General features: G+C 38.6%; 2 protein-coding genes and 2 pseudogenes across 6 annotated transcripts; 2 read left to right on the forward strand and 2 right to left on the reverse strand.

Moving 5' to 3' along the window:
- Positions 1 to 699: 699 nt before the first annotated feature.
- Sidt1 (SID1 transmembrane family member 1) lies at positions 700 to 110,108 on the forward strand. 4 transcript variants are annotated; one of them, XM_087215687.1, is made up of 27 exons: positions 701 to 1,082; positions 1,210 to 1,724; positions 37,486 to 37,607; positions 38,721 to 38,891; positions 47,944 to 47,989; positions 50,277 to 50,378; positions 51,116 to 51,199; positions 52,737 to 52,824; positions 65,575 to 65,646; positions 66,052 to 66,145; positions 74,756 to 74,799; positions 85,255 to 85,326; positions 86,625 to 86,770; positions 87,501 to 87,574; positions 88,489 to 88,555; positions 89,930 to 90,003; positions 90,998 to 91,121; positions 91,330 to 91,447; positions 93,362 to 93,498; positions 94,507 to 94,615; positions 97,720 to 97,734; positions 98,695 to 98,771; positions 101,272 to 101,318; positions 105,123 to 105,228; positions 105,316 to 105,426; positions 106,598 to 106,711; positions 108,062 to 110,108. In XM_087215687.1, the coding sequence occupies exons 2-27, from the start codon at positions 1,503 to 1,505 to the stop codon at positions 108,122 to 108,124; spliced, it is 2,499 nt and encodes an 832-aa protein (XP_087071813.1). In that variant the 5' UTR covers positions 701 to 1,082; positions 1,210 to 1,502; the 3' UTR covers positions 108,125 to 110,108. The 4 variants fall into 4 exon arrangements, with proteins under 4 accessions (XP_087071826.1, XP_087071813.1, XP_021119287.2 ...); XM_087215700.1 differs by lacking the exon at positions 105,316 to 105,426 and having other exon boundaries at positions 700 to 1,724; XM_021263628.2 differs by lacking the exon at positions 97,720 to 97,734 and having other exon boundaries at positions 701 to 1,724; positions 98,692 to 98,771.
- LOC101718829 (splicing factor 45 pseudogene) lies at positions 55,389 to 56,708 on the reverse strand (annotated as a pseudogene).
- Positions 110,109 to 121,172: 11,064 nt separating the features above from the next.
- LOC101697526 (actin-related protein 3 pseudogene) lies at positions 121,173 to 122,253 on the forward strand (annotated as a pseudogene).
- Positions 122,254 to 137,203: 14,950 nt separating this feature from the next.
- Usf3 (upstream transcription factor family member 3) lies at positions 137,204 to 209,900 on the reverse strand. 2 transcript variants are annotated; one of them, XM_004835704.3, is made up of 7 exons: positions 209,623 to 209,900; positions 179,661 to 179,785; positions 177,867 to 177,931; positions 176,445 to 176,473; positions 162,367 to 162,449; positions 152,149 to 152,245; positions 137,204 to 149,450 (listed from the first exon to the last, which is right to left on the reverse strand). In XM_004835704.3, exons 3-7 carry the CDS (start codon positions 177,911 to 177,913, stop codon positions 143,014 to 143,016), a joined length of 6,693 nt encoding a protein of 2,230 aa, XP_004835761.2. In that variant the 5' UTR covers positions 177,914 to 177,931; positions 179,661 to 179,785; positions 209,623 to 209,900; the 3' UTR covers positions 137,204 to 143,013. The 2 variants fall into 2 exon arrangements, with proteins under 2 accessions (XP_004835761.2, XP_004835762.2); XM_004835705.3 differs by lacking the exon at positions 179,661 to 179,785.
- Positions 209,901 to 218,216: the final 8,316 nt, after the last annotated feature.

Genomic DNA, 218,216 nt, shown 5'->3' on the forward strand with positions numbered 1-218,216 from the left:
CGGCCGAACCACTGAGCTAAATCCCCGGCCAAGTTTCTCATTCTTTAGAGACCTAGACATTTTAAATACAGCATTTCAATTGAGCAGTTTAAAGTCATTAAAATTCTAGCTGAAATTGTTATGTTTTTCAAAACCATGAGCTCTATTCTAAATTTTCACCCCAGGCTCTTGTTTGAATTAGGGTTTTTCTTTTACACTCATATATTATCGCAACCATTTTTAAAAAGTGAAAACTGCCCTAAAATGTAGTCTAAGGCAATCCTTGAAGAGCACTATTTTCATTGCACAGTTATAAAACTTTATACTAAAGGTATTGCATTTAGTTTTGATGTTTAAATAAATTATAGGAATTCGTTGAAGTAAACGAACATCCTCCTTCCTTTAAATGACAAGTGCTAAGATTTTAATCTATGATCTTAAAATCTTTGAACAAGTTTTTTTTTCTTTGTGACAATTATTTTCTTCTCTAGTTTATGAATAACTTAATGATGAAATAAAATTACGAGTCCTCTCCCTCACCTAAATTGTAACTGTTCCGCAAAGATCCTCTTAAACTTTACTGTCTTTAGTAACCCTTTAAATATGATCCCCTTGTTTTTACCAGAAGGGCGCCTCCTTTTTCCAGGGGATGGGTGGGTGGTGGTGATGGTTTCTGCCTCTTGAAAAACAACTTAGAATCTGAAAAAGGTCGCTGCAGAGGCACAGCAGGCGAGAGTCTAGGACGGGAAGAAATGCATTCTGCATAAATCTAGTTACTCCGAGTCCTCTTTGGACAACTTCCGGGATCACACTTCAGGCAGAGCCTGAAATTATCCTCTTTCCCGTATCTATTTTTTTTATGACTGTACATATTTACATACATTACACATATGGCCAGGGCAAGAGAAAGATGACGTGAGGCTCTAGCTGGAGAATGGGAGGTAGTAAGGAAAGGAAACAGGTGTCAGGAAGGAGCGGTGTCGAGGAGCAGGGCGGTGCGGGCTAAGCCGTGCGCATCGCACTGGTCCTCTGCAGGTGAAGCGGCTCGGGCCCCTCTGGGGGGACGGACCCTTTTGCTTTCTATTTGCTCGCCTGAAGCCCAGGTACACGTTTATTTGAAACGGTCCGTATTTCCCACTCGATAGCTGGTCGGGTTGATTTTTCTAGACCAGTGGATATTTCTTTTTTAATGTTTCCTATTTCTTTTTTGTTGCTGTCTTTTTTGTTGAGGTTGAGGGAAAAGAGACCAGTCGAAATTCAGTCTGGGTGCGTGGGGGATTCTCGGCAATGAGAAAGAGAAGACTTGGAAGCCAGAGGGCAAAGCAGCCTTCCGTCTCCCCTACTCTCCCCCTGTGAGCGCTCGTGGAGACCCCACTGCAGTATCTGATCGGCTCTTCGCCAGCGCGCTACCCGCACTCTCCGCCGCGGAAGTCGGCGCCCAGGCGCACGCGGCTCGGAAGCTCCGCAGCAGGCGCGCCCCCTCCCCGGGGCGGCTTTGCTCCCGGCGGGGCGCAGCGCCCACCATGCCTGGCTGCGGGCGGCTCGCGCTGCTCTGGGCGCTGGCCTGGCTTCTGCGGGGAGCTGCGCCCAGGCGCCCCGCGGAGCCCCCCACGCAGCCCCCGGCCCCGGGCCGCTACCCCCGCGACCCCGCCAGGGGCGCCGATTTCGATCGCGTGTACAGCGGGGTGGTGAGCCTCAGCACCGAGAGCATCTACTCCTTCAACTACACCAGCCAACCCGGCCAGGTAAGACCCGCTCCCTCCCCGCCCTCGACTCCTGCAACTTGCCAGAGCCCCGGGCGCAGCTTTGGGTCCCCCTGAGAATTGACCTCTGGAGACTGCAGGGACTGGGAGATCCTTGTTCTTTTTTGTCCTGCGAAGCAATCACTGCCCTGCCCACGACCCTGCCACCAGCCTCGAGGACAGCTCAGCTTCACCTCTCTCCTACCCCAGCCTGGTCGTTGGCATTTCTGGGCTTTCCAGAGGCAGAGATCCCAGCTCCTTCCACAGGTCCCGGCTCTCCGCTGGGCCTTTCTCTAGGAAAGTCAAGATTTCTAGGTTTGCCAGAGGGTGGGCTGGGCCCGAATCTCTGTTCCTTAATACCCTGAGGGAAAGGGATCCCATTACATTCAGACAGTGTGAGACCCATCTATTTCATAGCGCACTGAGAAGGAAAGCTACTCAGAATCTAAAATGGAAATCAATCCTTTGAGAATGGATGGAAGCTGCAGAACCTGTATGCATTCAATAGTCACTTCCTGCCTTTCTGTACCATTGTCACATGTATGTGCATCAGAGAAGCTGGAAGACCCAGTCAGACACCGAATCTGCAGCCCTCTGCTAAGGTGTCCAGGTTTTGATGTTAAATAGGGGTGAATAATTGTGTGAAACTTCTAGACCTATTTCTGACAAGAGCTAATGCTGAAAAAAGGATTGGTCCAGTAACTGTGACTTTGACATATATACTCTGATTATATAACATAGCGAAATGCATATGGTTCTCTTTTTTCCCTTCCACTACATTACCCTGGGGAGAGGGGTTCTCCAGTGTACTGACCAACCTCTGGATCCTCTAAATGCGCCAATTCCCTACTCTCTTGGGAAATTCCTGAAACAGATGTTTGGGAAACCATTTTATGCTTTGCTCTTGAATTCTCAAAAACCTTGCTTCAAATCTAGAAAGGGCTTACATTGGCCCAGAGGGCCCAGTGTGGCTGTCAGTCCTCCCAGACTTCTTCCAACTGTGTGTCCTGAATTACCCATCCCCAGCCAGGCACCAAGTCCTTTGATGCTGTCACCATGGTAGCACAGCCGTCATCCTTCCCTGTCCTTCTGTACCCTTTAGGCTGTGTGTCCTCTAGTGAACAGGTTGGCTGTGTACAGATCCACTCCACTGTAGACGGTGGGAAGGGGTGTTTTTAATATCCCAAACTCCACATAGCTGACTTCTTCCTATCCAGTGTAGGGTTCCCACAGACTGGGCACATGAGATGTGCTCCTAGCCCTGATTCCCTGGAAAGGGATACATGCCTGCAAACATCATGATCTCTGGGCTGTGGTTTCAGCTTCACCCTAAATTGTTGACAAGGAAACTCAGATTACATATGCAAAGTAAATCCTGGCATTAGGCTTTGATATTTCTTGCAGTTCTACTTAGGGATAGACTGGCTGCTTTTTAAATGATGCTTTTTGCCTTTTCTTCCTTAGTATTCTGTGAGTTGCTGACTGTAGCACAAATGTCTATTGACAATTGAGGCCACCTGTTTGACTTTCCTAGTAAACCTTAACTAATGGGGGGCAAATCATGCTCACCTCTGTACCCTGGGACCTAGTGCTATGCGTGGCACAGAAGAGGTTTATAAATGTTTTATGCAAAAATAAATAGATAAGTGAATAAGGGGTTAAACAATTTTTAAACTAGAGTTAAATAAAATTAAATGTATATTGTGTTAAATTTAATAGGTTGGAAGGTGTGAAGTTCGTCACTTCAAATAAAAACAAGACTGAATTTTGGTTTTCATAAAACAAATTTTTAAAATTATTATTATACCCTTTCTATTTTACCTCCCTCTGTGCTAAATGGCTTTATTTTGCGAAATAATGATGAGTAGTTTTCAAAATACCTCTGCACAACAAAAAGTTGTCCTTAGATTTTTCACTAAAATGTTACCAAGAAAACCTAATGAGAAATGCAAAGTTGAAAGCCTTAGGACCAGTATAACAAGTACTTCAATAATTTTAACATCAGTATGCACTAAGAAAAACCTTACAACTTCCTGAGACAGACTTAAATTCAAATAAGAGAGTGAAACCTTCAACCCAGGCTACTCTCTTCTCTCCAGCCCTATTTCTGTTGATTTCTCAAGAGAGGACATTTTCCTGATCTGTCTGTCCAAACCCTTACTGTTAGTTACTCTTAGTTACTTAACTAATGGCCTCCTCTCCTCTTGCTCTATTTTGTCCCATGTTAGGTATCAGCTGCCCTTCTTTTCATTGCATGAATATATGGGATGTAGCAGAATTTTACTGAAGGTTTGAATAACACAAGAGAATTAAAGTACAGCACAGGATAAGTAATACATTAAATGAGAAATCTAGCCAACACTGTCCTCACAATTTAGCTATGATCCTCTATTGGGGGCATTTCAAGGTAGTAACCTTTCTCTCTGGCTCTTTTCATCTTTTTGGCCATCCCTGCACTCTCTGACCTCCACCCTCTAAATTTTGGTTACTCTCTTTTGTTGAACAATTTTTGCCTCCATTGCCAACTCCAGACTCATGAAGGTGCTCTACTAAATAAAGATCTATGGTCTCCAGAGCAGAAGCTCAGATACGACTGCTTTGCCTGTAACCTTTCAGCAGGCAAAGCTCCCTCCATGGGAGGTCAGTGCTCACCACCGTCTTCAGTCAACAAAGATTTTGGTTTTAAAAAAATCTTTTTTTTAGCTTTAATTTTTTTCTCCTTTCTCTTCAATCTGCTGTTGTCTGCCATTATTTTTCCTTTGCCTTGAAGAGCAGTCTATTCTAAGTATAGGCTTTGCTGAAGAGAAGAAGGAGTTATGGAAGCCCTTGTTCCTAATCTTTCCCATCAACTACTGCATCTCCTATAACAAATGCTATCACAGAAAATGATTTCACCAAGCATCTATCATACTAAGTTAGATTAATTCAGCACCAAGAAAAGTCTCATGTGCCTTGCAGGCATAGAGAAATGTAAATATGAAGTTGTCATTTAAAAAATGGAATGACTAGTTGAAAAAAGAATAAAAATAATAATTAAAGGTGCAGGTTAGGCAAGATCAGGTTCATTTTCTTTCTCTGGAGAGGAAGTTTCTAGAAACTCTTTTTAAGAGGAATAGGGTTACACTGCAAACAGGATGTTCTATAACCACAAGGCTCAGCCAAATTAGAAGGAAATCTCCTGGTTAGGAAAGTCACCAGGAATGTTTGACTCAACAAGGGAACACAGATAGATTATTGGGAAATGAAAATGTCCTTGCAGAGAGAGACAGAGACAACAATCAGATGTTTCTGCCTGAGCCAGAAGGTGTTGAGAACCCCTTAAATAAAGATCTAGCTACTCTGCAACAGGCTGTCTTCTCTGAGGCTTTCAGTAACAGCATTCAATGTTTGTAATAGAATTTGAAACATTTCCCTGGAAATATCTTTTACTTTCTTAAACTGAGGCATTTATCTTTCAATGACATATATTATACTTGTTTATACCCAAGGAAGATTCAATGGGTATATTAATATCAACCAGTAGTTATATATCTACAGTGAGTTATACTAGTCTCTTAAATCCAGACTTGAAAAGCCTTCCCAGCCCCCATGAATGATGAAATACATATGGGGACACTCTTGTGGTAACTTCTAGCTATACACAGACAGCTCTCCGTGTCTGTTAGTCCCATATCCATGGATTCAACCAATTTAAAATTGAAGACATTCAAGGAAAAAAATCTGTGTCTGTAATAAACATGTACAGACTTTTCCTTGACATTGTTCCCTAAACAATACAGTATGGTAACTATTTAAATGACATTTTATGGCATTCGGTATTATGCATAATCTAGAAATGATTTTGGTAATATAAGGAGGATCTGCATAGATTATAGGCAAATACTATGCCATTTTATAAGGGACTTCAGTGTTCACAGAATCTGAGTAAGGGTTCTAAAGCAAATCACTCACAGGCTGTGAGGAACAACTGTACTGTACATTACACGGAAGAGTTAAAGACTTGGATGTGTTAGTCTCAATTCTTCTACCTGGTGCAGGGAAATCTTGCTCTTCATGTGCTGTATCCAAGAAGCCACCTTTGATGTCATTCCACATCCTCTTACTGAAAAGGACTACTTACTGCTCCTTGGAGAAAAGAGTCACCTCATTAGCACATTGTCTGGATGATTGGTCCTGCAATAAGCAAATACCATTGTCAGATCCAGTGTCTAGGGAGGGCCTGCTTCCTAACTTAAAACAGTCATTTTCCTGCTGTGCCCACAAAGGACAAAGAGTGTAAAGAGAAACAAGATCTCCCAGGTCTCCTCTTATAAGAGCTTTTGACCAGCTTCTGTTCCTTTAGAGGAGCTCCAGTCTTCACCTTCACCTTGGGTGTCATCTCCTGGCTTCTGGTGCACACTCTTCAGCCTCTAGCACATTTCAGATAGAATATGGGACTTCTGGGAAGATAGTGGAGGGGTGAACAGCAGAGGAACAGCCTCTCCAAGATTTGCTATCAAGACACTCGAATATAGCAACATGAGGAAGAGAAGAAGGAGGGAAGTGAGTCCCCATGATCCAGCAAGGATCTGAAGTGAGAAAGCAGTTTACAAGCATCAATTTACAAGCATCAACCCAGGAATTAAACTAAAAAAAGAGAGAGAAGACACAGAAGCAAGTTGAAACCTCAGACTTCCAGCTCGCCAAAGGCAAACTCAGGGGACACTGAGATGGAACAGCTGGAAAGCTGAACTCTGTGAAGTAGTAACAGCAGAAGTAACAAAGCAGATGAATGAGGCTGTAGAAAAAATTAAATCAGAAATCGTTTCTCAGATAACTACAGAGATGATGATCATAATGAAAGACATGCTTAGAGAATCTAGAGCAAATACAGATTTAAAAAAAAAATAGAGGAGCCTAGGAAAATGATGGAAACCATGTATGTTCAATATAGGAAAGAAATGGAATCCATGAAACAGATTCAAACAGATATCCAGAGATTAAAAATTCCATTGAAAGTATATGAAGCAGAATTAGCCAATGTGAGGACAGAATATCAGATATAGAAGACAGAATTCTGCTTAGCAATCAAGAAAACAAATATTTCTTAAAAATAGTAAGGGACCACGAAAAAATCAATCCAACAGCTGCTAGATGATGCAAAGAGTAATAAGATAAGATTGATTGGAGTTGATGAAAAAGCAGGAGATAGCTCAAATGACATAAAAAAGCTGTTCACAGAATGGCAGAAAACTTCCCAAACAGGGAAAAAGAATTTGATAGACAGATTAGTGAGGCATATAGAACTCCAGTTAGTCATTATAAGACCTAAAAGAAAACAACCTCCAGCCCAGATTGATGTACGCCACAAAACTATCTTTCAAAATTGATGGAGATATAAGATACTTCCATGACAAAGAACATTTGACAAAATTCATAACCACAAAACCAGGACTCCAAAACGTTCTGAAGGACATTCTAGAAAAAGATAATGAGGACTACAACTCATAAGTCCCAACAGAATGAATCCTCTGGGCAAGGCAAGTAATTAAACAGAGGGAGGAAAAAAAAGGGAACAAATTAGGAAAATAATATGACAAGGATAAGTCAGTACGTATCAGTTATAACTGTCAATGTAAATGGTCTCAATTCACCAATCAAAAGAAACAGACTGGTAGAATGGATCAAGAGACAAGATCCAATAATATGCTGCATACAAGAAACACATTCAATTAATAAAGAAATTTATAGACTGAAGGTCAAAGGATTGAAACCAGTACTTCATACAAACCCGGAAAAAAGCAGGGGTTGCTGTTCTATTTGTAGACAAATTGGGTTTCAAGTCAAGAGTGTCCAGAAGAGACAAAGAAGGTCACTACATACTTGTTAAGGGAACAATCTAAGGCAAAGACATAATAATCATAAATATATATGCACCAAATACCGGTGCACAAACTATATAAAACAAATATTAATGGACATGAAAATCAAATAAGCACTAATACAATTGTAATGGAGAAGCTCAATATCCCACTGTCACAAATAGACAGATTAACTAGACAAAAAAATCAACAAGGAAATATCAGGACTGAATCAAACTTTTGAACAACTGGAATTAGTAGATGTTTACAGAGTGTTTAACCCAACAATGTCAGAATACACATTCTTCTCAGCTGCACCCAGGAAATTCTCCTAACTAGACCACATACTAGCTCATACAACATGCTTAAGTAAATGCAAAGGAATTGAAATTATCCCATGCATATTATCAGGCTACAGTGCAATGAAGTTAGAAATTAGTGGCAAAAGAAACCACAAAAACTTTACAAATAACCAATGAGTCACAGGTGAAATTAAATAAGAAATTAGACAGTTTCTACAATTAAATGATAATGCCAATACAATGTACTGGAACTTATGAAAGCAGTCTTGTGAGGGAAATATGTAGCAGTGAATTCACATATCAGAAAAACAAAGTAAGCTCAAATAAACAACCTAATGTTGAACCTCAACCTTCTAGGAAAAGAAGAGCAAGTCAAGCCCAAAGCTTGTAGGAGGGAGGAAATTATAAAGATTAGACAGAAATTAATGCAACTGAGACTAAGAAAACAATACAAAGAATCAATAAGTCAAAGCATTGGTTCTCTGAAGGTTAAATAAAATTGACAAATGCTTAGAGAACCTTATCAAAAAAGCAAAGACTCAAATCCATGCAATTAGTAATGAAAAGAATGAAATCACAACAAATTCTGCCAAAACAGAGGTACTTTGAGAACCTGTATTCTAATAAGATGGAAAACACAGAAGAAACGAACAGATTCCTGATTTATATGAAATACCAAAGCTGAATCAAAAAGATATAAGAATTCTAAATAAACCAATATCACTCAATGAAATTGAAAATGTAATTTAAAATCTACCAACAAAGAAAAGCCCAAGTCCTGATGGACTCACTACTGAATTCTACAAGAAATTTAGAAAAGACATAATGTTACTACTACTCAAACTCTTTGGTGAAATTTAAAGGGAAGCAATACTCCCAAAATCATTTCTGGAAGCAGGCATTAGCCTGTACCAAAACTGGAGAAGGATCCAACCAAAAGAGAGAACTACAGGCCAATCTCGCTAATGAACATAGACACAAAAATCCTCAATAAGATACTGGCAAACAGAATGCCACAAATCATAAAGAAGACTATATACGATGACCAAGTAGGATTCATCCTAGGGATGCAGGGATGGTTCAACATATGCAAATCAATAAATATAATACACCATATTAATGGAGTCTAGGACAAAAAACATATGATCATCTCAATAGATGCAGAAAAAGCGTTTGACAAAATCCAACACCCATTCATGATAATAACCCTAGAGAAAATTGGAATAAACGGTCTTTATCTCTGAAAAAAGCCATCTATGACAAACCAACAGCCAACATCATACTAAATGAACAAAAACTGAAAGCTTTCACTCTAAAATTAGAAACAAGAGAAGGATGTCAACTATCACCAGTCTTATTCAATGTAGTTCTGGAAACATTAGCCAGAGCAATTATCAAGGGAAAGAAATACAGATAGGAAAGGAAGAAGTTAAATTATCATTATTTGTGGATGACATGATACTCTACATAGAAGACCCCAAAAACTCCACCAAAAGACTTCTAGATTTAATAACCAAATTCAATAGCATAGCAGGATACAAAGTCAACACTCAAAAATCAACAGCATTCCTGTACACAAATAACAAACTCACTAGAGAGAATTGCATCCAATAGCATTAAGAATAGCATCCCAAAAATGAAATACCTAGGAATCAATCTAACAAATGAAGTAAAAGACCTTTACATTGAAAACTACAGTACTTTGAAAAAGAAGATCAAGGAATATATCAGAAAATGGAAAGATAGCCCTTGTTCTTGGGTAGAAAGAACCAAAATAGTGAAAATGGCCATACTTCCAAAATGATAATACAGTTTTAATGCAGTCCCAATCAAAATTCCAACAGTATATCTCACAGAATTAGTGAAAACAATCCTAAAATTCATTTGGAACCAGAAAAGACCTAGAATAGCAAAAGCAATCTGAGCAACAAAGGCAAGGCAGGGGGCATCACAACTGACTTCAAACTATACTACAAAGCTACTGTGATGAATATAGTGTGATACTGAAAAACAAACAAACAACCAGACCTGAGGATCAGTGAAACAGATGAGAAGATGCAGAAACAACAACTCCAAACACACTCAGCCACCTCATCTTTGACAAAGGAGCCAAACACCTTCACTGGAAGAAAGATAACCTCTTTAATAAGTGGTGCCAGAAAAACTGGCTTTCCACAAACTGAAGATTAAAACTAGACCCATGTCTTTCACCATGCACTAAACTAAAATCGAAATGGATCAGAGATCTAAATATTTTTTTAAAAAACACTAAATCTCATGGAAGATAGAATAGGTAGAACTCTCAAAGACATTGGTGTAGGTAAAGACTACACAGGATTGCACAGGAAATATCACAAAGAATCAACAACTGGGTTATAATCTTTTTAAAAAGCTTTTGTACAGCAAAAGAAACCACCAATAGTGAAGAGACAACCCACAGTGTGGGAAAAAATTTTTTCCAGCTGTTTCTCAGACAAAAGACTAATATCTAGAATATATAAATAATTAAAAAAAAATCAGACCCCCACCCTAAATTTAAAGACCCAGTCCAAAAATGGGCATCTGAGATGAACAGACACTTCTCAGATGAGGATATAGAAATAGTAAGTAAATATATGAAGAAAAAGTTCAACATCACTGGTCATTCGTGAGATGCAAATTAAAACAAGCTGAGATTCCATCTCACTCCAGAAGGAATGAATATTATCAAGAAATCAACCAATAAGAGATGCTGGCAGGGCTGTGGGGAAAATGGAACTTTTCTCCTCTATTGGTGGGAATGTAGACTGGTGCAATCACTGTGGAAATCAAAAAACTAAAACTAGAGGTTCCATTTGACTCAGGTATTCCCCTTCTTGGTATCCTCCCAAAAACATTAAAAGCATCATACTGCAGCAACATATGCATACTCATGTTTATAGCGGCATAGTTTATAATAGCTAAATCTTGGAACCAGCCCAAATGCCCATCAACGAACAAGTGAATAATGATGTGGTTTTTTTATACAGTGGTGTACTACTCTGCCATAAGAAGGATAAGCTTGAGACATTTCTAGGTAAATAGATGCACCTTGAGACCACGCTCTTAAGTGAAATAAATCAGACGCACATGTTTAAATATTGCATTGTTTTTCTGGTGTGAGAAACCAAAAGTGTAAATAAGGACTAAAATGTATAATAGATACTGGAAAACGGGAAGAAAATGTTCAAATGGGAAGGGGAACAAAGGAGGGGGGAGGGAGGAAAGAAGGAAGGGACAAGGAAAAAAGAATAGAAGCAGAAAAATGGAAACAAAGCTTTTGTAAATAAGGAGGGGAAGAGGGGTTGAAGGGAGGAGCGGAGAATGGGAAAAAAGAAGAAGCAAGATAAATCATATAGCGGTACAAATTCCCTATGATGAATGTTATCATTATGTATATCTAAAATGTACCAATATAAAAAGGACAGACTAAAAAAATTAAAAGCATGTGACCTAATTACCTCCCAAAGACCCCATTTCCCAATACCATCTTTAGGGATTAAGTTTCAACATGTCAATTGAGGGGAAAAGGGACTTTCAGTCCATAGCAATCACAGCCTACATTTTTCTCTATAGCTCTGAAAATAGCAGTGGTGTTTAGGGGCTAACACTACTCCAGTTTTACATCTGATATTATGGAAAACCTCTTTCTACCTATCCTGCCAAATAATTATGTACTAAGTTGTATATTGGATTCTGTAAATTGGTGCTGTGTAATATAGTAGCCACTGTCCACATGGAGCTATCAAGCACTTGAAGTGTAACTAGTTTGAATTGACATATACTGTTATATGTAGACTACACACCAGATTTTAAAGTCCATATAAAAAAATTAACAAAACGTGTCATTAATCGCAAGCACTCTGGGAGTCAGGATGACGAAAGTTCAAGCCCAGCCTGGGCAACTTAGCAACTTAGCAAGACCATGTCTCAAAAGAGAAAATGAAAAAGGGCTAGGATGTAGCTCAGTACGAAGGCCCTGGGTTCAATTTCTAATGCTATAAAAACTTTTTTCAAGGAGTGTCATGAATATTTTTATTGTGTGTTTAAATAATATTTACAGCTATACTAGATTAAATAAACTATTTTTATAAAATTAAGTTTACCTATTTATTTTTACTTTTTTAATGTAGCTTCCAAAAAATTTGAAACACATATATGGCTCACATTTTACTTTGTTCCATGTATTACAAGACTTTAGAGAAGCTGTATATCCTACAAATAGCTTTCGTGGAGGAAATAGGCCTTTAAAAGGTCATAAAAATTAAGCAGAAAGACAGGAGAAGCATATTTCAGACATAGAAAAATATATCTGGTTTCATTGGTAAGAATATGTCAGTATTATGAACTGGAAAACTTTTGTAATGCAAAACTTATCTTTGTCAGCTATTGGGTTGCCAAATCTGGAATAAATGTTTCATACTTTACCTTTATTTACCAAATCTCATTATAATAAATTGGTCTTCTAGCATCCTATAATAATGATCAATGAGATTTTATTCTGCTTAACTAGTAGCAATGGATTTAAACACATTTGATGTATTTCAACCCAGCATTGTTTTTAAACTGTATTTAATGTCAAATGGTTTATCTTTGGCCAGGGAAAACCAATTCAAGTTGTTCTTGAATTCTTTTCATAAAACCCAAGTGTCCTCTGACAGATTCCTCATCTTTTTGCTTGAAAGGTTATTTTTGTTCCCAACCTGCAATCAGCCATTTCTCTAGGAAGGTAAGGTTACTTAGAATGAGAAATAGTTTTTAAGAGACCACAGTTTGGAAAGTAGTGGCCTTTAGTTTTCAGTAGACAGAGCTAAGAAATATATTTTTAAAAATTAATTTCATTGGTACATTTTAGGTATACAATATAATGACATTCATCATTGGAAATTTGCACCTTTACATAATCCATCTTGGTTCTGATTTTTCCCCCTTCCCCAGCCCTCCCTTCAACCCCTCCACTCCTCCCTGTCTACAAGGACTTTGTTTCCATTTTTTCTTTTTCTCATATTAATTCCATTCCCTTCTTTCCTTTCCCCTACCCCTCCCACTTCCCTTTCCCCTTTGCCCCTTTTCTTCCCATTTCACATTATCTATTATACCTTTTAGTCCTTATTTACACTTTGTTTCTCACACTAGAGAAACTATTCGGTATTTACACGTGTGTCCTATCTATTGGTAATCATTTAAAAATTTATGGCTTGTAAAATGAAATGTTTCTCAAACACAGTTTATGTTTTTGTTCTGATGTTTTCCTTTTTACTAAAATATTTGAATAATACCTTTAGTCTTCCCTATTTTCATCAATTGTTTATTAGTTTTCAATGATGAGCAACATTGACACTATCTGATATCTTCATCTCCCTCTTTTTCTTCAACCTGAAAATCTAAATACCTAGATAATACCTTAAAAGTAAATGTATTTATTCTATATTCATACATTATCTTTATTCTCCATTCATTTTTAGTTGTATCAGCATTGTCAGAGCACATAGCCACTATAAGCTACATTGTCCTCTTGCAACCAATATTTTAATCCTAGTTCTGCAGGAGTTTTTCTAGGAAAGGAATTTTTATAGTTTTGAGAATTCATGTGACACACTCTGTTCCAGAATTTTCTATACTTCCTGAAAGACTCTCACATCCGCAAATTGTAGCCTATGAAATTCACTTTAGTTGGAGTTGCTGTTCTCAGATTGGTCCTCCAGACTTTTCAGTGAATGCTTTTTTAGAGAATTTTAGGGTTTTCTGCTTCTCAGAGCCATCAGAGTTTTATGTCTTTCCTCTGCTTCCACCTACACAGTTGTTAGTACTATAGAGGCCTTAGAGCTGTTGAGAATTTGTTCTCACTGCTCATGTTTTTGTGTTTGTGGAGATACCTTATTATTTAGGACTTTTTTTTTTGGTAAATGTTTTCCATGGAATTTGGGTTCTGCTGTCCCAGTTGCTCTGTTTTCACATGAGATAATCAGAGAGATTCATTATCTATACTGCTGTTGACACCATCTTCCCCAAATCTTCCACCATTGCTTTTTTTTTTTTCCTGTAACTTTGGATTTTGAAATAGCTTCAAACACACAGGAAAGTTAGAAAAATAGTATAAAGAATTCCAATGTGCTTTTCTTTCATTTTTCCCAAGTTTAACATTTTTCCAAATTTGCTTTATCATTCTCTCTCCCTATGAAATTGTTTTTTCCTGCAATGCTTGACAGTAAGTCATAGACAATTCTTTGTCCTTGAATGCCTCAAAGAATATTCCCCATCAAGAACATTTTCTTACAGTGACATTAAACAATTATCAGAATCAGAAAATGCTACTATTTAATCTATAGACCATATTCAAATTTCACCAAGTTCCTATAAATGTCTTTTTTTAAAAAGAGGGGTGTTTTCCCCTTCTGGTCCAGGATTCACTCCAAGAGTATATACTGCATTTGATTGTCATGACTTTTTGGTCTTCTTCATTTAGAACATTTCCTTGTGCTTTCTTTTTTTTTTTTTCTGGACTTCAACATGGTGTTTCTTCATAATTAGATTCAGGGCCGGGGATGTAGTTCAGTGGTGCCATGCCTGCCTCACAAGCACAAAGTCCTGAGTTCAATCCCTGGTACCAAAAATAAAGGCTTTTTATAATTAGATTCAGAGCATCCATTTTTCTCAGAAACACCACAGGATCAAGATCAGTGTTGTATCCTTAAGTCACCATATCAGAGTCAAATGATATATTTAATTTTCCTACTACCAGTGTGATTGAAGTAGTAGGGGTGGCTTTTCCCATGTTTCTCCACCATTAAATTACTATTTTCCTTTGATAAATAAAAACTAATGTGTGCATCCATTGATAATTCTTCCTTGAATCAGATTCTACTATAATGATTTCCTAGTAATGATTACCTAATACACTCTTCCTCCTATATTTCTCTTATCTACTGTAAGTTTTTTCTCATTTATTTATTTTAATTATGTCATAGATTCTTATTTGATCCAATTAGCCATTGTTTTATTCAAATTTTTAAAATCTTGCTATGAATAACTTAGTATTCTAAGTATGATAGGATTTTTCCTCTTAAAATCAGTCAAACTTCATGTATACAGTGGATATATTAAGAATCTCTTTCTCGCATCCTAACCCAGGAAGATTTCTTCTCTTCCCTTCCCATCACTAGCAAAATAGTATTTTAATGGCTGTTAAGCAGTCACACACAGCTATTGAAAATACAGTGTTATCAGTTATCATCCAAATCATCTTTGAGCCCCATCAACCAGACCATCTGTTAGGGCCCAAGTATATCTGCCCCTGGACCAAGTATAACAATCTTCAGTTTTGAATTTGCAATTAAAGGGACAAGCTCTTTTTTTTTCCCCATGCAAAACAAAAAGCCAGGAGGCCGGGGATTTAGCTCAGTGTTTCCACCACCTGCTCCGCAAGTGCAAGGACCTGAGTTCGATCCCCAGTACCCCCCCTCAAAAAAAGGAAAAGAAAAACTAAAAGCCAGAGTAGTGAAACAAATTGTATCAGTGATAGCTGAGGCAAAGATTTCTGAATGTCTGATTTTGGGTCCACAATTATATCCATTCAAAGCATGAACTATGGAATTCCCAGAATATTTTTTATAATATAGATTTTTGTCAGTGATTTCTAAAATATGATAAAATTTATATCTGGGTGGGAGATTTAACACTCTTTCGGTACTTTATACATATTTCACAATGAAGATATTTTACTTTTACCTAGGCAAGAGCAATAAATAACTGAGCAGCAGAGCAGTCCTGGGGAATAACATGGGGTAGATACTAGAAGATAGGAGTTTTTAATCCCTTTTACTACCTGTGGACCTTCAGCAAATCTTGTTCCCTGAGCTCCATTTTTCCCATTGATGAGAGGATTACATTTTTATCTTTATTCAAGCATTAAGATTCAGTCTTCTGATATTTTTCTACCATGTATCAGATTAAAATTTTTTCTTTACTATAGACAGGATGAACTTCTTGCCAAAAAGAACATTTCTAACTATTTCTTATAAAATCAAGCAGATGAAAACGTTATTGTTTTTCTGAAACTTTTTTATTTTCATTTGGAAAGCTTCCATAGGGTTCTTTGCTGCTTAGAAGTGGTGTGGGGTTCTTATATTTTGTTTTTCATTTCTCTTGGGTACATGTACACATGTGCTGAACTTGTATTCCAATTCTCCCTTTTTTCTGCTCTTATTCCTGCTGACTGCCATGTCAATAAGCTTGCTAACATGTTGGGTTTGCTTATTTGGTTGTTCTTTGTTTTATTTTTACTGCTGTAATGGTCCCTCTGGGAAGGTATTTTAAACATCTGATATAAAATGTGAAGGTTTTCAGCTTTTCATCTTTCCCAGTTTGGTATCAATTATTTACTTAAAATATCTTCAATGGACTTCCTATCCTCTGGACTTTAATCTAAAAGACCAAGATATTTGTAGTACCTTACCTCTTTGCTGTTGGAAGATGTCAGCATTTCTGTCTTCTTTTCAGACAAAAGTAACCACACAGAATTGATGTTATTGCATGTTGCCATGCAGCGCCTCCAAGTATGTTAGCCAGCTCTTCCTACATTGTTTAACATGAGCTCCCAAGAAGTTCCATGTCAACAAACCAAGATGGTGCATTCATGATTCAAAGGCACATCTCATGAGCTGTTTGGATTGGGGCCTCTCCATCCTTTCTGATTACTTACAATGGAAAATATTGAGTACAGTATGGAGCTGCCAGATGATATAATCATAGTCTTTTACTACGTGAGGGAGGGAGGAAGGGAGGAGGAATCATACACATTTGTAATCATGGCCTTTTCCTCTTTTCTCTTCTTCAATCTTTTGAAAACAGAAATTCTGAGGTTTTCTTTGTACTTTAATTGACTATAATGACTAAAAAAAGCACGAGGGCCCTATATTTTCCTTAAAATCCTAAGTCAACATTTAAGTTTCCTTAAAAACTTAAGAACAACATTGTATTCTATTAAGTCCTCAGTCTTTGGGTAACACATATAATAAGTTTCTAAGAATGTGTGCAAAAATAATTTATATGGGAGAAGCAGCTGATTAACACGTTAAAAGATAGCACAGGGTGGGGTAGCTCCATGGTTGAGCACTAGAATACTTGTCTAACATGGGTGAGACCCTAGATTTCATCCTCAGCACTGCAAAAAAAAGAAAGAAAAGAAAAAAGAAAAATTAGCATTCCATTCCTGGGGAGGGAGAAGCAAAACTATGTGTTATATAGCTAATGTAAATCATATATTACATGCTATTAGTAATAAAAACTGTTAAAATGTACTTGCCAAACTAATTTCTTATTTGATTTCTCATTCCTTTCCCTTACTTGGTTTATCTGAAATGACAATAATGTACAAAGAAATTGATTTTGCCATTGGAAAAAGAGATACTAATTTTGTGCAAGACTGAACACAGGATTTTTTTTGTTGCTGTTAAATTCTTTTATTGGTACATTGTAGGTATACAACACAATTACATTTCTCATTGGGAATTGTACCTGTACATAATGCATCTTGGTTCTTGTTTTTTTCCCCTTCCTAGCCCTCCCTTCACCCCCTCCACCCTTCCTTATTTACAAAGACTTTATTTCCATTTTTTCCATTTCTCATCATTTTTCCTTTCCCTTCTTTCCTTTCCCCTGCCCCTCCCACTACCCCTACCCTTTTGGACCTTTTCTTCCTATTTTACATTATCGATTATTCATTCTAATCATTGGTACATTTTAGGTATACAATATAATGACATTCATCATTGGAAATTTGCACCTTTACATAGTCTCTCTTGGTTCTTATTTTTCACCCTTGCCCAGCCCTCCCTTCAACCCCTCCATTCCTCCCTATTTACAAAGATTTTGTTCCTATTTTTCCATTTTCTCATATTAATTCCATTCCCTTGTTTGCTTTCCCCTAGCCCTCCCACTTCCTTCCCCTTTGCCCCTTTTTTTCCTATTTCACATTACCTATTATACATTTTAGTCCTTATTTACATTTTCAGTTTCTCACACCAGAGAAACTATTCGCTATTTATACATGTGTGCCCTATTTATTTCACTTAAGAGTATCACCTCAATGTGCATCCACTTAGCTATAAATGTCTCTAATTTCTCATTTTTTATGGCTGAGTAGCACTCCATTTTATTAAAAAACCACATTTTCTTTATCCAGTCTCCAGTTGATGGGAAATTGGGCTGCTTCCAAGTTTTAGCTATCACAAACTGCTGCTATGAACATGGGTGCACATATATCACTGTGGTATGATTCTTTTAATTCTTTGGGGAAGATCCCCAGCAGGGGAATAGTGGGGTCAAATGGGACTTCCAGTCCTAGTTCTTTGAGGTATCTCCATACTGATTTCCACAGTGCTTCCACCAGTCTATGAGGAAATCTTAGAAATGAGGAATCTTCTTTCTGTTTGGACAACAGAAAAGCTTTCAAAGAGTTACTTCTTGGACCATAATTTTAAAGTGCATTCTTTTAGGTAGAATATTCTATAGCTGTTCTCAAAGCTGGTCAGAGGTGTCAATATGTAATTATGAAGTTCACCTTTGCCTTAGGTAGATACTGAGTGTTTTAATAAAACACTTTATTTCTGAAAATGATAGCAAAATTAACGTTTATCTGGCATTATCAAGTAATGTGTTGTCTTAAGAAAAAGCATTCTCTGGCTATCAGGGTACATGCTTGAAACCATGGACCTTCAAGAGTACGGCAAAAAGTTTGCTCCTCCCTCCGCCTAACCCAACATGCCAACAAATTTTTTACTTTGTTTCTTCACTAACACTTTCTCCTCACCCACCCCAAACAGTGTCTTCCATTATCAACACCTTGCATTAATGTGGCACACTAATGATGAACCAATAGTGGCACCTTACAGTATTCATTATTAACTAAAGTCCACAGTTTATATTAGGGCTCATTCTTGGTGTTGTACAGTTCTGTGGATTTGGAGAAATGCATAATGCCATGCATCTTCCATTATGATATTATAAAGAATGGTTTCACACCTGAAAATCCCGTGTTCCACTAATTTATCCCTTCTTTTTTCACTCGAGCCCCTGGTAAACACCAATTTTATTTTTACCATCTCTATACTTTTTCCTTTGCCAGAATGTTATGTATTTGTGAAAGAGTTCATAACACATCACCTCAAAATATGTTATTGTTATATTAACTTTTGAAGTTAAATTAAAAGCACTTGAAAATAGCAGATGCAAGAAGATAACTCTGACCATTCTGTTTCTTTTTATTTTTTCTTTTTGAGACAGAGTCTTGCTATGTAGTTCAGGCTGGTCTGAAACTTACTATGTAGCCATGGCCAGCCTTGAACTCACGGCAATCCTCCTGCCTCAGTCTCCCAAGTGCTGGGATTACAGGCGTGCACCACCACGTCCAGCTACCATTTTGTTTCTTAAAAGCAGGAAATAAGAAACCATGTAAGAGGCACTCTGTATTCAAAGAAGATAGTAACCACTGTCTTATCCTCATAGATGGCAAGTTGAGACAGAAGAAAATCTTGTTGGACTAGCCCTCATCTTCTTAGCCACTTCCCCTCCCAGTCAACTACTCAAGTCCAAGACCCTTTAATTTGTCACATTTTAACTGTTTATCATTCTTTAGTATGTAAGTGCTCAGCTCTATGTCTTTGAGTCTTCATTTCTTCGTGAGGGCCTCCATCTCATGTTATATGAAATAACTTCATATGTTTTTCTCTTATGGGATTTATCTTATGTCAACTTAACTGTCTGGCCCAGCTGGGACTCTAAGTGGGCAGAGGTAAATTTTGGCTTACCTGCGGTTGAAATCATACATCATTTAGCCTTTTGAGACTTGCTTCAGTAACTTACCAAAATGCTTTTAAGGTTTCTCCATGGTGTTCATTTGTTTGTTTTTACCTTGATAGCTGATTTCTTTTTAATGCTAAATAATATTCCACTGTCTTGATATAACTCAATTTGTCTCTCCATTACCTTATTGAAGAATATATTTGTTGCTCCTAATTTTTGCCAGTTATAAAGCTGCTATAAATATTTGTGTACAGGTTAGTAATTAGAAATAAGTTTTCAACTCATTTTGGTAAGTAACTTCCTAGAAGTATGATTGCTAGATCATATAGTAATATTATGTTTAGTTTTGCAAGAACTTCACATTTTCTTCCAAAGTGACTATATCATTTTGCATTCCCACCGATTATTAGTAAGACCTCCTATCTCTTCACAGCCTCATTAGCATTTGATGTTTTCAGGGCTTTGAATTTTAGTTCTTCTATTAGGAGTATAGTAGTATCTTATTGCTGTGATTTGCAATTTGTTACTGTCATATACTATTGAGCATCTTCATATGCTTGTTTGTCTTCTCTGCCTATATATCTTCCTAGGTGGGGCTATCTGTTTAGATTTTTAGACTATTTTTAAATTTTTAGATTTCTTATTGATGAGCTTTAACAGTTTATTTTGTAGATTTTGGATATGAATAATTTATCAGATACATGCTTTATAAAATGTTTTCCCTCTTATGGCTTGTCTTTTCATCTTTTTAATGTCTTACACAGAGAAACTATTTTTAATTTTAATGAAGTACCAATTATCAATATTTTTCTCAAGAATCAATTTTTGGTGGTGTATCTAAAAAGTTATTGTCAAATCAGAAATTACTTGGATTTTCTCTTACGTGATCTGCCAGAAGTTTTATAACTTTGCATTTTACTCTTAGGTAGATAATCCATTTGAGGTTCACTTTTATGAAGGATATAAGGTCTCTAACTTACTATTATTATTTTGTTGTATTTGCTGTCCAGTTGTTCCAGCACCACTTGCTGAAAAGACCCCTCTCTTTAGTATTACAGTGTCTGATATATGTTTACATTCGTAGCTGACTTGAACCCAAGGCTCTGAGCAGCTCCATACTTGGTGCTCAAAGTTCTTACCACCATTTCCAACCTTTCGTCTGGTTCTAATCTCTGCTCTTCCCTTGTGAGTCCTTTTCCCTGTGTGTCTTGTGTCTTTTGGCACCTTTCATCCTGTTTAACTTTCAAATCTCTTATGAACATGGTAAGCCAATCAAGGGTCTCCCTCTTCTGTGATCCTGATCTCCTCTAGCTGTTTGCAGCATAACTAACTGCAAAGATATTGTTGTATTCATCCCAGGAGAGGAGTTTTGTTCTTTTCTTTCTAATTCAGCGCTATGATGAATAATCTGAATTAATAGGTTTTGCTATATAGTTTAATAGTACCAATAGAGGATGAAAAGCACACATTTGAGCAGTCAGCAAGTATGTGTGTTGATTTCTTGTGCCATATTTCCTTTACTAAAGTCAACATACTTGCCTTGGTCAAGTTTGCTTAGCTACAGAAATGTAATTGGGCTTGTGTTTGAGATTTTTTTCTGTTCTTTTTTTCACCATTGAAAGGGACCAATATAAAATGTCCTTTGAAACAATAAGAAAAGGGTAATTGTGTTTTAAACCTAAAAACTCAAAGTAACTTTTAAGACACCCAATGTCTTCTTACTTAAGGAGAGAAAAATGAAAACCAGCTAGATAAATTACTCATCCAAAACCACAAACTAGTTTGAAGTATAACCAAGAATGTAACTCAGGGTCCTAAGGGTGTTTTCTCAAGGTATTTCTGCTAAAATATTCTCTCTCCCACAAGAGCACATCTATTATCTTATCAGCAACAATAAAAATAACTTAAAAATGCCATAGCCATACTTTCTCAGTCATGTCTTTTTGTTTGTTGGTTTGGCTTTGGTTTTGGTTTTTTGAGATAGAGTTTCACTATATGGTCCAGACTGGCCTTGAACTTACTAATAGCCCAGGCTGGCCTGGATCTCACAGCAATCCTCCTGCCGCAGCCTCCTGAGTGCTAGAATCACAGGTGTGCACCACCAGGCCCACCTCAGTCATGTCTTTTGACCATGCAGTTTAAGACTCATGTCCTTCCCCTTACAGTTGCTGAAAGTAAAACAAGAGATTTGGGGTTATAGTTTTTCCCCAGTTGTCCAGGCATCCTTTGGACTATGTATCTCAGGGACTCAGGGTGGACACTGAGTCAAACTGTGAAGTTTACAGAGTTTCTTTAGTGTTTCAAAGAACCACAGCCACCACCAACCATGATCTTGTACTGACCCCTGGGGCTCCCCAAGGGCCAGTCTTCCTTTCTCCCTTCAGGGCTTTATTTTCATCAAGGCACAGGGTGACTTGGAGGCCCATGCAGGTAGCCTGTCTGTTACCTCAGAGAGGTATCATTCACGAGAACTGGTATTTCTGGATCTCTGCTAAGCACCCATGAAGATAAGCCATGACAAACAGGACTAACTGACTGTTTCTGTCCCTCAAGATTAACTGCCCTGTTGTGGACAAAATGAATCACAACTATTTGAATTAACTTCCTGACTGGGAGCATAAATTATAGGCCAAAAAGTTAGCATGGGAATGCCCATAATTTTATTTTGTTCTTTTCCCCTACCTGTTAAAAAAATCTCGTATTTGTCTTTCTTCTCTTTCCATACCCCCTAAACCCGGAAGAATTGTAGGCTTCTAAGGAGAGAAATAGTGTTCATCTGGGTAACAGAGGGATAACAAATTGGGAGATAGGAGGGAGAAGAATAGTGAAGTGTAAATGTGTAAAGAATTTGGGGAGATCTGTGCAAAGTGTGGTTCCAAAATGACTGTAGAGGATGAGGGAAATAGAGAAAGAATTGAGGGCATGAGGTCAGGCAAGGTTCTTGGCTACAAACAACCGAAATCAACTGGCTAACTAAGCAGAGAAAATAAATTTATTACAAGGATATTGAGTAAGTCATAGACTTGAGTTATCAGTCTCAAACATTTGAGGACCAAGGAGACTAGGCTGCAGGAAATTATAACAACATCCATGGAGCAGGAATGGTGTGGTCAGGATGTTCACCTTGGTACCATCACCTCTACTACAGTTAGAAATGATTGCTACCACATACCCCATTGGTGTCACCATCACCACTGAATTCTGAGCTCTCCCTTCACCTTCGTATGATTTATTCACAATTGAAAGTACCAAGAAGGAGCATCCAACTATCCAATAATCCAGGTAATGTAGACATCTGCCCCTGGGGGTCCACAGGCAGCCCTTGGCTTCCACAAAACTCACATGGGGCAGAGTGGAGGAGGTTTCTCAAAATATGCAACATTTAAAAACAGAAACAAAAACAAAAGCTAAACTTAAAAAAAATGGGCCGGGGATTTAGCTCAGTGGTTCTGGCACCTCGCAAGCACAAGGTCCCAAGTTCGATCCCCGGTACCAAAAAAACCAAACCCCCCCCAAAAAACAAAATATGCAACATTTTGAGGTGCTGTATGGCCCCCAAAACAACTTAGCAAAAGTTCTTGTGGGGTGTGCCCAAGTTAGGGCATTTATTCAAAAATAGCACTGTGAGGCCAGACATAAGTAGGAGTCAAGATGCGAGGAGGGAAGAAAGCTGGGGTGCCACAGCCTTCTATCTATAACATTTAAAGAGGAACATCTACTTTGAGTTTCAGAGGAGAATTCAAGGAGGGGATGGCACCTCTGCCATGAGTCATTCCACAGTGAAGTGGTTTGAGCACCTAAAATTGGCCTCCTTATGGCCCCTTTGGCTTGTCTTAAGAAATTGTCTTTGCAGACTTTGAAGAAGACATTTGCAAATGATCAGTTTTGTCTTATTTATAAGCAGTTTCCTTTAACTAATGCTACACTTTGACAGATCCTTATTCAAAGTTATAAATGACACCAGTCTGCCAATAAATTCTGTACAGAAATAAATAGCTGATGCACATCTAACTCTTACAATCATAACAGTAATTTTCTAGTGCTTTCCTTCTTCAGAGCATTAATTAAGTAGGCTTCAGAATAGTTTAGAAGGAACTTGCCTGCAGCGCAAACTGCATATTAAAAGTAAATCCTTGAGTTCAGCCTCAGCCATAAAGTAATCGTTCTTACCTGTTTAGTACTCTCCCAAGAGGACACTAAGCAAGAGATAGAAATAGAAAAGATAAAGAGAAAAGGAATCCTGCCCAGATGAGCAGTCAGCTATCCAAGAGGATAGTGAACCAGCACAAGCAGCTGACTGGCTTCTAGGATCCCAGCTTGGAAATGCCAAAGCCATAGGGAGGCTAGTGAGACAGAAAAACCAACGGAAAAAAATATGAAAACCATGACAAAATAGAAGATGGGGAGCTATTGGAGTGTGAGGTAAAGGCAGCCCACAATAAGCTAGAGTCTTCTGGACATACCTATTTTGACACCAACTCATGTGAAAATTATCTAGGGCAACATTTCCCAAGTTGTGCTATAAGAACAACTGTTTTATAGGATACTTTTGGTATTGTATGTAAAAAGGGTCTTGAGCATGGGGCGGCTTAGCCATGTCTTAACCACCGAACATCTGAACCCCATTCCTATGTGGAGGAATTCCCCATATCTGGAGGGGAAGCAGGAGGTAGAGCCCCTTCTGTGACTGAATCTGAACACCAGGTACTGTCTTTTTCATCCCTCAGCTCCCTTTCATACTCTGCTGAGCTCAGGCATGGACATGTGGCCAGTCAGATCTGCTCTCCCGAGACTGGCTTGGGAACCCACGATGCAAGGGAGCAGCTGTTCAGTAGCAACACTAGGTTTCCAGGGATGACTGTGGCAATAAAGTGGAATCGCTTAGAACCTCCAAAGGCTTTCTGTTACCTTTAGAATAAAGCCCCAACCTCTGACATGACTTGCAACATTGTTGAGGATCATAATGGCCCTTTATACATCTCATGCCTTGAGCAAACTGATTTTCTCTTAATTTTTCAAACATGCTTCAGTCTCTCTCTCTCTCTCCTCTCTCTCTCTCCCCCCCTCCTCCCCTTCCCTATGTTTATTACGCTATTCCCTTTATTTGGACATTTTTCTTGTCCACGCCCCATATTTTTTTTTAATTCTTATTGATCATTTATGAAAAAATTTCACCAAAAGGCTATGCTGTGTGCTCCAGCAGAAACTGAAATGCTAATGAAATAATTTGTTTAACAGGCATTTCACAGGAAACCTCTAATCTCAATGAAGAGAGTGACTATGTCTACACTGCTGACTGACGTGTCTCCTGTGTCCGGAACAATGCCTGGTACAAGATAGAGAGTCAAATATTTATTGAGTGAACAAAGTTCATCCTAAAGTAGTCAGAGTCTGGCTATGTATTGTTCTGTATCCCTGGCCTGCCAATGACTACACTATCTGTTCAGTGGTTGCCCATGTTTTTATTGGAATTGAAATTTTTAATATAAAATTTAGATTATAAACCAAAAGAAGAAAGCTTATATAAATGTATACCTGTCTTAATTATTATTAACATAATGAAATTGGTGAGATGAGGTCTATAAAACACTCTTCTTAGAGAAGGGCTCTGAATACAAAATGTTGACAATCTGAAAGTACAGGGAACAAGGAGTTCCCAAGGGTAAACTGCTCTTTTCAATGAGATGAATGAGCTGTGTCTAGAAGCTGAGCTGTGAAAGGAAATTAATATCCTATGTGAGATGGACTGTGTAACCTTCTCCTTTGCCAGGGGTGATTGGTCTTCAAGTGTCTCCACACAAGAGTAACAGATGGTCAATAACTGATTGACTGATGAATGGATGGGAGTGGGAAAGCACTGTCCTAACCCACAGCATGGCAGGACAACTCTGCCTGATAGTCTACAAGGCACAAAATACCATCCCACATCAGCTGTTATTTGACTGATGATGTTGCCCCAAGAGGTGAATAGTCGGTGTGTTGTCACATTTCCCACTCTGCAATTAAGGAAGCTGAGGCCCAGAGAATTTAAGTGATCTGTCCAAGGCCACCCAGCTAGTAGATATTACCACTAGAAATAAAACTCAGGTCTACAAATCCTTCATTATTGCAGCACAAATATACAGAATATATTTTTCCAAGGCTGAATCAGACTGAGGGAATTTTAAACAGTCACATCAATAATGACAGGAATTACTTTAATGCTCATGTTTATTTTATTTTATTTTTATTTTTTTGGTACCGGGGATCGAACTCGGGTCCTTGCGCTTGCGCAGCAGGCAGCAAAACCACTGAGCCAAGTCCCCAGCCCTAATGCTCATGTTTAAAAGGAAAAATGTATAACCTGTGATTGAAGCAGCTCAGCTCCTTGCAGCAGTATGGAAAGCATGGGATGAAATACTTCGTTTATAAAATGTTCTGGCCACTAATGAGAAAGGGACCTGGGAATGTAGCTACTTTGTGTATGAAAACAGGAACAGCTGTTTTCATACACCAGTCACATCTGGATGGCCACAGCCATCCTGCCTTGCCTCAGGCCAGCTGTGACACACAGCCCCATGAAGGGTACCCTCATGAAGAGTATTGGCAGTATTAAAAGATAAACTGAGGCTCAATTTTAAAATTTTTAAGAAGTTCATTTGTGCAAATGGCAGTTCATCAATTGGGCAGCTCCAAACTAGAAGTGTGTCAGGGGCTCAGCCAAAGGAACACAAAGGGAAGTTTGATAGGGTAAACGTAGAAGTGAACCAAAGAAAATATTGCATTACTACCTGAGCTCCGCCTCCTGTTAGACCAGTGGCAGCATTAGATTCTTACAGTAGCATGAACCCTGCTGTGAACCGCACATATGAATGATCTAGGGTGCACATTCCTTCTGGGAATCTAATGCCTGATGATCTGAGATGGAGCTGGGGTGGTGATGCTAGTGCTGAGGAGTGGCTCCAATACAAATTAATGTTAGCAGTGAGGTTTGACTGCACAGAGACCATAATAAATCAATTGTTGAAGACTTGTACCAGAACCTTATCATTGAGTGACAAGAGATAAGCTGCCTCTGGTGCCAGGCTTTACAGTAGCAAGTGAGTTGATGTACTTCAATTTCACAATTGCCTCTTGTGGCAGGATCTAAGTTAGAACCTGACACTTATTTTAGTCTTCCTGTTGCCCACCCATTATTTTCTTTACCACTTCGATCTGCACCTCTGTCCCATATTGTGTACTTGTCTCAATCATGGCTTCGCTAAGCCCATAATCTAACCATAGCCGCAGTGGGTAAAAAACAAATGTCACCAGGTAGATTCTTTGAAAAGAGGGAAAGATCCAAAGATAAGATAGCAGAAAACTCTAAAATGGCCAACAAAAACAAAGTTGCCTCTAATAGACAATACCAAGACTCTCACTTAAATTACAGATTCATTGCAATAGGTGATTCACATTCTTCAAGCCCATTTGGTATAATATGTGGCCACCAGCTATCTAAGGAAGGCATGAAATCTTAAAAATGCTTTGCCACATGGAGACTAAGCACCTTGAATTAAAAGACCAGCCTTTGAAGTTTTTCAAAAGAAAAGAAACATGAACATGAAGATCAGAAACAATTATTGAAAGCTACCACTTCATCAAATGTGTCTACACTGAAAGCTTTATTCTTAGTCACTAGCCACATTGCTTAAACTAAGAAACCCTTTAGTGTTGGTGATCCTGCCTACTGCTTAGGACATTTGTCATGAACTTTTAGGAGAGGCTACACTTCAAAAGGTGGCACATTTTAGTGAGCACCGTAACTAGACAGATTGATGAAACAGTAGAGCATACTGAGGCACAGTTGTTATAAAGGATCAGTGAGTCACCACGGTATGTAATCCAGGTTGACAACTCTATTGATGTTGACAATAAGGCGACAATGCTTGTTTTCATGGACATATTTCTCAAGAGGTTGTGTATGAGGATATCTATATGTACTTTTATTGCCAGCCAACACCACAGCTGCAAAACTATTCAAGTCTTTGAATGATTCCATATTAGGAAAACTGAATTTGTCATTTTGTGTTGGTATATGTCCAGACGGATGGTTTTCTGGTTTCACTACTCAGGTCAAAGAGGTCACATCTGAATGTGAGTCTATGCACTGCATCATCCACAGAGAAATGTTGCTTAGCTAGAAAATGTCACCTGAACTTAACAATGTTTTGCAGAATGTGATTAAAATTATCAACCACATTAAAGTACATACCTTTTACTCATGTCTGTTTTCACAGCTCTGTGAGGACATGGATGGACACCATATGTGTCTTTTCTTATGCACAGAAGGGAGATGGCTTTCTAAAGGTAGATCACTGGAGAGAGTTTCCAAGTTACAAAAGCCACTCTATAGATTTCTTTTAGATAAACATTCACCATTGGCAGCACATTTCAGTGACACACAAAATGGATAGAAAACTGGTTTACTCATGTGACATATCCAGCTTGCTCAGGAAACTAAATATGTCACCTTAAGGGAGAACGACAACTGTGTTCAGGTTGACAGATAAAGTGATTACATTCACGGCCAAACTGGAATTAGGGAGTGATAAGTGAACGTTAAGATTTTTAACATATTTCAAATATTAGCAGAGATTTTGAAAGAGACTGAACCAGGGCCTTCTTTCTCTCAGCTGATGCATGATCACCTATCTTAGCTTTCAGAAGTTCAGGGCTCACATAGATCTTACATTGTGGCAAATTGTATAATTATTTCAATATATATTACAGTTTCATAACAGCAGAAATAAAGTGCAGAATAAACATAATGCACTTGAACCATCCCACCCACTCCTATCCCTGGTCTGTGGAAAAATTGTCTTCCACAAAACCAGTTCCTGGTGCCAAAAAAGGTTAGGGACCACTGCCCTAAATAACTATTTTGAGGAGGAAATCCTTCATAGGTCTCTTGATATCTGCACATCTCACAGGAAAGTGTTTTTTTCTATACTACTCTTGTTTCAAGGATATTTGCATGGAAAACAGCCTCAGAAAATGGACAGTTCCTCCATATCAAGCAAAGAGAGATTAGGTTTACCACCTGTTGTAAAAGATTTGAGTTCCCTGATCTCAGGTTTTCTCTCCTGCAGTGTAAGCTGCCACAAGTATGGAGGACTCTATCTGGGCCGATTCACCTCCCCTTCAGTGTGCTTGGCAGGCAAAAGTAATGCTAATGCTACTTGTCATGATCAAATTCTGTTTTCAACCCAGGAGACTTTTGTTTCCTCCCAGTATTAATAAAAATGTGGCAAGCAGAGCAAAGGCTCTGTGACCATTAACTGTGATATATCAGCTTGACCAGAGTGAGAAACACCTAGCAGATTAGCAAAGCACAATTCTGTGTGTCTCTATGAATGCCTGACATTCAGACCAGCAGGTTGAGAGGGAAGGCCCACCCTAGTTATGCATGACACTAACCAATAGGCTTGTAGCCTAAATGGAATAAAAAAGAGAAAGAAGAAGTATGCCCATTTTGAAAAGCTCCAGTCTTCTAAAGTGGGTGCAGCCTTTGCTGCCATTACCTTTGGACAGTAGTCTCCAGGTTTCCAGTTTCTTCAGTCTTCCAATGCGGACACACCAGCAACTCTCCAGTGAGCTTCCACACCTTTGACTGGGGCTGTATCCTTGATTCCTCTTATTTTTTGGCTACCATCTCCTTGGGCTGAGCAGCTACTGAATCCTCTAGCTCTCCAGCACCTATAATCCCTCAGACAGCCATTGTGAACTCTCCTGCCTCTGATCATGTGAGCCTACCTAATAACTCCCTTTGCATACGTACACATATATTTTCTATTGATTCTGTTCCCCCAGAGAACCCTAACTAATACAGATTTGGGCACATACCTATTTCTGTTTTAGTCAGTTTTTCCATTGCTGACACACAATACCTGACACCTATGACTTAAAGGAGGCGAGATTTAATTTGCTCTCAGTAATGTTTGTGATCAGCTCAAAGGCATAAGCATCATGGCAGAAGGACACGGAGGAACAAAGCTACTGAGCATGGTGTCTGAGAAGCAGATCAGCAGAACAACGCCAGAGAAGAAGGTCAAGGCTCAAGACATAGACCACCCCCACCAGGCCATGCCTCCCTGAACCCATGGACACACCTACTAGTGTTCTTCATCAATGCCCTGGGCAATCACAAAGCCAACCAAGTTGCATTCCACTCTAACCACCACAGTTTCAGCTCCTTCTTTTTAGTTCTGTTCAGTCAAATCTTCTTTCAGTTCTTAAAATCTACTGTCTTATAGTTAGTGCTTATTATTTCCATGAAAATATATTTTACTAGAGATAGAACTATAAATATACAGTTTTGTTTGCTCTCAAAGTTTACATAAATGGAATCATGCAGTATGTATCCTTCAATCACCTGCTCTTTCTGTCAATGTACCTTAAGATTTATCCACACTAAAAAAAAAAAAAAGATTTATCCACACTGATCCATATTCCATTTCATCTACTTTTAACCACTGTGTAACATTTTGTTGCACAAATAAAATTTATTCATTCACACTTTTGTTAGATTTTTTGCCATTTAAGTTGTTTCAAGTTTTATTATTACAACCGATATTGCCTGAACATTTTTTTCTTGATTTCTTGTGCATATGTAAGAGTTCTTGTATATAAACTTGGGAATGGAAATGCTGAAATGTATTGTGAACTTATCTTCAACTTTAGCAGATGTTGCCAACTTGCTCTCTGATGTGGTTGTACCAAATAACATTTTGGTTAGCAAGATGCCAGAGTTCCTGTTTCTTTATATCCCTGCAAATGCTGTAATGTCACACTTTGAGGCCTTGCCTTTCTGATGACCGTAAAAGGCTGAATATCTTTTTACATGTTTTTTGACCATTTTTCCTCTATTTGGCTGCTGTTTATATCCTTAACTCATTTTTACATTGATTGACTGTTTTTTTATAAGTTTTAAGAATTTTTTACACATTTAAGATGCTGGTATTTTATCTACTATAATTATACAAATAAAAATACAATGTCCTAGTCTGTGGCTTGTCTCTCTCTTCATTCATTGTGTTTATGTAGGGTCTTGATTTTCTATTAGTACGTTTTCAAGGTATATAATGATAACATTCATCATAGAGAATCTGTACCTGTACATGATATATCTTGCTTCTTCTTTTTTTCCCATTCCCCTCCCCTCCCTTTCACCCCTCTTCCCCTCCTTATTTACAAAAGCTTTGTTTGCATTTTTTCCTTCTGTTCTCTTTTTTCTTGTCCCTTCTTTCATTTTCCCCTACCCCCTCACATGTTCCCCTTCTCATTTGAATATTTTCTTCCCATTTCCAATTTCTATTATACATTTTGGTCCTTATTTTGTAGTGTCCCGATTTCCTAATGGCATAATAAGAGAAGTCCACAGTGGTGTCAGTAGAGCCAAGGTTTGAAAATACTGATGACAGCATATTGTGACCAAGCATTAGGTGGAGGCTGGGGCAAAGGAAGCTCGACTTCTAGTCATGCTTCTGTACCTGAGTACCTCTGGAGAAGGTGCATCATCTGTAACTTGGGCTCCTGATGCATACTGGGGAGAGTTGAACAGATAATCTCCTTGAGCACCTTTCCAGATATTTTCTACTACTATGAGTAAAGGTCTTATATACTAAGCAGGTAATGGCAAGGCCTGTGCTAAAGAGCCCAACTTCGTTAACTTAGTAAGTAACTGACCAACCTCTGTACTGCTTCACCTGAGTCCTCCACAGGCTGCTCACTAAATCTTTTTTGTGCCCAGGCACCTGCTCATATGGCTGCTGTAATACTCATCACATTGTACTGTTACTGGTAGGTTTTCCATCTGTCTCTCTGACTAGATTACAAGCCTTCTCTAGGGAAGGTTGCCCTTAGCATTCCCCTGCACCTCTCATAACACCTGAGTCAAAATTAACCCTCAGTGAATGTCTGATAAGTGAGGGTGGGAACATGGGAGGAAAGAGAAAAGGCGGGGAGAGGAAAACCAAAGACCTAAACATCCACAGATAAATTCCCAGGGCGTACAACAGAGTTATACTAAATCCATTACACATTGGCCAAAAGGACCATCAGTAAGTACTTTTGTAGCTGTTTTACAAATAGAGTTGTTTTTCAAGATCAGACAGGAAAATACTGGCGTGTTTAATAATGAAACCAATAATCTCTGAGTCTTAATCTGATGTTCCACATTGTTCCATATTATTCCACTGAGGCCACAGTCTCAATATTTTAGCAAAAATAAAATTGAGTTTGAATTAAACCCATTTTCATCCTTTTTCTGCAACGAGACTTTTTACTTACAGTTTTTAACTTTCCCCTATGACATGTTCCAAAAGATTTAAAAGGGAGTCTCTAAGCCTAAGGTCTTTCATAATCATAATCTGTATAATAACAAAGATGGAAATACTTAAATAATTCTCTCTTAGCTGTAATGCAATTCCCTGCTTGTAGCAAACATAGGAAGTAACAAGATCTATGTAATGAAATTACTCTTGTTGTCATGACAACAGGAAGAAGCAACAGGAAGAAAAATCGTAGCTGTTAAAAATGGTCTGTTACAAAGTGTGAGTCCACTTGGTCAATACGCTAGCCTTCATTTATTTTCTCCTTTACACAGCTTACTTCACTGCTGTAAATGTAATCCAATTTTCTCAGCTGCACATTACCTTCTAGAAAGGCAAAACAAATTTTGAAGCAGGCTCTTTATTGTTTCCTGGGGGTAATACATTATCTGTTCATCTCAAAAATCTGCCCAGTGTCTTCTTTCTCCTACTCTAATATATATATATTTGCAATTTATTATGCCAGTGTCTCTGAGTTTGTTTTTATTATGACTAGTAAGATTATTGTTATGTGATAAAAAAGTAAGTGGATTACAAAAGCCAGACCAGAAATAAGATTAGGGTGTGGAAATGAGCAGTGGAGTGGGGATAAACACAGCAATGAAGCATCTGTTCTGCCAGCTCGGTCTCAGCCCCAAGAAACACCAACTTCCAGATGTGCTAACATTGGTGATCTCATGGATATGCATCTGATGCTAACTGGCAGTCCGCAAGTAGGATAGGATTTATATTAAGTTCTATTCCTGATTTGCTGCATCAAAAAGCCTGGAAGTTCAGTTGAGGGATCTGAATTACTAACGTGAATCATTGCTTTAGATCAAAGAGTGAAAAAGAAGAAATTGAGGACAATTCCCTCTGATACTTAGTAACAAGCAGGGCCGAGGAGGTTGCATCAGTGAATGAAAGGGAAACAGATGAGCTACAGATGAAACTTGCCTATTTCACAGTTTTCTTTAGGTTTACCTTGGTTTTGATTGCTTTAGATTTAAGGCAGACTAAAGTGTGCTCTAAAAACACATGTTATATAATGCCAGTGTTTTTATTACAACCTCAAATGTGAGCCTTCCTCGAAGGTTCTAGGGTGCAGTCAGAAAAATCCAGAATGTGAGGATTTCAGACTTGTACTGTTGTTTTATGAGCTTATTTCTTTAACAACTGCCCCTCAAAGGAGGGACCTTTTAACCTTGCAGATTAAAAGAGCTTCAAAAGACCTATGAACCAAATGCAATGTGTGGCTCTCATTTGTACCCAACTTTTTGTTTTGTTTAGTCTTTTGGGGGGTTTTGTGGGGGGGTACCAGGGATTGAACTCAGGACCTTGGGCTTGTGAGGCAGGTGCCAGAACCACTGAGCTAAATCCCCGGGCCTCTACCCAACTTTTAAAAAGAAACTAGAGAAAAAGCAACTTCTGAAATAATTAATAAAATTCAAATGCTGAAAGTATATTAGGATAATTTTAAAGTTGAATTTTATTAAATAAGATAATAATGTGTTTATGTTAAAAAGCAGATGACTGATCTCTTAGAGATCTAGATTGAATTATACAGATTAAATGACATGATATTCAGTATGTACTTATAACAATCCAGTGAGGGAGTTTTCAGCAGAGCAGTGACAGATGGAGGAGGTCTCTGAGAAGGTATAACTCAGAGGATAGGAAGGCTGAATAGGGGCTGTCACGAGGGTCACAGGGATGAAGGACTGAGCTATGAGAATGCCTTTGGGGTGGAAGAAGGGCCTGGATACAAGCTATGTGAAGGCATTAGAAGCAGCAGAACTATTGATTGAGTCAAAGAAGTAGAAATCAAGGATCACACTCAGGTTTCAGGTTTAGATGAATGACTACATGGTGAGACTATTCGTCAAGCAAGGAATTGCGGAGAGATTAAAGCTAAGTGTGCAGGCAGTGATAGATTCCATCTCAGACATGTTGAGTTCAAAGTCCCTGTGGAACATCCAGAGCTTAGGAAAAAGCTCTGCACTAGAGGTATGGTTTTGGCAATTCTAGGCTGCAGCACAATTTCCATGAAAATGTGTAGAGTGTAGGCTCCCTCCATGAGCACACTTCTGATCAAATTAATAAATTTCTCTTGCACTATGTTAGCATTAGAAAAAGCAGTAGCTTGATCAGGGATAATAATGTAAGATAAGTAAGTGGCCATATATGATGCCCATTCTGTTCTGTGCTCCCTCAGTCTCCATTTTGAATGTGTGATAGATCTTCAGGGCTTAGTTGCAAGATTTTCTTGTTTCACTTTCTTTTTCTTAATATAGGGACTTTCAAGAGGGAATAAATGAAAATTGCATGTGGGAGATCAAATTTTACTTTTTTATTTTACCTTGCCTTTTTTCTCTCTCCCATGTTGCATGATACTGTAAAAATTGAAAGAAAACATCAAAACCATCTAGCTCTAGGGCCATAGTTCAACCACCTACCTTTGAAACAGCATGATAGGGGTAAACATTGGGTTGACATGTGTATTCCAAAGGAGCCTCTGTGCTGCAAATTGGTTTATACCTTGGAGCAAGGCAGAGAAGAGCCGTCAGCCCCTGCAGTAGCTGTTTCTGGGAGGCATCATGATTTGGTGGTGGTAGGAACATGAGACCATCTGTTGGGCTTTAATAAAATGTGGCTAAAAAATTGTGGTTTTAAACACAGAACAATTTACCAAACCAAAGTTAAAGTTCGCCCTCAATTAAAGGTCTTGTAGAGTATTGGTGGGAAGATTGGTATTTTAAAAATATATATATTTTTAAATAACTTTATTATCAAACACACATGCAGAAATTAAAACCATTCAAACAAGAACAATGCAAGGGAAAAAATACTACAATAATATTCAAATACAGTAGAACTCAACCAAAACGAAACTGAAAAGCACTTAAAAATTTTTCCATATACCTTAAAAAAACACCTCAAGCACCAATGAGACGCTAGAGGATGTGATTTGTTTCAGAAAGATCCCCAAAACCAACACTGAACAAATAGTGGTCTGGAAAAAAAAAAAAAACTCCAGTTAGCTAGCAGACTCCACATAAGCCAAGCTTCTCCCTAATTTAAATTTCAATACAGTCATATGACACACAATGGAAACACAATCTGAGAAATATGTTATTAGGCCATTTCATCTGTGTGTATCCTTAATTACACTTTCAGTTTCTCACACTGGAGAAACTGTTTGGTATTTACACGTGTGTGTTCTATTTATTTCACTTAAGAGTATCACCTCAATATGCATCCATTTAGTTATAAATGTCTCTAGCTTCTCATTCTTCATGGCTGAGTAGTACTCCATTTTATTAAAAAACCACATCTTCTTTATCCAGTTTCCAACTGATGGGCACTTGGGCTGTTTCCAAGCTTTAGCTATTACAAGCTGTGCCGCTATAAACATGGGTGCACATATATCACTGTGGTATGATTCTTTTAATTCTTTTGTGAAGATACCCAGCAGGGGGATAGCTGGGTCGAATGGGACCTCTAAGCCTAGTTCTTTGAGGTAGCTCCATACTGATTTCCACAGTGGTTGCACCAGTCTGCATACCCACCAACAATGTAGAAGGGTTCCTTTCTCCCCACACCCCCTCCAGCATTTGTTAGTGGATGATTTCTTGATAACAGCCATTCTTTCTGGGGTGAGATGGAATCTCACTCTTGTTTTCATTTGCATCTCTCGAATAACCAATGATGTTGATCATTTTTTCATATATTTATTTGCTGCTTTTACTTCTTTGTCTGAGAAATGTCTGTTCATTTCAGATGCCCATTTTTGAATTGGGTCTTTGAATTGGGGGGGTCTGATTTTTTTCAGTTCTTTATATATTCTAGATAGTAGTCCTTTGTCTAAGGTACAGTTGCTGAAAATTTTTTCCCACATTGTAGGTTGTCTCTTAGCTCTATTGTGGTTTCTCTTGCAGTGCAGAAGCTTTTTAATAAGATGAGATCCCAGTTGTTGATTCCCTGTGCAAGCTCCTGTGTCACTGAGGTTTTGTTCATAAAGTCTTTTGCTATACCAATGTCTTCAAGAGTTCTACCTAACTTCCAGCAAATTTAGTGTTTCTGTCTTGATACTTAAATCTTTAATCCTCTTTGATCTTAGTTTAGTGCATGGTGATAGATATGGGTCTAGTTTTAATCTTTGGCAGGTTGAAATCCAGTTTTTCCAACACCATTTATTAAATAGGCTATGGTTGGCACCTTTGTCAAAGATGAGGTGGCTGAGTATGTTTGGAGTTGTTTCTGCATCTTCTAATCTATCCCACTGATCCTCGGGTCTGTTTCTTTGCCAGTACCATGCTGTTTTTATCACAGTAGCTTTGTAGTATATTTTCAAGTTGGAGATTGTAATACCCCCAGCCATATCTTTGTTGCCTAAAATTTCTTTTGCTATCCTAGGTCTCTTCTTGTTCCAAATGAAATTTTGGATTGTTTTCTCTAGTTCTGTGAAATATATTGTTGGAATTTCAATTGGCATTGCATTAAACCTATATAATAGTTTTGGAAGTATGGCCATTTTCACTATATTGGTTCTTCCTATCCAGGAACAAGGGATGTCTTTCCATTTTCTTATATCCTGCTCAATCTCCTTTTTCAGAGTGCTATGGTTTTCAGTGTATAGGTCTTTTGCTTCCTTTGTTAGACTGACTCCTAGATATTTCATTTTTTTGGATGCTATTGTAAAAGGAATTGTTTCCATAATTTCTCGCTCAGTGAGTCTATTATTTGTATACAAAAAGGCTATTGGTTTTTGAGTGTTGACCTTGTATCCAGCTACTCTACTGAATCTGTCAATTAAGTCTAGAAGTCTTTTAGCAGAGTATTTTGGGTCTTCTATGTAAAGTATCATAGCATCAGCAAATAATGACAATTTAACTTTTTCCTTTCCTATTTTGATTCCTTAAAAATATATTTGTGGGCCAGGGATTTAGCTCAGTGCTTCTACTGCCTGCCTCGCAAGAGCAAGGTCCCAGGTTCAATCCCCAGTACAAAAACAAACAATCAAAAATAAATAAATATATGTATATTTATATCTTTTATACTTATATTCAAACAAGAAAAGACCATCAATATCTTTTTTTTCTATTTTCACAAAACCTTGTGTTGCCTGCTATTCAATTCAGCCTGCTCTTAGAAGGCTCCTTACCCAAGACCAACTGCATCAGAATTTTAAACTTTTAAAATTCTGTTTCAGGTTTTTAAATTTTTCTTGGTGATTTCAATGTACAATCAAGGCTGAAAGCCACTTTGGTTACAATACAAATGGGGAAATACAACTAGGGCATTTGGATTATTTATCGTGAAAAGCAAATGTCAGAAATCAAAGTTTTCATGAGCCTCAGATGGCAGCTATATGTGTGTGTATGTTTGTGTCTGTGTGTGTCTGTGAACATGTGTACATGTGTGATTGTGTGTATGTGTGGTTTGCTTTACTTCTTTCTGCTCTGACATGCAGGTGACCGCAGTGAGGGTGCATGTGAACAGTTCATCTGAGAACCTTGACTACCCAGTCCTCGTTGTGGTTCGTCAACAGAAAGAGGTGCTGTCTTGGCAGGTTCCTCTGCTCTTCCAAGGGCTGTAAGTGACATCTTCCCAAATAGCTTTACTACATCTGGATTTCTGAAGTATCCTAGACCGGCCAGGCATGGTAATGATTACCCGTGTTGCTAGCACTCTGGGAGGCTGATATGGGAGGATTACGAGTCCAAGCCCAGCCTAGGCCATTTAACAATTTAGTGAGATGCCGCAGATTAAAAAGTAAAAAAGGACTGTGGATATAGCTCAGTGCACAGCCTTAGGTTCAATCCCTGTTACTGGAAAAAAAAATTCCTAAACTGTAATTCCGTAATTGGTCTTTTTCCCTAGTGAAAGGAAAAATCAGACATGGGAATGTTCAGATGTGCACGTTAAGTGCAAAGAGTTGTCATGGTGCATTTCCTGACCTATTAACTTCTGCTCAATTTCCATCCTCTTTGAATTTCAGAACGCTTACCATTTTAAAATCTACCATAATGTTCAGTAGCTCATGGTTAGATAATGGATTATCCAACTGCCACTCAAAGGGGTGGGTCCAGCCATCAACCTAAGTGAGCAACACTTCCCCCATGCAAATCTCCACCATATGTGCATCTTAATTCAACAATATTTACAGAGCATTAGTAAGGGATAGGTGTTAAGGATACGGCAGTATAAAAAAAAGTCCCCACCCTGGTAAAGTTTATATTTTCTCAGGAGAAAACTATATAAGACACCATTACACTGATAAGAAAAGACCCAGAAGGCATATAGAAATGGGCACCTAGTATGCTATTACATCATTTTTAAAGGTTTGAAATTTTTAGGATTGAAATAGCTTTGCCTTGGATCCCAGAATTTCTTTACACTCTATTTTAGCAAAAATTTGAAGGGCAGAACAATTGAATTCCTTAGTTGTTTTATGAAGATATAGTGGAATGTAGACACTGCTTGATCAGCACAGAACACTCCTCCTGTCACTATCATTGTATCACACACCCCGATGCCAACAATACTCGTTCTAAAATTACTATTGGTAGGTCCAGTCTGAAATTGAAAACATAAAGACTTGAAAGCAAACTTGGAGAAAAGCAAAATGAGGTAGGCTTCTTCTCCTGCTTGTTCACAGAGTCTCTTTGTTGTTCTTGCCAATCTTACCCTCTCTGGCTGCCACAGATACCAAAGGAGTTACAGCTACCAGGAAGTCAGCCGCACTTTATGTCCTTCAAAAGCAACCAATGAAACAGGACCTTTGAAGCAACTGATATTTGTAGACGTGGCATCCATGGCACCACTTGGTGCCCACTACAAACTACTGGTGACCAAGATCAAGCACTTCCAGCTCTGGTAAGCAGGACTTTCTCTGTTTGCTTGTCAGCTCTTCCTGTTTGTGGATGCGGCAGTCAGCTTCTGTCCCTACACATTAGCACTCTGCACGGGCATTGCCCATTTAGCATAATACTTCAGCACCTTCTAAACCTTACTGCCCAACAAGGTCTTACTCTATGCAAGAGGGAGGCAGCATAGAGGGAAAGAGCAGTGGACTTCTGTACCAGCCTATTTGAAGGAGTCTGCATGAGGGCCTGGTCCTGTCTGCAATCCAGATAAGAATCGTCACTGCCACACTCCTAAAGAAAAGTTTTGTGTTCATTTTAAGGAAAACTTTAAACTATTTTTCATATCCTTATGGTTTTCTTCTTCCTTCCAGTTTAGGAATGTGGGTAAAAATGTGTCTTTGTCCTTCTCTGGAGTGACCAGGATTATTTTTGTTCTTGTTTTTTAAACATAAGGCAGCCCCACTGAAAAAAATGAGTGTAAATCTTGGACATTCACCAAAGAAACTCCCTAAATGGAAAATAAACACAGCTTATTAGCTATAAAAAATTAAATTAAAATCAAAATAAAATTCCATTTCAACTACTAAAGTTTAGGAAAGGAGGTAGAACAGAAGAAATAAAGATAGGTAAGAAGAAGACAAGGAAAATCATAATCTAAAAATTATTTTTTTAAGAAGCCTGAGCCGGGGATTTGGCTCAGTGATTTCGCCGCCGGCTCCGCAAGCGCAAGGACTGGAGTTTGATGCCCGATACCAAAAAAAAAAAGGAAGCCTGCAATTTCAGGACGCAAAGTTACACAAGTTTCTCCACAAAGTTACACAAGTTTCTCCGTATCTATACTCCTTAGGCCAGTCGTTGCAAACCACGCATGTTATTTGTTTTTCTTTTAAGACAAAATATGTTAATGTAGGAGTTTTTTCCTAAACTAAAACCTCAGTATTCAGGTTTCACTGCAGTGTTGACACCTTGCAAAGAATAAGTGTATTTTGGGTTGCAGTTTGGTCACTTGTCTCTGCAAATGCCCTCACTGCTTAGGCTTTTTTTGGGGGGGGGGGGGGGGTACCGGAGATCGAACTCGGGAGCTTGCACTTGCAAGGCAGGCGCTGGAACCACTGAGCTAAATCCCCGGCCCTGCTTAGGCTTATTTATGCTTCTTCCAGGCCAATGATATACAAAAAATCCTTAAAGATACTACAAGTCCATAAATTAGCCTAGTTGATAAGGTAAAGGGCAGAAACCTTAAGATAAACAGATTCAAAGGTTCAAAGAATGTTTTTTGGGAAAACAAAGCACCCATCTTAAAAAAAAATACAGTAGATTCAACCCATGCTTTTCTCCTGTAAAATGAGCCATTATCTTTCCACTTGTGGGTGGGTCATTGCTTTTCTCCCATAAACCAAGCACAAACTTTATATAGATTCACAAATTTTACAGATTTCCATTGCCAAAAACACATAAATATTCCCAGCTCCAGACTATAACCTCCTCTCTCCCTTTTGAGGGCCCACAGTCTATTTTTTGAGTGTGTACTTTTAACATTCTGCTTAATAAATCCTCTTAAACACACACACATGCATACACACACATACACACACACACACACACACACACACACGCACACAAAGTGCTATACATACATGGAAAGGCTTCACGATGCAGTGCCAGTCCCAACACTACTGTGATATTCATTCAGTGGGATTCTATACAACAATAAAAATGAACACACTATTGCTATACATGGATAAATCTCACAGTGTTGAGCAAAAGTAGCCATGCAAAAGCAATATGTGCTATTTAGTTTCATTTATATAATGTTTATTAAAAGGCAAAGCTATTCCATAATATTAAGAGACTAAACAGTGATATCTGTGAGCAGGAAATAAGAAGTACATTATTCTGTTTAACCTCATGAATGCTCACTCAGATAAATGTTTATAACTTGTGTGCTTTTCTATGTTTGTTATATTTAAATAAGACATTAATTGAGAAAATCAGAATATTTAAAATAGTATGTGGTATCTTTTCAGCTTATTTTTCTGATTAGTATGTGCTATTCTGTTATAAAGCCCTCTTTAAATTTCCTAAGGCAGTTTATAAAAACATCTGTAGCCAGCAGAGTTGCTAAAAGGAATCAAATATTTATCTTAGTCTACTCTACACCCTTTAACATGACAGACATCCATAGATATGGATGGGTAAATGGCTGCATGAATGCTCAGAAAGATGGAGAAGCAGTCACAGCAATTAGTTCCAAATTCCACCATTTAATTCTGTCACTGAAAAGGGTGATGTGATAATTTTAAAAGTCATGAACAACTCCTTCCCCCTCTCCCTCCAAAAAACAATCAAAAACATATTCTCTGGTGGATAAGATCCACCCAGATCAATTAAATCAGGGTCTCCAGAGCAGAGATTTGAGTACTGGTATATTTTTTAATTCCCCGAGTGATTCTAATATTTAGCCAGAGTTGAATATTATCATTATAAAGCAATCTGTAAATATGATGCTTCAATTTAATTTATTATTTTTAAATGCATTTATTGTATTAAACCTTATGAGAATCAATGATTATACATTTGATGGGGGTGGTAGCATATTATTAGAACAGAGTTCAGTTTGAACTTCAGTGAAACATTGCCTTTACTAATTGGTCTCCATGTCTTTAATCACTGTCATCTGGTGCCAGTGAACTTGAATTATAGGGCTGGTTTTTTAGGAGATAATTAGACCCTTTGGAGAACAGAATTCCGTGAAACTGGAGTCATAAGCTTACAACTCTGTGCAAGTGTTAATGAATGATCTCCATCCATGCTGGTGAAACTGCAAATCTATTCTGTCACATTGTTTTCTGTTTCCACCTCTTTTCATATGACTTAGCTTCAGCAAACAGACACTGAAAGCATTTCAAAATACACATCATGACTAGGGCTTTTAGGAACCAAGCTAAGCCTCAGAAACAGCAGTAGCTAAAATACATACATCTCTTCCTCCTTGCTTTGCTGCTCCTTGATTTCCACCAACTGTACTGATGACCCACAAGTCCAGAGGATAATGATCACAGAGCAGAACTGAGGACTGTAAGAAGAAGGCTCCAGGTATTAAGAGAAATACTGAAGAATTGACTCAAAATCCCTAACATTGCAATTCCTGTCAGTATTTTCAAATGGCAAACTAGAATGTATATGGAACACATTCTGGAATTCTTTTCTTTTTTCTAAAACCAAACATTTTAAGAATTGAAGGACTTTATGGAATCTAATCCACCTACCTCATTTTTACAGATGACCCATCTGATGCCCAGAAATGTTAAGCAACTTGTCCCATCTGTTACAGCTAGGAAAGGGTAAAGTCAAGATAAACTCACTCTCAATTCCAAGCTCTTTTCACCATAATGTTCTATTTCTACTTTCTGTTTAAAACTGTCCACACTATTTTTACACTCCCCTAAATATGTTTCTCAATCCCTCAGAGAATTTATTTATTTAAATCCAGCTTTAAAATAAAACAGCTCTGCCTTAAAGTTGTACTCCTTGCCATCTACCTACCCACCCTTCCACACACATGTACAGCTCTGCCACTACTCATTTCCAGGAACTCTGTTCGGTGTGCAAGAATGTGTAGTTGCAGGCAGGCAACAGCAGGGGCTGCCAGAGCAGGCACATCTGATCACCAGGCGGGGAAGCATAGAAGGGGTGTTCTGAAATTTACAGTTGCCTACATTGTGATAGAGAATGGATTTGAAGGGGACAAGCCTGGATGCACAAAAGTTAGAAGGCTAATGCAGTGGTCAAAATAAATAAAGTGAGAAAATGACTTGAAGAATTTAGAAGGTGAAATTGACAACTTGAGCAGATGTGAAAGGAGGGAAAATAGGAGAACCAAGAATGGTGCTGTAGCACATAGATGGTGGTGTCACTAAGAGAAAGTGAGAATATTGAGGAGGGGAGGAAGAAGTGATAATATCACTTTTGGACATGTTGAGGTTGGAGTACAGAAGTCTGGCAAAGTGCCAGTGAGATGGCACTACTGAGTACATAGCAACACTGCAAGAAGGCTGCTTCACTGGTACCTGGGTACAGTTACAGGAGACAGGGCTGGAGAAGCAGGCTGTACCCAACCTTGATCTGTATGAACCAGGAGATGGGACTCTACCTTCCAGGTTATGGGAGCCACTAAAGGATTTTATACATCAGAATAAAAAGAATAGATCAGATTTTTAAAGATGACTTTAGTGAGTGTGGAAGATGCTTTGGGATAGAGGAAAGAGCAGAGGCATTTGGGCAAATAAAATTATTTGAATGGAGAAATAATTTTAAATGATTAGAGCCATTATGAAAGCAACAAAGTTGTAAGGAAGTCAATATACATGAGAATAATTCACAAATTCAACAAATAAGGTGGCAGAATAAGAATGATAGTCCTGTGTTAATATTTGCAGGTTTTGATCCTCTTCCAGCCTTGTAAGTAGTGATATTGAGACTTTTTATTTTTAATTGTTTTAGTAGAGAAAATATGCAATGAGATAGCTTAGCTACCATGCTATGAAAAGTAGATTTTTTTTAAGAAATGGATTGGATGAGGTATTTAAATCATTTTGCTCTTCATCTTATTATGTAATTATCCCTTGGTATTTTGGGAAAGATTACAGTAAAGATCTATATTACTTTTTTTTTCTTATTGATGCTATCTTAGGTAAATATGGTGCTTTGGGTGGGAGCAGAACCATCCAGGTTCCTTTTTTACTGATAGAATGAGAAGGATATGGAAATCAATCATATGTGGAAAGTGGTTGAAAGGGAGGAGTCTGAATGACTCCTGCAATGATGCTGGAAGTCTGGTGAGGATTACTGTGAAGAAAGACATAATAGGTCAGGATCAGGAAGTGGCAATACATTCCATTGTGGGCATTGTAGAGTTTGAGGGGTTTGAGGGACAATCAAGTGCAGAAGCCCAGTGGAGGGTCTCTCTTCTGTCACTGGAGCCCAAGAGATGGCCTTGAGCTGGATCTAAAGACTTAAGAGTCATCTACATTTTTGTAGTATTTATGGCAAATGAATTTATATGCATTCATGCACATATGTGGCTAAAGAAAATGAGATCGAGACTAGTGTTGTGAGTAACATTCTCATCTAAGGGATGGTTTGTGAAACAAAAGCTGTCAGAAGAAGCTGAGTAGAACAGCTAGATGTATTGGAGAAAACTAAGAAAAAACAAATGTACAGCAAGAGAAGAAAGTGTTTCAAAAAGAAGTGATTGCCAAATGTCAGATGCCACAGATAGGTAAAGATAATTGTGGATTAAGTCACTGAATTTAGCAATTAGAAGATGCTGTCATCTGAATGTTTGTAAACCCCAAATTGATATGTTCAAATCCTAAAACCCAAGGCAATGATATTAGGATATAAGGCTTTTGGGAGGTGAAGAGGTCATGACGGTAGAGCCCTCACAAATGCCATGAATATCCTTTTCAAAGAGACCCTTCACACTTTTCACTACAAAAAGACAGAGCAAGAAGCCACCAGCCATATGGATGAAGGCCCTCAGCTGACACTAATCTGTGAGCACCTTGGTCTTGGATTTCCCATTCCCCAGAGCTGTGAAAAGTAAATTTCTGTCACTTAAAAGCATCCAGCAGGCTAGATGTGTGTCTCAGTGGTAGAGCACTTGCCTAGTATGTGCAAGGCCCTTATGCAATTTCCAGCACTGCAAAAGCAAACAGAAATATAAGCAGCAGCTGATGGTATTTTGTTATAGCTGCTCAAATGGACTAAGAGAATGGGTGGCTCCTATCCTCAGCAAAGGCAATTTCAAGGGGCTAAAGGAGAAAGAACCCTGACGTCAGTGGGCATAGGAAAGAATGAATGACAGGTGAGGGCAGAATACTCTTTTAAGAAGCTGATTAGTGAAGGAAAGGATGTCGGATGACATTTGAGAAGGCAGAAACAGAGATAAGGGTGGAATTTTGTTGAAATGGTTATTTTGAAAATGGTTGAGATTAGCATATATTTATAAATGACAGAGTACAAAGGCAGATTAAATTCGTAAGAGAGCTGGATATTTGTAGAAGCAAAGTCCCAGAGAAGGGTAGAAATGATAGAATTTAGCACATTAGTACAGAGTTCATACTTAGGGTAGGGGGATGAAGGGCACAGGATTAGAGGATTAGAGATTAGGGTTAGATTAGAGATTAGGGTTAGAGGGCTGTGGGAAGGGTTAGGATGGTGAAGGGAGCCCTTGGCAGATGGCAGTCAGGAGGTAAGAGGGAATGCTGTTCTGAAGTTCACAGTCCAAGGGAATAATAGGGCATCATTTCCTTCAACAAACGAAGTGGGGTTTGGAGCAACCACTGTGCTCTCTGCCCAGAGCTTGTTGGTAAAAGGTGAGTAGGATGTGTGACTGTCACAGCCCTCCTGGAGACACACCTCAACCCTGCTGCACTTTCATCTCTGCCTCTCCTTCCCCTCATCTTTTCTTCCCATCTATCTTTCCTTCTCTTATAAATGTTTCTTCTCTTTCTAGAGCCTCGCTGCCTCTCGTTCTTCTCATCTCCCTTATCTCTCCCTGTCTTGACTCCATCTGTTTCTCTTTCCTTCCCCCTCTTTTATAAATTGTCAAAACAAGGAAACAAAATTGGACTTTAGTCTCTTATGTTTACTGAACACATATTTGTTTCCTGTATTTAATTTTTAAAACAAATAAATAAAAAATGCGATGCTTCTTTCTCTGAAACGAAAGATACCTGTAAGTTTCAGTTACTTTGTTCTGTCGGTAATAACCCTTGATAAAATAAACAACCCCTGCCTCTGTTAGGGACTGTGCGAGAAGTAGCAGATGGCTTCAAAGATCCCCAACAGGCACAATGCTTATTTTCCACATGTTGTTGACTCCATGAGAAAGAGAAGACTTAAATGTTTTAGCCCTAAAGTCAAAAATACACACCCAGAGTTTGTATGCAAATAAAATATAATGAACAAGAAAAACCCAGAAAGTGTATATTGATATCCATAAATTCAGTATTACAGTTGAAATTCAAATGATGGGGGTGGGGATAAAAAAAAAATCAAGTCTATGGCCAAAATACACAAGCTGCTTCAGGAAATCTCATACTGTCAGCTGCTAGCCAAGAAAATCGTGTCCTCTTTGTTCCACTGACCTGGCAGCAGGAACATAGCCCTCGTAGCAGCAGGTGACACACTATTCCCCTGAGTGCTGAAAGAGCACTACTAGGCTACACACAGCATGGTGGGCTCTGACTCTGGAACACACAACTGGGGTTGGCATTGACTTTGGATTCTTTAGGCAACCTAAAGCCAGAAGTTCTCACTCGTGCATTAGCCTAACAAATCCTCCACATGGATGATGATTTCTATTGAAAGTAGATGTATAAAAATGGGATCCATTGCTGGGAACTAAATTCTGAGACCAGTTCAATGACAGCCTAAATTGTGACCATTACCTTTGTAAACAGTGCTCACATTGTATGACTTCTAAGTAACATCTCTAATTAAATATGTCTTGCTTACATGTCTTAATATATCCTTTTTAAAGGTATCTTTAATTTTTAAGCTAATTATTTATTATAAAAGAAACCGTGAGTATAAAGAAAGTCTTCAGAGAGCACCAGAGGAAGAAGATGGATAGGGATCTCAGAAGTTCAGGTTCAGACTCCCCAAAATGCTGTCAGGGTTGCACATTGGAGGGAGGGATGCCGCTCTTGAGGGGTGGTGCTTCAGCAGCCTGGGGAATTGCCAGACAGCAGCCCTGTGCAAGTGATCGTCTATAAGGCTAATGGTGTGCCAAGAGCCAGAAAGAGCAAAACCCTAAGGGCAGCCCTTACAAAGCTACAGAGAAGAAGTTTGTCCTTGTGTTTTTCAGTATCTTGGACTGTTTCATTGATGTTCATTCCAGACAGCACTCTGTGTTCCAAGTTCCTGCTTTGTACCTGTTGTGGAGGAGCAAGTTTGAACAATAGAGATGCACCACACTCTGTGCCAAATTCGAGCCCATTTATTATAGCCAACAGCCAAGGGGGGCTTGCACCCAGAAAGTTTCCTTGGCAATGGGAAGCAGTTTGATTCCTCCTTCTAAATCATGCTTTCAGTTGGGGAGGTCTCAGGGGAGAGCAAGCAGAATCTTACAGGAGCAGAACCATGCCAGATTAGTCGGGGGTACAAGGAAGTTTCACACACTAGGTGAGCTACAAAACATCCTGAAACTGCAGCAAGTTTACTGCCAAGCAGGATGTGGGGGTTTTGGGTGCTTTGTTCATGTGCAAGCACTTTGTTCAAGCACAGGTACAAAATGGCGTTGAGGCACAAGATGGAGTCGGGTTGGCTATCACAGTACCCACTTCTCACCCTCTTCTTCTTCATGCCTGGATCTTTGCTGTCTTAAATATCTAATACAGTTACTCACAGTAAATTATGACTTGGAGAGCAGATAACTTCATTATATTTTCTGGTGGTGTTTATATTTTTTAAATGAGCCTTATAAGGCAATGCACTAGAGGGAAAAACCTTGGAGATGAATTGTAGTGGGTGTGGCAGGCAATTGGCTAAATGCTTACAGGCAGGAAGAGCCTTTTTCTATCCCTAGGGATTATCTATAGACTGGTTTTTAAAATGATCTTTTGCCAGTATCCATCAAAAATATTTAGAAGTGACACCTACATTATCCAAAACGACCCTCAAGCTTGCGTTTTCTCTTTTTTCTTTCATTTCTGATACCTAAACCCCTTGTGCTTGACTGTGAAATCTTAAGAGAATTCAAAGGCAAAGTGTCCATAACTGAAAATGAACTGCTCATGTAGGAAGGACTTCATGAATATTTAAAGGTATAAAAACAATCTCTTTTCCCAAAGTGATCATTGTAGGGAGTTGACACTACCAAGTCCTCATGGAGCTTTATCAATTTGATAAGATCAAACTCCCTTCACAAAGGGTAAATCTCTCCACCTTGCATCTAGTTTAAGATGGCTTTCTTGTAAATAAATTTTGGCTTGCTAACTTACGCTTTTATAATCGTTTTTTCCCCTTTCCCTTCTCCTGTTTACATTTCTCAGGACAAATGTTGCCTTTCACTTTACTGCCAGCCCCTCTCAGCCTCAGGTAAGTGAAGAGTTTCAAGAGTTATCAAGAGCCCCTCTATTGATGTTACCCACAGAAGCCATGGAATCAAAGAGAGTCAGCATGTGGTGTTGTCCTTGACCTTTTGCAATTTTAGATGTATTTATACTCTGGATTGTTACTTGTGCCACTGGGATTTTGAACACAACATTTAATCTTATTGCTTTAATTGGCATGAAATGGAAGACATGATATCTGCTTTCTGGTGTTCTTTGGTTCAACCTTCGTTAAGCAAATCATGGCTTACTATGTCCAAGTACAGTGTTGGACTGTTTTAGGTGCTAGGGACACGGGATGAAGAAGAGAGACATTAACTTCTGTCATTACAGACCTGATAGGATGGAGTGGGGGACAGGGAGTGGAATGCGGATGCCAAACAGATATACAAATAATTGACTTAAAAATACAATAAAAATAAGATAGATTTTAATTCCTACAATGTTACTGATGGGTTAAATTAGTTTCTCCTGTTTTAAAGAAAGAGCAGGAATGCTGACAAGCATTAGGATAATTAGCTATTTTTGATGTGCTCTTCATTAAACCATATTCATAAACAGAATAAATAATAATAAATGTTGATTACTTCAGGCTGTTTCTCTGTTGACATTCTAGTTACTTTTATTTTTTCTTTCATAGCTTCTGAAAGAGAAAGGTCTATACAATAGCAAGTTTAAAACGGGTTTTTTTGGTTTTCTGTTTTTAATTCATTAAGTTTATTGGTACATTTTAGGTATACAATATGATGACAGTCATCATTGGAAATTTGCACCTTTACATAATCTCTCTTGGTTCTTATTTTTTCCCCATTCCCTTGTCCTCCCTGTTTACAAAGATTTTGTTTCTGTTTTTTCCTTTTCTCATATTTATACCTTTCCCTTCTTTCCTTTTCCCTACCCTTCCCCCTTCCCTTTCCCCTTTGGACCTTTTCTTCCTATTTCACATTATCTATTATACATTTTGATCCTTAGTTGCACTTTCAGTTTCTCACATCAGAGAAACTATTCAGTTTAATATTTAGATCTTTGATCCATTTCGATTTTAACTTAGTGCATGGTGAGAGATATAGGTCTAGTTTTAATCTTTGGCAAGTTGAAATCATTTTTGCAGCACCATTTATTAAAGAGGCTAGCTTTCCTCCAGTGAGGGTGTTTGGTTCCTTTGTCAAAGAGGAGGTGGCTGAGCAGTTTCTGTATCTTCTAATTTGTTCCACTGATCCTTAGGTCTGTTTCTTTGCCAGTATCATGCTGTTTTTATCACAGTAGCTTTGTAGTATAGTTTCAAGTTTGGGATTGTGATACCCCCTGCCATGTCTCTGTTATTAGAATCCTACTAGGATATGAGACTTGTTTTGGTTGGTTTTATCAAAATATTAATGATAAGTTTGACATCACATCTTGACCAGTTATCATTACTGACCATTAATTTCCCTTTCTTCATCATTAGTACCATGTTCAAAACTTAAGAGTCAGTACATTTTGTTTGTTTGTTTGTTTTTTGGTTCCGGGGATCAAACTCAGAACCTTGCACTTGCAAGGCAGGCGGTGGAACCACTGAGCTAAATCCCCAGCCTAAGAGTCGGTACATTTTGCCAATGGATTAATAATCTAGCTAGGTAAATAGTATAATAATCTCTTTCTATAAGAAATTTCCTAATTCTGGTGATATTTCAAAAGTACCTTTAAAGATTTTTCAACCTGCCCAAAACTGTAAACATATTTCATGAGCTGGATGTAATCTAAATATCTTCTTAATATATTCCAACCAGGAAATAGTTTCTCTAGCAAAAGTTCTAGGGGAAGGACTGGTCTAGTCCTAATTATTGTCTGTGGGAAGGTGGTTAAAATTCTTGAAGAACAGGAAAGGTAGAGCTTCAAATTTCACGACTACACAGAAATAATCTGGTCTCATTTTACATTCCATGTGTCCCTAATTCAAAGGTGGGGAGGAAGACTTCTTTAGTAAGAAATGGAACGAAATATTGTAGTTTCCCTAAAAAAGATATGGTCATACCATAAAGTGAAATGGCTGCTTTGTCTTACTCACTGTCTTCCTAATGTCTGGCACAGACTCCTAAGGCAGAGCAGTTAGTTGCTCAATATGTATGAGATGAATGACTGGCTGAAATAACCAAGATTCATTGAGATTTGTATCTGAATATCATGCCTAATAGTAGAGAAAGCAATCCTATTTATGTGAAAATGGTTTGAGTTCATAATGTTAAACATTTCTTATAATTAAAAAATTATGTCTTTCTTTTTCTTATTTTCAGTTTTTTCTATACAAATTTCCCAAAGATGTAGACTCAGTTATCATTAAAGTGGTGTCTGAAATGGCTTATCCATGCTCCGTGGTCTCAGTCCAGAACATCATGGTGAGTACTGATACTTGTCAACCTTCTAACAGGGAGTAGTATATTATCCTGGAGTAAATGATAGGGAGGAATGTCATCCTTTTTACCATGTGTCTCCCACCAGACTGCTAAATAACAACAGTATCTTGTGCACCTGAGTGGGTAATTCATGTTTGAGGAATGATTTAGAGAAATAAGAAGAGTTGAGCTCTTACCAAAATAAAGGAAAGAAGGAAGAAAGCAAGGGAAGAAGGGAATGAGAGAGAATGTATCATGATAACGAAAACCAAGTTAGGGCTGGGGATTTAGCTCAGTGGTTTTGCCACCTGCTCCGTAAGCGCAAGGACCAGAGTTCGATCCCCAGTACTGAAAAAAAAAAAAAAAAAAGAAAGAAAATCAAGTTAAGCATTCCACAAGAAAAATAGAAACCTACTGTTTGTTCTGTTTTAAATCTTCTATTGTTAACACCTGTCTTGCCGGGTGTTAACAATAAATGGGAAAGATGTTATACACTTAAAGGCCATTTTTTCTTAGTTCTCTTCAATATGGAGTGGCTTTGACTTTAGAGGACAAGCCACCAAGTTCTAGGAAGACTATTTCATGAATGTTCTGGGTAGAGGAGACTTTCCATGGTTTCTGGTTTAGTAAGGACTCGCTAGCTCTGTGATCCACAGATCTAGGTGGACAGGCCCAGACAGAGCCTGCATGTGATGTGACATTAATAATGCTTTCCTTTTTCTCCCTCATGCATGTTGCAGTGCCCAGTGTATGATCTTGACCACAATGTGGAATTTAATGGTGTCTATCAGTCCATGACCAAGAAAGCTGCCATCACACTGCAGGTGAGACATTGATTCTGTGGTCACTATTGTCAGTGACAATGCCAGTGGATAGTCAGTTTACCTACTGGACCAGCATCCAAAAGAGATGGCCATCTACTATGTACCTTGGTTCTTTTTCCATTATGATGGTTAAAATTAAGATCTCTAGGCCTAAAATCAAAGCGTGGGTGATGAACAACAGTGCTGTTCTGCCAAGTACTCTTTTCCCCACGGAGAGTCTTGGAAACACACGATACAGCGGGACATCTATTTGACAGTTTCCTTAGAGATATATGAGCAGAAAATTCCAGTCTACTCAGTGAAGGGTGCCAGTTTAGGGTGAAATTTATGAGATCTACTTAAAACAGTTAAAGGCATTCTAATAAATTTTACCACTCACAGTCACCAAAAGATGGCTTCAACTCTGCACAGATTGACAGGTTCAAAGGGATATGGGTCATGTTTTTATTTGTAACTAGATTATTATTATTTTAATGGTAATTAAATAGCAAAAATGTACTTACACCATCTCAGCATATTTTCAGAAACTCTATTCTTTGGGGTGGTACTTAAGGAACATGTGACTTTATCTGTTCTCTATGGTAAGCTGATGTTACCCATTAAATAACAAGCAAAAAATGAAGAGAAATTAATTACAATTTCAACCTAATTGAGACCTAAAAACTTCTATCAGTCAAACCAATTTTAAGGATCTCAGAATTGATGTCCCAAATATCTGCTCTTGTTTTTAGTATTTATTTCTTCCTTAACATCTCAGTATTATGAGGTCCCAAATAAAAAAGGATAGAGAAATAACTGTAATAGGGAACTTTAGATTTTACATCACCCGGGACATTATATTAATGAAGGGCAAAGCATATCAGTGCAGTTCTACTTTGGGTGTATTTGGCAATAAATTGTTACTCCTCTTTGGGTGCTTGTTTCAGTCATGGGCCATTTTCTCAGTAGGCTAAACATACCAGAAATTTGTAGACAATTTTTTTAAAAGTCAGGATTGTAGAACTATAATGGTCCTTAGTGGCTATCTTGTCAACCATGCTTCATTCATGGACAAAGAAACTGGGATACAGATAAATATATTTACAGAAAATCAAAGCCAGGTACATAATTCAGGTCCTTGGCCTCCCTAACTGCATTATTTATACAACTGCTGACTTCATTACTTTCAGGAAAGTTATTTATAATTTTATTTTAAAATAAAAACAAAACAATACATAAGTATAATTATTAAATATAGGCTGTTGACATTATTGTTTATATGACAGCTGTTACAGTTCTAAGCACTCATGTGAGGACAAAATAGATTGAAATCACAACAGTGTATTTGTTTATTTTAATTTCTTGGATTTAACAATTATTGTGGACAAGCTGGAATAGATCGTGAGTATGTGAAGGTCTTTCCTAAGGTGTTAGAAGGCCAGGGTAAGCTCTACTTTTCTTCTTTTTCCTTTCTTTTTATCCTTGACCCTTTGGACTTTGTTTCTTCTTCTGCCATCTTTTTTACCTGCATATCACAAGGTTGTTATGTCTCACACAGAAGAAGAATTTTCCCGGAGAGCAGTTCTTCGTGGTGTTTGTGATAAAACCCGAAGATTATGCCTGTGGAGGATCATTTTTCATCCAGGGTAAGAGACAAGGAAGGATACATGGAAGGGAAGCCAAATGCTCATCTCTAGTTCTGAGTAAGGGTTCATCAGCAGGGATATGGCAAGGCCGTCTGAAAGACACTTTAAAAAATGAAAAGTAGAAAATAATAGATCTAAAGGTATTATTCATACTACAAAATGATAGTACAGTTCAACTTTTTAAAAGTCTTATACTCCCTCTTACCACATAAAGTAAATTCACACAATTTGCCCTTCACTCAACAAATCCTTGCTCCTGAGAAGTAAATATCTCTCTCACACAGTGGGTTAAGGTACATTTACTTTTTTTTAACTTAAGAAATAGTTTTAATATGAAACAATCATTTAAGTCACATACATCATGATAAGAAACAAGACTTTCTTTTATAAAAGATGACATCTTAACAAGCAACATCATCTACACATCTACAGAACAAGAAAAGTACAGGTATCCCAAGTAAGTTTTACTGTAATTCCAAGTAATGTAGTGTTGATAAAATACAACAAAGATGAACCTCCAGAATGCCTCCAAATCCCCCATCATTGTACCACCAGAAGTCGGAAGATGTGGAGGTGACTTTTATAGTGCTACAAGATAAGTAGAAGAGAAAAGGAAAGTTACTAAAATTTGGAAACAGAAAGGAAACCTCTGAGTACAGAACTAGAAGACAGTGGGCTATTTAAAAAAAATAGTCAAAACAATCTAAAGGAATTGAAGTACAAGACAGTACCAGCTAATTTGCTAACAATATTGCTTCCCATGGTGCATGAGTTGTGTTCATACTGTCTAAAATGGCATATGTTAAAGATTCATTCTAAAGATTTTTTTAAAATTAATTTTATTGGTAAATTTTAGGTATACAGTATAATGACATTCATCAATGGAAATTTGCATGTTTAAATACTCTCTCTTGTTTCTTTTTTCCCCCCATTCTCCTGTCCTCCCTGCAACCTCTCCATCCCTCCCTATTTACTTTATTTCCATTTTTTCATTTTCTCATATTAAGTCCATTCCCTTCTTTCCTTTCCCCTACCTCTCTCACTTCCCCTTCCCCTTTGCCCCTTTTCTTCCTATTTCACATTATCTATTATACCTTTTAGTCCCTGTTTACACTTTCAGTTTCTCACACTAGAGAAACTATTGGTATTTACACATGTGTGTCTATTTATTTCACTTAAGAGTATTGCCTCAATATGCATCCATTTAGCTAGAAATGTCTCTAATTTCTCATTTTGTATGGCTGAGTAGTACTCCATTTTATTTTTTAAAAAGCACATTTCCTTTATCCAGTCTCCAGTTGATGGGCAAATGGACTGTTTTCAAGTTTTAGCTATTACAAACTGTGCTGCTATGAACATGGGTGCACATATATCACTGTAGTATGATACTTTTAATTCTTTGGGGAATATGCCCAGCAGGGGAATAGCTGGGTCAAATGGGACTTCCAGTTCTAGTTCTTTGAGGTATCTCCATACTGATTTCCACAGTGCTTGCACCAGTCTACACTCCCACCAGCAGTGGAGCAGGGTTCCTCTTGCCCCACAGCCCCACCAGCATTTGTTATTGGTTGATTTCATGATAGCAGCCATTTTTTCTGAAGTGAGGTGGAATCTCAGTGTTGTTTTCATTTGCATCTCTCGAATGACCAGTGATGTTGAACATTTTTTCATATGTTTATTTGATATTTCTCTTTTTTGTCTGAGAAATGTCTGTTCATTTCAGATGCCCATTTTCGGATTGGGTCTTTAAATTTGGGAGGTCTGATTTTTTTAAGTTCTTCATAGATTCGAGATAGTAGACCTTTGAGCAGCAGCAGGTGAAAACTTTTTCCCCCATTGTGGGTTTTCTCTTAGCTCTGTTGGTGGTTTCTCTTGCTGTACAGAAGCTTTTTAATAAGGAGATATCCCACTTGTTGATTATTGCACGGGCAACTGAGGTTTTGTTCATAAAATCTTTTCCTACGCCAATGTCTTCAAGAGTTCTACTTAACCTCTGTTCCAGCTGGTTCAGCGTTTCTATTTTAATATTTAGATCTTTAATCCATATTAATTTTAGTTTAGTACATAGTGAGAGATATAGGTCTAGTTTTGATCTTTGGCAAGTTGCAACCCAATTTTTCCAGCACCATGTAATAAAGAGGCTATCTTTCCTCTAGTGAGAGTGTTTGGCTGCTTTGTCGAAGATGAGATGGCTGAGCGTGTCTGGCGTTGTTTCTGCATCTTCTAATCTGTTCCACTGGTCCTCAGGTCTGTTTCTTTGCCAGTACCATGCTGTTTTTATCACAGTAGCTTTGTAGTAGAGTTTAAAGTTGGGAGTTGTGATACCCCCTGCCATGTCTCTGTTGCCCAGAATTGCTTTTTTTTTTTAAAGGATTTTTATACTATATTTAAAAATCATAAAATAAAAAAGGGATCAATCAACATATATAGCAGAAGTCCCTCCAGCAGTCCCAGTATTCACCACCTTTGTCCATCTCTGCTCAGAACACAGATCCTTTTTTTTTTCTTGGTACCAGGAATTGAACTCAGGACCTTGCACTTGCGAAGCAGGTGCCAGAACCACTGAGCTAAATCCCTGGCCCAGAACACAGAAGTTTTAAGGATCATTGTCTTTGCTCAGTCTGCAGCTCATTTAAAGATCTCTGAGATGACTCTAGTTCTTAAAATCAAACTTGTTCGGCCAAATCCAAAACCCTGAATTTATCCAAATTGTAGAAACATGCTTTTACCACCCGTCCACCAAAATACCTCCCATTCAGATCAACAACAGCTTTAATAGCTGATTCAACTCTCTCAAATTCTAAAAATATTCATACTGCTTCATCATCAGGGGCACCAGGAATTTCAAATATCACACATTTGCCAATTTTGCCATATTTTTCACATTCTTCCTTGGTTTCAGTTTCCAAGTCTTCATCGACTTTTCCTGCACCAACCATGTTCCTCAGTAGGACCACTTTAGTAGGACATTTAAGTATTTCAGTTAATGGATTTGAATCTGACTTCTTTGTTGCATCTTGAAATTCACCCTTCTCAGCGGCATCACCTACAATGGTCTTGCTGCCTTGTTTGCTGGTCTTCTCCACTGGCAACGCAGTGCTCAGTCCCTGCTCATGCTTCCCCAGACCCTGGCCTTCCCGGAAGCCATACTTCTGCATGATCTTATGTGCTACTGTACCACCCATGTTAGCAAGGAAGGAGTTGCAGGGCCCAGTTGGAGATCTTGGCCTATCCTGTTCCTCATATACTGGAGGAGGAATACCAGCTTTGGAAGACTGTGATCAAGGTCTCGAGTCCTCTTCGTAAGGAAAATCTCAGAGTAACTCTTTGTCTTTTTCTACAAGAGAAGTAGGTGGTGTAATAGCAGGTCCTCCCATTCTTCTTTGCTCATAATCTTCATCTTCATCAGAATCTGGATCTGGTCACCTTGAAAACCCACTAGCTTCATGTCTTTCTTTATGTCCCTCTTCCCTTTCTTTTATTTCCTTCTTTCTTTCCAGCTCCCGCTGTCTCTGTCATTCCTCTCTTTGGCGTTTCACTTTCTCATAGTCATTAGGAAACATAGGATCATATTTGTCAGCTAAAGGAATCAAAACTTCTCCTGTAGAAAACCCACTGGGAACAGGGTCCTTCAGGCCTGCTGCAACATGTGGTGGTGTAACCACAATCTGCCGGTCATCTGCAGAGCCACCTCGCTTTAAGTCAATAACTGGTGCAAGGACAGTACTTTGTTTTGTCCTTTGGTTCTTTGCCTGAGTGAGAGCTGCCTTCTTCACCTGAAGGTGAGACTGCAGATACTTAAAGTTTTGGCATCAGCCTTCTGTTTTTGAGTCACTGATGTCCACTCCCAGGTCATCATATAGGGACATCTTTTTGGTTTAACGCTGGACCGAAGGCATACGACTTACCCAGCCCACAAGGCCGACTCTGCCCATGAGCCACAGTGGTGGAAGCGCTGAGCCTGGCCTCACTCTGCTGAAAGCCCCAAACCACCGGAGTCAGCAGTGTCGCCCATGGTCCTCCGAGTCCTCAGGGTGCTCCATGGTGCAGGGTGCGGGAGCGCCTAGGATTGCTTTTGCTATTCTAGGTCTCTTCTTGTTCCAAATGAATTTTTGGATTGTTTTCTCAAGGTCTGTGAAGTATGCTGCTGGGATTTAAATTGTGACTGCATTGAATCTATATAGCCATTTTAGAAGTATGGCCATTTTCACTATGTTGATTCTTCCTATCCAGAGGCAAGGGATGTCTTTCCATTTTCTGATATTGTCTTCAATCTCTTTTCAGAGTGCTATAGTTTTCAGAGAAGAAGTCTTTGATTTCTTTTGTTAGATTGATTCCTAGGTATTTCAGTTTTTTGGATGCTATTGTGAAAGGAATTGTTTGCCCTATTTCTCTCTCAGTGAGTCTGTCGTTTGTGTAGAGGAAAGCTATTGATTTTTGTGTGTTGAGCTTGTATCCAGCTACTTGATTGAATTTGGTTATTAAGTCCAGAAGACTTTTGGTGGAGTTCTTGGGGTCTTCTATATAGAGTATCACGTCATCTGCAAATAATGACAATTTGACTTCTTCATTTCCTATCTTTATTCCTTTTATTTCTTTCTCTTGTCTAATTGCTGTGGTTAATGTTTCCAAGACTATGTTGGACAGGAGTGGTGATAGTGGACATCCTTGTCTTGTTCCTGATTTTAGTGTGAAGGATTTCAGTTTTTGACCATTTAGTATGATATTGGCTGTTGGTTTTTCATAGATGGTTTTTCCCATACTGAGGTAGAGACTGTCTATTCCAATTTTCTATAGGGTTTTTATCATAGATGTGGGCTGCATTTTGTTGAATGCTTTTTCTGCATCTATTGAGATGATCATATGGTTTTTGTCTTGGCTCTATTGATATAGTGTATTACATTTATTGATTTGCGTAGGTTGAACCATCCCTGCATCCCTGGGATGAATCCCATTTGGTCAGGGTGTATGATCTTCTTGATGATCTTCTGCATTCTATTTGCCAGTATCTTATTAAGGATTTTTGCATCTATGATCATTAGTGAGATTGGCCTATAGTTCTTCTTTTCAGTTGGGTCTCTCTCTGCTTTGGGGATCAAGGTGATGCTTGCTTCCAGGAATGAATTTGGAAGTATTGTTTCCCTTTCAATTTCACTGAAGAGTTTAAATAGTAGTGACAGTAGCTCCTCTCTAAATGTCTTGTAGAATTCAGCAGTGAAGCCATGAGGACCTGAGCTTTTCTTAGTTGATAAGTTTTTAATTACATTTTCAATTTCATTGATTGATATTGGGTTGTTTAGAATTTTTAAGTCTTCTTTGTTCAACTTTGGTAATTCATATGTCTAGGAATCTGTCCATTTCTTCTGTGTTTTCCATCTTATTGGCATATAGGTTCTCGAAGTAGGTATTGATGATCCTCTGGATTTCTGCTGGGTCCTTTGTAATTTCACCCTTTTCATTCCTAATTGCATGGATTTGGGCCTTTTCTTTCCCTTTTCTGATAAGGTTGGCTAAGGGTTTGTCAATTTTGTTTATTCTTTTTTTTTTTGGTACCGAGATTTGAACTCAGGTCCTTGCACTTGCAAGGCAGGCTGTGGAACCACTGAGCTAAATCCCCAGCCCAATTTTGTTTATTCTTTTGAAGAACCAACTCTTGGCTTCATTGATTTTTTTGTATCATTATCTTAGTCTCCATTGCATTGATTTCTGCTCTGATCTTTATAATTTCCTCCCTTGTATGAGCTTTGGGGTTGTCCTGCTCTTCTTTTTCTAGAAGCTTGAGGTTCAGCATCAGGTTGTTTAATTGGGCTCGCTCTGTTTTACTAATATGTATATTCACTGCTCTGAATTTCCCTCATAAGACTGCTTTCATTGTGTCCCATAGATTCCAATGTGTTGTACTGGCATTGTGATTTAATCATGGGAACTGACTGACTTCTTTAATTTCCTCTGTGACCCGTTGGTTATTCAGAAGTGTGTTGTTCAATTTCCATGTGTTTATGAAATTCTTGTGGTTTCTTTTGCTATTGATCTCCAATTTCATCACACTATGGTCTGATAATATACGGGGGATAACTTCAATTCCTTTGCGCTTACTTAAACATGTTCTACGAGCAAATATGTGGTCTATTTTGGAGAACGCCTCGTGGGCAGCTGAAAAGAATGTGTATTCTGATTTTGTGGGGTGGAATACTCTTTAAACATCTGATAAGTTAATTTGTTCAAGAGTTTGATTGAGTTCTAGTATTTCATTGCTTATTTTTTGTCTAGTTGATCTATCTATTTGTGACAGTGGGGTGTTGAGGTCCCCCACTACTGTTGTATTAGTGCTTATTTGATTTTTCATGTCCATTAGTATTTGTTTTATATAGGTGGGTGCACTAGTGTTTGGTGCATAGATATTTATGATTGTCATCTCTTCCTCTTGGATTCTTCCCTTTACAAGGATGTAGTGTCCTTCTTTGTCTCTTAATCAGTGTTGGTTTGAAATCCACTTGATCTGCAAAGAGCACAGCTAGTCCTGCTTTTTTTTCGGGTTCCTGTTGCATGGAGTATTGTTTTCCACCCTTTAAGTTTCAGTGTATGAGTTTCTTTTTGAATTAAGTGTGTTTCTTGTATGCAACATATTGTTGGATGTTGCTTCTTGACCCATTCTGCCAGTCTATATCTTTTGACTGGTGAATTGAGACCATTAACATTGATGGTTATAACTGATACATATTGACTTGTCATTTTTATGACTTTTTCTTTTTGTTGGATTCTCCCTCTTTGCATTTAATTTCTTGTTGCTCCTGATGGATTCATTCTACTGGTCTTCCTGGGGTTGTTATCCTCATTGTCTTTTCCTAGGATATTTTCTAAAATTTTTTGGAGCACTGGTTTGGTATTCATGAAGTTCTTCAGGTGCTCTTTGTCATGAAAGTATCTTATTTCTCCATTCATTTTGAAAGATAGTTTTGCAGGGTATATCAATCTGGGTTGGAGGCTGTTTTCCTTTAGGGCTTGAAATATATCACTGCAAGCTCTTCTTGCCTTGATGGTTTGTGTTGAGAAGTCTGCTGTGATTCTGATGGGGTTTCCTTTGTATGTGATTTATTTCTTTTCTCTAACTGCTTGTAGAATTTTGTTCTTCTGTTGGGTTTCTGGAATCTTAACTATTATATGCCTGTGTAGATTTTTTTTTTGATCAAGGCTAGTTGGAGTCCTATATGCCTCACTTATCTGTATGTCAAGTTCTTTTCCCCTCCTTGGGAAGTTTTCTGCCATCACTTCTGTGAACAGTTTTTTTATGTCACCTGCACTCTCTCCTGTTTCTTCACTGACTCTGATCAGTCTTATGTTATTCTTCTTTGCATCGTCTAGCAGCTGCTGGATTGATTTCTCATGGTCCCTTACTATTTTAAAGCAATTTTTCTTTTCCTGGCCACTAATTCCAATCTTATCTTATATATCTGAAATTCTGTCCTCACATTGAGTCATTCTGCTGTGTAACCTTTCAATGGAGTTTTTAATCTCCTGGAAATCTGTTTGCATCTGTTTTATGGATTGCATTTGTTTCCTATGTTGAGATTCTATCATGTTCCTCAGCTCCTCTATTTTTTATCTGTGTCCTCTCTAGATTTATTAATCATGTCTTGCACTATGGGCATAATTTCTGCTTTTATCTGAGAAATTATTTCTGATTTCATTTTTTCCAGATCCTCTTTTGTTGCCAGTTTAGGGAGTCCAGGTGATTGTGTATCAGATTGTTCCACCTTGTTTCCCTTTGAGGTTGCTTTAGGTGATCTGGAAGTCTGTTTTTGAGACTTGCTTATGTGTCATCTCATTTCAGTGGGGAGGAGTGGTGTGTGTGCTGCCGATGCCCTTGCAGCTCACCTCCTCGGTGCTGGGGGCAGTGGAACAGCAGCCCAGAAGGCTCCTCCTCAGTGCTGTGGATGGCTCTGAAGATCTTTTTTAAAAAAAGAAAATTTAATGTTATTTTCTCTACTACCTTCATTCATATTTTAGCAGAAAAAAATCCTTTTCTCTTAAAATCTAGCCAACTGATATCACAAAAGACTCAGAATTTCTGATCAAAGGAAAGATAGGAAATTTTGAAGCACAGATCTACTTGAAGAGGAAAAGCCAAGCCTGTGTGTACAGCATTTCACCAGAAAGTTTAGATGGTAATAGAGTAACTGGGAAATAATCCACATTAAGAACTTAACCTTCCTAATCACTCCAGGAAAAAGGAAAGATTTCTGCTTCTTTCTCGTACATTGATTGGTTCACTAAAGAAAACTAAGAACTTAGTATAACAACAGTTAACTACACTATGGTTTAAATAAGCCTTTATGAGCTTCCCTAAGAATCTAATCATTTTATATTGAGTTCCAAGCCACTATATACAAATGAACTTTGGGATCCTGGATGCTTTTCAACTTTTTAAATTAAAACATCTAAAACAACACAAATGTTCATGCATATGAAAAACGTTAGAACGTCCTTTTAAAAAATCATTGCATTGTTTATATTTTTATATTTTTTACTATTAAATACAGTGAGTATATTGAATAGTAAGTACTAGCACTTTCATTTGTTCAAGACACATAAGTTAAATGAAAACTCTTGCTGTTTATTTTACGTGGATGATTAAAGCCACCAGCAGATTTCCTGGTGACCCATTCTATTTTTTTCCTACCAGTAGACTCAGTTGGGAGTTTTATTTTTATTTTTATTTTGGGGGGTGGGTACCAGGGATTGAACTCAGGACCTTGTGCTTATGAGACAGGTGCAGTGCCACTGAGCTAAATCCCCAGCACTTCAATTGGGAGTTTTAGAAAAAGTCCAACAGGGATTTCTCTTATATTGTGCTTATTTGTGAAGCCTAAGCTTAAGTACAACCATAAGTACAAGAAAATCTTCAGTTTCATTTGTATAACCTCCTAATTTGTATGACAAGAATCATACTAGAAGTAGTCTAAAATATTTCACTCAAAAGTAAAACACTGGTCACAAATCTAAGTACTCTATCTGAAGAACAATTTCCTTTATAAGCTAAGCTCTATCAATATTAGCACATTCAATAACATCTAGAAGCATGTGGACCAGGAATCCTTCAGTGAATAAGCAAATCCATGAGTAACCTGGCTTTGGTAAGTGAACCTAAATGCTAATAGGTTGAACTTCAGCAAAACTTGACAGTGTGGGAGAAACTCAGATTTCAATTGTGCGTGTTTCTTTGCTAACTGTGTGAGATGAGGCCTTTCTGAGTGAAGGAAAATGATTGTAGCCCAAAAAGGTATAATTCTACATGTATTTCTTTCCATTACTGCATATTAATTATTAAAGTTGAGGGCAGCTCTTTGCTTTTCCTAAGAATGCCCTATCAGTTTGCATTAATAGTCTTCTTTGGGTGAAATAGTACAAATTTCTGGCCATTCTCATCGTTCACCACTTTTCCTACCCAAAAGTATCTAACTTTGGGCAGGTGTTTGGTAGAGACAAATGTGGAAGTAGTAAGAAAATTAATTAAAACACATGAAAAACTTAGGTAGGTGTGATGACAGTTTGGCTGTGACTCATGTCAGAATCAACCATAGTTTTTCTTTAGAGTATTCAGAGTCTTATTTAAGTAAGGTGATTTAAAAACCAAAACACTCAAATAAATATTCGTTGGTCTGTGTTTTTTTAAAAGATAATTGCTTGAAAATAGAAAATGAAAGAATCACTTTATAAATCAAATGTCTTTAGACTACCTTGGAAGAGACCATTTCATTTTATACAAAAACAGCTAACTACTGAAACTATAAGCAATAAAAGGGTTTAATAAACTGCAAAATCAATTTTAGCAATGAGCATAACTCAGTACTACCATGTGAAGTGTGGACTCCTGAGAGCATTGGAAGGTTCTACTCGAAACACCTATTTCTGCGTGCTGGGAATATAGCTCAGTGGTAGAGGGCTTGCCTAGAACTCACGAGGCCAGGGGCTCAATCCACTGCACCACACAAAACAAAACCTAGTTCTATGCAGAGTCTTAAAAAGTCATGATCTGATGCTAGTAGGGTTATAGCATGCAATGCATCAGTACTCAACAAGATTTCAAAAAAAAAACTAGGTCCTTACACATTTATAAAATTATTATCTCTAACAAAAATTATAATGTAAGCACAATAGGATCTTCAAGTATGTGCTGAAGACCATCAGTGCCAGAGTCAGTCCAAAATACTATCATAATCTGCTTCTACTGGTAACATTTTCACACAAAGGAATAACTAGTGTTGGAGTTTATATCATTTCATCTTCTAAAATCATGACAGTATACATATACAACTACTGAAAATATCTTTATGCTCACCTCTGACTAGTCAAGTGTAAATAGAGAAAGCATTGTATTTCCTTGTACCCCATGAAATTGCCATTTCGTAAATAAAAATTTAAATGTTGTACTTAAAAAATAAGTTTTATTCAATTAAAATATACATCAACATTTTTCTAAGATATTAAATATTTAATTTTCATAAAATTATTTTGTTAGACTGTATAAATTATTCAAATCCTCCAGTTACTGCTTCTCATTTGGGAAATGTGTTCTTTCTTTCTTTCTTTCTTTCTTTCTTTCTTTCTTTCTTTCTTTTTTGTTTTTTTTTTTTGAGACAGTGTCTCTCTGTGTAGTTCAACCTGCTGGCCTTGAACTCAATATGTAGTCCCAGCCAGCCTCAAATTTGCAGCTATTCTCCTGCCTCAGCCTCCTGAGTGCTTGGACTACAGGCGTGCACCCCCCCCACCCCCCCACTATGTTGTTGCTTAGAAAAAGCTCCAAAGGATGAAAAAGATGGTAGTCCCTTAGCTAAAAGTCCAGTGGCTAGAAGGGATATGACAGAATTTCATGGTCCAGGCTTTGCTTGAGTGGCTTGGGACACATGAGGTGAAGTCCTGTCATGTTAAAGTATGGGTTCGCATTTGCTAACCAAAGGATGCTCATGAGTGAAAATGTACATATGCAGTTTAAATTTCTTAACAACATGCTGCTGCTGTCATTGCTTCCCCCAGGTTTGCACTGTAGTAATTATCTCCTTAACAGATCATCATAGCCTTCAGAACATTTGGTCACAGTGATTTCAGGAGTGCATTATTAGGGAGCTTCATCAACATCTAACCATTGTATGGCTTGCTGTGGACTGTCATACAGGATCTTTCTGTTTATTTGGCCCAGGTTATAATCTGCTCTAAAAATAAGGTTTTGCTGTTTTGAATCTTATTGAGCACACTTCTGTCAGTGCTCTCCAGTAGTGTACTCTCAGGTCCAGTTTCAAGCTTTCACCAGTAATAGGAGAAACTCCAAAGCCTGCAGTGAGGCCTTGAATCTTAGCTTTCACTTTGGCTATCAATTGGTCTTTGTTTAAAATGGGATTTTGATCTTCTCTGAAGTTTACTTTAGAAATTCAGATCCTCAGACCAAGATTTTTCACACTACTATTGAGTAGTTCTTTTGCTAGCAGAGCCCTCTAAGACTTTCCTCATTTGCAATATGTCTCAGTTATAAATCATATAAATGAAAGTGTTCACGATTCTTCTGAGGACACTATATTAGTTATTTCTCTGGAATTAGTAACAACTCAATAAAAAAATTAAGAGTATAATATTATAATTCTAAATAGTACAACTGGAAACATGCTTTATGTCAACTTTACTTATTGTAGTCAATTTTCAACTGATCTGATATTAGCAATTTCATGTTCACAAGTTAATAACATAGTATGTCCACAAGTTAATAATATAGTTAATCCACAAGTTAGTAACAATCCACAAGTTAATAAACAAGTACTTATTGAAAATCTACCATATGTTATGATCTGTCTCTGTCTCATATCTGCGTAGATATTCTAGAAAGACTAACTTGTAAGTATGAAAGTCCCTAATTTTAAAGACACTTTTAAAGGCAGTGGTTTGTAGGAAATAGTATTATAGTTGTCATCAAATGGAGTAGCAGGCACTAGATGGTCAGAGTTTGGATTTGGTGGTGGAGCATACTCAGACAACAGAAGAAAAGAAGGTCCTTGTGTATTTCCCTTTTGTTTTTTCTTATCAGGGCTTCCTAGTTGTACACCTTGTCCTAACCCATCCAGTCCACTATCACCACCTTGGGCTCTGTTTAGCTCCGTGGGCTCCTTCTCCTGTCCCATGGGCCGCACAACTCGGTCAGCTCCAGGCCGCCTAGGACTGGATGTGGCTTGGAGAGGGAGGCAGCCCAGGGTCCAGAGCCAGGACCAGGGTGGGAGGCGGGTGTGAGCACGGGGCCGGGCAGCCACCAAGGTCCATTTTCTAAGTTCAATTTCCTAAAATAAAGCCACTTATATTAATTAGGAGTCATCGTTTCCACAAATATGTACAAGGAAAATGTAAAGCTCACCATTCCAGTTGCCAAAATGGTACCTCACAAGACTGTAAGAAAGCCAAGTGTGGTGACTTATCCCAATGGTAAAGGATTATGTAAGTTCTCATAGATATGTATGACTATGGAGTACTACTTTGGGAGTAGAATGGACTGTCAGTTGAAACATAGACCCCTTGTTGAAGATGCATGTGAAGATGGAAGGCTTGGAAGGGGAGATTTTTTTTCCAGTTCTTGTTAAAATAAAATTCAGCAACCAGAATAATTCAGGACATTTTAAAACAGCTGTTATCAAGAGAGGACAAGAATAGAGTATCTGATCCAATGTGCCTCGCATCTTGATTTTTGTTGTTGTTTGTTTTGATTATTACCAGAAAATGAGAATCAGACCTGGAATCTACAGCGAGCAAAGAACCTTAAAGTAACCATCGTTTCTTCCATTAAAGGTCAGTGTTGCGTGTAGAGATTCCTATATCAGCAAAGATCTCATATAATGCAATACTAATGTCATCCTCCCAGAAAGAATCATTATAAGAAATTAAAATTTATTTACCTAAAAGACAAAAGAATCTGAGCATTTTGTTAAATACCTCCCACAAAAGAAGGGAAGTCAATTCGGGATTTGTATACAGTAGTCCCTTCCTACCTTCCACTGGGAAGCCATTGCTGTGAAGGGCAGCTGCTTATGGATTGTGTCTGGGTGACCTCCCACAGCTTTGCTGCTCTGAATGAAAATTTCTTGATACTTAAAAATGCGTATGATGGAGGTGGGCTGTTTCATCTGTTCTATCCCAAGCAAAGTCCTCTTTCTCCAGAGGACAGCCTGACCAAAATTGTTTCTCTCTTTTCAGGATCTGTTTATGTGAAATCCAGTCTTTTCAGTGTCTTCATCTTCTTGTCCTTCTACATGGGATGCCTGCTTGTTGTGTTTGTTCATTATGTGAGGTAAGTCAAAAGTCTCAAGAACTGTGAACCCCTTTTGCCTGTCTCTATAATGATAAAAGCATAGGTTTTAGAGCTATTTTGACTCTGCCTAAAGCTACCTCTGCCTCTAATTATGGGCAAACTGCTCAGCCTTCTGTGCTTCAGACTTCTCATCTGTAAAATGAGGTAATAATTTACTTCATAGAGTAATACAGCTTACAGTGTTTACGTAAATGTCATGCCTATAATAAGTGTTGATACGGTGTTTGTTATTTTCATAGCTAATGGAAACTCAACAAAAAGGCAGCTTGTATAATTTTCAGAGCAGCAAATACTCACTGTAAATCCTGTGGACTATAGGAAATGATCGGTTCTTCTACACATGGTGATTAAGAAACAGCTTTGAACATTCTGTCAAAAAAATAAATTTATTGCCAAAAATAAATCTTAAGGTACAATAAGTAGCAGAATAATGTGCTTTGATGCCACATTACCAGGTGCTTTTCTACTTTTGTAGCATCAGTTTTCCAGTAAAATGCCCCGTGGGGGAAAAATGGAGAAAATGATGCTATAATTTCATCAAGGAAATTTCCCTTCCCAAGAATTTGTAGTCCCTAATAAAACAACCAACCTCTCCCTCTCTTTCTGCAGGGCTGACCCTTGAGAATTCCATTCTTTGTTTTGTTCTCTGTGAGCTACAAAAGAATGGCAGGAGGTTTGCATTAAACAAATATTCTTTCTCCTCTTGAACATGTTAAGAAAACAAAGCCAGCATCTGTAGAAGGATCTCTCTACCACTTCAATGATACTGTAATCTCAGTGATACAGATATATCTCTGGCTCAAAAAAAAAGAAACTTCCTTCTGTGACCTATGTGAAGCTTTTGAAATGAGATAACTTCCTTCAAAATCCCACAGCTACTACTAGTCAAATCTGGGAGAATTTAGCACCAAAATCATTAGAAATAATAAACTATAAACCACTGGGAATAAAATAGAAATCCATGAGTTTGTATTAATAAAGAAAAGGAAGGACCTAACCACTCACATATCTACTAAATTCAACAAATTTACTAAAACCGGTGCCCATTATAGAAAGGTGCCACTAGCAAAGACTGACCATAAAAGGGACTTTTCCCAAAGCAGAGGACCCAGAGCTGACTGATAAACACATGGGAAGTCCTGAAGTTGGAAAATCATTTTGCAAATATCATAGCAAATACTAGATCAGGTTAAGAATCATCAGTGGATGCTAAATCTATGGGGGGGAATCAGATGACCATCAAATGTCTGTGTGGCCATAAAGTACATCCTCACAAGTTGCTTGGTAGTTGTGAGAGAAAAAAGATAATAATAACTGTATTAGTAAGCTCCTCCCACTGCTGAGTAGAAATACCTGATACCCACAGTTTAAAAAAGAAAAGGTTTTTTTGGCTCATGGTTTCAGAGGATTCAGTCCATGATTGGCTGGCTCCATGGCAGGAGCATCATGGTGGGGGTAGCAGAGGAAAACTGCTCTGTTCATGGCAGCCAGGAAGCAAAGCAGGGGAAGAGTACCAGAGAGGAAGGGATGAGGGACCAGTTATAGATACCAAGGTCACACCTCTAATGGCCCATTCAGACAAACCCATAAGTGTACTTTACTAATTGTTTGGGTGGCTCACAAGTCAATCAAGTTGGCAGTCCAGCTTAAGTATCACAGTACTTGTACAGTAAAGAAATCAAACACAGGGCTGGGGATTTAGCTCAGTGGTTTCGCTGCCTGCTGCACAAGCGCAAGGACCCAAGTTCGATCCCCGGTACCAAAAAAAAAAAGGAATGAAACACATTTACTGGGTGATCAAAATTAGTATCACCAAATGGAAGGTGAACACTGTATGACACCTTAAGAAGGATAAAAGATTATTTATGCAGCATTCCAGAAATGTATATATTTAATCCTGTGGAAAAATGTGTCATAAATGACAAAGAAAGTATATGGTGTTTCAGGTTAAAGGGGACTAAGGATGTATGACAACTAAAGACAATACCTAGGGGCGGAGATTTAGCTCAGTGGTTTTGCTGCCTGTTGTGCAAGCACAAGGACCCAAGTTCAATCTCCGGTACCAAAAAAAAAAAGACAATACCTGATCTCAGTTTAGACCTTATACCAGAAGAAGAATATGCTATAAAGGACATTATTGGGCCGACTGACAAATTGAAATATAGACAATATGTGAGATAAGAGTATAATTTCACTGTTAAATTTGATACTTGTAGTTATGTAAAAGAAAATCCCTACTCGAAATATTTAGGTACAAAAGTCTGCAATATATGCAACTTTCAAATGACACAGCAAAAATTTATAGCTAGATAGATTACATGTATGAAAAAAAGAATGATAAAAAAACAGATAGGATAACAATAAAAGAATCTAGGTAAAGGATATATGGATATTCTATGTTCTTATTCTCAAAACTTCTTTGCAAATTTGAAATTATTTTCAAATAGAAAGTTTAAAATAGCCAGGTATGATGTCACACACTTGTAATCCCAGCATTCAGGAGACTAAGGTAAAAGGATTGTGAGTTGTAGGCTGATCTACACAGTGAAATCCTGTCTCAGAAAAAAGTAAAAACAAAAACTTCAGGGGACAGGCAAATTTTATACCTGAAAAATATATGCATTAAGTGATTATTAGATCAATTACTTTTATCAGATCATAGTCACTAACATTTAAGAAATACCTGCTCTGTGCTGACCCCTCTAAATAGATTATCTCATGTGATGCCCCTAACAGTGGGATACTATTATTATCATCATGTGACAAGAAGATTGAAGCACAGAGAGGTTAAACAATTTGACCAAGAATTCACAACAAACAAATAAAGAACCTGGGCAGCCTGGCTCTTGACCCGTAGGTCTTAGGCAGGCTGATCAAGATGGATCTGGAGGATCAGGGCTCATGAGGAAAGACAGTCTTGACCAAGGATCCTAACCAAAGATCTGGCACTACAGAAAAGATATAATTTTTAAAAGGCCTGCAAAAGGTTCCAGTTTTGCTTTGAATGAGTTCTCTCTTCTGTCTCTCTTAGGAATACTGCACTCTTGATGTTTTAGATTTTAGAAAACAGGATTACTTCTCAACAGTCAGCTAGCAGGGGCCGGGGATTTAGCTCAGTGTTTTCGCCTCTGGCTGTGCAAGCGCAAGGACCTGAGTTCAGTCGCCAGTACCAAAAAAAAAAAAAAAAAAAAATAGTCAGCTAGCATGCATAGTCAACACACAGACAAAAAAATTAGTAGCTGATGATCAATCTCTCTGAAGTTGTTACCCAGCCAACTGAAGTGAGCGCTGGTTTTGAAAGTTGTGGTTTAAAGCTCTGTTGAAACTTCTAGTTGCAAATTATTTTGCTACAGTCAAATGCACAAGCATAGATTCTTTCCAAATATAGATGAACTGAAAAATAGAAATCTGGAGACATAAGAACCATTTGGCATTCTAAACAGAGAATTAGATGAAGGAAAAATGCTAATCGGGGAACTCTTCTTTCATTGAACTAAGTGAAACAAAGCTTCCTACAAAACTATTTGAAATCAATTCTCTTGGTAAATACCATTTACTATACCTTATTCATAATCCATGTGCAATTTATAGTATATACTATGCAATGAGGATGAAAAATATTGATAAGAAAAATGGCCCTTACAGGGAGCTAAAACTTCAAACCCTCCTTATGCTGTATTCACCAGAACCTAAATACCATTCTTCTCCATCCCCCAGTGCTTTCAACATGTATTTATCAAGCCCCTACAATGAATGTGCAGACCCCAGGGCCAAGCATTGCACAGGTACCTTTCAAACATCTTTCCAGACACTAAGTCCAAATTGCCCAATCCTGAGTGCTTGTCCTTCCCTGTGATTCTCGTATTCATTACCCATGGCCACAATGGGGCTTCTTAGCCATAAAAGGTCAGTAGCATACAGCAATAAATATTTAAGTTTGCTCACAGATCTGTGGGTGAGCTGGATAGTTCTACAATCAGCTCAGAGGTGTCAGTCAGCTGTGGTCACAAAATGTGGTGTCCTGGCAGGTCAGCTAGGAGCTGGGTCTTCTAGAATGGCCTCAGCTGTACTTGGTCTCTCATTGTCCAGCAGGCCTGCTTGGGATTCTTGTATTTCATTGAGAGACGGCAGAAGAGTACAGGGCCTCCTTAGGATGTAGGTTCAGCATGTCCCCCTTACTCTACTGGAGTGGGAATAGTCATGAGGCCAGTCCAGGCTCTGGAGATAAAGATGTACTCTGAACCTTCTGATTGATGAGGAACAATCATTTTGCAGTTATCTAGCACAGTTCTCATTTATGGTTTTTTTCATTTGTTCACTGGATACTGCCTGCCTCATCCCAGCTTTGTAAATCACTTAACTCCTCAAATGAAGAATGTTGTCAGTTCCAAAAGCTAAAGCAAAGAGGGATAGAATCCTTTAATGCAAATACATAATACAAACACATCATCTCCTGTAAGTCCAAATAATTGCTTACTGGTTGATATCACTGAAATTGTTAAGGAACTTTACCACACCCTCATTTGCCAACTAGAGCAGTCAGGCCAAATTATCACTGTTTTCCTTAGTGATATACTTTTGTTTATTGAACAAATATTTAGCTACCATTTCCTATATATCAGGCCTTGTCCTAGACCAATGATGGTGAACCTTTTAGAGACCCAAACTGCAACCCAAAACCCACTTATTTATAACAAAGAACCAACACTGCAATTAAATCTGAATACTGAGGTTTTAGTTTAGAAAAAACAACTGTTAACTGATGCTCAGCTGCTGGGGTGACACAGAGAGGGTTCTGTGTGCCCACTGTCACACATGTGCCATAGGTTTGCCTCTGCTGTCCTAGAGATTAGAGATAGCAGTGCTAAACAAAAGAGTCTAGATCCCTGCCCTATTATAGCTTTGCTGAAGAGGAGAGATTTTTTTAAAAATCCTGTTAGTGACTGGGGAGAAAACATCAGTGATGTGATAGAGAATTACTGGGTTGTGAACACCACTTTAGATTTGATTTGATCAGGAGAAAAGACCTCTCAGAACAAAGACCTGAATGGCAAGAAGGAGACAGCCTTACTTGGATCTGGGGAGAGAGTGGCACTGTCAGAGAACAAAAGCAAAGGCCCCAAGGCAGGGATGAATTTGGTGTATCTAGGAACAAAAGAGTTTTGCAGGAAGGTCTTCCACAAACATACCAGAAACAAGGTCCCCATCTGGAAATAAATAAGAAGAAAGATGTACCAAAGAGTAAGCACTTCCAATCCCTCTGATCTCACATCCAAAAATAAGGCTCAATTTGGGAGAAGCAAGTAATTTACATTTTAATTTTTGATAGACAATCCCAAATGTATATCTGACTTATTAAAAAGTTTTATTGAGAAAAACCATAGATCAAAAAATTCACCCCTTTAAAATATACCATTCTGGAATTTCTAGTGTAATCAGAGTAACACAATCATCGTCATTGAATATCTAATTTCAGAGTATCTTTGTCACTGCAAAAAGAAACTCTGAATTCAACAAGATTGCAGTATACAAGATCGATGTACAAAAATCAGTTATATTTCCATATACAATCAATGGATAACCCAAAAATGAAATTATGAAAAAATTCAACTCACAAAAGCATCAAAAATTTAAGAATACTGAAGAATAAATTTAACAAACTAAGTGTAATATTAACTACAAAGTAAGTGTAATGAAAACTACAAAATGTCACTGAAAGAAACTTAAAATCCAAATGAATGATAAAAGGAAGTTTTTATGAAGTTTTCATGTTCATGGATTGGAAGATTTTTTGTTAAGATGGTGTGGTAGACAGAATAATGGCCCCCAAAATATGTCCAGGTGTTAGTCTCCAGATCTGAGAAGCCATTACATTGCATGGCAAAGAGAACTTTAAGATGTAATAAAATTATCTTGGATTATCCATGTAGGCACAGTATAATCATTAGGATTCTTATGTCAGGGAGGCAGGAGGTCGAAGCAGGAGGAAATGTGACTATGGAAGCAGAGGTTGGAGTGATGTACTTTGAAATAGAGGAAGGAGCCATGAGTCCAGGGATGTGGCTACTTCTAGATATTTGGAAAAGCAAAGAAATGGTTACACACTTGGAGCCTCCAGAAGTAAGATAGCTCTGCTAACACCTTGATTTTAGCCACACAGGATACATTTTAGTTTTCTGACATCCACTGCAAGGTAATCAATGTGTGGTGCTCTATACCATTAAATTTGTGATAATTTCTTACAGCAGAAGTAGAAAATAATAATATGCATGGCAATACTCCTTAAATTGGTACAATCCTGACCAAGGTCCCAGCTGGCTTTTATATGGAAATTGATAAACTGAATTCATATAGAAATGCAAGGGACCCAAAAAAGCCAGAATAATCTTGGCAAGTTGTGAAAATAGAACTAAATTGAAGGATTTATACTTCCTTATATCAACATGTATTACAAAATCATAATAACCAATACTTGGGGACTAACATAAAGACATATATTCCAATGGAATAGAATTGAGAGTAGTTCAGAAATAAACTTTCATAATTATGGTCAATCAGTTTTGACAAAGATGCCAAGAAAATTTAATGAAGGAAGAATATTCTTTTCAATCAATGGTGATGGGAAAACTGGATATCTAAATGAAAAAGAATGACACTGCACCCCTACCTCATACCGTATACAAAAGTTAACTTGAAAAGAATCAGACCTAAATATAAGAGCGAAAACTATAAACCTCTTAGAAGAAAACATAAGTGTGAATCCTTGTGACACTGGAATGGTTTCTAAGACACTAGAGCACTAGTAACAAGAAAAATAGATAAATTAGACTTTATAAAAATGAAAACTTTTGGCCAAGCATGGTGGTGCACCCCTGTAATCCCAGCACTCGGGAGGATCGCAGCAGGAGGATCGCTGTGAGTTTGAGGCCAGCCTGAGCTACATAGTGAGACCCTGTCGAAAGAAAGAAAGAAAGAAAGAAAGAAAGAAAGAAAGAAAGAAAGAAAGAAAGAAAGAAAGAAAGAAAGAAAAAGGTTTGTGCTTTAAAAATACTATCAAGAAAGTGATAACTCATAAAATAGGAGAAAATATTTACAAAGCATATCTGGTAAAAATGTAGCATTTACACTGTATAAAAAATTCTTATAACTCAATGATAAAAATACAAGCCCATTTAAAATTAGGTAAAGGATTTTGTTCCTATTTTTCCATTTTCTCATATTAGCCAAATGTGTAATTCTAGCTACTTGGGAGAATGAAGCAGGAGGATCACAAGTTCAAGACCAGCCTGAGAAATTTAGAGAAATTCTGTCTCAGAATAAAAATAAATAATAAATATAAAGGACTGGAGTTATAGCTCAGCATTCCCTGGGTTCAACCCCCAGTACAGAAAAAAAAAAGCAAAGTATTTAAAGTAGATATTTCTCCAAGAAGATATGCAAATGGCCAGTAGGTATATGAAAAGATACATGACACCACTCATCATTAGATAAATGTAAATCAAAACTACAATGAAATGTCATTCCCATAAGAAAGGGTATGATGAAAAATAACAAGAGTTAGCAAGGATATAAAGAAATCGGAACCCTTATACCTTCCTGATAAGAATGTAGAATAATAGTTCTTGCTATACAGCCTTTGTGGAAAAGAGTTTGGGGGCAAAAGTTATACAGTTAACTCATACCCAGAAATTTACTCTTCTGTTTGTACCCGAAAGAATTGAAAATATATACCCACAGAAAAATCTGTACACACATGTTCATAGGTGTGTTATTCATGTTAGCCAGCAGGTGGAAACAAGAAAAACATCCATCAAGTGGAAACAAATAAATGAACATGCTATAGCATGGGTAAGCCTTGAAAACATTGTGCTTAGTGAAAGAAGTCAGTAAAACACATTCACATATAGTATGATTCCATTAATATGAGTGGTCCAGGATACGCAAATTTATAGAGACAGAAAGTAGATGGGTGGTTGTCCAGGTCTGGAGCAAGAAGGCAATGAGGAGTTACTAATAATGGACATAGGGTTTATTTTTGGAGTACCGAAGCTGCTCTAAGATAAGATAGCAGTGATAGTTATACAACTTTGTGAAAATACTAAAACTCATTGAAGAGTAAATTTATAGTATGTAAATTGTATCTATAAACTGATGAATGATGATGTAAATGAATGAATGATGTAAATACCTGGGAATGGAATTGCTGAGTCGTATAATAACTCTACATTTAACTTTTTGAGGAACTTGTTCTCCAGAGTAACTGTTTCATTTTACATTTCTAATGGCAGTGTATCAGGGCTCCAATTTCTCCACATCCAGTGGCCCATTTTTAAAGATCTTCACAGGCACTTGTTTTTTCCCCATCACCCTGCCCTCAGAACCAAGATATATTATTTAAAGGTACAAATTCCCAATAATGAATGTCAGCATATTGTATACCTAAAATGTACCAATAAAATTAATGAAAAAAATTTAAATAATAATAAAAAAGATCTTCACAGGCAAATCTACAGCAAAGTGTACAAGAAACAAATGTAAAATGTTGAGGCTTTCACTGTCTTAGAAGCATGTATCCTTGTTTATTTGCAGGTTTCATAGGAAATCCATTGATGGAAGCTTTGGTTCCAATGACGGTAAGAAAAATACCTGATTTTAATTCAGAATGAGGTTGGATAGTATAGCAACATCCTTTTGGCGATTCTTTTATCTCTCTGCCTTTTGCAATTTACAAATGTTCTGTTGATGTCTATGCCACAAAATGGTCTAATCACCAGTCTTTCTGTGGAAGGCAAAGCTAATGAAAATCCCCATACTCCCACCCTGGGACTGGGGATTGAACCCAGGGCACTTGCACTGAGGTATATCCTCAACTTTTTCTTTTTTAAATTTTGAGACAGGGTCTCACTAAGTCACTGTGCTGCCCAGGATGGGCTCAGACTTGTAATCCTCCTGCCTCAGCCTCCCAGAGTGCTGAGCTAATAGGCATGTACCACCATGCCCACCTAGAACCAATGTTATAGTTGATAATTATTGATTAAAGAGCTCACCCTAAGTTCCTTTGCTTGAAGTGTCCCTTGTAAATTTTTATTTTTTTTTGGTACCAGGGATCTAACTTGGGACCTTGCACTTGCGAAGCAGGTGGCAGAACCACTGAGCTAAATCTCCGGCCCTTCCCTTGTAATTATTCACAGGCCACTTGCCAACCATTCATCTTTTTTAAAAGTTTAATCTTTTCCAAAACATAACTGTTCATAACAGTGTTATCCCAAAGCTGATTTGGCAACAATATAAGAATTTACTATATTAACGCTCAAACAGAATTTACTTTTCCTAAATTGAGACAGAGACTTGGTTTTTGTTAGTTTGTTCAAGTGTCTAGAAAATTGAAGTATTTGAGGCTAGCAAGCATAATGAAGAGTACAATAACTTTGGGGAGTGTAAAGTAATTAAACATCTAGTCATCGTAATTTGCCCTTTCCTGTACATTGAGAATTTCAATAAAGGAAATAAATTGCCTGATCATTTTATCAAAATTTAAAAATTTTAATGTGTTCATTTTGAAAAGCCCAAATTGCCGTAATTTGCTCAGCATTTACCAGCTGTCATAGAGTAAGAATTTGGAAATGGAACGATGAAGTGGGACTTGATTTTAAAGTCACATGTAGCAGTTGTTTAATTCTATGTTTTCAACACTTAAATGAATCCACAGAATCTTAGATAGATACAGACTCACCACGACCCTTACCCAGCAGGACATTTTTCTCTTTATTGAAAGTCTTGGGTTTTTGCACATTTGTCTTCCTTACAGTCAGCATGTTTATTTTTCCAGCCACCCAGTTTTTATTTGTTTTAATAAATACGCAACTGCCAATATAAGACTATAAAAGAGCACCTGCTCTTGTGGCTTTAAAGTGTTACTTTTTCATTTATTTATAATATGCTTCAGTGAATTTATCTTTCCTCTGGATCTCATCTTTTTCCCTGCAATGGTGTCTTAGTTACTTTTCTCTAATACCCAACACCCAAAGTTAAAGGGGGAAGGTCTATTTAGCTCAGTTTGTAGAGGTTTCAGTCCATAATCAGCTGGCTCCAATGCAGGGTGGCTTCACAGAAGAGAACAGTTCATGGAAGGCACAAGATAGCAAAAGCAACAAGTGACCTTAACAGTGTCTTTCTGCCATTTTTTATCTTATCCAGACTACTTAGGGTGGGTAGCACTGACACCCTTAATCCTAGAGCCCTTGGGCCTAGCATTGCACCATGAATCAATTCCATCATCAAATACTCTAGATCCAGCCACCTCTGAAAAAGCCCCACCTATGACAACATGAGGCTTTGGGAGGACATCTAAACACAAGTCATAACAAATGCTCCCCAGGTTTTGCTATTATTGTAGTCCTAGCTGAACTTAGGCCTACCTACTATTGTGTGGATCCCATCAGGTGTCCTGTGAACAGGTGGCCACTATTTTTTATTTTACAAGTGCTGTCATTTTATTATTGCAATACTAACTAAAGGAATCCTATGTTCAGGAAGGTCTCTGAATATTAAAGCATAAGTGGACAGATTTAAGTCTTGAGATCATTGTCCAAGATCAGAAAGACTCTGAAAATTAGAGCATTCAGAAGACAAGCAGAAATAAATGAATGATCAGAAAGAGTAAAGATGCATAATTAAGATTTATGTGACTGCCAGTAACAACAACCACAACTACAACAAAATATACCTCAGACACACTTAAAAATAACACTTGGAGCTGGGCATGGCACACCTGTGATCCCAGCACTTGGGAGTCTGAGGCAGTTTAAAGGCAGTTTAAAGGCAGGCAGTCTGGACTACATAGCAAGAACCTGTCCCAACATACATACATACATATTTAAAAGTAAATAAAGATGCTCTTATACCTGGAGGTTGAGCAGAGGAGTGAATTTTGGGACTGATTGAACCCAGTGGCTCTGCTCCATTTCCCTGCCATTCCCTCAACTCTGTTTTACTTCCAGGGCTGGTAAGGAGATGGGTCAAGTCTCATACTCTTACCTAATAACATCAAAGAGTTTTTCAGAATTCTCCAGCAACTTCTCAGGTTTCATTGGCCTAGAGTGGATCATATACTTATTGTTAAACTAGTTAATGCTTACTTATTTCTAGAATTAGAGGAAAGTTTTCTCTCTCTTTCTTTCTCTCTCTCTTTCTCTCTCTCAGATAAGCTTTCTCAAAGTCAACATTATTGGCACTATGGGCCATATAATTCTGTTGTTGGGGGTATCATATATGTCCTGTAGGGTGATTAACAGCATCCTTCACCTCTCTCCTCACTAGATTCCCATAGTACTCCTTCTCTAGTGACAACTGGAAGCAACTCTAGACACTGCTGAATGTCCTTTGGAGACAAAACTTCCCTCTTCCTTCTCTCTGCTTACCAATCACTGTTATGGCTTGTGTCTTGATGTTTTTTTAAGCCTCATGTCATAGGTGGGCTTTTTAGAGGTGGCTAGATTTAGAGCATGTGACACTGAGATTGATTTATAATATAATATTAGGCTTATGGGCATTAAGATTAGGGCGTGAGTGTTATCTGTCTTAAGTAGACTAGCTAAGATATAAAAGATAAAAAGAGCTGTGGCCTCTTCCCATTGTTTTTGTTACCTTTTTTCCTCCATAAACTGTTTTTCTTTTTTGATACCTGTCTGCCTGCCACCCTGTCTTGGAGCCAGCCAATTATAGGCTAAAACCTCCACAAACTATGAGCTAAATATACCTTTTCCCTTTTAACTTTGAGTGTTGGGTACCTTTGTCTCAACAACAAAGAAAGTAACTAAGATAGAATTTGGTACCAGAAATGGGGTCATTACTGTGACTATACCTGACCATGTGGTTTAAGAGCTTTTAGAGCTGGCTTGTGAAAAAAGTTTAAAAAGGTTTAAAATATCAGCTTAAAAAGTAGAGCTAAGGCCGGGGATTTAGCTCAGTGGTTCCGGCACCTGCCTCGCAAGCGCAAGGTCCCAAGTTCAATCCCTGGTACCAAAAAAAAAAAAAAGTAGAGCTAAAATGCCTTAGGCTGTACTTGATGAGAGATTCTGATCAGAGGTCAGAAGACAAGAATGCTGACAAAAATGATGCCAATAAAGATCAGGCTTGGGAGGTTTCTGATGAAAAGAAAGACTCCAGATAATGCACATTATGGCTTGGCAGAAAGTTTGTCTGCATTTTGCTCACACTCTGAGACTTTGCCTAAGACTAAGATTAAGGGCAGCAGACTAATTATTCTTACATAAAAAAAATTAAGGCAGTCTAATGTTGAGGCAGTGGCATGGCTACTGTTGGGGGCTTTTAGCCGGATTTCTGTTGAGTCAAGAGCAAAGAGCCCAGCTAAATGATTTAAAATACTGTGAGTTTAGCCAAAAAAGGAGCTCCAGTATAGTTGCAGCCTGGAAAGATAAAACAATAGAAACATTGGTCACTAAAAAGACTAACAAAAAAAGCCAAATATTTCAAAAAAAGACAAGAAAGAAGATAGCCTAAAGACATCACAAAAACCAACAAGACTCCAGCCTTTACAGTCTCAGAGTTACAAAGATAAAAGACTTGACTTTAAAAAATAAAAAATAAAAAAGCGCCAGAGCACCATGTTCCAAAATGGCAGCAGCCTAAAAAATTTGTTCCTCAAGATTGGGTACAGAGTGCTTGATGATCCAGATGTTTAACCCCTACAGCCAAGGGACAGGACACACACACACACACACACACACACACACACACACACACACACACGACCTGGCCACTGCTCCAGCTAGTGGCAGACCTTGGCATCATCCACATAGTGCTGGTTTTGGGTAATACAAAATACAAGAGTTGTGGGGTCAAAAAGGCTTCCACCTAGATTTCAAGAAAACAAAAAAATAAAGCCTGAGAGGCCAAGCCATGTGCCCCTGAGAGGGCAGTGTCATCACACCAAGCAAATCCTTCCCTGGATAGAGCCATTACTGCATCAGCCTCTTAACAAAGGGCAGAGACTGATAGGGGTTCTACTGCTGGCTCTCTACTCTTCTACTTCAAAATTTCTTTGGGGCCAGGGATTTAGCTCAGTGGTTCCACTGCCTGCCTTGCAAATGCAAGGTCCCTAGTTAGATCCCCAGTTTAAAAAAAAATTTCTTTGACTTTTCTTGCTCAATTTTTTCTTCAAGAGGAATTTTACTTTTACATCTTTGTGCAAAGATTACTGGTTTTCTTCACTTCTGCCTCAACTTTTAAATGAAACATCAGGCTCATTGGGGTAGTTTGGTCAATTGCCACAAAAATGCATTTTCACAGCAGCTAGTTTATGTCATTTCTGACTCACACTTCAACTTCCAACCTCCTAAATCTTCACAGACAGAAGGGAGTAGGACATCTATAACTATGAAGTTCCTGAAAGAGCAAATATGCTCAGTATAAAATGAAGTTCTTTCTCCTAACTTACAGCACTTAGCACAAAAATCAAGCATGCCACATGCCCTGTTCTCTCAGTCAAGCAGACAGATGGTGAAGGGCTCATGTGCAGAGAAAAACATCCCAAAACAAGTTTCCTCATTTGGATGAGATCATATACAATCTTATGTCTACTATTTCCAGCCAGAACATCTTCATCTGTCCTATAAACTTATATTTTCTGCTTAATTCTGCTTTCTAAATACTCTATAGTTAAAAGTATAAATACACATGATTAAAATATATGGTGAATGTTTAAATTTTTAAAAATTATTACACTGAAAGACACACTGCCATTAATCTCCTGCAAAATACTTTCCCTCGGTTCCAATAAACTTATTCCACTTTCTGAAGCAGTTCCGGAAGTTCTCTTTAAAAAATTTGTTATAAGTACATGTTAACGGTACATGATGATTACATTCATCCTGCAGATTTGGTACATGTACATAACACATCTTAATTCTTTTTATTTCACCTCTCCTTCCCTTCCACACCCTTTTTCATGAGTTTCTTTATGAGATGTGATTAAAAAGGAATATAATAAATGCTGCTGCTAAGTGCCATTCAATGGAAAGGCAGGCTCATAAAAACATTACAGTGTGCTGTTATCTACTTCACCAGATCTGGCACCATGTGACTTCTGCATCTCCCTCAAAGTCAAAATGACCATGAAAGGCAAACATTTTGATTCCAGTCAGAGCATCAAGGCCACTCACAAAAAAGAAGTTCTAGGACTGCTTCAGAAAGTGGCAAGACCAATGGGATAAGTGTGTTCAAAGCAAGAGGGGAGAATTGGGGGAAGGGTTAATGGCAATATGTCTTTTACTGTAATAAATTCAAAAGAAAAAAATTTTTTAACATTCACCATATTTTTCGATCGCACTTCATATGACTATGATCATACTTGAGATTTAGGAGAAAATGCTTTGATTTTTGCATGCCTTAAAGGCCTTGGTATAAGAAAAATTAACAGAATGCTGTTATCCCAGGTTGACTGATTTCATTCCTAAATTGTGCATAGGTAAACCCACAGAGTTAACCCATTTTTATTTGTGGCAGTGTATTGCACACAAAAGTCCTGTTGCTCATGTTCTTCACAGAACTCAGGATGCTGAAGTAGCTCCAAAATAAGCATGGCCTGAGACTACACCAAACCGGAGCATGCTCCATTATGAGCCTGAGTTCATAATGTACGGAAATCAGCTCTTCATCAAGGTCTCAGCAGACCTACTCTACAGAGCTGACCCTTTTCTTTTTCATGAATTTGTAATCTAACAAAACAGTGGTTATTTTTATTTTTGTTTTTCTTTCGATTGCACACACAAACATACACACACACACACACACACACGCACACGCACGACATAGGCTCCCATGAACCATTTCAACTTCCTGCTACAACCAAACTCAGGAATTTTCCTATACACACTTTGACCTATGCCATGTCTCAGGAACCCCAAAAGGCTAAAAATTCTGAAATTTTCTGATTTTAGCATCATTCTTTTTTTTGGGGGGGGGGTTACAGGGGATCAAACTGACCTTGCACTTTTGAGGCAGGCGGCAGAACCACTGAGCTAAATCCCCAGCCCATTAACATCATTCTTTATTATTTCCACATTTTTAAAACATGTAAATACATTTTAAACAAGCTTAAACTTAAAAAAAGAAAAATGTAAAAGATATTGAGGTAAATGTAAAAGAATACAGCGTCCCTTAGGAATTAGACTAAGACACAGGTTACCACAGGACTCCCTGAAATTAACTAGGTAAAGTCAGCTGCTGACAGCCCTACCCCAAAAGGGTACCACTGGCAAGCAGAAGCAACTAATCTCGACAGCAAAAGTTGTGCTTACTTTCTTAAAAATATGACTTTATCAAAGTGGACATGCAAATGAGTCTCAACCTCTTTTTCAACCTCCTTGAAAGATTCTCAGGCACTACACAAAAGTAACATATTTGTTGTCCATTATTCAACTTTTGAAAGAAAATTCTTGTATTTTTTTATTAAAAGATACATATTATGACATATACACACAATGGAATACTAGTCACCTTTTAAAAGGAGACACTGTGGTTTATGACAAGATGTCTCCAGAGGAGAATCTGGAGGACATTCTGCTAAGTGATATGAACAAGACTGAAAGAAAATTACTTCATAATCTCCCTTATATGTGGAATCATATTTTTAAATGTTGAATAACAGAAACAGTGATGCTCAGTGGTGCAGCATCTGCCTTGCAACTGCAAGGTCCTGGGTTCAATCCTTGGTACTAAAAAAAAAAGTCTAAAAGAAACAGTGAGTAGAATAGTGGTCACTGGGCAGGGGAGTGAGGACAAGGAGATGTGGTTCAAAGGGAACAAACTTGCAATTGCATAGCGTGAATGAGTCTAGATTTCATGTACAGTAGGGGGACTATAGGTAGTGATACTGTGTTCTCTATTAACTTTTTTTCTAAGAGAATAGATTTTAGGTGCTCTTACAGTTTTCAAAAAAGGTAACTATGGAAGGTGATGGATATGTTCATTTGCTTATCTGAGAAATTATTTCACTATATATGTATATCAGAACATGTACATCTTAAACACAGACAATAAAAATATTTTTTAAAGGGCCAGGGATTTAGCTCAGTGGTTCTGCCACCTGCCTTGCAAGCTCAAGGTCCTGAGTTTGATCCCTGGTACCAAAAAAAAAATTTTTTTTAAGAAGATCAGTTTTAATAGAGGGCAAGACATTGAATCACTATCCACTGGGTTAGTGAATGGGTGAACCATGCGATCTCTCAGCACCTCCATTTTGTCATTTTTTAAAATAGTGGCAATAATAGTACCCACCTCATAGGATGCTGAGAAGTTAAAAAATCAAACTCTTAAAAAACATTCTAAAGTGACTGACACAGTAAGTTTTGAGTAAAGATCAAAGAAGTAGCAGCAGCAGCAGTAATAACAATACCAGCATTAGGAGTAGCATCAGTACCAGTGGTGGTAAAGGCAATGGTACTTGTAGTCATGAGTACAAACACAGACGCAACAGCAAAGCTCTATGGCAGCTCTGGTCAAATTTGTCCTAGGTCAAGAACACGATCAAACTGTGCACAGCATCTTCACATAACATTTACTGGGCTCTAAAGATTTGATTTTTCATATTTAAGAATCCGAAGGTAACATGTTTCTTTGCAGTGAAGTTGGATGAAAAGCATGCATGGATTTTGATGCCATGTTGCATAATTATGGATTAGCCCAAGGAAAGTCAGGGATCTAATTTCATTAAATAATAAATATATGAAGCCTAGTAACAGTGTCAGGGAGTGCACATTGTAAGAGCCAAAGGCTGCATTCTAAGGCCTTGGGAGAAGCCTCACATGCCAAGAACACTGCATTAGCCCAAAGCTTTGTTGTCCAGCTTAATTCGGTTAAGTCACCAAAGGAGAAAAGAAAATGAGCATCGGAGGCCATTAGATTTGCCTCCCATAACTAGCCAAAGTTTTTTAAATTATCTTTGTTCTTAGAGGAAATGAATGGGTACAAAAGAGATAAAAATCATCGTCATCATCATCATCATCATCATGATCATCATCATCATCATAGAGCCTACAAAGTTAGCTTGCAAAACTATGAATGTTTTCACCGCTCCCGAATGGAAATGAAGTTTAAAAGCTGGATGAAGAAAGTTGATTGGTACAACTAGGAATTTTTTGAGGCTTTTGGTTCTTTTACATATGCTACATACTGTAGTTTTCATGTAAATTATAATGAATTATATTTTTAGTGAAAAGTGTGAAATATATTTACAGTAAAGATATTTTTAAATAGCCTCAGTTAAGTTTCTTCACTGAAAATATGCTTGCCTGCAATAGTATAAGAGACTGAGCAGCAGGCTAGGGATGTAGCTCAGTGGTAGAGTGCTTGCCTAGCTCACAGGAAGTCCCGGGTTCCACCCCCAGAAGGGTGGCAGGGTGGGGATGTGCACAGAGAGACAAGAGGCAAAAAGAAGAGAGTAGCCAGTTAACTCACAGACTCTTGCTGTCATGCGACACCAGCAATCTCTCCTCTCAGAAAGAATTTGTTGACATTCCCACAGCCTAACAATACCCACATCCTTGGCAAAGCTCAGAAGGCAGTGAAGAAATGTTCTCATGAAATTCTGTAGATGAGCATGCCTCTTGCAAATATTATGGCACTAAGTCAGAATCAAAGAAACTGCCTGGATGTCTGCATATTTGTGGTTTCTGCTGTTCAGTTTGTGTTCAGTTTGGCTTCATTCTCAGAAATGGATAAATTTAATGTGATACACTGTATGTCTTCCTGATAGTCATTAAAAAGTCTGGGAGATATTTTTCTCTGATGCATGTAGTAGTGTGGCTCCAGAGACATCCCTAGACTTTCAGAGCAATGAAGTCAGTCTTCCCATACTAAGCGTACCATACATCACTGAAAATGTTTAAGGAACATTTTTTTCTTTTTTGAATTTCTGTGAATTAAACCTAGGACCTTTGCACTGAGTTATATCTCCAGCCCTTTATTATTTTTTTAAGTTTGAGACAGAGTGTCACTAAGTTCCTACATTGCCCAAGCTGGGTTTGAACTTGCAATCTTCCTGCTGCAGGCTCCTAGAGTAGTGGGGTTACAGGTGTGTGCCACCACACCTGGCAAGGAATACAGTGTTGGGGTCTGTTTTTCTCTCATTGTCAACAATCAGTTGACAATAGATACACATAAATATCCTTCAGAATAACTCATCTTCCTCCATACCCTTAATTCATGTTGCCATCACTTATTGCTCCAGTGAGTTCAGTATCTTCCTCCTTACCTGGAATTCCTGGCTATAGTTAGGGTAGTGCTAAATAGTATAAAAAATAAACCTCCAAATTGCTATGACTTAATGATAGAAGTGTATTTCTGGTGTTTCTATTCAGTGAGGACCTTCCCCATGGCAATTCCAGACCCAGGCTTCTTTATTCCTGTTACTCTGCAATACTGCCAGACAGGAATCAGCTCATTTTTTCTGTAAAGGGTCAAATAGTAATTATGTGAGGCTCTTCGAGGCATACAACTACTGTTGAAGTAGCTACAACTACTTCAACTGTGCCATGTTAGCACAAAAGCATATTTGTACCCAAATGAACGTGGCTATGTTTCAAAACAACTTTATATATTAATACTGAAATTTGAATTACATATAACTTCCTGCCATGAAATATTCTTCTTTTATGGAATTAATATGAGAAAATGAAAAAATGGAAGCAAAGTCTTCATAAATAGGGAGGGATGGAGGGGTTGAAGGGAGGGCAGCGCAATGGGGAAAAAATAAGAACCAAGAGAGTATGTAGAGGTGCAGATTTCCAGTGATGAATGTCATTATATTGTCTACCTAAAATGTACCAATAAAACTAATTTTTTAAAAAATATTCTTCTTTTAATTTTTTCCCCAAATTTTTAAAATCTTAAAACCACTCTTAGTTTAAGGGCTGTAGAAAAACAAGCAGCAGGCTGGATTTGGTGTCTCCTATTAGAGTAAAAAGAAAATCAAATTTCAAATAATGTGGCCTGATGATTTGAACTGTTTAGCGTTGTGTTGTTTTGTTTTAGCACCAGGACATGTTTGACTCTGCTTTTTTTCACAGGCTCTGGAAATATGGCAGCATCCCATCCCATTGCTGCCAGCACACCTGAAGGGAGCAATTACGGAGCAATAGGTATTTCCTATAAAGAGTCTGTTGGTGAAACCCTTTCTTCATTCTCCAGAGATTAGCTCTCCAGCCACTCATAACTGTGAGCATAGACGAGCCAGTCACCTTCTGAACTTGTCTTTCATTTATAAGATGAATTGGTTGGATAATCTGGAAAATCCCTTCCATCTCTAACTTCCTGCAGTTTTGTTTCTTGATTAGCTAGCCACACTTGAGCAGAATTCCCTGAAATGGTTTCTGGCCACTACCAAGTACTCCTGGGAACTTTTTCATACCCAGCCTGAGTATGAGGCATAAAAGATGTGTCCCAGGAAGCCTGACATCTGTTGACCAGTTGTTTCATTCTCAGGTTTCAATGGAGTAAGAGCAGTCAGAAGACTGAGGCAGTGTTGCCAGTGAATGTAGCTATAGTCTAACAGTCCTTTTGGCTAACTGCACAATTGAGCCTGCTCACTGCTACCCAGTCATTCACATGGCAAACCCACTGTACATTAATCAGCCTGCAAAGAACAGAATCTCTATACGCGTCTGATTAGGGTAGGAGTGCATTCAGCTGCCTTGCCCCTTCTGTGATTCTTTGGGCCTGTGAATGGTGCTCCTCAAAACATCATTATATAGAGACTGGGAATCCTGTATTCCTGGACTATTATTCTACATCTTTGTGCACGTGGGCTCAGTGTAGGGTGCTTATTTTTAGTTCTCAAAGAACAAGAATTTAAAAAACCATCTGAGCAGATGAAATAAAGTGGAAGATAGGCTCAGCTCATATGCTCAAGCTGCACAAATCCCATCTGCTCTGGGAAACACTCATGAGAACAGAGGAGTCCTTCTTCCTGAGAATGTTGTTTTCATTACATAACCATAGATATGGCATGTGAGAGGTTTCTGAGTATAAATACTTTATTCATGAGAAATGTATAGCTGAATATGTGTGTGATTACACATATATGTGATAGATGCTATACATAACTATGTGCATGTTTATGTTTATGTATTTGTGTTCATACTTTAACATATGAAACATGAAATATAAGCACAGTGCTATTTTTGCATCCGAATATTTAACAGAACAGATGTCCTTATAGTCTAATATGCATTCAAAGATAGACAAGTGTAAAAATAGGAGATGGGAAAAATGAAAGTCCTTTGAGACGGTATGAGAGAAAGAGCATGTCTTGTGGATAAGGACTTAGTTTTGACCAAAGCAGTATTTTCTAGAGTGAGTCAACACTGTGCTTTTTGGAGAGGAATTGGCTCGATGGGCTGCTCTTGGCTCCTAAAAGCAGGTGAGTTCTCTCTTTCAGATGAGTCAAGCTCTAGCCCTGGAAGGCAGATGTCCTCCTCGGACGGTGGTCAGCCATGCCCATCAGATACAGACAGCTCCGTGGAGGAGAGTGACTTTGACACCATGCCAGATATTGAGAGTGACAAAAATGTCATCCGGACCAAGGTAGCTCCCTCTACATAGCTACACTTTTTGAGAGGGCAGCAAGTTTGATGATAAAATAAACCAATACTTCAGTTTCCTTTATATTTTTCCCTTCAGAGGAGCTCAAATTCCCTGGTGTGTTTAGACAAAATGAATTACAGGCTAAAGGCAGTACTCTGTTCATTAGCACATTTTACTTGAGAAAAAAAGTGAAAAATTACAGATAACGAAGCATTATAAACACTCTTGGGATCTGAAATGGATGACTATGGGAAAGAAACGATATAGGGGATCTAGCCAGGTAAAAGAAAAGACTCATTTGGGGGGTATATCTGGAAAAGCTCCTAGTTTCTGTACAAATTTGGGAGTAAAGCTCATTTCTTTTATTTATTCTTTTCATTTATTATATTGTGTGGATCCCAGTAAAAGATATGAAGGTAAATTGCGCAGTTTCAACCTTCTATAATTCAAGAATGAACAGCTCAGAAAGTTGGGAAATCAATACGTGAGATATAAGAAGCATTCAAGTCTCTTAATGGGTTTCCCACATCAGCCAATCATCAATATTCAAAAGAAAATACTAATATTTTTATTAAGGTATTTTGTGAAAATCAAAATTAAAAGAAAAGTCTTATTGAATAATTATGATCTCTGATGAGGGTTTAAATTAAAACTTGTAAAGCTCTCCTTTGTGTCTTATGCAAGAAAAGCTAAGTGAGATTTTGTATTCTCTTTTTATTTGATATTCTAGATGTTCCTTTACCTGTCAGATCTGTCCAGGAAAGACCGGAGAATTGTAAGCAAAAAATATAAGATTTATTTTTGGTAAGTAGATGAGCAGTAAAAGAACCATAGTTCCTTTAAATAAAATTAAATCACTTAAGTTTAAAATTTTCTTTGAAGAAGCCACAGCCCCTTAGGTCCCAAAAGTGTGCCCCTTAATGAGGCACAAGTATCAGTGATGATGCCACCAGCTAATGCCAAATAGATTTGTGATAGTCCTATTCATGGACACAGCTTCCTGCCCAAGCTAAAGGCTGAGCTGACTGAGAAGGGCACTATGTCCCCTCAGAAAACCCCAGGTCAACTGTTGTCCTCTTGTGACAGTCTCTCCTATTCTTTTCTCCTGAAGAATACCCTTTTACTTGTACACAGATTTTGGAGGGAAACCAGGGACAATGGAGCCAGATGTCATTTCATAATGGGACCATCCTTTTGGAACTAAGAGTTACATAAGGAAGCCAAATCCTCTGCATGTGATCCTTCACCTGCTACTTACGTTCTGATCACTTTTAATCTAACAACATCCCAAAGAGATGGGCTCTCATTAATAATGTGGTTAAACCAGAAGCAGATGTTAAACATTTTACAAATGGTTGTGCAAAGATGAAAAAAATTAATAATTGTGAGATGCCAATGATTAGTCTTCAAGAATATCCCTTCAATTAATATTTCCAGTGGTCTCTGCAATCAAACTGATACTAACCAAGGAGAGTTTTGTTTACTTCTTTTCCTCCCCTTTATTCAAGACATAATATACACCAAATGCCTAAATAGAAGACAAGGGGAAAGGAAGACTGGTGAAACAGGAGCCCCATCACAGTTTGAGACCACTTTTGCAAATTCACCATGGAATTATGGAGTGGAACCATTCTGTAAAAAAAACACAAAAAAAAACCCAGCAAAACTTCCACTGTTAATTGGGAAATAAATTTTTCTGGTTCTTCATGTTTCCATAGGAACATCATCACAATTGCTGTGTTTTATGCACTTCCTGTGATCCAGCTGGTCATCACCTACCAGACAGTAAGTGCCACCCTCAACCCAGAATCCCAGGTCCCATCCTGTATGGAGAAAAGTACAACTTGAGATGTGTTCAACCATTAATTTCCTATCTGAATTCCAAGTGAACTTCTCTATTGCTTCATTCTTAACTGGCCTGTCAATCTCTTTCCTCACTGCTTGATCACAAAGGGACCTGGCATTTCTTACATTGTTTTGTCTACCAGCCTGAAATTCTTACCTTGCACTCATTCAGTCATACTATGTGTCAAACTTACTTATACCACTCTGAGGTATCTCATCATCATGGAATAATGAGTAAAGTTCCAGTCAAAAGCAAAATCTGATGTCTAATTTAGCCTGTGCCTTCTCACTGAGGATAAATATTTTTATAAAAGTAAAAACAGCTACATGAAACTAACGAAGTGTTAAAACAAAAAGAAAATATAAGATATGAACAAAAAATTTAAAAATCAAAGATAGCATTAAAACAGCTTGAGAATCTCCACTGCTCCTCCACAGAACCCTAGGTCACTTTATGTGTAAATTCTTTAGAATTTATGATGCATGAGAAAACCCATTTAGAACTGCACAAGTCTGAAGATGTTTTTAATACAGTGACTCTCAAACTTTTCTGTGCATTAAATCACCTGGGACACTTTTTCTAAAACTCCTAGAATCCAAGATGCACCCCAAACCAAGTAGATTAGGGTCTCTGAGTGGAACCAGGTATCAGTGCTATTCAAATCCCCCATTGATTCCAACATACAGCCAAGTTTGCGGGCTAAAACTCTAATAATATTTAGTCCATTCCATACTTGTTACCTAGGAAGGATAAGGACTTTGAACACCACTGTTTATAATTTAAATATTCTCTGCAATTTTTAGGTTCCCAAAGTCAGAAGGTATGGCTGTGCCATGGTTTGGATAGGTTCTTGATAGAGATGGTAGTAAATATAGAAAGCTGAATATACACCTGCTCATGTCTACCTTCTTGGGTGGTTATCATTTCCACCCACATGATGCAGCAGCTCCATATCACCCCAGAATTAATCTAGAGAATATCAAGGTAGACTAAAAAGGCAGGTCCCAGTGTTAGCATCCTTTCCTTTCATAGACTTTGTGTGATGACGAACGATTCATATTCTATTGAATGCCACCTTGAGGCCACCTAATGGGGTACACAGACTATTTCCCTTCAAAGCAAGATGGTGACATTTATAGGAAATAGGCCTGTGCTATGTAATGTGGCAAATCATAACTTATCCCTGCTGAGGAAGTGCACCTGTTACATTGCAAAAGGCTGATGGGGATTCACTGTCTGCTCTTTGTGAATTCAGGCGGGGCACAGACGATGGAGGAAAATGCATTCCCATTTCTCCCACTTGATTTCCACAGGTGGTAAATGTCACTGGCAACCAGGATATCTGTTACTACAATTTCCTCTGTGCTCACCCCTTGGGCGTCCTAAGGTAAATGCAGTTCTCCAGTTGCTCACGAGGCATTTAAAGATTCTTTTCCATCATTTCAGCTTTTAAAAACAACTGTGAAAGACTACTACTACTACTACTACTACTACTACTACTACTAGTTAAGGTAAAGAGAAATAAAACCCCGAGACTGAGGCCAGATATGGACTTACCATTGCTGCATGAAGGCACAGACAACCTTCCTAAGAGGCACCTGCTGAGATGTAACCAGTGATGTTTTTGAAAATGTCACATCCCTAGCTGTGGTGGCATGTGTTCATGGGCATGAGCTGGCAGCCTGTTGTCTCATTCAATCTGTTAAACAACCTCATGAGATAGATTCTTTTACCTCCATTGTTAGATGTAGATAGTTGGACAGGTAAGGACTTGCTGAAAGCCCCTCAGCTTTTAGTGATGTCAGGACTTGACCCCAGGTCTGCAGCCCTCCTAGCTGTCCTGTAGCCACCAGAACTGGGTGAAATGGAAAGAGCACTTGCCTGGGAGTTGGGCACCTAGATTCTTGCTTCAGAGTAGAACCAGCTTTGGTTTCCTGAAATAAAGCTGCTAGCTGAGGTGAGCCAACATTTATCCTGAAATTCATGATGCACAATTAGAGAGCTGAATGTTGATATACAATGTGGGTCCACCCATGAGAATCCACTCTCACAGTGTAGCTGAAACACCTGCCCATCTTTGGAGCAGCTCTCTTTCTCAGGACTCATACTTTGTCACTGCCATTGAGACAAGAGATTGGGCAGGTGTTAGGGATGCACAGCAGGCATTCCTGAGAAGAAATAGGCAGGTTACCACAAGCTGAATAAGCATCCCAAAATGAAGTAGTTAGTTTAAAGAGGATTTCTGATAATTTTCCAACCCTGAAATCTTAGGACAGAGTTGGTGGTGGCAAACACTGAATGCTGAATCACTCTCCCATTTGTGTGTTCATTCATTCTCTGAATCCTCCTGATTGCTCATGGCTTCTCACTCCTCCCCCTAGTGCCTTCAACAATATTCTCAGTAACCTTGGCCATGTACTTCTGGGCTTCCTCTTCCTACTAATAGTCTTGCGCCGGGATATCTTCCATCGAAGGGCCCTGGAAGCCAAGGACATCTTTGCTATGGTGAGGAGACAGTGGGCAAATAAAAGGTAGGAGTTGGAAAGGACCATGATTCCAACAGAATTTGTAAGGGGGAGGGACACCTGGCTTGATGACGTGATGATATGTTAAGTATAATGAGCCACATGAGGCTAGAAGCATGGGCTTCTAGATTCTGTGAATATGTTGCTAACAAGTGTTTTTCTATTGACCACCCTTTCTCCTTTTTCAGGAGTATGGGATTCCCAAACACTTTGGTCTCTTCTATGCTATGGGCATCGCACTGATGATGGAAGGAGTGCTAAGTGCTTGTTACCATGTCTGCCCTAATTACTCCAATTTCCAATTCGGTAATTAGAATTTCTATCAGCTACACAGATGTGAGTTATGGGAGTCCTATCCTAGGACATTTCCAAAAATGCCAAGCTCATACTTGCAAGAAATCATAGGCATTTTGTATGAACTAAGTGATCTGAGAGCATCTTACCACAGAGCATGGTTTCTACACCTTCTACCACTCTTCCTCTTGACCATTTTTCATACCAGAAAACAGTCAAGACTGCTTGATGATCCCATGATGAGATCCAAAGGCAAGCCATGGGCCAAGCAGTAAGCAGCAAGCCAGACAGAATCCACTAACAGACTTCGGAAAAAGCCCCTTTTTTTGCTTAAGCAGTTAGACTATCCTGGGGTAAAAGTAATAGAAAACCCAATTTACTCCCTGATAGTCCAGAGGTAGAAAGGGCTTGTGGCTGGGTTATGGAGTGCCGCTTGCTCCATTTCTCTGTGTGATCTCTTTGGTTGTACACTGCCTGTATGTTGGTTTTATACATAGGCTGACTTCCCTTATGATGGTAAAAGTAGTTATCATAGGTCCTGGGCCGGGGATTTAGCTCAATGGTTCTGCCACCTGCCTTGCAAACGCAAGGTCCCGAGTTTGATCCCCGGTCCCCCAAAAATAAAATAAAATAAAAAATAAATAAATAGGTCCTGGCTTCATATTGCATCCTCCAATTCCAGAGGATATTTCAAGGTGACTTCCAGGATCCTCCATTTAAGAGCAAGAAAACTTCTTTTTAAGAAACCCCCAGATAATGTCCCCTCATTAAACAGTGATGACCCCATTCCTGAATCTTTCAGAGGACTCAGATGAGGCCTTTGTTGCTACACCAATCAGCAAAGGAGGTGGGATTACCCTTCAACCAATCATATCATCTCTGGAGGCAAGGAAGGGTGGGGATAGCTTTCCTGAAGCCAAGGGCCTGGAATGGTGTGCATTTCTGAACTGAAAAGGGTGTACATATGGAGTCAATATTGAGATGTTAAGAAGGAAGAAGAGAACAGAGCTGGTAGCTGATTGTCTTGTACACTCAAGGATAAAAATTTTTTAAATTGTCACTTTTTAAATTTGTTCTCCAGCCTCTGGCTGTTAGAACACTACAGAAATTCTCTTGTCACATTTAATCTTTAAAAATTAGGAAACATTTTTAATAGATAAAACTATCAAGAACATTATCATTCACTACTCAGAATGAAGAAATGTCACCACTTTTAAATATTTGCCTTAGACCTACTTTTTAAGAAATAAAACATTGTGATAAAGTTGAACCATTCTGAACCTATTTCAAACTATTTCCCAAATTTAACCCCCAGAAGCAACAATGATCAGTTTGGTATTTATCCTTCTAGTTTGTAGTTATATTTTACTACATTTGTACAATTTACTACATTAATTTAACACGTTGTGTTCTGAAAGCTTCTTTTCTCATTTACCAGTGTTTTCAAGACTTATCAAAACTGAATCAAGAATATGGAGTTCATTCATTTTTAAAGATTGTCATATTCTATCGCAAAATATTTATCAACACCTCCACTGGAATATATATATATATAAATTTATATATAATCAAATTTATATATATAAATTTGTATATATATATATAAATTTGTGTGTGTGTGTGTGTATATATATATATATATATATATATATATATATATAAATTTGTGCAGATGTGAGAGAGATTCCCCAGGAAATTTAGAAGCAGAATTTTCAAATCACCTGGTGTATGTATCTTCTGTGTTGCCAAAAACTAACAAATCTCTCTGCAGAGTGTTAATCCCTATTCCCACCAGTTGTGAGAGAGTTTCCATTTCTCTCACATTGTGGGCATTTATTATTACCAGTCATTTAAATGTCTTGCTAAATTTTTGAGTAACGCCGAGCATTACATTATTGTTTTGCTTTGCATTTCCATAATTCTCAGACACCTCCTTCATGTACATGATCGCGGGCCTCTGCATGCTGAAGCTCTATCAGACCCGTCACCCAGACATCAATGCCAGCGCCTACTCTGCCTATGCCTCCTTCGCTGTGGTCATCATGCTCACCGTCCTCGGAGTGGTGCGTCTCTTTCAGTCCTTCAGTCTGGCTCCCAAAAAGTGCCCTCACGGGAAGTTTTTTATTGTTTGTTTATTGTTTTCTGGACCTCAGGTGCATGTGTTTGAATTAATCATCACCTTTGCTCTGTGACACACTATCATGTGTCCACTGTGTCACTCTTTTTTGTTTTGTTTTGCTTTGTTTTGTTTTGTTTTTGGTACCGGGGATCGAACTCGGGACCTTGCACTTGTGAAGCAAGTGGCGGAACCACTGAGCTAAATCCCCAGCCTATGTGGCACTCTTATTTAGTTACTTAAATGATGACTTCTAATACTGTAATGGATCATTGTAAAGCCGCTCCTGGACAGTCGTAATATCAAGCTGTGGCTGGACACATGTGAGATTAGAATACAGAAGTCCAAACTGATTGGAGAGAACAACTTGAAAGAACAGAAACCACTTTCTAAATGTGTATGGGCAAAAAGTGATGCTTATCTCCAGGTGTTTTTTTGTTCGGTTGTTTGGGGTTCGGGGAGTTGTTTATTTGTTCTATTTTGTTTTGCAGTACTGGAGATTGAACTCAGGGCCTTTGAACTAGCTATATCCCTACCCTATTTTTATTTTCAGACAGGATCTCACTAAGTTCCCCAAGCTGGGCTTGAACTTGTAAGTCTCCTGCCTCAGCCTGCCAGAGTGCTAGGTTCACAGGCATGTGCCACCACACCTGACTATCTCCAGTTATTGGAGGAACGTTGGCCCCAACTTTAAGCCCTATCGCCATTTCATCACTGTTGCTCAGTTGCCTCCCCTATTTCTACTTTCTTCTGTTTTTGTTTAGCCAGGTAGCCATTCTTTTTCTGCTCGGTGTCAGTAAGATCCCTGTAAGTTCCAAAAGTGTGGGGGTGGGGGGCGGTAAACAAAATGCCTACTTTGCTCAGTTTCACTCCTTAAGCATACAAAAGAGACAGCTAATTTAGTGAGTTCCTTGGTAAAACCCCAGATTGAGGTAACCTCTATCTCTATTCCTAGGTGTTTGGGAAATATGACCTGTGGTTCTGGGTCATCTTCTCTGCAATCCATATTCTGGCCTCTTTGGCCCTCAGCACCCAGATCTACTACATGGGTCGTTTCAAGATAGGTGAGTCACCTCTTACCTTCTGTAAACACAGGCCTGAGAAAACAGGCATTGCCTTCCCTCATCCTAAATGAAGGTGTTACTGGTCACCATGAACACAGGCTCTGAAGCCTGTGTTCTCTTTAATCACCTCCCAGAGCTTCCTCCCCCTTGTAGGATTGCAGTAAGCTGTTATCACTGGTTCAGTTTTCACCTAATAAACTCAGCTTCAGAGCTGAGTTGCAAATACTTTATGGGGCACCAAACATACCACTAGTCTCACTTAGAGGAACATTTTTTCATTTACAGCTTGCAAAAAGGAATATTTCCTAACCATGCTAAATGGGTCATATATTATTCTTAGGTTCTAGGGCTAGAACTTTCTGAGACTAGCTTGTCAGTCTTAGAGGCAGGACGCCTCCTGAACTATCTCAGACAATGTGGACCAACCAGAGAACAATGAGTGTTCTCCAGAAATCTGCTTGTGATCATCATACATCAGAGGAAGTTCAAGTGGTTTTAGAACATTTAAATTTTGAAAATCATTTTAAGGTCCAAGTCAGACTTAAATATTCTTTTGTATATTTCAACACAAATAATGATATATAAACATAGCCCTATCCCTAATATTTGCAGAGCCCAGGGAAAGAATGCAAATAAAAGCCCACATAACATATATATGAAAATTTCAAAGTTATAAAGGAGACTAAAATCTATTAAATATGGGGAAAGAGGGAAAGAGAAAGAAGGAAGGAAGGAAGGGAGGAAGAAAGAAAGAGAAAGAAAGAAAGAAAGAAAGAAAGAAAGAAAGAAAGAAAGAAAAAGAAAGAAAGAAAGAAAGAAAGAGAAAGAAAGAAAACAACCAACTGGTAAATCTATCTTTATTACAAATTAGAATGTCCAGATTCAAATTTAGAATTTTTGGCCCCTCAAAAACATGTCCCACCTGCAGCATACTTTTTATTGGCCCTCTTTTTCATATATAATAATAAAATACTTTAAAAAGGAAGTTTTGTTACGTATGTATTAAATATATATCTTGTATGTGACCCAAGACAATTCCAGTTGACTGAAAAAAACCCAAAAAAAGTAAAAGTGAGCCATGGGTTGGACACACATACAATAAAGCTGCTCTTCTCACCTCTGGCTCCATCCAATATCTTACAGTCTCTCAGTCTCTCAGATATGCATAAGGACATCATTGATCACACCTAGAGTCCACACACATCTCCCACAAATAGTTCCCACTCGACCATTCCTTGCCCTAGATGTGTGTACTAATGGTGCCATCTGCCCTTCAGAAGAGAACCCATGGGAGAGGGGTCTGTTGGCCCTGAAGCAGACCCAGCATCATCTGGGAAGGGAATTTTGGGGTCCAGGAATCCAGAATGTGATCTAGAAGAGGAAAGATTCGTCCCTTTACCGAACAGACTCATTTTTCATGACACCCTTTGAAATAAGGGGCTCCTCTTGGATAGACGTAAGAGCAATTCAACATAAATAAATAATGGCTAGAAGTTCAAATAAAATACATTCTCACCTTTATAGTTAATTTCCTTTAGGTGCAGTCAGTAGATCAACCCTTAGCATTAATATACACAGTGCACCTCCAAATGTCCCAGTGACCTGGGCCAGTTGTGTAGAACATTTGATGAGGTGCTCTGGTCACAGCCCATCTTCCACACCAAGGTGAGTGAAGTCATAGGTTTTCAAAAGGAAAGTAATTTGGAACATTGGTATTCTAGTTTCTCCCAGAGTAATAAAAGCAACCCTTGAAAACAGACATATGTAATGGTAATAACTATTACCATGGTCATGGAATACTAATGCTACTGATGGCACTTATGGTAATGCAGTACTAAATTAGTTTTTCAAATATAATAATAAAATATTTTTAACAGGAAGTTTTGTTACATATACATGAAATATATTATATATCTTATATGTGACTCAAGACAACTCTTTTCCACCAAAAAAAAAGGAAAAGGAAAAGTGAGCCATGGGGTGGGCACACATAGAACAAAGCTGCTCCTTTCACCTCTGGCTCTGTCCTTTTAAACGAGAAAGGACTTGGCATCTTATGTTATGACCATGTGATACGTTATGAAGGTCCCAACAGGAAAAAGATTTCATAAACAAAGATTGATGAGAGTTCATTCACAAAAGGATCATTCACAAGACACAGGCGAGTGAGCAGCAGTGAAGACTTCACCATCCATAAACCCAAAAGGACAGGGAGGAAGTGGTTGCCAGAATGTGTCATGGAGAGGAAGTCACTGAAAGGAGCAGTGACCTTCGATTGAGACACGCCCAGCCTGATACAACCTCACAGGGATGGCTCCCAAAAATAACTCTGTGAGCTCACTCTCCTCCCTCTGTCCCTGAAGTGTCCTGCTGGGGCTCCCTTGTCCAAATCCAAGGACAGTAAGGGAATCCACCGGTGCTGTCAGCCTCTCCCTCATGGTGCAGGATGGCGACAAATGGCAAGTGGGAAGAGCATCTGGAAGACAGCCAGCGTAGAGTTCAACTGTTTTCAAATTCTATACCCAGGGAGTCTTCTCCAGGTGGTCACAGATTTATCAGAGTTAGGAAAACTTGTTATGCCATTGTGACAATGACTGTGTTTTAATTTACTCCAAAGGCAAGAAGGTGGACAGAGGCTCGACTGATTCCAGCCTCTCTACCCATTTTGTGCATTGTCTCTGCTTCTAATCACATGCTCCTTTCTCCGTGACTCCCAGGCTATACAAGAAGACACATGTAGACACAGGAAAGGCAGTGAACTAGGAAGTGGTACACTTGCCCTGATCACTACTGTGTCCCTTGGTCCCAGAGCCCCAGAACAGGACCTGAGAGATTGCTCCTGAGAGAGGTTGGGTTATAAATGGCGAGTAGTGCACAAAAGTAGACAGAGAAAGAGAAAAAGTCTCAATTCATTCTTTGAGGCATAAACTTCTGTTAGAGACAGGCAGAAAGAGTCTGTGTTGAGCAAACATTTTTATAATTAGAACATAATAATATAGTTATCATTTTGTGAAAAAAGTGAGATGACCAGTTGTTTACCTGTTTGACTTTCTCCTTATAAATCATTTCTTTCTCTAATTTCTTCTCTGCTCCCACTGATGCAGATGTGTCTGACACAGGTAATGTCCTGCCACCCTTCCTGAGGTTCTAGATTGTTTTCTCATCAGAGCTACCTGCCTGTCTGTCCCTGAAACCCTCTTCCAGGTTGGGCACATTCTGTGGGAAGAGGGAGCCAGGGAGGGGCTCAGAGGTGAAGCTGCCACCCAATCCAGCTGCCCCTGCGCTTCCTCTGGGCTGTCACATGAGCACACCCCTCCCTCCTGGCTAAATTCACTGTGGGAGTATCCCAGAAAAGGGACAGCCTTCCCAACCCAGCTGGGACCTGCTCTCTGAGATGCTTGCTCTGGGCAGATCCAGTCTTGCATTTGATGTCAGTGATGTGGATATATCACCAAAGGACAGCACTTTGACCTTGAATTTGACTCTGTTTATGTGACAGTAATAAGCACACTCATAACAATCCATACCTTTCTTTTGCAGGATTGCATTTTTTAAAACCTTTCCTGTCTTTTCCTCCCCATTTTCACTTCCATTCCTTTGACTATTCTGTTGTATCCATAGAAAGGCTTGCTGGTCATGCTTAGTACAGCCCTGGATCCCTTGGCTCTGTTCTTACAAACTCATAACCACACTGAGAAACATAGGTGGGAACTTTTACAAGTTAAGATTTCCCACCCTCCCAGGAGATCAGAGTTTTAAGGTGAACTGGGGGACCATAACAGTAAACAGTAAACAAAAGGATGCTTAGCTAAGGGAAACAGAATATATATATGTATATATATATATACACACACACACACACACACACACACACACTCTGATATATATATATACACTCTGATATACACTCTGATATATATATATATACACTCTGATATATATATATATCAGGTGCAAAGCATTGTATACACTTTAATACAGTACAGACAGCATCATCCTACCCCCAATGCTGAGCCATTCCCCAAGATTTGTACTTTCTCTGATTAAGCATTCTCATCGTGCAATCATGTCATCAGCAGATTTGGGGATTTTCCGGCGGGCTGCTGTGGTGTTCTACACGGACTGTATCCAGCAGTGCAGCCGGCCTCTCTACATGGTATGTGCATGTGCCTGTGTGTTCCTTGGCTTTCTCGCAGAGAGTAGGGGAGCTGCAGGAGGGCCAGGATTGGGGCAATCACTCAAAGCTCCAAAAATCAAAAGGGACAGATGGCCAAGAGTGGCTGGGATCCAGTTGGTGGGAGAAGAAGCATGTTGCTTCCCCTTTTTTATAAAAACAAGCTAAGATGATCCCAGTTTTGTAAATGAAATATTTGGCAGTCTGTGAAGAAGAAGAAAAAAATATATATATGTATATATCTTTTAAAATAGTGATCATTGCTATGGCAGAGAATTAAAACAGAGGGTCCATATAAAGAATCAGCCAAAGAGGTACCCTTGTAAACATGAAAGGGCATTCTATTATTATTTGTACCAGAATAGCAGGTGTAAACCAGGATTGTCTCAAGCAAACTGGGACATGTGGTCATTCTAATCACTTTTATTAGTAATTTATGCTTCCAATGTTATGCATTTCTGTTATTTAATTTTTACCATGAGAAATTATTTTTTGCACTGTAATTATTTCGTGATGGTTGAAATATATTTTTAAAGGTTCCCCCGTCTCAGCAAATTCTTCATTTCCACCTGAGCCTAGATGTGAGGGCCCTGGGTCCAGCCCTGTCTCAGCTTGCTGGCCAGTGGCCTCAGAAGGCTCCATACCTCCTCTGACCCCACTGCCCCAGCCTTTACACTGTGCTGGGTTCAGGCCAGTGATACATTTGGGCCTGCCACATAAGAATTCACTAAATACCTGCTAGTCTTTTCTAATCAGGACTTTTATATAAAAGAACATGATATCTTTTAGCCCTCTGGAGTTTAGGCCTACAGGCACTAAAAAATTGAGGCTGAAAGGTTTTACTCAGATGAAAATTAAAAAGCCTTTTAGGATCTGTATTTTCAGAATTATGTATGCCTCGGGTGTGAACTCGAAACATTTAGTCTTTTGATTGTTTATTGTTGTTGTTACATTAATTGATCCTTAGAGCAGTTTTAGGTTCAGCTGTTTAGCAAAACTGAGTAGACAGTACAGAAATTTTCCATTCCCAACATAATGGTACATTGATTAAAACCAGTAAACCGACACTGACACATCATTACTCAAGCCATAGTTTATACTAGGGCTCACTCTTGTGCTATGCATTTTATGTGTTTTGACAAATATATAATGTCATATAGTCACTGTTGAAATATTATACAGAGCAGTTCACTGCCCTAAAAATCCTCTGTGCTCTGTCTATTCATCTCTCCCTCCAACCAGACCCCTGCCAATCTGTAATTTTTAACTGTCTCCGTAGTTTTGTCCTTTCCAAAATGTCATGTAATTGGAATCATATTGTACATAACCTTTCATATTGACTTTTTTCACTTAGTAATATGCATTTACATTCCTCCGTGGTTTTTCATGGCTACATAGCTCATTTCAGAGCTGAAAAATAGTCCACTGTCTAAAGGTACCATAGTTTATCCATTCACCTATTGAAGGACATCTGTGTTGCTTCCAAGTGTGGGTAATTATGAAGAAAACTGCTCCAACAATCATATGCAGTTTTTTTGTGCAGACATAATTTTTCTACTCTTTTGAGTAAATACCAAGAACAGCTATTGCTGGATTGCATGGTAAGCATGTATTTTCTTTTGTAGGAAACTGCCAGACTTTCCTCTAAAGGACTGTACTATTTTCCATTCTCACAAACAATGAGTGAAAGTTCTTACTGCTCCATAGCCACACCAGCATTTTGGTGTTGTTGTTGTTTTGAATTTAGACTATTCTAATAGGTGATGAATGTTTGTATTTTAAATGAAGACATTTCCTCCAAATGAGACAGACCACCAGCAAAACACTTTTAAATAGTAGATGCAAATTAAAGTGCAATTAAATAGCACCTAAAAGTTTTAAGCAGTATACAAAGGAGCAGAAACAGATTGTGAATAAATCTCTACCAGAGAACTGTCCTTTAAGATGGACCAATCTTCTGTGTTTTCTCCCTTATTTAGTAACATTAACGTCAAGACCATGTGTTGTAGAGACCAAGAGTCTGGGAGGTGCAGAGCCTCCTTGGAGCCAGAGTAATGGGTGTAAAACTAATTCCCACAGTTGTTCTTGACAGTTGTAATAGAGACAACCAAGTAACACAAACCAGAGAAACAGTCCTCAGTCACATGGTAGCAGAATTGTACCTATTAAGTAATCAGCACACATAACCAGTCTCCCCGCTGGGAAATGGGTTCTGCTACGCAGATCCACTAAACCTAGGGGAAATCAGCCAAGTCCTGCTTTGCTGACCACTTTTTTTAACAAGGACCTAATTGTGTCCATTTGCAGTCAGAGCCCTTGCAGAGGATTTGTGTCAGAGCATAGGTAAAGCTCTCTTAGACCCACAGAACATGTTTTTTCAACAAGCGATTGTGTTCCTTTGGCTGACACTTTTGCTACAGTAGGTTTAAAAAAAGGTAGTGTGTACAGCCTCTTATTTGGTGTTTTCTATCCTTTTTTCTAGGATAGAATGGTATTGCTGATTGTGGGGAATCTGGTAAACTGGTCCTTGTAAGTAGTCTTAGGAAAATATGTTTTTGTCTTTATTAATGTTGGCAACACTGTGGTTTGGCTTGCTGTGACTGTCATTCTTACAAAGATATCTGAAATTAAGGAGAGGGTAAGTCTGAGCTTGTTCTAGAGACTTGATAAAGAAGTATTTTTCATTGTATGAATGAGGGCAGGATTCTGGACGAAGTGGAGAGGATGGACTGAGCCTCTGAGTTCAGCTGTGGTGAACCGTGGGTGTGATCTGTCTTGGACCTAAGCAATAAGCAACAGCCAAAAAACATTTTGAAGAAAAATAAAACCAAAGAAGAAGACAAAGTCTAGGGAAGCATTGGCCATTGGGCCTTCAGGATAGTGGGGAAGGTTGATCATCATTTTCTACGATCTAGGTACTGAGATTTTTTAAAAACCTGAACTATTTATTAAAAATATGACCACTCTTGTCTATTGAAGATGCTGACTGTGAGAGACTGCCATACATACTACATGACTTCCTAGGGATCTGAAATGCATAAACTAAGAGAAATTGTCTATAGCTTACTTGAACAAGAGTCCTTACTGATATTGATGAAACAATTGATCCCCTGCCCATCCCCAGTTTATGGATATGCAGCTTTAAATGCAGAAGAGGGAGAGAGGAAGTTTCTATTGTTCTGTCTGAACTTAGGAGTTGAGCTGGCAATGCATTAATGATTTCTTCATTAATGCTTTGCACTGCATTTCTCCAAATGAAGACAGACTTGAATACGGTGCTCTACCATTAACCCATGCAGAAATTGGTGCAGTTTCCCCCTGTGCTGCTATATTTGTCACAAAGGTCTTGAGGGCTGGCTGTGTTGTAACGTCATCACCATTTTAGGGTTGTCAATGTTGATGGGATGACCCATCATGAAGGAATGGGGAGCCTCATTCTGGGGCCAAAGCTTCACCCTGGGACCAAGGTGCCATATCTTCTAGCCCTCTTGTCCTCCTCTTGTCCCTCTTGTTCCAGTGGCTGAGGCCTGCTGGAATCATTGCCTTGTGGTTCAAGCTTGTGCTTTTACTGGAGTGACAGTTCCTTGTTTTTGTTGTAATATTTTAAAATTAGTCTTTGGACCACAGTCATTCATGGAAGTACCCCAGCCCACCCAACAAAGACACAAAACAGTTCCAGGAAGACCTCACAGCACCTTTCCTGCGGACACCCTTCCTTTGATGTTCGGGTGTGTGTGGTGTGCATGCTAAATTAATCTGTGCATTCTGTTTGCCATCGTTACCTGTACTATACATCTGTATATAGTGTGAGGCAAAAGAGTAGTAATCCCCTGTCTCTAGTACTTGACTCTGAGTCACTACAGTACCTGTATCTGCATGGGTACCTGCTCTGTGTGTTGTCCTCTGTTGAAGCCTCAAATTTTCCATTGTTTTTTGAAAGGAGTTTATGTGTACATATATTTTATGCCTTTTTATTACAAGTGTTGTACTCAGTGACTTTTGTCATGGTACTTTGTTCTATTTATATTGTAAATCATGCATTATAAAGAGTTCATTTAAGGAAAATTATTTGGTACAATAATTGTTTTAATTAAGCAACTAGGGCCAGGGATTTAGCTCAGTGGTGCCTCACTTGCCTCACAAGTGCAAAGTCCTGAGTTCAATCCCTGATACTGCACACACACACACACACACACAAAGAGATGTAGCCTTTATTAAAATTTTATATTTTTCAAACAAAAGGTGTTTTTCCTCCTGCAAAGAAATCAATAGAAAACTCTTGTGCACCAATAGTAGCTCCTCCTAAAGCACTGATGCATTGATCGAGATTTGTTCAACAAGACAAACATCTATGTGAATAGATTAAATGTTAGATAGAGATGGATAGATAGATGGGTAGATAGATAGGTAGATAGGTCCAATAAGTGCAAAAAGGCAGCACCATTTTTAATTATCTTGGAGAACTTTCCATAAAGTCTCCACTGTAGGCATTCTTTTATGTAGAATTTCTTTCTTGCTAAGTATGTGTTTGTGAGAGAGGGAAAAGGAGAGAGAAAAAGAGAGAGAGAAGGAGAGAAAACAAGTCTCCTTCCTATTTCTGTCTTTCCCTCTAGGTCTACGTCTTTCTACTCCACCTGTATCATTTTTCTTTCTCTTTGTCCCTCATCATCTCCTTGGCCTTTTCCCCTCAAATGGACTCCAGTATAAGAAATGTAATTTTTGCCAGCTGAAATTAGTTTATGCAACTTATTCTCACTTTGAACATGTGAGATATTTTATTGATCTCTCAAAGAGTAAGTAAGATTAGCTGCTTTTATTTTTGGCTCCTAGCTGATATGGTCCTCTGGGTCAGTGGCCTTTGATAGAAAAGTGATTCCATGCTCCTAGACCACATTAACCACTTACCAGTCCAATTATTGAAATACAAGATGGCCAAAAATTGCGTTTTTCATCATAAGATAATATAACAGGAAATATAAAAATGACAATTTTATCAAACTTACTCAATACAAGAATTGGCTGAATGCGAGAAATGACACCTGCTCAAGTGACATTCAAGATAGTCCATGAACAAATACGCTGCCTGAGTGACACTCAGGGTAAACTGTTAAGTGGTTAAGACATACAAAGGAATGAAAAAAGAGGCCTGTCATTGGACTTGAATGTTACTCAGGGGACATAGTCTGGAAGAAACTTCCCATAATCTTGTCACACAGGGTCACCTTGGGTTAAGGCCCATAGCAGTGAAGGATTCCCACTCCACTTGGAGCACATCAAGATGAGATGAGCAGCAGTCCCTGTGGTGCCCTTCTTGACCACCCTTTCAGATGCACACTCTACAGCCCGGGTGACACCGGAAACAAGGCACTAAATAAACACCCTATGACCATGGCCTCAGGGCTCAGAATCACCTAGCTTGTCTCCGCCTCTCACATAATCAAAACCAAAGCCACAATCCACTCACGAGGGAAGGTGACTGGCCTCTCTTCGTCCAGAGCTCTGAGAGATTCCAGGGCCTACAAGGGCTCATACACCCTTGAGGTGTGATGACATCCTGATACTGTGCTTACCTGGTAGAGGTAGTCACAGAAATACCTATGGATGTGTATTTATACAAAACAATTTCAAATAAAGAGATAAAGAAGAGTTGTGTAATGTTTTGTTATAAATAAATAGAAATTTGAAACAAAATTAAAGCTAAGCCTCAACCAAAATAAATTTCAGTATTAATTTAAAAATGGACAGCTAGCAAAGTTTTTTTAAAATGTGTCAAACCAATTATTGAGATAATTCTAGTTCTGGTAATCTAGTCTAAGGAACTAATCTTAAGTGGAAAAAATATGTCTGACAGCATTCATTTATTCATTACAGTGTTATTTATAATCATGAAAAATTCTGAAGGATGCTGGAAAAACCCTGCATTTCAATCAGAGAGGGAAGATGGTTACTTACAGTACATTCACTTATGGGAACATTGCATCATCATTAGAAATTAATGTTTTGAAGATGTAATACAGTAAAAGTTAATTTTACAGCCATGCACCAGATAATGACATTTCAGTCAGTGGAAGATCACACATTCAATGCCAGTCCCTTAAGATGCTGTTGCCTCATGACAGAAGTCATCTTAGTTACTTTGACCTTCGCACAAAATTGTCTAATGATGCATTTCTTAGAACATAACCCATCATTAAGTAACACATGAATGTATGTTAAAGTAGTTTCTAAGTAAAATCCCCCCCCCCAAAAAATAGAGATGAGGTAGTGAAAAAAAGCAGACAATGTTACAACTCCATCTTCTCTGCTGTCAATATCTCACCATTGTGTCCTTAGCGCCTTCTTTGGATTGATCTATCGGCCCAGGGACTTTGCATCCTACATGCTGGGCATCTTCATCTGCAACCTGCTGCTGTATCTGGCCTTCTACATCATCATGAAGGTAAGAGGGGCCTGGGAACTGCAGTACCCCAGCTCCCCAGCTGATGGCGGGGTGGAGCCACCCCAGTACCTGTGTGTCTCCCCACAGCTGCGCAGCTCTGAGAAGGTCCTCCCCGTGCCCCTCTTCTGCATCGTGGCCACCGCGGTGGTGTGGGCCGCCGCCCTGTATTTTTTCTTCCAGAATCTCAGCAGCTGGGAGGTAAGGGGACCATTCTCTTTTCTGCGCAGTGCTCTCTCCGTTTTGCCTTTTCAACCTTTCTACCTCCTTCTCCTGCTGTACGTATTGCTTTTTACCTTTTTTTTTTTTTTCAAGTCTTTAAATTGAAACCTTTTGCCAAAAAAGATTGGTTCTAGTATCCACACATGAATTCTTAAGAAGTCCGTGTGGTCATTATTATCAGCAACATTTTGTAAGTTCAGGGCAACACTTTGTAAATCAGTAAGCGCTGCAGACACTGCAAATTTGATCTTCATTGTGTGTTGCATTATGATTCCGTTCCAAGTAGATGTATAGCATGTGCAAAAACCTTGATTAGCAGATCTTCTCTATCTTTCAAATCACAACCAGCATCTATCAATAAATGTGGGGCCGGGACCGAGTATTGCTACATCTACTTCATAAATGAGACAGCTAAGCCCATGGAAAATAGTGTTATGTCTGAGGTACAGAACAGGGAACAGGTGTAAGCTGATTGTAGAACATTTTATCTCTCCACGAAGAAACCCCACAACCACTGCAGTCACTCTCCACTTCTCCCTGGTCTAACAGTGCTTAGCTAACACGAATCTAGTTTGTCCCCCCCCCCCCCAGTGGAGATTGAACTCAGGGCTTTTACGTTGAGCTACATCCTGATCTTTTTTACTCCCGCTTTGAGACAGGATCTCACTAAGTTGCTAAATTGCCCAGGTGGGACTGAAAGTGCTGGGATTACAGGCCTGTGCCACCACTTCTTCCTTTTATCTCCATAAGTTTGTCTATTCCGTACATTTCAAATAAATGGAATCACACACTATGTGATTTTTACTTCAGCTTCTTTAATTTAGTAAAATGTTTCTTGGGTTCATCGAGGCTTCCACATGTGTCAGCACTCCATGTCTTCTGGTTCCTAAATAATATTCCACTATGTGGAGATACACACATTTTATCTGCCCATTCATATGATGATGAACATTTGGGTTGTTTTCACTTTTTATTACTAGGAGTGATTCTGCTGTGAACATTTGTGTATAAGCTTCTGTGTGTAGGTATGTGTTCTTGGAAGCTGACTTTTTGAGCCATTGAGTAGCACTTTTATAGTTTCCTGGATGTCAAACCCTGAAGCAGCTGAACTGTGAAAATCTTGCCTATGTCCCGCCTTACCTTCCTCCAGGGAACCCCAGCTGAATCCAGGGAGAAGAACCGCGAGTGTATCCTGCTGGATTTCTTTGATGACCATGACATCTGGCACTTCCTCTCTGCTACTGCCCTGTTTTTCTCATTCTTGGTAAGTTTATCATATCTTTTTGTCTCTTTCTTTTCACTTTACATTCTCATTTTTGTTCTTCCACTCATCTTCATATCCTTTTTATATTCCTATTTTTCCTATCCAGTTCCTCATTGTAATTCAATGTACAGATCATTTTATTTCTTTTTTATTTTGTATCCTCAGTGAGATCTTTATCTTCATTTCCATTTCCCTTTTACTTGTCAATAGTTTTAGACACAAAGTGACAACTAGTTTCCTAAATTGCACAGCACATTTGGACTGAACTGGTTATTAGACTCCTATGCCCAGAATTTCCCCCAGAAACCACAGCTAGTGTTCAGATTCCTGTAACATTGGACTATTCCTTTCCTCCCCCTTCTGCAGTCTCACTGAATGTTTTATGAGTATTTTATAGATCCAGGGGGTGGGGGGTGGCGCTCAGTGCAGCCTAGGCCTCCATTGCCTTCTAACAAATACTGCATGTTCAGTTCTTGCCTGTCGTCCCTCCATGTTTTGCCCAAACCCTTTCCCAGAATCCATGCATATTCAGGTCAACCTAGGATGATGGTTCCCAGCATCCTTTAATCATACTTTTAACATTTCTAAATTAACGTCATGGTTTCTGTACAATGCTAGACTCCTGGGCTCCCAGCACTGTCCTCTGAAGAGAGCGCGAGCCATACAGCACCAGAGTGGAGCGGGGCTGCCCCCTGGTGGCTAGTTTGGAAGTTTAGGCCAGTCTGTGTAAACATTCCTTAGGGCTTCTCTTGGCTAGTTGCCTTCCTGAGAGCGACAAGAGACAACAGAAGTGGAGCTCAGGGGTCCATGTGGGGAAAGTAGTGGCCAAGAGAACTAGAAATGAGGGGTAAGGGTCCATTTCATATATAGAAATACTCCATGCAATAAGACTTCATTTCCTTTAGGTCTTGACCTAAACATCACCTTTTAAGTAAGACTTCTCAGGCCAATCTGTCAAACTTTTTTCTTTACCATATTTTCTATATTCCTTCCTGAGTTTAGTTTTTATCCTTAGTACATATTACAACCTGACATTTTACATTTTACTTGTTTGTCTCATGTCACTTCAATGTACACATCAAGAGGGAGAGATGTTTGTCTCTTTCACCCCAGCCATATCTCCAGCATCTAGAATAGCACATTATGAACTCTCCCTTCTATTTAAATTCGTTGATAAGTGAACTATATAATTAGAGGTTCTTGTTAATGGAAAATTTCAGAGAGCTTCAAAATACGTAAAAACAAGTGAGGGAATGAATAATTTTAGTCCATGAGAGTCTTAGAGAAAGTAGGGACTTCATGTGACTGTAACTGTCCATTCCTTTCATGCCTCTATCCCTCTCACTTTAGGTTTTGTTAACTTTGGATGATGACCTGGATGTGGTTCAGAGAGACCAGATCCCTGTCTTCTGAGCCTCCAGTCTTAAAAGGGGGAGCAGTCCATCATGGTGCTGTTTCATGAAAAATGCAGCGAGCTCATACTGCCTCATGCTGGAGAGAGCCCAACCTTCGAGAAAAGCAGCAGAAGGGAGGCCAGGGCTGTGGAACCCTGCGGGGCTGAGAAACAGTCAACCTGCTGGCAACTCTGAACGTTAACTGTGGACAAAGCTGCAAAGTCGGCTCCCAACCTGGGACCTCCCCACCCTCACCTGACACTCATCAGCATGAGGCTGCTCTCCCCTCCATCCACCACCACACCCACTTGTACTTGCCACCCAAGAACTTTGGCATGGCCACCTTCACACCTCTGCTACATCCACTGCTCTAGATGTCCAAAGGCCATCTCATTTCTCTGGGGCCCTAGGAGGACCTGATTCCTCAGAGTATGGTGCAGAACTGGGCCCAAGGCCCCACCCAGCTGGGATAGATGTCATGGCAGTCCCAGCCTTCAGCCTTCTCAGAAGGAATGCTGCACGCTCCCCAGGTTCCAGACACATTAGAAGGGCTGAGGACCAGGCATTGTCACACAGTCCTCTGAACAGGTAGCCATCCCTGGGACCAAGGCCTGTGTGCTTGCCTTTTTTCTAGTGTCTTCATTTCACCACTATGTGTTAACCCCATCTCTCTGCCTCTGCCTTCCTGGAAAGGCCCTGTAATTCCATTTATCTGCTGAGCTCCAAGATGAGAGGGGAAATGGGAAAAAATCTTCTGGCAGCAGGAGATATAAAATAAATGACTGACAGCTCGAGGAGACTAGAAACACCAACATCCAGCGGACAGGCCTCACCTTCAGGACTGAGGTTCCCGGAGCAAATTCAGCACTTGGCCTCCAATTCCCACAGCTCAATTCTGTGCCCACATCACCTCTGGGAGAGAGATTTGGTCTCTAACCAGGGGACCACTTTAGGGCCCTCCACAACTGAGCCCTTTACTGTCACTTATGTGGATCAGGGTTCCAGATATTCTCCCTGAAGTTCTCAGAGGTACCTCAGGATGAACACATTTTCCTCTGCCTCTCTTGTTGTAAAGCGCACGGTTAATTTAGTCTTGGGTCTTCTTGCACCCGACTCTCCTTCTCTCCCCAGTAAGGTGGTGAGAAGTTCAGCATCCCAGTTGCAGTCTCGCACTGACTGGCAATTCTCTCAAAAGAGTCCCACTTTGACCGAGCTCCCTTGCTGCCTGGAGTATGATGTCATCAGCAAACAGATGTTCAGACATGTGCATGTATACGTATTTGCCTGTGCAATTGAAGTCATTTCTCACCTCTGCTTTCCTGACCTTTCATTAGAGAAATGAATCAGGCATTCTTCCTTTAAAAATTAGTTTTTCTCTCAAATATTTGCATCATGTTCAAAAACATACTTTGGAAGTTTGTTCAGACTGTTTAGTAAGCTTTTCGTGATTTTAAAAGCACAAAGATGCTATCTGAAATATTTTGTGTGTTTATCCTAAAATGCCCCAAGTTTATAAATGGGTCTTCTGTTCGTCTTTATTCCTGGGTAACTGTCGGCTTCCTTGATGGTGCACACTAATGCCAGCACTCTAATCCTCCGAAAGCAGAAGCATTTTTTTGAGCTCTATTTCAGCCTGGGCTACACAGTGAGTTCAAGACCAGTCTGGACTGCACAGTAAAACCAAAATAAAGTGATATAAAATAAAAATTGTCAGCTTCTATAGGCCACGTGAAGGCCATCAATTAAATGGTTGTGTCAATTTAACACCTAAAGGCATTGTCAAAACTGTGTGTCACTTACTTGACCTAATTCTTTTAAGACATTCATGGTTTCTAATCTACAAGGACCCACTAGCTGTTCGTGGTGACACATACCTATGATCCTAGGACTTGGGAGGCTGAGATAGGAGGATTGCCATAAGTTCAAGGCCACCCTGGGCTACATAGTGAGTTCAAGGCCAGCCTGAATTACAGAGTGAGACCCCCATCTCAAAAAAAATAAAAGGACCCACTAAGGAAATGTGAACAACAATGTCCATTCGAATAGCCCTGTGGCCTGAAGTGAATACTTTTAAGATACATTACCTGTTCCGAATCTTGTTTGGGAACTTCATCAATGTGAATGGGGAGACACTTGGAACTGGGGAGACCCCCTCCCAGAAAGGGACAGATTGTGTTGCTGTGTTCCTGTGTTCTGATAATGTCTGTCTTGTTCTATGAAGTCATATATTGTGGTCAGTTTTGTTCTATGCAGGAGGTTTAAAACCCAGACCAAGTCTGCTTTTATAAATACCAATTCTAAGTGCTCATGTGGTTAATTCTTTCCCCAGCCCTGATTTTGTGGTTGGAGGATACTGAGCTACATCTGTGGGGTTAATTGGGGTGTTAGGGTAGAGGGGAGAAACCAGAGTTTTTAGTAGATTGTCTGTACATAAGTAGGACAGTGCCTTTGCAAATTTTTGCCTGTGCTCATGGACTTTGCCCTTTAAAAGAAAAGGCAAGGCTCATTCTGAAGGCCAAGTTCAGTGAGAGGGCAACTGAGCAAAGCAGTGACTGTGAAGAGGCTCTTTGGCACAGCAAGCCCAAGAGTAATAGGAGCAGTACAGCTGGAGCAAGTCAGAGATGTGGCTGCCAGAGGGGCGAACTGCACATAAAAAATGACCTCTCCACAACTCTGGCAAATGGGGCTGGAGAGACAGCCCCACCTGTTGATGGGGGATGGTTGAGGGATTAGTCTAGCTTTATTTTAGCAGCCAGAGAAGCCTGTGGAAAGCCAGAGTCTATCTGGGGAAGACAGTTTCCATTACTGAAGGTGATCCCTGAGCTAGCTCCTTGGCACAAAAAAAGCAGCAGCTGCTTCCTTTGTGACTCCAAGCACCCAACAGAATGTGTGTCTCAGTAGATCAACACCCAAATGTTTCTCATTCTAGTCTCTGTCTAAAACGTGGAGGAAAGGGAAGAACAAAGCTATGCCTTCTTCATAGAAGGAAGAGACTTTAGTTCAAGTATATCTCCCTACTTGCTGTGTGACCTTGGGTAAGTTGCTGAAACTCTCTGACCCTCAGCTAGTACATTTCCATGACACTACATGAGGATGACATGGTTGTGTAGGGTGCCATGAGCAGTGCCAGCACAGAGAAGGCCCTCAGCTCTTACCTGGTGAGCCCCCCAGAGAGGAAGGGCAAGAACCGACCTTCACCTGGCCTGGGATTCCTCTCTTCCCCAGCCTCTCCACTGAAGTCCCTGTTGTTTCCTGTCCTCAGTTGCAGGAGGTCCTGAGGAAGTTGGGAGGCCGCCTCACCTTCAGAGACACTGCCCAGAGTTGTTAGTCTCCTATCCCCAGCTGCTTCCATTTCTTTTACTGCTACATTTCACAGCCCCTGGTCCTTAATTTCAACTAAAATGACAAACGCTGCCAAAACAAGAGCTGATGGAAAGTCTGGCTGTGTACGTCACACCTCCTCTCTGCTGTCTGCCCCAGTATCTCAAAGGAGAAAAAAACCCAGGCTTTCTCCTCCCAAGGAGCTGTTACCACCTCGGTCCAGGGAAGGCCGTGAGCAAATGTTCCCCCACCCTAGCATCTTACCACTAAATGCTCTGGAGGGCAAGCCTGGAGATCCAGCCTATGGAATGGGGGAGCCTCAGACCTCAGGGGACAAAACAAGTCCCAGAAGGAAGCCTGGTGAGTGTTACTCGGGTTTTGAAATGATCTACTGTGACTCTAATGTCTCCTGGTGAAATAAGGAAAACCATCATGAATAAAGATGCTATTTGCTCTGACTGAAGCAATGTCAAACCCTTGCTTACCATGATTCTTCTCAGTGGACAGTGTTTTTTAACACTCTTTGGAGGAACAACATATATTTACATGGGTAAGTTTTCATGTCTCCTTACTGTTAAGGCACCATTGTCAACAAGGGTAAGTGTCTACTAAATCTGAGGCCTCAACACACATGAACTCAAATAAGTCAGGCAGTAGTGTTGCTTACACAGATAGAGCATGTGGAATGCCATCCTATTATGAACTCTATAAAAAAGGAACAGGGAAGGCAATGGGGCCAAGGATGAAGGTCAAATCTTTGATGTGTTGAGCTTGATTTTGTTTGTTCTCAGGTAGACTGAAAGCAAAAGGATACCCTTGAGGTCCATTGAGCTGAGACTACAGAGACAAGTACAACCACCCAGGCAGTATCAGATACGAACTAACAGGAAAACTGATTTCCATTGGACTCTGACAGGCTGACAGGAGGAAAATAGCTATGTTTCCAGATGAAAAAGTGATCAAAAGAGGCGCTTTCTACTGACAACTTCAAATATTTCATTTAAAAAAAATGGAAGACCCAGTTTTCATCCCATCAGACAGCTAGGATTGGACATTGGAGATTTGAATGGAGATTATTTCAATCCAACCTCAAAAGAAACAAAAACAACTCCACCTCCTGACTCACAGAAATTGTAAATATGCTCCCTGCTAAAGGACAAGCATGAGACTGAAGTTCCCAGTCTGCACTTTTAGTAAGCTCATAACATTGACAGCTGTTGCCCTCAATCTTGTCCCTAACCCCAACATGATGAAAGTTGGAAGAACTGATCATCTAAGCAGCAAACATTCATCATCAGGCATCTGCTAAGGGATTCACGTACATTACCATAACTAATCCTGAAAGATCCCCTAAGAAGTCAGGGTTATTCCTATTTTCCCCTTTCCCAGATGGAATGACTGAAACTTAGAGAAAGCACTGCTCATTAGATGAAGTGCACAGTGGAGAAACTTGGATGAGCAGTCAGAAGTAAGCAGTTCACGTAAAACCAGAGAAGAGGAAGACAGACTGGCAATGGAAATTCAACATCTATCCATGGATTTTTCCCTGTGTGCAAAGCACATAGCCTAGGATCATATAACTATTCAATGTATTAACAGAAAGAGAAGGTTTTTCCAAAACTCAGAAGATAAGTGACCGTTATGTAAGCCCAAGTAACAATACAAGCTACAGTGCCTTTGGAAAGCCAACCAACACAAAGCACAGCTTCGGGTCATTTTCATTCTCTAAACTGGAACAGGTGGATTCATAGGAGGACTGTTGCATATGTTTCTCAGCTTGTTAAGAACTAAACTCATTTTTATAAATTCAGTGATTTCACTTGGCAAAGTACTATAGTCTCAATGATTCATTTTAAATTAAAATATGCATACCATAGAGTGTCAGGTTACCACTGGGAGCTTCTTGGTTCAAAAACAAAATTTTAAAAGGAGAGACAGTGAAGGAATGTAGTGAGTTTTTTTCATTTCCAAAAAACATTTAGAGACTCAAAAAGTTATGAAGAGTAAAAAAGTCTTCCAAAGCTACCCCTCAAACAGGTCTGTGCTGACCCAATGGGTAAGGCAGAATCTACACCTCCCATGAGTTGTTGAACCATCTTTGTTCTTGGTGGCTGGGCTCAACCCTCTTCTCCCACAATGTAGTTTCATCTCAGCCATATTTAGGCAGAGGAACTAGCTGCACTCAAGTGGGAAATCATTGGCCTACAATGAGAATCGTGCTAAATGTTTTCTAAATTTGACCCGAAATAAGGCAATAAAAAGCAACACGAGGGCCGGGGATTTAGTTCAGTCATTTTGCCACCTGCCTCGCAAGCGCAAGGACCTGAGTTCCATCCCCGGTACCAAAAATAAAAAGCAACACAAGTTGGTTTGGAATAGGAACATGTTAACCAAATTTTGCCTCCGTTCTTAGATATCTGTTGGACCTTTTTTCTTTAAAAAAATTTTTAATGTAAATTTGCACATTCACCCCCACAGCATCACTCAGAAAAATGGGATCTAACCTCATTGAATCATGAATTCCCAGAAAACTCCCTGGAGCAGTAAGTTCTCCACTGTTACAACTTGGCTGCAGCCTCTTTCCAGACCACAGATCTGAATGTGATTAAGCAACACACAAAAATACCACCAACAACCAGATCTGCACAACACAAACTTAGTGAAAAGCTGGATTTCCATATTTCCCCCAAATTCTGTGGCTGATCTGACTGTATGAAAAATTAAGTGGCACATCGATACTGATTAACCAACCCAACTGACTTATTGATTTATCTAGGAAGCAGATTAGCATCAGGTCCTTAATTTCTCACAGGAAGAAGAAAGGATGAAAAGTAGGTCTCCATGCTGAGCAGCTGAATATATCCTAGAAGAGGCCTCCATTTCTGACTCATGTAGAAGGGAGTTGGAGATGAGGAAGGTCGGGGAAAACTTCCACTTTATGTGAAATAGCCCTTTGCAATTTTATGAAAACACATTCAAATATAAACACATCATTTGTTCTTTGCAATGGCCTGTGAGGTAGGTAGCACAGGTAATAATAACAATAAACAAGTAGCCTATCCAATAAACTAAGACACAAAGAAGATACGCCACTTGACCAGAATCACAGCCTCGTTACAGGGGAGTTAGATTCAGAACAGTACCATGGCCTTTTCCTTTTCTACATGATGGCAGTAGGGCTGGGTTTGATCCCCAGCACCATACACACACACACACACACACACACACACACACATAAGAATGACAGGAAAATAATTTTCAGATTTTGCTAACTCAAAGGAAGTTTATCAATAGAAAACCAATATGGGATGGAGATACTCTCAGCTGGTTGGTCCATGTGGTGCAGCGGTTTCTCCCCCTGGAGGGACAGTGCTATAGTAGGGTTAGTTATGTCATCCCTGATCAGAAAGGTGATCAGCATTGCAAAAGTCCCTGGAACCAATGACCCCTACAGTCAAGCTGTTAGTCAACAGGACCATTTATATTTCAGGACAGCTAGGCCTGGACCCTTCAAATGGACAGCTTATCCAGGAGGGGTGGCAGAAGAAGTTAAACACCCTCTTTCAAACATAGGGGAAAGTCTGAAAGCAGCAGGGTGTAACTTCACTAGTGATTTCAAGAGTAATTTTCCTGCTAGAGCTGCTTTCCGGGTCTCTGCGTAAAGGAGGACAAGTTGAGACTGAAGCACAGCAGTCAAAGGACTCTCACACCAGCATCATTATAAGTGGGCATGGGGATGTTTACTCTGGAATTTTCATCATGTCTTCATATTAACATCTTAATTTTTACAATTGATTTTGGAAAGTGCAAGTACAATTAAAATATCTGAAGTTATCATGGAAATACCATATAATAGGGAGATTTGGCGTGAATTGAAGATTAGATGATGAATCCAGTTGCTGTTACTGTCACACTTATGTACACTAATACTGTAGACTGAGAGAAGAGATACTCATTACACAGCTACTCAAATGAATAAAAGGAAAATAGCTTGTAGAAAGATGAGCTGTTGTTCCTAAGAAATAATAAAGAGCATTCAATTAAATCCTGTTCATTTAGTGATGTGAAATATTCAGTTCTAATGTTAAATATGTGATTATGCTTTTGTTTGAGTAAAATTAAAAGTGATTCAAACTTGAATGGTAGAGATAAAGGAGAAAAAGTAGACCAAAATTTTATATAGATAATATTTTCCAATAAAAATTAAAAAATACATATTCAAAGAAAGAAAGAAAACAAGTATCAGTTCAACTTCCATAGTTCTTTCTTTAACCTTTTCTTTTAGGTATAAAATATGTGCAGTAAGGTACAATGTGTGTACTCATCCTAAGTGAATATAGGTCAGTGACTTTTTACCTATACATACATGAATGTATGCATGCATATACCCTCATATGTACACACATCAATGTAACCACAATTAGAGATACATTTCCAGAGACCTCATTCCTGTTCTAAGTCAATCCTTCCCAGAGATAACCACTATTCTGATTTTTCTTGCCATAGACTTTTTGCTTGAAGTTGAATAAATGCAATCATGCAGAATAAATTCCTTTTTGCTTGACTTCTTCACTCAACATAATGTCTGGTACAGTCTGTCAGCATGTATCAGTACTTTTGTCTTGTGAATATATGACTTTTTAATCATTCACTTATGGGCATTTAAGTTATTTCTAGGTTTTTAATACTGTAAAGAAATGAACATTCTTATGTATGTCTTTTTTCCAGTGCCCTATGAAATCACTGGATTACGAGGCAGGTATGTCTTTATTAGTAAAGAATAGTGCCAACAGTTTCCCTAATTAGTTTGACCAATCAGCCCCTTAAGAGAGTTCTAGTTATTTCATAGAAATAATTATGAAACTTTGCCATCACTTGGCATTTGTCAGTTCTTTCATTTTAGCTGCTGTAGGTGAGAATGTCCTGGAATTGCACTGTATTTTACTTTGTATTTATTTGATGAATAATGATGTTAAGCATCTTTGTATAGACTTCTTGGCCAATTGTATGAAGGAATCATTTTAAAAGTTAGTTTATGGTGCTGGAGGTGGGGGGTAGCTCAGTGGTAGAGTTCCTGCCTAGCATGTGCAAAGCCTTAGGTTTAATCACCAGCACAGAAAAAAATATCAGCATATAAAGCTTTTTCTTTTTGATATAATTTTTGACAGTCTACAACATGGTGAAGCCCAAGCTAAATATTTTTTCTATTATGATTATAGTCAGATTTCTTGTGGTTTCTTCTAGAATACTAGTTCTCAAAATTTTCAGTCTCATAATCCACTTGTATTCTTAAAAATGATTGAGGGCCCCAAAGAGTTTTGGTTTGTGGGTATTTATCTAGCAATATTTATCATATTAGCAATAAAATAGAAAATCTAGTCTCACAGAAATACATAGTTCAAAAGAGAAGAGCATTTTAGTGGCCTTTAAATACAACTGTGGATATTCTTTGATACTGTACCAAAACTTAATGTATATTTGAAACCATATCAGTGAACTTTTCATGTTTTGTGACATTGAAATCCATTGGTCTACCTTGCACTTGAATAAGTCTTTTTACCCAGGCATGATTTTGTAATGGCATGTCTTAGTATTAATAAATAACATTTATTAATATCATCACTAACCTCATCAGAGAAGCCATATTGGGATGCTGTCAAGCTCACAGTGGTAGAAACTGTAATAGGTTTGTTCCATGCATCTTTGAAAGAATGCTGCCAAATACCTCAATTCTGAATATAGATATTAGTCCTTCTTTAGCTAAAAATAGCATTCCATGGGGGGAAAAAATCCACTATTTTCTACACAATTTAAACAATCACACTAGTGCTTTTCCTTGAGCTAACCATCACATGTAGGTTGCCAACAAAAGTAATTTATTTTTGCTTTCCATGGGGTCACAAAATACAAAATATTAAAGTAAAGTTTAAAAAGAATATTAAGGAGGATGAAAATGGCAGAATAAAACTGGGAACAAAATATAGCCTCTCTGGGACCTGAAATAAAGACACCCGGAAAACAACTTGGTGAAGAAAAAACAAAACAAAAAGTAGATCTCCAGAAATTGTGAGGGAGCTGACAGGAGGAAGCATAATGTACAGAAAAGAGCAAATCAGCCAGGAAAGCTTATCCTCTCTGTTATAACAAGGCAAGCCTGAAGAAGGTTGGCAGCTCCAGGGAAAATCAATGGACCAGGCTGGAAGTACCAGCCCCGAGAAAAACCCATGGTTATTGTAAACTGCAAAAAAAGCATGGAGCTTTGAAGTTACTCTGACAGTAACTCCTTCCACACAGCAAGCTAGAGTTGAACAAATCTGGTGTAGCACCCACCATACTTCAGAGTGCTTAAGCAGGAGCCATTTTGGGAAGGGATTAATTATTTAAGAGTGAACTACAGAACAACTGTAGGGAACAGAGAAAGGGGATATTACTAGAACCTCTGCAGTTAAGTCCTAATCTCCTGCGAGCCATGACAGCACAAGGTGCATTAATTAATTAGACAGAAAAGACAGAAAGTGAGGACTAGGGGTGTAGCTCAGTGGTTCTGTGCCTGCCTTAGAAGTACAAGGTCCTGAGTTCAATCGCTGGTACCAAGAAAGGAAGGAAGGAAGGAAGGAAGGAAGGAAGGAAGGAAGAGAAAGAAGGAAGGAAAAGAAAGAGAGAGAGAGAGAGAGAGAGAGAGAGAGAGAGAGAGAGAGAGAGAGAAAGAGAAAGAAAGAAAGAAAGGAAGGAAGGAAGGAAGGAAGGAGAGGGGAAGGGAAGGGAAGAGAAGGGAAGGGAAGGGAGGGGAGGGGAGGGGAGGGAAGGGAAGGGAAGGAAAGGAAAGGAAAGGAAAGGAAAAGAAAAGAGACTTGGAGAAGAAGCTGAACTCTGGGCAGCAAAGACCCCGAGCTTGCCATACCTTTATTCCGTCCATGGGGAGTAACAAATGTAACAAGTGACTCAGAGGGCAGTGACACAGTGAAAATCCTAGAACAATGAGGAACTAGGAACTATGCAGATGAACATTTTATTCCTCCCCATGATGTCTTCAGCTGGTGTAATCTTGCCCTGGATCATCACAGCATCACCTGACCATTGAGGTTTTAGCTGTGACTGGAGGAGAAAATGGAGTTATGTCTCAACATGCCATAGGTGGCCTGTGGGCAGGAAAACTAGGCCTAATCATAATTTAATTGTGGCTTTTTTTTTTTTTTTTGGTACCGGGGATCGAACTCGGGTCCTTGTGCTTGCGCAGCAGGTGGCGAAACCACTGAGCTAAATCCCAGGCCCCCAATCATAATTTAATTGTGAAATGATTTTTTTCCCCCAAATTCTATGGAATTGCTCCTGACAAACAATTACACCTTAGAGTCTCTGGTGTCACCCTGTCACACTGTCTTCTGGACCAGAAGACACAGCTGTGGAGAGGGCACAAGATAGACACAGACTCCCTGACAAGTTTGAGCTCAGGCCTGGAAGGACACAGGGGTTTCGCCCTTCAGGTTGAGAAACCAGGCTGGTCATGAGTGGCTTTCAGAGGGGACTGGTTCTGAAAGTGCTGGCATTAAATCTGGTGGACTTGATAGGACATCACAGAGCTCTGTGCTCTATTTCCTTTCACCATTTGCCAACATATCCAGGGATATGCCTTGGTTTCAACCTTGCCACAGCCTGGGGTGTACAGACAGGGGACCCTCTGGAACAGGGTGGTAGGCACTTTACAACCCCACAGGCCATAAAGCTAGGCAGAGAAAGATGTGACTTGGGGCACACAAGGGACACATAAATGGAGAGCAGATACAGTGAATATAGACTTAGAAAGAAAACCATTGGGGGCCCGGGATTTAGCTCAGTGGTTCCACTGCCTGACTTGGAAGCGCAAGGACCAGAGTTCGATGCCTGGTACCAAAAAAAAGAAAGAAAGAAAACCATTGTCCAACCATTCCCAGCATTAAAGACAAAGCAGAATTCAGCAATCACACACAAAAACATGAGTAGAAACAAAATAAATATAGTAGTGACTCACCCTCCCACCCTCATATCTCATGGATTCCGATACTGCAGACTCTGGAAAGAAACTACTCAATCAAAAACAGAAGAAAAAATTTTGTATTTATTTCTCTTTTTCTTCATTTTTTTTTGGAGGGGTGGGATTTTTTTCTTTTTTGTTTTTCTTCTTTTCTCTTTATATTGCTGGTTTTATATTTTTTCTTATTCTTTTCTGTTACTTATATCTAATTCCATTAATTTTCTTTTAGTCCTTAATAAGATCCTTTATCTCACTTTACTCATCTTCCTTTTATTTTTAAAATTTTACTTCTTTCATTTTCTCTTTTTGCTCTTCTTTCATTCTCTCCCACAACCTCTACCCTTAGTAGTGTTACTATTAAGCTTTATTAATCTCTAGCTATTTAGTTGACATACTATTATTGTTGAATTCTTTTCCATTGTTAATGGTGGTATAGTTGTTGCATTCAGTAGCTACTGTATGTCATGAATCTCTTTTCTATTGTTAAGGGTAGCTTTTATGGTTCTTATGGTATGCCAACATCCACCTTGTTGTTGACTCGATTAATGTTGCTGATTTTGTGGTTAACTGATTTTTACTGTAGGTCAATATCTCCTTTGTCTTTGTATCATTGACAATACTACAGTTCTTAATGAGAGAACTGGGAGCTGGGCCAGTTCTCCATACCAGCAAAAACACTCTTTCCATTATAATCAACCTATAACCCCCAGCACACACATTAAAAAGGAAACATGAAAAATGTGGCAACAAAATGTCTCCAAAAACCTCTAACTCCACCAAAGCTAATCCATGGGATATCTATGGAGAAAAAATTAAAAGCCAAACAGCTGAATTATATGAAGAAAAAAGAAGGGACCAAAATAAATAAATCAATCAACCGGCCCGGCATGGTGGCTCACACCTGTGATCCCAGCACTTGGCAGGCTAAGATAGGACTGCCGTGAGTTTGAGCTCAGCCTGGGGTAGTAAGTTCAAGGCCAGCCTGAATTACAGAGCAAGACTCTGTCTAAAAAAACAGAAAGAAACATCAGTAAGGAACTCAGCATGCTCACAGATGATAAAACTAAACAGATAATGGGCTTAATAAAATAATCATTGAGCTTACTACATAACACTAAAAGCTAGCTGAGCTACATAGAATACAAAACCATGAATGACCACTTTAGTAAGGAATTAAAAGTCTAAGAAAAAGTACCTAACAGAAATCCAGGACATATGAAGTACTATTGAAAGTATGACCAAACACGGCCCCTTTCCACCCAGAGAAGCAGCCGCCCAAGTTACGAGAATGGCTGCGTGCAGCTTGACAACGTTTTCTGATACCGTTTTCTCCGTATTTGTAAGATTGCTGGGCGCACTTCTTTTCAATCCTTTTTCAGCATAGCACAAAAGGATTGAAACTTAAAGAGTAGAACGGAGGAGGCCCTCCCAGCTTCCAAAGGCAGAACTGGAAGCTGAGCTCCCTCCGGGACAGAGAGGACAGCCCAGCTATGGATGGTCAGATAGCTCCCATCTCCTGCTGCCAATTCCTGGCCCCAAGCAGCAAGGAGCAGAAGGCAGAGGCGGCAGCGTCTGGCGAGGAGGAAGATGGCGGACGGCTGCCGACCTGTGTGGTGGACTGTGGCACGGGATACACAAAACTAGGACATGCTGGCCCTTCTTGTATTGCTATTAAGGAGTCAGCAAAAGTAGGTGACCAAGCTCAGAGGAGGGTGACGAAAGGTGTTGATGATCTATACTTCTTCATTGGTGATGAAGCAATAGAAAAACCTACATATGCTACAAGGTGGCCAATCCGCCATGGTATAGTTGAAGATTGGGACTTAATGGAAAGGTTTATGGAACAAGTAATCCTTAAATATTTAAGAGCAGAATCTGAAGACCATTATTTTCTTTTGACCGAACCTCCACTGAATACTCCAGAAAACAGGGAATATACTGCTGAAATAATGTTTGAGTCCTTCAGCGTTCCAGGCTTGTACATTGCTGTGCAGGTTGTTCTTGCCTTAGCTGCAACTTGGACCTCACGACAAGTAGGAGAATCGACATTGACTGTACGGTAATAGACAGTGGAGATGGTGTTACTTATGTCATTCCTGTGGCTGAAGGATATATGATTGGCAGCTGTATTAAACACATTCCAATTGAAGGATGAGATGTAACATATTTTATTCAGCAACTGTTGAGAGACAGAGAAGTAGGAATACCTCCAGAACAATCCCTGGAAACTGCTAAAGCAGTAAGGTAGCGCTAGAGTTATGTATGCCCAGATTTAATAAGAGAATTTAATAAGTATGACACAGATGGATCAAAGTAGATTAAACAGTATACTAGAATCAATGCCATCTCAAAGAAAGAATTTTCCATTGATGTTGGTTATGAGATTCTTGGGACCTGAAATCTTTTTTCACCCAGAGTTTGCTAATCTAGACTTTACACAACCTATTTCAGAAGCTGTAGATGAAGTAATTCAGAATTGTCCTATTGATGTCAGATGTCCTCTCTACAAGAATTTTGTCCTCTCTGGAGGTTCAACCATGTTCAGGGACTTTGGATGTCACTTGCAAAGAGATCTGAAAAGAACCGTAGAAGCCAGGCTGAAATTAAGTGAGGAATTGAGTGGCAGTAGATTGAAGCCAAATCCAATTGATGTAGAAGTTATCACACACCATATGCAGCAATAAGCAGTTTGGTTTGGAGGATCAATGCTGGCTTCCATGCCTGAGTTCTACCAAGTATGCCACACCAAAAAGGATTATGAAGAAATTAGACCTAGCATTTGTTGTCACAATCCAGTGTTTGGAATCATGTCATAAAGTGGGGTTATTGGGGTTAGGGAGGTGAAGAAGAGATCATCTTTCAGACATCCTGTTTTGTCTGGATGGCTGGTTTTGAAGTTTTAAACCTGACTTGAAATAGTAAGACCAAACATGATTATACAGGAATATTTTAATAAGCATATCAACATGGAGATGTCAAAGAGAGCCAAAATGATTTTTTTCTTTAGATTGAATATTCAAATCTTATTGTAACAGAAAGAAGTGGGTTTTAGTTCTTTCTGTGGCCTGATATTTTATATATTATTGAATTATCCAAGATTTATGGGATTTATCAGTATGTAGATAGCTCTATAATGCTTGAATTGTAAACTTCTAAGTGTGCAATGCAAGAGCTCGTTTATATTTCATACTTTTTATACTTCGAGGAAAAAAGTTAAAGAAAAACTGTAGTATTTGAGAAAAAAGGGGCCAAGTAAAGGATAAATTTAAAAAACAGCCTCATGAGACTTGGCATCCACACTTACGGGATTCCAGCTATTAGGATATGAATTGCATCAATTTTCCTCTCCTCCTTATCCCCCACCAATGGTTTTCTTTGCAAGTGCTTTTGGAACTAGGAAGCTAGTATCTTGGATTAACTGGTGGCTGCAACTGCTTTCTGATTACTCCCATTTGTTTCTTGCTTTAAAAGGAAAGTAGAGACAAGACTGTTGGACAGGTATTGCAGTTCTGTAGTGTCATTTCTCATTTTTTAAAAAAAACTGAGATTCCTTCTGCAGCCTCCTCCTAGTGTTGTGTATACCCTTCTACCTGCTCATGCTGAAGACAGCAGCATTCTCTGCTTGGAAACATACAATCCTTTTACTGAGAATTGCAGGTCATTTGCAGAAGGGATTTCACCAAGAGCAGAGGAACAGAGGCCCCCAGCTCTGAGCAGCTGAGTCTTTTGGGCTACCATACCACCACCCCCAGCCCAGAGAAGCAGAGCCCTGCCCAACACCAAGGAGGTGAGCCTTTTGGCCCACAGTACCACCACCCCCAGTGCAGAGGACCAAGCAGCTGAGAATTTTGGGCTGCCATACCACTGCCCCCAGCACAGATGAGCAGAGCTGCCCCCAGCACTGAGAAAGAGCCTTCAGGCCGCCTGACCACGACCCCCAGCACTGAAGAGCAGAGCCACCCACAACGCCAAGGATGTGAGCCAAGTGTACACCAGCAGCACACACCCCTACCCCCTAAACCGCCCCCCCATTGAAACAAGAAGACACATAAACAAGTCTCAAAACCAGACTTCCAGATCACCTAAAGTAACCCCAAAGGGAAACGAGGTGGAACAATCTGATACTCAACAACCTGGACTCTGTAAACTGGCAACAAAAGAGGATTTGGAGAAAATGAAACCAGAAATAATTTCTCAGATAACAGCAGAGATTGTGCCCATAGTGCAAGACATGATTAATGAATCTAGAAAGGACACAGATAAAAAAAATAGAGGAGCTAAAAAACATGGTAGAATCCCAACAGAGGAAACAAATGGAATCCATAAAACAGACACAAATAGATTTCCAGGATATTAAAAACTCCACTGAAAGTTTATGAACCAGAATGACCCACTGTGAGGACAGGATTTCAGACATAGAAGATAAAATTGCAATTAGTGACCAGGAAAAGAAAAATTGCTTTAAAATTGTAAGGGACCATGAGAAATGAATCCAGCAGCTGCTAGATGATGCAAAGAAGAATACCAAGAATGATCAGAGTCAATGAAGAAACAGGAGACAGTGCAGATGACATAAAAAATCTGTTCACAGAAGTGATGGCAGAAAACTTCCCAAGGAGGGGAAAAGAACTTGACATACAGATAAGTGAGGCATATAGGACTCCAACTAGCCTTGATCAAAAAAAACTACACATAGGCATATAAGAGTTAAGATTTCAGAAACCCAACAGAAGAAAAATATTCTACAAGCAGTCAGAGAAAAGAAACAAATCACATACAAAGGAAAGCCCATAAGAATCACACCAGACTTCTCAACCCTCACTCAAGGCAAGAAGAGCTTGGAGTGAGGTATTCCAAACCCTAAAGGAAAACAGCCTCTAACCCACACTGATGTACCCTACAAAACTATCTTTCAAAATTGATGGAGAAATGAGATACTTTCATGACAAAGAGCACTGTAGGAAATTCGTGAATACCAAACCAGTACTCCAAAAAATTTAAAACAATATCCTAGGAAAAGGCAAGGATCACAACCCCAGGAAGCCCAGCAGAATGAATCCATCAGGCGTGACAAGAAGTTAAAGCAAAGGGGGAGAGTCTGACAAAAACAAAAGTCATGACAAGGATAAGTCAGTATGTATCAGTTACAACCATCAATGTTAATGGTCTCAATTCACCAGTCAAAAGAAATAGACCGGCAGAATGGGTCAAGATGCAAGATCCAACAGTATGCTGCATACAAGAAACACACTTAATTCAAAAAGAAACTCATACACTGAAACTTAAAGGGTGGAAAACAATACTCCTTGCAACCAGAACCTGAAAAAATGCAGGACTAGCTATGCTCTTTGAAGATCAAGTGGATTTCAAACCAACACTGATTAACAGACAAAGAAGGACACTACGTCCTTGTAAAGGGAACAATTCAAGAGGAAGAGATGACAATCATAAATAGCTATGCACCAAACACTAGTGCACCCAACTATATAAAACAAATACTAATGGACGTGAAAAATCAAATAAGCACTAATACAATAGTAATGGGGGACCTCAATATCCCACTGTCACAAGTAGATACATCAACTAGGCAAAAAACAAGCAACAAAATACTAGATCCCAATCAAACTCTTGAACAAATGAACTTATCAGATGTTTACAGAGTGTTCCACCCCACAAAATTAGAATACACATTCTTCTCAGCTGCACACAGGTAGTTCTCCAAAGTTGGCCACATACTTGCTCATAGAACATGTTTAAGTAAGTGCAAAGGAATTGAAGTTACCCCTGTATATTATCAGACCATTGTGCTATGAAATTGGAGATCAATAGCAAAAGAAACCACAAACATTTCATAAACACATGGAAACTGAACAACACACTTCTGAATAACCAATGGGTCACAGAGGAAATTAAAGAAGAAATCAGACAGTTCCTTCAATTAAATGACAATGACAATACAACATATCAGGATCTATGGGACACAATGAAAGCAGTCTTATGAGGGAAATTCATAGCAGTGAATACTCACATTAGGAAAACAGAGTGAGCCCAATTAAACAACCTGATGCTGAACCTCAAGCTTCTAGAAAAAGAAGAGCAGGACAACCCCAAAGCTCATACAAGGGAGGAAATTATAAAGATCAGAGGAGAAATCAATGCAATGGAGACTAAGAGAACAATACAAAAAATCAATGAAGCCAAGAGTTGGTTCTTCAAAAGAATCAACAAAATTGACAAACCCTTAGCCAACCTTGTCAGAAAAAGGAAAGAAAAGGCCCAAATCCATGCAATTAGGAATGAAAAGGGTGAAATTACAATGGACCCAGCAGAAATCCACAGTATCATCAATACCTACTTCAAGAACCTATACGCCAATAAGATGGACAACACAGAAGAAATGAACAGATTCCTAGATATGTATGAATAACCAAAGTTGAACAAAGAAGACTTAAAACTTCTAAACAACCCAATATCAACCAATGAAATTGAAAATGTAATTAAAAAACTTACCAAGAAAAGCTCAGGTCCTGATGGCTTCACTGCTGAATTCTACAAGTCATTTAGAGAGGAACTACTGCCACTACTGTTTAAACTCTTCAATGAAAGTGAAAGGGAAACAATACTCCCAAATTCATTCATGGAAGCAAGCATCACCTTGATTCCCAAAGCAGAGAAAGACCCAACCAAAAAAGAGAACTACAGGCCAATCTCACTAATGAACATAGATGCAAAAATCCTTAATAAGATGCTGGCAAACAGAATGCAGAAGATCATCAAGAAGATTATACACCCTGACCAAGTGGGATTCATCCCAGGCATGCAGGGATGGTTCAACCTACGCAAATCAACAAATGTAAGACACTATATCAATAGAGCCAAGGACAAAAACCATAGGATCATCTCAATAGATGCAGAAAAAGCATTTGACAAAATCCAACACGTGTTTATGATAAAAACCTTACAAAAGTTTGCAATAGACAGTCTCTACCTCAATCTGATAAAAGCCATCTATGAAAAACCAACAGCCAACATCTTACTAAATGGTCAAAAACTGAACTCTTTCACATTAAAATCAGGAACAAGACAAGGATGTCCACTATCACCGCTCCTGTTCAATACAGTCTTGGAAACATTAGCCACAGTAATTAGACAAGAGAAAGAAATAAAAGGAATAAAAATAGGAAATGAAGAAGTCAAATTGTCATTATTTGCAGGTGACATGATACTCTATATAGAAGACCCCAAGAACTCTGCCAAAAGTCTTCTAGACTCAATAACCAAATTGTAAAGTAGCTGGATACAAGCTCAACACACAAAAATCAATAGCTTTCCTCTACACAAACAACAGACTCACTGAGAGAGAAATACGGTAAACAATTCCTTTCACAATAGCATCCAAAAAACTGAAATACCTAGGAATCAATCTAACAAAAGAAATCAAAGACCTCTTCTCTGAAAACTATAGCACTCTGAAAAGAGAGATTGAAGACGATATCAGAAAATGGAAAGACATCCCTTGTTCCTGGGTAGGAAGGATCAACATAGTGAAAATGGCCATACTTCCGAAACGGCTATATAGATTCAATGCAGTCACAATTTAAATCCCAGCAGCATACTTCACGGACCTTGAGAAAACAATCCAAAAATTCATTTGGAATAAGAAGAAACCTAGAATAGCAAAAGCAATTCTAGGCAACAGAGACATGGCAGGGGGTATCACAACTCCCAACTTGAAACTCTTACTACAAAGCTATGGTGATAAAAACAGCATGGTACTGGCAAAGAAACAGATCTGAGGACCAGTGGAACAGATTAGAAGATGCAGAAACAACTCCAGACACACTCAGCCACCTCATCTTTGACAAGGGAGCCAAACGCTCTCACTGGAGGAAAGATAGTCTCTTTAATACATGGTGCAGGAAAAATTGGGGTTCAACTTGCCAAAGAGTAAAACTAGACCTATATCTCTCACCATGCACTAAACTAAAATCGAAATGGATTAAAGATCCAGATATTAAAACAGAAATGTCGAACTGGCTGGAACAGAGGTTAAGTAGAACTCTTGAAGACATTGGTGTAGGAAAACACTTCATGAACAAAACCTCAGTTGCTTGTGAACTAGCACAAACAATCAACAAGTGGGATATCTTCTTATTAAAAAGTTTCTGCACAGCAAGAGAAACCACCAACAGCGTGAAGAGACAACCCACAATGTGGGAAAAAATTTTCACCTGCTGTTCGTCAGACAAAGGTCTACTATCTCGAATCTATAAAGATCTTAAAAAAAGCAGACCTCCCAAATTTAAAGATCCAATCCAAATATGGGCATCTGAAATGAACAGATATTTCTCAGACAAAGAAGTAGAAATAGCAAAGAAACATATGAAAAAATGTTCAACATCACTGGTCATTCAAGAGATGCAAATGAAAGCAATGCTGAGATTCCCCCTCACCCCAGAAAGAATGGCTGCTATCAGGAAATCAACCAATAACCAATGCTGGCGGGGCTGTAGGGAAAGAGGAGCCCTGCTCCTCTGCTGGTGGGAGTGTAGACTGGTGCAACCACTATGGAAATCAGTATGCAGATACTTCAAAGAACTAAGACTGGAAGTCCCATTTGACCCAGCTATTCCCCTGCTGGGTAAGTTCCTCAAAGAATTAAAAGAATCATACCAGAGTGATATATGCATACCCATGTTCATAGCAGCACAGTTTGTAATAGCTAAAACTTTGAAGCAGTCCAATTGCCCATCAACTGGAGACTGAATAAAGAAAATGTGGGTTTTTTTTTTTATAAAATAGAGTACTACTCAGCCATACAAAAGGAAAAATTAGAGACATTTATAGCTAAATGTATACACATTGAGGCAATACTCTTAAGTGAAATAAATAGGACACACGTGTAAATACCAAATAGTTTCTCTAGTGTGAGAAACTGAAAGTGTAAAGGACTAAAAGGTATAATAGATAAGGTGGAATAGGAAGAAAAAGGGCAAAGGGGCAAAGGGGAAGGGGAAGTGGGAGGGGGGGTAGGGGTAGGGAGAAGGAAAGAAGGGAATGGAATTAATATGGGAAAATGAAAAAATGGTAACAAAGTCTTTGTAAATAGGGAGGGATGGAGGGGTTGAGGGAGGGCAGGGGAATGGGGAAAAAATAACAACCAAGAGAGATTATGTAAAGGTGCAAATTTCCAATGATGAATCTCACTATATTGTATGCCAAAAATGTACCAATAAAATTAATTTTTTAAAAATATTAATCTGATTACCAAAATTTGTATATATAAAGCCTAACACCATTCTAATAAAGGCATTGATTTCTTTGTGATGCTTGTGTCAGGCTCTTTAATCTCTTTATAAATTAACCAATAAATCTATTTTCTTCAAATCTTTACAATAGTTCTTTAAAAATCACAACAGTTGATTAGCAAGCTAACTTTTTAAATGTGCTCTGTACAAATAACTGAATTTCTAATATGTTGAGTGTTTTCATTTTGATAACCGGATCTCCATTTGATATTTTCATTTGTATAACTCATTTGACATCTGAAATAATTTTTTTTTTTAGTGCCAGTCCCTGACATATCATGGAAAGCTCATTTTTATTTGCATTTTAAAATATCTGGATCATGAAGAAAAAGTGATGAAAATAAATTAAAATCGAAAAAAAAAGTATGACCAGTGTGAGACATACCAATGTGAGGATAGAGTGTTAGAACTAGAAAATAGGGCCAATGCAGGTGACCATATACTCAGAGATATCCTAACAACAACAAGAGAATATGGAAAATAGATTCAATAGCTGCTAGATGATGCAAAAGAAAACTAATCAAGGGTTAATTAGAATTAGTGAAAAATCAGAAGCAAGCAACAAAATTGGCATAAAAAACTGTTTTCAGAAATAACAGAAAACTCTCCAAGTATGAAGAAAAAATTTAACATACAGATAACTGAGGGATACAGAACCCCAAATATCCACCATCAAGAAAAGAACTTCTCCATGACACATCACAGTCAAAATCTCAGAAGTCTAACAAAAGGGCAGAATCTTAAAAGCCAGTAGAAAAAGAAATGCATCACTAAAAGAGCTTGAAGTGTTTCAGTCCCTAAGAGAAAACAACATCCAACATAGACTAATATATCCTGCAAAACTATCCTTCAAAATTGATAGAGAATTAGGTCTTTTCATAACAAAGAACACCTTAAGAAATTCATGACCACTACATCAGCACTACAAAAAGTTCTCAAGGATATACAAGAAAAAGACAATGAAGCCAATGATTCCAAAAACTTTACTGGAAAGAATATATTAAGTTGGTGAGGAATTCAGCAGAAAGGAGAAAGAAGGAAATCAGCAACAGAAAATGATGCAATGACAAGAATAAGTCAATGCCTTTCTGTAATAACTCTCAATGTGAATGGACTCAATTCCCCAATCAAAAGATACAGATTGGAAGAGTGGATCAAAAGCAAAACACAACAGTATGGTATATACAAAAAATACATTTATCCCCCCAAAATTCATAGACTAAAAATCAAAGAATATAAAACAATATTCCATACAATGGTACCTCCAAAGCAAGCAGGAGTAGCTATCCTATTGTCAAAGTGGACTTTAAGCCAAACTGATCAGAAAAGATAAAGAAAGTCACTACATGCTGTTTAAGGGAGTGGTGGCACATTGGGCTGTTTGTATCATTGAAAGCTCTAAAATGTTCACCATGACTGGTTTAAGAGAACAATTCAACAGGAAGAAGTAACAATTATAAACATATATACACTGAATATGGGCACAACCACCTTTATAAAACATATACTACTAGACATAAAAGATCAAATAAACATCAATACAATTATGGTAGGAGACCTCAATATCCCAATATAATAGATCAACTAGACAAAAAAACCCCAAAGAATTATCAGAGTAGAATGAACCATACCTTTGAACACATGGGCTTAATACATATCTAGAATGTTCCACTCAACAATATCAGAATACACATTCTTCCCAGCAGCACATGGAACTTTCTCCAAAATAGATCACATACAGCAGAGGAAGGGGATGTAAAAAGAATTAAGATATGTTATGTATGTGTATGAACTCCCCACAATGAATGTAATCATTATGTATTGTAAACACACATTAATGAAAATAAACTTTTTAAAATACCACATATCCCATAAAGTATGCTTAAATAAACACAAAAGGATCAAAATTATCCCACGAATATTATCAGATTATAGTGCAATGAATCTAGAAATCAATGCCAAAAGAAACTATGCAAATACATGGAGGTTGAACAATACACTCATAGAAGAAATCAAGGAAGAAATTAGTTTCTAGAATTGAACAATGCCAGTACAACATACCAAATCCTATGGGACACAATGAAAGCAATCCTAAGAGAGAAATTTATAGCCTTGAATACCCGCATCAGAAAAACAGAACAAGCTCAAATAAACAGCTCCATGATGCTCCTCAAGGTCCTAGAAAGACAAGAACACGTCAACCAAATTATAAAAATCAGAGAAAGAATTAATGAAATTGAGACAAAAAAATACAAATAATCAATAAAAGGTCTGGCTTTTTGAAAGAATAAACAAATAGACAAACCCTTAAACAATCTTACCAAAAAAGGAAAGAAATGACCCTTATTAACGCAATTAACAATAAAAAGGTGAAATCACAACAGACACCACCAAAATCCAGAAGATTATTAGTAACTACTTAGAAAACCTAAATCCAATAAATTGAAGAATCCAGAATAAATGGACAGATTCCAAACACATATGAATTATCAAAATCCTGAATAAGGCCGGGGATTTAGCTCAGTGATGACACGCCCGCCTTGCAAGTGCAAGGTCCTGAGTTTGATCCCTGGTACAGAAAAACAAAAACAAAAACAAAAAAACCCCTGAATAATCCAATAGAGGGCAATGAAATTGAGGCAGTAATAATATTTTTTTTTAAAAAAACATGCCAACTAAGAAAGCCCAGGATTCCTTGGATTCTCAATTAATTCTATAAGAACTTCAGGGAAGATCTAACATCAATACTCCTCAAGCTTTTTAATGAAACTGAAAGAGAAGGAGTATTGCTAAACTCATTCCTGGAAGGTAGCACTACCTTGACTCCAAAACCAGACAAGGACTCAACTAATAAGAAATCTACAGGTCAAATGTATTTAATGAGCATAGGTGCAAAGATCCTGAACAAGATAATGACAAACAGAATGCAACAAATCATGAAAAAGATCACACATCATGATCCAGTAGGGTTCATCCCAGGGATGCTGGATGGTTTCAAAATACGCAAATCAACAAATGTAATACATCACATAAATAGGAGCAAGGACAAAATTCACATGAGCATCTCAACAGACACAGAAAAAGCTCTTGACAAAATACAACATCCATTCATGATAAAAACCCTGAAGAAAACAGATCTAGAAGGACTTTATCTCAACCTGATAAAAGCCATTTATGACAAACCTATTACCAACATCATATTAAATGGGGGAAAATTGAAAGCTCTTTCTCTAAAATAAGGAATAAGACAAGGATGTCCAATATCACCACTCCTCACTATAGTGCTCAAAACTTTAGCCAGGGCAATCAGGTAAGAGAAAGAAATAAAAGTGATACATATAGAAAAGGAGTAAGTCAAACTATCATTATTCATAGAAGACATAGAAGACCCAAAATATTCCACCAAAAGACTCCTAGAATTAATAACCAAATTCAGCAAGGTAGCAGGATACAAAGTCAACACACAAAAATCAGTAATGTTCCTGTACACTAATAATGAACTCACCAAGAAAAAAACTAGGAAAACAATACCAGCTTATACTCTTTTTTTTTTTTTTTTTTTTTTAGTACCAGGGATCAAACTTAGGACCTTGTGCTTGTGAGGCAGGCACAGCGCCACTGAGCTAAATCCCTGACCCTAAGGAAAACAATACCATTCACAATAGTTCCAAGAAAAGTTAAATATAGATCTTAGGAATTAACCTAGCAAAGGAAGTGAAAGACCTGTATAATGAAAACTATACTACTCTGAAAAAGAGATCAAAGAGGACATCAGAAAATGGAAAGATACACCCTGTTCCTAGATAGAACAAATATTCTCAAAATGGCCATACTTCCAAAACTGATATACCGATTTAATATAATTCCAAATCAAAATACCCACGGCATTCCTCACAAAACTAAAGAAAACAATCCTAAAATTCATATGGAAACAGAAGAGATTCAAAATAGTAAAAGCATTCCTGGGCAACGAGAGCAAAGCTGAAAGTATCTCAATCCCAACTTTCAAGTTATATTACAAAGCTACAGTGTAAAAACAGAATGGTACTGGCAAAAACAAAATTATGTTTATCAATGGAACAACATAGAAGGTGCAGAAACAACCCCAGGCACATTCAGCTATCTAATCTCTGACAAAGGGGCTAAAAACATGCTGGAAGAAAGACAACCTCTTTAACAAATGGTGCTGGGAAACCTGGATATCCACATGTAGAAAACTGAATCTAGACTCATATCTCTCACCATGTACTAAATTAAAATTAAAGCGGGTCAAAGATCTAAATGTTAAAACAGAAATGCTTAATCTGGTGAGAGATAAAATAGGTAAAACTCTTGAAGATACAGGCATAGGCCAGGACTTTCTTAACAGAACTCCTATTACACAAGAAATAAAATCAAATGAGATTTTATCAAATTAAAAACTTCTATACAGCAAAAGAAACAACCAACAGAGTGAAGAGACAACTTATAGAATAGGAAAAATATTTGCTAGCTGTTCCTCAGACAGAAGACTAATATCTAGAATATATAAAGAACACAGAAAATTAGACCTCCCCCATAGACACTTCTCAGAAGTATAAAAGGCCAATAAATATATGGAAAAAAAGGTCAACATAGCTGGTCATTAGCCATTAAAGAAATGTAAATTAAAACAATACTAAGGATCCATCTTACTCCAGAAAGAGATAGGTGTAGTGGCACATGCCTATAATCCCAGCACTCAGGATTGTTAACAGTTTGAGGTCAACCAGAAAGAATGGCTATCATCAAAAAATCAAATAATACAGGGCCAGGGATTTAGCTCTGTGGTTTCGCCAAATGCTTCGCAAGTGCAAGGACCTGAGTTCAATCCCAGTACAAAAAAAAAAAAAAAGAAATCAAATAATACAAATGCTAGTGAGGCTACAGGGAAAAAAGGAACACTTCTACATTATTGGTGGGACTGTAAATTAGTACAAGCACTATGAAAATCTGTACGAAGATTCCTTTAAAATCCAAAGATAGAAATTCCATTCAACGCAGCTATTCCCCTTCTAAATGTCTTCCCAGAAGCTAAAGACATATTACAATGATACATGCATACTTACATTGCAGCAGCACAACTCACAATGGCTGAATCTTAGAATCAGTCTACATGTCCATCAACAGATGAATGGATAAAGAAAATGTGGAACTTGTATACAATGGAGTACTATTCTGCCATAAAGCATAAATTTGAATCATTGGCAGGAAAATGAATGCACCTTGAGACCATGATGTTAAGTGGAATAAATTAGACACGCAAGCATAAATATCACACGCTTTCTCTTTTATGAGAAACCCAAAATATAAGAGCAAACTAATGATAATAGGAAACACAGAGGCACATCATTTATAAGTAAAGAGCAAAATAAATAGTAATAGGAAACAGAGAGGCACAGTTTTTGCAAATGGCAAGGGGATGAAAAGATTGAGGGAGATGTAGGGAGGGAAAGGGAATTAAGATGTGTTATGTACGTGCACCAACTCCTCATGATGAATGCAATCATGTATTGTAAACATGTACTAATAAAAATTAAAATTCAAAAGAGACTATTAAAAGGAAATATACTTAATAGTCAAGATTTAATAAAAGTTGGCCAGGGATTTAGCTCAGTGGTTTCACCACCTGCTGTGCAAGCGCAAGGATCCAAGTTTGATTCCCAGTACCAAAAAAAAAAAGATTTAATAAAAGTAATAAATTATATTGTTTCATCAAGTGAACGTTCTAAAGTGAACTGGCTTTTTTTCCACTATGAGTTCATGATTATCAACAATACAATGACTATTAGTACAATATAGTATTGGCAATACTGCTTCAATTTGTGCTTAAGTACCAAGGGTTTTACCCACTATTGCTTTTGTACCATCAGTGCAAATATCAACACAATGTATATGCATGTTACATCATGGTACTGTCATAAAAGTACATCTGACATCACAGACTCCTTAAAGGGGTCTTAGTAAAACTCAGAGATTCTGGCACCACATTTAAGAACTACTGTTCTAGGAGCTTTAGTGTTTTACATTTCATAATTAGGTTTATTATCTACCTCAAAATAATTTTTTGTGTATAACGTAAGGTTGGGGTCTTAGGACTCTCCCCTCCTCTATGTCCAGTTACTTCAACACAATTTACTGAAAGACCATCTTTTATTCACTAAAATTGGTACCTCTTGTCATAAATTCAGTGATTATAGATGTGTAATCTGTTTCACCTTGGTTTACTATGAGCCAATATCACATTGTTTTAATTAATGAAAAATTTATAGCAATATTTTGGTAATTTGAAATTTCAATTTTGCTATTGTCTTTTTTTTCTGTCTTTTTTTTTTTCAGTATTGTGGATTGAAACTAGGACCTTTATGCTGAGTTACATCTCCAGCTCCTTTTGATATTTTTGAGACAGAGTGTTGCTAAGTGCCCAGGCTGGGCTCAACTTGCTATTCTCCTGCCTCTACCTGCCAGAGTGCTGTAATTACAGGTGTGCAGCACCATGACCAGTTTCTAATTTTATTTTTTGAGATAGTGTAGAATATTCTAGTACTTTTTATAGTTATTTTTAATTACATAAATTTTAGAATGTTTGTAAATTTCCAAACAAAATGAATCCCACAGTAATTGAATTGCAATTGCATCAATTTATAGATAAATTTGAGGGAAATTGACATCATAATGACAATCTAAGTATTGAGTTTTAATCTGAACTCCTATGTAGTACAAGAAAAATATTTGGAACTTTTCCTACAGCGCATGTGGGAATAAATGACAATTGTGGTTCTGATTTTAACTTTGTAATATATTAATTAGTATGTATTTCATGCATTTATAAATCAGAGGCCAGGGAGAAATTAGATCAACACCTGAGTACCTGCTACCCAGTGCAACGGAACATATTCCTCCTCCTTCATATCATTCTCTATTCTTTCCTAAGTATCCATTATTCTGAATTGTGGATTTATTACTCCCTTAACTTATCGTTTTTACCACAATAAAAGGCCATCTCTAAATAATAAATTGACTTATAGCCATTCAGGCTTTATATATTATATTGTACAAGTAGCCTCTTGGTTTCCCCCCTCAGAAGTTATTGTGAGTTTTAACTAAGTTCATGTGGGTAGCTACAGTGAAAGATCTTTTATCTCAAAGTTCTGTGCTTAAGAGGCCAGGGATTTAGCTCAGTGGCTCTGCTGCCTGCCTTGTAACCTCAAGGATCTGAGTTTGATTCCCGGAACCAAAAAAAAAAAAAAAAAGTTCTGTGCTTTAGTTTCCTCTACTATAAAACACACAAAGGAAAGTTTAATCTGGATAATCTCTAAATTGTCTTCTAGATGTGAACTTCTAATTTTACTTTTTATAAAGAGTACAGACATGTATAGTTTGGTCTAACAATATATGGTATACCTTGGTTTGCAAGCATAGTTCATTCTGGAAACATGCTTGTAATCTAAAGCACTTGTATATTAAAGCAAATTCCTCCATAAGAAATAATGGAAACTCAGATGATTTGTTCCACAATCCAAAAATATTCATATAAAAATGATTTAATACTGTTAGTATAATACAAAATGATAAAGTACAAAACGTAAAGAAAAATTAACTTGTGCTTACCTTTGAAAACTTTTGTGGCTGATGAGAGGAGGGTTATTGTACAGGACAACTTTTGCTAACAGATTCATTACTATCTATTGGCTCAATCTTTTTCTTTTCATGCAACTTTAACAAGGAAGCTATGTTTTTGCCACCTTTTGTGGATTTCATGGAAATGTGACATTGCATTGTCATTAAACACATTTAGCTCACCCACTTCTACAGCCTTATTCAGATGGTGCTTTTCTATAAAACTGTGCACTGTTTCCCACATTTTACACATCTCTCTAATTTCATTTGAAGTGAGGGATTCCTCTGCCTTTTTCTTCTCCTCTCCAGACGAGATTTCCTCCACAAGCTCTGGCTGTTGGGAGATGATCACCCACAATTCCACAGCAAGGAGGGGGACACAGAGAGAGACAGAGACAGACAAAAAGAGGGAGAGACAAAGAAAGAGAGGAAGGGGCCAGGGATTTAGCTCAGTGGTTTCGCCACCTCCTGCGCAAGCACAAGGACTGGAGTTCGATCCCCAGTACCAAAAAAATAAAAATAAAAGAGGAAGAACCACTGGCTCAGTTGTGATCATATGATGTTCAGTGTCATGTAGTATTTGTTTAGAAATGTTTGCTTATCTTGCAGAATACTCACAGAACAAGTTACTCACAATCCCAGGTTTTACTGTAGTTCTGATCATAATTATGATTTGAGATCAACTGATTAGGAACACAAACTATGCAAATGTGTCACAGGATTGTCAGAAGTGTGACAAAATTTTTAAATTTCTTCAATGATACTTCATTATGCACAAATAGGTTTGAACTGGCATATACAATGATCAGGAAAGAAACAATTCACAATGCAAAAAGCTGCAAAGTTTATTTTCTTAAATAAAATACTATATTCATATCTATACAAATAATTATTACAACCATTAAAATGTTACATTTAACAATAAAAATTTCAAAACTTTAAACAAGAGCATGGTTCAGAATATTCACACCCTAATACAACGCATTTGTAAAAAGATGTCAAAATAAACAGGACCTATTCTTATTTACAACTGTAGGACAATCCTGATCATATTATACATATCTTTTCTGAATTCCATTACAAAACAAATTTGTTTCCATTAGAATTATAAACCAGGTGATTTACAGTAATAGGAGACAGTACACAGCAGACCTTGCTGGCACGATACTAGATACAAATATTATACTGTTGAAGCAGTAAAATTAGTTTTTTCTTAGTGACTGCCTTACAGTAAGCTTCTCACCCAGTATATCTATGAATAATTTGTGAAGGTAATTATGCTCTCAGATTTTTTAACCCTTTTTATTTACCAAAATGAAAATATAGATATAGATATAGATATATAACCTGCTGAAAGTGGAAGCAAATCTTTTCTTCACAGTAACTCAACTGCAGCATCTCAAGCAACACTGTCTGGTCCCTTTCTTCTTGGAAGATCAACAGTTCAACTCCCCATAAAGTTTACCACGATAGTCAAGTTCAGCGTCTCAGTGACCGCACAGATGAAAATGGTTTTTTAAGACTTCAGGGTGGGAGGGCAGAGAGGTCTTAGAAAAGTGAAGAAGGGATTTAAGCAGATCAGACATTAAGTTCCTATGCTATAGTATGGTGTATCGCTGTACACATAAAGGACCCAAAAAATTAAAGATCATCTTTTTAAAAAATGTATTACATTACAAATGAAGTTGTCTTCTATCTCACAGAATCTCTATGACAGATTATGCAGTCATCCCAAATAACACCAGTTTGGAATTATGTCCAATATTTTCAACCTGACTCATGATTATGAAGGATCTGACCACATACATGTGCAAGAAAAAGATTACAGTAGATAGTTTATACAAATCTAGAAATAAAGATGCTAAATGACCACCACATACAAGCTTTGTATTTAAAGGAGTTTTGCTACTAACTAGTTTTTTTTTTTTTTTTTAACAAGATCAGCTTCAAAGATGGCTCAGAGAATGATAAGGCAACAGTGAGAAACATCAACTGTACTTGTCTTCTAGGTGTTTGATTACACAGCATGTACCAGCCCAGTTGGTCCTTTACTATAACAGAGGAGTGGGCAAGTGATATGCTCCAGCATCTGGTCTAGAGGCACAGATTCAGTTAAAGTGCAGTACCAGGACAGATGCATGGGGACAGAACTAGAAGGTCTGCATCCAACAAGGTCCTCAATGTCCCCTACCCCTAGAGTATCTGGACTGCCTCATTCTAAACTTGGTGGTCTCCACAGGCTCTAATAGAAACTCTCTAGGTTTCACTCTAGTAGAAACCCAACACAGGAAGAGTAGAATGCAGAGTATAGTTAAGTAAAAAAGAAGGACCCTTTTCTGTACAACTTTGGGAAAGGAAAAATGGTAACATTCAGCAAAAAGGCATCTCAAGAAGAAACTAACTTCTGCCTTTAATTGCATATCAGTATCATAAAACCATCACTCAGCGATTACTCCAGTATAATCTATGTATCTAGCCGTTGGCTATTATTATTGCCTCTGGTAGGTCCACTACCTCCAGGCACAGGCAGCATTTGTCTAGATAACAGAACTGCAAAGATTTCCAGGCTCCTAAGGATATCAACCCAAAGCCATTCATTTTGGCACCACCTTTGCCCTTTGTTCATTGCACCATAGGGGGAAAAAACAAGTCCATCAAACCAAGGAACAGAGCCATATGGCACACAGACATATTTTAGATAAATTTTGAACTAATTCTTTTTGCAAATATGTTGTTGCTCTTGAAACCATAGTGGTTCCAAAGTCAGAAATTGGGAATCACTGATTTGAGAGTATGATTCACTACCACACACAAACAGATGTTAGGCCCAATAAATGTTTCAAGACAAAGGAGTAATTATTCTGTTAAGGAAATGATCAGGCTCCCTGTCACCTACTTGGCACAGAGATGGAAGAAAATAAGAGCCTATGTACTTATACATCAGGGGAAGAATAAAGCTGAGAAAATGTGTATTTGTAAGTCTTTACCATTTCTTAAGACTTTAAACTGTGGGGCCAGGGATTTAGCTCAGTGGTTTCACCGCCTGCTGCGCAAGCACAAGGACCTGAGTTCAATCCCCGGTACCAAAAAAAAAACATTTTAAACTTTACTCCCACTAAAATGTACTGCCACATTTTTGGAGTGGAAATAAGTTTTAACCTCTCCATAAAAGGTCTAATATTAGAATATTTCCATTTCCACAGTTCAGTTAAATTTTACAAATCATGATCACTGGAAATCTCAGGCCTCCCTTAGAAAAAAGATGCTACCTCTGCTAGCCTAAAAGTTCTTACAGTAAAAAAAAAAATAATTTCCTGCAGTGATATAAAACATGTGACATGCCAAAGCAACCTGTATTTTCAAAAAATCAAAATGGGTTTATTTCATCTATGACTGACATATTTAACAAATTCATTGACAAAGTCAATACATGAAAAGAAATCTGAAATTTTTCATTTCATTAGAACTTACTGTTGGGCTGGGGATTTAGCTCAGTGGCACCGTGCCTGCCTCACAGGTGCAAAGTCCTGAGATCGATCCCCGGTACCACAAAAATAAAAAACTTACTGTTAAAGTTGAAAGGAATCAGTGACTTTCCATAACTGAATCTGTGATCAATAATGCTAAAAGAGAAATTATTTAATCAGTGACTCTCACTTATGACTCAGACGTGTGTTTCAGTAAGTTACAAAATTATTTGTGGGGATGACTTAACTTTATATAGCCATGTTAGCAAGACAAAAATAATATTAAATTTATTATAAGCAAAACTGACTGCATTTTCTGCCATTCCTTTACCAAATATTATGTCCAGATATTACAAGGTAGTAAATAACAAATTTCTTCCCTGCAAATCATGTAGCTCTAATTTTAACTTAATACTGCTAGTAACTGCTTATGCTTTTAAATCAAATAAGAGTACTATTGTGTGAACACTTTCAGAATTGAGCCTATTTATGAAATGATCTGTAACATATGTATGCATTATGTCTATAAGGTAGAGGTACATATAAGCAGAAGCCTAATTATTTGCAGATGGCCACATCTCTCTTTAGGTGCTCAAATAAGCCTTGCTGAGATTCATTCAATATCAAAGTGTTATATTCTTGGAATGAAAATTCTTTGAAAATGCAAATGCTATCTCTGGAACACAGCTAAGCAGTAAAATGGAATCTATGCAAAAGGAAGACCTATGTAACCCAATATTCAAACTGAGCTTCTCAGTCAAGCATGGTGGAGCATGCCTATGGTCCTAGCTACTCAGAAGCCTGAGGCAGGATGATTATCAGCCCAAGAGTTTGAGACCAGCTTGGGCAACACAGTCAGACCCTGTCTCAAAAAAAGAAAAAAAAAATTTTAAATCTTCTTAGCCAATACCTTAACTCCAACTATATCTAGCAGTCTTCAGTTCTTCAGAACTCAATAGCCACTGTGATATGTGGGTGTGTGAGGCAGAGAAAGAGAATGAGAAGGGAGAGGGAGAATGAATAGCCAAACTCAAGGAAAACTGCCCCCCCCCCCAAAACTGGGAGATTGGACCTTTCAAGTACAAATTGAAATCTTAATATTAAAGCTTAAAACTCAGAGAATTAAAAAAGCAAGTCATGAGTTTTGCTTTTTATCCTCAATAGAAAGTTTTTAACTGCTGTGTTTATCCACATCTTAAGAAACTTACTCAAGAAGCTCCTGTTCTTCTTTAAGACTTTTTTGAAGGGAGACAACATAGGTTTTCTTTTGTTTACACTGTTTTGTTTTGCCCCCAGGGAGACTGCTTTAGTTGGCAGCAGAAGCAGATAGGAATGTTTGGTGAGAACAGTTAAAGAGGCACAAGCGACCCTTTCACTGAGTCTTTAGAAGAGGTATTCATTGGAGGTAACTGCTCTGACCAGGCCATAGGAGGCTTCCCTAGGATGGAAAAAACATTTTGGGCCGTGGGCTCACTCTTTTAACATAATAGACAGGACAATTTATATGCATCCCTCCCACTTCATCTGATTTTTGGCAGAATAAAACAATAAAAAGTCAGGTTCAACAGGTTTAAGAAAATGAGTACGTATACAACAGTTGTTCTCTTAAGTTTTCAAAATTCAATATAAGTGTTTTTCAATTTATTATTAACTTCAGAGTGGTTTTAAAAAACTCCACCCACATCAAGTTTTTCTGTTTTTAGCAGTTTTCAATTTCCAATTTTCAGATGGTGGGCCTATTTTTTTTCAAATTTATTTATTTTTAGTTGACAGAAAATTCTATGTATTTATCATGTATAACATATTCTGAAATATTTATACATTGTGGACTAGTAGGGACCAATTTATACTTTAAAATCTGTTTTCATAAATACTCTCACACATTCACATACCCACAGGACATATATACTTTTTTGAAGCACCATTTCACATCTACCATTAAGAAAAATAACAAACAAATTCATCTTCTTATTGTAATTCTGTTACAAAGGGTAATAATGCAATATACAATGCCATATTTAAAATATAAATATCAGTAAATGAAAATACTGAGGGCTTAAACTCTGTTCAAAAATATCTTAAAAGTAAGGCTCAAATAAATGCGTAGATTCTAAACACATTATTTACTGATGGAAAAGAAGGAATACTAAACCAAACTCAATTGAGGGCTGGAGATGTAGGTCAGTGCTACAGTGCTTGCCTAGCATAAGTTCAACTTCCAGCATCAGGAAAAAAACAAAACAAAACAAAAAAACTCACTAAAAAACTCAACTGGTGAAACACTCTTACTAATTAAACTCATGAAAAACTCTACAGTTTAACTACTTTTATCCTTATGGCCTGATGCAAACTGCAAGTACAAAAATGAAAAATATTTATGTACTTTACTTTCAGGTCTATTTTTAAGGCTAATTATCCAAGGAAGACTTTTGCTTTAGAGGATCTTGGCACATTCAAGGATAATGTGATTCTCTACTTTGAAGAACAATTCATGGAATTCAGATATTTTATGAAAATTATAATTAAGAAAGAATCCTCTATCTTAACTAACCCTGGGGAATGAAAGCTGACTAAACAATCCATTTATTTGCCAAATGCTTGGCTCTAGCAAAGACATTCAATTTGACATCAATTCAACACCAATCATGGAGTAAAAAATTGTTTTAGATGTTGACATCAGCCAGCATCTCATTATGAATCATTGTGTTTCATCCAAGTTCCCCATATTTTTGGACAGCAACTCAACTACCTCAAGCATTTTTAAAATTATCAATAATCAAGTTTCAGATCTCAGCCCCTTCATTCTATCCAGCACATGCCAAGATGATCTCCCTTAACCTCCAGTTGGTTAGTATTCAGAGACTATAAAATTACAAATCAAACATGGAAATCTACTTTAAAGATAAAAAAGCACACAGTGCAGTTAAAAATGAAAGATAACTTTGTTATCTTGCTTTTGACAATCCAGCATCATCTCTGACATGGCCTCCCTAGCATTCAGAAGATCACTGAAAATTGATTATATAAACACAAAGAGAAAAAAACCACAAAGACACACACACACACACACACATAATCCCTCTCTTTGTGTACAGATAAGCATGTGAGCATGCACAAGTACATTTGTAACCTCACCCTATACCTTTACATTTACTTTATCTGTTTACACAGCTGAACTGCAATCATGCCCTAAAATATGGCTTATGTTATGGGCAGGTCTGTTTGAGGACTGCTTGGAAGAGTCAGAGGCAGAAGAGTTTGCTATTGTAAGCAAAGGTGACATTGCTGAGCCATCAGGAAGAGCTGTTGCTATTTCTGGAAACAAGGATGTCATATTAAAATTAGATAAGTGAGAGTTGGTCATGTGCATTGGTGGCATATCAGGAAGAAGAGGAAAACTTGGCTGAGCAAAGCCAACAGGTCTGGGAGGAGATAAAATGGATCCAAATCGGTTATTTAAACTTCCACTGTTTACTTTCTCTGTGGTAGGATTTGAGAACATTTGGTTAGAAAAGTAGGGGATTGAAATATCATTGGACAGTGTAGGATGAGCAGGAGAATATGGGGGATAGAAGGAGGGCAGAGTATTTTGGGGATCAACTGGAATGAGGGCTGGAGCTCGAGTGGCACTAGGCTGAGTGACCTGTGGAATGAAAGAAGTATTAGCATTTATTGGTGGGTTCATGCCACCCTCAGGAATAAAAGGAAAACCAAAATTTTGTGATAATGAGTGCTGGTCAGGACCTGAATTATCATTAGGAACTTGTGGACTGTCAGGCATGAAACGAACAATACTTCCTCTCTTCTCTGTAGCAGGTTGTTGACGTCCAAGAATCATACTGCCACTAGTAGAGAGAGGAAGATGGGGAAGACTTGGATCAAAGACATTACTATGTCTTTGGTTTCCAGAACGATTTCTTTCAGGTTGACGAATTTTGGAGCTACCACTGTCTTGCAAGGGATGTCTTGACCTCTGGGAAACTGAAGTATTAGCCTGACGTACAGGAGGCCCTTGGTCAGCATTTCCATGAGACACAGATGGGTGTGGCAGAGCTGGCCTTGCAACCCCATGCATGTTTGTTGTGACAGGAGGGTTCATGTGGCCTTTGGTCCCATGACTATCAGTAATCCTCATGGGATTGGACTTCTGTACAGAAACATTGGGACTTGTGTTTCGACCTTGAATATCTCCTGAGGAAGAAGAACTTGAAAAAGGAATATTCAAGGTGCTGTTCCTGGTGTTAATTGCACCTAAAGACATGTCACAACTTTCTCGATTCTGACTCTCACTATCTCTTCTAATATGGACACTTTCATGAGTTGGGGGACAATTATACTCAATTGCAGAGGATGGACCACATTGTGTATTCCTCTGATGTTCTGAAAGTGATCTCTGGCTCCCAATGACCTGATCACCAAGGTGTGGGGCAAGTAAACTCTGCATGAAACTTTGGTGACATGTATTTTCACTGTCCCTTGGTGGGATGGCATTTCCTGCTGGGATACCCTGAACTGGTGGATAAGGTAATCTCTTTTGACGGTCAATTGCTGGTGGCCCATTTTGACTAATTCTGAAAGCCTGGGACTGCATACTCCTCAATGATGATACAGAGTTACCTATTTCATTATTTCTTGAAGACTGTACTTCAAAATTACTCTGGGGCTGTTGACTAGCTCCACTTGGTTTAAATGTCTGACAATCAGAAAGGCGGATATCTGAGGCAACAGTATGGTCTACATGACTCTGCATATTATGAATGGCCAAGCTCTTATTTCTGGGAACATCAAGATAGCTTCTCATTTCAAGCTGATCTGAAACTCTGGAACCTTGAATCAATATACCCATTCTCTGCTCTGAATTAGATGATGTCTTTCCAATGAGTGCCTCAGCCGAGTAACTTGAAACTCGATTTCTCTCTGTCCTGTGTGGAGCACAAGTCATGTCTGAAGATCTAGTCACAATACTTGGTTGGGACACCATTTGCTGCTCTAAGCCTCTTGATGTCAAAAGCCTTTGCATTGGATTATGCCCAGATACATGTTCAGAAGTAACCCCTGAACCTTGTGGTCTGCTTCCAACATCCTGCTGCTGGTGCATAATATCTTGACTAAGATGGTTCTGGGGGTGGCTATGGTGGTTCCGGCTAGCAGAAGGGTTTTCACAGCTCTTCTCTGGCTGGGAACTTCCAAAGTGTTGCTGCATCTGTTGCTGCATCTGTTGGTGATGGGGATGTGGCTGACCACTCTTGGGTCGGGACTGGTCAGTTGCATGGTGCTTTGGTTGTAGGGAAAGCTGAGAGCCCTGAGTGCCCTGAACAAGATTCCTCTTTTTCTGCATCTGAACTTCCTGCTGTAGAGTTCTCTGTTGGTGCACATTATGGGGCTGAGAGTGGACAGCATTCTCTCCATGAGGTACATGATGCTGGAGTTGATATAAATGATGCCTCTCTCTTAACTGCCCTGCTTGCTGTTGTTGCTGCTGCTGCTTAATATAGAGATGGTTACTGTGAAGGTGAGATACCCCTTGAGGGGGAACATGCTGCTGCAGGGCCTGCAGATGCTGACTTGCCGGAGTTTGCTGTTGCTCAGCAACTGAAGGCTGAGAACTACGCTGAACTTCAGTTTGTCTCAATGCAGGAGCCACAAAGTTGTTACCAGCTGGAAACAATCGTGTAAGGCCATCTCCATGTGCTGGATTGCTAACAGGCACAACTGAGTTTGAAGAGTTGGGAGGGATCTGACTAACCATCATCTGAGCTTGGTCAGAAATGTTATCTGGAGTTCGGCTCATCAGGGACATATTTTCAAGCCTGAGGGGGACTGGCTGACAATGCTTTTGACGTTTGGCAGATGACAGTAGAAGATCATCCTGGACAGCACGCTTGGCAGAATCTTTACGGTTTTCATGATTTGGTTTTAAAAGGGGCTCTTGAATCTGTGAATTTGGTATGGTACTAGCCATAGTATTTAGCTGTTCTTGGGAATATTCTGTCATCAGAGATGGTCCAGGAGGCTGGCTGCCATAGGAGCTAGATGAAACAGTCAGATTCACTGTGGTAGGAACAGCTGTTTGGTCAGAAGTTTGGGATAACCCTGCACAGCTGACCAGAGGATGGGTGATGCTGCTCTGGTGGATAAGATTATTCACACTTAAACTGGTGAGGGTCGGTGGCTGGGAAGTAGAAGCCTGCAAGGAGGCATTTGATGTTTTAATTCCTAGAGAACAACTTGGTTTTTCAAGGGGCCTATCTACTGTTATTTCAATTGAATCCTGAGAGTTAAATTCATTTGGTGTTGTTTCTGCCTGTCTTGTGCCATTCTCTTTAGGGTGTGATTTGAAAGGCTGGTCTCCCTCCAAAGATGATGCTTCAGAAGACTTTGAAGTAACCTCCCTTATATCAGCCTGGATACCAACTCTCTCCTTCTCAATGTTCTCCTGGTCAAAAATAGCTCTTGCTGCAAGAGCTACTATATCAGTTTGTTCCACAAAGGTACAGCTGTCACATGTATTAGTTGTACTGCTGGTCACATCTTCTCTAGTTGTTTCAGGAAGCATGGATGCAACTGAGAAGCTACGACTACTGCCAGAGCTGGTTGACATGGGAGAGTCAGCCTGCCTGGTGAGCAGAGAACCATTCATAACCTCCTGATCAGGAAGGCAGGAATGCTGCTGCGGTGGATTTCTGTCTTCGCTGTTCATCAGTAATAGTTCCTGTTTGGGATGTAAATCCACACTGGAATTGACTACTTTCGAATTTTCTGAAGAAAAGTCAGGATGGTCAATTTGGACTGAAAGAGATGATTTCTGAGGGTCTTTTTCTTTAGCAAGATCAGAAAGCAATGTAGTTAAACCTTGCCCCTTTAAGAGACCTGTAGCTTGAATTGTATCTGATGAATCTTGGTCGACCCTGCAAGGTTCTGCAACAATTTCTACCTCAGAAACATAGTCAGTACTTGCAGTGCTTGTGGTAGATGACAAACCAGAAACCTGAGAAGCCAAAACCTGGGGATCACTTGGAGATGGAATTAACACATTGGCTGAAGTGCAGGATTTGGTAGCATCTGACAATGCTAAACTAGTTGGCGGTTTATCCTGAGATGTCTCTTGTTGCAAAATGGGCATAGAATCTTTGGATTTTTCTGGGGCCGCTGCAGAATGTTCACTTGTTACAGATTCTTGGCAGGGTGACACTTCTGCTGACTTAGATTTAGATACAGATTCAGGCATTACTGATTCAGAATTTAGAATATCCAAAGAATGTGAAGCAGAAACACTAACATTATTTGCTTCGGACACAGCAACAGATGGTAGGACAATAGGGAGGCTTTCCAGCAGCCCATCATTACATGGTGACTCTGCTGAGCCTTCAGTTCTGGGGCAGTCTAACTTACCTACTTTGACTGGATTCAGGATACATGCTGGTTTGCTAGCTGCTAAGTGTTTCTTGGCACCTGGCTTCTTATTCAACCTTTTTGACTTCATGGTAGGTGGCAAACAAGCAACAGTGTTTACTGAAGAAGTAGTCACAAAATTATAAGTATTGGGCAATGTGGCTGAATTATCTGTTGTTGTGGAAGGTGCTATAGTTGTTGTTAATGAAACACAGTTAGCTGGGGTGGTTTGACTATTTGTAGCAGTTTGAGGATTGGCAGGCTGGCTAATAGACAGCTGTACACAGCTTTGCCCAGCCATCTGTGATATGCTTTGATTGAGGCTGGCCAAAGCACCAAATGTATTCAGGGCAACATTGGTATTTGGATCTTCGCTGGTGGTTGGTTGAATAATTTGCATAGGGGTTTGATTTGTAGTTCCTGATGAAGACATCACAGGCTGCAAAGCAAAGAGCTGTCCATTTAAAGAAATGGTTTGAGGCTGTTGTTGGTTTGACATGGTCACAGAAAAAGTCTGTGTTGAATTAGATGTTGATAAAGATGAAGGTCTTGGTAATATGTGGACAAGATGCTTTCCTCCAAAAGTCTGTGGAGTGGAAACATTTTGCACTGAATTATTAGAACCTATTATAGCATTGGCTCCATTTACAGGGAGTCGAACAGAACCAGAAGGTGGAGCAGAAAGGAGTGGCAATGGATTCTGATTAGCTGCTTGTATGATGACTATCTGTTGACCCACTGTTTGGTTGGGTACCTCTGCCCTCATCACTGTTGGGCAAGGGGTAGTGCTGGGTGGCTGAAGAATGATAACGTTTTGATTAGCCGAAGCTGCATTAACAGCTGACCCAACTGACTGAGCCATCTGAATCACTTGCATTGCTGAATTCAATGGAAGGATATTTTTTGGAGGTTGAGATTTAACTTGTGGCTGGGAAATTAGTGGCTGCATAGGTAAAGGTGGACAAGAAGGCAAGGTAACAACTACTTGCTCAACTGGTTGTCCATCTGCTGGAAGGGAATTGTTTAAATTGATGCCTGTAGCCACATGTCTACTGTGGTTGCTTGTGGGGGGGCTAGTACTAGACTCACTCAATACTGGAGTCACAGTGGAAGATGGTGTCTGGCTTAAGGGCTGAATAGTGTTTCCTGCCAGTTGCAAAGTAGTCCACGTTGTCTGTGTGTTTCCAGCTGAAGAAATTCGGGTAAGGCTGTTAATGTTTTTCAAATCTGAAGCACTAGCACTTGAAGAAGGCAAAGAACAAGAAAGGGTCCAACCATTGTCCAAAGGATTTGCGGAAAGAGTGCTTACCGGAGTGGTGATCTTCCCTACTGAAGGGGCAGAAGGTGCCACCACTGTGGTTTTATTTGTTGAGTCTGTGCACTTGCTAATGCTCAGTGGAGAAGAATCTCCTGAAGATCTGGGAGGCTGGGAGCAGATTGTGGTGGTAACTGAAACAACAAAGGTGTTTTGAAAATCACCTCTGCAGTTCTGGAGGCTCAAGCAGGACTTGATTCCATGGTGTACTTTAGTGGTAGTTGCTGAGGAGCTGGGGGAGACACTTGTGACACAAGGGGCTGTCTTCTTTAATAATTTGGTGCTGTCTAACCCACTGTTATTTTCAGAAGAATTCTGATCATTCGTACATATGTGTGAGGAAGGATACTGATGAAGTTCAGGACCAACTGATACAGCAATCAGTGAGCCACCAGAGGCACCAAGCACACTTGATTCACTTTCGGAGGTGGAAAGCTCAAGAATATTTTGAGCAGAAATGGCAGCAGGAAGACAAAGAGGAACAGGCTGATTGGCAGCCAAGGCAGAAACTGTGGTCTGATGCCATGGCTTCTTTTCAGAAGGGTAAATTCCAGAAACAGACGCAGGAGTCACAAGATTGCAAGTTCTCTGTACTGGCACCACATTGGCGGTTTGCTTTTGTAAATTATGACCAACATTAAAGGTTATCCCCTGAACAGCTGTTCCTTGGCTATTTCCACCAGGCTGACTCCCACTGGAGTAAACAATGATATTTTTCTGAACCTGGTCACTTGGAATAACAACAGATACCTTTGAGTTTTTAAGGTTTCCTTTCCAGTGGATTGTGGGGTCATCATATAAGCATATGTCATTTGCTTTCAGTAATTCAATATATCGGCCATTTTCTTTTTGGATTTCTTCCAGTTGTTTCCGTAGCTTTTTAATTTCTTCAGCTACAACATTAAAAATTAAAAGTTAAAAACACAGATGCACGTCAATATAAATTGAAAAAAAGCTATGTACTAAACTACTGATTCTAATTCTAGCATTCTAAACACTTCAATTGAGAATCTTTAGAACTTTGCTAATACAAGTTTTTTTCTTCTTTTTAGAATGTTATTTCAAACACCTATCTCATCCTTTTAAATGTATATATCTTTAAAAGTCATCCACTAGGAAATCATTCACAATGTAGAAATCTCAAAATTCCCAACTGAAAAATTTCTGATAGTGCAGCTACACAGGTGAAGCAAGGAAAGACATACTGACATCATGGTAACATACTAGGAAAATAACACTGAATATCCCACTGAATAATGCCTCTTAACTGCTAAAACAGCAAACATGACTTGTGGTAGAAATAGACTATCTCATAAATGGCTTTAGTCTTTATTTTACCCTTTAAAACAATGCAGACTGAAAGGAATGTGAATATGTCAACTGTTAAGTTGGTGAAGCACCAAAGAGAATACTGGTAATGGGATCTGCAATTTCTCTTGTTAGGGCCAAGGCTGAAGGTCTGCCACAGACCTCTCCTTTCTAAGGGAGATAGCTTCATCCACAGTTTTATCATGGGGGCATCTTTGGCTAATGAAATTTATGCTTTGCGACCCCTTCCATCCTCATCTGCCTGGCCATAATGGTAGGTATTTTCATCCCTACCCCATCAAAGGCAGCCAATTCTCAAGGCTAATGGACTGTGCGGTAGCCTGAAATGAAAAGCTCCATTTCAACAAGGATGAACTGAGACTAGCAGATCATTTGTCTCAGATTTTTAAATAAAGAGACAAAAGAAATATGCCAGTGTACCATGGATATTAAAATTAAAGTTCAATCATTACGAACCAAAAAATAATGATCTTTGCTGTCACTGAACATTTACTTACTGGTACTTTTCATTCGTTGTCTCATTTAATGATAATGATGACAGCTAACATTTATCAAGTATTTACTGTGCGCTAGGCTTTAGTTTAAAGGCTTTTACCTGTACCTCTTTTAATCTTCATAAGAACTACAAGATGGTAGCTATCTATTATTATCATCATCTTCAGATGCAAGAAATGGGCTGAGAGTAGATATGTAATTTGCCTAAAATCAACCAGGTAGATACTATAATTATCTGTATTTGAAGACAGGGAAACTTGAGGCATAGAGAGGTTAAGTAACTGTCCAAAGGTTACTTAGTGCAAAAATGAAGCTAAGACTCAAGTACAGGTGGTCCAAGGGCACTACTCTGACCTTGAGTGGGACTATCACGTGGAAAGAGGAAGAACTCACTGGGATACAAAAAGAGAATAGAGCAAGATACACAAAAAGAAGCAGAGACACAATAATCATGACAGAGATGACAATGTAGCCAAACTTTTTTTTGTGTGTGTGCCGGGGATCAAACTCAGGACCTTGCGCTTGCGAGGCAGGCGCCGGAACCACTGAGCTAAATCCCCGGCCCAATGTAGCCAAACTTAAACGCTGCTTCAGGTGCTAGCCCCAACCCCTGGCCTAGCTACTAAGTTATTCCTAAGTCTCACACACCTGGTGTTTTTGCAATACCTTCCATTTTCCCTAAATAACTTGATCACCTTAGTCTCTGTGCTTTGAACTCAAAAGACCCTTCATTTGAAAACTCTGACCTTGTCTCTTTTGTGGAGTGTCTCACAATGGCTACCAAACACATAATTCTTGTATGTATCTGGCAGCTTATATGTAAGGGCCTGTGCCTTAAAACACAGCTGCCCTAGAGAAGGGTAAGTTGTTACTTAACTACAGGGAACAGAGAACTCTGAATGCTGACCTTCTAGATATGCTTTCAAGTATCCTTCCCATCTATTACAATAAACACATCCCAGCTCTGTCCCTACCTTAGTGAGTTCTGCCTCGTTTCTCTCCTTTTAAGGTGGCCTCCTCAGTTGTCATAAGAAATTCTCTTTCTGCTCTTGTCAGAGCCATAAATAAAAGACAATTCAAACTGCTCCACCATCCTCAGCTTTATACTTGCCTGGAATACTTTTCTTTTCAGTGTCTTTACAATGCTAGTAGAAAACCAGAACTCATTTAACAGCATAAAAGCCACCTCTATCTACAAATCAAATATTAAATAAACAGGCAGTCTGACGCACACACCAGATCAATGTAAACAATTGTGAAATAAACATTTTTGGCCTTCTGGGTTATTGGTAGGTACAGACCTATCTCACTTTTAAATTATATTGAATACTCTTGCCTACACCCTCTTATGGGATTTTCCTAGCTGTAAGATCCAACTGGAATAAAGAGATTTAGTATTATTAGTATCATGAGTTAGGCATGCATGAAGTACACAAAAGCTTCAAAGTCGAAATTATGAATGTAGTTGCTCTCGGAGGGCAGAAAAGAGTTAAACTACAATGATTTTATTTGTAGCACTATTCTCCCAGATCCTTTGAATGTAGGGCCTTAGTAATGTCTTTTTGGGGAAAACCTACTAGCTCCTAAAATACATTGTGCTAGGGCCGGGGATTTAGCTCAGTGGTTCCACCGCCTGACTCGCAAGCACAAAGACCTGAGTTCGATCCCCGGTACCAAAAAAACCCAAAAAAACAAAACATTGTGCTATTACACAAGGTCTACACACTTAACAAATAACAAAAAGTATGAATCTCAAAATGTCTTTACCTTGCTCATTGTTTCCTCCATTCAACAGGAGTTCGTCATTTTGCCTTTTCAATTCTGTTATATATTTAAAGGCTTGGTCCAGGATCATATTCTTGCTCTGCCATAGAAAATCATTTACAAGTTTCATTGAAGGGTAAGAACTTGCTAGAAGAAACTTAAAAGCTTTGGGTTTATCACATATCTGTGATATGCAACTTTTCGAAGTTCAAACTATGCACTATATTCAAAAGCTTCTACTGTTCATTTTCCATTTACTAAATACCTGTCGGGCATTTACTACGTCAGGCTCTGTTCGAGGCACTGGGATATAGTAGTAAATCAGACCAAGTACAGGTTCTTGAAGAATAGAAATATACCTGTATATGTAAAATAATTAATGATAAGATTACACACACAAACACACACACACACACACAAACTAGTATAAAGAAAAATAAGCCAGGGTAAAGAGGTGGATAAAGTGACGGTGGAGCTTACTTTGCACTATGAACTACTTGTGCCCCCACCAAATTTGTATGCCTAAATCCTAATCCCCAATGTAACAGCATTTGGAGTTGGGACCACTGAGGGGTCAAAACATCTTGAGGGTGTAGCCCTCACAAATTGGATTAGTGGCTTTCTAAGAAGAGACGGAGACAAATGATCTCACTCTCCAGCAGGTGAGGACATAACCAGGAACCTAGTCTTGATCCTGGACTTCCTAGACCCCAGAAATGTGAGAAATAAATTTTTGCTGTTCACGTCCCTCACTTGGTGGTGTTTTGGCTCTCATGGCCTGAACTAGGACACGCTACTAGAACGTTTTAGTATAGAGATCTCTGGGAAGGCCTCTGTGTAAGGTGATACCTGAGCAAGAAACTAAAGGATGAAAAATGGTCACAGACTGCTTATATCTTGAGGAAGAAGGTGGAGGTAGCAAGATCAGAAGGCAAAGGCCTTCAGCCAGGGCTGGACCTGGCAGTATGAGGAGGTGAGCAGGAGGGCTAGTGATGGATATCAGAAAGAGTGCAAGAGAAGAGGCCAGAGGGGGCCTTCGAGAGCATGTAAACATTTTACATTTTAATGCTATCCTCTACTTGTTAACCAAAACCATAAATTATCTTATAAAAGTTGAGAAAGAAATGTCACTTGATTGAGTTTTGGTGTCATGCCCAGTATATTCCATTTCTAAACTTCTTAAAAAAGATTGTATTTTATGTCAAGGCATGCCTTTATTCTTAATAGATCATTTTAAAAATTGAAATTATATGACATAAAAATAAGTAATATGAAGGATTATATACCAAAAGGTAAAATTCCTTTGTGCTTTAACTGTCTAGATCCTGTTCCAAGGTGATACCCTGAGGTTACTTGTATATCCTTCCAGAAATATTGTAGGCTGATATAAACCTATATATATATATATCTTTTTCAAAAACCTAAGTAGAGGATACTATAAATAACATGTTGTACTTTTTTTTTTAATTTAAAGATTAATAGACACTTTCATGCAGTATATAGAAGCCTATCGTATTCCTTTGAATGGCTATATTTACTTACTTACCAATCTATTGCTGGTAAACATTTGAGCTACTTAATATCTGCCTCTGGTTTTGTCTTTGGCTATTAAACATGTGGCAATGAATATTTATCTTCTCCTTCATCATGTATATTATTAAATAACTCCAGTACTTTATGTATATCTCATTTCATGTGGGAATCACTATAATTTAACGCTTTGAAAGAACCTGATAATACCCACTTGTCTCCTGCAGACAGGAGCTAGAACGTATAACAATAGTGAAGAAAAACTTTAAAACTGTTCTGCTTCTGGAAGCCAAATACTAACTTCCTGTGCACATTCTAGGACACCAAAGAAGTAAAATGGTTATGGTTTCATGGCTTCATAAAGATTTGGAGGAATGAATGCCAAGAACAGGAAAATAAAATTTTACTGGGGAACCTCCAATATTTACTAAGCAGTTACTATACATTATGATGTGGAAAAACAAAAGCCAGAATACTTTTATGGAAGTTAAGTCCATCCTGTAGGGGGAAATGAAATGAAGCTGAAATCTAAGTCCCTGCTAGGAAAGACAATGTTGAGAGGCAAGCTGTGTTGGCCATCCAAACTCCTAGGAAATTTCATAACTGAGAAGCATCAGCTACTACAGAAGGGAAGGTGAAGTACAGGGTTAAAACTGAGGGGACAAAAAAAAAAAAAGGACCCCGGCCCTGGCTTAGGCCACAGGCTACTAGCAAATAAATTGGTATTTCCTTTCTACGATTTTTTTTTTTTGGTACCAGGGATCAAACTCGGGTCCTTGCACTTGCGCAGCAGCCGGCAAAACCACTGAGCTAAATCCCCAGCTCTCCTTCCATGATTTTTATTCCCAGGTAAAATACTGGTAGATTCTTTCTTGAGTATATGTGTACTAACTCTCTACAATTAATGTATTTATGATGTTTGATACATATGAAGAATAAAAATAATTTTAAAGGGCTGGGGATTTAGCTCAGTGGTTTCACCACCTGCTGCGCAAGCGCAAGGATCCGAGTTCGATCCCTGGTACCAAAAAAAAAAAAAAAAAAAAAAATAATAATAATAATTTTAAAGCAGCCAGGGATTTAGCTCAGTGGTTCCGCCGCTTGCCTCGCAAGGTCTCGAGTTCAATTCCTGGTACCAAAAAAAAATTTTTTTTAATTCATAACTATCTCTCCCAAAAGAAAAAAAAATACAAATAGTGATATTTTTGAGTTCCACCACCACCACCACCATCACAACAAAACTGACATACTACCTAGTCATGCAACAGTTAAGGCCACCAAAAGAAAGGCCCATTTGATCAGGTTTTTAATGCTTCATTTTCCAGTATAAAAAAAAAACAACTGATACATCATTTAAGGAAAACCTCTGAAAAGAAAGATAAAATATCCAAATGAAAGAAAAAAAAAAGGAGTCATAAGAAAACACAGATAGTTGGAAGAAAATTTCAAGAATAAAACCTATGTAACATCAGAGATGGGACACTATTGAATCCATAGAAACATATGTTCTGAAATATGTGGTATGAAAAGGAATAAACAGAATTTAAAAAAGGACTCTTGGATCTGGGGATGGTGGCATCTGCCTGTAATCCCAGCACTTGGGAGAAGGAGGTAGTAAGGTCAAGAGTTCAAGGCTAGCCTATGCTACATAGTAAGATCCTGTCTCCAAAAAAACTAGAGGGAAAACAAAAAGAGGAGAAGGAAAAAAAAAAAAGAAGCCAAGTGGTTGCACAGAAGTGTAATTCCAGCACTTGGGAGGCTCATGAAGGAGGATCCTCATAAGTTCAAAGCCAGCTTGTGCTAATAGTGAGTTCAAGTCCAGTCTAAACTACACAGTGAAGCCCTGTCTCAAAAAACAAAAAAAGAAAGAAAAGAAAAAAATTCTTAGAATTAAAAACATGATTACAAACAGGATAGTTAGAAAAAATGACTGGTTGAGACTGATAAAAGAAGACAGAAGGTTCTAAAAGTAAGTCTCGGGCCGGGGATTTAGCTCAGTGGTTTCACCGCCTGCTGCGCAACTGCAAGGACCTGAGTTCAATCCCCCGTACCAAATAAACAAACAAACAAACAAATAAATAAATAAATAAAAATAAGTCTCAAAGGAAAAAAAAGAAAAGCAGAAATTAGTACATTTTATCACATAGAAAACTATACTATAGCATGTTGGAAATGTGGAATTAAAGATAAACATATAGAAAATTAAGCAAGTGAAAAACTATGAGGCAATTATTAACTCCAAAACATAAAAAGTTTTGCATATGAAATGAAATGTAATAGTAGCATAAGGATAAACAATATTTATATAGTCTTAATAACAGAAAAACCAAGTATCACGGTAAAGGGATTAAAAATGATCAAGAAATTTTATAAATCAATTCCTCAAAATGAATGCAACTATTAGGTACCACAAAATACACTAAAACACTTTTTTACCAAAATTGTGATGGAATCTTATATATCAATTTCTCAAAATGAATGTAACTATTAGGTACATCAAATACACACTAAAAAAAATTTAACCAAAATAATGATGAAATTATATTGGAAGGATCAGGGAAGGAGAAGGCAGGCTAAAAGCATAATAGGATTTTGACAGTATCGAAAATGGAAAAAGTAAGATATAGTAATATTAATATTTTATTTAGAAATATAAATGTAAATATCAGAAGAAATTGGTGAGAATAGATGCCTCTGATGAACTGTTACAGGATTGGGAAGCATGTAGGAGATTAATGTTTGATGTTTTAAGCTTTTTAGTACTATTTGCAATGTCCATATGTTAATTTTGCATACAGTTTAATTAAAATTAATAAAAGGCTAGTATAATTTACAATATCACATAGTAGCAGAATACTATTGATTATTAAAAAGAAGGGAAAGCATATTTGGAAAGGCATCTAAAACCAAAAGTCAACTATATACCAGTGAGGCAAGTAGCAAAGCAGGTATACAGCACTGGATATTCTGTATATCTGTATATGCATACATACTTATAAATGTCTGGAGAGAGATACGATATTTCATTAGTTGCTATGATTAGGGAGTGAGACATCAATTTAAAAAAAATTTTATATTCTGTCCATTTTTGGTTTGTTTTCAATGAATATACATTATCCTCATGAAAACAACCCCTGCTCATTACAGAGAATTATCATGCATTAAGCTAAAATTTTTAAGTACTATTTGGAGTTGATAGGGTATGGATAATAAATTAAAGGAGCGACCTCTGGAAAATTCTAGAGATGAATTTTTTTTTTTGGTACCGGGGATCGAACTTGGGTCCTTGCGCTTGCACAACAGGCAGCAAAACCACTGAGCTAAATCTCCGGCCCTCTAGGTATGACTTTTTAAAGAGTAAAGAAGATGGGCCAGGGATTTAGCTCAGTGGTTCCAGCACCTGCCTCACAAGCACAAGGTCCCAAGTTTGATCTCAGTACCAAAAAAAAAATGAGTAAAGAACATGGTATTTCCAGGAGATTAAAAACTCCATTGAAAGTTTGTACACCAGAATGAGCCAATGTGAGGACAGAACTTCAGACATAGAAGATAAGATTACAATTAGTGACCAGGAAAAGAAAAATTGCTTTGAAAATGTCAGAGACCATGAGAAATGAATCCAGCAGCTGCTAGATGATGCAAAGAAGAATAACATAAGACTGATTGGAGTCAATGAAGAAATGGGAGAGTGCAGACGACATAAAAAAACTGTTCAAAGAAGTGATGGTAGAAAACTTCCCAAGGAGGGGAAAAGAACTTGACATACAGATAAGTGAGGCATATAGGACTCCAACTAGCCTTGATCAAAAAAAATCTACACATAGGCATATAAGAGTTAAGATTTCAGAAACCCAACAGAAGAACAAAATTCTACAAGCAGTCAGAGAAAAGAAACAAATCACATACAAAGGAAAGCCCATAAGAATCACACCAGACTTCTCAACCCTCACTCAAGGCAAGAAGAGCTTGGAGTGAGGTATTCCAAACCCTAAAGGAAAACAGCCTCTAACCCACACTGATGTACCCTACAAAACTATCTTTCAAAATTGATGGAGAAATGAGATACTTTCATGACAAAGAGCACTGTAGGAAATTCGTGAATACCAAACCAGTACTCCAAAAAATTTAAAACAATATCCTAGGAAAAGGCAAGGATCACAACCCCAGGAAGCCCAGCAGAATGAATCCATCAGGCGTGACAAGAAGTTAAAGCAAAGGGGGAGAGTCTGACAAAAACAAAAGTCATGACAAGGATAAGTCAGTATGTATCAGTTACAACCATCAATGTTAATGGTCTCAATTCACCAGTCAAAAGAAATAGACCGGCAGAATGGGTCAAGATGCAAGATCCAACAGTATGCTGCATACAAGAAACACACTTAATTCAAAAAGAAACTCATACACTGAAACTTAAAGGGTGGAAAACAATACTCCTTGCAACCAGAACCTGAAAAAATGCAGGACTAGCTATGCTCTTTGAAGATCAAGTGGATTTCAAACCAACACTGATTAACAGACAAAGAAGGACACTACGTCCTTGTAAAGGGAACAATTCAAGAGGAAGAGATGACAATCATAAATAGCTATGCACCAAACACTAGTGCACCCAACTATATAAAACAAATACTAATGGACGTGAAAAATCAAATAAGCACTAATACAATAGTAATGGGGGACCTCAATATCCCACTGTCACAAGTAGATACATCAACTAGGCAAAAAACAAGCAACAAAATACTAGATCCCAATCAAACTCTTGAACAAATGAACTTATCAGATGTTTACAGAGTGTTCCACCCCACAAAATCAGAATACACATTCTTCTCAGCTACACACAGGTAGTTCTCCAAAGTTGGCCACATACTTGCTCATAGAACATGTTTAAGTAAGTGCAAAGGAATTGAAGTTACCCCTGTATATTATCAGACCATTGTGCTATGAAATTGGAGATCAATAGCAAAAGAAACCACAAACATTTCATAAACACATGGAAACTGAACAACACACTTCTGAATAACCAATGGGTCACAGAGGAAATTAAAGAAGAAATCAGACAGTTCCTTCAATTAAATGACAATGACAATACAACATATCAGGATCTATGGGATACAATGAAAGCAGTCTTATGAGGGAAATTCATAGCAGTGAATACTCACATTAGGAAAACAGAGTGAGCCCAATTAAACAACCTGATGCTGAACCTCAAGCTTCTAGAAAAAGAAGAGCAGGACAACCCCAAAGCTCATACAAGGGAGGAAATTATAAAGATCAGAGGAGAAATCAATGCAATGGAGACTAAGGGAATGATGCAAAGAAATCATTGAAGCCAAGAGTTGGTTCTTCAAAAGAATCAACAAAATTGACAAACCCTTAGGCAACCTTATCAGAAATAGGAAAGAAAAGGCCCAAATCCATGCAATTAGGAATGAAAAGGGTGAAATTACAATGGACCCAGCAGAAATCCAGAGGACCATCAATACCTACTTCAAGAACCTATACGCCAATAAGATGGACAACACAGAAGAAATGGACAGATTCCTAGATATGTATGAATGACCAAAGTTGAACTAAGAAAACCTAAAAATTCTAAACAACCCAAGATCAATCAATGAAATTGAAAACGCAATTAAAAACTTACCAATTAAGCAAAGCCCAGGTCCTGATGGCTTCACTGCTGAATTCTACAAGTCATTTAGAGAGGAACTACTGCCACTACTGTTTAAACTCTTCAATGAAAGTGAAAGGGAAACAATACTCCCAAATTCATTCATGGAAGCAAGCCTCACCTTGATTCCCAAAGCAGAGAAAGACCCAACCAAAAAAGAGAACTACAGGCCAATCTCACTAATGAACATAGATGCAAAAATCCTTAATAAGATGCTGGCAAACAGAATGATCATCAAGAAGATTATACACCCTGACCAAGTGGGATTCATCCCAGGGATGCAGGGATGGTTCAACCTACGCAAATCAACAAATGTAAGACACTATATCAATAGAACCAAGGACAAAAACCATAGGATCATCTCAATAGATGCAGAAAAAGCATTTGACAAAATCCAACACATGTTTATGATAAAAACCTTACAAAAATTTGCAATAGACAGTCTCTACCTCAATCTGATAAAAGCCATCTATGAAAAACCAACAGCCAACATCTTACTAAATGGTCAAAAACTGAACTCTTTCACATTAAAATCAGGAACAAGACAAGGATGTCCACTATCACCATTCCTGTTCAATAAAGTCTTGGAAACATTAGCCACAGTAATTAGACAAGAGAAAGAAATAAAAGGAATAAAACAGGAAATGAAGAAGTCAAATTGTCATTATTTGCAGATGACATGATACTCTATATAGAATATCCCAAGAATTCCACCAAAAGTCTTCTAGACTCAATAACCAAAATCAGTAAAGTAACTGGATACAAGCTCAACACACAAAAATCAATAGCTTTCCTCTACACAAACAACAGACTCACTGAGAGAGAAATAGGGCAAATAATTCCTTTCACAATAGCATCCAAAAAACTGAAATACCTAGGAATCAATCTAACAAAAGAAATCAAAGACCTCTTCTCTGAAAACTATAGCACTCTGAAAAGAGAGATTGAAGACGATATCAGAAAATGGAAAGACATCCCTTGTTCCTGGGTAGGAAGAATCAACATAGTGAATTGGCCACACTTCCAAAACGGCTATATAGATTCAATGCAGTCACAATTTAAATCCCAGCAGCATACTTCATGGACCTTGAGAAAACAATCCAAAAATTCATTTGGAACAAGAAGAAATCTACAATAGCAAAAGAAATTCTAGGCAACAGAGACATGGCAGGGGGTATCACAACCCCCAACTTGAAACTCTTACTACAAAGCTACTGTGATAAAAACAACATGGTACTGGCAAAGAAACAGATCTGAGGACCAGTGGAACAGATTAGAAGATGCAGAAACAACTCCAGACACACTCAGCCACCTCATCTTTGACAAGGGAGCCAAACTCTCTCACTGGAGGAAAGATAGTCTCTTTAATACATGGTGCAGGAAAAATTGGGTTTCAACTTGCCAAAGAGTAAAACTAGACCTATATCTCTCACCATGCACTAAACTAAAATTGAAATGGATTAAAGATCCAGATATTTAAACAGAAATGTCGAACTGGCTGGAACAGAGGTTAAGTAGAACTCTTGAAGACATTGGTGTAGGAAAACACTTCATGAACAAAACCTCAGTTGCTTGTGAACTAGCACAAACAATCAACAAGTGGGATATCTTCTTATTAAAAAGTTTCTGCACAGCAAGAGAAACCACCAACAGTGTGAAGAGACAACCCACAATGTGGGAAAAAATTTTCACCTGCTGTTCCTCAGACAAAGGTCTACTATCTTGAATCTATAAAGAACTTTAAAAAAATCAGACCTCCCAAATTTAAAGACCCAATGGAAAAATGGGCATCTGAAATGAACAGACATTTCTCACACAAAGAAGCAGAAATAGCAAAGAAACATGAAAAAATGTTCAACATCACTGGTCATTCAAGAGATGCAAAGGAAAACAATGTTGAGATTCTACCTCACCCTAGAAAGAATGGCTGCTATCACGAAATCAACCAATAACAAATGCTGGCAGGGCTGTAGGGAAAGAGGAACATTGCTCCACTGCTGGTGGGAGTGTAGACTGGTGCAACCACTGTGGAAATCAGTATGGAGATACCTCAAAGAACTAAGACTGGAAGTCCCATTTGACCCAGTTTTTCCCCTGCTGGGTAAGTTCCTCAAAGAATTAAAAGAATCATACCAGAGTGATATATGTGCACTCATGCTCACAGTACAATTTGTAATAGATAAAACTTGGAAGGAGCCCAAATGCCCATCAACTGGAGACTGGATAAAGAAAATGTGGTTTTTTAATAAAATGGAGTACTACTCAGCCATACAAAATGAGAAATTAGAGACATTTATAGCTAAATGGATGCACATTGAGCCAATACTCTTAAGTGAAATAAATAGGACATGTGTAAATACCGAATTGTTTCTCTATATGAGAAACTGAAAGTGTAAATGAGGACTAAAAGGTATAATAAATAATGTGAAATAGGAAGAAAAGGGGCAAAGGGAAAGGGGAAGTGGGAGGGGTAGGAGAAGGAAAGACGGGAATGGAACTAATATGAGAGAAAGAAAAAAATGGAAACAAAGTCTTTGTAAATAGGGAGGGATCGAGTGGTTGAAGGGAGGGCGGGGAAGGGGGAAAAAATAAGAATCAAGAGAGATTATGTAAAGGTGCAAATTTCCAATGATGAATGTCATTATATTGTACACCTAAAATGTACCAATAAAATTAATTTTTAAAAAAAGAGTAAAGAACACGAATTGGCAGAAAACAAAAGAAATGTTCAGTAAACATATGGCCCATATATAACCATCATCAGGCACTAACTGTGATTCAAGAGAAAACATAATTGAGAAAAGTCTAAAAATAACATGACCATGTGGAAAACAATACTAAGAGATTGTTAGGAATGTGGAAAAATTAAAGTTAGGTATATAGAAAATGAAGCAAACAAAAAATGAGGCAATTATTAAGTGTAAATTCCCCATATGTTGCAGGGAAAATAATCATTCTTAGCATGAGAACAATTTTGGGAATTGTCCATTCGCAAGTAATGAATGAAAATATGAAGGGATTCTTACCTGCTTCAAAGCAGGGGAACAAGGAATCAGCTCTCCTATCCTGTTTATCCCAGCATTGATTTTCTTCTTTCTATGCCTTTCCACTAAATAGGGGGAAAAATCCATTTATTAAATGTTATATTACTGTCCCAAAGTACCCCATTTTCCCTTGTCAAAGAAATTTCAGGTAAAGAAATATTTATCAAATAGTATCTACAAAAGTCAAATAACTATAATAAGTAAATCAGATTTCTAAGAATGTAGTACTTTTAAGTCTTAAATGTTATAAAAAGCAATACCTTCATTAGGATTTTAAATATCTATAATTATATAACATATATTTTATATAGTCTATATCTCATATATATTCATGTAGAATATCATCTATAATAGTTATATTCAAATTATAAAAACCAGGAGTGAATAATACTGAATTATTATTAGGTCACCATTCTATTACACTTGAAGTAACTATTAGGGATTTTAATGATAACTGAATTTAAAGAACCCACTAGCAAGCTGCACAAGGTGGTAAATATCTGTAATCTCAGCTATGCAGGATGTGTAGGAGGGATGCCAGTTCAAGACCAACCTGGGAAACTTAGTGAAACCCTGTCTCAAAACAAAAAAATATAAAGGGCCGGGCCGGGGATTTAGCTCAATGGTTCTGCTGCCTGCCTCGCAAGCACAAAGTCCTAAGTTCAATCCCCAGTACAAAAAAAAAAAAATATATATATATATATATATATATATATATAAAGGGCTGAGGGTGTAGCTCAGTGGTAGAGCACTTGTTTAGCAGCTCCTAGGGCCTGACTTCAATCCTCATTATTAAAAAAAAAAAAGTATACAGATTAAAGAACCTTAAAACACTTCTTAGGATAACTGGAGGGCCTTTTTGGGAATAGAAACAGCTATTTGTTTGATTTAAAATAGACAAGAAAGGGCACTGACTTGGTTTTCTCTATAGGCTTCGACCATTTTTAATATATAATAAACTGGGCTACTGGCAGTGTCTTAATTATGTGTGAAACATTCCAGACTTACATGTTACAACTTTAAAAGGGTAAAAGAAAATAAGACATTATCTAAATTTCTGTAAGACTTTTTAGGTAGAAAAAGTACTCTTGGCTATTTTCCATTATGAGGGTTTCTAAAATCTTCCTTTCTAACCCAGGATTTCAGGGCTTTTAAGACAATCAGATTGTAGCCTGCATAGAACTTGTTTTTAAAAATAGATTTTATTCATTCATTTGTTCATTCATCCATTTTTGTTTCATGATCTAGCAGTAAGGGCATCCTTTTCAATGACATCTAATTACTCTCTCTTAATAGGGTGGCCCAAACATACTTACAGCACCATGAGCCAGCTAATTCCAATAAAAAGATTTTGTTCATATAGCTTAAAATACAAGATTTCATTCATGTAACCAAAAAAGCAACAAGTATAGCTTACCTTTCTTCTGCATTTTCTAACAACAGAATTTTCTGTTATCTAAGAGTGTATATTTTTTAGTGTGTGGAGTTTTAAAAAACATTAAGACTCATTACCAATAGTAATACAGTAAGTCCCCAACTTATGAACATTCAAGTAGCAAACCACAGGTGTACTGTGTAAGACTCACTTTGCAGGTTACAAACAAATCTGACTTATAAATGTTCTCCTAGAATGGAACTTGTTCACAAGTCTGAGACTTACTGTAAATGGGTTTCAAAGATAATAAACAGCTAAGCATGGTGGCATACACCTGTGATCCCAGCACTTGGGAGGCTGAGGCAGGAAGATTGCTGTGAATTTGAAGCCAACCTGGACTAATTACGTAGTAAGTTCAAGGCCAGCCTGAACTACATAGCGAGATCCTATCTCAAAAAAACCAAAAAAACACACAAACAAACAAAAAAGGATAATAAATAACTAATTCTAGGCAATAGCAATATCCCACCTCTGTTCAAGACAACATTCCACTAATAAGATTTTTCCCAAGGGTTCTTTTCTTAGGGAAAGGAAGATACCACTTCTACAATAAAAAGACTTTTAACTTCTAAATTGTTTTTGGTCTGCATGCAGTACCTGATGGAAAACAGTGTCCACAATGTGCAAAGCTGTAATTGTATGCAGTTAATCCTATATATGTTTATCTTGGAGGAAGAAAAAGTTCAAATGGGAAGGGAAAGAAAGGAAGGGGAAGGGGAAGGGGAAGGGGAAAGGAAAGGAAAGGAAAGGAAAGGAAAGGAAAGAAAAGGAAAGGAAAGGAAAGGAAAGGAAAGGGAAAAATAAAGAGAAGAAAAAAATACAAAGCTTTTGTAAATAAAGAGGGAAACAAGGGTTGAACGGAGGGAAGGGGAATGGGAAAAAAAGAAGAATCAAGATATGTTATGTACAGGTACAAATCCCCTAAAATGAATGTGATCATTATGTATATCAAAAGTATAGCAACCGCTGGGGATTTAGCTGAGTGGTTCCAGTGCCTACCTCAAAAGCACAAGGTCCTGAGTTTGATCCCCAGTACCAAAAAAACCAAAACAGTATAGCAATATATTTAATTTTAAAAATAAATATAATAGCTGGGCATGGGGGTGCACATCTGTAATCCCAGAACTCAGGAGGCTGACGCAGGAAGATCATTGCAAGTTCAAGGCCAGCTTGGACTAGATAGTAAGGCCTTTTCTCAAAAAACAACAACAACAACAAATATTTATCTTGCTTTGATCTGTACTTTTCATGTTTGAGATAAAATTGAATAAAGTATTTATTTTCTACATTTCTTCTTATAATCAAGAGTTTAAAACTTCAGACTATTCATACACAAAGTCTCTTTAAGACCTACAGTCTTGAGGAATGATCACAATGAGTTCCAGGCCAGGCTGGGCTACACAGTGAAAGAAAGGCCAGCCTGAAATACGTACCAAAACCCTGTCTCAAACAAACAAACAAACAAATAAACAAAAAACCCTACAGTTTGCTGTGCATCATTTTTCACACTTCTAGCCAGCTTCCCTGTCTGGAATTTATTCATCCACATGACCTTGATTCTACTGAGAAGTGTACCTGCAAACACTCACTCCAGGGATATATTATATCTCTTAACTAACCCAAATAGACCACAAATCAGAAGATGACATGTAAGTCATCTTCATGAGACTCGGAATACTTTTCAATTAAAAACAATAAAGGTGCACTTTACTAAAATGCAACAAATCAACTTCTGGGAAGATGTCAGAGCAGTAAGCAGCAACAAATCACTCTCCAAGATTCAGAATCCAGACACTGGAAAATAACAACTTGGGGGAAAAAAGAGAAAGGTGGATCCCTAGGACCCAAGAAGAAACTGAAGGGAAAATTATAGACTACAGAAAAATTGAAAAGACAGACCACAACAGAGAAAAAAGAAGGGGCAATCTATACTTTATCCCTGGCTCCTGCCACAAGGCGAGAGAAAGGAAGATAGAATCTACAGAGACACAGCAAAAGCGGTTGACTCCAGAGCCCTCCAGGGAGAAACACATTAGTGGTACAGAGCAGTGGGTGTTGTGCACTACATCAGCTAGTGAGTGACTCCAGTCCAATCCATTGCCATACACCCTGGAGAGAGTGCTTAGTCAGACACCATTTTAGGAAAGGACCAACTGAACCTGGGACTCAGCAGCCACGGGTTGGCTTCATCTCAGGCCTCTCAATGTTAAACTCTCACAGAGACCGGGTGAGGGACAACCACTGGAGATGTCCATGGTCAAGGAACTGGGGTCAGGCCAGCAAGAGAAACACAGTTATAAGCTAAATGACTCAGGCCGGACCCCCATGAGCAGAGATAAGGGTCAACATGAATTTCTGTGGATTTGAAAGTCTCAGAACCAGCACCTCACGCTAATGCTACTACCAACTCACTAGGATTATCCAGCATGGATCTAGACTGATTGCCTCCCTTGTCTACCAGCAAAAGCAGTCATACCTTGCATTGGACATTGCTACAAAACTGTAGACCCCAAAAGGTAACCCCACACCTGAAATCACAGAGAAATTTCTTCTTTTTTTTCTATGCTTTTGGGCTTTTTTTTTGATGATTTGGTTTTGTGTGTGTCTGTGTGTGTGTGTGTGTGTGTGTGCATGTGTGTGTGTGCACATGTGTGTGCAAAAGTTGTTTTTAAGGGTTTTTTGTTTTGTTTTGTTCTTGTTTTTGTTTTGTTCTTGTTTTTGTTTTCTCCTCCTTTCCTTCCCTTGTGTCTTCTTCAACAATTTTCTGAGACTTGGGTAATCTTCCTCTGTCCTCCAGTCTTGCTTCTAATCTCTTTTTCTTTTTTCATTTTTCTATTTTTTTCCTCTACTCCATTTTAAATTTTCTGCCCTTATGGTAAAATCACTCTACTGTGTAGATATTTACTGTATATTATCTTCAGATTTGTCTAAGATTTTGTTATATAACTATAAATATTGTACCTAGGGTTAAAGGTGGCATATTATGAGTTATCACAGTTTGTCATTTTCCAGTCTGTGTTTGATGCTATTATTATTACTAATTTTACAACTTCACCCAAGATTATATAGTCGTGATCAATTGATTTTTCTTGTATGCCACTACCTAGATTGCATGGAGGTCATAAACAATACTACAGTCCAGTCTCAAATAACTAGGTGCTGGCCCAAATAGGCTGCAACGTTTTATCCCTAAGAAATAGAAAAGGCAGGATCCTAGGACAGAATCAAAGGCCAAAATCAGCTATACCTAGAAGATATCTCTGAAAAGCAGTAATTTCCTTAAGAGCTTTTAATACTAGTAATAAAGCTACCTACAATAAGCAATTTACAAGCTTCAATGCAGAAAAAATATAAACCAAAAAAAAAAGTGAGAAAACACAGAAACAACACGCAACCCAATTCTCCAACCCCCCAGCCAACAAATCCAGGGGGCACTGAGGTGGAAGAAATAAAAAGCTACCCAGGTCAACTTTCTGAAATGGCAGCAGTGGAATTAACAAAATAGATACATGAGTCTCTTGACAAAATGAAAACAGAAATAATTACACAGATAATCAGAGATGACTACAATAATTAAGGAAATGGTTAGTGAGTCTAGAGTAGATACTAATGAAAAAAACAGAGGAGGTTAGGAAATACATGGAAACCATGCATGGCCAACATAAAAAAGAATGAGATTCCATAAAATAGACTCAAACAGAAATCCACAAGATTAAAAATTCTATTGAAAGTATATGCAGGAGAGTCAAGCAATGTGAACATCTGAAAAAATAGCAAGGGACCATGAAAAAAATTCTAACAGCTGTTAGACAATGCAAAGACTAATGCAAGATTAATCGGAATCAATGAAGAATCAGAAGATAGCACAAAGAGCATAAAAACCTATTCATAGAAGTAACAGCAGAAAACTTTCCAAGCATGAAAAAAGAATTTGAAATACAATAGCCATGACCAGCAAAAACTACACCAGGGCATATAATAGTCAAGATTTCAGAAATTCAACAGGAGAATACAATATTAAAAGCTGTTAAAGAAAAGAAATTACTGATAAAGGAAAGCCTATCAGAATTACAGCTGACTACTCAACACAAACCCTAAAGTCAAGGAGACCTGGGAGTAATGTATTTCAAGCCCCGAAAGAAAACATCCTCCAATCCAAAATTATCTTTCAAAATTGATGGAGAAATAAGATACTTCCATGACAAAGAACACCTGAAGAAATTCATGACCAGGCCGGGCATTGTGGCGCACACCTATAATCCCAGCTCTCAGGAGGCAGAGGCAGGAGAATCACTGTGAGTTTGAAGTCAGCCTAGGCGGCATAGTAAATTCAAGGTCAGCCTGAATTACACAGTGAGACTCTGTCTCAAAAAAAAAAAAAAAAAAAAGGGCTGGGGATTTAGCTCAGTGGTTCAGCCGCCTGCCTCACAAGCGCAAGGTCCCGAGTTCGATCCCCAGTGCCCCCCCAAAAAAAGCAAGAAAAAGAAATTCATGACAAGAAAACAAGTCCTTCACAAAATTCTGAAGGATATTCTAGAAAAAGACAAGGAAGATAACAATTCCAATTATTCCAATAAAATGAATCCACCAGGTAAGGCAAGCAATTAAACAGAAGAGAAAGGAAACCAATAACAGGAAAATAATATAATGACAAGGAAAATTCATTACCTATCATTGAAAACCATCAATGTGAATGATCTCAATTCACCAATCAAAAGAAACAGACCGGCAGAATGGATCAAGAAATAAGATCAAACAATATGTAATCCCAATCAAATACCAATAGCATACCTCACAGAACTAGAGAAAACAATAACCTATGTGGTACCAGAAAGACCCAGAATATCAAAAGCAATTCTGAGTAATAAGGGCAAGGCATAACAATTCCCAATTTAAAGTTATACAACGAGCCTATCAGAATAAAAACAGTATGACACTGGCAAAAAACAAACCTGACAATCAGTGGAACAGAATAGAAGATTCAGAAACAATTCCTAGCACACTTAGGTAGAATACCTGTACTGGAAGGAAAATAGCCTCTTTAATAAATGGTGCTGATAAAACTGGCTTTCCACATGCCAAAGACTGAACCTAGCTAGACCCATATCTCTCACCATATACTAAACTAAAATCAAAATGGATCAAAGATCTAAATATTACCAAAAAAAAAAGATCTAAATATTAAAACAGACTGGAAACAGCCCAATTGCCCATCAGCTGGGGACTGGATAAAGAAGTTGTGGTTTTTTTGTAAAATGGAGTCTACTCAGCCATAAAGAATGAGAAACTAGAGACATTTATAGCTAAGTGGATGCACATTGAGGCCATACTCTTAGGTGAAATAAAGAGGACACGTGTAAATACTGAACAGTTTCTCTGGTATGAAAAACTAAAAGTGTAAATAAGAATCAAAATGTATAATTGATATTGTATAATAGGAAGAAAAGGTCTAAAGGAGTAGGGGAAGTGGGAGGGGTAGGGGAAAGGAAAGAAGGGAAAAGAAAAAATACGAGAAAAGGAAAAACATGCAAACAAAGTCTTTGTAAATAGGGAAGGGTGGAGGGGGTGAAGGGAGGGCAGGGGAATGGGGAAAAATTAAGAACCAAGATACATCATGTAAAGATAGATCCCCATGATGAATGTAACTGTATTGTATACCTAAAATGTACCAATAAACTTAATGGAAAAAAAACCAAACAGAAACAGTCGGCTGGATGATACAATAGGTAAAACTCTTAAAGACATAGGTGTAGGCAAAGACTTTATGAACAAAACCCCAGTCACAAAGGAAACACTACAAAGAATCAACAACTGCGACCATATCAAATTAAAAAGCTTTAGCACATCAAAAGAAACCACCAACACAATGAAGAGACAACCTTCATAATGGGAAAACATTTTTACCTGCTACTCTGCTGACAAAGTACTACTATCTAGAAGATACAAAGAACTTTTAAAGTAAATCAGACCTGCCAAATTAAAAGACCCAATCCAAAGACGGGCATCAGGAATGCAATTCCTTGGAAGCTCCAAAATGGCAGAGAAGTGGATGCTAGCAACTCAGCTTCTCCAGGACAAAATGTCTAGTGTCTGGAAAATAACAGCTGGGAGAGGAATTGAAGTGAGTGGAGGGTACACTGGAGCCATGAGGTAACTGACAGAGGAAAAGAAAACAGGATCAAGTGATACAGAAGAAACATATCACACAGTAAAGACCTCACAGCTCTGCCAATGGCAGCTGCCAGGTAAACTGAAACTAACAACTTTTCTGCTCACTGAGAACCCAAGAACTGCACCAGGACCAAGAGTCTCCTGCAGATGGAGCCAGCAGGGTGAATGAGAGACACTGCTTATGCAGCAGCTTTCTACAGTCAACAGTTGGTGAGTGACCTCGGTGCAAGTACCTGAGGCCACAGTTGCATGGAATAGGAGCTGGCTGGGACGTCATTGTAGGGAAGGGCTGCATGTTTCACCCTGGGTCCCAGAACAATCCTTTGTCTGCTTCACATTTCCAAGTTCCCAGACTGGATGAGTGAAAGACAGTCCCGAAAGACGTGGGCAGTTGGAGAACAGACTGAGGGCAGTCCTTCTGATGGAGGGGCTGGTGAACACAGACCTAGCTCCTGAAGTCAGAGGCCAGCTTCAGCCTGCAAAGAACTGGAAGCTCACATTGGTGCTGTGTTCCCACCGTAAGCAAATTTCTACACCTAGCACTGCTCTGGGGGCAGACGCCACCTTAGCTTTCCAGTGTGAACAAAGATATGTCTTAGCCTGAGCTCTGCTCCTCAACCCTGGGCTAAGGAAAAGGGCCATGTGTCCAAAACAATAGAAAACTTTCTTTTACTAGTCTTTATTTGATTATATTATTTTTTCATATTTTATTTTTATTTTACTTTTTAAAATTCTTTATTTTCTGTATTCTTTGCTATTCTCCTCCCTCTGTACATTTTCCCACATACTTTTATTCCATTATTTTATCCTTTTTTCCTTTATGGGCCTGTCTGTGTATGTATACTTCTCTTCCTCTTGCCTTGTTTCTACCAATATAGTTTACAGAGGGTAAGGGAATTCTTGTTCCTTTATCTTCCTCCCACTTTTATCTGTATATCTTCACCAGACTTCTTAATCCTGTGTTTTATTCATTCTCAGTCTTTCTTTTCTTTCCTCTCCACCTTTTCATTTGTCTCCCTTTAACTTTTTCTCTAATATTTATATCAATCATAGAATCTCTTTCCCTCCCCATTTCTCACTACAAATTTTGTGCTCAGTTTCCGTTATTCCCTTCTAAATATATAATAACAGGGCCAGGGATTTAGCTCAGTGGTTCTGCTGCCTGCCTTGCAAGCGCAAGGTCCCGAGTTCAATCCCCAGTACCAAAAATAAATTAATAAATAAATAATAACATACCCTTACCATCAATAAGATCCTTTGCTCCCCTCCTAGCTCCTCCTTTCCATACCACAGAGCTGCGGATTTTAAAAAACAACAAACTTTTCTTTTTTTCTCTTCTCTTCCTCCTTCTGGCATTACCCAGTCCCCAACCTCCTGGGCTTTAGATTACGGATTCTATGAAATTACTGTTGAATGCTATTTTTTAGCAGTATAGGAGACACAGCTAACTCATTTTGTACACATTTACTGTGGGTCAAGACTTGGGTTGTTAGGATGCTCTTACACTGTGGATTTCTTCTCTAGGCTAAAGGAAGACCCAAAACAGGGTCTCAAATTATGTTATTTCTCAACATACCACTGAAAGTGATTAGCCTGTTACTGCTGTAGCTGATTTGATTGCATAGGAATAATCTTGACTCAGTGGACAACTTAGTGCCAGTGAACCTGTCTGCCTATTACACCATCATACTCAGGGAGGATACCAAGAGGTCCTAACCCAAGAACTCAGACTGTATCAAACTCTTCAAGAATGCCTGCAATTTTCCAGGCATGATAGTGCACGTCTATAATCAGGAGACTGAGGCAGGAGGATTGCATTGAGTTCAAGGCCAACCTCAAATACACAACAAGACCCTCTCTCAAAAAATAAAGAAAGAGAGAGGGAGAGGGAGAGATAAGCAAGCAAGCAAGCTTGCAACCTGGGAAAAATAAGTCCTAAGTCTGAGTTAAAGACTTAAAGAGTAAAGAGTTATTGGGGTGTGAGTACTCAGACTCTCGGACAAAGAAGCTACTTGGGAATCACATATGTAATGTTTCATGGAATATTTAATCTGTGTTCCCAATGGACATCTTATTGGTTTTAGTTTTTGTATGTTTATTGATTTATTTAGTAATGTGGGGTTATGTTATGGTCTTTTACGGTTTCCTGTGTTTATTAGGTTGATACTTCTGTGTACTTGTTCTTTCATTGGCTCTGATTTAATAGGTGTCTAGATTCTCTTCTTTGTCTTAGCTTTCTATCTAGTTTCCTCACCTAAACAATTATTACTAACCCCTAAACAATATTACTAACATATTGCTTTATCCTTTCCCCCAACATGTAAACTCCTCCTCCCAAGTTTTAAAATTCCCCATATTTAGCTCCCTCACAGTCATTCCTATCTTCTCTAGTATTAATCCTCAATCTTCCCCATCCTAAGCCTTTGGCTCTTTCATATCCCACCTAGCTTATTGTCTTCCCTATCAGTAAGTCATACTCCATGTGACAGGAACCCAGAAAAAACCAGGGGTAGCTATTCTATTTGCAAACAATGTGAACTTCCAGCTAAGACTGATTAAAAGAGACAAAGAAGGTCACTGCAGATTTGTTAAGGGAAAATGCCAAAAAGAAGAGATAACAATCATAAATATATATGCACCAAAGACTGGTGCACCCAACCATATAAAACAAATATTAACAGACATGAAAAATCTAAATAGCACTAACACAAATGTAATGGGGGCTATTAATACCCCAAGGTCACAAATAGACAAATCAACTAGACCAAAAATCAACAAAGAAATATCAGAACTGAACCAAACTTCTGAACAAATGGATTTAGTAGATGTCTACAGAGTGTTCCACCCCACAACATCAGAACACACATTCTTATTGGCATAGGAAATGACTTTATGAACAAAATCTCAGTAGCACAGGAACTAGCACAAAGAATCAACAACTGGGATCTCATCTTATTAAAAAGCTTCTGCACAGCAAGAGAAACCACCAACAGAGCTAAGAGACAACCTACAATGTGGGAAAAAAATTTTAGCAGCTGTACCTCAGACAAAGGACTACTATCTAAAATATATAAAGAACTGAAAAAAATCAGACCCCCCAAATTTAGAGACACAATTCAAAAATGGGCATCCAGGGCTGGGATTTAGCTCAGTGATTCTGGCGCCTGCCTCACAAGTGCAAGGTCCCGAGTTCAATCCCCAGTACCAAAAAAAAACAACAACAATAAAAATGGGAATCTGAAATGAACAGACATTTCTCAGACGAAGTAGAAATAGCAAAGAAACATATGAAAAAATGTTCAACATCACTGGTCATTCAAGAGATGCAGATAAAAACAACACTGAGATTCCACCTCATCCTAGAAAGAATGGCTGCTATCAAGAAATCAACCAGGGCCAGGGATTTAGCTCAGTGGTGCCACCCCCCACCTCACAAGCAGAAGGACCAGAGTTCGATCCCCGATGACAAAAAAAAAAAAAAAAAAGAAATCAACCAATAACAAATGCTGGTGGGGGTGTGGGAAGAAAGGAACCCTTCTCCATTCTTGGTGGGAGTGCAGACTGGTGCAACCACTGTGGAAATCAGTATAGAGATACCTCAAAGAACTAGGACTAGAGGTTCCATATGATCCAGCTATTCTCCTGCTGGGGATCTTCCCAAAAGAAAAGAATCATACCACAGCGATATATGGGCACCCATGTTTATAGTGGCACAGTTTGTAATAGCTAAAACTTGGAAACAACCCAAGTGCCCATCAAATGGAAACTGGATAAAGAAGATGTGTTTTTTTTTTAAATGGAGTACTACTCAGCCATACAAAATGAGAAATTAGAGACATTTATAGCTAAATGGATGCACATTGAGCCGATACTCTTAAGTGAAATAGATAGGACACACGTGTGTAAATACAGAAGTTTCTCTAATGTGAGAAACTGAAAGTGTAAATGAGGATTAAAATGATTAAAATGAGTAACTGATAATTTGAAATAGGAAAAAAAGGTCCAAAGGAGTAGGGGTGGAGGGAGGGGAAGGGGAAAGGAAAGAAGGTAAAGGAAATATTACAAGAAAAGAAAAAAAATGGAAATGAAGTCTATGTAAATAGGGAAGGGTGGAGGGGGTGAAGGGAGCACAGGTAATGGAGAAAAAATAAGAACCAAGATACATCATGTAGCTGGGGATTTAGCTCAGTGGTTTCGCCACCTGCTGTGCAAGTGCAAGGACCTGAGTTCGATCCCCAGTACAAAAAAAACAAAAAAAACCAACAAAAAAAAGACACATCATGTACAGGTACAAGCACCCAATGATAAATGTAAACGAATTGTATACCTAAAATGTACCACTAAAAGAATTTAAGCAAGCGCAAGGACCTGAGTTCAATCTCTGGTACCAAGAATTTAAGCAAAAAAAAAAAAAAAAAAAATACACATTTTTCTCAGCTGAACATGGGATGTTCTCCAAAACAGACCACATACTAGCCCATAGAACATGCTTATGTAAATGCAAAGGAACTGATATTATCCCAAACATATTATCAGACCATAGTGCAATGAAATTAGAAATCCACAGCAAAAGAAACCACAAAAACTCCATAAACAAATAAACAAAAAACTCCATGAACACATGGAAATTAACACCCTCCTGAACAGCCAATGAGTCACAGATGAAATTAAATAGTATCTACAATTAAATGATAATTTTCATACAATATACAACAACTATGGGATGCAAGGAAAGCAGTCCTTTGGGCGAAATTTATAGTGGTGAATTCTCACATCAGGAAAATAGAACGAGCTCAAATAAACAACCTAAAGTTGAACCTCAAACATCTAGAAAAAGAACAAGCCAAGCCCAAAGATCATATAAGGGAGGAAATTACAAAGATCAGAGCAGAAATTAGTCCAACTGAGACTAAGAAAACCATACAAAGAATCAATGAATCAAAGAGTTGGTTCTTTGGAATATTAAATAAAACTGATAAACCCTTAGCCAACCTTATCAAAAAAAGGAAAGATTCAAACTCATGCAATTAGGAATGAAAAGGGTATCTCTCCTTTGAGTGAGGCAAAGTACAAACAAAGAGAATACTAAAGGGTGGGCAGAAGGGGACTAGGAGGTGGATCTCTTGCAATAGGAAAGTGGTCCAAGGAAAAAGTGTGAAGGGTAAGGAGGAGGGGAAGGGGAAATACATAGAAATAAAGATATGCCATGTACAGGAACCTAATAAGCTGAATTAATATAAATATTATATGCTATAACATGAGCTAAGATTAATAATAACAAGAATGAAAAATGGGATAGAGAATTGGAGGAGGAGGGAAGGGGAAGAGGATTGAAAAAAAGAAACAATCTGTGGTATGTACACATAACCACTCCCCAAGATGATTGTAAACTGCACGAATTGCAAACACTTACTAATAAAATAAATTTTCTTTAAAAAATGGGCATCTGAAATGAACAGACATCTCTCAGATGAAGAAGTAGAAACAGCAAATAAATATATGAAAAAAATGTTCAATATCACAGGCCATTTAAGAAATGCAAATTAAACAACACTGAGATTCCATCTCACTCTAGAAAGAATGGCTATCATCGAAAAATCAGCCAATAACAAATGCTGGCAAGGCTGTGGGAAATAAGGAGCTCTTCTCCATTGTTGGCAGGAATGTAAATTGGTACAACCACTATGAAAATCAGCATGGAAACTCCTCCAAACTCTAACTAGAGGTTCCATTTGACTCAGCTGCGCCCCTTCTAGGTGTCTTCTAAAAGAGTTAAAAGTATCATACCACAGTGATAGACATATACCCATGTTTACAGCAGCACAATTTATAAAAGCTAAATATGGGAAACAGCCCAGATGCCTATCAACAGATGAACAGAAAAAGACAATGTGGTATTTATATACAATAGAGTACTACTGTGCCAAAAAGAAGGATAAACTTAAGTCATTAGGTAAATGGATGCACCTTGAGACCATAATTTTAAGTAAAATAAATCAGACACACAAATTTAAATATTGCATTCTTTTTCTTGTATGAGAAACTCAAAGGGTTATAATGATCAAAACAGAAGATATTGGGAAGTAGGAAGAACATGTTCAAATGGAAAAGGGAACAAGTAGGGGAGGAAAGGCAGAGGAAAGGGATTTAAAAAAAAGACTGGAAGGGGAAAAATGGAAACAAAGCTTTCTTATGGGGAAGGGAAGAAAGACGAAGGGAAGGGAGGGAAATGAGAAAAAAAGAAAAATTAAGACATATTATGTATAGGTACAAATTCCTTATGATGAATGTGATCATTATGTATGGCAAAAATGTACTAATAAAAATAAATTTTAAAAAATAAAATTCAACAAATAATAATTAGAGGCTTATAAAAAACTTATAATCAACTGTGGCATAATTTCATTTTGAAAGCAAAAAAGATGATAAGTAAAATTTAAATTACTGTATATACCTGCATTGTGTGTTTCCCGGTTTTTCTTTCTGGAAAAAAAAGAAAAGTGTAGATAAAAGATAACAGGAAAGCATCTTTGCATTTTGAGAACCATAAAAACAAGTTTCATGAATTTGTATTTGTTGTACCAATAAGAAGTCACCTGAAGAAAAATTTCTTAGTGGTATGAAAACATAATGATAATTCCATATAAATTTAGAAGACCCCGTTTCTGGAAGTAACCATAATTCTAGATCTTTTTTTTTTTGTACCAGGGATCAAACTCAGGACCTTGTGCTTTCAAGGCAGGCAGTAGAACCACTGAGATAAATCCCTGGCCCTAGATTTTTTGATACCCAGAAATCATGGGTTGAAAATGGAAGCAATAACTAAAACTGAAACCTTTGCTATTTAAAAAATGTAATTTAGATGCTAGCACATTCTCAAAGTATGTGCCAAGCAGGTGGTTTCTGATGTTTGCCCTGGCACCCAGGCAGGAGTGAGTGTAACTTTGCAGTCCCCCAGGGAGGAAAATGTGTTGGCCAACAAAATACTTAAGCACTAACAACTGGTGCTTGAGCCATCTTTTGTCTCTGTACACTTAGATTGTCCAAACTCCTAAATTCTCTTAAATGATCATCTACTAGTCTTCTAGCTGGATATGGTGGTCCATACCTGTAATTCCAGTACTCTGGGAAGCTGAGACAGAAGGATTACAAGTTCAAGTTCAGGCTGGACAATTTAGTAACTTAGTGAGATGTCTCAAAATAAAAAATAAAATGAGCACTGGGGATGTAGCTCAGTGGAAAGGGCCTGGATTCAATCTCCAGTAATACACACACACATATATACATGCACATGCACACACACACACACACACACACACACACACACACACACAAACATAGAAGGAGAGAGCCATCCAATAGCTATTTGGTACGGAAAGAGAACAGTAATTTTAATATTAGCAAAGGCATTAGCCATGCAATTCTAAGCAGAGATATTGCCCAAAATATCAGACATTTAGAAGATTTCTTTTTTTTTAAAGCAGTATTTTATAGATAGGCATATTGCCATTAAAGGATTATAATGCTGCAAAATGTCGATTTGAACTGACTATAGACTAAATGTTTCAGGATCTACAGAATACTAGTGAAAACGTTGTTAGAAAAACACTGAGTAAAACATAGACTAAACACTGAGTACAGATTATCATGATCCACTACTTTAACTACGGATGGTCAATCTTGTTAGATTGCCAGTAGAATAAGAAGGACAGGTAAATTATTTATGTTTATCCACACATATTTTTGGAGATTAATTATTTTCTAGGCATCTACATGAAAGTGCACTAAGGACTGTCTACTTAGCTAAATGGGAACTACTTCTGCTTCTTACCAGCCCAAACTGTATATATATTATTTCTGGACTGGGAATACATACCTATGCTGCTTTTTTGTAGGAGTCTCATGCTCTGTCATTTCTGGCATGGTGACAGTGATAGGAACCTATAAAAGAAGAGAAAGAGACAAAAAGTTTAGTCATTCTAGAATCTTGAGAAAATGACCAATAATAACTTGATTTGAATATGAAAATGCTAAGAAATAAAACTGATACTAAAAAAAGCACTGGGTTAGATATCGTGGATGGAAAGAGGTGTAAGAAAAGAGAACAAAGAAAAGTATAACTAGAAGATATAAAACATAGTGAATGTTAAATATGAGGAATTGCCAGAAAAATGCTTGAGAAGATTAGAGCAGAAAAAGATCATTGTGGGCTTGGAAATTTAGAAAAGATTAAATGGGATGTAAATCTGAGTAAGACCTAGAATGATAGGTAGAACATACTTGAGTTTGCAGAGTATATTCTTTGTTTATGACACTGAAGTGTCATTCAAAATTTAAACTAGAACAATGATTTCTTTCTGAAATAGAAAAAGCCCGAATTTACAGAGGCACAAATATTCCATCTGTGTAAGCAGGCATTCATTCATTTGATCATTTGTTGAGTTTTCTTTAACTTTAAACTTCTAGAAATTTCATGTTATCATTTGAAAGTCATTAATATTTGAAATTTATATTCATATATTGTATAAAATATAAGGATATTAATGAATATATATATACTATAGGGAAACATACACATATACGGAAAAACCTAGAGGTGAAAACATTAATATATTAATCATAGTTATGTAAAGTCAGCAATAGAATAGGGACTTCTTTCTCTTCTCATATTTTCAACAATTTCATAATGAAAATTTTAATGCTTTTAAATCCTAGGTACTGACAACCTTCCAAAAGAGGTCTGCCAAGCTGGGTTATCTGTTCTGGTGCCCTGGAGGAGGTACAAGTGTGGCTTCACCTTGTTCTTCTGAGAAAGGAAAGAACGTAGCAAGGATAAAGTTCACAGTTGGAAAGCAGAACCTCTGCCACTGGCTAGCTGTCAGGTCTTACGCAAGCTGTCTAACCTATTGGAACCTCAGATGTTTCATCTACATTGCTGGATCACTTGGAGATGGGAAAGAAATAATGCAAGGAAGCCAGAGTGGTGGCACACACCTGTAATGCCAGCACTCAGGCAGGAAGAGTGCTGTGAGTTTGAGGCCAGCCTGAACTACATAGTGAGAACCTATCAAGACAGAGGAAAGGGCTGGGGATGTAGCTCAGCAGCACCATGCCTTCCTGGCAAGCTCAAAGTCCTGAGTTCGATTTTCGGTACCCCAAAAAGAAAGAGAAAAGGAAAGGGAGAGACAGACAGACAGAGACACCGAGCAAGCAAGCAAGCAGGGAGAGTACAACACCATGGTGCCCAGCAATAATAAGGATTCAAGAAATGTTAGCTATAAGTATTAACGAGGTACTTCAAGGTAAGCTCAGCCCTAGAAAGGAGGGAATTTTACTTATGTGAAAGGGAATATAGCCAAGCGTGAATGCACATGCCTGTAATCTAAGTACTCAGAAGGCTGAGACAGGAGGATTACCAGAAAGAAGTTCAAGGCCAGTCTGAACTAGACTGTCTCAAAAAAAGAAGGAATGGAGGCAAGGGGATGACAGTAAGTATTAACTAAAGTAGCCTACAGAGAAATGTGTATTCAAGATCCATTCTCAACAGCTTATTCCTGTTCTACCTCCTCCCCACAACTTGTGCAGGTACATGGACCTAAAATCCATGCACTCATTTTAAATAACCACTTAATGATAATATGGAACAAGTAAAGAAATAATCTCTTGTCACCTTTTTCACCCAAGGGTTTGCAGAATTTCTTCACTTTTGATTCCTGGCTTCCAACACCTCCCGTTTCTGATCCAAATCTATCATCTTCTGCCAGAAGATGGTCTATAGGTTATGTTTTCCTCTAACTACAAAAGAGAAAAATCAATGAATGTTTACAGTTGCTGTGAGTCCATGAGCAACACATAGGGCAAGGGCTGGCACCTGATGGCATGCGGGCCAATTTTTAGTGGCATGCATAATGACCCTGAATTCTCCCCACAATTTGAAAGTAAATGAATGTAGTTGCTCTCAAGTCACTTTCCAAGGGGTTACCCATGATCCACTTCACAAAGATGGTGTCCTACAAGCCATGGACAGCCCTGGAAGACTTCTGCACATGTTCTTGATCCCTCAGTCCCATGGTTACCTGATGTCCTCCACTTAGATCTGCCCTCAAATCTAAGATGATCTTCCCTTCAATTTCTACTTTCCCTTTTTCTCTTGGAATAGTGACTGGAAACTTTAGAATGCCCTCAGACCTGTGCATTGGATGTCCTCAAAAAGTAAAAAACAGATTTCGGGGTGCCATCCAAGACATGAAGGAGAAAGCTTGGGAGGGCCCAGGAATTTTCATTTCGGTTGTGGGTTTTGTTTTGGTTTCGTTTGGTGTCTCAAGACAGGGTCTCGCTATTTAGTCCAGGCTGGCCTTGAACTTGCAGCAATCCTCCTGCCAGAGTGCTGGGATTACAGGTGTGCACTACACCTGGCTGAATTTGCATTTTCTTTTTTTTTTCTTTGGTACCAGGGATCGAAATCAGGACTTGCACTTGTCAGGCAGCCGTGGCACCACTGAGCTACATCCCTGGTTCTGAATTTGCATTTTCAACAAGTTTCTTGTATGTTTTTTTACTTCCTTCCCTTCTTTTCTTCCATTTTTGCCAGGAAAAGTTTGAGAAGCTTAGCTCTATTTTAGGGCAGTGTTTCCCAAACAAAAATTTCCTTGTATCTGTTTCTTATCTATTCTTTCTATCCCTTCCCCTATTCACAGGAAAACTCTTCTCTCTAGTCTTTCCTCTATTGTTTGTAATCAATATAGATTAATTTTGTACTTTCTAGAAATTTTAAGCTTTGATACATAAAAATTGTACATATTTGTATATTTATAGGTACCTTCAATACATATATAGACAATGTAATGTTGAAATGAGGTAAACCTATCTCTCCACAAGCTTTTTTCTTTTTGGTACTACAGATCGCTAGTGATTGAACCCAGGGACACACACATGCTAGGCAGTGCTCTATCACTGAAGTACCACCTCAGCCCTTTGCTTTTTTCTTGTTTTGGTTTTTTGAGACAGGGTTTCACCATGTAGGCCAGGCTGGCCTCAAACTCATGTCAGGATCGAACTTAGGACCTTGCGCTTGCAAGGCAGGCAGTGGAACCACTGAGCTAAATCCCTGGCCCTTTTTTTTTTTTTTTTGAGACAAGGTCTTGTAAGTTGCTAGGCGGGTCTTGAACTTGCAATTTTTCTGCCTCAACCTCCGAACTAGCTGGGATTACAGGCATGCAACACCACACTTGGCTATAATTTCTTCATGATAAGAACACTCAAAATTTTTCTTCTAGCTTTTTAAAAACAGTATACTACCATTACCTTTAGTCATCCTACTTTGTAACAGAACACCAGAATTTCTCCCCCCAGTTATATCTTGGTACCTACTAATCAACTTTTCGCCATTCTTCCTTCCCCATTACTCACTTTCCTCAGCCTCTGGTAACCACCATTCTATTCTCAACTTCTACAAGATCCAGATTGTGAAATCATGTGATACTTGTCTTTCTATGCCTGGCTTATTTCACTCAACATAACTTCCATTTGTATTCATGTTGTTTTAAAGGACTGTATTCCATTTCTTTTAATGCTTGAATAGTATTCCACTGTGAAATGTACCACATTTTCTTTTTTTGTTTGTTTTGTTTTGTTTTTGGTACCAGGGATTGAACTCAGGACTTTGTGCTTTCGAGGTAGGCACTGGAACTGCTGAGCTAAATCCCTGGCCCTGTACCACATTTTCTTAATCCATTCATGAGCTGATGAACACATAGGTTGTTTCCATTTCTTGGCTTCTGTGAATAGTGCTACAGTAAACATGGGTGTACAGTTATCTCCTGGACAGTGATTTTATTTCTATTGGAAAAATACCCAGTAATAGTATTGTGTATCATATCAAGTTTTATTTTTAACTTTTTGAGTAACCTCCATACTGTTTTCCACAATCTTTATATTTCCACCAATAGTATACAAGGGTTCCCTTTTCTCTACATCCTCCAAGCATGTATTTCAAGCATGCAACCAATACCTTAGTTCCAGCCTTTCCCCTGCAGCACTTTTGAAAGTTCACAGATAATTTCATGTTATGATCAAATTACTTATGATCACTTTATGTCACAAAGTAGAAGTTCTAATTGACAAAATATGTAGAATTTTAAAATGAATGACATTAGGGGCCTATTACACAACTAAACACATTCACTGCACTGGATGAAAACCAGGACTTTAACTGAAAGAGGAATATAAGTGCAAACTGAAATCATCCAGTTTACCAAATGCCATTATGAGTATCCATCTCAAACCATATTTTAATGAATTCAATTTCATTAATTCCATGCAAAATATTACCATGTCACTGGGTGCGGTGATACCTGCCTGTAATCCCAGCCCTTGGGAAGCTGACCCAGTAGGACTGCCATGAGTCCAAGGCCAGCCTGGACCATGCAGAAAGACCTTGTCTCAAAAAATTTTCAATATTAAATTGAATTCCTTGTGTTAAAAAAGAATATCTATTAGAATAAATTATATCATTATAAATCTTTGTCCACTTACTAATTAACCTACTAATGAACACATGGTTTTGTTTTTGCTTTTGATGGTGGGGATTGAAACCAGGGTCTTATGCATGCTAACCATGTGGTTTATGACTGAGCTACACTCTGAGCCTAAAATAACATTTTAATATAATATTTATATGACTAAACACAAATACTCCTTAAAATATTTAAGGGGGCACAAATTTTAATGAAAAATGCTAAAATATTATATGAGTAATCTACAAATCATCATTTTATGATAAAAAGTAATTACTTGGGAATTAATCAAATCTAATGGTTCTCAGATTGTAGTTCTCATTATTACTTGCACAACATCACATTTTTTTCTTTGTCACTAGTCCATATGAGTAATACAGAATGGTGAGGTTTCCTTTGGCAATTTGGTACATGCATTTAACCTATCTTGATTACTTTTCAATCCCACTACCTTCCCCTCTGCTTCCTCCCCTTCCTCACTGTCCTTCCCTATCTCCCAAGTCTACTTTCTAGCTTCCTGTTATCACTCCATATTTAGTTTTCATGTAAGGTTTCTCACACAAGAGGCAACATATAATAGCTAACTTTCCAAGTCTGGCTTATTTTGCTTAGCATAATGGTCCTGAGTTCGACCCATTTTCCTGCAAGTGACATGATTTTATTCTTCTTTTTGGTACCAGGGATCGAACTCGGGTCCTTGTGCTTGCGAGGCAGGCAGTGGAACCACTGAGCTAAATTCCCGGCCTATTTTATTCTTCTTTGTGGCTGAATAATATTTCATAGTGTATATATACCATGTTTTCATTTTCTATTCATCTATTGATGGGCATCTAAGCTCTCTGAGAGCTTAGCTATCGTGAATTATGTGGCTATAAACATGGGTATGCATGGATATGCACTATAGTATGCTGTCTTTAATTCTATTGGAAACATACCCAGGAGGTATCGCTGGATCAAATGATATTTTTCTTTCTTTTGTTTTTGGTTTCATGAGACAGGGTCTCACTAGGCAGTTTATGTTGTCCTTGAACTCACTGTGTAGCCCAGACTGGCCTTGAGCTCCCAGTGATCCTCCTGCCACAGCCTCCCAAGTGCTGGGATTACAGGCATGTGCCACCATGCCCAACTTGATGGTATTTCTATTTTATTTATTTATTTATTTATTTTCGTACCAGGGATCAAACTCAGGTCCTTGCTCTTGCGAGGCATGCGGCAGAACCAGTGAGCTAAATCCCCAGCCCTATTTTTATTTTTTGATGAATCTCCATATTGATTTCCACAGTGGTTGTACTACAGTTTACATTCCCATCAACAATGTAGGAGGGTTCCTTATTCCCCACACACATCAAAATATTCATTGTTTTTTGTATTCATGATAACAGCCATTCTGGCTAAGATGGACTCTCAAAGTAGTTTTGATTTGCATTTTCCTAATGCCTAAAGACGGTGAACATTATTTTCATACACTTACTGTTCACTTGTAGATATTTTTTGGTCTGTTCCTATTTTTTGCCTTCTTTTCCCCCACACTACTGGGGATTTAAACGCATGGCCTTTGCACTAAGCTACATCCCCATCCTCTTTTTAAAATTTTGAGATAGGGCTTGCTAATTGCTAAATTGCCCTGGCTGGGCTCAAATTTGCAATCCACCTGCCTCAGACTCTAGAGTGCTGAGATTACAGGCCTGTGCCATCATGCCCAGCATCTTTTGCAAATTTTTTATTGGTTATCTTTTTATCATCTATATTAGTCAGCTTTCCACTGCTGTGACAAAATATCTGAGAAAAACCAACTTAAAGGAGAAAAGGTTTTTTTGGCTCACAGTTTCAGTCCATAGTTGGCTGGATCCATTACTTTTGGACTTCTTCTAGTCAGAAACATCACTGCCGAAGGACATGGCAGAGGAAAGCTGTTCAAATCATGGCAGCCAGAAAGCAGAGAGAGTAAGAGAGCCTGTACTTGAGGTTTCCTCTTTCTGTTTTGGTTTCACCCAAGCTCCCAGCCTACTGAATAGTGCCACCCACATTCAGGGCAGGTCTTTCCTATCAGTTTGTTGTCCCACATGCCAAATGCCTCTGGAAACACCTCAAAGACATCTGGAAATGTGCTTTACTTATTTCCTAGGCATTTCTCAATCTCATTAAGTTGACAAACAAGATTAACAATCACACAGTGATTTATAAAAGCTTTTTTTTTGGTACCTGGGATCGAACTCGGGACCTTGCACTTGGGAGGCAGGCGTGGTGCCACTGAGCCAAATCCCTGGCCCCTATAAAGGCTTTTATAGGTTGTATTCTTTATATAGTACATTCTAGATTCTTTTTTTTTGGTACCGGGGATTGAACTTGGGACCTTGTGCTTGCAAGGCAGGCACCGGAACCAACTGAGCTAAATCCCCAGCCCTCTAGATTCTTGTCCTTTGAAACATAGTTTGTATCTATTATTTCCCATGATGTGGCCTGCTTGTTCATTTTCTTTTTTCCTTTTTTTGTAGTACCGAGGATAGAACTCAGACCTTGTACTTGCAAGGCAGGCATGGCACCACTAAGCTAAATCCCCAGCCCAATTTTCTTAATAGTGTCTTTTTCTTTTTGCTTAAATTCTTTTATTGGTACATTTTAGGTATACAATACATTTACATTTATCTTTGGGTGCTTGTACCTGTACATGATGTATCTTGGTTCTTATTTTTTCCCCACTACCCGTGAGCCCTTCACCCCTCCACCCTTCCCTATTTACATAGACTTCGTTTCCATTTTTTTTTCTTTCCTCATAATTTTTCCTTTCCATTCTTTCCTTTCCCCATCTCCTCCCACCACCCCTACCCCTTTGGACCTTTTCCTATTTCAAAGTATCAATTATTAGTTATTAATCCTTTTAGTCCTTATTTACACTCAGTTTCTCACACTAGAGAAACTATTCGGTATTTACACGTGTGTCTTATTTATTTCACTTAAGAGTATGGCCTCAATATGCATCCATTTAGCCATAAATGACTCTCGTTTCTCGTTCTTCTTAATAGTGTCTTTTGTGAACAAAAGTTCTCACTGAAATACAACATCAATGTTTTCTTCTATAATTATTTTTTGTGCCTTGTCCAAAAAAAAAATTCTACCCAACCCCAAGATACTCTTCTATGATTGCTGCTAGAAAGTTTATAGTTTTAATTGTTACATTTAGGTCAATGATTCATATTATGCATGGCCTGAGAGAAGTCAAAATTCACTTTTTCCAGCTCGTCATGGTGGCGCACACATGTAACCCCAGCACTTAGAAGACTGAGGCAGGAGGATCACTGTGAGTTCAAAGCCAGCCTGGGCTACATAGTAAGTTCAAGGCAGCCTAAACAGCACAGCGAGACCCTGTCTCAAAAAACCAGGAAAAAAAATGTTTTACTTTTTCCCACATACATGTTTCGTTGTTCCAACACCACTGGGTTGAAAAGATTTTGTTTCCTCAGCAGGTTGTTCTGACAGTTTTGAAAATTCCATTTCTAGGCTACTCTGATCTCAGAACTTTGGGAGGGAGAGGTTTCATATGTACTTCTAACATTCTCCCTAGTTGATTACCCTAAACTTTAAGATGAATTATAAATTACTTTAAATATCCCTTCCTCTAAAACTGATACAAACTGAGGAGCTCACAAATTAAGGTCCATATTGAAAGATAATGAACCTAAAACTAGGAAACCTGAGTTCTAGTTTTAGATTTGCTATTTAATAATTAGTATCACTTTATCAGTGCCTGTACTATAAAATAAGAGATACTGAGTATTGTAAAACAAGAAATAAGACTAAACTAAGTACCCAACTTGTCCTAGAAATTCCAGATATAAAGATGAATAAGGCTTGTCTGCCCTCATTAAGAGGTAGCTTAGTAGCTACCATATTGGACAGCAGAGGAAACAAAAGTTCATTAAAAAGATGAGTTACAAAAACTGGTTAGTTTCTGTTTTTTGTGGGGTTTTTTTGATACTGGGGATCCAACTCTGGTCCTTACACTTGCGAGGCAGGCAGCAGAACCACTGAGCTAAATCCCTGGCCCCCAAAAACTGATTAGTGAAGGTCAACTTCCACGTTTTGATAGTGTCCTATAGCTATATATGATACTACCACTGGGGAGGCTAGGTGAAGGGTCCACAAATTCTTTATATACTATTTTTATAATTTCTGGTGAATCTATTCTTACTTTAAACCCAAAGTTTTAAAAATGGAACTAAAGTGTGAGGGGACAGAAATGAGGAGTGACTACTGTAGGATTCAGCTTGCCATCATGATCATAACTGCCATTTTGCCCACTAGGTGACCCAGGAACACATTCCAAACACTATAGGATAAACAAAGTCATTAAGATTGTCAGCTGTATTAATTTTATTTTGTACTGGCCACCCATGTGTGAACTGTTTCTTAACTGATGTTGACATATAGTTTGGAGGGGGTGTGTTGTTTGTCTGTCTTTTGAGAGAGCTCAAGTATACTCTGGTTAGTCGAGGGCCACTTCTGTCTAGTTTAGCATGTAAAAATCTTGCTTCCTGCCTTAGAGTGCAGAGATCCTTCTATCTTGCTGCTACCCATGCCATAATTTTGTCCATAAATTACTAATAATCTCTATTTGTGTAATCCTGGATTTATCTGCCTCTTCTTCACTATCTTCTTGCCTTTGGAGGCTGGTTCTCATACATTAAGTTCTCCCAAAGCAACTACTAATGGTCATGGAGTTTTGGGCAATGAAAATGTTCTAAAATTGACTGGTGATGATTGTGAACAAGCTAAAAATCATTATAGTGTACACTTTAAATGAATGAACTATATATTATATGTGAATGATAATAAAGCTGTTTTCTAAAAATTAAATTTTTAAATAAATTGAAAAATTAGTAAATAGTACCTTAAATGATTTATTAGTAAAATTCTATGTGAGAACAGACAAACAAGCATGTTTCCTGTAGGTTCAAAGAAAGCAAAGTTTGGAGAAATAAGTAGGATTTTTGTCAGGTGAAAACAGGAAGGAAAAGGATATGAGGGAAAAGGAAGAGAAATTGCAAGGGCCATGAAACAAAAAAAGTCTAGTGAGTCTGAGGACTGCACTAGGACCACAAGAGACATGGGAGGGACAGAAAGGGGCAGGAGGTGAGGGGAGAAACAACTTGGACGAGACTGTGAAGGAAACTAAGACTAATGAATGTGTTTGGATTTTATCTCGAGATCAGTGGTTCCCAATATCAATTCATAAACTACCAAAATACCAAAAAAAGGAATATGAAACAATGTTTTTATTTTTTATTGATATATAATTTACATACAATAAGTTGCTAACTTAAATACACATCTCAGTGGATATTTATATATGAATATCCCCATGCAACTTCACTCAGATTAAGACACAGAGCATTAACAGCCTCTCAGGGCCAGGGATTTAGCTCAGTGGTTCTGCCACCTGCCTGGCAAGTGCAAGGTCCCAAGTTCAATCCCCAGTACCAAAAAAAAAAAAAAAAAAAAGTGGTTAAACATTAACAGCCTCTCAAATAACTTGCTTATATTCCCTAACACTTAATCTCCTAAAGTTTCTTTTTTATTAATACACAGTTGGAGTACATGCAGCTCACAATGATCTTGGGGAGTGGGTATATGTACATAATATAGCTTGATTATTGTTTTTAATCCCCTTCCCTCCTGCCTCCTTCTTTCCTCTTACTCCCTTTTCCCATTTTCATTCTTGTTATTATTGTTATCTCATGTTTATAAGATATCATGTTTTTATTTATTAAGGTTATTAGGTTCCTTACATGGCATATTTTTATTCTACTTATTTCCCCTCCCCTTCCCTTCTCCTCTTGCTCACATTCTCTCGGACCCCTTCCCATTTGCAAGAGATTCATCCCCTTATCTCCTTCTATACATCCTTTATTGTGCTGTTTGCACTTTGCCTTACTCAATTAAGAGTGTGTGTGTCTGATTTACTTTACTCAACATTGTATTTTCCAGGTGCATACATTTTCCTTCAAATGTCTCAAATTTGTCCTTCTTTATGGCTGAGTAGTATTCCATTATGTATAGATATTACATTTTCTTTATCCAATTGTCTGTTGATGGATATACAGGCTCCTTCCAAGATTTAGCTACTATAAATTGTGCTGCTATAACTACTGGTATGTATGTATCGCTGTAGTATGGTTTTAGTTCTTTAGGGAAGACAGAAGGGGGACAGCTAGATCACACAAAATTTCTAGTTTTAGTTCTTTGAGGAATTTCCATACTGATTTCCACAATGTTTGTACTAGTTTACATTCCTACCAACAATGTAGGAAGATCCTTTTTCACCACAGCCATGTCAGCATTTCTTGTTGTTTTTTTATTTCTTGATGACTGCCATTCTTACTGGTGTAAGATGGAATCTTACCATTAATTTGCATTTCTGTAATGGCCAGGGATGTTGGACATTTTTTCACACATTAGTTGGCCATCTATACTTCTTCCTCTGAGAAGTTATCTGTTCATTTCACTTGCCCATTACTTGATTGGGTCTCTTATTGTACGTGGTCTAATTTTTTTGAGTTTTTTATATATTCTTGATATTTGTCCTCTGCCTGAAAAATAGCTGGCAAAATTTTTTTCCTATTCTGTAGGTTGTCTCTTCACTCTACTAAAAGATTCCTTTGGTGTGCAGCTTTTTAATATAATGTAATCCCATTTGCTGACTCTTGCTGTTATTTCTTGTGCAATTGCAGTTCTATTTAGGAAATCCTTTCCTACACCTGTGACTTCAAGTATTTTACTTATTTTATCTCCAGTTGGTTTAATGTTTCTGTTTTAGTGTTTAGATCTTTGTTTCCTTTTTATTTTAGTTTAGTACATGGTGAAAGATATAGGTCCAGTTTCAATCTTCTGCAAACAAATATCGAGTTTTCCCAGCACCATTTGTTGAATAGGCTGTCCTTCCTCCAAGGTATGCTTTTGGCCCCTTTGTCAAAGGTCAAATAGCTGAATATGTCTAGGGATGCTTTTGTAGCCTCTATTCTGTTTCATTGATTCACATGTACATACACTCAAAAAACGTGTTATTATCTTATACATTGCTGGTGGGAATATAAAGTGATGCAGCCACTTTGGAAAAAGTTTGGCAAGTTACACAGAGCTACCATATAACCAAGCAATTCCACACCTAGGTACCTACCCAAGAGAACTGAGAACATACGGTCATATAAAACTTGTACAAAAATGAGTTGAAGTAACTTAAATGTCCTTCAAATGATGAATCAATGTATAAAATGTGGTATATTGCTGGATAATGGAGTATTTTTCAGCATTAAAAAGATGAAATACTGATACATGCTACAGCATGTATCATGCTACAGCATGGATGAATCTTAAAAACATGCTATGAAAAATAAGCCTCAAGCTAACCATCACATATTTTATTATTCTCTTTACATGAAAATATCCAGAATAGGAAAATCCAAAAACTCAGAAAAGTAGAATAGCAGTTGTCAGACGTGGGAAGAAGGAATGAAGGATGACTGCTGACGGGTATGGAGTTTCTTTCTGGGGTGGTGCTCCTGAATTAGATCATAAAGATGGTTGCACAACCTTGGGAATATACTAAAAGGCACTGACTTGTACACTTTAAAATGTGAATTATTTCTCAACAAAAATATAAATAAAATGAGGTAAGCAAAAAAATGTTCTATGAGTATAAAATATGACATTTTCTGAATTAATCATGTTAATAAAAACTATTTTAATAACTCATCCTTTCCCTTTCCCTTTTCCCCTTTCCCGTTTCCCCTTACCTTTCCTTTCTAAGACAAGGTCTCTCTATGTAGTTCAGGCTGGTCTTAAACTCACTATATAGTCCATCCTGGCCTTGAACTCCTGGCAATCCTCCTATCTCAGCTTCCCGAGTTTTGGGATTACAGGCATGTGCCACCATGCCCAGCTAGAAAACACCTTTTCTAATAAGCCCCTGGCTCACAGAAAACAAAGACATAAACCAAAATACATATGCAAATAAAAAGTAACTTGACATAGTTTTTTATGAAACAAAATATTCAAATAATCTGCTTTAGACCTGTATTAGATGTTTAAAATGAAATTCTACTGTCAGTACTATTTAAAAAATAAAAGATTAGAAAGATGAACAAAATTTAAGAACCCAATTTCAAAACTTACTGCAGAGCTATAGTAATCAAGACAGTAGGATAGACATATAGATCAAAGGAACAGAATTAAGAATAGAGAAGTGGAGCTGGGTGTGGTGGTGCATGCCTGTAATCCCAGCATTTAGGGGACTGAGGCAAGAGGATCCCCAGGAGTTCAAGGCCAGCCTGAGCTACACAGCAAGACCCTGTCTCAAACAAACAGTAGAGAAGTAAACCTTTACATTTGTGACCACTTGATTTTCTTTCCTTTTTGGGGGGTACCAGGGATCAAACTTGGGTCCTTGCGCTTTCAAGGCAAGCGGTGGAAACACTGAGCTAAATCCCCGGCACCTTTCCTTTCTTTCAAGCAAAACATTTATTGGTACATTTTAGATATACATGATAACACTCATCATAGGGAATTTGTACCTGTACATGATATATCTTGCTGCTTCTTTTTTTTTCCCATTTCCCCCTCTCTTTGATCCCTCTTCATCTCCTTTTTTACAAAAGCTTTGTTTCCATGTTTTCTTTCTATTCTTTTTTTCTTGTCCCTTCTTTCCTTTCCCCCTCTCCTTTTCCTTGTTCCCCTTCTCATTTGAATATTTTCCCATTTCCCAATATCTTTTATACATTTTGGACCTTATTTTCACTCTTGGTTTCTCACACCAGAGAGGCAATGCAGTATTTAAACATGTGTTTCCAACTTATCTCACTTAAGAGTATGCAACCACTTGATTTTTGACAAGGTTTCCAGACCATGCAAAGAGGTAAAGAATAGACCTTTCACTGAGTTTGATTCCCGGTACCAAAAAAAAAATAGATCTTTCAATAAAAGGTGGTCAGGTAGCTGGATATCCACATGCAAAAGAATAAAGTTAGACTGTTACCTCATAATACATTCACAAACTAATTAAAAATGAATTTTATATATAATACTTCAATGTAATAGCTAACTTAGATATGCTACCAAAAGAAAAAGTGAGAAAAGAAAAAAAGAGTTCATCAAAATTAAGAACTTTTTTAAAAAATTAAGAATATTTATACTTCAAATGACACCACTGAGAAAGTAAAAACTGGGTGGGCATGGTGGTCCACACTTGTAATCCCAGTACTGTGGCAGGCTGAAGCAAAAGGATTGCAAGGTCAGGCCCAGACTAGGAAACTTAGCAATTTAGTGAGACCCTGTCTCAAAATAAAAATTTTAAAAGGGCTGGAGTTATAGCTCAATGTAAAGGGCCTGGGCTCAAACTCCAACAACACAAAAGAAAAAGAAAAAAGAAAAAAAAACCCAGAAAGTAAAAACATAACCTACAGAAAAGGAGAAAATCTTTGCAAATCATAAATCTAATAAGGAATTGTATCAAGAATGCATAAAGGACTTTTACAAATCAATAATGAAAAGACTAATATAAAAATGGGCAAAGAGGGACTGCAGACGTAGCTCAGTGGTAGCAGTTGCCTAGCATAAACAAGGCCCAGCACGGAAACAGGAAAACAGAAAGACAGGAAAGCGGGAAGGCAGGAAAAAAGCACATGGGTACAGGATTTGAACAAACACTTCTCCAAAGATGTACAAATGGTCAATAAGTGTGTGGAAAGATGATCAACATTACAGAGAAAATGTAAATACAAAACATGTGAGATGTGTATTTACACCCAGTAAGATAGCTAAAATAAAGGGAGTGAATAACAAGTGTTGGTAAGAATGCAGAGAAGCTGGAGTCTACACATACTGCCAGTGAGATTGAAAAATCATACAGCCACTTTAGAAAAGTTCCTCAAAATGTAAATATAGAATTACTGGGACCAGGGATTTAGCTCAGTGGCACTGTGCCTGCCTCAAAAGTGCAAGGTCCTGAGTTCAATCCCAGATACTAAAAAAAAAAAGAATTACCATATGACCCATATACTCCTAGGTATATATACACCCAAGAGAACTGAAAACATATGTGCAACAAAAACATATACAAATGTTCATGGCAGAAGTATTTATAAAGCCAAAAGGTGGAAACAACCCAAATGCATATCAACTGACAAAGGGAAAAATAAAATTGGAAATTTTATTGGAAATTTATTGGAAAATTATTCAGCAATAAAAAGATATGAAGCACTGATCCAGGCTACAGAATGAATGAACCTTGAAAATATTACAAAATGTGAAAGAAGCCAGCCACAGAAAAGTACATATTGTATGATCCCTGCAGAAAAATTTAGACACAGAAGCAGGCCAGGGGCTGGGAAAGATGAGGGATGCCTGCAAACAGGTAAGGGCTTCTTTGAAAGACGATGAAACTATTCTAAAACTAAATTATGGTAATGGTTGTATAACTTTGTGAATATAATAAAAGCTATCATTTTAAATAGGTGAGCTTTACATCTGAATTATACTTACCAAGACATGAAAGAAAGGAATTCTGATAAATGTCTCTGGAAAACTTGAAATTCTCTATTCATTTTTTTCTCTCTCTCTCCCTCTCCCTCTCTCTCTCACTCTATGTCAGACTTTTTTCAGCATATAATTCCAAAATTCTAATTAGTTACCAGTCATCTCCAACCTCCTCAACATGAGGAAAATGTGAAGTAACCAAAATGTTGGCATTTATTTAGAAGAAAACTAGGTGTAACTGTTTAGTGAACCACGTTTTCGTCCTAGTAAGAGGCAAATAATAGTAGTGGGAAACGTTCATTTATATTTTGTTTTTAGATACAAAAAAGATAAAAATGTAATTCCATAAAATTTTCAAGTTAGAATTAAGATGTTTTAATTGAAAATATTTTATGACACATTGCTTAAATATTTGTCCTTGGCTTTAGGACAATCTTTTTAATTTCTATATTCAATTCTATTTTGCAGTTGTTTGATGCATTCCCATGTATTTTATAATTATATAATTATATATATTATATAATAAATTATATAATTTTTAAAATAATTATTTTGCCAGGCAGGGTGGCAAATGTCTGTAATCACAGCACTTGGGAGGCTGAGGCAAGAGCATCACCGTGAGTTCAAGGCTAGCCTGGGGTACATAACTAGACCCTGCCTGAAAAAAACAACAAAAAATTATTTTACAGGGGCTGGAGGTATAACTTAATGGTAGAGCATTTGCCTGGCATACAAAAGGGCCTGGGTTTGATCCTCAGCACCAAAACACAAGAAAAGTTTTATGGAATGGCTATATATATACACAATTGTCTTTTGCTGTGTGGTTTTGAACTGGCTATGTAGCCCAGGCTGACACCAAACTCTATTCTCCTGCTTCAGGCTCCCAGATGTTAGGGTTAGAGGTGCATACCACCATATCTGGCCAGTGCACACTTTTTGTTTTTTGGGTTTTTTTCTTTTTGTTTTTTGGTACTGGGGATCGAACTTGGGACCTTGCACTTGCGAGGCAGGTGGCAGCACCACTGAGCTAAACCCCCGGCCCTAGTGTACACTTTTAAATGTATTCTATTTCTTCATCTGGGCTCTCCAGTAAACCCTTAGTCTCCTCCAATCAAAATCACCTACTGGGCCAGAATATGATCTTCTGAAATGTCACAACTAAGCTTAAATCCCTGGTCAAGAGCACAGTGATTATATCACTATTCCATTTTTCACTCTGTAACAAAAACAGCTCTACTGATTTTGATCATCTTACTCTAACAATGTTTCCTTAAAAGTAATATATATATGTAGAAAACAAATTTTAAAAATGAGCTGGGCACGGTGTCTCACATCTGTAATCCTTACACTCAGGAGGCTGAGGCAGGAGGATTGACACAAGTTTGAGGCCAGCCTGGGCTACACAGCCAGTTCAAGGGCAGCCTGAACTAAAAAACGAGACCCTCCCTATCTCAGAAACAAAAGAAATAAACAAACAATAAAGCTATTCTCTATCAACCTCTCAAGAAAAATCGGTAAGAATCTCTATAGATATTGAAGGATTTCCTTCTGGATTTTTTTCATACCCACCCGATTTTTCAAAAACATTGGGCCACACCCAACTTTGTATTCTAGTTTTTATTTAACATTGGTGTTTCTACATTAAATATTCAAAATCATGATAATGACATCTTTAGTGTCATGCAAGTATATATGCTCTAATTTCTATTACTTTATGTTAATGCTTTAGGTATTTTTGCTCTCTGTATTTCGCTATATGACCTATTATTTGCAGTTATCTTTTCCAGCATGTTTAGGTAAAAAATTCTCTTCCTGGAATGTCCTATTACCAGGTATACCTGGGTTAACTCATTAAAACCTGAAATCTTTAGAATTCAGTCATGCATTGCTTAATACTGAGATATATTCTGAGAAATGTTATCATTAAGTGATCCTATCATTGGGCAACCACTATAGAATGCACTTAACACAAACAAACATGGCTAGACCTTCACTGGGAGACACAATCTTATGAGACCACTGTTGTATATGCAGTGCATCATTGCTCAAAACATTATGGAGCTGACCATATCTGTAATCTGTATATGTCATCATAACTATGTCGGTCATTAATCGAAGGACAAGACAGAGGTCCTTGTTCCATCCAGATGAATCCTTCCTCCAAATACTATATGTGGTTTCAGTGCCTGCTTTCTATCTCAGTGGGAACCTGAGGACCTGTTTATGGTATCTTTTGCTTTGCATTAACTGCTATCAGAAGTCCTAACTTCCTGTGCCTTACACCTTTTAACAGTATTGGCTCATTCCTGTCAAGTATAGAATCATGTTTGGTGCACATGAAGTTCACAATGTCAATTCTGAGATACTATGACATGTGCTACAAGAGAAAGATATTATAAAGTCCTAACACTAAAGCTTTTTTTCACCTTTATTTTGAGAAAAAGAAATAAGCCAAAACCATGATTTTTCTGGATACAGTTTTAAATTTCTATTTTAAAACTATGTAAGTAATCCCTTTGCATTAAAAAATTATTTTCAAAGAGTACAGAAATGTATACATTTTAAAGGAGATGTTTCTTTCCTCTAAAATTACACTACTCAGGTCTTCCCACTATTCAGGCATGACTACTATAAACAGATTGGCATTTTTTAGAATTTTTCTTTCTTCTTGCCCATCTAAATTACAAATTCTTCTGGCATAAAAATGATATCTAAATTCAAAGAGAACTTCAGGTTTTAAGACTTCTTAAAAATTTAATTGCACAAATTATCTGTGCTCTTTGTAAAAATTTTAAACAAAATAGCTGTAATATGAAGTAGTGATGACCCTCCACTTTTAACAAGGTGGTGGTATCATTTCTAGACATTTTCCTACACATGCCCAAATAGCTACTTGTGTGTGTGTGTGTGTGTGTGTGTATGTGTGTGTGTATAGTAGTAACTGTCCTACTGAAAGAATAGGACACATAAAATTGCTACTTCAAATCTTCTCTGTATGGTGATTCTATTCCTTGGGAAAACTTTAGAGCAGAGCTATGACCTTACCGCTCATAATTATATCATTAAAAGCTTCGAGTGACTTTTAGTCACAAAATAATCCACTGAGAACATCACAGAACAATTCCTGTAATATGAGTAATCTCTCTCTCCACCTAGTAACTGACACTTTCCCTCTGCCTCTGGCCTTACTGCTCCTCTCCTTCTCTCTCTGCTGAAGCAGCCTTGCTCATCAGGAAGAGCCCGTGGCAGGGCCCTGACAAGCTCCCTCTTGCCAGCCCATGGCTGGTCTGCAGAGACACATAGCTCTCTGAGGTAGCAACTCCAGAAATTTACCTTACAGGTACATCTGCTATGTAAAAAAAGACATTTATTTGAGGATATGTGTTGGCACATTATTTGAAGTAGCAAAAAACAAAAAAAAATTTCTAAAGGCCTTCAAAAGGTCAACAATTAAAATCATATTATGTTGAACCACTTAAAACTGTTAATATTCAACTTTTTTTTTTTTAATGCCAAGGATGAAACCTAGGGCCTGGCATATGCTAGACAAGCACTCTACCACTAAGCTATAGCCCCAGTCCTCTTCTTTACCTCCTGAAAGTGGAGTTTCAGCTGGTTCAATCTAATATCTACATCCATACAATGTAGTGACACTATGCAGTGGTATCTAGCTATCTAGCTACCTATGTAATAAGAGAGCTGGATTGTGTTCCCTCAAAATTTGTGTATTCTGCAGAAGTATGGCACTATCTCTTGTGAACACCAGTGTGAGGTCATGCCTGATCTCTACTTATACAGATAATTAGGTTAATCTAGGGCTGTTAGGGTGGACCCCCAACCCAGTATGACTTTTTAAAGAGGGTATCAGGACACACACAACACACATAAAAGGATGACCAGGTAAGTATACACTAAGAAACCAGGCATGCAAGCCAAGCATAAAAAGCAAACAGAATTTACCTCAGTTACTTTTACTGTAACTGTTATATTTGGTCATATTCTGTTCCCTGTCTCCATCCACTCCATTTTTATGTTTACTTATCCAATAAATTTTTCTTCTTTGTTTTCCTCAATATATTTTTCCTTCTATTTCTATTCTATTCATTTTGTCCTTACCAATTTTAAGAAACATAGTGTAGTGGACATCTGTTAGATGTTTTCTCCTCTGTTTCATGAAACTCCTTAAGTTCATTTATTCCCTTAAACGCAGCCCTTGTGCTTTCAGTGTCAGGCCTTGGAAGGTCTTGGAAATGACTGTTTTCCAGCAACCGTGATTGGTCTCAATTTGGCTGAATTAGAACAAAGGTAGAGCTTTTTTCTCATGGTGTGGGTAGCCATGCTCTTTCCAAACACTGAATTTGCAGACATTTTGTGAAAAAAAGAAGCTCTTCTAAGGATGAAATGACACACAAAGAAAAGCAATGCAGGGTTGAGGATTTAGCTCAGTGGTGGCACATCTGCCTTGCAAGTGCAAGGTCATGAGTTCAATCCCCGGTACTGCAAAAAAACAAACAAACAAACAAAAACCCAAAACAAGGTCTTGGTTTGTAGTTTAGGCTGGAAATACAAGCATGTACCACCATACCCCGCAAGCTAAGCACATTTTTTAAGCTTATCTTTCTATATACACTGCCATTTTTAGATTACTTACAATGCTTAATACAACGTAAATTCTATGTAAATAGTTGTTAGTCTACATTATTTAGGAAATGATTACAAGCGGGAAAAAATCTGTAGTGTTCAATACAAATACAATTTATTTTATATGAATATTTTCAATCAGCAATTGGTCAAACTTGCAGACACAGAGCCTACATACACATAGGGCAGACTGTATTAAAATTTGAATATATTTTCCTCCAATTAAAAACCCTATCTTGGCCAGGTATGTAGCTCAGTGGTGCCGCACCTGCCTGGCAAGTTCAAAGTCCTGAGTTTGATCCCCAGTACTGGAAAAAAAAACCATATCTATGGTCTTCTCCCATTCTACTACAAAAGTTTTACCATATTCTATTACCCACCAACTGACCATCATCCTGACCACCTCTCCCAGGGACATACTGAAATTGTTCAGAATTTTATTACTAGAATGTTAGTTCCTCTCCTAGTTCTATATTCCATGCTGCAAAATCTCATAATTTTCTTTACCTTTTATTTTTACCATATTTTGAAAGGATTCCTTGATCTGATCTAGTTCATTAAGTTATTACAATCATGCTATTATTCAGCCTGCTATTAAAGTTTAAAGAAATCATGTTTTGAGTTTCCAAATTCTTGTTCTCATTTTTTTCATAGCAACCCATTTTATGGCAATGGTACTCTCTTAAATCTTCGAGAAGATTTTCAACAAAAAAAAATTGCCCTGGGCTGGGGATTTAGGTGAGTGGCACTGCAGCTGCCTCAGAACCTCAAGGTTCTGAGTTCGATCCCCGGTACCAAAAAAACCCAAAATTACCCTTTGTTTTCTCAAAAGACTGATCCCTCTTAGTTCAGATTAGTGTCCCTCTTCCATCCTTAAACATATGGTGATTCTGGGTTAAACAAACTGTTGGCTAAGGCTGCCTTCTCTAGCACAATAGTTCAGATCTCTGAACTGTAAAATCGTCTTTAAAAAAAAAATCACTGGTTGATTTTAATGTGTACCTACTACTAAAACAACTGCTTTAATATGCTATATATGAAAATCACTCCTCTCCAATATGAATGTATATGCTGATGACAGAAGTTTTGGATATCAAAAGTGTGTGTGAGGAAGGTGAGCAGCCAGGTGGTGCCTCTGAAGGCGAGAGTTCCACATTCAAAGCGGCAACCTAAATTCTCTCAGGTACAACGCTGCTGCTCCCTCTGGCCCCAAAGCCCATTTAGAGATATCTCCCACTTACACTGACATGTTCTAGCAGCTTAGCCTGTGTGAATGTAATTAGTTATTCTAGCAGGTCCTAGTACAGCTGTTGAAGTCTGTAATTAATGGTACCTGATAACTGTCAAGCACTCAATCCAATCTGAATATCAAAGTCTCTGACTTTGGGGTTTTCCAGAATTGTACTGGGAAAACTCACTTCTCTAGTGTTTCTCCTTTGTCTGAATTAGGTTGCAAATTTCTCCACCCTTGCAAGATTTTGCCATCAATCTGAATGTATTTGCTTTGTGTTTTTCATAAATTCCTCAATATTGGGCCGGGGATTTAGCTCAGTGGTTTCGGTGCCTGCTACACAAGCGCAAAGACCCGAGTTCGATCCCCGGTACCCCCACCCAAAAAAAAAAATTCCTCAATATTTTTCATCTGCACACAACACCCTCTCCAGTTTTTCAACACTAATTAGGGTATATCCTGGTTTTCCTATTCTCTGTTGTTGGACTAAATTCTTTTTCATTTTACATATAAAGGGCTGGGGATTTAGCTCAGTGGTCTCACCACCTGCTGCGCAAGCGCAAGGACTCGAGTTCGATCCCCCCTGGAACCAAAAAAAAAAAACAAAACAAAACAAACCTCTATCATTTTACATATAAAAAGTGCTTATATTAAACTACTCAGATTATATGTACTATCTATCCAGGCATGACGGTGCACACTGTAATCGCAGCACTTAGAAGGTTGTGGCAGAAGGATTCTGAGTTTGAAGCCAGCCTGAACTACATAGTAAGATGCTGGAAGAAGAGGGAGGAGAGAAGGTGGGAAGGGCTATCTTCCCCACCAGTTTTCCTCTTCAAATTTCCTGAAACATTTCCCAAGTAATTATGTCACTATCTTCCTCTTTGCATACTTCATTCTTAGGAAATAAGTACTAAGTCTGAGCTTACACTCAGGTAGAGAATTAATCTCTACCTCTTGTAGAAGGGACTAACTAAATGTATTCTTCTGCAAGGAATTTATTCAATCATTTATTTACATCATTTAGGCTCATGGATATTTATTTTATTTGGGGGTTATAATCCAATGCTAAAGTTATTTTATTGTTCAAACTGTTAAGGCTCCGGCCGTTGGGTGCTTTTTGGGACTGGTTTATGCGCCCATTTCCTTCCCTTTAGTACTTGCTTGCTGTTTGGCACTATGAGATGTTTCAGGCTCACCTTTCCAGTCACAGAATCAACTATTTCTCCACAGAAACTTTGTTCCTTTTATTAAAGAAGAGAATTTTAAAACTAAGATCTGGGTGCTGAGTGTACTTTTGCTACTGGTGTGTCACTGTGGCTGGACTGAGAAGACTCTCAGCAGATTGAGCTAAGAAATATATGTAGATAACCCATATAAATATACAGATCTGTATTTGTTTCTTGTCTGTACTGGATTTATATTAAAGTAACACAAGTTTACACTTATTATCTCTGATTCTAACGCAGCACTAACTATAGGTTCAGTGTAGTTTTCCTCCCTTGCTGATTTGTAATATCTTTCACTGATAGTAAGATACCTAGCTCCCAATATCTACAATTATTTTTCTGATTTGTTCAACTCTGATATCCATGTGAAGTGATCCCAAAGTGACTAACCCACACCACAAATAGGATTACTTTAAGGATCAACTGCTACCATATATGTCTAAGCTCCTTTAGAACAAGGACAACTTTGAATCTCAAGGGCCCAACGCCATGTGCGCACTATGTTACTCAGCTGTTGAATGAGCACTGGTCCTCTACAACAAATATAGATAAATCTATACAGAGGTAACATAATATTGTGATCATTAATAAGCAGAGGTAACATAATATTGTGATCATTAATAAGCTTCCTTTGTGATATAACTGACTCTAGGGTCAGCTAAATAAGTTTAACTCCTTGATTGTGCACTACACCCTTGATATAGGATCATTTTCCAGTAATGTTTTCTCTATTACAAAGTGCCTGAGTGCCATCTGTGCAGAAGAGGCCCATTAGGAAGTCACTTGGTCTATCTTTCATGGCTTTCTCCTAGAGCAATGATTCTGAAACCTGAATAATCATCAGAATCACTAAAATTAATATCACTAAGAGACTGGTTTAATAGATGTAGTGCCCTTGAGGGCAGGCACCTGAATGTATTCCATTCACTGATGTATTCTAAGTGACTAGGACCATGCTGTTATGGTTTTTATCTAGATGTCCCTCCAAAGACTCATGCGGTCATAGGTGGGGCTTTTCAGAGGTGGCTGGATCAAGGATGCAATACTAGGATTAAGGGTGTGGGTGCTACCCACCCTAAGGATGGATAGCCTGGATAAGATATAAGGGTCAGAAAGAGGGTCATCCATTGTTGCTTGCTGCCTTCTGCTCACCATGAACTATTTCTCCTTTATGATGCCCCCCTGCCATGCCACCCTGCCTTGGAGCCAGCTGCCTATGGACTGAAATCTCTACACATCATGAACTAAATAAACCTTTTCTCCTTTAATTTTGAGTGTCTTAGAGCTCTTTTTCTGTTTCTCTTTTTCTAGTTGGTTTCTACCTAAAAAGGTTTTTTTCTGTGTAAAAGTTATATTTTCATAATAAATAAAACTATCTTTCAATTCTGTGTGTGCGCACACATGCGTATACATATACATGCAGACACTCCAAGGGATTGAACCCAGGACACCTTCACACTAAGCTACATCCCTAACCCTTTTTATTTAGAGAAAGGATTTCACTGAGTTCCTAAATTGCCAGGCTGGGCTCACTGATCCTTCTGCTTCAGCCTCCCAGAGTGTTGGCATTATGGGAGTGCACCACCATGCCCAACTTCAACTCTAATCTTGCTCCAAATATTTCATTAGGCAAAGCTCTCTTCAGAATACTTCATTTCATTCTTTATTTTCCTACCTGTTCTTATTTTTTTTTTCTGGCAGTACATACTCCTTGTGTGTAGTTGGTACATATATATAACATATCTTTTTTGTTGTTGTTGTTGTTGTTGTTTTGGTACTGGGGATCAAACTTGGGACCATACCCTTGCAAGACAGGCGCCGGAACCCCTGAGCTAAATCCCCGGCCCTCTTTTTGTTGTTGTTGAGACACAGACTTGCTATGTAGCCCAGGCTGGCCCTGACTTTATAGCAATCCTCCTGCCCCAGCCACTCAAGTCCTAGGATTACAGGTATGTGCCACTACACCTGGCGAATAACATATTTTAATTTCTTCTTTCATCTCGTTTCCTCCTCTTCCATCCCCCTCCCTCCATCTTTTAATCTTCCCATGTGAAAAGATCTACTTCCCTACTTCCTATAATCTTTTAATTTCCTCTTTACTTATATTTTGGGTTTTTCGCATAAGAGAGACCATGCTACACTTACGCTTGTCTTCTGATTTATTTCATTTAACATTTTGGTCTCATTTTCCTACAGTGACTCAAGTTTATCTTTCTTTAAGGCAGAGTAGTACTACATTTTGTGTAAACACCACATTTTCTTTATCCAAAGAAAATGTCATTTTAAAACAAATTAACAAGTCTGTTTGAAACTTGTTGTCTTATTCCTTAAGAGACCTACTTTCAAGATCTCCATTTTACCAGTGACACCAAAACTTTAACTTTGCTCTAACCCTAAGAATTATCCTCAAATCTTCCCACCAAATCCTTTTAATTCTTTTCACAATGTTCATTTCTTCCTGTGTGTTAGTATCACCTTAGATTAGGCCCTCTTTTGCAGATTTCTGGCCCATAATAGCCATTTTTGCTCTCAATATTTTTCCTGTTTTTCAAAAGATGTCATCATACTCATCAATCTTTCCTTCCAATTAATCAAATTCCAGCATGTTCCTCTCCTGCTACAAAATCTACAGCATAGTCAGCCATATCCAAAGGTTCCATATCCATGAATTCAACTAATTTTCAAATCAAAAATACTGAGAAACAATTATGTGTACACTGAGCACGTACAAATTTTTTTCCTTATTCCCTAAACATTACAGTAATAACAACTACACTACTATGCACTGCATAATCAGATTATGGTCAGTAACAGCCCACACATAGAATGGTGGTCCCTTAAGATTGCAATGGAGCAGGCCAGGGATTTAGCTCAGTGGTTTCGCTGCCTGCTGCGCAAGCGCAAGGACCCGAGTTCAATCCCTGGTACCAAAAAACAAAACAGAACAAAGACTGCAATGGAGTTGAAAAATTCCTATTACCTAGCATTTTTACTGTACCTTTCCTATTTTTAGATATGTTTAGATGCACAAATACTCACACTGTATTACAACTGCCTACAGTACTCAGAACAGCAGTGGTGTACAAGTTTATAGTGAAGGAGAAGAGACTACACCATGTAGTCCAGCTGTGTAGTAGGCTACACCATATGTTTGCGTAAGTACATTATATGATGTTCACACAATGATCAAATCACCTACTGACAAATTTCTTAGAACATATCTGGTAATCAAGCAATCCATGACTGTATTCATGTAGCATTTACATTGTTTTAGGTATTATAAGTAACCCAGAGATGATTTAAAATATAAAAGATGCGCATAGGGTGTGTGTGTGTGTGTGTGTGTGTGTGTGTGTGTGCGCGTGACACCCGTACCATTTCCCACTGACTACTGAATAACTCTGGGTCCTGGCTTTCATGACTCTTATCTTCTTTAGGGACCAGTCTTAGCCACTTCCACCTAGTACAACACACAGAAGAACGGGTTAACTAGCTGACCATGCCATCTGCTCTTCCCTCCCCTCCAGTTCAGATGGGTTCTTCCTGGTGCTCATTAGCCAGTTCATTTTTTTGCTAAATTCATGCCATTTTCTCAGGGAAATGACCTTTCCACTTTGTTCTGTTTACCCAAATCCTACCAAACTTTTAAGGTCCGGTACAAGTCTGTCTTCTTCAAAACCTCCCCCAATATAGCTACCTAACACTAAACCCTCTTCCTATACTTATCACTCTACTTCATGAACTTAAGTAATATCTTTTTAATCTCATATATTATTTAATCTTTCCTTCCCTATTTAATAAGAATATTGAAATATATCCTTATTCAATTTTTTTCCATATAAAGGGATAAAATGATTTTTTTTCTGATCTTCTAACTCCCTCTAGGTATTCCCTTTCTTTCTTCCTCCCAACCCTCAGGCTTCAACAACCCATTTATATTTACTGACTCCTCTTCTTCACTTCTCATTCACTCATCAACCAGGTATCCCAATTTTTATTCCAAAAACTGCTTTCATTATGCTCACCAAAATACTTTCACAATGCCAAACCCAATGAATCTATAGAGAATATCTATAGGAAATACATTGCTGTCTGGCAATAATACCCTGCTTTTCTTTGTAGAGCTTCTCTGCCCCATTCCTGAGTTCTGATGGGGCTTCAGACATGGGATCATCTCTACAGCGGGCACAGGCACCTGCCCAAGGAGGAAACTGGCTTGGCTGAACTGGCCCCATGGACTAAAATGATCCCACAAGCTTCTGTTTCCTAACTTTCCCAAGGTATCATTATTCTACCTTTAATTTCTGTGAGTTTACTCAGTATTCACCCACAAATCCCCATTTTCTGCTTAAGTTAGCCAAAGTCAATTTCTATTGCTTATAAAGAAGAGAAATTGGTCCTAAAAGGTGCACAGAGAGAGGAGTGGTACCTCTCATGGTTACACCACAATTTTTTGTTGTTTTTTTGAGACAGGGTCTCACTATGTAGTTCAGGCTGGTCTTGAACTCACTATACAGCCCATGCTGGTCTCAAACCTATGGTGATCCTCCTGCCTCAGCCTCCCAAATGCTAGAATTACAGAACCACTCCCAGCTATTTTGTGTTGGAGGCTGGTAGTCAAACCCAGAGCCTTCACACTAAGCTACATACCCAGATTTGTTTTGTTTTGGATTTTGTTTTTTTTTACGTAGGGTCTTGCCCACTCACTAAGTTGCCCAGGCTGAGCTCAAACTTGTGATCTTTCTGCCTCAGTCTCCCAGAGCATTAGGATTACAGGCATGCACAACCATACCTAGTTAAGCCACACATTTCTTCTCTGCCTCCCTCTCTGTGGCTTCTGTAATTTAAGAAATTAGTAGCTAATGTGAGGATGTTTTCACCAAGGGACCCAAAAATGGCTTTATTATTGGGATGTGAGGCTTTCTGGGTTCCTCATGTGGCCACACAGTAGACCAAAAGAGAAATTACAAGGAGCATATACATAAAGTAGGGAAATCTTCAGCTCACTTTGTACTAAGACTAGCAGCGAAGTTACCAGTAGATCATTGCTACCCTACAAAGGCCAATCTGCAAAGGCTCAGACCTTTCAGAAATAAGTTTGTGAGCCGGGGATTTAGCTCAGTGGTGCCCGCCACCTGCCTCCAAGTGCAAGGTCCCGAGTTCAATCCCTGATGCCAAAAAATAAAAAAGAATAAGTTTGCAAACTACATCTATGCAACTCCAATGTCTTTGCTCTTTAGCACTCCACTTTCTAGTGATATCAATATACTTGGAGCTACTTCACCAAGGAAAGCCCTCTCTCATTCCCATGCCTCTCCACTTGTTACTCTGAATGAAATGCCCATTTTAACTTTCCCATAGGGAACTCCTATTATCTTCTTTGAAACTTTCTCTAATCCCTAGGTTAGACTAGATGCCCTTCTTCATAGATCCAAACATCATGATATAATGTCCTAACAAGAAAATACTCCATATACTTAATTAGTTTTTCCTACTAGACTATAAACTTCTAAGTCAGGGAAACCACATCTTTTATATTTGTATTCTCAATACTGTAATTACTAAGGGTATAATAAATGCCTTTGGAAAAAATATAGTCTTTCCTAATTTTTCAGTATTAATCACTACATTATAGATTTTGGATGCCTGTTTAGCATCAAATGAGTCCCTCAATTACTTAGTGTGTGTGTTCTCAATCTTCCCAATAAGTCTAAAAAGTTCTTATGAGCCAAGTTCTCAACTTACTACTGCCGTATTCTCTTTAGCACCTAAGGGTGTTGGGTACATGGTAAGTATTCAATGAATACTTGATGAACTAAATTTAAAACACAGTACTACCACATTAATAGGAGTAACTTATCATGCCCTACTGATCTAATTAAAAGATCTGGCCTTCTAAAGTAGTGTAATTGTACCCATATGGAAAATTTAATGAGAAAAAGAAAAATGATCCAATTGGACAGCTAACAGCTTTTAGCAAGAGTTCTATAAATATTTTATGGCTAACAGGCTCACAGCAAGACTCAGGTGGGTGGGGTGAGTTGTAATCCGAGCTACTCATGAGGCTGAGGCAGGAGGATCACAAGCTCCATCCTAGCCCAGGCAATTTAGCATATTAGCAAAAACCTGTCTCACAATAAAAAATAAAAAGGGGTGCAGATATAGCTTAATACAAAGGCTCTGGGTTTAATCCCCAGTACCATGAAAAATAAAATGAAATAAAATAGCTGGGATGTAGTTCAGTGTAACACCCTGGGTTCAGTCTTCAGTGCCACACACACAAAATTATTTTTGTATAATATATAACATGGCAGTCACTTAACATACATTTACTGTGTTAATGACAAATGCAATGTTAGGTCCTGGAAACGCAAAAATAAAGAGAACACAGTTCCTATGCTGGTGGGGTTCTAACTCTGCCATGTTGCAATGGTATTTAAGAATATGTGAATCACACCCTCTGCATAAAGGCCCTGAGATTCTCAGTCTGGTTGGGAAGGTGGAAAAGCATATATTGATGGAAGTGTGCAAAGTGCTAATACAGAAATAAATACAAGTTGTTAAGCACCCACAGAAAAGAAAACGATCAATCTACTGAAGAAATCAAAAACAGATATGGAAAAAAATGACGTTCTTACATGAATTCAATCCTAGTTAAGATACAAGGAAGCTACTAACACAGAAACAGCAAGAATGGAATCAAACCACAAACCACGGTTGCAAGTAGAGTCAGGAGGGTTCCAAACCAAACCAATCCAAACTTAAAGCAAACCCTGGTTGAAGAGTTAAAGAATAAAACAGACCTTGCCATTAAGTTTGTTTATTTATTTATTTTTGGTACCTGGAATCGAACTCAGGGCTTCACGTGTCATTAAGTTTAAGCATAAGGAAACACACATACAGAAGAAGCTAAAACTACACAATCCCTTAGTGTAAAGGGAGTCTTAATACGTAGGTAAAGTACTAGAGTAAGTTGTCTGGAAAAGCTTTGTAAAGCTTTTGTAAAGTATAATTAAAACTACTGTTGGGCTGAACTTGGTGGCACATGCCTGTAATCCTAGCACTCAGGAGGCTGCAGCAGGAAGATTGATGCAAATTTGAAGCCAGCATGAGCTACACAGTGAGTTCAAGTCCAGCCTGAACTACATAGCAAGACCTTGTTTGAAAACAAACAAAAACTCCTTAGTAAGGAGAGAGAGGGTCTATTCCCTGAGAAATGCTTGTTATGTGTTGCTGTTAACAAAAGCAGAGCTGAGATCTAAACTGTGTGTCTGTGGGACAGGAGTGAGTACAAAGATTCCCAGTGGGAAGCAGTGAAGGGAAAAGTGAGATAATAAAGGCCTGTTTGCTTAAACACAAGCCTAGCAGTTTGGACACTGTTCTAGACTCAGAGTTTTCAGTCCTGGCTGCTGAGTAGAATCAGCTGGAGAACTTTAAAGGCTATGACCACAGAAGGCTGAGGCAGGAGGATCCAAGTGCAAGTGTGCCTAGGCAACTTAATGAGATTGTCTTAAAAGAAGTGGGGCGAAGTGGGGATGTAGCAATCCCCAGTACTGTTAAAAATAAAAAATAAAGATATGTCAGTGGTCAACCTTCAACCCAGATCAAAAGTAATCTCTGAGGGAAATAGCTTTGGCATTAACATTTAAAGGCATAGAAAGCAATTCTAACAAGTAGTCCAGTTTGAGAACTACTGGGCTGGACAAGCACAGGTGAGATACAGTTAAGATCCAAGCTTCATTTAAGACCCTGTTTATAAGCAACAATTTTGAGGTGATTACCTATTGAAGCTTATCTTCTAACCTGATTTAAACAGTCTCAGTTTTGTTTCCTTTTCCTTGTTGACAGGCTACACTCTGAAAATAGAAAAATAACTCATTAATTTCTCTTCATAATTGACTCACTGACTATACAGTCTGCAACTTTAGAATTTCAAGGGCTGGGGATTTAGCTCAGTGGTTCCACCGCCTGCCTTGCAAGCACAAGGTCGAGTTCGATTCAGAGCATCAAAAAAAAAAGAAAAGAAAAATTTTACCTCTGTGATGTTCCACAGACAGCTAACCTAGAAAATAACTATTTCAATCCTAAATTGTCTTTGCATCCCTTCAATGCAGTGCTTTCGAACTGAGGAATGTTCTAGGCTGCATTCAAAACTTCTCTTAAATACCTGAACTACCTAATACCAATGTAAATAAAAAAGTCATATTGCTAACTCTAGAGCAAAATGTGAGATTATGCATTCTTGTACTACCTGGAAACTTTCTACTCTTGGTTTTTTAATGTAATTTAGCGCAACCTTCTTTATTTTGTAACATACACTTTCAAATAAGGGGGAACACGTATATCCCATACAGCAACTCTGAACTACATTAAACGTAAGTCCTGTGCAAAAGGAAAAAGTCATCAAAGTGATTCAGAGTATAATAGCCTGTTGATCCTTCAAAAAGCAGGTCTGTTCGCCTAAAGCCAATGTGGAAATATACTTCAGGATCCATTATTCACCAGAAGATTAACTCAAGAAATGTGTACACTCGGGCCGGGGATTTAGCTCAGTGCTTCCGGCGCCTGCCTCGCAAGAGCAAGGTCCCAAGTTCGATCCCCGGTACCAAAAAAAAAAAAAGAAATGCGTACACTGTTCATAAGTAAGCAACCGTCTTCTTGGACTGTAAAGTTTGCCACAACTGTCTTGCTTGGTGTGGTCTTAATTCACTGTATTTTACTTAATAGTTGAATGTTATCCAAAGATTATGACTTGGCACTTAGGTTTATGCAGGATCTTATTTCCAAATACAGTTAATAAACTCAAAGCCCATATCCCGACGTTAACAAGTGGGGTGGAAAAGAGAGCAAGGGAGAACTCAATAATCAAACTGTTAAACCTGAACAAAAGCCCAGAAACCTCATGTTTCTTCGGGAAAGATGGAAGTAAATTTTAAGAGTTGCCCACTCGCTTGCACCTCTCCTATTCACAAAGCAAAAGACGGGCTTCTCAAAAGAAAACACAGCCCAACTCTCCGACACCGAAGACAGAGCTAAAAACGCCAGCCACAGGAGTTCGACAAGGGGATCTGAAGGAAAGTCAGAGAGCAAGGGAAGAAGAGCAGATGAAGGAGGCAGAAGGTGAAGGAGGCAGGCAAAGCCTCGCGTGTGAACCCAGCTGCCCCGCTCTTTATGCACCCAGGACCGCGTGGGGCCTCTGTCGCCCCTCGCGCAATCTGGGGCCGGGATGCTGGGTGAGCCCCCCACGGCCGACAGCAGGAGGCGCGGGAGGCGGAGGGAAGAGACCTCTGCGCCCCGCCAGCACTCGCAGGGGGCCTGACTCTGCACTCAGGGGTCCCCAGGAAGGAGGCACCTCGGCTCAGCCCCCGCCTCCGGGAGCAGGGGGGGGTGGGTGGAGCTGAGCCCGGGGCCGCCCTCCGGAGCCGCCCCCGCAGCCTCGGCCCCCGCCCCCCGCCTGGCTGTCAGCCGCCCCCTCCCGCAGTCACTCACCCGCCGGCTGCGCGGTCTCGGCCGCGCTGGTGGCGGCGGCGACGGCGATCCCCGCCTGGGTCATGATCCCAGGCGGGGAAGGCAGGGATGTCTGACTGCCCCGGCGAATCCCTCGGTCCGCGGCCGCCGCCTGCTCCTCCGGGGCTGGGGGAGCGTGGGCCCAAGCCCTCCTCTCCCCCCGCCCCCGCTGCCTCTTCCTGCGGCCGCCGCCGCCGCCGTTGCGAGCCCGAGCCCTCAAGGCCGGAGACCCGGCGGCAGCGCGGCCTCAACTTTCCCAGCCCCCCTCCCCCCGCCCCGCCCCTCCCGCGGCCGCCGCTTAGCACGCGGACAGCCTACCCTGAGTGCGTCGCGCTCCGGCCCCTGCCACTCAGCCTGCCAATCCGACGCCAGGGAGCCTGCCATTATAGCCAATCAGAAGCCTGGACGCCATTGCGCCAGGCTAGAGGGCGGGAGAAGAGGGAGGGAAAGCTGAGGAGTGAAAGGGCCTCTGGCGGCCCAATGAGGAAGACCAGGGGGCGGAGGTGTACATGGTTGGGTTGAAGGAACAGGAAATATTCTTAAAGGTAGAGTGACGGGCAGGAAGGAAAGCCAGTAGGTGAGTGGGAAAGAGGTGGGCCTGGTTCCTTAAAGGGGAAGGCTTGAGAGCCTAGAAAAGATGTTTTAAGAAACTTCTTGGTATCCTGCTGTCTTTTCCGCTTTCCACGTCTTGCAATGGGAGTTTGGAAGTGGAAAAAGTGAAGAGGAAGAGGGCACAGAAGGCTTTAGGAATGATTAGGAAGCTTCTCTTAGCCTAAAGGGCAGAAATGCGGGAGGATGCCTGGTAAGAAGAGGCAAGGAAGAAAGGAGAGCATCCACACGTCTCTGACTTCTCTTTCAGTGGAAGATTGTTCGTCAACTTGAGGCTGGTCGAATTCGTAGGCTGCAGTCTCCTGATGTTCTTTTTTGCTCAGATTCCTACGAACTGGAGAGGAAATGCCCTGGGGGCCTCCCAGCCGAGGGAAGGGACTATGGGTCTTTGGGGGGTGGAGTTTGGAACACCAAGCTTTCCAGACCAGCGTCTGGGAGGTGTAGGGCCCTGGGTCATGGAATGGAGACCTGAAGGGCCCCAACTTAGAGGTGGGTTTGGAGTCCTAGAATCGTGCTCATAATATTATAGGCAGCTAAGTTAGATAGAAATAAATATACAGTCAGAGAGGGACTGGACTCTCAAGTCAGCAGAAACAAAGACGTCAGAATTGCGGTTGGAGGCGCAAGTCCAGGCCCAAGGTAAAGATGCAGTGGCTAGACCTGCATCCCTCCCTGAGGACTAAACAATAACTTAAGGTTATATTGTAATCAGCATCACCTAGTCCATTAAATCCAGCTATGCATCAGATACCCAGGTGGGTTATCAGAACATCTGGACCCATCCTGTCCCAAAAATGTCTCCATTTTAGAAGTCATAGGTAAGCCAAGGTTAATGATGCTAGCCATATACCCTTGCCGTATACCTTGTGACTCGTTATCCTATTGGCTCAATATTAGCTAAGCAGCTATACTTGCAGTTCTATAGGTTGATGATAGTTTGACCCACGTTGTAACCACATTGTGACTGCTGTATAAATTACCCTTGACAAAGGGCCTCGGTGGTAACACACTTTCGGGACCCTTCCTGTCTCTCAGGAGCTATCTCAATAAACCTTTCCTACTCTCAACCTCCTTTGTTCCTTGGATTTCAGAGGCCACGAACTTGGCACATCTGACATCTAGCAGGTTGGGAGTAATCTCTCCCTTATCAATAATTCCCTTTTTCCTAGGGTCACTTAATATTTAATAATCCCTCCCATCTTAAAACAAGTGTCTTCCACTAATCAGTGTTGAAAGATTTCCAAGTCCTTCCACAGTCACATTTGGTAATGTCCCAGAAAATGTCTGCGGACCAGACCAAGTAACGTCCAGAAGTTGCACACAGTGTGTAGCATAATGGGAATTACTTAAGCCAGTATACAAAAGAAGCAGACCTTGCATTAAGAAAGAGGATTCAGTGGTGGCAAACCTATGGCACAGGTGCCGCAGCTGGCTGTTTTTTTATCATTGAAAGCTCTAAAAGGTTCGCTATCATTGATAGGTAAACAGTAATCCCATTTTATGCTGTGCAGCAGTTTGAAAATCAGTGATGAAACAGGCCTTTAATGTTGCTTTAAAACGATGGCACTGATAAATAGTCTGGCAATGTTAGCTTCCATCTAGGCATATGAAGCTCTAATTAGCCTTTGAATGGACTTGGCACTTCCAAATTCAAGGTGCAGAGAAGAAAGACCCTATGATTCAGAGCCATACTAGTAATGCTAATAAAACCATGAATTATATAATATTAATATATCCAGTTGTAAGAAATAATCTCCATGGTGGTAAGAATATAAGGTTTGTGGTTGGCAAATATCACATCTAGAGTGTGCAAGATTTCCAAAACTACAATGCATCAATTCTAAAGTAAAAATAGTGTTGATTTAGAAAACAGAATTTAAGAGTTTTTTAAAATTTAAATTACCATTAAAAATACACATTAAGGGCCGGGGATTTAGCTCAGTGGTTCTGCCACCTGCCATGCAAGCGCAAGGACCCAAGTTCGATCTCCGGTACCAAAAAAAAAAAAAAAAAAAACATATTAATACCACTCTGAAATGGAAAATAAGAGCAACTTCTCTTCTGTTTTTGTTTTGTTTTGTTTTTTGAGACAGGGTCTCACTGTGTAGTTCAGGCTGGCCTGGAACTCACTGTGTGGTCTCAAACTGGCTGGCCTCAAACTCAGGGGAATCCCCCTGCCTAAGCCTCCTGAGTTCTGGAATTACAGGCGTGCATTACCACACCTGGCTAACCTGGCTACCCTGGTTAAGAGGAACTTCTGTTTGATAAAATATAGAATATTAATGTGTGTGTGTGTTTGTGTGTGTATGTGTGTATTACTGGGACTGAACCCACTGCCTTCCCACTGAGATATCCCTGTTTGATTTTTTTAATTTTGATTTTTTTTTTTTTTAAGGCAGGGTTTCCCTAAGTCATTAAATTGCCCAGGCTGGGCATGAACTTTTGATCCTCCTGCCTCAGTTTCACTGAATGCCAGGATTACAGGTGTGTGGCTGGCACTAGGTTTTTAATTTCATCCTTATTTCCTAACCAAAGTCCAAATCCCAACCTGAGATCATTGCATTAGCTTCACCCATTCAACATTGGCTTACTGCACTAGACATGAGTGACGACAGATAACCATATGGTTCTATTCTCAGGCCAGGTGGCATGTGCTTCCAGTACTTCTGGTGATAAAACATACTGGCCAAGTGACACTGGTCTCTGTGTATTCAGGTCAAGTCCCTTTTTTACATAGAGGGAATCTGCTTTTCACCTACATACTTGATATCCTTCAATGGCACCCAAAGATTATTTGTATGCTTTACAAGCTCTTTCTTTGCCTTCCGTTTCAATTCCTGACATCACTTTTTCCCTATGAGGGTGAGGAACTGCCGGAGCCCACCCCGTCCCCGCTGACAGATGGGACGCGGCCAAGGCAGGAAGGCAGAGTGGGGGGGAAAGGGCGGGGCGGGGTGGGGCGGGGCCAACTCTGGGCTCAGACCCACCCACCCACGCCGCCCTTGCTCTGCAGGCAAGCGCTGAGCCGAGGTGCCTCCTCCGGGTGCCGGGCCTGGCGCTCTGCGCGTGGCCATGCGCAGACGTCTCTTCCCTCCACCTCCGGGCGGTCCTCGGTGCCTGAAGAGCTGGGCAGCGGGGTTCATACCAGAGGCTTTACCTGCCTCCTTCACCTTTTTGTCTCCTTCATCTGTTCTTCTTTCCTTTCTCTCTGACTTTCCTTCGGACCCCCTTGTCAAACTGTGGCTTAGGTTTTTAACTCTCACTTTTGGTGTCAGAGTTGGGCTGTATTCTTAGAATTCAATCTTTGGTTTCTGAATTGGGGAGGTGGGGACAAGCAAATGGGCAGCTCTTAAAATCTATTTCCATATTTCTCAAAGAAACTGCCTGTTTTCCAAAGTGGTTGTAACATTGATTCCTATTCCCAACAGCAACATATGAAGGTTCCTATTTTGAGACAGGTTTTCCCTAATGTGCCCAGCCTTGCCTTGAACTTGGGATCCTCCGACCCTACCTGCCCAGTAGTGGGGATTACAGCATGGTCCTCGGCGCGTGTCTTGCCTTTACATTTTCTTAACAATGTTTTGTTTTGTTTTGTTTTGTTTTTTGGTACTGGGGATCGAATTTGGGACCTTGCACTTGTGAGTCAGGCAGAGGAACCACTGAGCTAAATCTCTGGCCCTTAACAATGTTTTTGAAACAAAAACAAAGTAGCATTATTGAAGTATGATTGACTCATAATAAACTAAACATTTAAAATATACAACATAAATTTTGGCACGTATCCAACTGTGAACCCATCTGTAAAAAAAAAAAAAAAATTACACCACCTTCCTCGCAAGTGCAAGGTCCTGAGTTCATCCTCAGTACCAAAAAAAAAAAAAGAACATATCCATCCCAAATTTCTGTCAACTTTTTTTTTTGGTACCGGGGATCGAACTTGGGTCCTTGTGCTTTCGAGGCAGGCAGTGGAACCACTGAACTAAATCCCCAGCTCTGTCAACTTTTTTTTCATGCCCATGATCAGTTCCTTCTTCCTGCCCTTCCAGGTTTCCCTATAGCCATTACTCTGCTTTCTATCTCCACATATTACTTTGCATTTTCTAGAACTTTATACAAATATTCATTATATACCTTTTCTTAAATTCATCCACTTTGTTATGTGTCAATAATTAGCTTTAGTTGCTGAGTCGTGTTCGTGTGTGTTGTTGGACAGTGGAATTTTTTCCAGTTTTTAACTATTACAAATAAAGATGCTGTCACCTTTCCCATAGCTGAGACACAATACCTGACACCTATAGTTTCAAGGAGGAGGGCCTGGGATGTAGCTTAGTGGTACAGTGCCTGCCTCCCTGGCAACCGCAAGGCCCCGAGTTCAATTTCCGGTACCAAAAAAAAAAAAAAAAAAGGAGAGGTGCCGGGTGTGGTTTCACATACTTGTAATCCCAGGGCTCAAGAGTCTGAGGCAGGAGGATTGCCATGAGTTGAGGCCAGCCTGGGATACACAGTTTAAGGCCAGCCTGAACTACATAGCGAGACCCTGTCCCAAAAAACCAAAAAATAAAAAAATGTTTAAAATAAAGGAGGACAGGGGCCAGGGATTTAGCTCAGTGGTTCTATCTCCTGCCTCCCAAGTGTAAGGTCCTGAGTTCAATCCCCAGTACCAAATAAATAAATAAATAAATAAATAAATAAATAAATAAATAAAATAAAGGAGGTGAGGACTTTGGCTCACACTTTCAAAGGATTCAGCCCATGCTCAACTGACTCCAAAACAGAAACATCATGGCAGAAGGGTGAGGTGAAGCAAAGATGGCCAGGAAACAAACCAGGTTTCCTGAGAGGAAAATGTGAGGGACCAGATGTTGACCCCAGGGTCATGGTTCACCCAGACACACCTAGAAGTGTGCTCCATCAAACTCCTGAGTGGCTCCCAAACCAATCAAGTTGACCCACTAAGTTTACCCATCACAGATGCTATGAATATTCATGTAAAATCTTGATATGAACATTTGCTTTCATTTCCTCTGTGTAGTACTTGTGTAATACCTAGTGAAATGGTTGAGTTATATGGTAGGTGTGTATTTACTTTTAAAAACTGGCCAAACTGCTTTCCAAAGTTGTACCATTTTTATATTCCTACCAGAAACATGTGAGTTGGAATTGTTCCACATCCTCATCAACACTTGATTTCATCAGTCATTTTACATTTAAATTAGTCTAGTAGTTACATAGGGGTATCTCATTGTGATTTTAACTGGTATTTGTCTGTTGACTAATGATGCTGTGTCTTTTCATGTACTTACTAGCCATTTATATTTGGTGAAGTGTTGTTCAAATTTTTGACCATTTTTTATTGAGCAGTTTGTTGATTTTCAGAGTTCTTCATATATTCTGATCCTTTATAAGATATAGGCTGTGTAAATGTTTCTCAATTCTTGGTTTGTCTTCTCATTTCCTTAACTGTGTTCAATTAGTGCTTCTTAGTTAAGTCCAAATTATCAACCATTTCTTTTGTTTTTTGAGATGCAATAAATAAGTAGCCCAGGCTTGCCTCCAACTCCTAGCAATCCTACTGCCTCAACCTCCCAAATTTTGGGATTACAGGAGTGTGCCACCACACCTGGCTTCAACCATTTCATTATGAATTATGTTTTTGGTGTCACAGCTAATAAACTTTGACTAACACAAGGTCATGTAGATTTTTCTTTTTTTTTTTTTTTTTTGGTACCAGAGATCGAACTCAGGACCTTGTGCTTGTGCGGCAGGTGCCAGAACTAGTGAGCTAAATCACCTGCCCCTAGATTTTTCTCCTTTAATTTCTTCTAGGTTTTTTTTTAAAACATTATGTTTTATTTAGATCCATGATACATTTTATTTTCTTTTATTTGCTTTTGCAGTGAAGTCACTGTATTGCCCATGGTACTCTTGAATTTGTGGGCTCAAGAAATCCCCCCACTTCAAACTCCAAGGTAGTTGGAACTACAAGCATGTGACATCATGCTCACCCATGGTGCATTTGAAATTAATTTTTGTATGTCATGGGAAGTTCATACTTTTGTATTTGTAAATCCAGTTTTTTCCAGCACTAATTATTGAAGACTGTCCCTTCACTGATTTGCATTTGTACCTTGGACAAAAATCAAGTGATTATATATGTGAAGATGGATTTCTAGACTCCATTGGTTTCATTGATCTATTTGAGTGGACACTGACCCCATACTATTTTTATGCAGCTCTATAAGTCTTGAAGTCAAGCAGAAAAAATTAGGTTTCTTTGCATTTACCATAGACCTACGTTTGTCAAAGACCAGGGGGAGAAAAGCTTACTAAAATGTTGATGGGAATCTATAATTCAATTTGTGGGAGAAATGACAACTCAATATTGAACCTTCAGTTCCACAAACAGGTTTTAGCTCCCCACTGGAGTCTTTTCTTTTTTCAGAGTTGGGGATCAAACCCAAGGCCTGGCATGCTAGGCAACCAACCACTCTATTACTGAGCTATATTCTCAGCCACTTTCACTGGAGTCTTTAAAGACTTTTTCCAGCAGTGTTTTATAGCTTTCTGTATACTTGTCTTGCATGTATTTTGTTAAGTACAGCCCTAAATATTTCATATTTTCCCACTGATGTAAATGCTTTATTTATGTTGCAGGTTAAACCCAGGGCCTTGCTGAGCTATACACTCAGACTCAGAGTACTTTTTTGTTTTTGTTACTGGTGTTTGTTCTGGTGCTGGTGATTGAACTCAAAGCCTCATTCATGGCAGGCAAGAGCCCTAATGTTGAGCTAAAACCCCAGTCCTCTAAATATTTTTATTTCAATTTTTAATTTTCATTGCTGTAAATACCCTGTGACCTTCCCACATTCATTAAAAGATGTCTTAACATTTTTTACTTAATCGTGTCATCTGGAAATGACTGGTTTATTTTTTCTTTTTGTTCTGCATGTCTGTTTCTTTTTTTGTCATATTGGATTAGCTAAGGCATCCGGAATGAAACTGTACTGAAATGATGAGAGCAGCTATCCTTGCCTTCTTCCTGGACTTCAAGGTATTCAGTCATTCACCAGTATGATGGTATATATAACATTTTCAGGTTACATTTCTTTTAATTACTACTATATTGTTTAAACTTTTTATCATGAATGTGGTTGAATTTTGTCAAATATATTTTTGTGTATCTGTGAAGATATTTTTAAGGTTGTTAATGTGATGAACTACACAAATTGATTTTCAGTTCAATAAACTTTTCACACCTGAGTCTAATACTATTTGACCATTTTTATGGCTTGTATCTAGATGTACCTCCATGTGCCTCATAGGTGAGGCTTTTCTGAGCTGGCTGGATCTAGAGTGTGTGATACTGGGATTAAGGGTGTGTGGTACTAAATTAGTCCACTGATTGGAATTAACATAGTTCTGGGTGTGGCCAAAGGGATTTAATGAAGACAGAAGCCCCACCCTGGGTGTGGGTGGCACCACTCAAAAAAGGTTTGTAGCCTTCCTGGATGGGACAAAAGAGGAAAAGCAGGCTCACTGCTTCCTGCCTGCCTTCCCATGGACTGTTTCTCCTCTTCCATGCCAACCTGCCTTGGAGCCAGCCAATTATGGACTGAAAACTCCATATAAACTATGAGTTGAAATAAACCTTTCTTCCTTTAACCTGTTGGTGTCAGGAATTCTGTCCCAGCAGCAAGAAAAGTAACTAAGACAAGTACAATATATCCATTTAGCATATTGCAGCATTCGATTTGCTAGTATTTTTCTTAAATATTTTTTTTATTCTCGAGGAATATTGGTCCATCATTTTCTTATAATGTCTGTTTTTGCTATCAGTATAATGATGTTGTCATGAAATGGGTTGGGCTATACTCTTCTATTTTCCTGAAGAGTATGTAAAATTGGTATCCTTTCTTTAAAAACCACTAAACAAGCCACATGGGCCTGGATTTTTCTTTGTGGAAATT

This window comes from Heterocephalus glaber, unplaced genomic scaffold (genome assembly GCF_053883595.1).
Source record: "Heterocephalus glaber isolate CG9 unplaced genomic scaffold, H.glaber_assembly_v1.0 deba00000122, whole genome shotgun sequence".
Lineage (NCBI taxonomy): Eukaryota > Metazoa > Chordata > Mammalia > Rodentia > Bathyergidae > Heterocephalus > Heterocephalus glaber.

Excerpts from the sequence above, each read along its gene's own strand:
- Sidt1 (XM_087215687.1), top strand. The coding sequence starts at position 1,503 with ATGCCTGGCTGCGGGCGGCTCGCGCTGCTCTGGGCGCTGGCCTGGCTT. Across the intron at positions 90,004-90,997 it reads CACCCCTTGGGCGTCCTAAG|TGCCTTCAACAATATTCTCA; the intron begins GTAAATGCAGTT and ends TCCTCCCCCTAG. Across the intron at positions 91,448-93,361 it reads TTACTCCAATTTCCAATTCG|ACACCTCCTTCATGTACATG; the intron begins GTAATTAGAATT and ends CATAATTCTCAG.
- Usf3 (XM_004835705.3), bottom strand. The coding sequence starts at position 177,913 with ATGCCAGAAATGACAGAGCATGAGACTCCTACAAAAAAGCAGCATAG. Across the intron at positions 162,450-176,444 it reads CCGGGAAACACACAATGCAG|TGGAAAGGCATAGAAAGAAG; the intron begins GTATATACAGTA and ends CCCCCTATTTAG. Across the intron at positions 152,246-162,366 it reads GTTCCCCTGCTTTGAAGCAG|AGCAAGAATATGATCCTGGA; the intron begins GTAAGAATCCCT and ends TTTCTATGGCAG.